Below are 232,502 nucleotides of genomic sequence, written 5' to 3'. Positions count from 1 at the left end.
GGCAGTGTGGTTGCAGGTGGCTGAGGAGGACAACTCCAGGAAGAACCTGGATTCAGAGCTGGAAAAGATTTCATGACCTTCAGCAAACTGGAAAAGTGAGTATGAATTTCCCATCACCCTCAATCTGATTCCCATTGCCTTTCCTCACCAGCACTCAGCTTTAGCAATCTCTTCCTCCACATCCCACTTGACACTGACATCCATGCACCCTTACCCATTCCCCCTCTCTCTCTATGCTCACATTCACATAACTATTCGACCATGCAGCCCTCGCACTCCCTATCACTATGATGTTTTGAACACAACTGACAACACACAGGGAGGGCCCTTGGTCTTGCAACCTCACTCCATTTTTGTCTCCGTCTAAGTATCTATGCTATGCAATCTCTACACTCCTTCATTCTCATTCAACCTCCACTTGTCTCATTGCAGGAAAAGAGAGCGAGAGAGGACAGGAGGAGGGACAGCCTCAATAGCCCACCTGACCCCCTGGGAGGAGGCGGTACTGGAAATAGTGGGAATGGAGGATGATGCGCACATGGGGGATGGACAGACGGGTGCAACACAGCAAGCTGGTGACAGAAAAGTTTCCCATCTCTCTTTGACATTGCATGAGTCGCTGATAATGATTGTGAAGCTCTAACAGATGGACTTATGAGCATCTGCAAAAAGCAATGTGCATGTAGCCTTGGCATCACATCTCTGACTCTTTCCTTTACTCCCCCACAGGATGATCACAAGCACCCGCCCCCCCCTAGCCAGGAAGAAGAGGCTGAGCAGCCAGACACCTCAGAGGAAGCTGCAACCTCTGAGGGCGCAGCATCACCAGAAATCTGCACACCCAGCACCAGTGGGACCTTCGGGACATAGAGTAGTGTTGTCACCTGGTGTATCACAGCTCAGAAGTGAGCATCAGCAGATTGTGGAGACCGAGACAGCAGTGGAGAGTCCTAGTCGGAGGGCACAGGACTCTGCCAGCTCGGCTCAGCAGCATGTCGACCCTCTGGGTCCATCCATGAGATCAGCGGTGATGGAACTCCAGGCACAGATGCAGGAGTCTCTGGCAGGTTTTGTCTCTAGGGTCGCTGCGAGTGTGGAGCAAATGGAGGAGTCCATAGCGAACATGACCAGAGCCTTTGTGGAGTCATTGGCGCATGAATGCATCACCACGGAAAAGATGGCTACCTCCGTGGAAAGGATGGCTACCGTAGAGGAGAGGATGGCTACGGTAGAGGAGAGGATGGCTACGGCCATGGGGGAGCTTAGTCGCCAGGGTATGGAAAACATGGTCATTGTTCAGAATAGAATGACATCTCTTAAGCGATCGGCATCTATTGAACAGAGAAACCAGACCTTCATGGAAGTCCTTCTGAGTAGGACTGCCATTGCAGATACGGGTCCCCATGGCCCCCCTGATGTGCAGCAAGGTGCTCTCGAGCCACTTGCAGGCGCTGAGGGGGACCTGACCCATGAGAGGGAGGTTGGTGGCAGACCTCAAGGAAGTGGGGGCTCCTCTCCAAGCGCTCGCACTTCCATGCCACTGCAGAGCCCTCGGTCAGAGCCCCACCGGAGTCCACACCCAAGTGAGATAGGCGTCTCAACCCCTGCACAGCCGCAGGAGCAGCAGGCTGTTGACGAGCCTTCACAGGCTCGCAACCCCAGAGGATGCCCGCCAAAGGTGTCGAGACAGGAACAGCAGCAAAGTGAGCAAGGGGCCTCCACATCTGCTGAAGCCACAGAGGAGCACGCGTAAGAGGAAAATTCTGCACAAAAATAGTTACAAGGGTAGTCACTTGGGTGCAATTTTGTGTTTACTGTAAAAATGCCATCATTTTGTTATTGTCCATAAAAATTCTGATGGCAAATGTTGCATTTGTGGCGTGTGTCATTTCGCTATTGGGACTTCCACTTTGAGGGCTTAGGAATACTTGCAACTGTCAGTATGGTGGTCAGAATGCTAGGAATCCTCTGGTTCTTGGCCATTGTCAATGCTCTGGTAAGAAGCTGCGAGGCAAAAGTGTTTGATTGACTAGGCTAAGCAAATCTGGCCAGGATGAGTGCGTTCCTTGCATCCCGGGCAGCAATGTTCTTGCGTAATGCTGCCGCTGGTTGATGGGCCTCTGCAGGATGTTTGTTTTCACCCTCCTCCTCCTCCTAATCATCTGAGGAGGATATGTGAGGAGCCACTTGGTCCTCAGGAATCTGCAAGCCACGACACTGTGCCATGTTGTGAATTGCACAGCAAACCACGATGATTCTAGAGACCCTGGCTGCTGAGTACTGCAGGGCTCCACCTGATCTATCCAGGCATCTGAAGCACATCTTCAGCAAAGCAATGGTTTGCTCGATTATGGCTCTGGTGGACATGTGGCTGGAGTTGTAGCTCTCCTCAGCTTCGTTGGATGGTCTCCTCAATGGCATCATTAGCCACGTCCTCGGGATAGCCCTTGTCTCCAAGAAACCATCTGTTAAGTTGGTCTGGCGGACTGAATAGCGGAGGCACACTAGACTGGCGCAGTATGAAGGAGTCATGGCAACTGCCAGGGTATTTGGCACAAACATGCAAAATTTCCTTCTTGTGGTCACACACCAGCTGAACGGTAAGGGAGTGGAAGCCCTTGCAGTTGACAAAAATACCTGGATTGCGATGGGGTGCCTTAAGGGCCACGTGTGCAGTCAACGACGCCCTGCACCCTTGGAAAGCCTGCCAGATGAGCTAATCCAACCGCTCGCGCCGTGACACTTGCTCGATCCTTGGTGAAATGGATGTGATTGTGCGCGAGGGCATTGGTTACCTGCGTTATGCAAGTGTGTGCGGCCGCCTGGGAGATGCCGCTGATGTCTGCTGCTGATCCCTGGAATGAGCCTGAAGCAAAAAAGTTGAGAGCGGTGGTGACTTTAACGGCCACTGGTAATGCTTGTCGAGCTGGTCCTCTGGGTAGCAGGTCTTGCTGTAGCATTGCACAGATGTCAGTCACTACCTCTCGCGAAAGTCGGAGCCGCCTTTGGCACTGCTGCTCAGACATGTTGAAATAGCTGACCCTATGTCTGTAGACCCTGTTTGGGGGGGTATCTCCTGCGACCAACGGGCTTCCAGGCGCTGGCCCCTTCTGGCCTGTGCAGCTTCAGGTGGGTGAGCAGCAGCCTGGTGCTCCTGTTGCTGCTGCTGTTCCTGGTTCTGCTGGTGCCGCGGCTGGTGCTCGAGCTCCTCTAATGCCCAGATGGGAAGGAAATAAATGGCTCCCATGCTTCTGGTATATGTCTCAGTTGAGGAAGCGCTGAGTGAAGGTGGTGAGAGGGGTTTCCCAGTAGGTCACACTGGAGATGGGTGTCAGTCTCCAACCTTCCACAGGTGTGGTTAAGCCTTCTAAAAGTTGCCCCAGACCTGAGACCACCAAGTCCTGCCACCTGCAAATCATGGCTGATCAAATCTCTTTAATGGTTGACCTGCAGTTGATAGTCAGCAATCCAATAGTGCTCCCGCCAGGTTTCACCATTGTGTTTCTCGTCGGAAAAGGGTTAAAACCGCAAGGGCCTTTTAAAATAGGATTATAGAGGCCATTTAGTGCTTGTTAAGGGCCTTAACGACCAGTCCCGCCTGTTGGATGCGGGATGGAGTCGGGACCATCAGGCACGACTGAGTTAAAATTGCTCGGAGTCGGGAACCAGGCGGGGTGGGGGGGTCCCGCACGCCAGTTTTTGTGATTTTAACCCCCCACACGCCTCCAAGCCCGACTCCACGGCTCAATGAAAATTCTGCCCTAGCATTTTCCCCACTACCGATGTCACAATTTTCTTTTAAAACTAATTTATCTCCCTTATTAAAATATTCTATTCCAGTTATTTAAAAATACTTTATTATAATGAAAAATGGGATACCACTGTGATTAAACACAGGAATTTCTGTCTTTATTTTACATGATTTTCTATGGAGTAAATATGAATTAAAAGTATCTACAGCCAACTTACGATGTTCTTACGCTATCCATATGAGGTTTCCCTCCCTAAACCTCTCTACCTCTCCTCCTTTAAGGCACTCCTTAAAACCTACCCCTTTGACCAAACTTTTGGTCATCTGCCCTAATCTCTCCTTCTGTAGCTCGGTGTCAAATTTTTTGTCTTCTAACACTTCTTCTGTGAAGCGCCTTGGGATGTTTTACTGCGTTAAAACGTTATATAAATACAAGTTGTTGTTGTTGTTGAGGTTCCCTTTGACCTGCAGCAAGCTCGGTATGTGGTTGGCCAGCTGCTTTGCAATTATGTCCTTCAACTTATTTTGAGTTCACTTCAGATTTTTAGTTTATTCCTGCGCAATGCAAAATAAACTTCCACAGATAAGCATAGGCTTTCTATGAAATTAAACATGGCCTTGTGCACAAAGTATCCAAGATAAGGGAGGCAGAGCTAACATTGATAATTACAGGCCAGGTAGCTTAACATCTGTTAGGAAATAAATGGGAATTTTTAATTATAGATGGAATTACTAAATATCTAGATGAAGAGAAAATAATTAGAAGCAGCCAACACTGATTTCAGAAGGGAAGATCATGTTTGACAAACCGGATAGATGACTGAGGAGATGAAAGATATGGGGGAAATGCATTGAATGTGGTGTACATGGACATTATGGGAGACTATTGGAGAAGGGGTATGAAATTAGGGTACAGATGGTAAATTGGATTGAAACTGGTTGGATGGGAGGAAACAGTAGGAATTAAGGGTAGTTTCTTAGTGTTTGGAAGTGAGCAGCAGTATTCCACGGGGTTTTGTTCTGGGACTGCTTCTGTTCACTGTATACATCAATGATTTGAATATAGGGTTAGAGGAAATGGAGTCCAAATTTGCAGAGGCTACTACAATAGGAAGCATAGTAAATAATTCTAAGTGTCAAAGGAAGTTGCAAAGAGATATTGGTAAGATAGTTGAATGGGCAAAAATGTGGCAGGTGAAATTCAATGCAAATTAGTGTGAGGTAGCACATTTTGGTTAAAAAAAAATACTTTCAATAGGCGAAGGCTGGATGATCTGGAAGAGTAGAGATATCGGCAGGGTTCAGGTTCACAACATTATAAGCAGTACCTCATGTGATTAAGGCCATAAAAGAGCAAATGGAATACTGGGTTTCATGGCAATAGATAAAGGGGGAGAAATTCGGTTGCTTTGCGCCTCCCGTCGGCGTCCTAAAAGGGCACTAACGGGGTACAAAGCAACTAGCGCGCGGCGCCACCAACGCCTCCCACGAAATTGAGCGGGCGGATAGCAGCGGTGGTAATCATTGGCGCCCCGCTGCACCGCCGGTGATGACATCATCGCCGTGCGCAGCACCTCAGCCGTGATCTTCGGTAGCGTCCCCTGACTTACCGCCGGATGCTATGTCAAACAGGGTCAGGGGGGCCTACCTGCGGCTGGGGTGGCACTAATTAAAGGCGAGGTGCTGGGCGGCCATTTTTGTTGTTGGCCGCCTGCCAGCACCTGCCTCCATTGCCGTCCCTGGCTTCCTGAGCAGCCAGCCCCGCCCCCCCACAACGGAGTGCCGGATGCACTCCATGAGCCCGGCACTTCTGTTGAGTGCCAGGCTCTTTTGCCGGCACTCCGATCCCGGTGGCCCAGCTGGGCCCCGGGTCGTGCTGCGCAAGGCCCCTCCCCTTTAAGAAGGGGAGGAAGGCCTGCAATACCTCTTTGGGTGCTACCGATGAATTTCGGCCACAGGGGCGCTAATTTTTTCGGGCACTAAAAGTAGCGCCCCAGCGAAGTTAGCGCCCCAAAGGGGGCACAACTCAATTTTTCCCCCAAAGTGTGTAAAAGTCAAGATGTAATGGTGAATCTATATGAAACCTTAGTAAGACCAAAGTTGGGGCTGTGTGTGTTTTTTGGCTCCACACTACAGGAAGGATGTTGAGGCAATAGAGACGGTACAGTGCAGATTCACGTGGATGCTGCCTGGTATGAGGAAATTTAAATACAAAGGAAGACTTGAAAAATTGGAGCTATTTTCAATAGAATGGTGGAGATGCTTAAAATTATGAAAAGATATGTCAGAGTAGCTAGAAGCAGATTTTCTAGCATAGTTTCCAGTAGTTGGATCTAGAATGATGGGACATAGATATAAGATTAAATGTAACAGATTTAGGACTCGGCAGGAGAAATGTTTTTACACAGCGTTATGAGGCTGTGGAATGCACTATTGAAGTTAGTGGTTGAAGCAGATACTACGGGCTGGATTTTGCTACGGGGGCGGGTTGGAGGTGGGAAACCCACATTCGGGCTTGTTGTCCCGCCTCCATGGAGATGTGGCCAACCCACTGGATTTTCCTCTGATTGACCTTGTTGAGCCCGCCCTGTGGGCTCAGCAGGCCAATTAAGGGCCACCCGGCAACAGGTGACGTCAGAGATTGACATTTCATCTGTCAAAAGCTTTTGGCACATGAAATATCAGTGTTTAACAGCTGTTTGAAGCTGTCAAGCACTGAAAAACTGCTAATTCAGCCTCAGTCCTTTCTCAGGATAACTTTAAAATCATTTTGCTGTAGAAACAAAGAAGCTGATTTTTTTTTAAAAATCGGAGCTTCTGTGGTTCTTGCAGCTGACTCCCGACACCGGAATGCAGGACTCCTGTAAAGGTAAGTAAAAGTAAGTTAAACTTATTTAAACACTTGCAAAACACTTACCTTTGCACTCCTGCACCCCTCACTCACCTGAACACTGGGCATCTCGACCCCTCCAAGACCTCAGACCCATGTCCCGCCTCGAAAACTTTTCGTGGTTTGGAGCTGTCGGGAAGCCCACAAACCTGCAATAAAAATCGCGAATAGGCAAAAAACTACCTGTTAACTACCTGTTAACAGGCAGTTTAATTGCCTTTAATCCCTTCCCGCCTCTGGGAGTCGGGTTCCAGCACTTGTCGGGAACCCGACTCCTATGAAATTGACATGGAGGCGGAATGGGGTCGGGACCCCCGGATCTCCGATTTTTATCGCCCGCACGCCTCCAACCCGACTCCAGGGGCTTAGGAAAATCCAGCCCTATGGTTACGATTTTACTTACCTCGGCAGGTCCATGGTGGGCGATGTTGGTAGCAGGTCGTGGCCCCACTGCTGGCTCCATCCCGCTCTGTGAAATGACTTTCCATTGATAGGGCTTGTTAAGCCTGCCCAGCGCATTTCCTAGGCCAATTAGAGGAAGCAGGTCTGGAGACATCATTTCATGACACGTCATCAGCTGGTTTCCTTAAAGGGAACATGTCCAAATTTATTTTGACATTTGTGCTGTCAGTGTTCTACAGCATTGAGGTACTGCAAACACTGATATGACTGCAGAGATGCACAGGGCTGCACCCAGGTTCTCCCATGACTCCCTCTGTATGCTTATGGAGGGAGTCACAGCACACAGGGAAATCCTCTTCCCTTCCAATGGGTGGAAGCAACCTCTGCAGGAGATCTAAACAGCCTGGTTGCACATTGCAGAAGAGGGCACAAGCAGGGATATGGTCAGGAGGACCAGGCTGCAGTGGTGCAAATCTTTCAATGATCTCAGTAGATCACGAAGTGTTAGTACAAAGCCACACTCGAACTCATCCTGCTGAGCCTCTCATAACATCCCTACATCCTGCCTTCCTGACTCTACTCCTGCTCATCCTTACACCAACTTACCTTACATCTTCACCCATCCCTCTCTCTACATTATCACATCCCCATCTCACTCACCCTCATCCTACTGCAAGCATACCAACTAACAACACACAGGGATAACCACTTGGGTGTTTTATGCAATGTTCATGTAAAGTTTCTGTTAATGTGGTGTCAAACATTGAAACCTTTATTTTCAACACTTTGCGTTCTTGGACAGATTTGTGTGCACCTTTGGAAGTGGCTTAGTGAGTTGCAGTGAATGGTGAGACATAATGGTACCCCCACCCCCCACAATGGTGGTGAGTGTGGAAGGCCATCCCTGGCCTCCCGGGCAGAAATGTGGTCGGGTGCTGATGCCCCGTGTCCTGTGCAGCATCAGGTTATTGCGAAGGAGGTTGGTGTTGTTGGTGCTGCTGATGTGCCTGTTGAGGCTGATCATGGTGGGATTCTGAGAACCAAGGTGAAACAGTATAAACGGTACCCATGCTGATGGAATAGATGGCAGGTGAAGTCGAGATGACAGAAGCAAGCTGTCAAGTTAGAGAGGTTGTTCCAATGAGGTGACACAGGATAGAGAGTTTGATCCAAGCACTTGCTGCTTGCATAAAGCTCAATCTGTGTTCCAAATGGAGTAAGCAAAAGCTTCTGAGCTTGGAAAATAAACAGCTGTGAGGTGGGAGCTTTTATAGCACATTTCAAGCTGTCAATTAATCAGCTCATTCTATGGCCATTCAACTCCTGCCTCAGCTTACAGACGTAATCCCCGAGCAGTGTGTACTCCGTGGGCGAGCAGTTAAAGAGAAAATGTAAGGTTAAATGTATTATTAATGATCTGTCAACAAGGCAATCAGCTTAATTGGGTCCCCCGCCGCTGTGTGTCGGGTCCCGACCCACTGTCAAAATAAACCACTTTCCCACCCAACCCGCCACCAATCCCGCCCGCTGACCCTCCGGAAAATTCTGGCCTATGCTAACATTTAAGAATAGGTTAGATAGATGGTTGAAGGAAAGGGGAAAAGGGCTATGGGAACAGGGCAGGCAATTGAGATTCAGATTACTGTTTGTGTGGAGGATATATACCAACATGGACTGATTGAATGGAATGCTTGTTTCTGTGTTGTAATTTCTATGTAGTTTTAGGATAGTGAGCATAAGGATGGTGTTTGCAGCACAGGAGGCCATTTGGCCTGCCATATCAATGCCTACTCTCTCAAAGAGCTATTCGCTAGTCCCATTTCCCTACCCTTTCCTCATTCCCTTTTAAATGTATCTTCAAATATTTATCCACTTCCATTTTAAAAGTTATAGTTTCTACTTCCACCTTCTGGAAGGGCAGGAGGGGCAATCTATGTGCTAACAACAATCTGTGTGGGGGGGAAAAAAATTAAGCTTCTTCATATGCACTGAAAATCTGACAAATAGAAAACTCAGACTAAAAAGTGCCAATTTTCTGTTCATTGGTAATTAAGATTATACAGAAGTAAAAAAAAAATGCCGTGCTTCACTTAACTTTACTCCATCTGATTAAAAATAATAATAGTTTCAAAGTCATGTTTGATAACTTGGACCGTTTCTGTGTTGATGGGACTGAACTCTCATGGGCACTTTACTAGCCCCTGGACCATATAGCGGAACAATGAAACACTGAAGAACAAAACCTACCATCTCAGGTTATATGCTCCTATTCCCTTCACATCCTAGTTAGTAGAAAGGAAGATAATAAACATACTTCAACAATTACTCAAACTGATTTCAAAGGCACATGGGTGGACCCTCAGAATTTTGACTCAAGTAATTCACATACCTGCAGGACAAACCAAAATTGTAAGAGCACATGGATTGCCCTTCCAGAAGGTGGAAGTAGAAACTATAATAACTTTTAAAATGGAAGTGGATAAATATTTGAATAAGATACATTTTAAAAGGGAATGAGGAAAGGGTAGGGAAATGGGACTAGAGAAAGCCATTGCAGAGGTTGTCACTGCTATGTTCCATTAATCAGCACAATCATGAATGTATCAAGTACTAATAGCTAAAAATAAAATAGACAATAAATTTAGACAATCAGTAACCTGGTGAACAGTATTAATTATTTATCGCATTGGTGGGTTTTGTGTCTAACACTTATTAAGCAATCAACACAAGTGAATCGTTCCTTTTTTCTTTTCCGTTGTGAAACAGGTATCTGTGAGACAAAGTTGTGCATTCTTTATCTTCTCCAAATACAGAGGGCAGGAGAGAAATTGGTTAGCGCCCGACTGCAACACACACCCAAAGATTAAACCCATGGATCTTCCGAATTTGGTCCTCGAGCCTCATCTTAATAGTCGCGGTGACGCCTGTTGCATTTCCAGATGCAGCGTGCCAGTCTCTGCGGGACCAATTTGGACTGGCTGCTTCACCAGCAATGACCCTTGGGTAAGTCCTGCGAGGACAGGGGTGGCGGGGGGGGGGGAGGGCTAGCGTGGGCCAACAGCCTGCATCCAGTCCCAAATCTCTTACATTTAATGTTATAAACAGTGCATGCCCCATTTTAACTCTGCCCGCCCAGTGGAAACCGGGCAGATGGACAGTTAAAATCAGGGCAGCGACTTACCCCATGCAATTCCACTGCCTTCCCAGGGAATGTAGCTTTAACCTGCTGTTTAGAGCAAGCACGTGGAACATGTTGCAAGACGACGACAGGGTCCTTCTTTAAATATGCAGATCAGGCTCCGATGATGTCATCGGGCTCCGACTGCAATTTTAACACCAGGTGTGTGCAGCGAAGCTATTGGGGCTTCCTTGGATGACCAGCCTCATGGCAAGTGGATCCGGGCCAGAAGAAGCCCAGAAATGTAAGTTATTTTCATTTGTTTTTGTTGTGGGCCATATAAGACATTCAGATTGTCTGACAGTTTATAGAGTTCAGACCCGTGGAACAGACAACACAAAACCCAATGAATCTGTAAAACTTCTTTTACTTCAAAATCAGCAAGAAATTACAAGCAAGCATCTAAAGTCATTGGCCTAGAAATTCAGTTGGTTGCGCCAGCCGCTAGCGCCTTAAGAGGGCGATAAGTGGGGCACGAAGCGTCTAGCGCCTGGGCGTGGCGTGAACTGCGCCTCTGGCGAAATTGAGTGGACATTTGGCGCAAAACCGCAACGCCCGCTCAGCTGTGCGCGCAGATCCTGATGTCATTTCATGGTGCAACGCCCTTGCTGCGCCACGAACTGGAACTTCAGTGGCGCCGCCCTTCTTTGCGCCTGGCGCTCCCAGCGACTGGTTGAGTGGAACGGTTCCCAGTCGCCGGGGGGGGGGGGGGTGCTATTTAAAGGGGGCTCTTCCTGCCGCCTTTGTGGTAGCCATTTTCAACCATTCCTTTGTGTGAGAGAGAGAGATTTGCAGAGAGACAAAGGGAGAGAGCTTTCTGCTTTGACTCAGCGCTCGCACAGGTACTTCTGGCTTCAGCCCAGAGCTTTGCAGTTGGATTGATTTCTCAGTGCCATAGCCTTGAGTGGCCCCATATATAATGGGGGCTGCAATGGGTGGAAACGTTGGGTTTCTCCATTGCATTGAGAGGGCTCAGAGACGCCGAGAGAGAGTGCCAATCATGGCCAGACGGAGGAGGGCCAACAGGCATCGGCACAGGAGGCCTTACCCTCCCAGGGTATACCGCCAGCAGTTCTCATACCTCAACATGTCTGAGGAGCAGTGTATTCGGAGGCTTCGATTCAGAAGGGAGGTGGTCACTGAGATCTGCCACCTGCTTCAGAGAGATCTGCAGCCTCAGCTGAGGAGCAGGACGTCTCTGTCGGTGGCAGTAAAGGTGACAGTGGCTCTGAACTTCTATGCCACCGGCTCCTTCCAATCCGCTACTGGGGACATTGCCAATGTCTCCCAGTTCGCGGTGCATTGCTGCATCTGCCAAGTCACGAATGCATTCTTCAAAAGGAGACGCGAGTACAGTTCCTTCCCCATGACCCTGGACAAGCAGCAGGAGCGTGCAATGGGATTTGCAAGAATAGCGGGCTTCCCCATGGTCCAGGGCGCCATTGACTGCACGCATGTGGCTTTGCGGGCGCCTCCAGAGAATGCCGAGGATTACCACAACCGGAAGGGGTTCCATTCGTTGAACGTGCAGTAGGTGTGTGACCACAGGCAGCTGATACTAGCTGTCAATGCCCGCTTTCCAGGCAGCAGCCACGACTCCTTCATCCTGCGCCAGACTTCTTTGGCAGACCTTTTCGAAGCCCCGGCTCACCCAGGAGGCTGGCTTCTCGGGGACAAGGGCTATCCATTGTGCACCTGGCAGGAAGGAAGTGGAGGTGGGGTGGCTATGTTAATAAAGGAAGGAATCACTGTAATACAGAGAAATGATATTGGGTCAAAAGATCAGGATAATGAAACAGTTTGGGTGGAGAAAAGGAATAATAAGGGGAAAAAAACACTAGTGGGCGTAGTCTATAGGCCTCCGAACAGTTGCAACTCTGTTGGACGGAGTATCAATCAGGAAATAGTTGAGGCTTGTAATAAGGGAGCATCTATAATTATGGGGGATTTTAACTATCATATTAATTGGACAAATCAAATTGGGCAGGGCTGCCTTGAGGATGAGTTCATTGAGTGTATTATGGATGGGTTTCTTGAGCAGTATGTAACTGAACCGACCAGGGGGCAAGCAACCTTAGATCTGGTCCTGTGTAACGAGACAGGATTAATTAAAAATGTCCTAGTAAAGGATCCCCTTGGAATGAGTGACCATAACATGGTTGAATTCCATATTCAATTAGAGGGTGAGAAGGTTGGATCTCAAAGAAGCGTGCTAAGCTTGAATAAAGGAGACGATGAAGGTATGAGAGAGGAATTGAGTAGAGTGGATTGGGAAAATAGATTAAAGGGTAAGACGATACATGATCAGTGGTGTACATTTAAGGAGTTATTTTAGAACTTCCAAAAAATATATATTCCACTGAGAAGAAAAGGGTGTAAAAGAAAAGACAGCCATCCGTGGCTAAGTAAAGAAATTAAGGATAGTATTCGACTAAAAACAAGGGCATATAAGGTAGCCAAATCTAGTGGGAGGATAGAGGATTGGGGAAACTTTAAAAGACAGCAAAAAATAACAAAAAGATTGACTAAGAAAGGGAAGATAGATTATGAAAGTAAATTAGCAAAAAATATAAAAACAGATAGTAAGAGTTTTTATAGTTATATAAAAAGAAAAAGGGTGGCTAAAGTAAATGTTGGTCCCTTAGAGGATGAGACCGGGAAATTCATGGTGGGAAGTATGGAGATGTAAAATATTCATTCAGTGTTTTTGCCATCAGTCTTTACAGTAGAAGACACTAAGAATATCCCAACACTGGACAAACAGGGGGCTAAAGGGGGGGGAGGAGCTAAACACGATCAAAATCACTAAGGAAGTGGTACTCGGTAAAATAATGGGACTCAAGGCGGATAAATCACCTGGACCTGATGGCTTACATCCTAGGGTCTTGAGGGAAGTGGCGGTAGGGATTGTGGATGCATTGGTAATAATTTTCCAAAACTCCCTGGACTCAGCAAAGGTCCCGGCAGACTGGAAAACTGCTAATGTAACGCCCTTATTTAAAAAGGGCAGTAGACAGAAGGCTGGAAACTATAGACCGGTTAGCCTAACATCTGTGGTAGGTAAAATATTGGAGTCCATTATTAAGAAGACAGTAACAGGACATTTGGATAATCATAATTTAATAGGACAAAGTCAGCATGGTTTTATAAAGGGGAAGTCATGTTTGACCAATTTGCTGGAGTTCTTTGAGGAAGTAACATATAGGGTTGATAAAGGGGAACCAGTGGACATAGTGTATTTAGACTTCCAAAAGGCATTTGACAAGGTGCCACACAAAAGATTATTGCTTAAGATAAAAAATCACGGGATTGGGGGTAATATTCTGGCATGGATAGAGGATTGGTTATCTAACAGAAGGCAGAGAGTTGGGATAAATGGTTCATTCTCGGACTGGCAATCAGTAACTAGTGGTGTTCCACAGGGGTCAGTGCTGGGTCCCCAACTCTTTACAATCTATATTAACGATTTGGAGGAGGGGACCAAGTGTAAGATATCAAAGTTTGCAGATGATACTAAGATGGGAGGGAAAGTAGTGAGTGAGGAGGACATAAAAAACCTGCAAGGGGACATCGACAGGCTAAGTAAGTGGGCAGAGATTTGGCAGATGGAATACAATACTGGAAAGTGTGAGGTTATGCACTTTGGCAGGAAAAATCGTAGAGCAAGTTATTATCTTAATGGCAAGAAACTGGAAAGTACTGAAGTACAAAGGGATCTGGGGGTCCTGGTGCACGAAACTCAAAAGGTTAGTATGCAGGTGCAGCAAGTGATTAAGAAGGCCAATGGAATGTTGGCTTTCATTGCTAGGGGGATAGAATATAAAAATAGGGAGGTATTGCTTCAGTTGTACAAGGTATTGGTGAGACCGCACCTGGAATACTGCGTACAGTTTTGGTGTCCATACTTAAGAAAGGACATACTTGCTCTCGAGTCAGTACAAAGAAGGTTCACTCGGTTAATCCCGGGGATGAGGGGATGGACATATGAGGAGAGGTTGAGTAGATTGGGACTCTACTCATTGGAGTTCAGAAGAATGAGAGGCGATCTTATTGAAACATATAAGATTGTGAAGGGGTTGGATCGGGTGGATGCGGGGAGGATGTTCCCGATGATGGGTGAAACTAGAAGTAGGGGGCATAGTCTTAGAATAAGGGGCTGCTCTTTCAAAACTGAGATGAGGAGGAACTACTTCACTCAGAGGGTGGTAGGTCCATGGAATATGCTGCCCCAAAAAGCTGTAGAAGCTACATCATTACATAAATTTAAAACAGAAATAGACAGTTTCCTAGAAGTAAAGGGTTATGGGGAGCGGGCAGGAATTTGGACATGAGTCTAGGTTCGGATCGCTCATGCTCCTGTGGGTAGCGGAGCAGGCCCAGGGGCCGTGTAGCCTGATCCTGCTCCTATTTTGTGTGTCTAATTCTGTTAGATTCAGGAGATGGTTCTGTGATAGTAGATTGGCGGTTAGGATCAGATCAGCCATGATCTTATTGAATGGCGGAGCAGGCTCGAGGGGCCGATCGGCCTATTCCTGCTCCTATTTCTTATGTTCTTATGTTCTGATGACCCCGCTCCGTGTGCCCAGCACCCCTGCTGCAGAGCGATACAATGACAGCCATCAAGTGACCAGGAACATAATTGAGCACACAATCGGCCTGCTAAAGCAACGGTTCTGCTGTCTGGACCATTCCGGGGGAGCCCTTCAGCACTCGCCTGAGCGAGTCTCCCATTTTGTTGTAGTGTGCTGCATGCTGCACAACCTGGCTATCCTCAGGACTCAGCCACTGCCAACAGACATTGGAGGACCACCAGAGGAGGAGGAGCAAGAACACCAAGATGGGAGGGAGGCACAAAGTGCAAGGGCCGTCCATCAGTGGCTTATTGCAAGTCGGTTCTAGGCCCCCTCTCAGGGAATGGCTTGTGCCATTGAAAGAACATGAATGGACCCGCTCCGTAAACCCTCAGCCAGTCAAGGCAACAAATAGTTCAAAGTGCAAACATGCACAATCTGAATAAAGACAATTATTTATTTAGCAAACTCTGTGCCCTTCCTGCATAACAAACAAATACAGAGAAACCCCCAAGAAAAGTCAGACACATAACTGGCTCTCACAACCTGGAAACAATGAACAAAAGAGTTAAACAAAAATGACCATGATCCTCAGCCTTCACAAAAAAAAACAGCATTTTGCCACACCTCCTACTTTTTGGCCTGCGAGGGTGATCTGCCTCGCTTCCGAGATTGGCCCCTTCCCGCCCTGCAGCTCCTCCGCAATAGGACCCCAGTGGCTGCAGCAAGGCTGGGGGAAGGCTGCTGAGGGTCAGATAGTGAGTCGGCAGATGCCCTTGGGGGACGGCCTGGACTAGCTCTGGTCCTGGAGGGCCCGGCTGCTGACTGCTCCAACTCTGCTTGGGCGGCAGCAGTCTGTCCTACGGGTGGTGGCAACTGCAGTGGAGGAGTGACCGTGTTGGCAGCAGGAATGCTGCCAACCTGACAGAGCACAGGCACTCACTGGTCAGATGAGACACTGGCACTCGCACGGGGCAGCACTGAAGCATGCGCAGCAATCTGCTGAAGCACAGACAGCTGGCCTGCTGCGGCGCGGCGAGGGGCCCGGTGACTCCTGCCCGATCCAGCGAGGGTGGCAGCAGTTAGTGCTCGTGTGGCCCTGATCTGTGTCTGCATCAGACCAGCCAGTGACTGCATGGCATGACTAAGCACTTGGCTGGAAACCGCCTGCGCTGCCCCGAAGTCCTGCAGACTCCTTGCCTGCGCTGCCCTGAAATCCTGTACACTCCTTGCCAGTGACTGTATGGAGTCAGGCATCCTTGTCACTGCAGCCATGAGCTTAGTGTGCCTGCGCTCCGCCTGGGCGCCCATTTCAGCAAGGAGCCGCACCTCCTCTGCGCTCACTGTAGCAGGACTGGAGGCCACACTCTCCCTCCGGGGAGAAGGCCGCCGAGCTTCCCTAACCCCCCGCGTTGCTGAAGCCCGCTGGGCCCCGGAGCTTCACCCTCCTCAGACCCTTCCCCCCTGCTCCCCTCCAGGGAAGATGTGTCCCCATTATGGCCATGGGCTGCCTCGGCTGAGGGTGGCACTGATGTTCCGGCTTTCTCTTCCTCCTCCTCGCCTTCCGATTCACTCACAGTGGCAGCTTGAGGGCCCGCCTCCTCACCTGGCGAATCAGCATCTGAAAGCAGGGAGGTACAAGAGTTGCTTTAGTGTGAGGACCGGGCGGCAGCGAGGGAGGCATGAGTGCTGCAATGCACTGCATTGGTTCGATAGTGGCAAAGGATGCTGGTGTGAGGCACAAGTGGAAAGAGAGAGGTCAAAAAGGTGATGACCTTACCATTGCTGTCCAGAACGGGGTCGGCATCTCCAGTGGCGACGGAGCCAATCAGCCGGCCTGCCATAATCCGTTCCACTTGCTGCTCCAGATCGCTGAGGTCTTTACGTTCAGGACGGCCTCCACCGGTCCGTTGCTGCTGCCTCCTATTGTGGGCCAGCTTGCCCTGCAAGAGAAAGGACGGGCTCTCAGTACAGTGTGAAGCCCTGATCTTGGCTGCAATGCCTCCCATGGTGGAATAGCCCTTACAGTGTGTAAAGTGCTGAATGTGCATGAGAGTTTCATGAGAGGCCCATAGGTGTTGGATGAGGGCTGGGCATTGGGGCTTTCAGGACCCTTTGGCCATAAAGTGAGGTGCACATGCAGGGATGAAGAGGATACTAGAAAGGGTACTCACCCTGACAACCCGAGTGAGGTCGTTGAACTTCTTCCTGCATTGTGTTGGGGTCCTAGGTACCATGCTGCTGGAGGTCACTCTGTGTGCCACTTCCCTCCAAGCTTTTCGATATTCGTTGGGCAGCGGCCTCCTGCCACTGTCCGGAAAGAGGATAGGTTGCTTTCGCTCCACTGCGCCAACCAGAACCTTCAGGAGTCCCTCACTGAAGCGCTGCGCTCACTCCCTGGCCCTCTCCATGGTCGTAGGCGTAACGATGTCGCAGCAGGTCTGTCCAGGCCTAGAATCAGGGCTCCAATGTGCAGGGCGTGGCTGCAAGCCAAATTGACCCTCCCCCTTTAAGAGGTGACCGGTGCCAGTGTGTCTGCCTGCAATCGCTAACTGGCCGCACCTGCACTGCGCCCGCCCTCGGTGGTAGCGCCTCGCCTCTCTGGCTTAGCGCCTTAAGATAGTCATGCAGCGCCTGCTTTAGCGCAGCAACAACCTCTTGGGGCGATCCAACTCAATTTCGCTGAAGGTGGCGCTAAGTTGCGCCGGGCGATAAATTTAGCGCACGCTCGACTGTAGCACCCCAAATGTGGCGATACTGAATTTCTAGGCCATTTACTTTAAGCTCAGGTGATCATAAGCAACCACATGCGTACTAACACCAGTGAGAGGTCAATTCAGCGATGACTAGACATATGACTTTAACTGGCAAGTGACCAGGTCGCCCATGACTGTAGCCACGAATGTCAGCCTACAACATCCCTTATACCCCAAAACTTGGCAACTCGCCCACAGCATTTGTGTCCCAAACTGTGTGATTAACATTGTTTTTCTCTCTCTCTCTCTCTATCTGTTTTGATGCTTAGTTAACCAAGGCCAGACATTCAAGTGTTGGAGAGAGCTGTTGATTTCACATCTGAAGGTTGTTCTGATTCTCACTGAATTTTCAAGATCTTATTTTTTGAAGGAAAAAACTAGCACATCACTTATTTTGCAAATGTTTTAGCCAAGCAGTCTCTTGCCCTCAAAGCTTGTTGGTACATTCGGTCACTTTCAGATTCAGTCAAGTTTACCATGGACAGTATTACAGCCAGGAGGAGCAAGAGTGCTTCTCTGGGCCCCACAAGGAAATCTTGGGCTTCCCCTGCCTCAGGCTTCCTGCTCCCTCCCCCCGATGGCAATTAAAAAAAAATGTTTTATAGGATGTGGGCGTCACTGGCAAGGCCAGCATTTATTGCCCATCTCTAATTGCCCTTGAGAAGGTGGTGCTGAGCCGCCACCTTGAAACGCTGCAGTCCATGTGGTGATGGTACTCCCACAGTGCTGTTAGGTAGGGAGTTCGAGGATTTTGACCCAGCGACAATGAAGGATCGGCGATATACTTCTAAGTCAGGATAGTGTGTGACTTGGAGGGGAACTTGGAGGTGATGGTGTTCCCATGCGCCTGCTGCCCTTGTCCTTCTAGGTGGAAGTGGTCATGGGTTTGGGAGGTGCTGTTGAAGAAGCCTTGGCGAGTTGCTGCAGTGCATCTTGTAGATGGTACACACTGCAGCCATGGTATTCCAGTGGTGGATGGGCTGCTTTGTCCTGGATGGTGTTGAGCTTCTTGAGTGTTGTTGTAGCTGCACTCATCCAGGCAAGTGGAGAGTATTCCATCACACGCCTTACTTGTGCCTTGTAGATGGTGGAAAGGCTTTGGGGAGTCAGGAGGTGAGACACTCGTCTCAGAATACCTAGCCTCTGACCTGCTCTTGTTGCCACTGTATTTATGTGGCTGCTCCAGTTAAGTTTCTGGTCAATGGTGACCCCTAGGATGTTGATGGTGGCGGGATTCGATTATGGTAATGCCGTTGAATGTCAAGGGGAGGTAGTTAGACTCTCGCTTGTTGGAGATAGTCATTGCCTGGCACTTCTGTGGCGCCAATGTTACCTGCCACCTATCAGCCCAAGTCTGAACGTCATCCAGGTCTTGTTGCATGCAGGCATGGACTGCTTCATTATCTGAGGAGTTGCGAATGGCGCTGAACACTGCAGTCATCAGCGAACCTCCCCATTTCTGACCTTATGTTGGTGGGAAGGTCATTGATGAAGCAGCTGAAGATGGTTGGGCTAGGACACTGCCCTGAGGAACTCCTGCAGCAATGTCCTGGGGCTGTGATGATTGACCTTCAACCACCACAACCATCTTCCTTTGTGCTAGGTAGGACTCCAGCCAGTGGAGCGTTTTCCCCCCGATTCCCATTGACTTCAGTTTTACTAGGGCTCCTTGATGTCAAGGGCAGTCACTCTCACCCCACGGCTGGAATTTGGCGCTTTCGTCCATGTTTGAACCAAGGCTGTAATGAGGTCTGGAGCTGAGTGGTCCTGGCAGAATCCAAACTGAGCATCGGTGAGTAGGTTATTGGTGATTAAGTGCTGCTTGATAGCACTTCCCGAACCTCTCGTAACTGCATACCGGACTTCCGGGGACTTTTACTTCAGGTACATAGCAGTGGCCTCTTGCCACCCAAAATCCTGCATCCGCCCCGCCCCCACTGGCGATCTAAAACTTCCGGCCGGATTCCAGCAGGGGACTGACAGCAAGCATGCAGAAGAAGCCCAGAAGTTAAAATTTCTGAGCTTAATGCTGAGGCGGGCTGGATGGTTTCCCATCTGCCTCTTCCCCTTTCCATGCAACTCCCACAGGGAGTTACTATCTGGCCTTCTGTTTCTATTTACCCATTTCCATCTCCTTATAATTTTAAACACCACTATCAAATCACCCAATAATTTCCTCTTTTCTAATGTAAACAGCCCCTATTTTTCACGTCTTTCTTCGCATTTGTATTTCCTCACACCAGGCAGCATCTTAGTGAATCTGTGGCACAGTAGTCTAACAAATCTACAGCTCCCTGGATGTCAAGGGGCATACAGGGTAGGATAAAGGAAAAAAAGGGAAGCTTATGACAGATACCGAGGACTCAATACTGCAGAAAGCCTAGAGGAGTATAGAAATTAGGAAAGCAAAGAGAGGGCATGAAAAGTTATTGGCAAGTAACATCAAAGAAAACCCAAAGATCTTTTATAAATACATTAAGAGCAAGAGGATAACTAAAGCAAAAGTAGGGCCTATTAGGGACCATAAAGGTAACCTGTGTATGGAAGCGAAAGACATGGGTATAGTTCTTAATGGATACTTTGGGCTCGATTTTAATAGCACTGAGGAGGCAGGTTTGGAGGCGGGTCTGATGCAAAAATCAGAAAAAATGGCTTCAGACACCCAACCCGCCTCCATCTCGCCCCCACGCGATTTTCGTGAGTGTCTGTTTAGCCACTCCCAAACAGACCCGACTCCAACCGGTGGGACAGGTAGTTAAGGCAGTTAAGAGCCCGTTATCTGCCTTGATAATCCTATTTTGATAGTGGTTTCCCATTTTCATGCCTCTGGCTCCTGTTTCCCGTCTTGTCTCCTTGCAGCTGGACTGTTTCTGACAAGTTTCTCGAGGACATGAATTGTAGTCATTGGTGCAGCACGTTAAAAGTGCTCCTGTAACATGGCTGGCATTCAAATGCAACAACTTTGTTGTTGGAGGTTTGGGATAAGATTTTACAAATCTACTGACCTTGTCAAGCTGACACACATCTGCTGTTTGAATTGATTGGAATAATTTCAGGCCACTTTGAGTGTGCGCTTGTAAGCTTCTTGCCTCAACTGAAATCTATAACAACGGGATGGGAACCATTTACATCCTCTCATCCTGGTCGTCAGATTCGGAAAAGAGCAGCGCGGCTCAGTGCTGCCGGATGAATAAGTGGCTCAGCACAATGCCTCCTTGGAGGAAGATGAAGAGGACGAGGAGGAGGATGAGTAGGAGGATGGGGAGTGACATCTTGCGGGGCCGGATGTGGCCAATCCAGCAGCAGGCGACCACATTGATGGCCGTCTGGCAAGGGATGCACTCAACCATGCCAGATTCACATAACCTAATGCTTCAACCACAGGTGGCTGGCACATGGAGATGAATATAAGTCCGACAGTCTCAAACCCCAGGCATTATCTGTCCAATAAACAGTGATTTGCGCTCAGTGTCACCACCATCATTCTACATGGAAATCGCCTTGAGCCCTCACTCTTGAACTTCCATTTCCCAGAACACAGAGGCCACACTTTAGGTGATCTCTTCAGATCATTAATCCTTTTTCGACGCTAAACCCATGTGCGTCTGCACACAGATCTCGAGTTCACCTCCTCAGCAATTTGCAGCCAAGCTGCCTTGGTTTGCTGAGGAGGCCTCCTCCTTCTGTTTCCAGGAAAGAGGAGCTCCTGACGTCCTCCAAATCCCTCAACAAGAGCATGGAGAGAGCCCTCATTGAACCTGGCTGCAGCCTTAGTTTTTGGGGCTGCCATTCCTGCAGCTCCCAGCACCTTTCAGAGAAAAAAGCATTAATATTACGAAGCAAATGATTGGAACACATCTGACATCTTTTTCATATCATAGTCAGATAATAAAGTCATATATCAAAAAATCATGAATCTTTTTCTGGAATAATATGACCAGCAATATCATTCATTGAATTTTGCTCAGAACAGACGCTGTCAACTCCCCTTTCTAGATAATAAAGCACCAAGCCATCCCAATGACATTTGTATGCAAAGGGGACATGGGCTCTTTAAATTTTCAAACAAACACCGCGTTATCAGATGCGAGAAACTGACATCCTCCAAGCAATTGCCTGAAGGGACCCGCACGTCGGCCATAACGAGGCCAATGAAGCCAAAATCGGGAGTGCTGGGAGGCGGCAGCCGCTGCGGGTCCGAAAACTGCCGAGCAGCGGTCCCGCCCTCAACTCGCATCCGTTATTAAAATCGAGTCCTTTGTGTCTGTTTTCACAAAAGAGAGGGTCGATGCAGACATTGCAATCAGGAAGGAGGAGTGTGAAATATTAGATGAAATAAACATAGTGAAAGAGGAAGTATTAAGGGGTTTAGCATCTTTCAAAGTGGATAAATCCCCAGGCCTGGATGAATTGCATCCCAGAAGTAAGAGAGAAAATAGCAGAGGTTCTGACCATCATTTTCCAATCCTCTCTGGCTACAGGTGTGGCGCCATTGGACTGGAGGACAGCTAACATGGTGGCTTTGTTTAAAAATGGAGAAAGGGATAGACCAAGTAATTACAGGCCAGTCAGCCTAACCTCGGTGGTGGGAAAATTATTGGAAAAATTCTGAGGGACAGGATAAATCTTCATATAGAAAGACACTGATTAATCAGGGACAGTCAGCATAGATTTGTTAAGGAAAGGTCGTGTCTGACTAACTTGATTGAATTTTTTGAGGAGGTAACAAGGAGGGTCGATGAGGATAGTGTGTTTGATGCAGTCTATATGGATTTTAGCAAGGCTTTTGTTAAGGTCCCGTATGGCAGACTGGTCTTGAAAGTAAAAGCCCATGGGATCCAAGGCAAAGTGGCAAGTTGGATCCAAAATTGGCTCAGAGGCAGGAAACAAAGGATAATGGTCGAAGGGTGTTTTTGTGACTGGAAGGCTGTTTCCAGTGGGGTTCCGTAGGGCTCAGTACTGGGTCCTTTGCTTTTTGTGGTATATATCAATGATTTGGACTTGAATGTAGGAAGTATGATTAAGAAGTTTGCAGATGATACAAAAATTGGCCATCTGGTTGATAATGAAGAAGAAAGCTGCAAACTGTAGGAAGATACCAATGGACTGGTCAGGTGGGCAGAACAGTGGCAAATGGAATTCAATCTGGAGAAGTGTGAGGTAATGCATTTGGGGAGGGCTAACAAGGCAAGGGAATACACTATAAATGGTAGGACACTGAGACGTGCAGAAGATCAGAGGGACCTTGGTGTGCATGTCCACAGATCCCTGAAGGTAGCAGGACAGGTAGATAAGGTGGTTAAGAAGGCATATGGAATACTTGCCTTTATTAGCCGAGGCATAGAATATAAGAGCAGGGAGGTTATGCTTGAACTGTATAAAACACTAGTTAGGCCGCAGCTAGAATACTGCGTGCAGTTCTGGTCACCACATTACAAGAAGTATGTGATTGCACTAGAGGGGTGCAGAGGAGATTTACGAGGATGTTGCCTGGGCTGGGGAATTTTTGCTATGAGGAAAGATTGGATAGGCTGGGGTTGTTTTCTTTGGAACAGAGGAGGCTGAGGGGGGACCTAATTTAGTTATCTAAAGTTATGAGAGGCCTAGATAGAGTGGGTAGGAAGGACCTAATTCCCTTAGCAGAAGGGTCAATAACCAGGGGGCAGAGATTTAAAGTAATTGGTCGGAGGTTTAGAGGGGATTTGAGGAGAAATGTTTTCACCCAGAGGGTGGTGGGGGTCTGGAACTCAATACCTGAAAGGGTGGTAGAGGCAGAGACCCTCATCACATTTAAAAGGTACTGTACTTGGATATGCACTTGAAGTGCCATAGGCCCAGAAACTCGGGTCGGGGGCTTCCCGCAGGTGCAAGCCCCCGACCTGCACTTAACTTGCGCGCCGGCGGTTGAGCTGTGGGCCCCCGTGGAATTCCGATCCGGGGCCTGCTCCAGCTGCCGGCGCGCAGTGCTTGCGTATCCCAGGGACGCAGTTAGTTCGATGCGTCCCCTGGGATCACGTGGGCCATGGGCAGCCAATCGGAGCAGGGAATGCTCCATTCATAAGTCTGACAGGAAGTGCTGTCAAACTTAGAAATACTACGGGCCCCTTCTTCTTACAAAACATCACTAAATCTTCAAATAACTTTTTTTTAAATCACATTTTTTAAATAAACTATAAATTAAATGAAATAACTTTTAAACAATAATTAACATTTTTGAAAAAAATAATTTTATTTTCTAACGGGGCTAAAAATAAACTCACCTTGCTTTAAAGTATTTAAAAATAATAAACCTGTGGAAAAAATGTTTTAATTTTAATTAATTACGCCTGCTTTTTACATTTCTAACTTCTGCAGGCTTACCTGCCCGGGAAAACCTGCAAAAAAAAACGAAGTTCGATGCGCACGCGCAGCCTCCCCCACGCACACGTTCGACCTCTGAACCCCTGCTTTCAGGGGAACGGAAGTGCCGGTTTCCCGCGCATGCGCAGTGCATGCCGGAAACCGGCACTTCCATTGGGCCTATGGGTGAGTACCCCGTGCGTACTCACCCGTGGAGACCCAAATTTCGGGGCCATAATCTACAAGGCTACGGACCAAGTGCTGGAAAGTGGGATTAGGGTGGATAGCTCCTTGTCGGCCAGCACGAACAAGATGGGCCGAATGGCCTCCTTCTGTGCTGTAAATTTCTTTGATTCTATGAACTGTGTTCTTACTAAGTTTTTATATAGATTCACCATTACATCTCAATCCCTAAGCTATTCAATTCCCTCCCTAAACCACTCTGCCTCACTCTCCTTTAAAACCTTCCTTAAAATCTACTTAATTGTCCAAGCTTTTAATCACCCCTCCTAAAGTCATTTTATTTGGCGTAGTGTCAGTATTTGTCTGATTACACTTCTGTGTCTCGCAGAGAAAGCAGGGAAGGTTGTGAGGACAGGGTGATGGTTGAGCAGGACTTGGTGCAGGATAGGATATGGGCAGCACGGTTCTGGATAAACTCAAGTTTACAGAGGATGGAGGATGGCCAGATTATTGGAATAGTCAAGTCTGGAAGTGATAAAGGCATGAATGAGGGTTACAGGAGCAAATGGGTTGAGGGGCAGTGTTCTGCAGGTGGAAGTAGGTGTTCTTTGTGAGGGAGAATATATGGGGTTGAAAGCTCAGCATGGGGCTGAATAGGACGTTGAAGTTTTGAACAGTCTAGTTCATTCTGAAACAGTGGCCAAGGAGGGGGATGGAGTTTGTGTGTGGACATGGGATTTGTGGCAGAGGCCAAAGATGATGCGTTTGGTCTTTCCAATCTATAGCTGTATGAAATTTCAGATCATCCAAGACAGGATGTTGGGCAAGCAATCTGACAACACAGAGGCAACGGAGGGTTCAAGAGAGGTGGTAAACAGATAGAGCTGAGTGTCATCAGCATAAATGTTTGATTATCTTGTCACACAATTATGTAGATGAGGAAGAGGAGAAAACTGGAGATTCCTGAGATGACGGAGGAGAAGCTATTGGTACAGATGCTCTGGTGGCAATTGAATAGGTAAGAGTGGAACCAACCAAGGGCAGTCCCACTGAGCTAGACAATGGAGACATCTGAGGAAGATGGTGTGGTTTACTGTGTCACAGGCTGGAGATGCACAATGGTCAGTCACAGAGAATGTAATTTGTCACTTTAATTAGGGCCATTTTGGTAACTATGGCTAAACATTGTCTTGTACAAATTTATCATTACTGCTTTGCTGTTGTATGTACCTGCTTATAAAACCTAAAATGCTATTGATTTGTGTAGTGTATGTACCCGTCTATCTTTAAGGGAACTATTGAATGTAACCGTTCACCTTTAAGGGAACTACTTTAGGTGTGGCACTATTTGTTTGGCTTCTGTATACTGTAATACCGATAGTGACCACACCAGTATATAAGTGTTGTAGCAGGATTGCGGGGGCAGATTCGCCCGGACCTTCGAATAGTAAAGACCTGTTTTGTTTGTTACTTCTGAAGTCTGTGTATTTATTAACTGCACAACCCACAGACTTTACAGTGGCGACGAGTCCGATCGTACCCTGCGGCAAGATTACCAAAGCAAGAAGAGCGTCGAAGAGAGGCAACCGCCCTCGTCGTGCTGCTGGAAGAAAACACGAGGCTGCAGCAGGAGAAAGGTGGAAGACTTTAGCAACAAAAGCTTCCATTAGCAACAGGCACTGACTACCCTTCTACCATGGTGCGGAGTGAGCCGATCAGCAGGGAACAAGGCGGCCGAAGAGACTGTGAGTAGGGGAAGGTGTAGAAGTATCCGGAGGATAAGGGCAGAGCACTCGACCTCGGTCGAGGGGGAGCTGTGCCGGCCAAAAGTCGGGTCCAACGGCGTCGGGTGACAGCCGGACCGCGATCGGCGGGAAAAATCCGGGCAGCGACCGCAGCCACGAAGCGCTGAGCCTGCGAGTAGGCGCGGGAAGAGAAACCCAGCCGCAGCCGGGGAGGGAAACACCGGTCTGCGAGAGGGCTGGGGAGGCGAACGGGAACCGTGCGGGTGAGAGCCGGGTGCGGAGAGAGAGACTGCGAGGAGCCAGTCCAGCGGCTGAGCTGTTCTCCACCAACGGGGTACTCAGAGCCGGCAAAACCGAACGTGCGGAAGTGGGTGAGAGACACAGCCGAAAACGGGGTGAGAGACTGCGCGAGAGCCAGTCCAGCGGCTGAACTGTTCTCCACCAACGGGGTACCCAGGGCCGGTAGCACCGAACGTGCGGGTGAGAGAGCGACAGAGCCGGGTACGGAGAGAGAGGCTGCGCGAGAGCCAGTCCAGCGGCTGAACTGTCCTCCGTTAACGGGGTGTACCCAGCGCCGGTAGAGCCGTGCGGGCGGGAGGAAAAGACATAGCCGAGTAAGGGGAGCTGTGCGGAAGCCAGCCAGCGGCTGAACCTGTCCACTGTGGGGGAAGCGTACCCCTTCCACCGGGAAGAAACGCGGGAAGCCGCCATTAGGCGGAGAAGACGCCAGAAGCGGGAAACCGCCATTGAAGTGGGCGGGGCAAGAAAGGAAGAGCGGGAAACCGCCGATTTCGCGGGAAAACCGCCATCTTAGAAACAAACAAATAAATAAGAATACTTAAAGAAATACTGGTGCTGCTCCCAAGGGAAGAAAAATGCCTAAGCGAGGGAATATTAACGACTTTAATTCTGAAATAGAAGACTGGGCCACGTACGTGGAACGCATAGAGATCTATTGCGAAGCCAACAAAATAGAGGAAGACGACAAGGCGATAACATTGCTAAACTCGATGGGGGCAAAAACATACGGGCTCTTGAAGCATCTAATAGCACCAAATAAACCAGCGGATCAGACCTTCGAAGAGATTGTGGCTGTGCTGAAGGACCACTTGAACCCCACACCGCTGATGCTGGCTGAACGATTCAAATTCTACGCAAGAACGCAGAGGAAAGACGAAAGCAATGCGGAATACTTGGTCGAACTGCGTAGGCTAGCGAAATACTGCCAGTTCGGAGGGAATCTGACAGAAGCGCTGCGGGACAAGTTCGTATGCGGATTGTCCAAAGAAGGGACGCAGAAGTGACTACTGGAAGAGAACGACCTCACACTGGACAGGGCTGTCCTTATAGCTGCATCGCACGAAGCCGCAGCGAAAGGAACGGCGGAAATGCAACTAAAGGCGGCGGCACTCGGGGTGGACCAAATTACTTCAAGCACAACAAAATGCTACCGTTGTGGGAAGACAATGCATGACCAGAATCAATGCTGGTTTAAGAACCAAGTGTGTAGGAAATGTGGCAAACTGGGTCACATCGCGAAGGTATGCCGGTCCGGGAAAAAGACCAATAATCAAAGGAAGCCACCACAAGAAAAGTACAACAAGGTACACAAGGTGGCTGAGAAGAGTTCAGATGAACAGAATTCAGACTCAGACCCAAACAACCAGGAGCTGGGTAGGCTGAGAATCCACAATGTGGGTAAAGAAACGGATCTACAGGCCATCTGGGTCATACTAAAAATAGCTGGAGTCCAAGTAAGAATGGAGCTGGACACTGGATCAGCTCTATCAGTCATCAACCGAAGGGACTACCACCGGCTATTCTCTCACATACCTTTAAGAAATACCAAGTTCGTATTACAGACATACACGGGGCATAACGTATACCCCGTGGGGAAAATAAGAGTCAAGGTGAGAGATAGGGGTAAAGAACACCCAAGAATGAACTTGTACGTATTACCTGAGGGAGGACCACCACTTCTAGGACGGGAGTGGATTAAGAAAATAGACATGGAATGGCATTACCTAAAAGCCATAATGAGGGAGGACTCGGTGCAAGCTATTAGCTCAGATTCTGAAATGGATGATGATAAGACCAAGTCGAATATGGAAGACAAGGCTAAAAAGGGACTTGCCGACGATGGGAAAGAAAACAAAGACATGCAGAAGGACTTATGGTACCAAGAAGAATAAAGCTGCAGAGCAGAACTCCAGGTTGACAGAGAATTCTGAGCCTGTTCAAGCAAAGGATTCATCCATGACGGAAGAACACCGAGCTCGGACGCAAACTTATGTCAAAGTACGACAACAATTAGAACAGTTGAGTGACCGTCTCGTACAAGAGATGAAAAATATGGAAAGGTTCTGGGACACCGAATGGGAGAACCTGGAAAGACTACAGAGACAGCTAGCTCAAGCAGAGAGCGACCATAGAGCCATCGTGGTCAAATACCAATCACATTCCCCTGATGCTGTTCAGGAACTAGAATATTTACAGAATGAACCAAAGGAAGAGGAATCTTCAGGGAGCCAGGATTTTATTCCAGTTCTTCTCTACGACTCCTTACAAGCAGAGTGTGAGAAGTTGAAAGAACAGTATGAACAGGCCCAGGCTACAATTCTGGAGGGGGTTAACTCGGCAGCCTCCGAAAAGCTAGTTTCAGTAGAAGCATATGAACAACTAAAGGTTGAACATGAGCAAGAAGTCCAAAGGCTGCAGGAAATTCTTGATGAGCTCAAGGCCAAGACAGACTCATTGGTAGGAGCTCCATCCATAGATGAGAAATTAGAGGTGAAAATCATGGCAGAGCATGAAAGACAGGATGTCCAAGAACTTATAAAAACATTGAAGGACACCCAAGACAAATATGAGGCGGCAATGACCGAGGTTCAACAACTTGAAGAACAGATTCAACTGGGAATCCTTTCAGTGGAAGAACAGGACACTGTAAGAATGGTCCCTGAACATGAACTAGAGAGCATCAGGGCGCAACTTTTCCGAGCGCTGAAAGCCAAAGTTCAAGAGGAACGTAAGGTGGAAGTATTGGAGAAAGAGGTGGAGGAAATGGAGAAGACTCTGATCCACCGTGTTCCCAGGGAAGAGTTAACGGTCAGCCAACTCCTTCATATGCTGAAGGACAAGACTCTGCAAGGGGAACAATCTGAACACGAGCTTCAATCTTCAGGGGGAACGAGTTCGGAGCTTTCAAAAGTCACGGAGATAGCTGAGGTGGCAACACAAATTTTACAAGGATGCCAAAAGTACGTTGAATCACGTCAAGGTGAACAGAAGAATGTGGAAACCGTTACTTCAGTAGAAGGGTTAAATAGCCTGATAACGCAATTACCGATGGAAAGGAAGGTATTGAACTCACAAATGCCTTGGTACCTGTTGAGTGACACTGAATATTACGAGGATGTGGTCTGCCCAGCTTGTGATGAAAACTCTCAAAGTGCTGAAATCCGGAGGAAGCACTTAAGGTCTAAGGAACATAGAGAGTTGGTGGCGCTACAGCTGGCAGCTGAGAAAGGAGCTCCGAGAGTTTCAAAAAGGCAGAAAAGAAAAAGAAGAAGCAGAAGATAATAGCTGTCTAAAATATTAGCACTTCTACCATTCCAGGCGGGACATTACGAAAGGAGTTGAAAAACTGGAAAATGTCAAGACAGCCAGTTGGTTGTAAAAGTCCGCACTGCTGGTTCAACAGGACGAAGGTTCAAGCTGTTACATCAAGAAAAAGGCTATGAAGGAGTCACGCTAGCCAGGTAATCCGGCTACACCAAAGAAATGTTGTTCGGAACGAGTCAAGATCAGAGACTGAATCTATGAACTGTTTCCGCAGAGACTGAACCTGTGAACTGTTTCCACCGAGATTATATTTGTAAATTGTTTTATATGACATTGACTCCACCGAGATTATATCTGTAATTTGTTTTATAGGAAGTTGAAGATATGTATGTTTAACGGGGACTCTGTAAGTAATAAGCTAAAAAGGGAGGATTGTAGTGTATGTACCTGTCTATCTTTAAGGGAACTATTGAATGTAACCGTTCACCTTTAAGGGAACTACTTTAGGTGTGGCACTATTTGTTTGGCTTCTGTATACTGTAATACCGATAGTGACCACACCAGTATATAAGTGTTGTAGCAGGATTGCGGGGGCAGATTCGCCCGGACCTTCGAATAGTAAAGACCTGTTTTGTTTGTTACTTCTGAAGTCTGTGTATTTATTAACTGCACAACCCGCAGACTTTACAATTTGTTTTATGGCTTTATCTGCCGATACTCAGAATTTTCAGGAGTTTTTGGCCCCTCTGTTCCTCTACACCCTTCAACATCTTTCCATCAAGTTCATATTTCCTTTTTTTGTTTTTTTTCCTAAAAACCAGGGCAGTAATTTTCCGCAGGGATTTTCACAATCGTCTGCAGTAACTTCAGCAGAAGTCCCATGGAAACCTTGGAAAAATGTCATAAATGGCATTTACACTGTTTTTCCAGGATTTCTGTGACTCCTCTGTTGAAGTTACAGCAGGAGATCGGGAGAACCTCTGGAAATTCACCCCCATTATCTCACACTTCTCTGCATTAAATTAAATCTGCCAATACTCTACCCATTCCACTAACCTGCTATGTCTTCCTGAAGTTTTTTATAGTCCTATTCACTGTTTGCCTACTCCTTACATTTGAGTCGTCAGTAAATTTTGATATCATGGTAACTGACACCACTTCCAACTCTTCTCCAATCCTAACAGTTTCCATTAATCTGAATCCTTTGTTTCCTACCCATCAATCAACTTTCTATCTATGCTGCTTCATTTCATCTTATACATTATGCATAAACTTCTGTTTGCTGTGAGACACCTTACCAAATGCTTTCTGAAAATCCATATACATTACATCTACTGCATATCCTTTATTTCAACAGCCACTTCTTCAAAACTTGCCTTTAACAAATCCGTGCTGACTGTCTTTGATTATCCCACCCATCTCCAAATGCTCACTCATTTTGGGTGTCGGTGTACCTTCAGCAACATTATCACTTCTCTCTGGTTTATCTAGAAACTTTTACATATGCTGTATGTGGTAAAGTAGAAGAACCCTTGCCATCCTCCTCCCCCCAATAGTGTTGCATATGTGAAATACTTTCTTATTGACGTCTGTGATTGCACTTCTTTACCAGAATAAACTACTGTAACTAGTTTTCAAATTTCTCCCTCCCCATTAGATTCATACTGCTGGTTCCTACCACTATATTATCCGTAGGAGGGATATAAATTGTAGCCAAATTAATCTGGGATGAATATTTGTTGATGGAAGACAGATGTCTTGGTGCAAGTTGTAAACCCGAGAGCTGACAGCAGCTAACAGCCAGAATCAGTCCAATTGGAGGAGACTACAGAAGATTACTAATCAAAATGGCATTTGTGAAGAATGGTGAACGAGCTTTGCAGACAAACTGCAAATACAGCTGAGAAATTCAATCAAACTTTGAAGAAATCTCCTTTATACCAGTACTGGTACTGCAGAAGAGGTTTTGTAATAGTTTTGCTAACAAGCAGAACTGATGATTATGAACATTTTTGATGGTGGTGGAGTGAGAGGAAATTAAAATCTATTAGCAAAAACAAGAGAAAAAGAACGACACTACAGTGTGGGTGGAAATCGCCTGACAGCTCAATAAATATTTTTCTTAAAGAGACGGTGTTCTTAGGTAATCGCCCTACTTTGGGATGACAACAATATCTTATTGTATGTGCTGCTTGAGTGAATAAGGGGAATGGTTTCTTTATGGAAAATTAAACAATGTTCAGCTACCTGCCCTATACCAAAGCATTAATTATAAGCAGATCTATTGAAGAATGATACAAATTATAGATTTAGCATCCTAATTATAATTTATGTGACAGTTTTACAGTTTTACACTATATTGATGGTTGTGTAGACTTTGTTTTTGAAATGTTTGCAAGGCGTGATTAGTTGTAGGAGTAGGTTAGTGCAACACAATTATTTTAGATCACAATTTAATTTAATTTTTGTGCAATATTCAGGTTCCAACTAACAAGGTTGCCTTTCCATTTCCTGAGACTACTGCAATTTCTTATGTTTAAATAATTACCATGGAATTATATTAAGTAGGAGATACATGATAGTGATTACAATGCAAAAATCTAACAAGATCAGAAAAGCTTACAGTGAAGCTTTTTAAGCAGTTTAGTTACATGAACCTTGAGATTAAATGCCAGGCTTTAATATCACTCTAATATTAGTTTTAATTTTATATTTTTACTTTTTATAATTTAAGAATAGTTTTATTGTTTTTTGCCCATTTCTGCCAACCATGCAGTTCTTAATACATGGAACTTAATGATACTTGGTACCTGCACTGATGAACATAATGATACTTGGTACCTGCACTGATTAACTTAATGATACTTGGTACCTGCACTGATGAACTTAATGATACTTGGTACCTGCACTGATGAACATAATGATACTTGGTACCTGCACTGATGGACATGATGATACTTGGTTCCTGCACTGATGAACATAATGATACTTGGTACCTGCACTGATGAACTTAATAATACTTGGTTTCTGCACTGATGAACATAATGATACTTGGTACCTGCACTGATGAACTTAATGATACTTGGTACCTGCACTGATGAACATAATGATACTTGGTACCTGCACTGATGGACATAATGATACTTGGTTCCTGCACTGATGAACATAATGATACTTGGTACCTGCACTGATGAACATAATGATACTTGGTACCTGCACTGATGAACATAATGATACTTGATACCTGCACTGATGAACATAATGATACTTGGTACCTGCACTGATGAACTTAATGATACTTGGTTCCTGCACTGATGAACTTAATGATACTTGGTACCTGCACTGATGAACTTAATGATACTTGGTACCTGCACTGATGGACATAATGATACTTGGTACCTGCACTGATGGACATAATGATACTTGGTACCTGCACTGATGAACATAATGATACTTGGTTCCTGCACTGATGAACATAATGATACTTGGTACCTGTACTAATGAACTTAATGATACTTGGTACCTGCACTGATGAACTTAATGATACTTGGTACCTGCACTGATGAACATAATGATACTTGGTACCTGCACTGATGAACTTAATGATACTTGGTACCTGCACTGATGAACTTAATGATACTTGGTACCTGCACTGATGAACTTAATGATACTTGGTACCTGCACTGATGAACTTAATGATACTTGGTACCTGCACTGATGAACTTAATGATACTTGGTACCTGCACTGATGGACATAATGATACTTGGTACCTGCACTGATGGACATAATGATACTTGGTACCTGCACTGATGAACATAATGATACTTGGTACCTGCACTGATGAACTTAATGATACTTGGTACCTGCGGTCTCCTGCTGAGCTTATGCCACAAATTCTCAGCAGGTTTCTGACGTACTGAAATTTCTAGGCCTATAACTGCTGAAAATAACATATAAGACCAAATTGTGTGTTGTAGTATCTTTTTGGCCAAGTGACCTTTTAGAAATTAATTTATCAGTAAGGACCTTGAATCAAGGTTAAGCATTTATGACACACGAAATCCCTTTTTAAGAATAAACTAAAGTTTTGTTTAACTAGTGAATCTCCTGTGGCATCACTCATGGCAAGTCAGTGAATACCTTGGCCTAGAAATTCAAGAACGCTGGAAACCTGCTGGTAACAGCGCCGGCAAAGGCTAACGGCTGCAGGGAGAGCACAGGCAGCACCGGTATTTTGGTGCTGTGGGTTAATTAACATCAGCGGTGCGAGAATTTGTGGTGTAACATACTCTTTCCGGTAATAAACTCAGCAGGAGGCTGAAGGTCGTGTCTGTGTCCCGCTTGCAGTGAAGGAGAACGAGGAAGAAACGAGTGAACATTTAGGCCATGAACGGAACAGTTACTGTACTTTTTACAACAATTTACCTGCCACCTGCTCACCAATCAATGTTAGAGCTTTGCATTCAGCTTTTGTGGAGAAGGCTCCCTCTTGTTTAAAGCGCATCAAAGTGACACAAGCAAAGCTCCGGAACCTATCTATGGAAGTCAGCTTTTAAATCAGCTCAGGCTCCAGCTCGCAAAATTTCTACAGATGGAAAAAGGATTTGGCAACTTGTTTATGCATTTGTGGGGAGTCTGTCGAGTGCGCCGGGGAAGTCTGTGGTTTGATCGGACTTCGGGTTTTATGGGACCGGAGAAGAAGCGGGGAGGGTGTGGGCGTACAACAGGGCAAATTAATTATCGGAAGTCTGTACCTCCCTTTGTGCTGAAGAAGTCATGCAGTATTCAGTGTTATTGAAAGGGAACACAGTTCATTTTTAAAAAATTGAGCCAAGATGGCCCATGTAATGCTTTCAAGGATTCTCCCCTATCACTTTACCCACACACCTCATTCTAAAGGAAGAGAGACTGTTTGCTTTACCCTGATGGTATAGTGGCTCTTTGTAGCCCCCACCACGGGCCTTGTTCCCCATCACCACCCAAAACTTCTGAATCCCATGAACCCTTGAACCTCATATCCCGAATCTGTGACCTGCAACCTCTGAACCTATGGCCCTGACCTCTGAAACTGTTGAGTCTGTGCTTTTCCAAATGTAGTTATGCTGAATAACTGTACACAGACAACAGAATACTTAAACAGGTCTTTAGTAATTGAGGGTCAGGGCTGAACTGAAATACAAACTGCTCCACAGGGTTTATATACCGGTGTGGTCACCACCGGTACTACAATATACAGGAGCCATCAGAAAGTAGTTCATCACCTTAAGGTAGTCTCTTAAGGTGGTACAGGTTACATACACTATAATTCCTCCCCTTTTAGCTTAACAGTGTACACCCCAATTTAAACATAACATGGATAACATATATACAACTTTCATACAAAACTGTTCAAAGATTCAGTCTCTGAGGAGGCCTCCTGATCCGGGCCGGATAACGCCTTTCAGGGGTCTCTGGTTCTCGTTGCTGGGGTGACTCATCCATTTGATCTCTTATGGATTGAACATCATCATGTACATTCGAATCTGAAGTGGATGCTACAGGCTCAATAACTTCTTCGACTGGTGTCTCTGCCGTAGACATGGGGTCGACCCTTGTTCTCGATTCCACAAGTTGGTCAGCATGACGTCGTATTACGTTCTCACCAACGTCTACCGTGTACATCAAGGGTCCTTGTCGGGCACGAATTGTTCCGGATTGCCATTTATCATTCCTATAGTCCCTGGCCAACACTGGTTGTCCTATTTCGAAACTCCGAGGGCTAGATTTTCAGTATAGGCAGTTTTGGGGCGCTAACTTTAGCGCCCGCCCGAAGTTAGCGCCCGCCCCAAAGTAGCGCCCCGTTGCCGGGAATTCAGTGGCTTCGCCCTAAGAGGTTGGTGGAGCGCTAAAAGAGGCGTTCCACTACTCTCTTTAGGCGCTAAGCCGGCGGTCCAGAGGGATAGCGCCCAGGCGGGGCGCAGCACGGGTGCGGTCATTTTTGCACTGACAGCAGACCCCGTGGTGCCGACCAGCTCTTAAAGGGGGAAGGGACGAATTGGTCTGCTGCCACGCCCTGCACACTGCAGCCTTGCAAAGAGGCCTCAACACTACTGCTCAGCCCCAGGGAGTCATGGCAACGCCAGAGAAGGCCCATCAGCATGCCCTGCGCTTCTCAGAGGGTGATCTGGACATAATGGTCACAGCTCTGGAGGTGAGGCGCAAGATCTTGTTTCCAGAGAGTGGGAGGAATCCAACCCACCACGACTACACCAAAGCCTGGAAGCAGATCGCCCAGAGGGTGACGTTCACCGGCGAGGCCCCCAGGACCCACAAACAATGCCGTAAGAAATACAACGATCTGACCAGGATTGTGAGGGTGAGTAGCCTTTCCAGTCTCCTCCTCATTCTTGCATGTACACCTGACATGATGGGCAAAGGGACCTGAAAGTCCTATTGGCCAGCCCTCAGCCAGCAGCATTGGGACAGTCATGAGCATCAAATGGCCATTCGGCACTCTACACTTTGGCCAAGCTATTCCACCATGGGAGGCAGTGGACAGTACATCAGGGCTTCACTCTGTCCAAGCTATTCCACCATGGGAGGCAGTGCACACTACATCAGGGCTTCACTCTGTCCAAGCTATTCCACCATGGGAAGCAGTGCACAGTACATCAGGGCTTCACTCTGTCCAAGCTATTCCACCATGGGAGGCAGTGCACACTACATCAGGGCTTCACTCTGTCCAAGCTATTCCACCATGGGAGGCAGTGCACACTACATCAGGGCTTCACTCTGTCCAAGCTATTCCACCATGGGAGGCAGTGCACACTACATCAGGGCTTCACTGCGCACTTACAGCCCGTCCTTTCTCTTGCAGGCTAAAGTAGCGTTTAATCGCCAGGCCCGTGCCAGGGGTGGCCGCGCCAAGCTGCAGAAGCTCACTCGGCTGGAGGAGCGCGTGTGTGTGCTCATGGGAGCCCGTGTGATTGTCCCCACAGCGTGCGGTGTATCCGACCCTCCACTGCCCGGCAATGGTAAGGACCTTGCCTTTTGGCCCTCTCGCGTCGCACTGGCCCATCCGAGCTACCTCCTTTGCCACTGTCCCACCAATGCGCTGAATCCCACCAGTCCTAACTCCCTCGCTGACGCCGTCTCCTCACTCTGAAGCTACTCTTGTGCATTCCTGCTTTCAGCTGGTGACGACCAGGACCCTGAGGCTGCCAGTGACAGCACCTCCAACCAGGAGGAGGAGGAGGAGCAAGCCGGACCTTCGGGGGAACAGTCACGTCCCGCAGGAGAGGAGGAAATGCTCGACACCTCCTCACTGGACGAGTGCCTGGAGGAACTGTCGCAGGGCAATGCAGCTTCTGGGACCAGTGGCGTCCAGCCACCCAGCAGCCGTGCGCGTGGCCCGCGGCCTTCCCCCCAAAGGGGGGAAGGATCAGAGGGGAGTGCTGCTGCTCGGCACACTCGCCGTCACCAACGCGGCAAGGGTCCCCTAGTTCGGCCCCCTCCTCCCCAGCGGGAGAGTCGCGACTCCAGTCCGGACACCTTCACTTCGGAGGAGGTGCGGAAGCTCGATCAGATGGCCGACGACTCGGACCGGCGCCACACGGAGCTCATGAGCGTGGTGGGGCGCATGCCTGAGGCCATCGAGTCGCTGGCGACCAGTGTGCGCGAGTTCGGGGCAGCAACTGCCGCGACTGGCCGCATGCTAACTGATGCCGTCAAGACCCTGGCGGATGTGATGCGCGCGCACACCAGGACCACAGGGCCACTCACTGCTGCCACACGCGCTGTCTCAGGCAGGCATCGCCAGGGCAGGCGCCGCGCTGGACCATCCCAGCAAGCCGGCCGTCGGCTGATTGCTGCGGATCCTGCAGTGCGGGCCCGGCCGAGTGCCACCGCGCCACAGCACCAGCCAGCGCATCCCAGACGCCAGCTGGCCCACATTGCGCCATCCGTCGCCGCCATTCCCCCTCTGGGGCGTCGACGGCAAGCGGCTGCAGCTGATGGTGGCCAGGCTCAGGTGCGCCACTCAGCAGACGGCCCCTCGAGGCCCAAACGCCGTGTAGGCCGCCCCCCAGCGGCATCTGGCGGAAGGGCATCTGAGCCTCAGGCGCCTTCCCCCAGCCTCGCAGCAGCCACATGGCAGAGCTTGCGAAGGAGCAGCAGGCAGGGCAGGGGAGGCAAAATGCTGGCCAAGGTCTCGCCCTCGCGGGCCACTCAGTAGAGGGTGTGGCCAGCTTTCCTTTAATATGGCGGTGGCCATCTTTATTTTGCCCATGGTTGTGCTTTTGGAGGGCTTTTTTTTTGCGTTAGGCCGACGTTGAGGCCCGGTTTCAATAAAGGTGGAGTGGCTCCTCCCCAGTTTGTGCGAGTGAGTCGTTTGTTGGGCTTTTTGTGGGGCCCGTTTATTGTTTTTGGGGATTCATGTGGGAAGGGCTTTTCATTTTTGTGCAATAAAAAATTATCTTTATTCATGCAGTCTCCATGGTTGTTCTTCTTAGTGTTTGCTGGCTTCGCCGGCTGAGGGCTTGCGGAGCGGCTGCATTCATCTTCCCTCATGGCCCCTGGCCATTCCCTGACAGGGGGCTTAGAAGTACCGTGTAATAAGGTGGCGTCGTGCGGCCCTTGGCCCTGGTCGCTCCCTCCTGGGAACGTACTCCTGCTCCTCCTCCTCCTCCTCATGCTCCTCCTGCTCCTCCTCCTGAGGTGCTGGTCCAACGTCAGGTGGCAGTGCCTGAGTCCTGCGGATAGCCAGGTTGTGTAGCATGCAGCAAACCACCACAAATTGGGAGACCCGGTCCGGCGAATACTGGAGAGCTCCTCCGGAGCGATCAAGGCAGCGGAACCGCTGCTTGAGGACCCCAATAGTTAGCTCGATGATGTTGCGGGTGGTTTGATGGCTCTCGTTGTAGGCCTCTTCAGCAGCGGTCCTGGGCGCGCGAAGCGGGGTCATGAGCCAGGTGCACAAAGGATAGCCTTTGTCCCCGATGAGCCATCCTCTTGGGGAAGGCTGTGCCTGGAACATGTCATGCACAGTACTCTGCCGCAGGATAAAGGCATCGTGGCTGCTGCCTGGGAAGCTGGCATTGACTGCCATGATGCGCTGCTTGTGGTCACATACCAGCTGCACATTCAGAGAATGGTAGCCCTTCCTGTTGCGATACTGCTCGCCATGCTCCAGAGGGGCCCGCAAAGCCACATGCGTACAGTCAATGGCGCCCTGCACCAAGGGGAATTCCCCGAGTCTGGCAAATCCCAATGCGCGCTGATGCTGGCTCTCGAGGGCCATGGGGAAGGAGATGAATTGGCTTCTCCTTCTGAACAGTGCTTCGGTCACGTGGCGGATGCAGCGATGCGCGCCGTACTGGGAGATGTTTGCTATGTCCCCAGCAGCGTATTGGAAGGAGCCGGTGGCATAGAAGTTCAATGCCACCGTCACCTTCACTTCCACCGACAGAGACGTCCTGCACCTGAGCTTTGGCCGCAGATCTCGGCGAAGCAGGTGGCAGATCTCTGCAATCACCTCCTTTCGGAATCGGAGCCTTCTAACACATCGCGCGGCACTCATGTTTAGGTAGGAGCGCTGCTGGCGGTATAGCCTGACTGGGTAAGGCCTACGTGGCCGACGCCTGTAGCCCCCTCTGCCTCTAGCCAGGGCTGCCCCTCTCACAATGCGTCTGCGAGCCCTACGGATATGGCGCTGCAGCTGCGCGTTGGCACCCCATGCAGCCCCCATCAAATCCTGGCAAACAGTCTAATTTCCAAATGGCCACTTGCAGCGCTATTGCCTGAGTCCAAAAATACCTGGCTCTTGCTGCTTGAAACCAGTTAGCTATCCTCCTTGTTGTGTCTCCAGAAATGCGTTGCACAAGACTGTTTTCTGAAAAAAGGATGGCCTTTATACTGGAGAGGACGTTCCCTTTAATTAGCGCCCCCCGGGGCCCGCGCTGGTTGTGTTGCGTTCCTTTTTCCAAACGCTCCGGCCGCCCGCCGCACAATGGGGCGGTCCGACTGAAGTTTGCAATCGGGGCGGCCAAAGGGCGTTGCACGAGGATGTGACGTCATTTTCTGCGCGCGCATCCGGGCGGGCGCTAAACTTTGCGCCGGCGCTAACGGGCAACTTAATTTGGGGCGGAGCGCAAACTGCGCTGCGCCCGGGCGCTACACGCATAGCGCCCGGAAATCACTTCTCTTAAGGCGCTAACTGCTGGCGCAAGCTACTGAAAATCTAGGCCCGAGTGCCCTTGTTATTTACGTGCTGGAATTGTTTGTTTTCGACTTCCCTATGCACATTGGGTTTTAACAAATCCAACCGGGACCGCAACCTCCTGTTATAGAACATTATGGCAGGGCTTTGATTTGTCACTGCATGCGTGGCGTTTCGATATGCCATCAGGAAATTGTCCACCTTCTGTTGTAGTGGAATATGGTCTTCGCTCATGGCCTTTATCGCCTTTTTGAACGTTTGTACAAATCTCTCGGCCAACCCATTTGTAGCCGGATGATATGGGGCAGATGTATAGTGTTTCACCCCATTCTTCTTCATGAATTTCTGGAATTCTTCTGACACGAACTGTGGTCCGTTGTCTGAACATATTTGTTCCGGCAACCCATTCCTTGCAAATATGGTTCTTAGAACTGCGATTGTCTTTTCAGAGGTAGTGGTCGACATCTTAATCACTTCTGGCCATTTAGAATGTGCATCTACCGCTATCAAAAACATGGAATCCATGAATGGACCTGCAAAGTCGATATGCACACGTTGCCATGGGGTTGAAGGCCATTCCCACGGATGCAGCGGTGCAATTGGAGGTGCATTTTGAACTCTTTGGCACCCTGAGCAGCTTTTAGTCAGATCCTCTATTTGTTTGTCGATACCTGGCCACCACACATAAGCCCTAGCAAGGCCTTTCATCTTGACTCCCCCCAGATGACCTTCATGCAGTTCCTTCAGAACTCTCTCCCTTAATTTAGGAGGAATAATCACCCTTGTTCCATACATCAATGTTCCTTGACAGACGGACAGCTGCTCTCGTCTGGCTGAGAATGCCGGTAACAATGGTTCGCCATGTGTTGGCCATCCCTTCACTGTCAAATCGTAGACCCGAGACAGTGTCGGGTCGTTTCTGGTCTCTCTCTCAATACTCGCATTGGTGACTGGTAAGCATTCGATGATGGTCGAGTGAAATATCTCGACAGGGTCAACTGCCGGTGCCTCTTCCGCTGTAGGTAGTGGCAGGCGTGACAGCCTATCAGCATTACCATGTTGCTTTGTACCTTTGAATTCGATATCATATTGATGTGCCCCTAGGAAAAGGGACCATCTCTGAAGCCTCTGCGCCGTCATAACTGGAACACCCTTCTTAGGGTTAAAAATGGAAACCAACGGCTGGTGATCTGTCAGCAGCGTAAACCTTTGGCCTTGCAGGTAATGATTAAATTTCTTAACTCCCCACACGAGGCTGAGAGCCTCCCCATCTATCTGAGCATAGTTGCGCTCAGCGGAGGTCAATGATCTGGATGCGAACGTGACTGGCCTTTCCAAGCCATTTGGCAACTTATGTGAGAGCACTGCCCCGATACCATATGGAGAAGCATCACAAGCTAAACGAATAGGCAGCGTTGGGTTAAAGTGAGCCAACACTTCCTGAGAGGTGATCAGTGCCTTGCATTTTTGAAAAGCCCGCTTACAGTCCTCGCTCCACTTCCATGGTACTCCTATTTGCAAAAGAGTGTTCAGCGGGTGTAACACCGTGGATAAATTTGGAAGAAACTTGTAATAGTTAATCAACCCAAGGAACGACCTCAACTGGGATACATTCTCCGGAGTGGGAGCTTTCACAACAGCTTCGATCTTGTCAGGTGACTTATGAAGCCCCTCCTGGTCAATGACGTGACCGCAATACGAGATTCGCTTCTGAAAGAACTCACATTTCTGGCGATTAACTCTGAGTCCATATTCTTTCAATCTGGTGAGCACCTGCTCCAAATTCGCAAGGTGTTCCTTATCATCATCTCCTGTAATCAGAATGTCGTCCAGGTAGCATTGTGTGCCTGGAATTCCCTGTAATACCTGTTCCATGGCCCTTTGCCAAATCGTTGGAGCCGATGCCACTCCAAAAACCAGTCTATTATACCGATATAAGCCCTTATGTGTGTTGATCGTGAGATACTGGCGTGACGCTTCATCAACTTCCATCTGTAAGTACGCCTGCGCCAGGTCTATCTTGGTGAAGTGTTTCCCACCAGACAGCGAAGCGAAGATATCCTCAATCCGCGGAAGCGGATATTGCACCGTGTGAAGAACCGGATTAACAGTGATCTTGAAATCGCCACAGATGCGAACCTTCCCAGGTTCCCCTGGCTTGTTGCTCAATGAACGCTTCATGACGGGAACAATGGGCGTGGCCCATTTGCTCCAGTCCACCTTTGACAGTACTCCAGAACGTTCTAGCCCTTCCAGCTCTGCTTCCACAGCAGGCCGTATCGCATAAGGTACCGCTCTGGCTTTGAAAAATTTTGGGTTTGCATGTTCTTCAACCTTGATGTTTGCCGTAATTCCTTTCAGTGTTCCCAGTCCCTGTTGGAACACCTCCTTAGCATCGTCCAATATTTTGGACAGTCGTTTAGGTTTGACGTCGTCCTCTTTACAGGAATCTACAGTTAGTGCTTGTAAGGAATGCCAGTCCATATTTATTCTCCGGATCCATTCCCGTCCCAGTAGTGGTGGACCTCCCTCAGGTAACACATACAAGTCCATTCCCTGACTTTCTTTACCATTGTAGACCACCTTTACCTTTATCTTTCCGATGGGGTATACTCTTTGCCCCGTGTATGTTTTCAATACAATCTCCATATCCCTCAGGGGAATGTGTGAGAATAACCTTTTGTACTCTTGCTTATTCATGACCGTCAATGCCGATCCAGTGTCCAATTCCATCTTCACTTGGACTCCTGCTATCCGAAGCATGACCCAGATAGTTTGGTGGTCTGCTGTGTTACCCACATTATGTATTTTTAGACAACCCAGTTCCTTACTGCTGGAGTCTGAATCCGTCTTTTGTTCATCCGAACTGTTCTCTGTCACCTTGTGTACTTTCTTGTACTTCTCCTGCGGCGACTTTTTGTTGCTGGTCTTCTTTCCTGACTGGCATACTTTCGCTATGTGACCAAGTCTGCCACATTTCCTGCATTCTTTATCTTTGAACCAGCACTGGTTCTGATCATGCGTTGTCCTTCCGCAACGATAACACCTTACTGCACCCAATGCCATTTCATTGGTGCTGAACGCCGATGGCCTTTGCTGCATTTCCACAGTGCCTCATGCTGCTGCCTCGTGCGATGCTGCAATGCTGAAAGCTTTGTCCAGCATAAGATCCTTTTCCTCTAGCAGTCGCTTCTGGGTTCCTTCCTTTAGTAGCCCACACACGAACTTCTCTCTCAGAGCATCTGCTAGTCCTGTACCGAACTGACAGTACTTTGATAACTTGCGCAGTTCGATTAAGAATTCAGCGTTGCTTTCCTCTTTAAGCTGAATTCTTTTGTAAAATTTAAATCATTCCGCTATCAGCAGCGGCGTGGGGTTTAAATGCTCTTGCAGGATAGTAACAATCTCCGCGAAACTCTTTCCTACCAGTTTATCTGGTGTTACAAGGTGCCTTAATAACCCGTACGTCTTCGCACCCATCGAGTTTAATATGGTTTCTTATCCGCCGGTACCTCATTCGCTGTACAGTAAACTTCAACGCATTCCACATAAGTGGCCCAATCTTCTACACCACTATCAAAAGCAGTGATGTTACCCGTTTTTGGCATCTTGTTGAGTTTCCTTTAATTTATTTATTTTCCAAAATGGCGGCTTCCCGCGCTTGTCTTCTTCCCCCGCCGACTAAAATGGCGATTACCGCGCTGTTGCCGATCTCGCCTCCCAGCGGTCCTTTATTTCCCCCGACGCTGCTGCTCTTGTTCCCCGCCGCTCCCGCGGTCCTCGTGGACATTAACGCTTCTCTGGCTGCTGCGCGTCTCTGCCTGATTGCAGGCCGGCCCCTTACACCAGCTGCGGTCGTGTTCTCCGCCCTTTTCTTCGGTTTCCCTCCCCTTCTCCCACTGACAACTCGGCCGACTTTCTCTCCGTGTTGCTAGATCGGCTTACCCACCGTTGTCGTAGAAGGGATGATCACTGCCTGTCGCTGATGGTGGACTTCGTGGCCAGCAAATCCAAACCGGGTTCTCGATGCCTCCCGTGCGATGCGGTGCTCAGCAGGATGATGAGGGCGGATGCCCCTTTTCGACGCCCGTTCTGAGGACGAAGCTTCCTTGGATGCACAACTGCCGCTAGGTACGATCAGACTCGTCGCCACTGTTGAGTCTGTGCTTTTCCAAATGTAGTTATGCTGAATAACTGTACACAGACAACAGAATACTTAAACAGGTCTTTAGTAATTGAGGGTCAGGGCTGAACTGAAATACAAACTGCTCCACAGGGTTTATATACTGGTGTGGTCACCACCAGTACTACAATATACAGGAGCCATCAGAAAGTAGTTCATCACCTTAAGGTAGTCTCTTAAGGTGGTACAGGTTACATACACTACAGAAACTTCTGACTTTTGTTGGTGAGTTCATTGCTCTATGAATTTATTAATTCATTGGTGCCCCTATTCCATTCATTTATTAATTTTAGGCAATACTTTTATGTTGATGTACCTGCTGCTCCATTAATTCATTAATTTATTGGTAACTTCTGCTCAATTCATTTATTGATTCGTTGGGGTGTCTGCTGTTCCATGAATTTATTAATTCACAGCTGCCCATTTTCATCTAATTTACTGGTTCCCATTGGTCTGCTGCAGCATTTATCCATATCCTTTATTTTTTGTCAATAAGCCATGATGCAGTTGGATTATGTTGGATTCCATGGGTTCAGTTTTCCAGTTGTGATTGTATGGTTTCAAAAAATAACACATTTGGTCCTAACTTAAGTTATCTTGTTTATCTATTATTTTTTAATCTACATGTCACAATAGTAGCAACTTTTTTGCCCAAAGTTTTAGGGTGTATTGTCACTATCTTCTTTGGACCTGATGGCATACATCCTAGGGTTCTAACAGAGCTGGCTGCAGAGATAGTGGATGCATTGGTTGTGATCTTCCAAAACACCCTAGATTCTAGAATGGTCCCAGTGGATTGGAATGTAGCAAATGTAACTCCACTATTCAAGAAAGGAGGGAAAGAGAAAATAGGGAACTGCAGGCCATTTAGCCTGACATCAGTCATCGGGAAAATGCTGGAATCCATTATAAAGGAAGTGGTAACAGGGCACTTAGAAAATCATGATATGATTAAGCAGGGTCAACATGGTTTTATGAAAGGGAAATCATTATTTAATAAATTTATTACAGTTTTTTGAGGATGTACCTAACAGGATATATAAAGAGGAACCAGTGGATGTAGTATATTTGGATTTCCAAAAGGCACTGGATAAAGTGCCACATAAAAGGTTGTTACACAAGATAAGGGCTCATGGGGTTGGGGCTAATATATTAGCATGAATTAGTTAACGAACAGAAAACAGAGAGTAGGGATAAACGGGCTGTCATAAATCTCATCTTCGAGAAACTACCTATGAAATAACACTGGACGGCCAGCTGGTGGCACCATCCAAGGAGTATAAATACTCGGGCGTTGGCCCCAGCTTTCCAGGGACATTTTGTAAAGACAAGGAGCTAGTGAAGTACAACTAGACCTCCATGTTCTGAAACAAGTTGATTAAAGCCTTGTTTTATGCTCAAACAAAGTGCGTAGTGAGTTTTATTACGTCACGGGCCATTTTCTGATTGGCAGGCTGTAACTAGTGGGGTGCCACAAGGATCTATGCTTGGGCCTCAGCTATTTACAATCTATATTAATGACTTAGATGAAGGGACCGAGTGTAATATATCCAAGTTTGCTGATGATACAAAGCTAGACGGAAAAGTAAGTTGTGAGGAGGACACAAAGGGCTGGGGATTTTATCAGCCCTGAGGAGGCGGATTTGGAAGTGGGACTGCTGGGAAAGTCAACCCACTCCCAACCCACCTCCAACCAATCTTGCCGGGAGTCGGGTCCCCGATTTGCACAGGGACCCAACTCCTAGCGGCGGGAAGAGGATTATAGCCACTTAACTGCCTGTTAACTACCTGTTAAGAGGCTTTTTCCAATTTTTAGACTTCTGCTGCGGGCTTTCCGACATTGGGGAACCCCGCCAGGGTAAGTGAGGTGTGCTATGGGTCTGTTGTTATGTTGGTGTATAGATGACAGCTGCAGAAGTGGTGTGAAGGATGCAATGGGACACTGGTGAGTATCAGAGGTAAGGAAATGTTGGAAAAGTAATTTTTATTGTGTTTAGATTTTTCTGTAGGTTACAAGCTTTGAAGTGTTTGTGTGGCCTTACCTCATTGGGAGAAGTGACAGATCGCTTCTGTACCCTCACCTGCAGCTGCCATCTGTTTTATCCTAAGGAGAGAGTCATTGGAGAGCCTGGATGCAAGGGCTCACCTTTGTAGTGATTGTCAGCACCTCAATGTTGCCAAACACTGTCAAATCATCGGTCAAAAATTTATGGTTCATGTGCCTTTAAGAAAACCGGCAGATGAAGCATCAACTGACGTCATCTGACATCGGCTTTCGCTTAATTGGCCAGCAAGCCTGCAGGGCGGGCTTAACAAAGCCAATCAGGGGAAAATAGCGTTTGTGCGTCGGACGTCGCTGCGGGTGGGACTAGAACCTGGAAGGCAGCAGTCCCGTTCCCACTGCGTCTCGGTGAGTAAAATCCAGCCCAAAGAGCCTGCAAAGGGATATAGACAGGTTAAGTGAGTGGGCAATAAGATGGCAGATGGAGTATAATGTGGGGGAATGTGAAGTTATTCACTTTGGTAAGAAGAATAGAAAAATTGAATATTTTTTAAATGGTGAGAAACTATTAAATGTTGGTGTTCAGAGAGATTTAGGTGTCATCATACAGGAAACACAGAGTTAGCGTGCAAGTACTGCAAGCAATTAGGAAGGCAAATGGCATGTTGGCCTTTATTGCAAGGGGGTTGGAGTACAAGAGTAAAGAAGTCTTGCTATAATTGTACAGGGCTTTGGTGAGACCACACCTGGAGCACTGTGCAGTTTTGGTCTCCTTATCTGAGGAAGGACATACTTGCCTTAGAGGCGGTGCAACAAAAGTTCACTAGATTGAATTCTGGGATGAAAGGTTGTCCTATGAGGAGAGATATACCTATGCCTATACGCTCTGGAGTATAGAAAAATGAGAGGTGATCTCATTAAAACATATAAGATTCTGAGAGGGATTGACAGGGTAGGTGCTGAGAGGTTGTTTCCCCTGGCTGGAATGTCTAGAACTAGGGGGCATAGTCTCAGGATAAGGGGTCAGTCATTTAAGACTGAGATGAGGAGTAATTTTTTCACTCAGAGGGTTACGAATCTTTGAAATTCTCTACCCCAAAGGGCTGTGAATGGTGTATCATTGAGTATATTCAAGGCTGAGATAGATTTTTAGGGCTAAAAATTGAGTAGCACCCCAATTGAGGCGCTAACTTCGCCGGGGCGCTAAAAGTAGCGCCCTGGAAAAATTAGCACCCTCACGCCAGAAATTGAGTCGTTGCGCCCCAAGAGGGAAGTGGGGCGCTACTGGAAGTGCCCCGCATCCCTCTTGGGGTGCTGCGAGTGAATATCGTGGTGCTATGTGCCGCAGCGCAACACGCTGTGGCATGTCATGCCGCGGTATTGCATGCCTTCCTCCCCTTCTTAAAGGGGAGGGGCCTTGTGCAGCGCGATCTGGGGCCCAGCTGGGCCCCCGGGGATTGGGAGTGCAGGCAAAAGAGCCCAGCACTTGAGAAGTGCCGGGCTCTTGGAGCGCAGCTGGCACTCCGCATGGGGGGGGGGGGGGAAAGAGGGGGAGTTCAGGAGGCCGGGGATGGGAGTGCAGGCAGGCGGCCAGCAACAAAAATGGCTGCCCCGCACTTCGCCTTTAAATTGCGCCTCCCCAGCCGCAGGTACACCACCCTGACCCTGTCGGACATAGTGTCCGGTGGTAAATCAGGGGGCGCTCCCGAAGATCGCGGCCGGGGTGTGAGCAGGGCGCTGTGCACACCAATGACGTCATTGCCAGCGGCGCAGCGCTACCGGTTAGCGCCACCACTAACCTCCCACTGAATTTTGCGGGAGGCGTGGGCAGTGCCGCACCCGGGCGCTAGTTGGTTTGCACCCCACTTAGCGCCCTCTTAAGGCACTAACGGGTGACGCAACCAACTGAATTTTCCCCCCTTAGACTCTAGGGGAATCAAGGGATATGGGGATTGGCGGGAAAGTGGAGTTGAGGTCAATGAGAGGCCGTATGGCTTACTCCTGCTCCTAATTCTTATGTTCTTATGGAACATTAAGATAAAACTATTCAACACTATCGGTCTCAAATTGCCACATGCAATGTCATGGGAGATCGACCGGTAAATAAAAAACATTGGCGAATCTCCAGTGATGTAATTCAATGAATATTGTATCATGAAACATTAATTTTGATCAGGAGCAGGTTTTAGTGTTCTTTTGACCTGCTCTATGAGTGAAGGAAGCTTGCAGCTGGTTACTGTAACAGCTGCTCGTACAGTTGTCACATACTCTGCTTACCAAAAAATTAATCCAAACTCTTTAAAATTAAGAGTGCCAGTAAGTTGAGCATTTGCCCACTGTATGGCTAACTGTTATAGTAACCATATATAGAAACCTATGTGAATGATAGGTAGGTTAAGGCCAGCAGAACACAAGCATTTTAAAATATACGGCTGATTTGGTTTGTCTCCAACTCATTCTCACACTTTCCCTTTTATGTAAGTCTCCCCTTAACTCAGTCTCCTGTCTTCTTTATGTTACCGACGTAAGAGGCAATTTTAACTCTGCCTGTCTGGCGGAAACCCGATGCCGATGTCCTGCTCTCTTCCCACAGTCCTCGAGTTTAACCTGCTCGACAGCAGCAGGGAAGGGCACCTGCCAGAAACTGGTGGGCCCTTCTTTAAATATGCAGATCGGGTTCTGATGATGTATACAAGGCCCGACCACTATTTTAACCATGGGCTTGAGTGGGGAAGCTGTGGTGGCTTTTCCACCAGTTTATCCTAATGGGAAGATAAGCCAGGGCCAGAAGAGGCCCAAAGAAATAAGTCTTTCTAACTTTTTTTTTTACTTTCCTTGTGTGGCCAGAAAAAGCAGGAGTGCTCCTCCAAGCCCCACAAGGAAAGTTTAGGCTTTCCCCGTCCCAATTCCAAGGCTTCCTGAAACCCATTCCCCGTGACTTCTCTAAGTGCCGGGGACTGCTCCTTCAGTTCGTGGCTGTGGCTTCCTCCTGCCTGACATTGTGCACCCGATCGCCGGACAACTGCCTCTTCCTGCCGGTTTCAGGTGGGACACTGGCATGCAGGCGAGTCTGGGAGTTACAATGATCTGAGCCTCACGCTGCCAAAGTCGGATGGTTTACAGCTTGCTCGGTCAGTGCCTCTACAATTCACACCCCAAGTTACAATCGGGACTATAGTGATATAGCAAAATACTGCAGATGTTGGAAATCTGAAATAACAACAGAAAATGCTGGAAAAACTCAGCAGGTCAGGCAACATCCGTGGAGAGAAATTTGAGTTGACGTTTCGGGTCAAACCCTTCTTCAAAACTAGTGTCCATCTTTCCTCCACATATATCCTCACTTTCATTATGTCTGGTACTCTGTATGCCTCTTGTGTACTTTCTCTTTGGATGTCTCCATGTCTTTTTCTCTCTTTCACACTGTGGCTGGGATTTTGCTGACCTCGGCGGGTCCGTGGTGGGCAATGTCAGTGGCGGGTCCCAACGGCGCTGCTGGCTCCATCCCAGCCTTTTAAATGACAAATTCCAGGCCATTATCTTAAGTGTGGAATGAACTCAAAATTAACAATTACACTTTTACCAAGATATTTTGCACTGGAAGTCACATTGGGTACCCAACATGGCTCCCCCCCATCTCTTTATTAGTCAAAAAGACACCACTCTCTCAGGCTATATAGTCCAGGCTAAAATTACAAGTCAAATTTATTCACAATAATTAGGATTACATAGAAGCAAAATAATACAGCAAGATACTAACTTCATAAATGTTTATAAAACAATAAAGATTGAAGTCAGTCCATAAAAGTTTTTAAATATATTCTAAAGAGCATGTTTCTTTCACAGCCTAAGATGCTAAAACACTTTCTAGTGAAATGCTGGTATGTGGGAGGATTGATGCCCTTGACTGATATGATAGAACCCAGACATTTCCTGGGGACAACCAAAAAGAAATGGCTAGCAGCCTGCAGAATATGTTTCTGATTAAGAGCATAAAGGGTCAATTCAACTTTACATAACCGGCTCATTCCTTTGAAGAAGCAGCTGTTCTTTTCCCCAACAGGACAGTAATTATAATTATTCTATTACCCAGATAGATGGAGAAGTGGATAGCAGCAATTTTGTAATCTAGAGGAATTTTACTAGGTCAGGCTTGAAACAAAAGTGGATAATTTTAATCTAACCTGCTCGGCAGGAAACTGACAGGATTGGATCAGCCATCCGTTTTACATTCTGATTTTACATGAAATTGATTTTAATGGAAAGTAAAATCAGGCAGGGAGTAAAATGGGCGGCCAATCATATCCCATCAGTTTCCCGCTGGATAGGCTAGATTAAAATGACCTCAAGTCTTTTGGAATTTTTGTTTACCATTTTTAATGGTTGCGGTGAACATTAACAGTAACTGTGTCTACTAGTACAGTGATAAATTTGCATACATGATCGTATTAACATGCGAGATGTTAACCAAATAAGATTAACCTGATTAAGTTCTATTTATGGCCAGGATATAAACAGAGGTGGGTTGACTCGAAAACTTGGAGCTGTTTTTATTAAGACGGGGAGATTATAGAGTGAGTTATTGAGGTATTTTAAAATTATGAAAGGATGAGACAAGATAGATAGAAACAGATGGTTTGCAGTGGTTGGGAGGCCTAGAACAAGGGAACAGTGTTATAAAATTAATGTTAAGAGTTTAGAACAGAGAGCAGGAGAAACATTTTTTATATGGGGTTGTGCGGCTGTGGAAAGAACTACCGGAGTTAGTGTTTGAAGCAGGTACCACATCAATAGCTGAGAATAGGTTAGACAGGCTCGAGGGGCTGAAAGGCGTACTCCTGTTCCTAAAGGAAAGAATAATAAAGGGATTTAGGAACAGGGCAGGCACATGAGATTAGGATTACTGCTCATGTGGAAGATGAACACCAACGTGGACTGGTTGAACCAAGTGGCCTGTTTCCATGTTGTAATTCAATTTAATTCCCTTGAAATCAATTGCTTAAACTCACATCCTAAGGCAAAAGAGTTTCTTTCAGAGTGCAGCCACAGAATTCCATTTTAAATATGTAATATTTGGCCAAGCTAAACTTTCATGTGAAAATATATCATACAGAAACATTATGTGAAGATGGAGGGAGCTCTGCTTTTGAAATTTACTTATTAATATAATAAAATAGTCATTATCAGTAAACTAAATACATTCCATGCAACTTGTAAAGCACAATGTAGCTGATAAAATGCTTATTTCAAGTGTTGTAGGTTCGCATTTCTTCAGAGCTTCAAAATCTCCTGAAACTTCTTATTCAGAAATTAGGCTGCTTTTGTTGAAATTGTCACATTAAAACTATTACAGTATAACAAATTAGAAGAGTAACAGCAGTTATTAATTACAGCCTCATGTGCTATTAGGTATACAAATTCTCAATAAATGCTTGAATCTGTAGCACTCGTGAGTTTTCAATTATTCACGATAACTAAAGGGTTTCCGCCGCACTTCTGGTGAAGTAATGCCAGTGGAGCAGGAGAAGCTCCGAGGAATTTCCTGGCCTTCATGATTTGTGGCAGAACTCCTATTCGTTGCAGTAAGATTGAACCCCTATGCTGCTGAATAAGGTAACTTAATACTGCCAGTACAACAAATGCTAACACAACAGACTGTGTAGGGTATTTTCAGAATGTTGGTTATTAAGAAACTCTAGGCAATTATCAGTTGTAAATAATAGTGTAAAACGGGTGATAGCGAGTCAGCAGCCTGCTTTCAATGGAAATAAAAATTGGGAGTTGTAAAACGAGCTGCCCACTCGCTATCACCCATTTTAAGCTATCGTGCAAAGTCAAGATCTACCCCATTAAGAAGAAAAGGATTACAAAAGTGGGCCGTACTGAGAAATGAAGGGAGGCATCTTGTACTTGAAAGTGATGGAATGGTAGAAATTCTTGCAAGGTATTTTGCCTCAGTTGTAACAGAGGAAGTTGAAAGTGGAATGTAAGAGTACCTAAGATGGATGTGGATGTGTCACTACTAGAAATACTCAAAAGGAAACCGTATTAAAAAAAGTTAATGAGACTAAATAGTAAAAGGTTGCCGGGGAACGGTAGCATAGTGGTTATGTTACTGGACTAGTAATCCAGAGGCCTGGACTAATCATCCGGAGACATGAGTTCAAATCCCATCACGGCAGCTGGGGAATTTAAATACAGTTAATTAAATAAATCTGGAATAAAAAGCTAGTGGCCCAGAAATTCGGGTCGGGGGCTTCCCGCAGGTGAAAGCCCCCGATCTGCACTTACCTTGCGCGCCGGCCGTTGAGCTGTGGGCCCCCATGGGATTCCGATCCTGGGCCTGCTCCAGCTGCCGGCAAGCAGTGCTTGCGTATCCCAGGGGCGCAGTTAGTTCGATGCGTCCCCTGGGATCACATGGGCCGTGGGGAGCCAATCGGAGCAGGGAAATGCCCATTCATAAGATTGACAGGAAGAGCTGTCAAAACTTATAAATACTACAGCCCCAAAACAGCACTAAATTTTCAAATAATTTTTTTTTTTTTTAAATCACATTTTTAAATAAACTATAAATTACATGAAATAACTATTTTAAACAATAATTTAAATTTTTGGAAAAAATTATTTTATTTTCTAATGGGGCTAAAAAATAAACTTACCTTGCTTTAAAGTATTTAAAAATAATAAACCTGTGGAAAAAATGTTTTAATTTTAATTAATTCACCACTTACCTTGTAAAAAGCAGGCCTTACGCCTGCTTTTTACATGTCTAACTTCTGCAGACTTAACTTCCCGGGAAAACCTGCAAAAAAAACCGAAGTTTGATGCGCACGCGCAGCCTCTCCTGCGCACGCGTTCGACCTCTGAACCCCTTCGTTCAGGGGAACGGAAGTGCCGGTTTCCCACGCATGCGCAGTGCATGCAGGAAACCAGCACTTCCATTGGGCTTACGGGTGAGTACCCCGTGCGTACTCACCCGTGGAGACCCGAATTTCTGGGCCAGTATCTGTAATGGTGACCATGAAACTACCTTAAATGATAAGAATCTTAGCAGAGTGGGGAAATGGAGAAGATAAATGGATTCTCAGTTTTATGCACAGGGCCAACGAATGTAAAAGCAAGGAAGTGATGTTGAATTTGTACAAGACATTGTGAAATACTGCATGCAGTTCAGAGTATGCAATTAGAAGATATTAGAATCACGGAATAGGTACAGCAAAGATACACTCGAATAATACCAAAAGATTACAGTTATGCGGTCTCAAAAGTATTTTTCGTCCCTGGAATCTAACAAGATTTCAACAGTCTGAAAGCTTTTGATAAATTGTGAAAAATTGGCCCAGAATTTCCATGAGGTTATTTACACCGCTGTTTTAAAAAAAAGTATTACATCCATCACTGGCCTCTAGATGGAGATACACAAAAGTTTCCTGGACATGCTAATTTGCATACCCACTGGTGCAGGCATTGTGCAAAATCAGTGTAAAACCAGTGCAAGCAGCTGAACCAGCAGCCTTTTAGTTGCACTGTTCAGCCTGTGCTATTCAGCAGAACACTGAGGGACAAGAAAGTAAGACAACACTGCTTGGCTATTTCATTTCTCTCAAATAACTTTGCTGCAGGTCTTACCAATATTTTTATTATACTTGGTCAGAATTATAATTATTCAAGTGCCATCTGTGCCCAGAGGTCAGCAGGGCATGGCACCAAGCCAGAGGTAAAGAATGCACAAATTCACTTGTTCATACCGCCTGGAAGGCATTGAGAGCAGGATGAATAGACTCCTGGGTGTGGGTGCCTTATGAAAAAAAATCATTCAAAAATAGGCAGTATAGCCTTTAGAGCGCAACTGCCTTCTGAAAAAAAACATTAAAAATTGGAGATGGTGCTGGTCATTCTTGGCAGGGCTGAAAGAATACAAGATGCTGGTATCTTCATACGTTATCCTCCTTCTCACATCCCATTTCCCCCTTCATCCCAATCTCTTTTGATGTACAAGTTGCACATGGTGTAAGCATGCAGCTCTTGCTTTCCTGCCCTCTTCTCACCACAACCCTACCCTTGTGCCTTCCTCATTTCACAAACCCAGGAAATCCAGCCTACCCAGCCAGTGGTTGACCAAGAATAGGGAGCGGAGAGTGAAGAAGAAGAAACACCGTCACACGATTTGACACTCCCAGCCACCAGTTCCTCGTGGTCGTCCTGCACGGCCATCTGCAGTGTCTCCCACTGAAAGTCAGCAGCCTTCCACCAGCCATGCTGCAGCCATTTGGGTAGCACTGCATGACATCACTAGGACAAACACAAGACAGTCACTAAGGGAATTCACAAGGGTGATGAGTTGATTTTTTTAATGTCATATTGGATGCATATTTGGATAAAGTTGGATTGGAAAGTTTGCTTTGTGGTGGTTTTTATTTCAGCAATGTGACTTAGAGGACATTGATGGTCAGTAACAGAGGTTAGATAAGGTGTGGGACAAAAGTTTAAAGGGGAATTGGGGTTGTGGTCACTGGTATCACAGGCGGGTGATTTGATCCCGGATATCCTGGCCAGAAAATGGCTGTCTGGGTTGCATGCTTCCTTCCGCTTCCTCCTCTTCTGCTTCCTTCTCTTCTGCTTCTTCCTCTTCCCTCTGCGAGCAGCTTGTCCCCTTTGCTGCCTCTGCTTCATCTCAATGTGCCCCTCAGGACTGTGAGCAAGTGGTCTCTGATATACCTATCAATTCATCCAATGAAAAGCGACGAGTTAAGATAGTAACTATAGGTTTTTATTGGCTAAATAACAGAGCCCACCCTCATGGGTGATCGGGGCCAACAAGGAGGAATACCAGCCAGTCGACCACCTTTATACCTGGGCAAGCAGGCGGAGCCATGGGCGGAGTCAGCTGTGGTCAGCCCAGGTATAACAGCGTGACAAGAGGTGACCTTGTGTAGTGATACAACAGTGTAAACAGTGATAACCATAGTGTAACGATATAAACAGTGATAACCATAGTGTAACGATAGTGAACGATAAAAGTGGTTTACCACATTCACCCCTTGTTTAAATTTGAGTCCGGCGGGGTGAAGTGTACTACCAGTTCGGGTATGTCAGTCTGTCCGGAGGCCTCGTAAGTCTTTGATTGGCGCAGCAGCGGTGGTGGTGGTGCAGTATCCGATGTTAATGCTGGTGTCTGCGTGGTCGGCGAAGGCTCGTGGGGTTCTGGCATGCCGTCTACCTGGGCTGGATTTGGGGGGGTGGTGGGGGGTAACGGTGGTGTCTCAGGGGTGCCCGAGGGTGCAAGGTCTCGTAAGGAGACTGTGTCCTCCCGCCCGTCTGGGTATGCCACATAGGCGTACTGGGGGTTGGCGTGCAGGAGGTCCACCCTCTCGACCAGGGGGTCTGTTTTATGGGCCCTCACGTGCTTTTGCAGCAAGACGGGCCCCGGAGAAGTCAGGCATGTTGGTAGCGAGGTTCCCGTAGTCGACTTCCTGGGGAAAACAAACATTCGTTCATGGGGGGGTGGCGTTAATGGCCGTGCAAAGCAGTGACCGGATGGAATGCAGCGCTGCCGGGAGGACTTCCTGCCAGCGAGAGGTTGGGAGGCCCTTAGACTTTAAGGCTAAGAGAACGGCCTTCCAGACAGTCGCGTTCTCTCTTTCCACCTGGCTGTTCCCTCGGGGGTTGTAGCTGGTGGTCCTGCTTGCAGCAATACCTCTCGCTAGTAGGAACTGGCGAAGTTCCTCGCTCATGAAGGATGAGCCCCGGTCGCTATGTATATAGTTCGGGAACCCGAACAAGGCGAAGAGGTCGTTCAGGCATTTGATGACCGTGGTACTGGTCATGTCTGGGCAGGGGAAGGCAAAGGGGAAACGGGAGTACTCATCAATAATGTTGAGGAAGTACACATTACGGTCAGAGGACGGGAGGGGCCCCTTAAAATCGATGCTCAAGCGCTCGAAGGGGCGGGTGGCCTTGATCAGGCTTGCTCTGTCCGGCCTAAAGAAATGCGGTTTGCATTCGGCACAGGTTTGGCAGTTCCTGGTCATGGTCCTGACCTCCTCGATGGAGTAGGGCAGGTTGCGGGCCTTAATGAAGTGGTAAAGTCTGGTGACCCCGAGGTGGCAGAGGTCGTTGTGGAGGGTCTGCAGTCTATCAATTTGCGCGTTGGCGCATGTACTTCGTGATAGAGCATCTGGGGGTTCGTTCAGTTTACCAGGCCGGTACAAGATATCATAATCATAGGTGGAGAGCTCGATTCTCCACCTCAAGATCTTGTCGTTCTTGATTTTGCCCCTCAGCTTGTTATTAAACATAAAAGCGACCGAACGCTGGTCGATGAGGAGGGTAAATCGTTTGCCTGCCAGGTAATGCCTCCAGCGTCGTACTGCCTCCACGATCGCCTGGGCCTCCTTCTCGACCGAAGAGTGTCGGATCTCAGGGCCCTGGAGGGTCCTTGAGAAGAAGGCCACAGGTCTCCCCGCCTGGTTAAGGGTTGCAGCTAGGGCGAAGTCGGATGCATCGCTCTCCACTTGGAAAGGGATAGACTCATCCACCGCGTGCATTGTGGCCTTAGCAATGTCTCCCTTTATGAGGGAGAAGGCTGCGCACGCTTCTGCCATCAGGGGGAAGGAGGTGGACTTCATGAGGGGTCTGGCTTTGTCCGCATAATTCGGCACCCATTGGGCATAGTAGGCGAAGAGCCCCAGGGTTCTCTTCAGCGCCTTTGGACAGTGGGGGAGGGGAAGCTCCATGAGGGGGCGCATTCTTTCGGGGTCGATGACTCCGTTCTCTACTACGCAGCCGAGGATGGCAAGACGCGAGGTGTTAAACACACATTTCTCCTTATTTTAAGTGAGGTTCAGCCGTTGGGCCATACCGAGGAATTTCTCCAGATTAACATCGTGGTCCTGCTGGTCGCGGCCGCAGATGGTGACGTTATCTAGATACGGGAACGTGGCCTGCAGCCCGTTCTGGTCAACCATCCGGTCCATCTCCCTTTGGAAGACCGAAACCCCGTTGGTGACGCCGAAGGGAACCCTAAGGAAGTGGTAGAGGCGGCCATTCGCCTCGAAGGCGGTATACTGGCGGTCCTCAGGGCGGATAGGGAGTTGGTGATAGGCCGACTTAAGGTTGATGGTAGAGAATACCCGGTACTGTGCAATCTGATTGACCATATCAGATATGCGGGGAAGGGGGTATGCGTCCAGCTGGGTGTACCGGTTTATGGTTTGGCTGTAGTCGATGTCCAGGCGGTTTTTATTGCGGTCTTAACGACTACGACCTGGGCACACCAGGGGCTGTTGCTCCTCTCGATGATGCCCTCCTTCAGGAGACGCTGCACCTCCGAGCTAATAAAAGCTCTGTCCCCGGCACTGTACCGCCTGCTCTTGGTGGCGACGGGTTTACAGTCGCGGGTGAGGTTAGCGAACAGGGAGGGGGGCGGGACCTTGAGGGTGGATAGGCCGCAGGTGGTACGCGGTGGGCGGTTTAAAGGCTGCTGGTTGTCGACTGTGAGTGGGGGGAGGGGTCCACCGTATGCCAAAGTGACACTTTGAAGGTGGGATTGGAAGTCCAGCCCTAGTAGGACGGCAGCGCAGAGCTGGGGCAGGACGAGGAGTTTAAAATTTTTATACTCCGTGCCCCTAACCGACAGGGTCACAACACAGTAGCCGCTGATGTCTGTAGAATGGGACCTCGACGCCATCGAGATCCGGTTGTGCGTTGGCCGGACAGTGAGGGAGTAGTGGCTCACCGTGTCTGGATGGATGAAACTCTCCGTGCTTCCGCTGTCGAACAGGCAGGTCATGGCGTGGCCGTTTACTTTGATGTCCATCATGGACTTGGACAGGTGATGCGGGCGAGCTTGGTCTAGTGTGACGGAGGCTAGTGTATGGCTGAGCGAGCTGCTGTAGTCTGCGGGTGAGGCGGTGGTCGGTGTGATGAAATATTCCATTCATCACTGCCTGTGACTGTGGTTGTATTGCCTGTGACTGTGGTTGGTTTCAGGTTTCTCCTCACCATTGTATTGTATATTGGAATGTGTTGTGTGTAGGGCTCCGCCCATACCTGGCCTCTATGTAAGCCAGCTCAGTCTGGCCTCATATCCAGTACTGCAGAGCTCCAGATGGAAGATACCTCTCTCCACTGCGTGTTATCTTCTAAGTTAATAAAAGCCTTGTTTTGTTCCGCTAACATCGAGTCTCGGGATTATTGAGGCACATCAGTCGGGTCTGGAGACAAGGTGGCGGTCGAGTGTGGTGGACAAAATGGCGGCGCCCACGTTGAATAAAATGGCGGAGAAGATGGCCGCCCCCACAACTCACACGAGGGGATACTGGCATCTGTGGCCTTGATGAAAGATGGCCGCCCCCACAACTCGCATGAGGCACTGCTGGCGTCTGTGGCTCTCCCCCTGCAGGCCTTTGCGAAGTGGCCTTTCTTGTGGCAGTCGGAGCAAGTCGCGTTTCTTGCAGGGCAGCGCGTCCTCGGGTGTTTCGCCTGGCCACAGAAGAAGCAGTCGGCGGCCCGATCGCGGGGCTCCGATGTCGCAGCCGGTACCGGGGGTGGCGGTCCCGATCGGTTCTGGGACGCCGACGCTGAGGTAGGTCCCGGAGGTGGCGGTGCGAGGGGTATTGCGGCCGGGGTCGGGCCCGAGTCCCAGGGTCGTGCAGCACAGTACCTGGAGTACGCCTCGAGGTCCCGATGGGCCACTTCCAGAGCGAGCGAGGGCTGCAGTTGTATTCAGGTCGAGGTCCTTTGATTCGAGCAGTCTTTGCCGTGAGTAGTCGGACCGAAGGCCTTTCACGAAGGCATCGCGGATATTCCTTTCAGTATTTTCTGCAGCCGTTACAGCTTTAAAGTCACAGTCCCTGCCGAGTGTTTGTAGCGCCCGTAAAAATTCATCTACAGACTCTCCTGGCTGTTGCGAGCGGGATCTTAGGAGATGTCTGGCATACATAGAATTTACCGGGCTCCGGTACTGCTCTTTCAGCAGGTTGAGGGTGTCCTCGTATGTAGCAAGGTCCTGGATGAATGCAAATACTTTAGGGCTCACCTGGGCGGTCAGAACTCTTAGTTTGGATCCCGGAGGCACGCTGGATTCTCCCAGGTAGGATTCGAAACAGCTCAGCCAGTGTTCGAAGTCTAGGGCTGAGTTCGCTGCCTGTGGGTTTAGATCCAGGTACGGCGGTCGGAGGGCTCGCAGCCAGGCCGGCTGCTGTGGCTGTTGTAGCTGGCCGTTTGGCTGGTCGTTTGGCTGCTCCTATCCACTCATTTCAAAATTTAGCCAATAAAATTGATATACCTATCAATTCATCCAATGAAAAGCGACGAGTTAAGATAGTAACTATAGGTTTTTATTGGCTAAATAACAGAGCCCACCCTCGTGGGTGATCGGGTCCAACAAGGAGGAATACCAGCCAGTCGACCACCTTTATACCTGGGCAAGCAGGCGGAGCCATGGGCGGAGTCAGCTGTGGTCAGCCCAGGTATAACAGCGTGACAAGAGGTGACCTTGTGTAGTGATACAACAGTGTAAACAGTGATAACCATAGTGTAATGATATAAACAGTGATAACCATAGTGTAACGATAGTGAACGATAAAAGTGGTTTACCACAGTCTCCTCAGAGTCAAAATACTGCGGATGTTAGAAATATGAAATAAAAACAGAAAATGCTGGAAATACTCAGGTCAGGCAGCATCTCGACCTGAAACTTTAACTCTGTTTCGCTCTCCAGAGATGCTGCCTGACCTGCTGAGTATTTCCTGTCTTTTCAGAGGCCTTCCTTTAACATCCAAAGCCTTGCAAGCAACCAGCAGCACTCCCTGCACACTTTTTAAATGTATTGCACCAAGCTACTACTTCAATAAAATATTTTAAAACTCCAAAAGCTGAAATCGAAACTTACCTGAAAGATGTGTGCGTCCCTTCAAGAAGCACTGACAGCATCTCTGCACTACTACTGCACGCACCTTTTTCCGTGCGTGGTTAGGAGAGGACCTTATGGCTTGCGGCGACATCCAAAATCACAATCATGCATCAAATCAGGCGATGGATGCTGATTGACATCACAATCTGCACATTCGCATTTGAGAGGCGAGCGCTGGCAACGGCAGTGCTATCAGCCTCTCCAAAATGGCGGCAGCCGTGTCCCGCACTGGAAGCGGGCGGAAGGGAAGCGACTGCCATTTTTTGAAGAAATACGACGTTAACGGTCGGCGCTAAGGTAGGAAATTTTCCGGCCACAGAATCTTGCAGCACAGGAGGCCGCCATTCGGCCCATCAGGCCTGTGCCGGCTATTTGAAAAAGCTGTCCAATTTAGTCCAATCCTTCAATCCTCCTTGGATATGGGAGTGGTGCCAGAGGACTGGAGGATTGCAGATGTTACACCCTTTTTCAAAAAAGCGGAGAGGGATAAACCTGGTAACTACAGGCCAATCAGTCTAACGTCAGTGGTGGGAAAACTACTAGAAACAATTGTTAAGGACGAAATTAATTCTCACTTGTAGAAGCATGGGTTAAAAAAAGAAGTTACTATTGAGACAGAGACCAAAAGGACAGGAAAATAAGATTAGGTGTGATAGAAATTACAGTGCAGAAGGATGCCATTTGTCTATGATTAATATCCTTCATACCTATCTTTCTCCAGAAACATATCCATTTGTCTTTTGAACCTGTTTGTACTATTTGCTTTGATGGCTTTTCCTGATAATTTATTCCAAATGTTTACTATTCACTGTATTAAATAGTTCATCCTGAATTGCCTTACTCCTACTTTTTAAATCATATCCATTGGTTTCTGAACCTTCTTCAAAATGAATAATTTATCTCATTCACTTTTATCAATCGCCTTCATAATTTTCAAAAATAATTAGGTAATCTTAATGTTGTCACTTTTCCTAAAGCACATTGAACTTCCTTAATGCTTTATAATTTAGATTATTGAGCCTAGATTTTCCAATCTTCATTATTTTAATGCCAGCATTAACCTATTTATTTTAAACGGGTAACAACAGTGTTAAAATAATGCAGATAGTACCAAATTAAGAGGGCAAGATTCAAGGACTGGAGGCAATGCAGGGAAGGCTGATCCTTAGTGTCAAATGTCTGGATTATGAGGAAAGACTTGGGTTTTGTGTCTTTGAAAGAGGCATCTGAGAGGTGATCTATAAGATTATCTTCTAGTGGTATAGAAGACAGTAAATGGTATGGGGAAAGTAAATCTGGGAAATTACTATAAATTATGAGAGTAAGACAAGGATTCACAGGTTCAAACTAGTAAAAGGACTGATATCAGGAAATTCTTCACAAACAAAGTGATCACTGCATGAAATGAACTTGCAGAGTAGTGGAGGAGAAAATTCTGGAATTCCCTTACTCCTACTTGGAACCCTCTAGACTTGACTATTCCAATGCACTCCTGTCTGGCCTCCCGTGTTCTACCCTACGTAAACTTGAGGGCATCCAAAACACTGCTGCCCGTGTCCTAACTCGCACCAAGTCCCATTCACCCATCACCCCTGTGCTCGCTGACCTACATTGGCTCCCGATTAAGCAACACTTCAATTTCAAAATTCTCATCCTTGTTTTCAAATCCCTCCATGGCCTCGCCCCTCCCCATCTCTAATCTCCTCCAGCCCCACAACCCCCCCGAGATATCTGCGCTTCTCTAATTCTGCCCTCTTGAGCATCCCTGATTATAATCACTCAACCATTGGTGGCCGTGCCTTCTGTTGCCTAGGCCCTAAGCTCTGGAATTCTCTGCCTAAGCCTCTCCGCCTCTCTACCTTTCTTTCCTCCTTTAAGACGCTCCTTAAAACCTACCTCTTTGACCAAGCTTTTAGTCATCTGCCCTAATATCTCCTTATATGGCTCGGTGTCATTTTTTTTGTCTTTTAATACTCCTGTTAAACGCCTTGGGACGTTTTACTACGTTAAAGGCGCTATATAAATACAAGTTGTTGTTGTTGGGATCATTTAAGAAATAATTGGATGCTGTAATGGGGAGGTTTTAGCAGCTGGATGAATGCACTAAAATGGGTCAAATAACCTTTTGAATACATGATTTTCTTAGATCTTCTGAACACTGATCTAGGTTTTTGATCCCATTATCTTTGATCCTCTAACTTGTGCCCTCTCAAAGGGAATAATATTCTTCTTATGGCATGATGATTAACAAAGTGCTCATTTCTCTAGATGGGGTTGCACAAATACCTCATAAAATATCATTAACCAAGAGCACATTAGCAGCCACAAGTAGCATAAATATCACGCAAGACCATCGCTGTTAAACTAGCACAGTTAAGGCTTGGTCTGAATGAGATATATAACATTAACAGAGTATATAATTTTACTATTTGTAATAAGCTCTGTAAGGTTAATTGTATCCTCACACCAGTAATTAGCTCAACTGGTGTTATTAGTTAATCTGTGTTAAACATCTTTCATTGTAATAAGCACATATTTAAATATGGAAACTGATATTAATACCATCCAAAATAGCTTTAACATCTCTACTGGCATTTTCAGAATGGCAGTAAGTCAGCATAAATACTACAAATGGTCTGAACCGAGCCCATAATATTTTATGGCCTAATTCAGTTGTTGGTATTAGTAGCAGCGAGAACAAACGGCATGGTAATTTTGCCTCACATACGAAAACATATATAAATATACAGGAGCCTGGAAATTTCTGGTACGCCACTGCACCACTGGAAGTGTGGCGAGGCAGGACTTCCACCTGACAGTCTGGCCTAGCACTGAACCTGTCCCAAATCGCAGGGATAAAGTCATTTGACTAAAGAGGCATGCACACAACAAGGACAAGGAATTTTGGAGTGCTGTTCGTGAAGTGGCCGGGGGGGGGGGGGGGGAAAGGGAGATGAGGGCACGCGGGGCAGGCAGATCCACCTGAAGATCCAGATTTTTCTTTTTACAATTGATCAAATTGACATTGGCAACCTTCTTAATCGCAACTGATTGTTCTGTAGACCCCGCTTCTACCAGGATCTGATCCTGGCAAGAAAAGGAGACAACACTTGCGGCAGTTCTGGAGAATGACACCATTCTGCCAGTCTTACCTTGTCTTCTGATGTGAACATGGTAGTGATGTGATGGGGGAGATCGCAAGAAACACCCACTCACATTCTGCGAGAAATTTGCAAATGACCAAAAATAGCCCAGTGAAACCAGACTCCTCCCCCGCCTGCCCAAATAACGGCAACTTTATGTTACCAGAGACTAGGGTATTCTGTAAAATCGACATGGTCAGTAAACAGGGCACAAATTATTAGTTACAGGAATTAAATAGGTGCTGTAATTTACATTACAACTATGCATTTAACAAAGATTATTGTGGGTCCTGGTGTAGGAAATTAAAAAAAAATCAAAAATGCCTCATAAAAATTGTAGCCTTTCAAGTTTTGTAATTCCATGTATGGAATACCAACAAAAGCAAGAATTCAGATTGGAAGCATTTTTATGACACTACTTTGTCCAATTAAAAAGTCAAATACAGGCTTTTTAAAAAGTTTAGAAACTGGAACTACTTTTAATTTTTTTTTAATATATATATATCAATAATGCATTTTGTTACAGAGATAAAAGTTTAAATTATTTACAAGGCAAGCTAAAAAATTCCCTGCAAAAAAATACACCTTCAGATAGAATGTGTTGATTAAACACAGTTGGTATTAAAATTAATTGCTATAAATTTATTTGCTGAGAAAGTGGTCATGTTAGATTTCCATGGCCATATAGCAAAACCCTCAAATTATAAAAATGGCTCATAATTTTATCTTGAATGACAAAATGTCGTTGTAGATCTGTTCCGTCATTGAAATATAAGATTTCTCAGAAGCATCCAAGAAATACAATGGCTCAGTTATTATCATGGGATTAAATGCTTCTTCCACCAAATTAATTTTTTTTCTCTTGAAGGTTCCAGTCATCTCCATGGATTCCTAAATTGTAATAGAACAAATACAATTAGTTTTTGCTTATACAAGCTTTCCTGGAGGAAAACATCCACTTTAATAGCAGTGACAGATACATATTTATCTTCGGCTAGAAGACGTTTTTGCACTGGTGCTACATTAGTCTCACTGTCTTCTCAACCAAAGCCAACAGTGTGTACTGTGATTTCATACATTCTTAGGACGTGCTGCAATAATAGGATATTATCCATTTTAGGTCTCAATTTAAGAATGCAATTGTAAAAACCACTTGAATATGGCAGAACATCTTTAGCAAATACATCTAAACCTTGTCACTCCTACCCGAGTAACAAACAACTCCAATGAATATCTACAATACCTGTAGTATTAGCATATGAATCACTTACTATTGATACAATTCATTAATTTCTTCTGTTACAAACTTTACAATTCCTTTTTTATCTCCTTTTAGCACATCCCCCTCCATCCTCACATCCAACACAAAGTACAAGGAGCTTACATACTTTTTCATCTCAAAGCTCAAAACTTTCTGCTCGGATGCCTCAGCCTGCTCCTCTCCCCTATCCCTGAGCCTCCGCACCCCTTCACCCTCGCCTCATATCACACAGTTGCTTCCTCCATCTACAAAGCCCTCACCAGGCCCATCCTCATGAGACTTACTGGCTGCACCCGCAATCCACTCTTGAACCAGCTACTGACCACATAACTATCTATCCTTGTCGCAGTGATAACTAGCACTGTTAACAGCTCCCTTTACACAGGCACTGTTCCACTTGCCTATAAAATAGCTGCCATTATGCCACTCCTCAAAGTGCCTATGAGTGACCCCTCCATCTACCATCACATGCCCATCCCCCATTTCTAAGGTCCTAGAATGGTTGATCATCTTGCTCATAATTCTTTATCCAAATCCCTTCAGTCTGATTTCTGCCCTGCGCACAGCACCGAGGTAGCCCTGGTCAAGTCACTAATGACATCCTTTGTGATTTGGACCAAGGATCATTATCCGTCTCTGTCCACCTCAATCTTGCTGCAACATTCAACATGGTCAACCACTCCATACATGTCCACCATCTCTCCTCCATGGTCTACCTCCATGGGTTCTATTTAACTTGATTCCATTCCTACCAGCACATCTGCTGGGTGTGGTTGCATAGTGGTTATGGTGCTGAATTAGCAATTCAAATGCTTTGAGCAAGTCGTACCGTGGCTAGTTGTGAAATTGAATTAAATAAACTGTGGGCCTCTACCACAAAATGGCCATGAAAGTTTCTTGTAAAAACCCAACTGATTCACTAATGTTCTTCAAGGAAGGGAACCTTCCCCCCCCACCTCCACTACCTGGTCTGTCCGACAGATGTCCAGTCCCAGACTATGTGGTTGACTCTTAACGCCTGATAAAGTGCCCTAGCAAGCAACTCAATTATCAGGGCAATAATTGTGGCTTTGCCAGCATCGCCTATGTCCCAAGAACAAAAATTTTAAAAAGACACTAGTCACTGCCTGCCACTCGGAAAAAGACCCGTTTATTCCAACTCTTTGCTTCCTGTCTGCCAACCAGTTCTCTATCCAAGTCGGTACCTTACCCCCAATCCCATGTGCTTTAACTTTGCACGCTAATCTCTTATGCGGGACCTTATCGAAAGCCTTCTGAAAGTCCAAATACACCACATCCACTGGTTCTCCCTTATCTATTCTACCAGTTACATCCTCAAAAAATTCTAGTAGATTAGTCAAGCATGATTTACCTTTTGTAAATCCCTGTTGATTTTGTCCGATCCTGTCACTGTTTTCCAAGTGCTCTGCTAGTACATCTTTTATAATGGACTCTAGCATTTTCCCCACTACCGATGTCAGGCTTACCGGTCTATAATTCCCCGTTTTCTCTCTACCACCTTTTTTAAATAGTGGGGTTACATTAGCTACCCTCCAATCCATGGGAACTATTCCAGAGTCTGTATAATTTTGGAAGATGACCAGCAATGCATCTACCTAGGGCCACTTCCTTAATTACCCTAGGATGTAGATTATCAGGCCCTGGGGATTTTTCAGCCTTTAATGCCATCAATTTCCCTAACACCATTTCCCTACACCTGAGCAGAGCTGGGAGCTTCCTGCGCCCTCTGGCGAGGAGCGTCCACTGCTGTCCCTGTCTCCACCATCTGCTCTTGCTCACTTGTGAGCTGAGAGATACCAGGTGACAACACTACTCTATCTCGCGTTGCACCCACCGAGGTGTGCGTATCTGTGCTGTGCTGGGTGTGCTTATGTCTGGTGATGGTGCCCCTCAGAGGCTGGAGGCCCCTCTGAGGAGTCGTCTTGCTCTTCCTCCTGGACAGTTGGATGCGGCGGAGGGGTGGGGGCTGCTCTTGGTGGACCTGTGGGAGAGTAAAGAGATGAGTTAGATATGTCATATCAAGAATGGGTACAGATACCATTATGCACATGATGAACATTCACTGGCTGCTGACATCAGTCCCCATGTGAGTGACTGCTGTACGCCATGTGACTGTATGAGATATGATTCTGTCACCAAGTTGCTGAGATGTCCCCCTCTCTCCGTCTCCCACCTCCAGCTGCTTGGCGACTCCAGAGTTAGCCTCCTCTGCTGAGGTTAGGGTGGCCAGTGATGGAGGGCCACCTCCGGTTCTCCCCCTCTCTTATTGTGAGCTCTCTTTTCCTGCAAGGAGGGAAAGAAGAGAAGGTTGAGTGAGAGTGATGGAATGAGTGTGAGGAATGGATAGGTTACATCTTTAGAGGGAGACTATGATGAAGTGGGGTGGTAATGCCAAATGGCCTCCTTGTATGGTGTTACTTGGTATGATTGCATTAGGATGAGGGTGAGTGTGAGGGGTGGTTAGATAGATGGGGATGTGATAATGTAGATAGAGGGGGATGGGTGGACATGCAAGTTAGGGATGGGTGGACATGCAAGTTATGTTGATGTAAGGACATGCAGGAGTAGGGTTGGGAAGGCAGAGTGATGGGGATGTGGTGGGAGGCACAGCAGGTTGAAGTTGAGTGTGGCTATGCACTCACCTTTCCTGATCCAATAAGATCATTGAAACGTTGGTGGCACTGCACCCAGGTCCTCCTCACAACATCCCTGCTGTTGACCTCCTCTGCTATTTGGAGCCGGGCTCCTTTGGTCTGTTGGGGAGGTCTCTTCCGCCCATCAGAAGGGAAGAGGATCTCCCTGCGTGCTCTCACTCCCTCCACAAGCATATAGAGGGGGTCATCGGAGAACTTGGGTGCAGCCCTCTGTCTCTGTGCAGTCACTTTTAAAACTCATCGTCACACTGCAATGGTGCAGTGCAGTGCCTGCACACTCCTAGACGAACCTTCAAATGCAATGTGGCCATGGCTCCTTCAAATATCCCGCCTGAAGACACGTCATCAATGACGTCATCAGACCCGCACCATTTAATAGGGCCGGGCAACGCGCAGGGCTGCTTTAATAGGCACCATTAACGGAAAGTCGATCTCAGGAGCGGGATGGAATGAGGAACAGGGTCGCATCCCGCCAAGGCGACCGCCCGCACCCGACCCGTCCAGGTACAGAAAATTCTGGCCACTGTATTTCTGACAATTGCTTCTCCTACTCCCATGGGGCCCTCAAGAGAAAATCAAGTTTCCATTCTTAGCCCTTACTGCTCCTTGTTTGCATGTTGCTCCTCACGACATTATCCGTAGGCATGGCATCAGCTTTCATATATATGAAGACAACACTCAGCTCTTCCTCTCTGCCACCACCCTCACTACCACTGTGCGGTTAGATTGCTTGTCCAGCATCAACTCATGGATGAGCCTGGGCTTTCTCCAACTGAACACTGGCAAAACGAAAGTCATTCCATTTGTCTCTAATACTGGTTGGTGCCTGTTACGAATTTGGGTTTGTCACAGACTCTTTCGCGGGTCCATTATATCAGTAGCTCCTGTAAGTGAATCCTACGCTAGTGTTGAAATCGACTCACACTGAGCAATATCTACCTAAATGATGGCGTGGGGTTTAACAATAGGAAACCCTGGATCTGAACTGGATATTCATGTCTTTCACAAGTGCCTCTTCAATCTTTTTGAAGGTGGACCTGGTGAGATGAGGCTAGATATGAACTGTTAAGCTGCTTTACTTCACAGCTAGCGAGTTAACAGAGCAACAATCATGATCACACTCACTTAATTCAATAGATACAACTTGTCTTTGCATAATGATAAAAAAATAATAAATTTGCTACATGCCCCCAAATCAGTTGGTGATCTTGCTTAACTCCTAACCTCCTGCATTCTATTTTCTGCGCCTGGCCAAAAGTGTGCCCTTTAAGCTTTCAATTTGAAAAACCCAACTGACTATGTGGGTCTTTGTTTTTGTTGCTGTTCTTTGCATGACTTAATACTTGTTTCTGGCTTCATTGGCTTTTATATGCCTCTTTAATGAAAGATCACACTTTTGAATTGAAGATGATAGTTTCCCCATGCTATTTAGCTATGGCCAGGTATGTCACATCCATGTTTAGTAGATCTAACTACCCTTTTAGTGAGAACTCAAACTTCACTAATGTGTTAAATTGATTAAAGAATTTGTAAATATTGACCTGGATCCTTAGGAAGCGTGGGCAAGCATAGCTCGGCAGATGCTTCAAAACATGATTGTATATTTTTTTTCCATCAAGCTCTTGAACTAGTTTCAGGATGACAGCTGCCATTCCTATCCTGCCTTCATACCCTGTGATAAGTATATTAAAATAGTTAGTTAAAATTTGTCCACAAAGTTAGAAATGAAAAAAATATACAATTAAACATTTGCATTACCATCGCCGAATCCCCCACCAATAACATCCTGGGGGTCACCATTGACCAGAAACTTAATTGGACCAGCCACATAAATATTGTGACAACAAGAGCAGGTCAGAGGCTGGGTATTCTGCGGCGAGTGTCTCACCGCCTGACTCCCCAAAGCCTTTCCACCATCTACAAGCACAAGTAAGGAGTGTGATGGAATATTCTCCACTTGCCTGGATGAGTGCAGCTATAACAACACTTAAAAAGCTCAACACCATCCAGGACAAAGCAGCCCGCTTGATTGGCACCCCATCCACCACCTTAAACATTCACTCCCTCTACCACCGGCGTACCATGGCTGCAGTGTGTACCATCTACAAGAAGCACTGCAGCAACTCGCCAAGGCTTCTTCGGCAGCACTTCCCAAACCCGCGACCTCTTCCACCTAGAAGGACAAGGGCAGCAGGCGCACGGGAACACCACCACCTCCAAGTTCCTCTCCAAGTCACACACCATCCTGACTTAGAAGTATATCGCCGATCCTTCATTGTCGCTGGGTCAAAATCCTCGAACTCCCTACCTAACAGCACTGTGGGAGTACCTTCACCGCATGGACTGCAGTGGTTCAAGAAGGCAACTCAGCACCACCTTCTCAAAGGCAATTAGGGATGGGCAATAAATGCTGGCCTTGCCAGTGATGCCCACATCCCATAAACAAATAAAAACATTAAAAAAATGTTTTTTTTAAATATGTCCCGCTACCTTCAGGGACCTATGCACATTAACTCCCAGGTCCCTCTGTCCCTGCACACTCTTTAAAACTGTGCCATTAAGTGTATACTGCCTCTCCCTGTTCCTTCTGCCAAAATGCATCACCACACACTTCTCTGTATTAAATTCCATCTGCCACTTGTCTGCCCATTCTGCTAGCCTTTCTATGTCCTGTTGCAGTCGATTGATATCATTCTCACTGTTTGCCACACCCCCAAGCTTGGCGTCATCGGCAAATTTAGAAATTCTACTCCGTATTTCAATATCCAGGTCATTTATATATATCAACAAAAGCAGTGGCCCCAGCACTGACCCTTGGGGAACACCACTGTCTACTATCCTGCAGTTTGAAAAACAGCCATTTACCACAACTCGCTGTTTTCTGACCTTAAGCCAATTCCTTATCCAATCTGCCACTGACCCACCTATTCCATGAGCCTCAATTTTGTTAACCAGCCTTCTATGTAGTACTTTGTCAAACGCCTTCTTAAAATCCATGTAGACAACATCCATTGCATTCCCTTCATCAATCCTCCCTGTTACTTCATCAAAAAATTCAGATGATTGACACTTTGGTCAAACATTTGAAAGTGTAGATGAGCTGGTTTCAGGATAATAGCCACAATTAGGCTAAAGAACAAGAAAAAAAGAATTGGTAAAACCGGAGAGAAAGAAAATAAGAGAAGGAAAGCAAATAACATGGTTGGCCCGATAGGCCAGTTTCCATGTTGTAACTGTCGATGTAATTCTATGTAACAGAACTGAGAAAGATTGAATTCAGAGAACAAAAGTCAAGCATGAACAATAATTAAAGGAAAAAGTAATGATAGAGGGGAAAAGATGAGCAATACAATATTGAGAATAATCAGAAAAAAAATAAGCAAAGTAGGAAACAAAATCATTATAGAACAGCGACAGCATTAAGTAATAGACTCTAGGCTAGATTACTCGAATTCCCCTCTCATCAACCTCCCCAACTTCATATGTCACTTTTCCAGGGTTTCTGTGGATCTTTAGTCAAAGCGAAGGTGGACAACTGGGAGAACCCCCACTGAAATTCAATGCTCTGGTCTCTGGAATCTCCTCTAATCCTCTCTAGGTTTCTACTCGCTCTATGCTTTCAACAACTCATAAAAACTCTTCTCTTCAACTGTGCATTTGGCTCCCACCTCAAATAATGTTTTCCCTTTGCTCTTCATTGGTGCCCATCTTTCTATCACCCAGTGTATTCTTGGGAAATACAACGCAATTAGACAATGTATAAACAAGACCTGAATACCATAATTAGCATAAGACTATAAAGCATTTTTAAAAATATATAAAATGAATTAAAGATTTTTTTGGCAGCCATTCTTCACCTGGGATAGCTACTCCATATACATTGGCTTCTTCCACAAAGTCCAGCATTCCGATAATTTCAGCCACCTCTGTGGTTGCAACATTTTCCCCTTTCCATCTAAAAACAATGACATTCAGACCAATGGTTATGCCACTAACATGGGAAAGGTTAAGTACTTTGAAAGAGAACAGTTATATGGCTGACATTTGTTTTCTGGTTGAAGCACCGAGTATACATTTCATGTCATCATATTTCTCTGAATGATCGGCATTCATCATTCTTTAAAGAAATTAGTGCTCTGCTGAAATAGGTCCTTTTTTGAAGGAGGCAATTAAGTTTGTTTCTCCCCTTTTGTAATGCAAGTAGTTAGAACTGATTTCCTATTCTGTAGGTATGTAGCTCCTGACATGACCTTCTGGTATGACATTCGATAGCATTCAGTATGCATGCAGCTAACCATTAAAAGTTCTTGAATGGGTATTTCTGAATTTCACAAAACATCAAACACCAATTCTGTTGGCACTGAAGTTAACAAGCCCATATAAGTTAGAATCAATATTGTCAAAACCTGGTAAAAACATAAAGTAAAGTAAAATCACAATTTCATCCTAAATCAAAAACTTGATCTTGAGGTTTTCAGCAGAAAATCCAAACCATTTGCTATCTTGGCTTCTAATTGTATTTTTTGTCCTCAATGGAATAAAGGATTGAGGAGTTTCAAATTTTATATTGTTTACCTAAAGGTGTCCCCAATCCGATCACGGAAGTAAATATAGCCATCCTGGCTCTCGGACATCAGGTCCCCAGTGTTGAAATACAGATCACCTTTCTTAAATACATCTTCCAGTAGCTTCTGCTCTGAAAACTTCTTGCTTCCAGCATAACCACTGAATGGGTTCCATTTAGTCACTGGAGATATGAGGAGTCCAGTCTCACCTACCGTAGGAGGAGAATGGGTTCATTAAATCAGTTTGCAAAAAGGACACAATAACAATGCAGTCAAAGTTGGACTATACTAGACCACGTTTGTGCCTGCACTTGTGTACAATCCAAACTCCCACTATGTTTGGTTGCCACATGCTAAATAAGAACAAACTTGCATTCATATGGAGCCTTTCACAACCTCAGGACGCCCCAAAGTGCTTCACATCCAATGAAGTACTTTTTCTAGTGTTGTCACTGTTGTAATGTAGAAAGCATGGCAGCCAATTTGCACACAGCAAGGTCCCACAAATGGCAATGGAAAAAACAGCCCATTCATAATGGTACATTCACAAAGTACTGATTCACAGGAGACCTCTGAGCATAACTTTTACATCACAAAACATAGAAACAAACACCAAGAATTACATTTCTGCCTTTAAGATTGTGGTGTATGTGCCTTTAAGAGCCCAGGTGTGTGTAATGCCGGTAATTGCCACTCGGGCTATATAAGCCTGTGTATTGTGTATATCCTTTAGAAACCCCCCCCCCCCCCCAGACTTTGCTTAGTAAATACCTATGAACCAACTCCTGTCTTCAGTGTCTTTATCAACACACGGACACTACAGTGGCGACGAAGTGGAAACGGACTTACCTGCAATTCGGCAGCACCTCAAGGACATCGATTCCTCCGGCGTCCAGAAGACTCAAGGAAGTGAGAGAAGCTGTGGTTTCACCAGCTGGCCAAGCTGGTGGCAGGTACTGCGCTAATCCTTCCTGGGCGTCAGGATGGGGCTCCAGCGGCGGGCTCTACAGCTGAGACAGGCAGCGAAATTGGAGGCAAGCAATAACGGACTGGGAGGGAGCACTCGGGAGACGGCCAGCACGGCAAGCAGGTCAGCGTTCAGACCTCCGGCGGGAACGAGTCTCCAACAGTAAATTAAAAAACATAAAGAGAACGGGAACCGCAGTAAACAGCGTTGTTATCGGCAGCAGCGGCGGGAAAGCGCGGGAAGCGCCATATCTTTGCTACAGAAAAGAAAAAAAAAAGCGCGGGAAGCGCCATATCTTTGCTGAAATGCCCAAGTCTGACAATATTGATGCTTTTGATAGCGAAAGATAGCCTAATTTTGGCAATATTGATGTTTTTGATAACGAGATAGAGGATTGGACCACATATATGGAAAGAGTGGAGGTATATTGCACCGCAAATGGAATACAAGATGAAAAAAAAGCTTCAGTGCTTCTGGATCTAATGGGCGCAAAGACATACAAGCTGTTACGAAACTTAATCACTCCAGCCGAACCGATGGACAAGAATTTTGAGGAGATTGTTGATACCCTACACTGCCAATTCGAGGCAGGACTGGCAGATTCTCTGCCAGACAAATTCATCTGCGATCCCCTAAGTGTAGAAACACAAAAAAAGGTATCTTCTGAGAAAGATTTAACACTGGACAAGGCTTTCAGTGCAATAGGAGCTGCAAAGATACAGCAAAGGCCACAGGACTTCAGCACCCATGAAATGACACGGGGTTTCGAGAGATGTTATCGCTGCGGCAGGTCCACCCATGACCAGAGGGACTGCTGGTTCAAGGAAAAAGCATGCAGGCGATGCGGAAAGATGGGACACATTCCACGTGTGTGCCGATCTGAAAATAAAAAATCCACTAACGGGAAAAGAATCAATAAGGAAAAGCACAGAAAGGTACAAATGATGACGGACAGTAGCTCCGAAGACCAGAAGAGCGATAGCGACTCCGGGAACAAGAGACTAAGCTCTCTCAAATTACATAATGTAATTGCCAAAGAAGATTACCAGACCATTTGGGTTACCCTCACAATAGCAGGGTCCCCAGTTAAAATGGAGCTAGATACAGGATCAGCTCTGACCGTCATAAATCGACGGGATTACGAGCGGTTATTTCCGCATATACCTTTAAAAGACACATCCATTATCTTGAAAACATATACGGGGCAGAAAGTATACCCCAAAGGAAAAATAAGGGTGCCCGTTGTATACAACGGCAAGGAAATACAGAAGTTGTATTTATACGTTCTACAAGATGGTGGTCCACCACTGTTGGGACGTGAATGGATCAGGAAAATACGTTTAGACTGGCACTCCATTCAGGCACTGACGGTGACCAGTAAGGAAAAAAATGATGATGACGTCATACCTGGACGATTAAAAGACATCTTGGCCAATGCCAAGGAACTGTTTCAAGAGAAACTAGGAACCTTGAAAGGCATCACCGCCTCAATAAAAGTGGAAGATCCAGCAATTCCCAAGTTTTTTAAGGCAAGACCAGTGCCATACGCAATTCGTCCAGCAGTCGAGGCAGAGCTGGAGAATTTGGAAAAGGCAGGCGTATTATCTAAAATAGATTGGAGCGAGTGGGCAACACCCATCGTCCCAGTCATGAAGAAAGCATTGAAGAATGATAAATCTGAAGAACAGAGAAAAATTCGCATCTGTGGAGACTTCAAGGTGACTGTAAACCCGGTCCTTCACACGGTACAGTATCCTCTTCCGAGGATAGAAGATATTTTCGCCTCACTATCCGGAGGGAAACGTTTCACCAAAATTGACTTGGCACAGGCATACCTACAGATGGAGGTTGAAGAGGCCTCTAAAAAATATCACACGATAAATACACACAAAGGTCTGTACCAGTACAATCGACTGGTTTTCGGAGTAGCATCCGCTCCAGCTATCTGGCAAAGAGCTATGGAGCAAGTCCTCCAAGGGATTCCGGGGACTCAATGCTACCTAGACGACATCCTTGTAACAGGAGAAAATGACAACGAGCACCTTGCCAATTTAGAGCAGGTGCTCACTCGGCTGAGAGAACGGGGCCTACGAGCAAATCGCCCCAAGTGCGAATTTTTCCGAAATCAAATATCATATTGTGGCCACATAATAAATAAGGAAGGGTTGCATAAGTCACCTAAAAAAATTGAAGCAGTCATAAAAGCCCCAGCACCTGAAAATGTTTCACAATTAAGGTCGTTCCTGGGATTAATAAATTACTATCATAAATTTTTACCGAACTTATCAACTCTTCTACACCCTCTTAATGAACTGCTACAAACAGGAGTAATTTGGAAATGGAACGAAGACTGCAAAAATGCCTTCCATAAATGCAAAGACTTAATCACATCCAAAGAAGTTTTGGCTCATTACAACCCATCACTGCCAATCAGACTGGCGTGCGATGCATCCCCTTACGGCATAGGAGCAGTATTATCGCATAAATTCCCTGATGGCTCGGAACGGCCGATAGCTTTTGCGTCACGCTCATTGAACTCAGCTGAGCGTAACTATGCCCAAATCGACAGGGAAGCACTCAGCCTGGTATGGGGAGTAAAGAAATTCAACCATTACCTACACGGACAAAAATTTACCTTGTTGACTGACCATGAACCCCTCATCTCCATATTCAACCCTAAAAAAGGTGTTCCCATTATGACAGCACAAAGGCTGCAGAGGTGGTCCCTTTTTCTAGGGGCACACCAATACAACATAGAATACAAAGGGTCAAAACAGCATGGGAATGCTGACGGTTTATCGCGCCTACCGTTGCCAACGATAGAAGAGGCACCTACAGTAGACCCAGTAGAGATATTCCACTCTACCATAGTGGAATGTCTACCAGTGACAAATTCTGCCATTTGAAAGGGAGACAAGAAATGACCCGACTCTCTCACGGGTCTACGATTTAACAGTGAAGGGATGGCCAGCACATGGCGAACCACTGTTGCCAGCATTCTCGCAAAGAAGAGAACAGCTGTCAGTGTGCCGAGGAACCTTGATGGGTGGATCCAGAGTGGTGGTTCCACCCAAACTCCAGGATAAAGTGCTAAAGGAGCTTCACGAAGGGCATCTGGGTGGAGTGAAAATGAAGAACTTAGCCAGGGCATTTGTATGGTGGCCAGGTATCGATGGAGACATCGAAGAAATGACCAAGAGCTGCCTAGGATGCCAGAAGGTCCAAAACGCTCCACCACAAGCCCCTCTACATCCATGGGAGTGGCCCTCATCTCCCTGGCAAAGGGTACACATCGACTTTGCTGGTCCATTTATGGACTCAATGTTCTTAATCGCGGTTGATGCACACTCCAAGTGGCCGGAGGTAATAAAGATGTCCTCCACCACCACGGAAAAAACCATCACAGTATTAAGGACCATATTTGCCAGGAATGGGCTACCAGAACAGATCTGTTCTGATAATGGACCGCAATTTGTGTCCGAAGAATTCAGGAAGTTCTTAAAAAACAATGGGGTTAAGCACTGCACGTCCGCCCCATACCATCCCGCCACCAATGGATTGGCTGAAAGGTTTGTCCAGACCTTCAAGAAGGCCATAAAGGCCATGGGTAATGAAGACATAAAACTTCAGCACAAGGTGGATAACTTCTTATTCGCATACAGGAATGCAACACATATGGTTACCAACCAAACTCCCGCCATGATGTTCTTCAATAGAAACCTAAGATGCCGGCTGGATTTGGTCAAGCCGAACATCAGAAGGGACGTGAAGAACCGGCAGTTTCAAGGCATGAATGAAAGGCCAACTAGAACCTTCCAGATAGGTCAACAAGTTTTGGCCCGCGACTACCGTACCGAGAAATGGCAGCCTGGAACTATCTGCACACGACTAGGACCACTGATGTATACCGTGGACATCGGAGAAAGCATAATAAGGCGCCATGCTGACCAAATCATAAAGTCATCCGAAAAGGGACAACCTACACCACCACTCTATACATCTAACGATGAAGTAGAGATACCCATATCTACCTCCGATCTGGTGATACTGGAACCCGATGAACCAGACACTGGCATTCAAGCCGAATCAGCCTTGCCAGAAGAACCTACTACACCACCAGAAACTACTACACCACCAGAAACTACTACACCCCCGAGGCGTTATCCAGACCGAGTCAGGAAGCCTCCTGAGAGACTAACTTATAATTAATTAATTACAGCAATGTATATTATTTTGCATATAACATGTAATTAATAATTACTTAAAATATGATGTACTGGTTAGCTAAAAGGGGAGGAATTGTGGTGTATGTGCCTTTAAGAGCCCAGGTGTGCGTAATGCCAGTAATTGCCACTCGGGCTATATAAGCCTGTGTATTGTGTATATCCGTTAGAACCCCCCCCCCCCCCAGACTTTGCTTAGTAAATACCTATGAACCAACTCCTGTCTTCAGTGTCTTTATCAACACACGGACACTACAAAGATTATGTGGGATCCTGTAACAATATGAACATTATTTTTATTTGTTAAAATGATGGGTAAAAATAAATAATTCCCTGTGAACAAACACATTCTGTGGATTATTATGGTATCGAAACAGAGTACAGACCTGGTGAAATCATCCCACCTTGGTTGCAATGCAGCAGGTAGAATTACTGGTCACCACTGGTGGTGAAGAGGCATATTATAGTCTCTATAATCCAAACGGTGCAGTACAGTTACAATTATTTGGCCCTCGATTACGCTTTTAAATACATTTGCACTTAAGATTTTGTTTGATTACACCTCTGTGGAGCACTTTGGGACGTTTTCTACTTTAGTGGCGCGAAATAAATTATCATTTTCTTTTTAAAAATAAGGTTGAATTCCTTTCAAACATACCTGTGCTAACCTTTTCACATTGTCCTTGTTCATTCCTTGTGGGTTTTTCCTTCTGAACATCATATTTCACTAGTTTATATGATAGAAATGCCTGAAGAATGAAAAGGTTTGGAAAGAATTACCCTCGATGTAATTATATACGATGCAAAGTAAAAACAACTATTCCACATTTACATACTTGTTTCTGCAGAGTTCATGAAAATCCTCTTAGAAAGTCTCAGAGTCTTGTAAATATTAGATTACATATTATTGGTCTAACTTTCCTCATTCTTTGAATGCACTACAATCAGACTCCATCTATGAAAGGAAATCACCTTGAACACTATGGCCTAGAAATTGGATATGGCTTGAAAACAGGCGGTGTCATGGCCCAGCGCTATTTGGCTGCACCCGTTCGAAGTGGTCCAGGCAGCATGCAAAATTTGTGCTGCCTGCTCATTTACATGATTGGAGCACTGATCTCAGCGCTAAATGTGCTGTTGATTGACTTACTGCTGAACAGGTGGGCCAATATCAGATGCAGTCTAATGGCCAGTAATGTTTGGCCTAGGCTTTCTCCACTACTTAAAGGGGAGGTGATCTGATGCAGCAGCACCTCATTGTCATTGCAGTTGAAGTTGGAATTGGAATTGCAGTTGGAATACATGGCTGAGCACCAGCAAAGAGAACGAGCCAGAAGGTTCTCCGATGTGGCTGTGGAGGCATTGTACTGACAGTGGCGAGGAGGCGGGCTGTCCTGTTCCCGCAGGATGGCAGGAAGCCATCAGCACATACATCAAGGCGGCTGTGGCAAGAGATAGCTGGGTACATCACGGCCAACAGTATCGTACCGAGGACATGGATCCAATGCTGCAAGAAGTTTAATGACCTCACACGGAAGGTCAAGGCGAGTGAAGGCTTCAGCAAATGCCATATCCCACCATCTGCTCCACAAGCCTCACACACTGCTCAGTGCACCACATCCCCAACACTCACCTACCAACAATCTCTAACTTTCACCACTCAGACCTCACAATCATAGCTTCATCTCACCCTCACACACGTACCACTGCTGCTCTCCTCACATCCACATCTCACACTTTGCACACACTGACAGCTATTCAACTATGGCAGGCACATCACCCAAACAAATTTCACTACACTCACTGACACACTTCCCTTTCTCTTGCAGGCCAAGGTGGCGCACAATCACCGCGAGCAGCAGCAGACGGGAGACAGCCAGGCCGCAATACAGGCCTTAAGCCAACTGGAGGAGACGGTGCTCAACATAATTGGAGGGGAAGTCACCAAGGCCATGGCAACGGGAGAAGTTGAAGCCCTTGGGGACAATAATGATATGCTCATTCCTAATCCTTCTTCTCACATCCCACTTCCCTCTCATCCCACAATATTTTCTCATTTACAAGCTGCTAATGCTGTATGCATGGATATCTTGCTTTACAACCATTCCCCTCACCATAATCTGACTCTTATGCCTTTCTGCTTTCAGATGACCAAGATCTGCCACCTGCACAGCCTGTCCCTGAAGTAATGCAGGAGAGTGGAGATGAAGAGGAAGGCACATCATCATTGAATCTGACACTTGTAGACACCAGCTCAGAAACTGGCGCTGCGTGGAATGTAGAGTATAGATGTGGGATCTGCACATGGAGAGGCACCGGACATGAGTGGGCTGCAGCAAGGCCAGGGGGAAAGGGTAGCTCGGGAGCCAGCTCCCCGGAAGGCGAGTTTGTGCACGTGTTCTGCTGCACATGACTCAAGATGATGACGTTGATGGGGCGGCCTTCAGAAGAATGTGATGGGCATGCACACAGAAATGCTAGGTGCAATGGCAAGCCTGCCAGAGAGTCTCTTGGCAATGTAAAGGAGCATGGAGGAGTCCTGCTCCAACATTGGATGGGGCTTTGTGCAAAGCTTGGAGCCCATTATTTCCAGGCTGGAACCCAGCCATGATGCTGGGTGTGATGGGCGATGTCGTGACTTCCATTGCAGTATAGGCGGAAGCGACCCAACGTCTCAGTGCTGCAGTGGAAGCGCAGACTGCTCTCCTGCAGGCCCAGCTTGCTGCCACACAAGATCAGACTGCTCTCCTGCAGTCTCAGCTTGCTGTCACCCAAGCTCAGACTGCTGCCATCGTGGCTGAGTTTACCAGTGTCGAAAGGGGTTTGCAGGGTGTCGCAGCAGGCTAGCAATCTGACCTCCAACAGATTGCTAGGAATGCTGAGGCGCCGCCTCGGGGGAGTGGCAGTGGGACTGTGGAGCAGGTATCTACTGTCCTCTTTCAGGATGACAGCATTCCTATTCCCGCAACTGCCACGCAGCCAGCCAGCCCTGACTGCTGCCGCCCATGCCGAGGTGGTGCAGTCTGCAGTTGGGTCTTCTAGGTCCACAGCTGGTCGAGGTCGTACTGTAAGGCCATCTGAAGTCTCCTCCATGGAAACTCAGCAGCCTTCCACCAGCCATGCTGCAGTCACTGGGGGAGCACTGTGTAGGAGCACCAGAGTAGGAAAGGGAACACAAACGACAGGCACTGAGGGATTGCACAAAGGTGATTAGTTGATATTGTAATGTAAATTGAAGAGTTATAAATTTATTAATTTTGTTTGGAATATTTGTTTTGTGGTGGCTCTCATTTCAGCTTTGTGCCCAAGAGGACGCTGTGGTGTTCCGTGACAGAGGGATGGTATGATGCGGATGTGGTTGATGGGGATGTGGTGAGCAATGGAGATCTGGGGTTTCATTCACTCGAATCGGAGTCTAATGAGGCGCTCACAGACAGCCTGTGTGGAAGGGGGATTTGCTGCTCTTCCTCCTCCTCCACCTCTCCCTCGTCCTCTTCCTGAGGTGGTCCTGCAATCCCTGCTCTGCCCTCGTGATGGCCAAGTTGTGAAGCATTCAGCAGACTACCATGAAATGGGACACCCACTCCGCCGAGTACTGGGGGGCTCCTCCAGAGAGGTCAAGGCAGTGGAATCATTGCTTCAGCAGCCTAATGGTCTGCTTGATAATGTTCCTGGTGGCAGCATGGCTCTCATTATATGAGTGCTGAGCAAGAGTGTTGGTGTTGCGGAGGGGAGTCATCAGCCAGGTGCAGAGCGGATAGCCCTGGTCTCCGAGCAGCCACCCTCGGGTTTAATGTGGTGGCTGGAAGATTGCTGGCACACCGGACTGGCGCAGGATGAAGGCATCATGACTGCTGCCAGGATAACTGGGATTAACCATCAGGATGCGCTGGGCATGGTCACACAACAACTGCACATTAAGTGAGTGGTAGCCTTTGCAGTTACAGAAGATCTCAGAATTGTTATATGGCGCCCGCAAAGCCACGTGTGTGTAGTCGATGGCGCTCTGCACCTGGGGAAATCCGCTATCCTGACAAAGTCACATGCACGCTCCTCCTGTTTCTCTCTGCTCAGAGAGGAGACAACGTAGTCCCTTCTCCTGGTGCACCTCTGTGACCTCCCGGATGCAGCGATGGATGGAGAACGAGGAGATGTTGGCTATGTCCCCTGCTGCAGACTGGAAGGATCCGCTGGCAAAGAAATTGAAGGCCTCGGTGACCTTGAGGGTCACTGGGAGAGCCGTGGTTGCCCTGCTCTGCGGCTGAAGGTCTGGTTGCAGGAGGTGGCAGAGTTCTGTGACCAACTTCTTGCTGAAGCGGAGCTTCCTAATACACTGCTCCTTGCTTATAAGAGAAGACATTGGGCTGGATTTTCATTCAGAAGTCGGGAAGGAGGCGGGACTACAACTTTCGGGTTTTAGTCCCGCCTCCATCGAGATGCGGCCAATCCACGCGATTTTCCCTTGATTGACCTTGTTGAGCCCGCCCAGCGGCCTCAGCAAGCCAATTAAGGGCCACCCAGCAACAGGTGACGTCACAGACTGAAATTTCATCTGTCAAGACATGTTGACAGATGAAATATCAGTGTTTCACAGCTGTTTGAAGCTGTCAAACACTGACAGTCTGACTTCTAACCTGAGTCCTTCTACGCAGACTCAGTTAGAAATCTCGCCGGCACTGAAAGCTGTCACTTTTGACAGCTCGCGGCCATTCAGCTTTCTGTGCCGGCTGAATGATGGACTCCCGAAGCCTAGAAAAAGGAAGGTTGTAAAGGTAAGTACAGGTAATTTAAACTTCTTTAAACACTTTAGACACACCAAACACACTTACCTTTGCACTCATGCACCCATCACTCACCTGAACACCGACATCTCAACCCCTCCAAGTCCTTCAATCCGACGGCCCGCCTGCTCTAACCTGGCGTGGTTTGAAGCTGTCGGGAATCCCACACGACACCCTTCAAAATAGGGATTAGGCTAAAAACTGCCTGTTAACTACCTGTTAACAGGCAGTTCATTGACACTAATCCCTTCCCGCCTCGGGTTGGCGGGTCCCAGTGCGGGGCGGGTACCTGCCTCCTTTGAAACTTACGTGGAGGCGGGTTTTGGGCGGGATGGTGTCGGGACCCCCGAATTCGGGATTTTTGCCCCCCCGCACGCCTAAAAGCCCGCCTCACGGCACACTGAAAATCAACCCCATTAGGTGGGTAAGACCTCCTGTTGAGAGCCCTCTTGGCCCTCCTCCTCCTCCTTCTGGGTGTATCTTCTCTTCTTCTTCGCTGCCTCCGCTCCCTCTCCCGAAGATACTCGAGCGCGAGGGGGACTGCAAGTGGAGCCCCCATGACTGGGAGCAAATGTTGTGAGCAGAAGCCTTTAAATAAGAATGAAGGTGCTCACCACTTGCCCCAACACTCCCTGTCACCGTAGGAACTTGAAACAGGTTTAGAAAGTTGCAAGAGTTGCCGAAAGTTCCACAGAGCCAGTCAAACTGAACAAACATGTTAGCTGCAAGTTGTTGCTCAAGATCCTTTAAATAATGCTGCTGGAAGCTCTGTCCTGCTTGTGAATGCTTGGTTATATGGTCAGAATTAACTCCAGCTGGTAAGTTGGGCGGCGCACTCCAAAATGGCAGATCGGGCGTCAGGTGAGCATTGCATACTCACTGATGTCACAATTTGCATAATCTACATATCCCTAGTGAGCGCGGACATTGGCAGCGCTGCTGCCCAGTCAAAAATGGCGGCTGCCACAGGACCCACTGGCAGTGGACAGAAGTGAGGCAGCCGCCATTTTTTTGCCGAAACGGGCCTTAACAGCCAGCACTAACACCTCCAATTTCTAGGCCTGTATGTTTGAACTATTTGTGTAATTTTGATAAGCTGCTCTTCTTTCTCACCTCCTCAATGTATAAGCCTCTTCTGAACCATGCTTTAATTTTGATAAAGAAGGCAATTTGAACACATAAATATGCTCCAAATTGCACCAGGTCAGGAACAAGAAGGAAATATTTGTATGTGTCGCATGAACTACATTTAAAGATTGAAGATTATAGTTAAGGTAAGTAATCTATTGTTCTTCCACTTCTGTTCAACCTACATACAAATGAGTTCTCCTAAAGAAGTGTAAAAAAAATGGAGGCAGGAAACTATGATCTCAATATTGAGGCCAACTTGATACACAGCCTGTCAAAGCACTTGCCATCTTAAACTGTTAAATCACAACAATAATGTTCAGGGAAAGCATGTATATCATTCTAAGCACCTGCAGTGCAAATTGTGCTGAGAAAAGCCCTTCACATATTGACCCACAATATGGCCTAGTAACTGGCTTCACTTACTTGCAAAGAGATTTACAATGCAGGAACTTGTTCAAGCAAGTTCATCTGATAGTGTTTTCTTTTACACCAATATACTTTCCAACCAAACATCAAAGATAACAGGATTAAACAGAAAATTATGAAAACATACTGCATTAAACTCACAAAATTAATAGCGATCTTAATTACCATCAGAAATCTTGTTATTGGATATAGACCACCTTCCCCCACCTGCATGAATGGAAGTCCAAACACTCAGCACGGTATTCAAGAGGCTGTGGTAGGCAGGGCACAGTCTTGCACATTTTCTGGCTGTGGCCAGAAATGCAGCCCAACAAGAAGAAGTGCTGCATGGAACCTCAAAGAACACCAAATGCACAGTTAAGCCAGAGCCAGCACACTGCTTTCTGGTTATTGTGAATACAGGAAACTTTGGTTTAACCGGAGGTTGTATGTCCGGAAACCTCGCTCTACCGGCAGAATTCACCCCCCGAAAACAGCGCCTGAGTAACCGGCAATGTTGCCGGTTCCGAGTCCGAGTCTCCAACGGTTGCCGAGTTCGTCAGTGGGGGTAGTTCTACAAACCGCCACTACTCGGCCTCTTGGCGCCAGCGGAACTCGGAACACCTCAGAAACCCTGCATCAGGAGTCTCACCCTCCCACGCTGCCGGTAGCCTCTTCTGATCCGCCATTTTTTGGGGTTCCAGTACAGTACTGTGTGTCTCCAACGCTGTTGCAACTCATTGGACTGCATTATGGAAATCCCAAAAGTTGATCCAACCAAAAGGAAGAGAGTGGTGTTAACTTTAAAGCAGAAAATTGATATATGCAAACGACTAGAAATGGGAGCGAAGCGTATGCACATTATGAAAGAATTCAAAATCGGTTCGTCAACAATGTACGACATCAAAGCGCAGAAGGATAAGCTGCTCAAGTTTTATGCAAGCTCGGAGACATCTAAGAGTGTAGAGAAACGGCGCACGCTTCGTAAGCCTAAGCTTGAAGAGCTGGATACCGTGCTTTATGAGTGGTTTGCTCTGAAGCGTTCAGAGGGTGTTCCGATTTCCGGACCCATGCTAATATCAAAAGCGAAGGATTTTTATGCAAAGATGGAGCTCACTGACAAGTGTGCTTTCTCTGATGGATGGCTATCGTGCTTCAAGGCATGGCATGGGATACGACGACTCGATGTTTGCGGGGAGAAGAAATCAGCTGATCACGACGCCGCAGAAGAATACTGCGATTATTTCAATCGGATTGTGCAGCAACATGATTTGTCGCCAGCATAGCTATACAATGCCGATGAAACGGGCTTATTTTGGAGGTGTTTGCCAGAATCAACGCTTGCTGGGGCTAGTGAGGCTAATGCTTCAGGTTACAAGAAAAATAAAGATCGTGTAACCGTGCTAACATGTACGAACGCTGCTGGATCACACCGGGTTAAACTTCTCGTCATTGGGAAGTATAAAAATCCCTGTGCATTTAAAAATGTGAGGCACTTACCTGTTGAGTACAAAGCTCAAGCAAATGCTTGGATGGATAAGGAAATCTTTTCAAATTGGTTCCATCATACTTTTGCTCCATCTGTGAGGGAACATTTCCGTAGAATAAGGAAACCTGAAAATAGCAAATGCATTTTATTGCTGGATAATTGTAGAGCCCATCCGCATGAATCCGAGTTGGTTTCTGGAAATATTTTCACCATTTATTTGCCACCAAATGTAACTTCTCTCATACAACCCATGGACCAGGGCGTTATCCAAAATCTCAAGTGTCATTACAAGAAAGACTTCCTACGTAGACTGATAAGCCAAGATGACAATACAGGTATTCAGGCATTTCAGAAGGAATACAATCTTAAAGATGCCATCTTTAATGTTGCATGTTCCTGGAAATTGGTGAAAGGTCACACTTTGAGACAAGCCTGGTGCAAATTGTGGCCTTCTGTAATGTTTGCTGAAGGTTCTTCTTCAGAGGAGGAATTTCGTGGGTTCAATGTTCATCCGCGGAAGACTGCAGTAATGGAAATGGCTGACATGGTGAAAGATGTAGGCCCAGCAAACCCTCTACATCACCTCAGTGAAAGTGATATTGAGCAGTGGGTTGATGCCGATAGAGAAGTTGCTGTTGTGCATTTGCTAAGTGATGATGAAATAATGGAGAATGTTTTGAATCCAAGGAAAGAAAAGGAAAGTGTGATGGAAAATGAAGACGATGAGATTTCTGAAGTGAACAAGATTTCTTGGGCTAAAGCTGCAGCAGATCTTGCTTCATTCATCAAATTTGCTGAAAGCCGTTCTTGCTATTCTGCCCAAGAAGTTATGCAGCTCCATATTCTGCAGTCTACCTTTCTGCAAAGAAGGCAAGAGTCCACTAAGCAAGCAGACATCCGGGACATGTTTAAGAAAGCTTCCAAAAGAGTTGGAGCACTGGAAGTGCCTGAAGAATCTGTTGAAGTGCATGATCCTGATGAACCAGTTGGCTTGGAATAAGTGTACAGTCAACCACCGTACAGTACTTTATACTGTACTGTACAGTCGTTTAAGTTTTGGTGCACTGCACAGTCGTTTATAAGTTTTGTTTTACTATTAAGCAGTTTATAAGTTTTGTTTTACTGTTGAGTTATTAAAGAGTTATGGATTACCATCAACTGGCAGTACAGGTAGACTACCCTTTATCCGGACTTCCGAAAACCGAAACCCTCTAAAAACCAAAGGTTTTTTCGTTCAGCGTAAGTCGTGCGTACGAACGAAAAAACCTTCGGTTTTTAGAGGGTTCCGGTTTCGGAAGTTCGGATAAAGGGTAAGTCGTGCGCACGACCCCCCGCGGACCCCGCCGGCCCCGACAACCGCCGACCCCCCCGCGGACCCCGCCGGCCCCGACAACCGCCGACCCCGCCAGCCCCGACAACCGCCGACCCCCCCGCGGACCCCGACAACCGCCGACCCCGCCAGCCCCGACAACCGCGGACCCCGCCGGCCCCGACAACCGCCGATCCCCCCCGCCGACCCCGCCAGCCCCGACAACCGCCGACCCCCCCGCGGACCCCGCCAGCCCCGACAACCGCCGACCCCCCCGCGGACCCCGACCCCGACTGACTTACGCTGAGCGTCAGCGTAAGTCATGCGCACGACCCCCCGCCGACCCCCGCCGACCCACCTTCCGAAATCCGAAATTCTCCTTTATCCGAAACTCGGCTGGTCCCGAGGTTTTTGGATAAAGGATAGTCTACCTGTACTGTACTTAATCAAGCATCTTTCACCATCCATTTAACACAACATTCTGTAGGCGAGTACCCAATTACTGTATATTGCACATTTCTTGATTTTTAAATTTTTCTTAGTTAAAAACAGCCTGGGTAGATAATCCGCTCACCACTCCGGAACTTTTGATAGATCGGCATCACGCCGGTCCCGTCGGTGCCGGATATCAGAACTTTTCCTGTACCTTGGGCAGGATTTTCATTGGGCTGTGGAATCGGGATTGGAGGTGTGTGGGGGGGTTAATATCCCGAAATCAGGGGTCCCGACCCCATCCCGCACCCAACCCGCCTCATGCCAGTTACAAAGGAGGCGGGTACCCGCCCCGCACTGGGACCAGCCTACCCAAGGCGGGAAGGGATTAGTGCCAATTAACTGCCTGTTAACAGGTAGTTAACAGGCAGTTTTTAGCCTAATCCCTATTTTTATTGCTGAAGTGTGGGATTCCCGACAGCTCCAAACCACGCCAAGTTAGAGGATGAAGAGCTTGGAGGGGTCGAGATGTCGGTGTTCAGGTGAGTGATGGGTGCATGAGTGCAAAGGTAAGTGTGTTTGGTGTGTCTAAAGTGTTTAAAGAAGTTTAAATTACCTTTTCTTACCTTTTCAGCCTTCCTTCCTTTAGGTCTCGGGAGTCCATCATCTCACTGGCACAGAAAGCAGAATGGCTGCGAACTGTCAAAAGTAACAGCCTGCAGCTTTCTGTGGAGGAGAGATTTCTAACTGAGTCTGTGGAGAAGGACTCAGGTTAGAACTCAGACTGTCAGTGTTTGACAGCTTCAAACAGCTGTGAAACACTGATATTTCATCTGTCAACACCTCTTGACAGATAAAATTTCAGTCTGTGACGTCACCTGTTGCCGGGTGGCCCTTAATTGGCCTGCTGAGCCCACTGGGCGGGCTCAACAAGGTCAATCAAGTTAAAATTGTATGGATTGGCCACATCTCGATGGAGGCGGGACTACAACCCCGAAAGTTGTAGTCCCGCCTCCTACCTGACTCCTGAATGAAAATCCAGCCCCTTGTTTATGGATGGGCAAACACCTCGATTGCTTTCTAGCCACTGAGGTAGTAGCAAGCCAATAAACATCACCCAGTCAACTTTGCTTAAGATGATAGTGAATCCAAAGAAAATGGCCACAAAATTCTTCGAGCTGGGGGAGGGGTGTTGCTTTCAGTTGCACTTACAGCCATCGGAAACCTGCCATCAAGATAATCAATATCCATACCATGTTAAGCCCTATTTGCTTAAAGTTATCAGTATTGGGAAATTTTGATTTAAGGGATCTAAATTTCCCATACCTATTTGAAAGAGGAAATAGTAATATTGATAAATTATCAACATAATCGTTGAGTGCTCAGGAGTGTTCATTTTATGCTAATTTTTGGTGTTAGATTTTTAGTGTGAATATATCATGTGGTCTACTGAGCTATCAGCAGCAATAAACCTCCCCACTCCCCTCCACCTTCCCCCCGACTCCGATGTATGATTTAAAATGACCACCTGTGGGTAATTCAATATCTGAAATATTCAGTTTGCTATCTTCTTACCAAGGAACCAATTGTTATTACGAATCATACTCCTCAGGCAATTAGCCAGGCCATTCTCTTTTCAACCATGTACTAGTATCATTAAAAATCACAATTTATATTCTGTAACAATACAACAATATTCAGTGCTTTATTTGGAGGTGAAGATCCCTTTAAATATCACTTCTGAAACTTGCTTTCCAACTGTTCCCAAGCTGGGCAGGTTAAAGAGATGACGTTTGATCCACTGGGGGAGCTGAAAGTGAACATTTACTTCCCCATATATGATGGTTATAGATCTGAAGCCATTAATTCCCATAACGAATCTTTAATGAGCACCTGCCCTGTTGAGAATATATTATGACCATCTATGTCCCACATTCTACATCCCTATAGTTGTTCGTTCTTTTACTATGATGTGACTAGGCATGTAAGCAGTAGTCCTACAAGTAAGGAATCATATTTTGTTTCCTCAAATCAATATTGATTCTATATGTAATATGAAGTTTAAAATGTTCATTTAAGTTTTGCCAATTCCGTATTGCTAAACGGTGTTAACATGTTGTAAGAAACCGTAATTTTGTTTCTGTTTATTTGCTAATAATGTGTCCATTTACTACCTGTGCAGAGTTTCCTGTGACTGATTATGTACACCCTGAATCGCTAGCGCTTATGAGAAACACTTCCTTTGCTAAATAATTTTTTTTATTGCTTTCTGATAGCATATTGTTCATGGATTTTGCCTTATGAGCAATTTGAACATTGAACATCACAAGACTTCCTTACTCTTGTACTCCAACCCCTTGCAATAAAGGCCAACAGCCATTTGCCTTCTTAATTGCTTGCTGTACGTGCATGCCAACTCTCTGTGTTTCCTGTACGAGGACACCTAAAGCTCTCTGAACACCAACATTTAATAGTTTCTCACCATTTAAAAAATATTCTATTCTTCCTACCAAAGTGAATAAACTCACAATTCCCCACTTGATACGCCATCTGCCACCTTATTGCCCACTCACTTACCTGTCTATATCCCTTTGCAGGCTCTTTGTGTCCTCCTCACAGCTTACTTTCCCACCTAGCTTTATACCATCAGCAAACTTGGATACATTACATTCGATCCCTTCATCCAAGTCATTAATATAGATTGTAAATAGCTGAGGCCCAAGTACTGATCCTTGCGGCACCCCACTCGTTACAACCTGCCAACTTGAAAATGACCTGTTTATCCCGACTCTCTGTTTTCTGTCAGTTAACCATGCTAATATATTACCCCCAACCCCATGAGCCCTTATCTTGCGTAACAACCTTTTATATGGCACCTTATCGAATGTGTTTCAGAAATCCAAATATACTACATCCACTGGTTCCCCTTTATCTATCCTGCTAGTTACATCCTTAATAATGGATTCCAGCATTTTCCCGACAACTGATGAATTGGGAACCTCAGTCAGAGCCAATCTGCACTTGGACTTCCCATGTCAATACCAGCCGGCATAGATTGACCTGAATCAAACCAAGAGATTGCATAAAGGGCAGCAATCTCGGTGTTTGGGGCACTTCTCACAAGGCACATCGTCCTGAATCAGCTCAGCACCAACATTTCTGAACGACTCCCTGGGTTCAGTCTCAATAGAGGAGAGTTTTCATAGAATGACAGAAATTACAGCACAGGAGGAGGCCATTCAACTCCCAGTGCCTGTGCGAGGGCTGGTGCTCCCTCCTGTAACCCCATTTCCCACCCCCCCCTCCCCAGTTCCTTTATATTCCTCTTTTTCAAATACTTATCCCATCCCTTTTAAATGATGTTCTAGTTCCTGCCTCAATAGCCACTTGTGGTGAAGCATTCCATGGTCTAATAGCCATCCAATCAAGAACCTTCCTTCTTCCTTCCACCTTGGTTTTTCCAGTGAAGATCCTTGGTTTCCGTTCCCTTGTCCCTCATTCGTCCACCAGTTGAAACAATCTTTCACTGTTTACTTAAAGTAAAGTCCCCAGGTTTCATTCACCCCTAAAGGCTGCTCCTCTCTTGGCGCCACTCCCACTAACCATGTTGTTACTGTTGCTCCTGGCTCGACAGGAAATACTGGGCTTCACATGCACTACATTCTTTGGCCTCTCCACCCGAGCCTCATCCTCCGACCCCCAGTCCCCAGTTTCCCTTTCTCCCCTGAGCCTTCATTCCCTGACCCCTATTCCCCACTCTTCCTCTCTCCCCCAAGTCCCCATCCTCCAACCCCCCAGTCCCATCTCCCTGTCCTTCTCCCTGACCCCCAATCCACTGTCACACTCTTCCCCCCACGAGCTCAAATCCTCTGCCTCGAGTCTGTTCACCATAGTTTTGCACCTCTCCCTGCTCCGTCTCTCTCTCTTTCCCCCTGCCCTAGACTGTTTCTCCACCAGCCGGTCCAGTTTCTGGACACCCCTAAATGGGACTGGGCTCCCAGGCATTAGCTTCACGCCATCCTACCCAAATTCTGGTCCCGCCCACTGGCCCTGATGTCACTCCCATTTCCTATGGGCAGGAGACAGTGGTGAAGTATTTAACTGAGGCTTGGGAGTTAAAATGGCCTGTGCCACAGGCTGAACTCTCTGTAGGGTTTCCCTCCCTCCTCCACCCCTGCCTGCTCTGAGTTAAAATCGACTCTAATGTGTTGTAAAGTCTTCTCTGAAAAGAATATTTGTCTTAACTACAGTTCCAAGCCAAAAACAGGAAGCATAGCACGAATAGAAGCAGACAGCTGTGAACAATAACCTCTTTATAATTCCCTATCATCAGACACAATGCTCGAGTCATCCCCAGGGCGAGTGGAAGAACAAAATATGCAACATTATTCTCTTGCCATCAGTTGACTCAACTGTACCAGGTTTCACATTTGAAAAATTATTTTCAAGCCACAGCACTGCTTTCAGCTTAAGTTTAAAAAATCAAAGTTAACATAAAGGCCTAGTGGCACAGCAAATCGATATACTGCAATTGGACCCTCAGTTGCTTAAAGCTCCATGAAGCCAATAGTGTACGGCTGTGTTAAGTCAACTCTTTGCTAACAATAAAAGGGTGAAAAAGGAAGCTTAAAATATCCCCAGACTATCCAACGTCTTAACATTTCACTTTGTCCCAGTTGGATTTATACCTTAAAGTAGCTTCCAACTACTTAGCAAAATGTCATTTGTGTAATTTCATAGTACAGTTTGCTTTGGCATGAAAAGCATGATGTTAAGTCATAGATAGGGTGATTGGAATTTTTGGCACTTTTTGAAGAATATGTTGTTCTGCAATGTAAATACAGCTTGTGCACACAGAGTTCTGAGTTTATTTGTGCGTATACCTTTTCTTTCTTGGGGTTTGTATGATGGTAGGGGAACTGTAGACTTTTGTTTTGTGAAGGAAATCGGCAGAAGTCTTTGACAGGGAGAGATTTGTGAGGGTGTGGTCAATTTAGGGTAATAATTGAGTTAAAATAACGACCAAAGGAACCTCGTATGAAAGTGTTTGTCCATTAGTATTGCCAACAGTAATTTCTAGGACAAAACACAAAAGAAAAATATTGCGGAATGCAATAAATCTGAAATAAAAACAGAAAATGCTGGAAATGCTCAGGTGGTCATGCAGCATCTGTGGAGAGAGAAACAAAGTTAACAGCCAGAGTGCGGGTCCACTGTCAAAATCAGAAAGATTGACAGCGGGTCGGTATCCCACTGTCAACCCGCCACCGTGTCAGTTTCCCAAGTGTCGGGTCTGTCATTCCTGAACAGACCTGACACCAAGCGGTGGGTCAGCCAATTTAGATAGTTAAAAGCTTGTTAAAAGGTAGTTAAGCTGGATTTTACCATGTAATTACCATTTTACCAGCTTTTCCACGAGTTTCCCGGCACACGGGGAATCATGTCAGGTAAATAGGTCGGGTGTTGTGTCAGCATGGAATGATTTACTAACCCGACAGCTGCAAATGTTCGATGAAAGCTCCCATTTCATAGGTCTTCACTTTCCAAGGTTAGAAGCTGTTGCTTACTGCATTTGGAAGACAGATTGAGCTTTATGCAGCTTGCAAGTGTTTGGAGCAAACTCTCTATCCAATATCACCTGCTTGGAACAACCTCTCTCACCATTGACAGATCGCTTCTGTCATCTCAACCTCACCTGCCATCTATTCCATCAGCATTGGTGCCCTTGAAAAAAATCTCACCTTGGTCCTCAGAATCCCAACACGATCAGTTCCAACACCAGCATCAACGGGCACACCAGCAGTACCAACATGCACACAAACCTTCTCCGCATCAGCACCCGTGCACATTGCTGCCCAGGAAGCCAGCGATGACCTCACCATGTCCAGATTTACTTCACTTGACGCTGTATACCCTGGCTGCCACATGATGCACCAGGTTGGCACCACCCCACACCAACACCATAAAGCATCCCTACAATGCCCAAGCCATTCCTTTCGCATTCATCACCATTGCGGGGGGTACCGTTATGTCTCACTATTCACTGGAACTCACTAAGACACTTCTAAAGGTGCACACAAATCTGTCCAAGAAGGCAAAGTGTTGACAATAAAGATTTCAATACTTGACAATGTGGATGTGATGAGTGGCACAGGAGGATGAGGTTGAGTGTGGCTTTGCAGTAATGTTTCGTGATCTACTGTGATCATTGAAAGGCTTGTGCCACTGCAGCCTGGTCCTCCTGACAACATCTCTGCTTGTGCCCTCCTGTGCAATGTGCAACCAGGCTGCATTGGTGTCCTGGGGAGGTGTCTTCTGCCCATGGGATGGAAAGAGAACCTCCCTGCGTGCGGTGACTCCCTCCATAAGCATATGGAGGGAATAATGGAAGAGCCTGGGTGCAGCCATGCACCTTTGTGCAGTGCTCATCAGTGTTTGCAGCACCTCAATGCTGCAGAACACGGACAGCACAACTGTCAAAATGAATGTGGCTATGGTCCCTTTAAGGAAACCGGCAGATGACGCATCATCAAATGACGTCATCAGACCCGCTTCCTATTAATTGGCTGGAAACCTTGCAGGGCGGGCTTAACAAGCCCCATCAATGGAAAATCATGTTGGAGGCTGGGATCTAGACAGATGCAGGGTCCCCACACGCCACGGACGTCGCCCGCCACGGACCCGCCAAGGTTGGAAAAAATCCAGCCCAACGTTTCAGGTTGATGACCCTTCGTCAGAACTGGAAAAAGTTAGAGATGTAACAGATTTTTAAGCACGTGCAGGGACAGGGAAGGGGAGGAAAGAACAAAAGGGAAGGTCTGTGATAGGACGGAAGGCAGGAGAGAGTAAATGACAAAAGGTATGACGGTGAGAGGCAAAAGGAGATGGTAATGAGACAAGTTAAGAAACAAAAGATGAGGCTAGATGAGGTATAAATGGGAATGGCAGAATCATCAACATGTGAAAGAAAAATAGGGGCAGAAGTTATTGTCTGAAACTGTTGAACTCGATGTTGAGTCCAGAAGGCTGTAAAGTGCCTAATCGAAAGATGAGGTGCTGTTCCTCGAGCTTATGTTGAGCTTCGTTGGAACAGTGCAAGAGGCCGAGGACGGAGAGGTCAGAGTGGGAGTGGAGCGGAGAATTTCGCCTGCCACTTTAATTCTCCGCCCGATGGAAAGCGGACATGAAGGCAGTTAAAATAGAGAAAGAAATAGAGGAATGATGGAGAAGGAAATAGGGTGAATTAGAGTCAAATCCAGTCCAAAAAGAGAAATAGAGATAGACAGAAAGATTGGATTAAGAGAGAGAGAGAGAGAGAGAGAGAGAGAAAAAGGCAGAAAGGAAAATTAAGAAAATTAAAAATGTTAAACTTAAAATTTTGAAAATCTCCTAGAACAATTTACTACCTGGAGCAATGAGACTTCAGTTTCAATTGTTCACTCTCTGGGCTGGAGAGGTTGATTGGCATTGCAGGGACAAAAATCTTGTCATTAAAAGGATCCTTTCGATGTTAAGTACCAGACCTAACTTTCTGCGGTGAGTTTAATTCTTAATTAATGCACAAATGCAGCAAACGATTGAAACTCATGGGCAGTCAACGGTGAGCTGCCATTTTCGCAAGGCTAACAGCAGCGTGGCGCAGTCATCCAGCAGTTTGTGGCAATTCACAACCCACAGGGTATCTCGTCCTCATCAAGGTGTCCGCATTAAACTCACTGTTATTATGCCAGCAAATTCTGGCTTTTAAAATACAATTTGTGACTACAGGCAATAATACCAACCCATACACAATGTGCCTGGACATGAATAAATAAGTAAAATTGCTGTCAGACCTCAATAAATAATTTGCTGCTTAAATGAAACAAATTATCCAGAGATGTTAAATAATTGACAGTACAACTAATTGCTGAAGAGAATACTTCCTGTATTAAAGACAAAATTTAATTATCTCACTACTACACCAGACAATGAATGATCAGATTGTCTGAGTTACTTTTATTTCTTGCATCTCATCAGTAACTCTCTCCTATCCTGCCACTGCTCTCCAGTGACCTTAATGTTTTTTCAGGTTGACAGTCAATCCATGCCATTGTCAAAACTACATGCTCAAGGAAGTCATGTCCCCATGCTGTCCTCAGCAGTGTCAATCCAATCTTCCTGGTAAGCAAATTTTCCCACTGCTTCAAGTTCCAGCCCTCTTCTACTGGCACTTATAACAGAATAAAATGTATTTAATCAGTACAATTTAAGGCAGTTTCATTCATAATGGTTTTTCTGACTAAATTAAACTAAGCAGAACAATCAGTTGACTACCTCAATGTACATTTTACTTTATTATCTCCTGAGAGCAATTCTCAGGCTGGAAAGAAACACTACTGGCTTCTAATTTTGAATCAGCCATAAATGTTTACTCTCCTCCCTGCAGGATCTGGCTGGGACCTAAAATCCCCTTGGTGATTGCTCGTGTCATGCTTTCAGTGGCTTTTTTCACCCTATCCAGCTGCCTCTTGCCGACACAACAGTAGTGATTACATCTCAAAAAGTAACTTATTATACATGAAGCATGTTGGAATATGATACGGTGCTGTATAAATACTACTACTTTTGTTCTCGTGCACAAATAAGCGAGTAGCAAATAGTCTGAAAGGGTAGAAAACACAAATTTTATATAATGATTTTTCAAAAAAATTGGAACAAAATGCATAATCTTATACTGACTAAAAGCAAAGCTAATGACTATTTTCTGTTTTATATTTGGAAATATCATAATTGAAATTTAATTCCTCGCTTCTAGTTTCTCTAGCTGCAATAATTAGTTTCTTTTTTAGCTCTACATCACTTGTAATATAGCCAATCTCCATAAAAACACAGAAGCACATAAATAAACAGCAACAAGCAAACAGACATAAGGAATAACTCACCAATGGGTGACCTGGATAAATGAAATTCCAACACATTAAACGGATCATCCTCCGCCATTTCCGCCACCTCCAGTGTGATCCCACCACCAAACACATCATTCCCTCCCCCCCTTTCAGCATTCCGAAGGGACCGCTCCCTCCGCGACACCCTAGTCCACTCCTCTATCACCCCCAACACCCCTTCCCCTGGCACCTTCCTGTGCAAGCGCAGGAGATGCAACACCTGCCTTTTTACCTCCTCCCTTCCCACTGTCAAGGGCCCCAAACACTCCTTCCAGGTGAAACAGCGATTTACTTGTACTTCTTGCAATTTAGTAAACTGTATTTGCTGCTCACGATGCGGTCTCCTCTACATTGGGGAGACCAAACGTTGATTGGGTGACTGCTTTGCGGAACACCTCCGTTCAGTCCGTAAGTGTGACCCCGAGCTTCCGGTTGCCTGTCACTTTAATTCTCTGCTCCACTCCCACTCTGACCTCTCTGTCCTCGGCCTCTTGCACTGTTCCAACGAAGCTCAACGTAAGCTCAAGGAACAACACCTCATCTTTCGATTAGGCACTTTATAGCCTTCTGGACTCAACATCGAGTTCAACAATTTCAAACTATAACCTCGGCCCCTATATTTATTTTCTTTTTTTTTCTTTATTCTCTTTTTTTTCTCTCACATGGCAGCTGTAGGTGATGCTGCCATTGCCATTTACACCTCATCTAGAGTCATCTTTTGTTTCTTAACTTGTCCCATTACCATCTCCTTTTGCCTTGCACCATCATCCCTTTTGTCTTTTAATCTCTCCTGCCTTCCAGCCTACCGCAGACCTCCCCTTTGTTCTTTCCTCCCCTTCCCCCTTTCCCTACCCCACACTTGCTTAAAAATCTGTTACTTCTCTAACCTTTTCCAGTTCTGATGAAGGGTCCCAGACCTGAAACGTTAACTCTGTTTCTCTCTCCACGATGCTGCCTGACCTGCTGAGTGTTTCCAGCATTTTCTGCTGTTATTTATAAATGAAACTCCAGTTAGTTTGGAAAATTACAGATTCCCTCCATCGTCATATTTGCAATAACGTTTTGGTGGCTAAGCAGGGACCAGGTCTTCACACCAGAAAGCTGGAAAGTAGAAGTCACTCGCTGTGTCAAGTATCCACTACAATCAAATTTACTCCCAAAATAATCAATATTCATCAGTCACGCTTAGAAGCAGAGCTTAAACCAGGTCATCCAGAAAATTTCCAGCTTTCATATCTAGGAACTCAATTTTCACTCACCTTATGTAAGGAAGTGATGCGTCCCACAGCTCCCAACTTGCCTGTATAATTCATAAAGAAGATATTTCCTTCTGTTGCACCATAAAACTCACACATCTTAATGTTGCCAAAACGCTCTAGAAATTCTTTCCAGACGTCAGTCCTTATACCATTTCCTACAGCCATGCGCACTTGGTGATTCTTTTCTCCTTCTGTCTGTAAAACAAAGAGTTTTGCTACGTTAAAGGCGCAATATAAATGCAAGTTGTTGCTGTTGTCGGTATAAATGTGCTCTCATGGAGTAGCAGTGATAAGGTACCCACCACCAAACAATAGTGTGACTTTTCTTTTAAAAAGTAATTATTAGTTCCATAGAGTGAATATGTTACCTCAGTAGAACTTAAAAGAAGTAGCATGCCTTTTTTATTAAACTAATTTACCTTCATTCCTTCTTGTGGGCGTTATTTCTTTAAAAATAATAGGATTAGGACATTGTATTAGCATTTAGGCTGATCCAACAGATTGAACAGTGAGCAAACAGAGTTGATTCCTTTTATAGAAATTGCATGATTTTGGAGATGGGTTACTCTGCTGGGAACATAGAAAAGGGATGACAAGCTAATACTGCTCTTCTCAATTTACAGCTAACCCAAAACATTAAAAAAAAATTAACAAAGAAGTTGTGTCTAATTTTGTTAATGCAATATTAATGTTATATCTAGCTAGCTCTAGAATCTGCTGCCATAATATTCAATACTCTTAGGTGGAGAAATTCAGTATCGCCCCGTTTGGGGCGCTATTATCGGCCAGGCGCAAAGTTTAGTGCCCGGCGCTAATAGAGTCATGGGGGGGGGAATTGGGTATAGCCCCGTTTGGGGTGTTAGAATTGGCGCTGCACACATTTTTTCGCCAGGCGCAACTTATCGCCACCTCGAGCGATATTGGGTTGCTGCGCCCCTAAAGGTGATTGCGGCGTTGATTCAGGCGCTGCACGGGAGTCTTAAGGCACTAACCCGGCGGCGCTACTCAATATGTCGGCGGCCAGGCGCAGCGCAGGTGCTGTCAATAATCGATTACGAGAGACATGCTGGCGCCGGCCAGCTCTTAAAGGGGCGGGTCAATTAGGAGCAGCAGCCACACTCTGCGCCTTGTAGGCCTCAAAATCGGCGCTGTGCTTTCTGTGGCGTTCCAAACTTTGAACATATGGAGAGGGTGAGGCAGAGAGCGGAGCGCTTTACCGATGGGGCATTGGATGCTTTGGTTGGCGCAGTGGAGCGCCGGCGAGCTGTGCTGTACCCCGACAATGGCAGGAGGCCTCATCAGAACGAGTACCGCAGGGCTTGGAGGGAAGTTTGTCAAAGAGTCACCTCAACCAGCGTGGTGGCCAGGACTCCTGTGCAATGCAGGAAGAAGTTCAACGACCTCACTCGGGTCGTTAGGGTGAGTGCCTTTTTCGCCATCTTCTTCATCCCTCCATCTGCACCTGACATTATGGCCAGAGGGTGCGCGAAGCCCCAATGGCCATCTGTCAGCCAGCACCCATGGCCCTTTTTGGAAACACACACGCACATTCAGCTCAATGCATAATGGAAGGGCTAATCTACCATGGAGGGCATGTGATGTCAGCTCAGGCCAGCATGTTTCATCACTTCCCGTCCTTTCTCCTGCAGGCCAAGCTGGCCAGGAACCGGAGGGAGCAGCATCGTACCGGTGGAGGCCCTCCTCGGCTGCAGACACTGACGGACCTGGAGGAACGAGTCCACCAGATTGTTGGAGGCCGGATGAGTGGTCCTGTCACCACTGGAGCTGCCGACACCATTGTGCACAGCAATGGTAAGGTCATCACCTTTTTGAACTCTCTCCTTCGACTTCTTCCCCCCACCAGCATGCTTTTTCACTCTGGACCCATGTCAGAGCATTGCAGCACTCATGCATCCCTTGCTGCCACCCTGTCCTTTCGCTAAAGCCACTCTTCAACCTCCCTGCTTTCAGATGCTGCAACACCAGCTTGGGAGCCGGGCCCTCAAGCTGCCACTGCCACTGACTCCGGAGGAGATGAGCAGGAGGAAGCTGGACCGTCCCTGCCACCCTCAGATGAGCCAGCCCCTCTGCAGACTGGGGAGACTACTTCCCTGGAGGGGAGCGAGGGGGAATGCTCTGAGGAGGAAGCAGTTCCAGGAACCAGCGGGCTGCAGCAACGCAAGGGGGGTAGGGAAGCTCGGGGGCCGTCTCCCCAGAGGGCGAGTCAGGCCGCGAGTACTGCTGCACAGAGCGCAGAAGAGGTGCGTTCCCTCGCAGAAATGAGCGCGCAGGCTCGGCTCAGGCACACTGAGCACATGGCTGCAGTGGCAAGGATGCCTGAATCCATCGAGACACTGGCAAGGAGTGTGCAAGACTTCGGGGCAGCACAGGCAAGGAGTGCACAGGACCTCGGGGTAGCACAGGCAAAGAGTGCGCAGGACTTTGGGGCAGCACTGGAAAGGACTGTCCAGGACTTCGGGGCATCACTGGAAAGGACTGTCCAGGGCTTGACCGAAGCAGTGGAAAGGACTGTCCCGGCCTTCAGCGAAGCACTGGCACCTGCCACGCCAGTGCTGAGTGCTGCCACGCAGTCACTCGCTGGTCTCATGCAGACGCATATTGAGGCCACGCGACCAATGACTGCTGCCACCCTCGCTGGATCAGGCGGGATTACCCGGGGCCCTTGCAGCACCACAGCAGGGCCTCAATCTGTGGACCAGCCGATTGGTGCGCATGCTGCGGTGCTGCCTCGTCCGAGTGCCAGTGTGTCGTTCGACCAGAGAGCTGCTGTCTGTTCTCAGAATGTCAGCATTCCTGATGCCACCGCTGGCACGTCGCCACTGCAGCTGCCACCACCTGCAGGACAGACTGCTTCCACCCATTCACAGTTGGAGCAGTCAGCATCCGGGCCCTCCAAGGCCAGAGGTCGTCCAGGACGTCCCTCAGGGGCATCTGCGCTTTCCGACAGCCAGCAGGCCTCCTCCAGCCTTGATGCAGCCGCTGGGGTCCCATTACAGAGGAGCTGCAGGGAGGAACGGGGCCGATCTCGCAAGAGAAGTAGATCACCATCAAGGGGGAAAGAGTAGAAGGTGCAGCTGAGACGTCTTATTTGTAGAAATCAAGGCCGTGGATGCTGGTCTGAATGTTAGTAATGTTTTGGATAGTCTCCCGGGTGTGCGAGTCACTTAAGTGTTAGTTTTGCTTTCTGTAGCCATTGCTTTGTCATTTTGGAAGGAAGCACATTTCGCAAAATAAACAACTTTTTTTATTTACATTGGCCATGTCTGATATTTACATTCATTGCCCTTCATAGGCTTTGGGTTATTCGGACGGTTCCCTTCCTCCTCATCGAACGGCAGCAAGCATTCCGTCAGAGGGGCCTAGAAGCGGCTTGTTATCAGCCTCTGACGGACGGCCCTTCCAGTTTGTACCACCCTCCCGTCTTGGTCCTCGTCCTCCTCCTCCTACTCCGCTGGTGCTTCAATGGCTGGTGGCATTGGCTGGGTGCGTAGGATGGCGAGGTTATGCAGCATGCAACAGACTACGACAAAGTGGGACACTCGCTCTGGTGAGTACTGCAAGGCGCCTCCGGAATGGTCGAGACAGCGTAACCGCTGCTTCAGCACACGGATTGTGTGCTCCACAATGTTCCTCGTCGCCTGATGGCTCGCATTGAAGCGCTCTTCAGGAGGCGTGCTGGGCAAACGGAGCGGCGTCATCAGCCATGGGCACAGAGGATAGCCCTTGTCACCGAGAAGCCAGCCTCCTGGGTGAGCCGGGGCCTCAAATAGGTCTGCAACTGAAGTCTGGCACAGGATGAAGGCGTTGTGGCTGCTGCCAGGGAACTGTGCATTGACTGCGAGGATCAGCTGTCGGTGGTCACAGACCAGCTGAACATTCAAGGAATGGAACCCCTTGCGGTTGCGGAACTCCTCCGGATTCAAAACAGGCGCCTGCAAAGCCACGTGCGTGCAGTCAATGGCGCCCTGCACCATGGGGAAGTCCGCTATTGCTGCGAAGCCCTCTGCGCGCTCCCGCTGCTTCTCCAGTGTCATAGGGAAGGAGATGTACTGCCGCCTCCTTTTAAATAGGGCATCTGTTACTTGACGGATGCAGCAATGCACCGCAAACTGCGATATGTTGGCTATGTCCCCAGTTGCGGCCTGGAAGGAGCCGCTCGCATAGAAATTCAGGGCAACAGTCATCTTGACAGCCACCGACAGAGAGGTCCTGCACCTTATCGGAGGCTGCAGATCTGGCTGAAGCAGGTGGCACAGCTCAGTCACCACCTCCTTTCTGAAGCGCAGCCTTCTAAGACACTGCTCCTCTGACATGTTCAAGTAACAGAACTGCTGTCGGAAAACCCTGGCAGCGTAAGGTCTGGTGTGGCGACGTCTGTTGGCCCTCCTCCGTCTGGCCATTCCTGGCCCTCTCTCCCTGCGTCCTTGTGCCCTTTCCAGATGGTTCAGCAGCAGGACGTTCCCCTCCAATGCAGCCCCCATAGTAATAGCGCACAAGAAATTGTAAATGTTGTGAATGCTCACCAGCTGCAAGGTGATGGTCAGTAGGCTGAAGTTCCTCTGGCCAGTGCTGGCTCACTGGTGCAATGGCTCTCAGAGTGCAGCTCAGCAACTCTGTGAAAGTCTCGAGGAAGTTGTGCTCCCAAAATGGCTGCCGCTTTTATACCAGTGCAGTCCCCTTTAAAGAGCGTCCCCCTAGCCCGAGAGCGACTGGGGAACGTTCCAGGTAAGCAGTCCTCATTAGCGCCAGACGGAACGGAGGGGCGCAACACTGAATTTCCGGTCCGGAGCGCCCAAAAGGCGTTGCACACTGAAATTACATCATGATCTGCCTGCGCCCGCGAGCGGGCGCTAAGGTTTAGCGCCGGCGCAAAATGCCCACTCAATATGGGAGGAGGCGCTGGGTTCACTGCACCCGGCCGAAAATTGGCTACCGCCCCACTTCTCGGCCTCTTTAGGCGCTACCAACCGAATTTCTCCCCCAGAGAGTCAGAGTTATACAGCACAGAAAGAGGCCCTTCGGCCCATCGCGTCCGCGCCGGCCATCAAGCCCTTTCTAATCTAATCCCATTTTCCAGCATTTGGTCCGTAGCCTTGTATGCTATGGCATTTCAAGTGCTCATGCAAATGCTGCTTGAATGTTGTGAGGGTTCCTGCCTCTACCACCCTTTCAGGCAGTGAGTTCCAGATTCCAACCACCCTCTGGGTGAAAAAGTTCTTCCTCAAATCCCCTCTAATCCTCCTGCCCCTTACCTTGAATCTATGCCCCCTTGTTATTGACCGCTCTGCTAAGGGGAAAAGTTCCTTTCTATCTACCCTATCTATGCCCCTCATAATTTTGTACACCTCAATCAGGTCCCCCCTCAGCCTTCTCTGCTGTAAGGAAAACAACCCCAGCCTGTCCAGTCTTTCTTCATAGCTGAAGCGCTCCAGCCCAGGTAACATCCTGGTGAATCTCCTCTGCACCCTCTCCAAAGCAATCACATCCTTCCTATAGTGTGGCGACCAGAACTGCACACAGTATTCCAGCTGTGGCCTAACCAGCGTTTTGTACAGCTCCATCATAACCTCCCTGCTCTTATATTCTATGCCTCGGCTAATGAAGGCAAGTATCCCATATGCCTTTTTAACCACCTTATCCACCTGTTCTGCTGCCTTCAGGGATCTATGTACATGCACACCAAGGTCCCTCTGATCCTCTGTCTTTCCTAGGGTCTTACCATTCATTGTGTATTCCCTTGTCTTGTTAGTCCCTCCAAAATGCATCACCTCACACTTTTCAGGGTTAAATTCCATTAGCCACTGTTCCGCCCATCTGACCAACCCATCTATATCGTACTGCAGGCTGAGGCTTCCCTCCTCGCTATTTACCACCCCACCAATTTTCGTGTCATCTGCAAACTTACTGATCATACCTTTTACATTCACATCCAAATCATTAATGTAGACCACAAACAGCAAGGGACCCAGCACCGATCCCTGTGGTACCCCACTGGATACAGGCTTCCAGTCACAAAAACAACCTTCGACCATCACCCTCTGCCTTCTGCCACTAAGCCAGTTTTGGATCCAATGTGCCAAGGCACCCTGGATCCCATGGGCTCTTACCTTCTTGACCAGTCTCCTGTGTGGGACTTTATCGAAAGCTTTACTGAAATCCATGTATACCACATCCACTGCACTACCCTCATCCACACACCTAGTCACCCCCTCGAAAAATTCAATTAAATTGGTCAGACATGATCTTCCCTTGACAAAGCCATGCTGACTATCCCTGATTAATCCTCGCCTCTCCAAGTGGAGACTAATTCTGTCCCTCAGAATTTTTTCCAATAATTTCCCTACCACTGATGTTAGGCTCACTGGCCTGTAATTCCCTGGTTTATCCCTGCTACCCTTCTTGAATAATGGTACTACGTTAGCTGTTCTCCAGTCCTCTGGCACATCCCCTGTGGCCAGAGAGGTTTTGAAAATTTGTGTCAGAGCCCCTGCAATCTCCTCCTTTGCCTCACACAGCAGCCTGGGATACATCTCGTCCGGGCCTGGGGATTTATCCACTTTTAAGCCTGCTAAAACCGCTAGTACCTCCTCCCTCTCGATGCTAATATGTTCAAGTATATCACAGTCCCCCTGCCCGATTTCGATGTCTACATCGTCCTTCTCCATAGTGAACACAGATGCATAAAATTCATTTAAAACCCCACCTACATCTTGTGGCTCCACACACAGATTGCCACTTTGGTCCCTAATGGGCTCTACTCTTTCCCTAGTTATCCTCTTGCCCTTAATATACTTATAAAACACCTTTGGATTTTCCTTTATTTTGCTCGCCAGTGTTATTTCATGACCCCTCCTCGCTCTCCTAATTTCTTTTTTAAGTATCCCCCTGCACTTTTTATACTCCTCTAGGGCTTCCTCTGTCTTTAGTCCTTTGCATCTGCCAAAAGCCCCCCTTTTTTTCCTGATCCATTCTCGTATATCCCTTGACATCCAAGGTTCCCTGGGCTTGTTGGTCCCACCCTTGACCTTTACGGGAACATGTTGTCATTGTACTCTCTCAATTTCCTTTCTGAAAGACTCCCATTTTCCTACAAGTAGCTGATCCCAGTCCACTTTGGCCAGATCCTGCCTTATCATATTAAAATCGGCCTTCCCCCAATTTAGAACCTTTATTTCTGGTTCATCGCTGTCCTTTTCCATGACTACCTTAAATCTCACCGAATTATGGTCACTGTCACCAAACTGCTCACCTACCAACACTTCTACCACTTGCCCAGCCACATTCCCTAGAATTAGGTCCAGTACCGCCCCCTCTCTTGTAGGACTTTCTACATGCTGGCTCAAAAAGCTCTCCTGGGTGCACTTTAAGAATTCTGCACCCTCTAAGCCTTTCACACTCTGACTATCCCAGTTAATATTGGGGAAGTTGAAATCCCCCACTATTATTACCCTATTATTTGCATTTCTCTGAGATTTGCCTACATATCTGTTCCTCTATCTCCCCCTGACTGTTTGGGGGCCTATAGTACACTCCCAGCAAAGTGCTTGCCCCCTTTTTGTTTTTAAGTTCTACCCATATGGCCTCATTAGATGAACCTGTTAATATATCATCACTCCTTACAGCAGTAATTGACTCCTTAATTAATATTGCGACAGCCCCTCCTCTGTCTCGCCTGAAGATTCTATACCCCGGAATATTGAGCTGCCAGTCTTGCCCCTCTCTCAACCATGTCTCCATAATAGCAACAATATCATACTCCCATGTGTTCATCAACACCTTCAGTTCATCCACCTTATTCGCAAGACTCCTTGCATTAAAATAAATGCCATCCAGCCTTGCCCTACTCCCTTGTGCCATTACATATTTGCTCTGCCTTCCAAGCTGACTTGTTTTTTCCTCTATATTTGGCTGTACATCACCCCCTATTATAGCTCCACTCTGTATCCCATCCCCCTGCCAAGTTAGTTTAAACCCCCCCCCTAATTATCGCCTCCGACTGCAAAATTGGCCTCTAGCACCCCTGGAGGTGATTTGAGCACTAAATCAAACACTACACACATCTCTTAAGGCGCTAACATCGAGGAGCGAGGCACTACCTCAGAACGCTATCGAAGCTCAGGTGATGTCAGTTGGCAATGGAACAGACAGACTGGCGCCAGTCAGTTCTTAAAGGGGAGGGTCCATTTTGCTGGCCAGCCACACCCTGCTCATTGCAGCCTTGTATTTTGGCCTATAGAGACCTCTAAAGCAATTGTGCTGGAACCACTAATGATAGGCCCAGGGAAAGAGCTTAGCGCTTTAGCGACCAGGCCTCGGTGGCTCTGGTTGGCGCTGTTGAGCGGCGACGGGCAGTGCTCTATCCACAGAGTGGCAGGCGGCCATTGCCCCAGGAATACAGAAGAGTCTGGAGGGAGGTGGCTCCTCGAGGAGCTTGGTGCCGAGAACCCACACCCAATGTCGGAAGAAGTTCAACGACCTCACTCGGGTGGTCAGGGCGGGGGGCTGCTTTTCAATACCTCTCCATCCCTCCATCTCAACTTCACTCTGTGTCCAGAGGGTTTAAAAACCCCAAATGCCCAACACTCATCCAAGACCTATGGCCATCTCATAAAACACACACGCGCATTCTACACCTTGCATATATTAAGGGCTATTCTACAATGGGAGGCACATCAGGCAAGCACATGGCTGCACATTCACTCAGACGCCGTCCTTTTTCTTGCAGGCCAAGCTCTCTCATAACAGGCGGGAGCAGCAACGAACGGGAGGAGGACCAACTGACCTACACACTCTCACCGATTTGGAGGCACGAGTGCACAGGATCGTTGCCAGCCAGGTCATAGGTGTTGTGGCTGCTGGAGAGGTCGACCCCCTTGGGGACAGTAATGGTATGTTCATCAGCTTTTTCTCCTCTCTCATTCCACTTGCCCCTCACAACACCAGCCTTTTACACTTTCAATCCAACTTACTAACTGTCTCCAGTCCTTGCTCCCTTACTGCCCCCCTGTCCTGGCGCTAAAGTCACTCTTGTACCTCCCTGCTTTCAGATAGTGAACCACCAGCTGAGCAGCCTGTCCCTCAACCAACCAGTGGCAGCGATGCCCCAGGCGAGGAGGAAGAGGAAGCCAGAGCCTCACCGCCTGCGACTCCTGAGGGAGCCCATTCCAACACTGGGACCACGCCTTCCCTGGAGGGGAAGAGGGGGGGTAGTGTCTGATGATGGCGAAGCTCCTGGACCCAGAAGGCTGCAGCAACGCCATGGGGGTAGGGAAGCTCGGGGGCCAGTTCCCCGGCGGGCAAGTAGGCAAGCGAGTGCTGCTACACAGGACTTGGATGAGGACCGCACCATAGCGCCCATGAATAGCCAGGTCTTGAGCATGCACACTGAGCTCATGGGTGCAATGGCAAGGGTGCCCGAAAGCATGGCTGGACTGGCTAGAATGTGAACGAAACACAATGGCTTAGTGCTGCAATTCAGTCATTGGCTGGTGCCATCCAGTCTCAGACAGCTCTCATGCAGTATCAGATTGATGTCACGCAAGCACTGACTGCTGCCATCCTCGCTGGGTCACCCACAGTTCCTCGGGGATCTCACAGTACTGCAGCAGGCCAGCAATCTGTGCTCGAGCAGATTGCTCCGGATGCTGAGGTACTGCCCTGTGGGAGTGCCAGAGTGTCGGTTGAGCAGGAAGATGCTGTCCTCTCTCAGGTGTACAGCATTCCTGCTCCCACCACTGGCACTTCCCCATTGCACTTGACACAGCCTGCAACACAGCCAGCCCAGACTGCTGCCGCCCATGCAGAGTTGGTGCAGTCTGCAGCCGGGCCCTCCAGGCCCAGAGCTGGTCGAGGGCATCCTTCAAGGGCATCTGCAGTCTCTGGATCGGATATTCAGCAGCCTTCCACCAGCCTTGCTGCAGCCACTGGGGCCCCATTAGAGGAGAAGTAGGGTGGGAAGGGGGGGGAAGTGCGCAGGGGATGGAGATTACGCTTGAAGTGTGTGATGAAATATATTCCATTCATCACTGCCTGTGACTGTGGTCGGTTTCAGTGTCATTTCCCTTCCCCCAGTCCTCATTGTATTATGTATTGGAATGTGCTGGAATGTGCTGTGTGTAGGGCTCCGCCCATACCTGGCCCCTTTTGTAAGCTGGCTCAGTCTGGCCTCAGCCTCCAGAAGGAAGACATCTCTCTCTTTTACGTGTTACTTTCTAAGTTAATAAAAGCCTTGTTTTGTTTCGCTAACATCGAGTCTCGGAACTTATTGAGGCACATCAATTTTATTAACTTATTTTTCAACACTATGGACCAACTCCTGAAACCCGAACGTTTGGATTTGGATCAACATGCTCCGGACGCATCAGCACGCTTCGGACACTGGTTTGAGTGTATGGAATTCTTCCTGGACAATTCCGCAGCCGTTAAAGACGCTACGGACGCTGCGAGGATGAGACTCGGAATTCTGCGGAATTGGGTAAGCCACCGGGTTTACCCCCTCATCCAAGACGCCGATACGTACCTGGCCGCCTGCGACATCTTAAAGGCGCATTACCAGCAGCCTACGAATGAGGTGTATGCTAGGCATCTACTCGCTACTCGCGCACAGCGACCTGGGGAATCGGTGGAGGAGTTCCTAAGCATCCTGAAAATGCTTGGCAAAGACTGTAAGTGCCGAGATGTAAAAGCCGCAGTGTACACCGACGAGCTTGTTCGCGATGCCTTTATCACAGGCCTCAGCTCCACTTACATCCGGCAAAGACTGCTGGAAAAAACGGGGTTGGACCTGAAACAGGCTGCGGACACCGCGCGGTCCCTGGATGTGGCCCAGAGAAACTCGGATGCCTACTCTTCAGCCCGCGCCGTCCACGCCGCCACGTGCGCACCGAGGGCGCCGCCATCTTGGAAGGCATCTTCCCCGCCCGGCAGCCCGACACCGGCGGGGCCCAGCTCTCCCCCCAGAAGCCCTACGACAGCCGCGACGCGTCAGGGACCCAACTGCTACTTCTGCGGGCAGCCAAAGCACACCAGAAACCTGTGCCCGGCGAAAGGCACCACCTGCTTTAAGTGCGGTAAGAAGGGGCACTTCGGGAAGGTGTGCAAGGGAACCCCGCCGGAAAACCAACCGCCGGAAAACCCGCAACCGCCGCGTGTGCGCCGTGGGAGCGGCCATCTTGGACGCCATCTTGCCCGACCTCGTGGGGTCCGCCATCTTATGAGCAGACAGCGTGGACGCCATCTTGTATCGATCAGGGCCCTACAGTGGCATCGGTCACAGTGGACCAGACCAGGCCGCACCCGCTATCCAAATCAATGGTGGACATCGAGGTAAACGGGTGCCGGGTTAAATGCTTAATTGACAGTGGAAGCACGGAGAGTTTTATCCACCCTGAACTGGCACAGCAACTCTACCTAAAGGTGGTCCCTACTCAGGGTACCATCCCTATGGCTGATAAAACCCAGACATCGACCATTCTGGGTTACTGCACGGTACAATTGGGCGTTAACGGAACTGTATACGATAATTTTAAAGTGTTAATCATGAAGAACCTATGTGCGAGCGTGTTCTTGGGCCTGGATTTCCAGTGCAACCACCAAAGCATCACGCTCAAGTACGGTGGGTCCCAGCCGCCCCTCACAGTGTGCGGTCTGGCTACCCTGAAGGTAAAGCCACCTTCGCTATTCGCGAACCTTACCCCTAACTGCCGGCCAATAGCGACCAAAAGCAGGAGGTACAGCTGGGAGGACAGGCGGTTTATTGCGACCGAGGTAGACAGGCTCCTGAAAGAGCGCATTATTGAACGCAGCAACAGCCCGTGGCGCGCCCAAGTGGTAGTGGTAAGGGGTAGCGAGAAGAAACGGATGGTGATCGACTATAGTCAAACGATCAACAGGTACACCCAACTAGACGCCTACCCGCTACCCCGCATATCAGAAATGGTGAACCAAATCGCCCAATACCGGGTGTTCTCCACCATCGACCTCAAGTCAGCGTACCACCAGCTCCCTATCAGACCAGAGGACCGCCCGTACACCGCCTTCGAGGCGAACGGACGCCTCTACCAATTCCTCAGAGTCCCCTTTGGGATGACGAATGGGGTCTCGGTCTTTCAGAGGGAGATGGACCGCATGGTCGATGACCACCACTTGCAGGCAACCTTCCCCTACCTCGACAACGTCACCATCTGCGGCCACAATCAGCAGGATCACGACTCGAACCTCGAGAGGTTCCTGGAAACCGCACAAAAACTCAACCTCACCTACAACGAGGACAAGTGCGTTTTCAACACGACGCGCCTCTGCATACTAGGCAGCGTGGTGGAGAATGGGGAAATCGGACCAGACCCCGACCGATTGCGCCCCCTATGGGAGCTGCCCCTGTCCAACACTCCCAAAGCCCTGAAAAGGTGCCTGGGTTATTTTCTTATTATTCCCAATGGGTCCCCAACTACTCCGACAAAGCCCGCCCCGTCTTGAAAGCATCCTCTTTTCCGCTCTCTGCTGAGGCCCACGCCGCCTTCAAAAGCATTAAGCAGGATATTGAGCGGGCCACGCTACAGGCAGTGGACGAGAACACTCCATTTCAAGTGGAAAGTGATGCGTCTGACTTCGCCTTGGCGGCCACCCTCAACCAGGCGGGGCGGCCCGTAGCTTTCTTCTCGAGGACCCTCCAAGGCCCCGAGATCAGACACTCCTCCGTGGAAAAGGAGGCCCAAGCCATCGTGGAGGCAGTGCGCCACTGGCGCCACTACCTAGCCGGCAAACGCTTCACCCTACTTACCGACCAGCGGTCGGTAGCGTTTATGTTCAACAATAAACAGAGGGGGAAGATTAAAAATGATAAGATTCTTAGGTGGCGGATCGAGCTCTCCACCTTCGAGTACGACATCATTTACCGGCCAGGGGCCCTTAACGAATCCCCTGACGCCCTCTCACGAGGGATGTGTGCCAGCGCCACCGGGGATCGGCTACAGACCCTCCACAACGACCTCTGCCACCCAGGGGTCACGCGGCTGTTCCACTTCATAAAGTCCCGTAACTTACCCTACTCGATTGAGGAAGTTCGGTCTCTGACCAGGAACTGCCGCACTTGCGCTGAGTGCAAGCCTCGGTTCTACCGCCCAGATAGAGCCCACTTAATCAAAGCTACACGGCCCTTTGAGCGGCTCAGCTTAGATTTCAAGGGCCCCCTCCCGTCCGTCGACCGCAATGTTTACTTCCTGAACATTGTGGACAAATACTCCCGGTTCCCATTCGCCTTCCCCTGCCCAGACATGACCAGCGCCACGGTCATTAAATGCCTCAACAGCCTGTTCTGCCTGTTCGGTATGCCGAGCTACATCCATACGGATAGGGGGGCGTCCTTCATGAGTGAAGAGCTACGCCAGTACATGCTGTCCAAGGGGATCGCCACGAGCCGTACCACCAGCTACAACCCCCGGGGTAACGGCCAGGTGGAGCGAGAGAACGGGACTGTGTGGAAAGCAGTCACTCTAGCTCTAAGGACCAAGGGCCTCCCTATCTCCCGCTAGCAGGAAGTCCTCTCGGATGTGCTCCATTCGATACGGTCGCTATTGTGTACGGCCACTAATGCCACGCCTCATGAACGTATGTTTGTCTTTCCCCGGAAATCCACCTCAGGTGTATCCATGCCGTCATGGCTCTCCACCCCAGGTCCGGTACTTGTGCGAAGGCATGTGAGGGGCCACAAGATGGACCCTCTCGTGGAGCCAGTACACCTACTCCACGCCAACCCCCAATACGCATATGTCCGGCACGCCGACGGAAGGGAGGACACCGTGTCCATAAAAGACGTCGCCCCAGCCAGCATCGACAACAACCACGGCAATAGCAGCGACAACGATCACAGCAATTCTTACCCACCCACTACTCTTTTCAACGATCACAGCAACCCTTACCCACCCACTACTCTTTCATCACCCCCGGAAGAACATCGACAAACGGCACCCCCACCAACTACCCCTTCAACAACCCTGGCGGCACCCCCGGCAGAGACCCAGGAGGCTACCGGGGACACCCAGCCGACACCCGCGGCACCACGTCGGTCGCAGAGGACTATCAAACCCCCGAACAGACTAAATCTATAGAAGGGGTGAATGTGATGAAATATATTCCATTCATCACTGCCTGTGACTGTGGTCGGTTTCAGTGTCATTTCCCTTCCCCCAGTCCTCACTGTATTATGTATTGGAATGTGCTGTGTGTAGGGCTCCGCCCATACCTGGCCCCTTTTGTAAGCTGGCTCAGTCTGGCCTCAGCCTCCAGAAGGAAGACATCTCTCTCTTTTACGTGTTACTTTCTAAGTTAATAAAAGCCTTGTTTTGTTTCGCTAACATCGAGTCTCAGAACTTATTGAGGCACATCAAAGTGCAAACAGTAGGAGGTCTAAATAAATAGTGGGAATGTTTGCGATAAAGGTCGAGGTTCATGTGATTACATTTGTTTACTGTTTTGCCGTTTATCTCCAGCTTGAGAGAACCAGTTCTGTTAGTTCATGATTTGTTGTGTTTGTTTGTCCTGAATAAATGACACACAGAGTTTGTTAAATAAAAAAGTTTTTGTATTCAAAATTAAAAATTTGTCTTTTGAATCATTCCAGCTTTGGCCGGCAATAGGGGTGCAGATTGCTTTCCATGATGTTTTCTCCATGCCAGAAGCTAGCTTCTCAGTAGGTGCCTAGAAGCGGCTTCTTATCAGCCGTTCACGGATGGCCCTTGCACTGGCAACATTGTGCGCCTCCCTCCCACGTTGGTGCTGCTGCTGATCCTCCTCCTCCTCCTCCTCCTCTTCCTCAGGTGGTGCACCAATCCCTGGTGGCATTGGCTGGGTCCTCAGGATTGCGAGGTTGTGAAGCATGCAGCACACAACTATGAACAGGGAGACTCGCTCAGGAGAGTACTGCAGGGCTCCTCCTGAGTGATCCAGACAGCGGAACCATTGCTTCAGCATGCCGATCGTCTGCTCAATGGGGGTAGGGAAGCTCGGGGGCCAGTTCCCCGGCGGGCAAGTAGGCAAGCGAGTGCTGCTACACAGGACTCGGATGAGGACCGCACCATAGCGCCCATGAATAGCCAGGCCTTGAGCATGCACACTGAGCTCATGGGTGCAATGGCAAGGGTGCCCGAAAGCATGGCTGGACTGGCTAGAATGTGAACGAAACACAATGGCCCAGAAATTCCAGAACAGGGCTTGCAGCGCGTGCAAGCCCCGTATTTACACTTACCCCGCGCTACTGACGATCAGCTCCAGGGACGCCTGGAATTGGTGTTTCCAGAAGAAGAATCCCGGGCAGCGTATGACGTCACGCCGCCCAGGAGTGCAGCCAGCGCGAAGTCAGGAGCGTGCAGTGCAAGTCAGACACGCCCCTTGAGGTCTGTTTCACTGGACACGCCCCCAATGTTTCTGTCAAGCTGCTAACCATTTTTACATGCAAAGCAGCAGTTTAAATAGGTTTTTGGAAGTTTTTTGAAGATTTTGGTAACTTTCATAAGCCTTTTAAAATGTTTACATTATTTTGAGTAATCTGAAGTAGTTTTAAAGAGAATTAAAGCAATTTAAAGACTTTTAAAAGCCCTAAAAGAATTTTTTTAATTCCATTTATTTATTTAGCAATGTCGTCGTCATACGTGTCTTCACACTGTTCCCTTTGGGGAACTGTATGAAGTGGTGGAAGGATTTATGGCCATGATTAACGCTCATTCCGTGACCGTAACCATCTTTGAACCAGCCATTAGGGCGGTTAGTCCTATGGCGGGAGGGTTTTACGGGCTCCCACAAGCTATACAAGGAGGGGGGGCCACCCACACCCACGGACGCAAATATCCCACTGGATGTCAACCCAGAATTTAGAGCCGGAGCTCCGACTCCACTTGCCGGGACTGTCTGGGGCGGGGTTCGAAACCCTACCCTGATCTGGCCCAGCGGCAGGGATCCTACCGCTATGACAAAGGCCCAATCCAATTAGCAACGTGAAATGGCAGCAGAGGGCTCCAGTCACGGGGAGGGAAAAGGCGCAGGAAATGTATGGGTGTCACCTTTTGTGCGGAGTGGGCCTTTTGCGTAGCAGTAAGCATCCCCGCCGCTGGGCCAGAAGGAGTAGGGTTTTGAACCCCACTCCAGACAGTCCCGGCAAGTGGAGTCGGAGCTCCAACTTTAAATTCTGGGTGGACATCCAGCGGGATGCTTGCGTCTGTGGGTGTTGGTGGCCCCCCCCCCTCAGATGGGTTGTGGGAGCCCGTAAAACCCGCCCGCCATAGGACTAACCACCCTAATGGCTGGTTCAAAGATGGTTACGGTCACGGAATGAGCGTTAATCACGGCCATAAATCCTTCCACCACTTCATACAGTTCCCCAAAGGGAACAGTGTGAGGATACGTACGATGATGACCTCTTGCGCAATGCACCTCCTTGGACCCTCAGTCGCAGATGCGAGGGGGCAAGTTGTGCAATTGTTAAATTTTTTATTTTATTGACATGTAAAATGTTGGCCCAGTAATTCCCTTCCAAATGCGCTAGTACGGTCGGGGTACTTACGCATCTGGCTGGATGAAATGCCGGTTTTCAGCATGCACAGTGCATGTGGGGAAAACCGGCATTTCCTGTCCTCTGAACGAAGGGGTTCAGAGGCAGAACGCGTGCGCAGTATAATTCACCGCTTTCATTAATGCTTTCAGTGAGGTCCAGTCATTACAACTTACACATGAAAAAAGCATGGGTACAGTTGCTCCAGAGGCTGCGGAGGAAGATATTTCTTATCGTGGAGCTTCTGAAAGTATGTATGTCTGTATATATTCCTTTGCGTGTTATGTATATATTCCTTTACTTATGTGTATGAATGTATTATTTAATTATGACTTTCAGAGAAAGTAACTTATTGGAAAATCATAATTAAAAATATACATTCATACACATTAGTAAAGGAATATAAAACATACATACATATACGTAAAGGAATATATGTGGACATACATACATAACTCATTCTCACATTCCATTCACACAGCCACAATTGCTCCTTCTACCTACCGTTCTGAAAACCCGTTTAAAAAAAAAAAATTAAAGTTTAAAACTTAGTTAAAATTTCTTAAAATAACTTCCCTCCCTTTCCCAAACCTAAATATTGCATTTCATAAGCTCCTCCATAAAATATATCTCCTTCCCCAGCCAATGAACAACTTTACACTTGCTTTTTTCAAGTGCAAGTTCTAGGGACTTACCCTCACTGAATCCATCAGTGAAATCTACAAAGTTCACTGCGCAAGCGCTGCCTGTGCAGTCGCACGCGCTGTGAATAGACCTCGGGTCTGGAAATGCCGGCGTTCCCCGCATGCGCTGTTCCTGCTGAACGCCGGCATTTCCAACAGCCAGATGCGTGAGTAACCCGACCGTACTCACGCTTCTGGCCTGGAATTTCTGGCCCATTGGCTTGCTGCAATTCAGTCATTGGCTGGTGCCATCCAGTCTCAGACAGCTCTCATGCAGTATCAGATTGATGTCACGCAAGCACTGACTGCTGCCATCCTCGCTGGGTCACCCACAGTTCCTCGGGGATCTCACAGTACTGCAGCAGGCCAGCAATCTGTGCTCGAGCAGATTGCTCCGGATGCTGAGGTACTGCCCTGTGGGAGTGCCAGAGTGTCGGTTGAGCAGGAAGATGCTGTCCTCTCTCAGGTGTACAGCATTCCTGCTCCCACCACTGGCACTTCCCCATTGCACTTGACACAGCCAGCCCAGACTGCTGCCGCCCATGCAGAGTTGGTGCAGTCTGCAGCCGGGCCCTCCAGGCCCAGAGCTGGTCGAGGGCATCCTTCAAGGGCATCTGCAGTCTCTGGATCGGATATTCAGCAGCCTTCCACCAGCCTTGCTGCAGCCACTGGGGCCCCATTAGAGGAGAAGTAGGGTGGGAAAAGTGCGCAGGGGATGGAGATTACCCTTGAAGTGCAAACAGTAGGAGGTCTAAATAAATAGTGGGAATGTTTGCGATAAAGGTCGAGGCTCATGTTGATTACATTTGTTTACTGTTTTGCCGTTTATCTCCAGCTTGAGAGAACCAGTTCTGTTAGTTCATGATTTGTTGTGTTTGTTTGTCCTGAATAAATGACACACAGAGTTTGTTAAATAAAAAAGTTTTTGTATTCAAAATTAAAAATTTGTCTTTTGAATCATTCCAGCTTTGGCCGGCAATAGGGGTGCAGATTGCTTTCCATGATGTTTTCTCCATGCCAGAAGCTAGCTTCTCAGTAGGTGCCTAGAAGCGGCTTATCAGCCGTTCACGGACGGCCCTTGCACTGGCAACATTGTGCGCCTCCCTCCCACGTTGGTGCTGCTGCTGATCCTCCTCCTCATCCTCCTCCTCTTCCTCAGGTGGTGCACCAATCCCTGGTGGCATTGGCTGGGTCCTCAGGATTGCGAGGTTGTGAAGCATGCAGCACACAACTATGAACAGGGAGACTCGCTCAGGATAGTACTGTAGGGCTCCTCCTGAGTGATCCAGACAGCGGAACCATTGCTTCAGCACGCCGATCGTCTGCTCAATTATGTTCCTGGTGGCAATATGGCTCTTATTATACCGCAGCTCGGCAGGGGTGTTGGGGTTACAGAGCGATGACATCAGCCAGGTGCAGAGTGGATAACCCTTGTCCCGGAAGAGCCATCCACTTGGGTGATGCGGTGCCTGGAAAAGGTCTGGCGCACCAGTCTGGCACAGGATGAAAGCATCGTGGCTGCTGCCAGGATAGCGGGCATTGACGGTGAGTATGAGCTGTGTGTGGTCACAGACCAACTGCACATTTAAAGAGTGGTAGCCCTTGCGGTTTCAGAATACCTCTGCATTTTCATGCGGCGCCCTGCACCGTGGGGAAGCCCGCTATCCTAGCAAAGCCACATGCACGTTCATGCTAATACAATAGCAAAATACTGCGGATGCTGGAAATCTGAAATAACAACAGAAAATGCTGGAAATACTCAGCAGGCCAGGCAGCATCCGTGGAGAGAGAAACAGAGTTAACGTTTCAGGTCGATGACCCTTCATCATGCTGTTTGCCCTGGGTCATGGGGAAAGAGATGTACTGGCGTTTCCTTTTATACAGGGCATTTGTCACCTCCCGGATACAACAATGGACAGCGAACTGGGAGATATTGGCGATGTCCCCAGTAGAAGCTTGAAATGAGCCGCTGGCATAAAAATGCAGAGGCACTGTCACCTTCACTGCCACCGACAGAGATGTCCTGGTCCTGAGTTGAGACTGCAGATCTGGTTGCAGCAGGTGGCAGAGCTCAGTGACCACCTCCTTGCTGAAGCGCAGCCTGCGCAAACACTGCTCCTCAGACAAATGAAGGTATGAGAACTGCTCCCTGAATACCCTCAGAGGGCAAGGTCTCCTGTGCAGAGGCCTGTTGGCCCTCCTCCCTCTGGCCATGTTTGCCACTCTCTCTCTGCGCCTCTGCTGCCTCCAATTCTGCAGGTGCAGGATGATGCCCCGATTCAATGTAGCCCCCACAGTCTCTTCTAAATCGCTGGAATGAAGGTGAAATCAAAATGAACCTGCAAAGTGCTGCTCAGGACCCAAAACTCCTTCACAAAGCGTTGAATCTCTCCAGACGTCTCTCTCCCTCTCAGCATGTGTGGCGCAAAAATTTCGCCGGTAAGAAAAGGCAGGAAGCGGCTGCCTTTAAATAGCGCTCCCCCAGCCCCTTCCTGACTGCAAAATGTTCCCCTCTACTTGTCGTTGCTAGCGGCAGGCGATAAGGCAGGGCGCGCGACTCAATATCCGATCTGGGGTGCTACCGGGGCGTTGCACGCTCGACTGAAGTCACGATCTGCGGGCACAGGAGATCGTGGCGGTAGTGTTTAGCGTCGCTGCAAAATGTCTGGTTAATTTCGCGAGAGTGGCGCTAAAATCACTGTGCTCGGGCGCTAACTTCCTAGTGCCCTGTTAGCACCCCCGGAGGTGCTAACAGGAGGCACTAAGCAACCAAATTTCCCCCCCTTAGTTCTTTCTCAAATTCCTAAAACTACAAAACAAATTTCAAGTATTAAAACATTGCCAAGATTTAGGAAATGTTTAACAATTGTAATCAAGGAAAGTACTAAATTGCCCACCATAGGTTAAGTCTTCTTCATTCTTTGAAAGGTGTTCAAACTCCAAATAGGAATATAGCATAATGCACAGGGAAGAACAAAAGTAATTTTCTAACACAGTTCCTTCAATAAATTGTTACCATTAACATTACCAGACAGACAGTCTTCCACAATCTGTTATATATAAGGCCTATCTTTCTTCGTGCTAGCCTATAAAAAAGCCAGTAGGTTTGTACCAGAACAGGCAGCCACAAAACTGCTTTTATTCTATGATGCATGGAAGCTGCAGACAGATATTTAGTAGGAACAACACGAGAGTGTAACACACACATAATATTCAAAGCTCAATAGCTTAAGAACATAATTTTTCAGCCTTTAAGCCTCACGAGACAATCTCCTTTTCACTGACAAAACTCACCTGCCCACTTTTCCCCAATATCGCTCAATTCCTCTCACTCCACAATAATACCTTATTGTCTCTTATTTGTTCCAGGGATTTGGACAACACTGGCAAGACAGTATTTACTGCCCACCCCTGGTGGCCCTGAGGACATTAAAAGCCAACCATGTAGTATGGAACTGGAGTCACATGCAGGTCAGACTGGGTAGGGATTTTAAGTTCCCTTCCCTGAACCTGTTGGGTTTCGACAATAATCTGGCTTCTTTCATGGAATAAAATCAGACAGAACAGGAGGAGGCTATTTGGTCCATCATGGCCTATCCAGTACTTATTCAGTACTTTCCCTTGAGTTTATGCATGGGGGGAGGGGGAGAGGGGGAGGAAATGTAGAATAGACCAGATTCCACAGAGTGGAGATGCGAGCAGGGGCACATGCTGGAGTGGATTGCAGAAGCGGATTAGAGTAGGCTCGGAGGTCGAACCGGTAGGAGGGGAGGCGGCCAGCGGACCGAGGGCGGGAAAAGCAGGCCCTGGAACGTCGGACACCGCGGGAGGCTCGGAGGTCAGACCGGGTGGAAGGAGAGCCAGGGAGAAGCAGGCCCCGGGATGTCGGTACCACGGCGGCTGAAGATTGTCGTGCGGGAAAGGCGGAGCGAGGAGAGAGTAGACGCTATTGTGATGGCGCCGATGAAGATGGCTGCCGTCCTTGCGGGCTCCGTGCGTACCAGGCAGCTAAGTGTCCTTTGCTGCTTGGTGCGCTCGGCTCGTTAAGAAAAAAGCATTTCACTGACTGGATTTCACTTGTTGTATTTGGTTATGTGACAAATAAAATTGAAATTAAAATAAAACTGAAATTGAGTAATGCTATGCAGGGATTTGTCGACAAAAATAAGGCTTTTGAAATTAATGTCTTGGATTGAGGTGCCAGTCGAAGTCAACAAGAATAGGGCTGATATGTAATAAGGATGGTGCAGAATGGGATGTAGACAACAGAGTTCTCTATGTTGGCATTTGTATAGGGTGAAACTCTTGAAACCAGGGAGAAGTGTGTTGAGCCTGGAGATGACAAAGAGATGGATAAGTGATTCAATGACACAGTGGGTGAGGTAGGAAAAGAGAAGGGCTATTTTGAGGAGGTGGAGATAGATGGATTGTTGATGCACTAGATGTGGGGGTTAAAACTTGTAGTGTATGTGCCTTTAAGAGCCCCATGTGTGCTGTAATACCGGTAATGGCCACTTGGGCTATATAAGCCTGTATATTGGCCTAGAAATTCAGTGGGCTTTGCGCCCAGTTAAGGCCCAAAGAGGGCCTCTGCGCCAGTAGAGGAGGTTGCGCTGATATTGAGCTCGGCGGTAATGGCGGCGGTAGCCGGTAGCGCTGCGCCGGCACTGATGAAGTCATCGGTGTGCGCAGTGCCCCGTTTCCGCCCCGATGCCGGCCCGACCCCCATATTCAGTTGCCACCGCCTCCTCCGTGGCGGCCGCTACTAACATCCGGAGACCAGGGCCTTACTGCAGCCTTAGTGGGGCGCATAAAGGTGGAGGTGCGGCCGGCCGCTTTTTCGGCGGCTGCCTGCCCGCACCTCCTTCCCCGGCCTCCTCCACCACCCCCCCCGCGGCATTGCCGGCTGCTTTCCGCGAGCCCGGCACTTCTCCGTGGTGCCGGGCTCATTTGCCGGCACAATCCAGCGGCGATCTCCCCATTGCAGGCACCTCCACCTTAAGAGGAGGAGGCCTGCAGTACCGCAGCCTGCCGCACCGCATCGGGTGGCGCAGCGGCACCTAGAGCGCTGAAATTCAGTTTCAGCACCCCAAGCGGGGGCGGGCACACCCTGGAACAGCGCCCGGTTCCGACTTGGGGCTCAAAAACTGAATATCTCACGGGCGCAACTGGCTCCGCGCGCAGCGCTAACTTTTGGGCGCAAGCCAGCTGGCGGGCCCAAACTGAATTTCTAGGCCATTGTGTTATATCCGTTAGTACCCCCCCAGACTTTGCTTAGTAAACACCTATGAACCAACTTCTGTCTTCAGTGTCTCTATCAACACACGGACACTACAGTGGCGACGAAGTGGAAACGGACTTACCTGCAATTCGGCAGCACCTCAAGGACATCGATTCCTCGGGCGTCCAGAAGACACAAGAAAGTGAAAGAAGCTGTGGTTTCACCAGCTGGCCAAGCTGGTGGCAGGTACTGCGCTAATCCTTCCTGGGCGTCAGGCTGGGGCTCCAGCGGCTGGCTCTACAGCTGGGACAAGCAGCGAAATCGGAGGCAAGCAATAACAGACGGGGAGGGTGCACTCGGGAGACGGCCGGCGCTGCAAGCAGGTCGGCGTTCAGACCTAGAAAGTCCAGCGGGAACGAGTCTCCAACTGTAAATAACAAAATAAAAAGAACGGAAACAGCGTTGTCATCGGCAGCAGCGGCGGGAAAGCGCCATATCTTTTCTGCAGAAAAGAAAGAAAAGCGCGGGAAGCGCCATATCTTTTCTAAGATGCCTAAGTCTGGCAAGATTGATGCTTTTGATAGCGAAATAGAGGATTGGACCACATATGTGGAAAGAGTAGAGGTATATTGCACTGCAAATGGAATAGAAGATGAAAAAAAAGCTTCAGTACTGCTGAATCTAATGGGCGCAAAGGCATACGGGCTGTTACGAAATTTAATCACTCCAGCCAAACCAAAGGACAAGGATTTTAAAGAAATTGTTGATACCCTGCAGGAGCACTTAAACCCAACACCGCTGCTGATAGCGGAACAATTCAAATTCTTCAAGAGAAATCAACACAAGAATGAAAGTAACGCTGATTACCTCACCGAATTAAGAAAGCTATCAAAATACTGCCAATTCGGGGCAGGACTAGCAGATTATCTTCGAGACAAATTCGTCTGCAGTCTCCTAAGTGAAGGAACACAAAAAAGGCTGCTTTCTCAAAATGATTTAACACTGGACAAGGCTTTCAGTATGGCTGTATCATACGAAGCAGCAGCAAGAGGAGCTGCAGAGATACAACAAAAGATACAGGACTTCGGCACCCATGAAATGACACAGGGTTTCGAAAGATGTTATCGCTGCGGCAGATCCACCCATAACCAGAGGGACTGCTGGTTCAAGGACAAAGCATGCAGGCAATGCGGAAAGATTGGACACATTGCACGGGTATGCCGATCTGGACAAAATAAATCCACAGACAGGAAAAAAAAAATCAATAAAGTACAGAAAGGTACAAATGATGACGGACAGTAGCTCCGAAGACCAGAAGAGCGATAGCGACTCCGAAAACAAGAGACTAAGCTGTCTCAAATTACATAATGTACTTGCCAAAGATTTGCCAACTTACCAGACCATTTGGGTTACCCTCACGATAGCAGGGTCCCCAGTTAAAATGGAGCTAGATACAGGATCAGCTCTGACCGTCATAAATCGACGGGATTACGAGAGGCTATTTCCGCATATACCTTTAAAAGACACATCCATTATCTTAAAAACATATACGGGGCAGAAAGTATACCACAAAGGAAAAATAAGGGTGCCTGTTGTATACAACGGCAAGGAAATACAAAAGTTGTATTTATACATTCTACAAGATGGTGGCCCACCACTGTTAGGACGTGAATGGATCAGGAAAATACATTTAGACTGGCACTCCATTCAGGCACTGACAGTGACCAGTAAGAAAAAAAACGATGATGACATCATACCTGAACGATTAAAAGACATCTTGGCCAACGCCAAAGTGGTGTTTCAAGAGAAACTAGGAACCTTGAAAGGCATCACCGCCTCAATAAAAGTGGAAGATGCAGCAATTCCCAAGTTTTTTAAAGCAAGACCAGTGCCATACGCAATTCGTCCAGCAGTCGAGGCAGAGCTGGAGAATTTGGAAAATGCAGGCGTATTATCCAAAATAGATTGGAGCGAGTGGGCAACACCCATCGTTCCAGTCATGAAGAAAGCATTGAATAATAATAAATCTGAAGAACAGAGAAAAATTCGCATCTGTGGAGACTTCAAGGTGACGGTAAACCCGGTCCTTCACACGGTACAGTATCCTCTTCCGAGGATAGAAGATATTTTCGCCTCACTATCCGGAGGGAAACGTTTCACCAAAATTGACTTGGCACAGGCATATCTACAGATGGAGGTTGAAGAGGCCTCTAAAAAATATCTCACGATAAATACACACAAAGGTCTGTACCAGTACAATCGACTAGTTTTCGGAGTAGCATCCGCTCCAGCTATCTGGCAAAGAGCTATGGAGCAAGTCCTCCAAGGGATTCCGGGGACTCAATGCTACCTGGACGACATCCTTGTAACAGGAGAGAACGACAACGAGCACCTTGCCAATTTGGAGCAGGTGCTCACTAGGCTGAGAGAACAGGGCCTACGAGCAAATCGCCCCAAGTGCGAATTTTTCTGAAATCAAATATCATATTGTGGCCTCATAATAAATAAGGAAGGGTTGCATAAGTCACCTGAAAAAATTGAAGCGGTCATAAAAGCCCCAGCACCTGAAAATGTTTCACAATTAAGGTCGTTCCTGGGATTAATAAATTACTATCATAAATTTTTACCGAACTCATCAACTCTTCTACACCCTCTTAATGAACTGCTACAAACAGGAGTAATTTGGAAATGGAACGAAGACTGTAAACGTGCCTTCCATAAATGCAAAGACTTAATCACATCCGAAGTAGTTTTGGCTCATTACAACCCATCACTGCCAATCAGACTGGCGTGCGATGCGTCTCCTTACGGCGTAGGAGTAGTATTATCGCATAAATTCCCTGATGGCTCGGAACGGCCGATAGCTTTTGCGTCACGCTCATTGAACTCAGCTGAGCGTAACTATGCCCAAATCGACAGGGAAGCACTCAGCCTGGTATGGGGAGTGAAGAAATTCAACCATTACCTACGCGGACAAAAATATACCTTGTTGACTGACCATCAACCCCTCATCTCCATATTCAACCCTAAAAAGGGTGTTCCCATTATGACAGCGCAAAGGCTACAGAGGTGGTCCCTTTTTCTAGGGGCACACCAATACAACATAGAATACAAAGGATCAAAACAGCATGGGAATGCTGACGGTTTATCGCGCCTACCGTTGCCAACGGTAGAAGAGGCACCTGCAGTAGACCCAGTGGAGATGTTCCACTCTACCATAGTGGAATGTCTACCAGTAACAAATTCTGCCATTGAAAGGGAGACAAGAAATGACCCGACTCTCTCACGGGTCTAGGACTTAACAGTGAAGGGATGGCCAGCACATGGTGAACCACTGTTGCCAGCATTCTCGCAAAGAAGAGAACAGCTGTCAGTGTGCCGAGGAACCTTGATGGGTGGATCCAGAGTGGCGATTCCACCCAAACTCCAGGATAAAGTGCTAAAGGAGCTTCACGAGAGGCATCTGGGTGGAGTGAAAATGAAGAACCTAGCCAGGGCGTTTGTATGGTGGCCAGGTATCAATGGAGACATCGAAGAAATGACCAAAGCTGCCTAGGATGCCAGAAGGTCCAAAACGCTCCACCACAAGCCCCTCTACATCCATGGGAGTGGCCCTCATCTCCCTGGCAAAGGGTACACATCGACTTTGCTGGTCCATTTATGGACTCAATGTTCTTAATCGCGGTTGATGCACACTCCAAGTGGCCAGAGGTAATAAAGATGTCCTCCACCACCATGGAAAAAACCATCACAGTATTAAGGACCATATTTGCCAGGAATGGGCTGCCGGAACAGATCTGTTCTGATAATGGACCGCAATTTGTGTCCGAAGAATTCAGGAAGTTCTTAAAAAAACAATGGGGTTAAGCACTACACGTCCGCCCCATACCATCCCGCCACCAATGGATTGGCTGAAAGGTTTGTCCAGACCTTCAAGAAGGCCATAAAGGCCATGGGTAATGAAGACATAAAACTTCAGCACAAGGTGGATAACTTCTTGTTCGCATACAGGAATGCAACACATATGGTTACCAACCAAACTCCCGCCATGATGTTCTTCAATAAAAACCTAAGATGCCGGCTGGATTTGGTCAAGCCCAACATCAGAAGGGACGTGGAGAACCGGCAGTTTCAAGGCATGAATGAAAGGCCAACTAGAACCTTCCAGATAGGTGAACAAGTTTTGGCCCGGGACTACCGTACCGAGAAATGGCAGCCTGGAACTATCTGCACACGACTAGGACCACTGATGTATACCGTGGACATCGGAGAAAGCATAATAAGGTGCCATGCTGACCAAATCATAGAGTCATCCGAAAAGGGACAACCTACACCACAACTCTATACGCCTAACGATGAAGTAGAGATATCCATATCTACCTCCGATCCGGTGATACTGGAACCCGATGAACCCGACACTGGCATTCAAGCCGAATCAGCCTTGCCAAAAGAACCTACTACACCACCAGAAACTACTACACCACCGAGGCGTTATCCGGACCGAGTCAGGAAGCCTCCTGAGAGACTGACTTATAATTAATTAACTACAGCAATGTGTATATTATTTTTCTTAACATGTAATTAATAATTACTTAAAATATGATGTACTGGTTAGCTAAAAGGGGAGGAATTGTAGTGTATGTGCCTTTAAGAGCCCCATGTGTGCTGTAATACCGGTAATGGCCACTCAGGCTATATAAGCCTGTATATTGTGTTATATCCGTTAGTTCCCCTCCAGACTTTGCTTAGTAAACACCTATGAACCAACTCCTGTCTTCAGTGTCTCTATCAACACACGTACACTACAAAACTCATTCTAAGGTCAAATAGGACAGTGAGGTTGCACAATATCAGGCTCAAGTAACCAAGCAGCGAAGAATTGGACTGAGATCACAAATTTAGCTGCAAAGTTTCTAGTAAGACCCAATTTGGTCAATGCTGAGTATTGAAAAATTCTAGCTGCTCAATTTTATGTTGGAAACATAATTGGCCAACATAACAACCGTTGTGGAAACTGGGGGCTAGAAATTCATTATAGCCAAGGAATGGGCAGTGTTTAGACTAAAAATGTTTATGTAGCGCCAGTTGAAAATCATGTAGACTGCACGCAAAATTCATCCTCACTCCTTATTTAAATGATTGCAGTCATGATTCTAATCTAAAAACTCAAGCTCATTGGCATCACACTGAAAAAATGGACCAATATTGAATGTAGTCTAAATGCAAGTAATGATTGCCACAGGCTTTTTTCACTACTTAAAGGGGAGGTCCATTGATGCTGCAGCACCTCATTCTCAGCATTGTTGGGTGTGCAGCTGCCTCAACAACCATAAGAAGAAGGACAAAGAGAAGGAGCACATGTGTACAAATGCTGATGGTAAATCGACACCCCAGGGAGAGAGCCCGGAAGTTTTCTGAGGAAGATTTGGAGGCACTGGTTTTAGCGGTGGAGAGAAGGCAGGCAGTCCTGTACCAACTGGCAGGAGGCCCTCTCCACAAGTCTGCCAGACTATGTGGAGGGAGGTGGCACACCACGTCACGGGCAGCACTGTGCTCCCCAGGTCCCACACCCAGGTCAGGAGGAAGTTTAACAAGCTCACATGGGTGGTCAGGGTGAGTGAAGGCTTCAACAAATGCTACATATCACCATCTGTACCACAAGCTTCACACACTGCTCAATGTCGTACACCCCCAGCACTCACCCAAGAACAATCTCTACCCAGCAACACTCACACCCACATCTCACAAGTTGCACACTGACAGCTATTCAACTATGGTAGGCACAAGGGTCATTAGTTATTAGAATTCATGTGATATGTATATTTATAGATAAATTTATTAATAGTGTTTGGAATACTTTGTGGTCGCTTTCATTTCACCTTTGTGCCCAGGAGGATGCTATGATATGGCATGAGACAGGGATTGTATGATGGGGATGTGGTGAGCTACGGGGGTCTGGGGTTTCATTCATTTGAATTGCAGTCTGATGAGCCGGCCACGGACAGCCCGTCCGGAAGGCCGATTGTCTCGCTGCCTCCTCCCTCCCTCCTGTTCCTCCTCCTCCTTGTCCTCCTCATCCTCCTCTGCCTTGTTCTCCTCCCGAGGGGGTCCTGCAATCCCTGGTGGCAAGGGCTGCGCCCTCATGATGGCCAAGCTGTGGAGCATGTAGCAGACCACAACGAAATGGAACTCCTGCTCAGCCGAGTACCGAGGGCTCCTCCAGAGCGGTCAAGGCAGTGGAACGGTTGCTTCAGTAGGCCGATGGTCTGCTCGATGATGTTCCCGGTGGCAGCATGACTCTCATTATATGAGTGCAGGACAGGAGTGTTGGGGTTACAGAGGGAAGTCATGAGCCAGGTGGAGAGCGGATAGCCCTAGTCTCCGAGCTTGATGTGGTGGCTGGAAGAGTGCTGGCACACCGGTCTGGTGCAGGCTGAAGGCATTGTGGCTGCTGCCAGGATAGCGGGCATTGGCGGTGAGGACTTGCTGTGTGTGGTTGCACACCAACTGCACATTAAGTGAGTGGTTTCCTTTGCGGTTACAGAAGATCTCAGGATTGTTATGCGGTGCCCACAAAGCCACGTGGGTACAGTCAATGGCGTCCTGCACCATTGGGAATCCTGCTATCCTGGCAAAGTCACATGCACGCTCATCCTACTTCTTTCTGGTGATGGGGTAGCTAATGTAGTCCCTTCTCCTACTGTAGAGAGCCTCAGTGACCTCCCAGATGCAGCGATGGACGCGAACTGCGAGATGTTAGCTATGTCTCCTGCTGCAGACTGGCAGGATTCACTGGCGAAGAAATTGAGGGTCATGGTGACTTTGACTGCCATTGTGAGAACCATGGTCGCCCTGGTCTGAGGCTGGAGGTCTGGTTGCAGGAGGTGGCAGAGTTCTGTGACCACCTCCTTAGTGAAGCAGAGCCTTCTAATACACTGCTCCTCGCTTAACTGAAGGTAGGAGAAGTGCTCTTGTATTACCCTCGGAGGGCAAGGCCTCCTGTTGAGAGCCCTGAAGGCCCTCCTCTTCCCTCTGCGCAATTGTTCCCGTCCTTCTCGCTGCCTCCGCCGTAGATCCTGGAGGGCGAGGTCATTAATCTTAGCAAGTGTTGTAGTTTGAATCTTTCCAGAAATAATTATGCAGTTTTGAACTTGCCACAACACTTCTCATACAAAAGAACCTTGAAATTACTAAAGAAAACTGTTGCAGTAGCAGGAACTAACAGACAGCCACTCAAATTCACAAACCTGTCAGGTACAAGTGATTGGTGATGATCCCTTTAAATAGCGTTGCTGGAGCCGGCTTCCTGCTGCTGCACGCCACCTGAAGCTGTCATTAACTCCAGCCGGTAAGTCCATTGGCTATAAGGAAGTTGGAGATCGGGCGTCCAGTGAGCATTGCACACTCACTGATGTCACGATCTCCATGATGGTGAGGTCCCTGGTGAGTGAGTTTACTGGCAGCGCTACTGGCAAGTGCCGTGTGAACTGGAACCGGCATCAGGTGTTGTTACAGCTGTCAATGACATTTTAGCGCCATCTTGTGGCGCTAACCTGTGGCGCAACCCACACGAATTTTCCCCTCAAAGATTGTGGCGGAGACAAAGTTGGGTATGTCTTAGTCTCATAAATGTTGCTACCACGGACAGGCATATGGTAACTAACCTGGGTACTGATTTATAAGAATCCTGCCAGGTTGAACCTCAAATACTCAGTAGGATTCTCAAATCCCACATGTATAAAGCATTTTGTTGATGTATAAATTTGACAGCAGGTTGACAACAATCCAATTCTCATTTGCAAGGTGCCTTGAAAATAGGCTTCTGCCCCAGGGAGCTGATATGTTTGACTCACTTTCTGGAGAGCCACTTTATGCTGCACTTGCAATTTTCTATATGTGTTCTGTTACTGAATAGTTAAATGTGGGTTGCTTAGTGATTCTGGGAACTCAGCAAAGGTTGTCTGGAGGCAACTGACGGATGTAGAACTCTGTCATCCATCATGCAGATTTCCTGCATTATATTTTTCCCACATGAAAACTTCAACTAGGTCAGTTTATTACTAATTTTAAATATGTTTCAGCTAACAGTTTCTATAAGGGAAGCCTGTTTCTGTAACTGAAATAGGCAGGCCATTTGGGTTGAAGCTTTAGCGGCCTTTGAACTTAAGCTAGCCAAATTAAGGACCATTTGAAGGACAATCATTATTTTAATTTTCAGATTTCAATCAGACATTTTTAGAATCAAAGTATGCATGGCCTGAACTTAACGTGCTTAACTGGGCACTGGCAGCATGGCACCCTGACAACTGAGATTGTTGGAAGAAGTCAGAGATAGTAGTGGTTCTGTGCTGTGAACTGTTGCTGTCTATGATGCTATGTTCAGAATACTCCATTGTATCTTTGATCTGGCTTGATGCTCAGAGGCACCTTTGTCTGGGATATATGCTGCAAGCTGCTGGCCATTTCTTCAGTTTGTTTTGGTTGCATCAAAGGCAACCAAAACAAACTGATGTGATAATAGGACACTTAGAAAATATCAATGGGATTAGACAGAGTCAACATGGATTTATGAAAGGGAAATCGTGTTTGGCAAACCTACTGGAGTTTTTTTTTGAGGATGTAACTGGTAAAATAGATAAGGGAAAACGTGTGGATGTGGTGTATTTGGATTTTCAGAAGGCCTTTGATAAAGTCCCACATAAGAGGTTAGTGTGCAAAATTAAAGCACATGGGATTGGGGGTAATATACTGGCATGGATTGAAAATTGGTTAACAGGACAGGAAACAGAGTAGGAATAAATGGGTCTTTTTCGGGGTGGCAGGCAGTGACTAGTGGGGTACTGCAGGGATCAGTGCTTGGGCCCCAACTATTCACAATATATATCAATGATTTGGATGAAGGAAACAAAATGTAATATTTCCAAGTTTGCTGACGACACAAAACTAGGTGGGATTGTGAGTTGTGAGGAGGATGCAAAGAGGCTTCAAGGCGATTTAGACAAGTTGAGTGAGTGGGCAAATACAGATGCAGTATAATGTGGATAAATGTGAAGTTATCCACTTTGGTAGGAAAAACAGAAAGGCAGAGTATTATTTAAATGGTGATAGATTGGGAAATGTTGATGTACAAAGGGACCTGGGTGTCCTTGTACACCAGTCACTGAAAGCAAACATGCAGGTGCAGCAAGCAGTTAGGAAGGCAAATGGTATGTTGGTCTTCATTGCAAGAGGATTTGAGTACAGGAGCAAGAATGTCTTACTACAGTTATACAGGGCCTTGGTGAGACCGCACCTGGAGTACTTTGTGCAGTTTTGGTCTCCTTACCTAAGAAAGGATATATTTGCCATAGAGGGAGTGCAGCAAAGGTTCACCAGACTGATTCCTGGGATGGCAGGACTGTCGTATGAGGAGAGATTGGGTCGACTAGGCCTGTATTCACTAGAGTTTAGAAGAATGAGATGGAATCTCATCGAAACGTATAAAATTCTGACTGGATGCAGGGAGGATGTTTCCCCTGGCTGGGGGGTCCAGAACGAGGGGTCACAGTCTCAGGATACGGGGCAGGACATTTAGGACTGAGATGAGGAGAAATTTCTTCACCCAGAGGGTGGTGAACCTGTGGAATTCTCTACCACAGAAGGCTGTGGAGGCCAAGTCACTGAATATATTTAAGGAGATAGATAGATTTCTAGACACAAAAGGCATCAAGGAGTATGGGGAGAAAGCAGGAATATGGTATTGAGATAGAGGATCAGCCATGATCATATTGAATGGCGGAGCAGGCTCCGAATGGCCTACTCCTGCTCCTATTTTTCTATGTTTCTATATTTCTAACATCTGAGCTCTGTAGCATCAGGGAACAGCATTGCCATGAATACGCACGACAACAACAACTTGCATTGATATAGCACCTTTAACATAGTAAAACATCCCAAGGCGCTTCACAGGAGCATTATCAAACAAAATTTGACACCGAGCCAAATAAGGAGATATTAGGGCAAATGACAGGAAGGCTTTAAGGAGCATCTTAAAGGAAGAAAGACGGGTCGAGAGGCGGAAAGGTTTAGGGAGGGAAATTCCGAGGAAAGGGCCCCAGCAGCTGAAGGCACGGCCGTCAATGGTGGAGCAATTAAAATTGGGGATGCTCAAGAGGCCAGAATTGGAGGAGCGCAGAGGTCTCAGAGGGTTATAGGGCTAGAGGAAGTTACAGAGATAAGAAGGGGCGAGGCCATGGAGGGATTTGAAAACAAGGACGAGAATTTTAAAATCGAGGCATTGTTTAACTGGGAACCAATGTAGATCAGCGAGCACAGGGGCGATGGGTGAATGGGACTTGGTGGAAGTTAGGATTCGGACAGTAGTTTTGGATGAGCTTAAGTTTATGGAGGGTGGAAGATGGGAGGTCAGCCAGGACTGTGTTGGAATAGTCAAGTCCAGAGATAACAAAGGTATGGATGTGGATTTCAGCAGCAGATGAGCTGAGGTAGGGGTGGAGTCGGGCGATGTTACGGAGGTGGAAATAGGCAGTATTAGTGATGCTGTGGATATTTGGTCAGAAACTCATCTCGGGGTCAAATACGACACCAAGATTGTGAACAATATGGTTCTGAGGTCTGATGTGTTGTCATGCAATAAGATGGGTTGTGGATTGAGGAAATGTCCCTTTGATTGCAAGTGGGGGAGAAGGGGGTCAGGCTATGGCATTTTAAAAGTACGTATAAACCCTCTTAATACCTGCATAGTAGCAAATAGTCACCGATTAAAACACAATGGGATAATACAGGAAACGTTGGTTTATCCAGAGGTTATGTGTCCGGAATACTCGATCTAGCGGCAAAAATCAGGAGCCGTTTTCTATATGTTTTTTTTTAGTTCTCGTTGCTTTTTTTTCCCCCCAGTCAAGCACTGCAAGGTCTGTAGCTATAGCAACAGCTTCAGCTACAGACGCTTGCAGCTGCAGCCGACTGTTTTGAAGCTGTTGCTAAGCAACAGGGTTTGTTGATTCACACGGAGCTTCTCAGTTCCGTATGTTTAAACGTTAACTCTGGTATGTCCGGCACTTTTGATGTTGCGGCACCAGCTCGGTCCCGTCAGTGCCGGATATCAGAAAGTTTCCTGTAATTCGATTGCCCCCAAAAACGGACGTGATCGCAATACACCACACCCCCATCACTCACCTACCAACAATCTCTATCAATCAAGACTCATACCTCACATTCATATGCTGAACCTCACCCTCACACACTTACCACTGCTGCAAGCCTCACACCCATATCTCAGTTTTCACACACTGCCAGTTATTCAATCATGACAGCCGCATCAACCAAACACATTGCATCACAATCAAGGACACACTCTCTTGTGCAGGAGAAGGTGGCTCACAACCACAGGCAGCAGCAGCTAACCGGAGGAGGACAGGTGCACCTGCATATCCTAACCCCGATGGAGGAGTTGAGGTTGCATTCACTCGTACCACAGTCAGATCAGTTGATCATGGGCAGCCCGGCCAAAAAAGGACTCTGTCTTGGTTGTCTCCTCCCTTCTTCCTCCTCCTCAGCTTTTCGCCATATACGTGGTGGTAAGGGCTGTACCCTCATGATGGCGAGATTGTGCAGCATGCAGCAGACCACGACGAATCTTGAGACACACTCTGGTGAGTACTGCAGGGCTCCTCCAGAGCGGACCAGGCAGCGGAAGTGTTGTTTAAGGATCACAATGGTCTACTCAATCACATTCCGTGTGGCAGCATGGCCTTCATTATATGCATGGTTCCCACGTGGTTGGGTTGCGCATCGGAGTCATGAGCTAGGTGGTCAGCAGATAGCCCTTTTCGCCCAGTAGCCACCCGCTGGTTTGTTGTGGTGGGTCAAATACAGATAGTACAGCGGACTGCTGCAAAATGAAGGCATCATGGCTGCTGCCAGGATACCAAGCATTGACTTGCATGATGCGCTGAGTACGGTCACGCACCAGCTCGACAATGAGGGAGTGGAATCCCTTCCGATTGCGGTACATCTCCGAGTTCACATGCAGCACCCGCAAAGCAACATTGTGCAGTCAATGGCACCCTGCACCATGGAGAAACGTGCAATCCTGGTGAAGCCGCGTGCTCGCTTTGCCTGCTTCTCTCTGGCAAGAGAGAATGAAATGTATTCACCTCTCTTTGCATACAGAGCCTCAATGACCTCCCTTATACAACGGTGAACCGGCGAACTGTGAGATGTTGCAAATGTTACCTGCTCCAGCCCAGAAGGAGCCCGACGCATAAACATTCATGGCAATGCTCACCTTCATAGCCACTGGCAATGCCGTCCTCGCCCTGCTCTGAGGCTGCAGGTCTGCCTGCAACAGGTGGCAATTTCAGTGAGCATCTCCTTAGTGAAGCGGAGACGTTGCATGGACTGTTCCTCACTGAGGTTGAGGTAAGAGAATTGCTCCCTGAAGACCTGGGGTGGGTATGGCCTCCTGCCGAGAGCCCTTCTCCCCCTCCTCCTCCCTCTTCGAGCAGCTTGTCCTCCTCTGTGTCGCCTCTGTTCAATCTCCCCAACAAGCTACAGGCCAAGGGGGATACAAACTACAGCACCCCTGTCTGGGAGCAACTGGTCTGAGCAGAAGCCTTGAAGTAACCTGCCACACCTCTCCCTTGAGACTTCAGCAACTTCAAATAAGACACCAAACCAAGAAACACCTCTACAAACTCACCAAGAGTTTGGATAGAAATCAATCAGCAACTAACCTGAAAGCAGGTGATGATCCCTTTAAATATCGCTGGTAGAGGGTCCTTCCTGTTGCTGAACACGTTAGGTAAAGCGAGGGAGATATGAAGTCAGCGTTGAGGTTGAAAATGGCAGCGCTGGCGTCAAATCAGCATTGCACGCTGACTGACATCACGATCTGTGTACTGTGCATACTTCCGGTGCACACTCCCTGCGCTGACGCAAACGACTTTACCAAAATTGCATCCAGCACGGCCTGCACCAGAAGTGCGCGCATGAAGCGCGGACACCATTTTCGACACAAAACAGCACCCGTAGTGCCAAAAAAATCGGGCGTTACGAAGCTGAATTTCTAGGCCAATAAGATCCTGTTTGCTGCCAGAAATAAAACGATTATACAAAATCAGAGTTAAATTAAACCCAATTGTTTTGTGGTCCCCAAGTTAGCAGAAGACATGTTCCGATTTGCTTTGGCAGAGGGAAATATGAAGTCAGTGGAGATGCCTCTAGCCCTTCCGCTCCTCCCTGCAACATACATAGAAACATAGAAGATAGGAGCAGGAGTAGGCCATTCGGCCCCTCGAGCCTGCTCCGCCATTTAATGAGATCATGGCTGATCATCCAAATTCAGTACCCTGCCCCTGCTTTCTCCCCATATCCCTTGATCCCTTTAGCCTTAAGAAATATATCTAACTCCTTCTTGAATATATTTAATAAGCTGGCCTCAACTGCCTTCTGTGGTAGAGAATTCCACAGGTTCACCACTCTCTGGGTGAAGAAATTCCTCCTCATCTCAGTCCTAAATGGCTTACCCCTTATCCTTAGACTGTGACCCCTGGTTCTGGACTCCCCCGCCAAAGGGAACATCCTTCCTGCATCTAGTCTGTCTAGTCCTGTTAGAATTTTATAAGTTTCAATGAGATTCCCTCTCATTCTTCTAAACTCTAGCGAATATAAGCCTGATCGACTCAATCTCTTCATACGTCATTCCTGCCATCCCAGGTATCAGTCTGGTGAATCTTCGCTGCACTCCCTCCATGGCAAGAACATCCTTCCTCAGATAAGGCGACCAAAACTGCACACAATACCCAAGGTGTGGTCTCACCAAGGCCCTGTACAACTGCAGCAAGACATCCTTGCTCCTGTACTCGAATCCTCTCGCAATGAAGGCCAACATACCATTTGCCTTCTTAACTGCCTGCTGCACCTGCATGCTTACCTTCAGCGACTGGTGCACAAGGACACCCAGGTCTCGTTGCACTTCCCCTTTTCACAATCTATTGCCGTTCAGATAATAATCTGTCTTCCTGTTTTTGCCACCAAAGTGGATAACCTCGCATTTATCCACATTATACTGCATCTGCACCCAACCTGTCCAAATCATACTGAAGCTTCTCTGCATCCTCCTCACAGCACACACGCTTTGTGTCATCTGCAAACTTGGAGATATTATATCTAGCTCCCTCGTCTAGATCATTAATATATATTGTGAATAGCTGGGGTCCTAGCACCGATCCCTGCAGTACCCCACTAGTCACTGCCTGCCACTCGGAAAAAGACCCGTTTATTCCAACTCTTTGCTTCCTGTCTGCCAATCAGTTCTCTATCCAAGTCAGTACCTTACACCAAATCCCATGTGCTTTAACTTTGCATGCTAATCTCTTGTGCAGGACCTTATCGAAAGCCTTCTGAAAGTCCAAATACACCACATCCACTGGTTCTCCCTTATCTATTCTACCAGTTACATCCTCAAAAAATTCCAGTAGATTAGTCAAGCATGATTTACCTTTTGTAAATCCATGTTGACTTTGTCCAATCCTGTCACTGCTTTCCAAGTGCTCTGCTATTACATTTTTATAATGGACTCTAGCATTTTCCCCACTACCGATGTCAGGCTTACCGGTCTATAATTCCCCGTTTTCTCTCTACAACCTTTTTTAAATAGTGGGGTTACATTAGCTACCCTCCAATCCATGGGATCTACTCCAGAGTCTATAGAATTTTGGAAGATGACCAGCAATGCATCTACTATTTCTAGGGCCACTTCCTTAAGTACCCTAGGATGTAGATTATCGGGCCCTGGGGATTTATCGGCCTTCAATCCAGTCAATTTCCCTAACACCATTTCCCTACAAATACTGATTTCATTCAATTCCTCCCTCTCATTAGACCTTATGTTCCCCGAAATCTCTGGAAGGTTATTTGTGTCCTCCTTTGTGAAGACAGAACCAAAGTATGCATTTAATTGGACTGCCATTTCTTTGTTCCCCATTATAAATTCCCTTGATTCTGACTGCAAGGGACCTACGCTTGACTTCACCAATTTTTTTCTCTTCACATATCTATAGAAGCTTTTACAGTCAGTTTTTATGTTCCCTGAAAGCTTACTCTCATATTCTATTTTCCCCCTATTAATCCCTTTGTCCTCCTTTGCTGAATCCTAAACTACTCCCAATCCTCAGGTTTGCTGCTTTTTCTGGCCAATTTATATGTCCTCTCCTTGGATCTTATGCTATCCCTAATTTCCCTTGTTAACCATGGTTGAGTCACCTTTTTTGTTTTATTTTTATGCCAAACAGGGATGAACAAATTCTGTAGTTCATCCATGCGATCTTTAAATGTTTGCCATTGCCTATCCACTGTCAACCCTTTAAGTAACGTTCCCCAATCTATCCTAGCCAACTCGCGCCTCATACCATCGTAGTTTCCTTTATTTAAATTCAGGAACCTAGTCCCCGAGTCAACTACTTCACTCTCCATCTTAATGAAGAATTCGATCATATCATGATCGCTCCTCCCCAAGGGGCCTCGCACAACAACATTGCTAATTAATCCTTTCTCATTACATAATACCCAGTCTAAGATGGCCTGATCTCTAGTTGGTTCTTCGACATATTGGTCCAGGAAACCATCCCGTATACACTCCAGGAATTCCTCCTCCACAGTATTGTTACTAATTTGGTTAGCCCAATCTATATGTAGATTAAAGTCACCCATGATAACTGCTGTGCCCTTATGCACGCTTCTCTAATTTCCCTTGTAATGCCATCCCCAACCTCCGCATTACTGTTTGGGGGTCTATATACCACTCCCACTAACGTTTTCTGCCCCTTGGTATTTTTCAGCTCTACCCATGCAGATTCCATATCATCAGAGCTAATATCCTTCCTTACTATTGTGTTAATCTCCTCTTTAACCAGCAATGCTACCCCACCTCCTTTTCCTTTTTGCCTGTCCTTCCTGAATATTGAATACCCCTGGATGTTGAATTCCCAGCCTTGGTCACCCTGGAGCCATGTCTCCGTAATTCCAATTACATTTAATCCGTTTACATCTATTTGCACAGCTAATTCATCCGCCTTGCTCCTCGCATTAAGACACAAAGCCTTCAGGCTTGTTTTATCAACACTCTTAGTCCTTTTAGAAATATTATTTACTGTAGCCCTGTTTGATTTACACCCTTGATTTCTCTGCCTTCCACTTTTGCTTTTCTCCTTCCTGTCTTCTGTTTCTATCCTTGCTTCCCTTTCCTCTGTCTCCCTGCATAGGTTCCCAACCCCCTGTCATTTTAGTTTAAACCCTCCCCAACAGCACTAGCAAAAATTCCCCCTAGGACATCGGTCTCGGTTCCGCCCAGGTGCAAATCATCCAGTTTGTACTGGTCCCACCTCCCCCAGAACCGGTTCCAATATCCTAGGAATTTGAATCCCTCCCCCTTGCACCATTCCTCTAGCCACGTATTCATCTGAAATATCCTTCTATTTCTACTTTATAGATATGTGAAGAGAAAAAGATTGGTGAAGTCAAGCGTAGGTCCCTTGCAGTCAGAATCAGGGGAATTTATAATGGGGAACAAAGAAATGGCAGACCAACTAAATACATACTTTGGTTCTGTCTTCACAAAGGAGGACACAAATAACCTCCCAGAGATGCCGGGTAACATAGGGTCTGATGAAAGGGTGGAACTGAAAGAAATCAGTATTTGTAGGGAAATGGTGTTAGGAAAATTGATGGGACTGGAGGCCAATAAATCCCCAGGGCCTGATAATCTACATCCTAGGGTACTTAAGGAAGTGGCCCTAGAAACAGTAGATGCATTGCTGGTCATCTTCCAGAACTCGATAGACTCTGGAACAGTACCCATGGATTGCAGGGTAGCTAATGTTACCCCACTATTCAAAAAAGGTGGTAGAGAAAAAGCGGGGAATTATAGACCGGTAAGCCTGACATCAGTAGTGGGGAAAATTCTAGACTCCATTATAAAAGATGTAATAGCAGAGCACTTGGAAAGCAGTGACAGGATCGGACAAAGTCAACATGGATTTACGAAAGGTAAATCGTGCTTGAGTAATCTACTGGAAATTTTTGAGGATGTAACTGGTAAAATAGATAAGGGAGAACCAGTGGATGTGGTGTATTTGGACTTTCAGAAGGCTTTTGATAAGGTCCCGCATAAGAGATTAGCGTGCAAAATTAAGATACATAGGATTGGGGGCAAGGTATTGACTTGGACAGAGAACTGGTTGGCGGATAGAAAACAGAGAGTTGGAATAAACGGGTCATTTTCCGAGTGGCAGGCAGTGACTAGTGGGGTACCGCAGGGATCGGTCCTCGGACCCTAGCTGTTCACAATACACATTAATGATCTGGACGAGGGAATTGGATGTAACATCTCCAAATTTGCAGACGACACAAAGCTGGGTGGGAGGGTATGCTGTGAGGAGGATGTCGTGAAACTCCAGTACGATTTGGACAGGTTGGGTGATTGGGCAGAAACATGGCAAATGCACTATAATGTGGATAAATGTGAGGTTATCCGCTTTGGTGGCAAAAACAGGAAGGCAGATTATTATTTGAATGGCAATAGATTGGGAGAAGGGGAAGTGCAAAGAGACCTGGGTGTTCTTGTGCACCAGTCGCTGAAGGTAAGCATGCAGGTGCAGCAGGCGGTTAAGAAGGCAAATGGTATGTTGGCCTTCGTAGCAAAAGGGTTCGAGTACAGGAACAAGGATGTCTTGCTGCAGTTGTACAGGGCCTTGGTGAGACCACACCTTGAGTATTGTGTGCAGTTTTGGTCGCCTTATCTGAGGAAGGACGTTCTTGCCATGGAAGGAGTGCAGCGAAGATTCACCAGGCTGATACCTGGGATGGCAGGAATGACGTATGAGGAGAGATTGGGTCGATTGGGCTTATACTCACTGGAGTTTAGAAGAATGAGAGGGGATCTCATCGAAACCTATAAAATTCTGTCAGGCCTGGACAAACTAGATGCAGGATGTTTCCGATGGCCGGGGAGTCCAGAACCAGGGGTCATAGTCTAAGGATAAGGGGTAAGCCATTTAGGACAGAAATGAGGAGGAATTTCTTCACCCAGAGAGTGGTGAACCTGTGGAATTCTCTGCCACAGAGGGTGGTGGAGGCCAGTTCATTAAATATATTCAAGAAGGAGTTGGATATATTTCTTAAGGCTAAAGGGATCAAGGGATATGGGGAGAAGGCAGGGACAGGGTACTGAATTTGGATGATCAGCCATGATCTCATTGAATGGCGGAGCAGGCTCGAAGGGCCGAATGGCCTACTCCTGCTCCTATCTTCTATGTTTCTATGTTTACTCTGACTAGCACATGGCACTGGTAGCAATCCTGAGATTACTACCTTTGAGGTCCTATTTTTAAATTTACCTCCTAACTCCCTATATTCAGCTTTTAGGACCTCATCCCGTTTTTTACCTATATCGTTGGTACCTATATGCACCACGACAACTGGTTGTTCACCCTCCCCCTCCAGAATGCCCTGCAGCCGCCCCAAGACATCCTTGACCCTTGCACCAGGGAGGCAACATACCATTGTGGAGTCTCGTTTGCGGCCGCAGAAACGCCTATCTATTCCCCTTACAACAGAATCCCCTATCACTATAGCTCGCCCAGTCTTTTCCCTCCCGTCCTGTGCAGCGGAAGTTGGCTGCTGCTGCCTTCCCCCGATATCCACAGTGGTATATCTGTTTGAGAGGGGGCTGGCCACAGGGGACCCCTACACTACCTGCCTACGCCTACTACTCTGCCTGGTGGTCACCCATTCCCTTCCTGCCTGTGCAGCCTTTACCTGCGGTGTGACCAACTCCCTAAACGTGCTATCCACGATGTCCTCAGCATCGCAAATGCTCCAGTATGTATCCATTCGCAGCTCCAGCGCCGCAATGCGGTCTGCCAGTAGCTGCAGCTGGATACACTTCCCGCACACATGGTCGTCAGGAATATAGGAAGTGTCCCTGATTTCCCACATAGCGCAGGAGGAGCATGCCATAGAGCCGAGCTGTCCTGCCATGAATTACCCTTTAATTAATTTAAATTAATTTAAATCAAATCAATACCACTAATTACACTACAATTAAATGATATACTCAAGGGCCCTTGGTTACTAACACTCCCTGATACACAACAGAGACCTTAGAAACTATAACCACAAAAATCAAGACCTTCTAAATTTTATAAACTATTAATCTTAACTGTCAAACTATAGAGTAGTATAAATACTCACCTGGCCGTACTCACCCAATCAGCTGCTTCCTCTTGCCCGCGTCACTTTTTGAACTGAAACAGTCTTTGTAACACTTCTTAAAATCATGGAAAGGAAAGAGATCTATCGCAAAAGTATTACCTTTGGCTGATTACACAAGTAGCGGCAGAGTTCTCCAATGTACTGGAAACATGTAACATTATACTTTCGACAGTCATTCCAGAACTGGCTAGCTGAGAATTTCTTCTTTAGCACCAATGTTGCACCTAAATGAACACAAGAATGTACCTTTCAGACATTCAGACAGTGACAAGAAAATAGCTCCCCCATTCATGTACTGTCAATAATCTTGAGCTTCTACAACAATTACAATTGCAAGACAAGGGGCATAGGTCAGTATTAGAACAGAAACTACACATGGATGGGTTGAAATAAGACATAGCCATAGAATTTCAGTGTAATTTTTGGGGTCGTCAGATAGCTCAGTGGGTAAATGCACCAACTAATGCAGTATTGAGCCATAGAGAACTTAAAACAGAACATACTGGAAGACAAAGTTCTTCAGCACCTGAAAGAGAAAAGATAGATTAACATTTTGGGGTTGAGATCCATTGTCAATTCCCTGCACTCTAATGAAGTGTCTGGGGGGAATTTTCCGGGGGGTCAGCGAATGCGATCGGTCGCAGGTTGAGTGGGAAATTTTGTTTTTGAACAGCAGGTTGGGATCCCGCTATCAACCCACCGCCACGCGCCTTTCACAAAAGTCGAGTCTGTCAGCACTGAGCAGACCCGACATGCAGCAGCTGGGGAGGCAATTCAGGTCATTATGACCTTATTAAGAGCATTAAGAACTATTTTCAGCTCACCTTCAGAGCTTACCAGGTCATCCACGGGATCCACGCTGCTCGGGAATCAAGTCAGGTAAGCAGGGCGGGGGTTGTGTCACCATGGAATTATCTCATTACTGGACAGCTGAAAATGTGCTATAAAAGCTCCCATCTCACAGATGTTCACTTTCCAAACTCAGAAGCTATTGCTTACTCCATTTGGAAGACAGATTGAGCTTTATGCAGGTTGCAAGTGTTTGTAGCAAACGCTCTATCCAGTGCCACCTCATTGGAACAACCTCGCTCACCAATGACAGACTGCTTCTGTCATCTCAACTTCACCTGCCATTTATTCCATCAGCATTGGTGCCCTTGAAACTATCTCACCTTGGTCCTCAGAATCCCACCACCATCAGCCCCAACACCAGCAGCACCAACAACAGCACCAACCTTCTCCATAATCAACTGATGCTGCACAGGACACGGCATCAGCACCCGATCATATTGCTGTCCAGGAGGCCGGGGATGGCCTCACCATGGCCAGGTTTACTACACTTGACACTGTACACCCTGGCTGTCACATGATGCACCAGGTTGGCACCACCCCACACCAACACCGTAAAGCATCCCTACAATGCCCAAGTCATTCCTTTTACACTCATCACCATTGCGGGGAGTGCCATTCTGTCTCAGCATTCACTGTAACTCACTAAGCCACTTCCAAAGGTGCACACAAATCTGTCCAAGAATGCAAAGTGTTGAAAATAAAGGTTTCAATGTTTGACACCACATTAACAGACGCTTTACATGAACATTGCATAAAACACCCAAGTTGTTAGTTGGTATAATTGCACTAGGATGAGGGCGAGTGTGAGGGGGTGGCTAGTGAGATGGGGAAGTGATAATGTAGATAGAGAGGGATGGGTGGGGGTACAAGGTAAGTTGGTGAGAGTATGGATGTGTAGGAGTAAGGTAGGGAAGGCAGAGTGATGGGAATGTGATGAGTGGTACAGCAGGATGAGGTTGAGTGTGGCTTTGTACTAACATTTCGTGATCTACTGAGATCATTGAAACGTTTGCATCACTGCAGCCTGGTCCTCCTGACAACATCCCTGCTTGTGCAACCAGGCTGCGTTGATCTCCTGGTGAGGTCTCTTCTGCCTATTGGAAGGGCAGAGAACCTCCCTGCGTGATGTGACTCCCTCTATAAGCATATGGAGGGAGTCATAGAAGAGCACCTCTGTGCAGTGCTTGTCAGTGTTTGCAGCACCTCAATGCGGTAGAACACTGACAGCACAAATGTCAAAATCAATTTGGACATGGTCCCTTTAAGGAAACCGGCTGATGACGTCATCAAATGACGTCATCAGACCCGCTTCCTTCAATTGGCTGGTAAACACGCTGGCGAGCTTAACAAGCCCAATCAGGGAAAATCATTTTAGACAGCGGACTGGAGCCAGCAGCGAGGCTGGGACCCATCACCCACGTCATCCGCCACGGACCCGCCGATGTTGGTAAAATCCAGCCCAGACAATCCAAAATGTTAACCAGTCTCTTAATTCCAGCAGGACTAGACAGACTAGATGCAGGAAGGATGTTCCCGATGGCAGGGGAGTCCAGGACCAGGGGTCACAGTCTAAGGATAAGGGGTAAGCCATTTAGGACTGAGATGAGGAGGAATTTCTTCTCCCAGAGAGCGGTAAACCTGTGGAATTCTCTACCACATAAGGCAGTTGAGGCCAACTTATTAAATATATTCAAGAAGGAGTTAGATATATTTCTTAAGGCTAAAGGGATCAAGGGATATGGGGAGAAAGCAGGGACAGGGTACTGAATTTGGATGATCAGCTATGATCTTATTAAATGGCAGAACAGGCTCGAGGGGCCGAATGGCCTACTCCTGCTCCTATCTTCTATGTTTCTCTTCTCTTTTCAGATGTTCAAGGATTTGCTTCTTATTTACAGTATTTCTGGTTGTATTTCAGATCATAATTTACTTATTCTTTCTTTCACCTCACTAACTTTCTCCTCTTCCCTCTTCTCCTGAAAGTGTTCAATCCTTGTTGGCATATGGTTCAATGGCCTCTAGTACCTTGCCCTTGTAATCATTATTCAATGATTACTCAGGAGGGTTCACAGTTTCTGTCTCTGCTGAAATGGAGAGACCAGGAGGGTCTAATATTTTATCTCTGATCTATGTTGAATTAATTGATCTCAGTCAGAGTAACGCTGAAGGTTCTAAATTGGTTTCACTGCCAACAAGCTATAGAGGGGAATAAAAGAAAAATCAACTAATGCTTCCCATTCTCAATTGCTATCCACTGATGCTGGGTAAGGATACAACCTCCATGCCCAGAATTACCTTAGCTGCCAGTGAGGCAGGCAGCCCAAAATTGGAATGCTGGCAATCAGCGAGCTGCCTTTGGATGCACAACTACCTTTTAGAAGTTAGGACCTAAAACTCCTGGGAGAGTGACAATATTTGCAAGGGGTCCCACAGAAACAAAGATTTGAAAATCCTTGACTTACAGCATCCCACTTACTTGCTTTGTCCCCATACTCCAATAGTGCTATGGGGGGGAAAAATTCAGTTGGTTGTGCCTCCCGTTAGCGCCTTAAGAGGGCGCTAATGGGATGCAACGCAACTAGCACCCGGGCACGGCACTGCCCACGCCTCCCGCAAAATTCAGCGGGAGGTTAGTGGTGGCGCTAACCGGTAGCGCCCTGTGGCACTGGCGATAATATCATTGGTGTGCGCAGCGCCCCGGCCACGATCTTCGGGAGCGCCCCCTGACTTACCGCCGGACGCTATGTCCGACGGGGTCAGGGGGGGCGTACCTGCGGCCAGGGAGGTGCAATTTAAAGGCGAGGTGCGGGGCGGCCATTTTTGTTGCTGGCCGCCTGCCAGCACCTGCCTGCGCTCCCGTCCCAGACCTCCTGAAACACCCCCCCCCCCCCGCGAAGTGCTGGCTGCGCTCCAAGAGCCCGGCACTTCTCTTGAGTGCTGGGCTCTTTTGCCTGCACTCCCGATCCCCGGGGGCCCAGCTGGGCCCCAGGCCGTGCTGCACAAGGCCCCTCCCCTTTAAGAAGGGGAGGTCGGCATGCAATATCGCGGCGCGACGTGCCGCAGCGTGTGGCGCTGCGGCACTTAACGCCGCAATATTGACTCACAGCGCCCCAAGATGCGGGGCGCTTCCAGTAGCACCCCGCTTCCCTCTTGGGGCACAACCACTCAATTTCCGGCGCGGGGACGTTAATTTTTCCGGGGCGCTACTTTTAGCGCCCCGGCGAAGTTAGCGCCCCAATTGGGGCGCTACTCAATTTTTAGCCCTGGGTCTTTAACATTTATCTGAACCATTAGAATAAGTAGGCAGTGTCTTGGTTTAACACCTCCTCCAAAAGAGAGTGCCACCTATAATTCAGTTCTGTATTGGAATGTCAACCAAGATTATGAGCATATACTCTGGTTTAGGACTAGACCGTAAAGCCTATGACCCAGAGGCTAATGTTATCAACTGCGCCAAATAAACATGAGTAAAGATCAGCAGTTTTACAGTAGTGAAGGAACGGCTTTATGACAGTACTTCTCCTTTATTAAAGCAGTAGTTTAGCATTTGACATACTTAAGAAACAAGCATACCTATCTCGATGCAGCCACAGATGCCTAAGAGTGAGGCTGCGCCATGATATAGAGGAAGTGAAACATAGATGACATCATCCTTGGTGACTCCAAATATCCAAAAGCCAGCACTAGCCCTCAAGGACTGTAGCTGTGTGATTACAGCAGCCTTTGGTAACCCTGAAAATTTTCAAAATTACATTATGTTAAAAGAACATTCAACTTTACATGAATGAAAAAGTAAAGAATTAACAAATTGAAGTACTGTATTAGAATATTACATTAACCCAGAGGGAAATTTCTCCTCCATACTCCTAAAATGAAGGCAACATTTACACAAATAACACACTTTCCTTCTTAAATACAAAGTATTCCCTATTTTTAACAGGGATGGCCTTAATATCCACTTTTTTCCTTTTTTCATATACTCATATTTAGTTATCGTCATACCAACTTTAAAAAAAAACAAATTATTTATTCATTCACGGGATGTGGGCGTCGCTACCAAGGCCAGCATTTACTGTCCATCCCTAACTGCCCTCGAGAAGGTGGTGGTGAACTGTCTTCTTGAACTGCTGTAGTCCCTGTGGTGAAGGTACTCGTAGTCCCTGTGGTGAAGGTACTCCCACAGTGATGTTAGGTAGGGAGTGCCAAGATTTTAACCCAGCGACGATGAAGGAACGGCAATATATTTCCAAGTGACTTGGAGGGGAACTTGGAGGTGGTGGTGTTCCCATGCACCTGCTGCCCTTGTCCTTCTAGGTGGTAGAGGTCACGAGTTTGGGAGGTGCTGTCAAAGAAGCCTTGGCAAGTTGCTGCAGTGCATCTTGTAGATGGTACATGCTGCAGCCATGGTACACCGGTGGTGGAGGGAGTGAATGTTTAAGGCGGTGGATGGAGTGCCAATCAAGCGGGCTGCTTTGTCCTGGATGGTGTCGAGCTTCTTGAGTGTTTTTGGAGCTGCACTCATCCAGGCAAGCAGAGAGTGTTCCATCACACTCATGACTGTGTCAGGAGGTGAGTCACTCACCGCAAAATACCCAGCCTCTGACCTGCTCTTGTAGCAATAGTATTTATGTGGCTGGTCCAGTTTAAGTTTCTCGTCAATGGTGACCCCCCAAGATATTGTTGGTGGGGGAATTCGATGATGGTAATGTCATTGAATGTCAAGGGGAGGTGGTTGGACTTTCGCTTGTTGGAGACACACATTGCCTGGCACTTGTGTGGCGTGAATGTTACTTGCCACTTACCAGCCCAAGCCTGAATGTTGTCCTGGTCTTGCTGCATGCGGGTACGGACTGCTTCATTATCTGAGGAATTGTAAATGGAACTGAACACTGTGCGATCATCAGCGAACATCCCCACTTCTGACGTTATGATGGTGGGAAGGTCAATGATGAAGCAACTAAAGTTGGTTGGGCTTAGGAACTCCTGCAACAATGTCGTGGGGCTGAGATGATTGGCCTCCAACAACCAGTCATCTTCCTTTGTGGTAGGTATGACTCCAGTCAAAATTATGTAGGACATTGAGCACCTTATGATGAATTGGCCGTAGCTAATCTACATCTGTAATGTGCAATATGATAGCTTACATAGTGGTATGGTACAAAGCTACAGGGTCTCAGGTTCAATCCCTGATCGGTACTGTTGAATTCAACAGGGGCAGCTGTGGACCACTGCTCAGGCCTCAGTACCTATACTGGATGACATCAGGTAAGGGTACAATCAGGTTCACCTGCAATGCCTCCCAAAGTTGAACAACTTGCCAACACTCAGTGTTGAGGCTCACACATGAAGAATAGTCATGTTTTCCAAAGTATTGCATGATTACCTGGATATATTTCTTAAGGCTAAAGGGATCAAGGGGTACGGGGAGAAAGCAGGGACCAGGTACTGAGTTTGGATGATCAGCCATGATCGCATTGAATGGCGGAGCAGGCTCGAGGGGCCGAATGGCCGACTCCTGCTCCTATCTTCGAGGTTTCGATGTTACCTGTGGAATTGTACCTCAGCATGAATCGCCCCCTTTAGAAAAGGTTAGAAAGTAAAACCCACAGTAGTGCAGATGCAACTAAACAAAATATGCAGCACATAAAGTAATAGCTTACAAACATTTAAGAACTAAGAGGGATTACATATTTGTAGAAGCTTGTAATTACAATAATTATAAGTACGACGTTATTTCAGAGTGGCTAATTATATTAACAAACCATATAATTGGTAAATGCTGTGGTTAATGAGCATGTTAAAGAACACTGTATCCGCATAAAATCACAGAAATTAAAGCACAGAAGGATTTCATTTCAACTCATCTGCCTGCACCAGTTCTACATTGGAGCTACATATTCTCCCATTTCCCTGTTCTTTCCTTGTACTGTTTTAATAATTTTTTCAGCATTTATCTAATTCTCTCTTAAACACCTGTGACTGAATCAGCTTTAACTGCCACTTGTGGTAATGTATTCCATATTCTAATCACCCTTTGCATGTAAATGTCTCCCTTTTCGCTTCTAGTATTTTTCCCCTTTGGTGCCAATTCTGCAGGTTATGACCAGTGGAAATAACTATTTACCCTCTCAAACACTTCCATAATTTTGAACAAAGCTATTGGATATCCCCTTAAACTTCTCAACTTCACTAAATCTCCTCATCTTGTGCTGTGTTCCGGTGTGCACACCCATTGCATTTCATTCGTCGCATCGTGGCACAGACGCTGTCAATAAACTTCACCATGACCTTTAAACATAATCCCTTAAGATTACGATCTCTCACCCTTTGCCTTTTATAAAAAGAAAAAGAACCAGCTTTTTTCTTGGCTGGTTAGCAAAAACAATTCCGTGATGGCTTTTGGGTATTACTAAAATAAAAATGAATTTCTTCCTGTCACTTTATACTCACCATTACCTCGAAACCAAAAGCAGTTTCAAAATGAAAACTGAGAAATAGGACTTTTCTAGTGAACATTCCCTACTGGCACACACTTCTCAATTTCTATCTAACTGGGTAATGAAAGTTATACATTTAGACATCAGATTAATGGAGTGTGTAATAATTACAAAGTAGTTACAGCACAGAAACAGGCCATTCAGCCAAACAGGTCCGTGCCGGTGTTTATGCTCCACATGAGCCTCCTCCCACTCTACTTTATCTAACCCAATCAACATATCCTTCTATTCCTTTCTCCCTCATGTGCTTATCTAGCTTCCCCCTGAATGCATCTATGCTATTCGCCTCAACTACTCCCTGTGGTGCGAGTTCCACATTCTAACCACTCCCTGTGTGAAGAAGTTTATCCTGAATTCCCTATTGGATCTATTAGTAACTATCTTATATTTATGGACCCTAGTTCTGGTCTCACCCGCAAGTGGAAACATCTTCTCTTCATCTACTCTATCAAACCCTTTCATAATCTTAAATACCTCTATCAGGTCACCCCTCAGTCTTCTCTGTTCTAAAGAAAAGAGCTCCAGCCTGTTCAAACCTCTCAGTTCTGGTATAATATAGAAAATCCCTTTTGCACCTTCTCCAGTGCCTCTACATCCTTTTTATAATATGGGGACCAGAACTGTTCACAGTACTCCAAGTGTGGTCTAGTGATAATGATGCATCGTTGTCAGGTCTAGGTAGAACAGCTGGGCAAGGATGCAAAGGGGCCAGATCTTAACTCACTGCATTAAAAAAATCTCCTCATCTGGAATGCATTGCCTGAAAGTGTGATGAAAGAAGATATAATAGAAACTTTAAAAAGGGAATTGGATCTCTACTTATAAAGGAAAGATTTGCAGGGCTATGGGAAAAGATTAGGGAAGTGGGACTAATTAGATAACTCGTTCAGAGAGCCGGCACAGGCGTGATGGGCCAAATGGCCTCCTGCTGTGCTGCACGATTCTATCTCCCCTCTGGTTCTTTTGTGAGTTATCTTAAATCTGTGTTCTCTGGTTACCGACCCTCCTCCACTGAAAACAGTTTCTCCTTATTTACTCCATCACACCCTCCCCATAATTTTAACACCTCTATTAAATCTCCTCTTAATCTTCTCTACTCTAAAGAAAACAATCTCAGTGTCTCTAGTCTCTCTGCATAACTTAAGTCCCTCAACCTTGGTATCATTCTAGTAAATATCCTCTGTACCATCGCCAAGGTCTTGACATCCTTCCTAAAATGTGGTGCCCAGAATACTTAAGCTGAGGCCTAACCAGTGTTTTATAAAGGTTTAGCATAACTTCCTTGCTTTTGTACTCTATGCCTCTTTATAAAACCAAGGATCCCGTATCAACTTGTCCCACCACCTCTGGACCTTTAAGATTGTACCATTTATTTTACATTGTCTTTCCTCATACGTTCTCCTATGAAGATAATAGATTGTGAATGATGACATAATGGAATCACCATATAAATATGCTGCTGCCACATAGCATGGTATGAACAGCAGCAGGCAAAAAAGGCTGGATTTTACCAACCTCGGCAGGTCCGTGGCAGGCAACGTCGGTGGCAGGACCCAGCCTTGCTGCCGGCTTCAGCCCGCTGTCTAAAAAAATGATTTTCCCCTGATTGGGCTTGTTAAGCCCGCCCAGCATGTTTGCCGGCCAACTGAAGGAAGGGGGTCTGATGACGTCATTTGATGACACGTCATCAGCCAGTTTCCTTAAAGGGACCATGCGCAAATTGATTTTGACATTTGTGCTGTCAGTGTGCTACAGCATTGAGGTGCTGCAAACACGGACAAGCACTGCACAGAGCTGCAGGGCTGCACCCTGGCTCTCCCATGACTCTTTCCATATGCTTACGGAGAGAGTCTCAGCATGCAGGGAGGTTCTCTTCCCTTCCAATGGGCGGAAGAGACCTCCCCAGGAGATCAATGCAACCTGGTTGCACATTGCACAGGAGGACACAAGCAGGGATGTCGTCAGGAGGACCAGGTTGCAGTGGCGCAAACCTTTCAATGATCTCAGTAGATCAGGAAACATTGGTACAAAACCACACTCAACCTCATCTTGTTGCGCCTCTCATCACATCCCCAGCACTCTGTCTTCCCTACCCTAATCCTGCACATCCTTACTCACACCAACTTACCTTGCACCTCCACCCATCCCTCTATCTACATCATCACTTCCCCATCTCACTAGCCACCCCTCACACTCACCCTCATCCTAATCCAATCATACCAACTAACAACACACAAGGGTAGGCACTTGGGTGTTTTATGCAGTGTTCATGTAAAGTTTCTGTTAATGTGGTGTCAAACATTGAAACCTTTATTTTCAACACTTTGCGTTCTTGGACAGATTTGTGTGCACCTTTGGAAATGGCTTAGTGGGTTGCAGTGAATGGTGAGACATAACGGTACCCCCGCAATGGTGATGAGTGTGAAAGGAATGTCTTGGGCATTGTAGGGATGCTTTATGGTGTTGGTGTGGGGTGGTGCCAACCTGGCACATCACGTGGCAGCCAGGGTGCACAGCGTCAAATGAAGTAAATCTGGCTATGGTGAGGCCATCCCTGGCGTCCTGGGCAGCAATGTGCTCGGGTGCTGATGCCCTGTGTCCTGTGCAGCATCAGTTGATTGAGGAGAAGGTTAGTGTTGTTGTTGGTGCTGCTGGTGTGCCCGGTGCTGCTGGTGTTGGGGCTGATCGTGATGGGATTCTGAGGACCAAGGTGAGCTAGTTTCAAGGGCACCAATGCTGATGGAATAGATGGCAGGTGAAATAGAGATGACAGAAGCGATCTGTCAATGGTGGGAGAGATAATGAGGTCAGACTGGATGGAGACTTGTGTAAAGACTTGCAGCATCCTGAATCTGTAGTGGAAATGCTGTTTAGAGAAGCTGGTGGCTAAGGGAAGATATCTGATTCAGCTGGGAGCTTTTACTTGACATTTGAAGCCGTCAACTCATCACCTAAAAGAATGGCAAGTCACCTCCCGCCTCAGCTTCACTGATGAGGTCTAGGCACAGCAGGAAACCGGTGGGCAACCTGTCAAATTCAAAAAGTTGGGGAAAAGAGCATTGATAAGTGGCTGTAAGTAAGCCACTAATGATTTCAATTGTCTCCCCCACCGCCGTGTGTTGGGTCTGCTCAGTGCTGGCAAACCCAACATCTGGGAAAGGCGCGTGGTGGCGGATTGACAGCAGGGTCCTGACCCGCTGTCAAAACAAAACATTTTCCCACCTGACCCGCCACCTATCGCACCCACTGACCCCCTGCAAAATTCTGCCCAAAGAGACAGTGGGAGAATGAAAAACACAGGTCTTCCTTGCTGCTGGGGGTAAAAACCCAGCAGATTTACGTTGATGTGGCTGCCGGGTGCTGGAGATCTACACTACAGGACCCAGCAGCCAAAGAACAATATAAAAGCGCATTTAATAAAAATAAAAATGCTAACCCATCAGGCAACTTTTGTTTTCCTTGTGACATCAATGGTACCCTGTGTGCACATAACAACAAGTCTAACAAGAGCAAATTCCATTTATGGTTGGATTTCCACCTCCCATCTCCCCCAGAGAATATCTATGACTCCAAATTCCTAATAAGAACAAACGTTTCATTCATAGGCATGTATTCAGCTGCAATACATCCCAATGGCCTTGCATTGCTTTGTCCTGTAGTCTTCCCCTTTAACCACCCATTGTCAGAATATAAATGTTGCAGAATGCATATTAACTCAACTGCAGCAAGGACTATGGGGTTTTCCTAATGCGGACTAGATCATTTGTGTGGTATTGATAATGAAAAATGCAATTACAAGATGATTTATTGGGTTTTATATGTTATTCTTAGCTAGAATGTCTTTAGTGAAATAACAGCACTATCAGTGCGCAGGAAATGGAAAGAACATGAAGTAGCTAAGCCAAAATAGATTACTATACTTTTAAATGCTGCATTATACATGTATTTTAATGGATGCAAGTTATATAATTGTGTTGTATACAAACTTATCTCCTAATCTGACAATTTTTTTGGCTGATTACGCTCCTGTGTAGCATCTTACTACATTCAAGGTACTATATAAATGCAAGTTCTTGTTGTTGTAATTTGATTCAAAGAATACTTGCACCCTGCAGGGATTCATCTTTTTCTTAAGACTGCACAATTGGAATATTGATTTGACCCGGTCATTATTGACCAGTATTGCTCCCAGTCCACAAGTTTAATATTCTTGTTGTCATCTTCAAATCCCGCCACAGCCTTGGCCAACTAATCTCGGCAAACTCTTCCAGGCTTATCCCCTCCTGACCCCTTTTGTGCAACTCCCTCCCCCCCTCAACCACCCACCCTCACCCTTCACCCACCCCCACCCCCCATTAATGGCAGAACCTTCAGCCACCTTTGCCCATCTCTCTGGAATTCCCCCTCCTTACACCCCTCCACCTCTCCTCTTCTTTTCCCCAGGATTAAGAAGCTTCTCAAAACCCATCTTTTTGACCAAGCAATCTGTCACCCTTCCTAATTTCTCACTCCACGGCTTAGTGTCTGTTCCCTTATCTGTTTCTACTGATTTTTCTTTTCCCTTTAAAACACCTTGGGGCATTTTTTATGCCAAAGGTGCTCTATAGATGCAAGTCATTGCTGCTGCAATGCAGGAAGAAGATACAGCATTTCTCATTCCTCAAATAAAGCTGTCCTCTACAGAACAAATTAAAGAATAAAGACAAAACCAGAATCCTAAATACCTGTTGTCCCTGAAGTGAATATATACAGAAAGGTGGACTTCAAGTGGATTGTAGATTGCCACGATGCTGGCACCCGGCTGTCTGGTGCATCCTCTACTTTATCTGCTAGGGTAGTCACCCCATGGAGAGTGCAACTTTTCCCCATAACCCAGACAGATATATTATTCTCCTTGATACTGGTAAGAATGTCCTCCACAACATCAACTAGATCTGCAGGTTATGAAGAAAAAAAAATCAACACATTTTTATAGACATGCAAATCAGACATTGTAAGCAATCTCTAAAGAACATTATTTACTTCCAAAATAATAATTGTGTATAGGTTATATAGACACTCCCTGTAGGCAGGAAATTTAGAATTGTAGATCAAAGAGGGGAGCTTCGCGATTTCCCAAGAATTGATTTGCTGTCCCATTGCAAACCCGTCAATTTGCTAACAGTGAGGATAAAAAGTGTGCAGATTTGCTTAGACGACACACACCTGACTACGCCCCTGACAGCACCCCACCCCACCCACAAACGCATTTATTTAACATTTTGTGATCACAGTTAAGAATGTCAATGTTAAAGAAATGGAACATTTCTATTTTTTCACCCAATTATAGTATTAGGAATCCCACAGAATAACAAACTACATGAAAAAGAAATATTCCCCAGCCTATCCAATAATGTGCCTAAATTCCAACATAGAAGAGCACCTTCTACTGCATTATTACATTTATACTTTCTGTAATGTATATACCTTTAAGGGGGGAACTACTTTTTACAGCTCATGTATACTGTAGTACCGGCAGTGACCACACCTGTATATAGCACTGAGTAGTAATCTGTACAGTTCAGTTCCAGAGTGAGCCACGTTGAGTAAACACCTGTTGTACCGTTCTCCTGCAGTCTTGTGTCTTACTACTAACGGACACAACATTGGCGACGAGGCAAATTCGATCCTACCTGCAACTCTGCATCACCTCCCAGGGATTCGTTCCTGGAGACCAATAGATTGGAGGTCAAGGCCAGAGACACAGGCGTTGACCACGGGCAACCGCCCAGTCATCCAGCAGAGACTCGAGAATTGCGGGGGAGGCTGTTGAGAGCCAGGCTTGGTTTTCCAGTCACGGTGGTCCAGCGAAACAGGTTGGCAACAGGTAGTGCGCAGACCCTTCCTGGACAGCGGCGGGCTAGAGCCCGACCGAGCGGCACAGCAAAGGGCCGAGCAGCGTCGACGGGAGAGAGAGAGGGCAGAGCGCACAGGGCGCAGCCGGTGTTCGGGGGCCGAGCAGCGTCGAGGAGAGAGAGACACGCAGAAACCCGCGAGGCGCCGCCATTGCCACGAGGACCGCTGAGAGCGGCGTTGGCAGCAGCGCAGGAGAAGCGCGCGAAACCTACAGGGCGCCGCCATTGCCACGAGGACCGCCGAGAGCGGCGTTGGCAGCAGCGGGGGAGGAAGGTACGCGCGGGAGACGCCATTTTAAACCACACCCAAAATGCCGAAGAGTGGCAGTATCACTGCATTTGACAATGAAGTCGAAGATTGGACTACATATGGCGAACGAATAGAGGTATACTACAAGGCAAATGAGGTGTCAGATGACAAGAAAGCGCCGGTATTGTTAAAGTTAATGGGTGCAAAGACGTATGGCTTATTACAAAATCTAGTAACCCCAGCGAAGCCAGTGGAAGAGAGTTTTGGAGACATAGTGACGATACTACAGGAACATTTAAACCCCACACCGCTGCTGATAGCAGAAAGATTCAAGTTTCACAAACGGAACCAGCATAAGGATGAAAGCAATGCTGAGTATTTAACAGAACTGTGCAAACTATCGAAACACTGCCAGTTTGGAATGGGACTGGCAGATACCTTAAGGGACAAGTTTGTGTGTGGGCTTCAAAGTGAAGGAACCCAGAAACGGCTTTTATCTGAAAAGGACCTTACGCTGGACAAGGCTTTCAGCATTGCGGTATCATATGAAGCAGCAGCACGGGGCACTGCAGAGATACAACAGAGACCGCAAGAAAATGGCACAAACGAAATGTCATACAGAACAGAGACGTGCTATCGCTGCGGCAGAACAACACACGACCAGAATGATTGCTGGTTCAAAGACAAAGTGTGCAGACAGTGTGGAAAAGTAGGACACATAGCACGAGTCTGCAGGTCGGGAAAGAAAACCAGCAATAAGAAATCTCCAAAAGAAAAGTACAAGAAGGTACATAAGGTGACGGAGAATAGTTCAGACGAACAAAAAAGAGTGATACCGACTCCGAAAGCAGGGGTCTGAGTTGTCTGAAACTACATAATGTGATCAAAACGGAGGATCACCGAACCATTTGGGTCACTCTCAAATTGCTTTAAGGTTATGTTTTTCTTCTCCCCTTTTCAACTATAGTTGAAAACAACTCTGTCTCAGTGCTCGTGAGTTAAACAGAAGCTGGACAAGTCCAAACAGCTCACTACTCTGCTTGGGGCGGGGGGGGTGGTGTATGGGAGAAATGCACACACCCATACACACGTGTTCCAATCTTTATTTAGAATTGGCTTGATTGCACTTTGAATTCTTAATTTAAGGATACAGGCTGCGTATCGTCTACTTAAATGGATAGCGTAGTCATAACACTAGGTCTTGTGTTTTAGCCTCTAGAGCTCTCAGCTTGACATTGTGTAACTTGCATTGATATAGAATTATTACTGTTTTGCAAAATAGGTATAATGAGGGAAGAATGTCAAGTGATGACCTAAAACTGATAACTGTATTTCAGTTTGTAGGTAGAGTTCAGAGATTCCTCCTTTTTTAACCAATAGAGCGTGATAGTTTACTGACAGATTCTGAGCACAGATATAATAATTAACTTGTGTTTTGTAGTCAGTAAACCTTTTATCAATTGACCCAGATTTTTAAACACTTTTTAATAAATCCAATATGAAGTCTAGCTGTGAGAAATAGTAACTAACATCCATGTGGAACTGAAAAGCTGTTTCCTGTGGCCTGTGCTGCAAATTCCTGAGCATTATGAGTGGAATAGTTACGCTTCAGGACTATAAAATAGCTTGTGATTGAATATCTAGCAGTATTGCACGAAGTTTCAAAAAACAGTATCCTGTGTTGAGCAAAGGTTGAAATTTGAGTTAATTATTGTAAGTGTTCAGTTTCTTTGGATTTTAACAAGATTGGGTTAAGTATTCTGTTCTTGTGTAGCAACTTTATAAATGTGTTAAGGTATTCCTTTGGCAAATGCATTCATTACAGAGAGTGGTGAACCTGTGGAATTCTCTGCCACAGAGGGCAGTGGAGGCCAGTTCATTAAATATATTCAAGAAGGAGTTGGATATATTTCTTAAGGCTAAAGGGATCAAGGGATATGGGGAGAAAGCAGGGACCGGGTACTGAATTTGGATGATCAGCCATGATCTCATTGAATGGCGGAGCAGGCTCGAGGGGCCGAATGGCCTACTCCTGCTCCTATCTTCTATGTTTCTATGTACTCTCAAAATAGCAGGAGTCCAGGTAAAAATGGAATTGGACACAGGATCAGCCCTAACAGTCATAAACCGACGGGACTACGAGCGGCTATTCTCACACATACCCTTGAGAGACAAAAAAATTATTTTGAAGATGTACATGGGGCAAAAAGTCTACCCCAAAGGAAAAATAAGGGTGACCGTTATATATAACGGTAAGGAAACACCAAAACTAGACCTGTATGTATTGCAAGATGGAGGACCACCATTACTGGGACGTGAATGGATCCGGAAAATACAGCTGGATTGGCATTCCATACAAGCACTGACTGTGGCTGACAAAAAGGATGACGACGTCACACCTGGGCGACTGTCAAAGATCCTAACCGACGCGCAAGAAGTGTTCCAGCAAGGACTCGGAACACTAAAAGGCATGACAGCAACAATTAAAATCGAAGAAAACGCAAGCCCAAAATTTTTTAAGGCCCAACCGTCGAAGCAGAGCTGGAGAGTTTGGAACATTCAGGAGTACTGTCCAAGGTAGACTGGAGTGAGTGGGCTACACCCATCGTCCCTGTGATGAAAAAGTCGTTGAGCAGCACGCCTGGGGAACCAAGGAAGGTTCGCATCTGTGGGGACTTTAAGGTAACAGTGAACCCAGTCCTTCACACCGTGCAATATCCACTTCCGCGGATTGAAGATATTTTCGCCTCGCTATCTGGAGGGAAACGCTTCACTAAGATTGATCTGGCCCAGGCGTATCTGCAAATGGAGGTAGAAAAAACATCAAAAAAATACCTCACAATCAACACCCATAAAGGGCTCTACCAATACAACCGGCTGGTATTCGGGGTAGCATCAGCTCCAGCTATTTGGCAAAGGGCAATGGAACAAGTCCTGCAAGGGATCCCAGGGACCCAGTGTTATTTGGACGACATCCTGGTCACGGGCGAAAATGACAGTGATCACCTCGCCAACCTGGAGCAGGTGCTCACTAGATTGAAGGAATATGGGCTCCGAGCTAACCGCCCCAAATGCGAGTTTTTAAAAAAAGAGATCTCCTATTGTGGCCACGTTATCGATAAAGAGGGGTTACATAAGTCCCCAGAAAAGATTGAGGCAGTAGTCAAGGCTCCAGCACCGGAAAACGTGTCACAACGGAGGTCGTTCCTCGGGCTCGTAAACTACGACAATAAGTTCTTGCCAAATTTGTCTACAATACTACACCCACTGAACACCCTACTGCAAACTGGAGTGCCATGGAAGTGGAGTGACGAATGTAAACGAGCTTTCCAGAAGAGCAAAACACTAATCACATCGAAAGAGGTATTGGCCCATTTCAACCCAGCACTACCAATTCGGTTGGCGTGTGATGAGTCACCCTACGGCATTGGAGTGGTGCTGTCGCACAAATTCTCGGACGGCTCAGAGAGGCCAATAGCCTTTGCGTCATGATCACTAACCTCAGCCGAGCGTAACTACGCCCAGATTGACAGGGAGGCCCTCAGCCTAGTGTGGGGAGTGAAAAAGTTCAATCACTATCTGCACGGGCAGAAATTCACCTTGCTGACTGACCACCAGCCTCTTGTCTCCATTTTTAATCTGAAGAAGGGCGTTCCGGTGATGACTGCGCAATGACTACAAAGATGGTCACTCTTTCAAGGGGCGCACCACATGAGATTGAATATAAGGGCACGAAACAGCATGGAAATGCTGATGGGCTATCACGCCTGCCACTGCCTACTGTGGAGGAAGCACCAGTAGTGGATCCTGTCGAAATATTTCATTCGACTATAGTTGAATACCTACCGGTAACTAACGCTCGTATAGAAAAGGAGACCCGAAATGACCTGACACTGTCTCGGGTATATGATTTGACGGTGAAGGGATGGCCAGCACATGGCGACTCAACTGTTGCCAGCATTCTCGACAAGAAGAGAACAGCTGTCAGTGTGCCAGGTGTGGTAAACCACTTTTATCGTTCACTAATCGTTACACTATGGTTATCACTGTTTATATCGTTACACTATGGTTATCACTGTTTACACTGTTGTATCACTACACAAGGTTACCTCTTGCCACGCTGTTATACCTGGGCTGACCACAGCTGACTCCGCCCATGGCTCCGCCTGCTTGCCCAGGTATAAAGGTGGTCGACTGGCTGGTATTCCTCCTTGTTGGATCCGATCACCCACGAGGGTGGGCTCTGTTATTTAGCCAATAAAAACCTATAGTTACTAACTTAACTCGTCGCTTTTCATGAACTGAATTGATAGGTATATCACCGGGGGACCTTGATGTGTGGATCCCGAGTGGTAATTCCACCCAAGTTAAGGGATAGAGTGCTCAATGAGCTTCATGAGGGTCATCTGAGAGGGGTAAAAATGAAAAGCCTTGCCAGGGCTTATGTGTGATGGCCGGGAATCGATAAACAAATCGAGGACCTGACCAAGAGCTGCTCAGGATGCCAGAAAGTCCAAAATGCACCACCACATGCCCCTCTACACCCATGGGAGTGGCCCTCATCTCCATGGCAATGGGTGCATATTGATTTTGCTGGTCCATTCATGGAGTCAATGTTTTTAATAGCCATGGATGCGCACTCGAAATGGCCTGAGGTCATCAAAATGTCCTCCACCACCACGGAGAAAACTATTGCAGTCCTACGGACCATTTTTGCCAGGAACGGCTTGCCAGAACAGATTTGCTCCGATAATGGACCACAGTTTGTGTCCGAAGAGTTCCGGAGGTTTATGAAAAAGAATGGGGTACGGCATTACACATCCGCCCCGTATCATCCAGCCACAAATGGATTGGCTGAGAGGTTCGTACAAACCTTTAAGAAGGCAATAAAGGCTATGTACAATGACAACATTCCGCTGCAGCATAAGGTGGACAATTTCCTGTTCGCCTACCGGAATGCGACACATGCAGTCACCAACCAGGCCCCGGCCATGATGTTCTTTAACCGAAGGTTAAGATCTCGCCTGGATTTGCTCAGACCAAACGTACGAAGAGATGTTGAGAGTAAGCAATTCCAGCACATCCATGAGAAGCCAACAAGGAGCTTCAATGTAGGGCAACTAGTCTTGGCCCGCGACTACCGAACAGAAAAATGGCAGCCAGGAACGATATGCACACGGCAGGGCCCACTAATGTACACAGTGGACGTTGGGGAGAACATTGTGAGACGCCATGCTGACCAGATCCTAGAGTCACAGGAACAAGTCAACCTCATGCCTCGCCCATACGTACCTGGTGAGGAACCAGACGTGCAGGTCGCATCTACCCCAGAAACAGTAGCATCGGAAGCTGATGACCCAACCGACGACAGGGTGCCAGAATCGCCTCCGCACCAAGAGTGAGACACTCGGGAAAGGCGCTATCCAGAAAGGATCAGGAAGCCTCCCCAAAGACTGAATATATAAATGGACTATTTTCAGCTAATGTTGCATATTAAAAGTGTTAATTGTAATTAGTTTGATATTTAATTGTTAAATGAGTGTTATGGTACTGTTAATCTAAAAGGGGAGGAATTGTAATGTATATACCTTTAAGGGGGGGGACTATGTTTTACAGCTCATGTATACTGTAGTACCGGCAGTGACCACACCTGTATATAGCACTGAGTAGTAATCTGTACAGTTCAGATCCAGAGTGAGCCACGTTGAGTAAACACCTGTTGTACCGTTCTCCTGCAGTCTTGTGTCTTACTACTGATGGACACAACACTTTCCAGTATCACTTATTTTTATGACTGCACTTAGTGAAGTTGCCCTAAACAGATTTTATATTTTGTGATAGTGATGGTGGCTCCTAATGTTGGTCTCGTGCAGTCAGTGGCAACCCCAAAGTAAAGCTGACTGGCTAAAAAAGGCCAACTCCAAGAAGACCTGGTTAAAAAAAAAGTCTTCCCTGGTTAAAAAAGTGTCTTTTTGGTAGCTAACTTTAGTGAATCCAGCAGCTTTATTTTGGAATAAAAACAGAAAATGCTGGAAATACTCAGCAGGTCAGGCAGCATCTGTGGAGAGAGAAACAGAGTACATTTCAGGTCGATGACCTAGTTCTGACGAAGGGTTATTGACCTGAAATGTTAACTCTGTTTCTCTCTCCACAGATGCTGCCTGACCTGCTGAGCATTTCCCGTTTTTATTTCAGATTTCCAGCATCCGCAGTATTTTGTTTTTGTATTAGAGCTTTATTTTGGAGGCTGATACTAGCTTTGCAAGATCCATCCGCCGGGAGTAGGCCACACTAGCATGGCACTTAAAGCAGTTCAATCGGGGTCAGGTTTTTGCTGTTGAAACCCAATGAATTGAATTTAAAAATCTGTATACCCATGGGAAAGGGAAGGTTCATTGCTTCGAACTGTGCTTCATTCAATCCCAGACAGAGATGAAAGAACCATGGCATCAAATCTCATGGCTCAATGAAAAAAGAAACCAACACATGAAACCAAACACTATTCAGGCACCAAATACTTAGAATGATCTGTGATGCTGGGTTGTATTGTATTACATGATAATGCAAATCTCTTTCTTCTGAGATTGAGTAGTTTTATTGTGGTTTTAACTATTCTTAGTTTTAAATAAAAACAAATTGTGCTTTTCCACTGAACTATTCCAATTAGACCAAAAAGGAAGAAAAAATACTCTAGACACTGGTGATTGGAAATTAAACTTGAAAATGATGGAAATACACAACTGGCCCATCAGCATCTGGAAAGAGAAAAAATAAATGAATATTCCAGTTGCAGACCCTTCTTCAGAACTAATGAAGGTTTCATACCTGAAATATTAACTTATCTTTTCTGTTTACCATTGCTGATTGATCCGCAATGTTTTTTGTGGCATTTTCTGGTCTTATTCCACTCGTAGATAAAGCAGTTAGATCACAAATGGTTGATTTATCTGACTATATACTTACACTGTCTTCCTGTACTTACTTTATTTGTATAGCAACTAATTACAACATCAGTGTTACAAAACCCTAACAGGAAGGTGCTTATACGATATCAAGCTGAGATAAGTGACGATCACGTGGGTCATAAATGTTTCCTGAAACCCAAACTAGATTTAGATACAAGATAACTGTGATTTTTTTTTTAATCCACGTAATTTACTTTGGGGAGGGTTTGCCCAATTCCCTCCCCTTGCTTCTCTCCCGAAGGCACTGCTTATTGTTGCTATCCAGTGTCTTGCCCAAGTGGCCATCTTTCACACGCAAGCCTAGCGAGTGTTGGTAGGTAATTTAACTCTGCCAAGCTTGATCCTGCCCTTGGCCAACATCTATATGAACTCACTTTCCAACAGGTATCGTCGTATAGTTATCAGGAGTAAGAAACCCTCGCTGAATTTAGGAACAAAGAGGTCAATTGTAATTCTGCACAGCCAGCTCAGCTGACATCAGCTAACTCAGCACAGACTGAGAACTGAATCCCAGGACCTTCTAGTCTACATAACTTAGCTATACACTGCATTCACCAGCTGACCCATCGGTGGAGCTTCATTTGTGTACTGATTTACTTTTTTGCTTGGTCTACTAATTTTTGCTTTCTGTGCTTAATTTATCTTCTGCTGATGATGGCTGTCATGCAGTGTATGCTTTTGGTGTGCAGAGATTTACATGAGAGCATAAACCACTGCGAAGAGTTAACAAAAAGTTTTATTTCACCTTAGGTTACCAATATTAAATAGGTTATAAAAGTGGTCATTTTGTAAAAAGGATTTGAATGCAGAGAACACTCAGCTGGTGTCACGATGCATAACTCATTACATAAGTTAGGACACAGATTAAATACTTTCCATGTTGAAAGGTTCTATTATATGCCCCATTTACATGAAAGTTTTTATGAAGACCAGGACTTCTTGATCACTTTATCAAAGAAAACAAGTTTGTTAATACAGTCCCCAATTATGTGGACCATTAAAATGATATGGTCAGAAGTAGAGCTGTTGCCATGGAGTACTGTCAGTAACCATGGACCTTGTTATATTCAATACATGTCTCACTTTTGCAAAAGAAAAAAAAACCTTGAATCCAAATTAACCCATTCCCTTAAAACCTCTCTCATGTATAGTATCTGATGATAAAGCAGGAGTCACTTGCTGCTTATAGACTGGTAAGAATATGCAAATTTGTTATAGGCCTGTGTCAGACCCTTCTTTGGCATTTAAGTAAAATTACTGTAGCACTTTGTAGAACAGGGCTTATACAAAAAAAATCAGTAAAGATTGTTAACATATTTGCTAGTTACTGGGGCAATGTTTTGTCCTTTATTTGGCAGCATATCCATGAGGCATTAACTGAAGAACGGATCTGCTGGAAGCACGACAACACTGTGAATTGTTTTTAGTTTACAATCCTAAATGAGTAGAATTGAAGCTGAGCTAAAGCTGCCAATGACTACTGTCACAGTTATTTTATCAGGCTTGTACCAAGTTGGCAAGAGAATTACTGACGTTTGTGAAAAAAGTACCCAACCTGAAAAAGCAATGTTTACTATAATATTTGAATAAAGATCATAGTTGCACATGTACAATTTGGGAATGGGTTGGCGGAAGCATGATAGCAGGATTATATTTTTCTGAAAAATGAAAGTAAAGTGAGGCCACTTTTAAAGAAATATCTGTTCATTAAAAAAAACCTCTGGTTTAGATAACTCATTAAAATTTTAAGTGTTTTTACTTTAAACATGAACATAATACATTTCAGGCAACAAAAACAAAACTGATATTTATGTCAGTGGAATCTTACTCGGAATAAAATAAACAAATTAACTAGTCAGTCATTCATCTTATTGCTCTCTGAGGGACTTTTTCAATCCAAAATGGTTGTCCTGTTTGCCTATGATCACTGCAGTTCAAAGCATTTGATTGTGTGAAGCACTATGGAATACTTTGCTGTATAAATGCAAGTATTTTATATAACTATAAATGTTGTGTAGAGTTTTAGAGCACAGAAAGTTCTGCACAGGCAAGGGCAGCATCTCCGTATACTGGACTTCATTTTCTTTTCAGTGGCCAAAAATCAGATGTGAATTTTAATTAGAAATGTCTAAAGTCTTACGCAATAAAGGTATAAAGTGGGTGAATTGATTAAGCTGAACTTTTAAGAGTTTTTTTTTCAAAATTCAGATTAGCACTCTACCCGTTATAATCTCACAATGAAGATTCCTCCCTCGAATCTCTAGGGCTATTCATTTATTGTGACTGGATAGGTCAAATCTCCTTTTTGTTACACAGGATTCCAGGACTTTTAGCTATGCTTTGGCGATTCCACCCCATCACCAATGTAGAAGATTATTAGAAAGAGAGCCTTTAACAAAACCAATTAGAAATTGTGTGTTCAGGTAGCAGTGAAGGAAAGTGTTCAAAGTTGTTTGAGCTGGTATGTGGCTAAATTAAGTTTACGTACAAATGTTACATACATGTGTAAAATATGTAAAAATAGCATTTGCCAATGTAAAAACTATAAACAAGTCTCAAATATATATAAACATATATAAATGTTACAACAATTATCAGTGGGAAATGTAACATAATTTAAAAAGGAAATGGATAGGTTTTTGAAAAGGGACTTGGGGACCAGGTAAAGAAATGGGATTAGGGTGAATTACTCCATTTGAAGAGCCACCAGCACTGGCACTGAAACAGTGGGCTGAATGGCCTCCTTCTGGGCTGCAATTTCTGTGCTTCACTTGACATTATGATCTGGAATACACTAGCTGAAAGGGTGGTGGAAGCAGATTCAATGGTAACATTCAAAAGGGAATTGGATAAATACTTGAAAAGGCAAGATTTGTAGGGCTATGGGGAAAGAACAAGGGAGTGGGACTAATTGGATAGCTTTTTCAAAAGCCGGCACAGCCATGACGGGCCGAATGGCCTCCATTTTTTTTTGCTACAAGATTCTATGATTTTATAACACTATGTAGAAAGTTATTAGTTACACTACATTCCAGAAATGTATCATGCTCTGGCAACCATTTATAGCTGACCTTCCAAAACTGAAAGCAGCATTGGAACAAATATAAATTTAAATTACTTGGCTTCTGAAGTTTTTCATTATTTACGAACATTTGACAATGACGGACAGGAAAAGACCCACAGGTAATCCAGCCTGCCCCACACAGCTACAACGGCTTGTGTATCACAATATCCGAACAGCACTGTGGGCGGACCTACACCCCACGGACTGCAGCGGCTCACCACCAGCTTCTCAAGGGCAATTTGGGATGGGCACTAAATGCAGGCCTAGCCAACGACGCCCACATCCCATCAAAGAATTAAAAAATATATACACTCTCCACCCCACCGGAAAGCCATGTGATCTCCTGGGAGAGATGAAAAATGTAAAACTCAGGCCAATTAGGTGGAAAAATCTGTAAAATTCCTCTCCAACCCCTTTAGGCGATTTGGGGTACAGATACACAAATCACTAAAAGTAGCGATGCAGGTCAATAAGGCCATAAAACAAGCAATCAGTACACTGAGATTCATTTCTAGAGGGATAGAATTGAAAAGCAGAGAAGTTATGTTGAACTTGTATTGAATCTTGGTTAGACCATGCATGGAGTAATGTGAATAGTTCTGGTCTCCATAAAAATGATATAGAGGCACTGGAGAAAGGTCATCAACCTGAAACATTGGCTGGAATTTTCAGAGGGGGGGAGGGGCAGCAGGCGGGATCGGTGGCGGGTCAGGTGGGAAAGTGTTTTTTTTTTGACAGCAGGTCGGGAACCCGTTGCCACGCGCCTTTCCCAATGTTGGGTCTGTCAGCACTGAGCAGACCCAACAGGCAGCGGCAGGTGATCCAATTAATCTCATTATCATCTAGTTGACAGGTGCTTAACAGGCTTTTTTAACTTACCTTTTCACTTTAACTTCATGGCCACGAGCTGTTCAGGGACCACAGCTGTCAACCTGAGGCGGGAGATCAGTGACCATTGCTCCAGCTGATTACTTGACAGCTTCAAATGTATAGTAAAAGCTCCCACCTGACAGATTTTCAATTTCCTCAGGCAGAAACTGTTTCTCAGTTCAATTTCCAGCACAGATTCTGCAGGCTTTCCACTTTCCACTCTCCATCCAGTATCACCTCATTGGAAGAACTCTCTCACCACTGACAGATCTCTACTTCACCTGCCATCTATTCCATCAACATGGGTGCCCTTTATGCTGTCTCACCTTGGTCCTCAGAATCCGACCACACTCAGCCCCAACACCAGCAGCACCAACAACACCAACCTACATTACAACAGTGACTACACTTCAAAAGTACTTCATTGGCAGTAAAGTGCGTTGAGACGTCTGGTGGTCATGAAAGGCGCCATATAAATGCAAGTCTTTCTTTCTTTTTAATCTTCTTTGCAATCAACTGATGCTACACAGGGCATCTGCACCCGACTACATTGCTGCCTGGGAGGCCAGCGATGGCCTCACCATGGCCAGATTTACTTCATTTGACACTGTACACCCTGGCTGCCACATGATGCACCAGGTTGGCACCATCCCACACCAGCACCATAAAGCATCCCTCCAATGCCCAAGCCATTCCTTTCACACTCACCACCGGTGCGAGGAGTACCGTTATGTTTAACCATCTACTGCAACTCACTAAGCACACAAATCTGTCCAAGAATGCAAAGTGTTGAAAATAAAGGTTTCAATGTTTGACATCACATTAACAGAAACTTTACGTGAACATTGGATAAAACAACCAAGTGCCTACCCTTGTATGTTGTTAGTTGGTATACTTGCACTAGGATGAGGGGTGGCTAGTGAGATAGGGATGTGATAATGTAGAGAGAGAGAGATGGATGGGTGGAGGTGCAAGGTAAAAGGTAAGTTGGTGTGAGTAAGGATGTGCAGCGGTAGGGTAGGGAAGGCAGAGTGATGGGGATGTGATGTGAGGCACAGCAGGATGAAGGCGAGTGTGACTTTGTACTAACATTTCCAGATCTAATGAGATCATTGAAACATTTGAGCCACTGTGCCCAGGTCCTCCTGACAATATCTCTGCTTGTGAACTCCTCTGCAATGTGCAACCAGGCTATGTTGGTGTCCTGGGGAGGTGTCTTCCACCTATCAGAAGGGACGAAAACCTCCTTGTGTGCTCTGACTCCCTCCATAAGCATATGGAGGGAGTCATGGGAGAGCCTGGGTGCAGCCCTACATCTCTGGACAGTAACTGTCAGTGTTTGCAGCACTTGAATGCTGTAGAACACTGACAGCACAAATGTCAAAAGTTGGCCATGGTCCCTTTAAGGGAACCGGCTGATGATGCGTCATGTAATGACATTACCAGATTTGGACCGAGAAATGCGCTGGGCGGGCTTAACAAGCCCTATCAAGGGAAAATCATTTGGACAGCAGGATGGAGCTAGCAGCAGGGTCGGGACCCACCACTGACATCGCCTGCCCTGGACCCGCCGAGGTGACCAAAATCCCGGCCATTAACTCTGTTTCTCTCTCCATAGATGCTGTCTGACCTGCTGAGTATTTCCAGCATTTTCTGTTTTTATTTATGTTAGAATGTGGAACACGTTACCACAAGGAGTAGTTGAGGCAACTAGCATAGATGCATTTAAGGGGAAGCTAGATAAACACATGAGAAAGGAATAGAAGGATAAGTTGATGAGGTTAGATGAAGAAGGGTGGGAGGAGGCTCATGTGGAGCATAAACACTGGCCTGGATCTGTTTGGCCGAATGGCCTGTTTTTGTGCTGTAAATGCTATGTAATACTACTATGTAAAAAGGTATTCAAGATTTTCCTTCTTGCTGCTATAGCTCTCTTTAAGCGATTAAATCTGCAATACTGCAGAAGTCATGTCACTTTATCAGCTTTCCTCATGGGATTCATCAAAATCACTACTGAAATCCAAGTACAACACTAATGACTGTAAAGCACCAATATGAAATTTTCATACTATGTCCATTTGACCTATGAGAAGCACCCATCAATACAAGTACAGATTGGGTTATGACTGGAGATAGTATTTGGAGCTGTGGTGATCACAAGTTCGTCAGCGATACGGGTAGTGTTGGCACCAATTTGAGGTGGGTGATTTAAGGTATGAGTACTTTAAAGCAAATGGACACAAGTTCAATTTTTCCTATAGTATATTGGTACAAATACACTAAAAAAAACCTAGCATAATACGTATTATCATGATGGAAAAACAAGTTGGCGTTAGTTACCAAACACAATCTATCCTACAGATATATGATTTGAATCTGTCCAAGTGGAACGGTTCCCTCGGGGGTGGGGGTGGGAGGAGGTATAGCAGCGAGAAAGAAAATCATGAACAACAAACAAAAAAGGCCAACTAAAAACTTTTGCCTAGACAGTGCCTTTTGAACAGTTAATCCTTTTAATGCATTGACTTTCTGCTGTAAATTCAACTTTGTTCACTTTCTTCAAGTCATTATAAAATTATTTGCTCCATGGGTCTCGTACAGGGCTTTTTTTAGGTCAAATATAATTCAAATTAAAAAGGAATTTTTAACTAATTTCTTTTGACTAAATGAAATTTGAGCTGTTGATCCCACCAACTTCTATAAAGTTATGATTATACGTTTACACAAATTGATGCACTTAGTACTTTATCTTAGATATTAAAGCATATTGTGAGGACTACATTCAAACCTCCTACACATATCTCCTGCCAAAAAAAGGTATATACATTCTCTACCAACATAGTACATACTTAAGGAAGTGGCCCTAGAAATAGTAGATGCATTGCTGATCATCTTCCAACATTCGATGGAACCTGGAACAGTACCCATGGATTGGAGGGTAGCTAATGTTACCCCACTATTCAAAAAAGGTGGTAGAGAGAAAACAGGGAATTATAGACCGGTAAGCCTGACATCGGTAGTGGGGCAAATGCTAGAGTCCATTATAAAAGATGTAGTAGCAGAGCACTTGGAAAACAGCGACAGGATCGGACAAAGTCAACATGGATTTACAAAAGGTAAATAGTGCTTGACTAATCTACTGGAATTTTTTGAGGATGTAACTGGTAAAATAGATAAGGGAGAATACGTGGATGTGGTGTATTTGGACTTTCATAGAAACATAGAGATAGGAACAGGAGTAGGCCATTCGGCCCTTCGAGCCTGCTCCGCCATTCAATGAGATCATGGCTGATCTTCATCTGAGATCTTAGCTGGCTTTTGATAAGGTCCCGCATAAGAGATTAGCGTGTAAAGTTAAGGCACATGGGATTGGGGGCAAGGTATTGACTTGGATAGAGAACTGGTTGGCAGACAGAAAGCAAAGAGTTGGAATAAACGGGTCTTTTTTCCGAGTGGCAGGCAGTGACTAGTGGAGTACCGCAGGGATCGGTCCTTGGACCCCATCTATTCACAATATATATTAATGATCTAGACAAGGGAACTAGATGTAATATCTCCAAATTTGCAGACGAGACAAAGCTGGGTGGGCGTGTGTGCTGTGAGGAGGATGCCGAGAAACTCCAGGATGATTTGGATAGGTTGGGCGATTGGGCAAAAGCATGGCAGATGCAATATAACGTGGATAAATGTGAGGTTATCCACTTTGGTGTCAAAAACAGGAAGGCAATAGATTGGGAGAAGGGGAAGTGCAACAAGTCCTTGTGCACCAGTCGCTGAAGATAAGCATGCAGGTGCAGCAGGTGGTTAAGAAGGCAAATGGTATGTTGGCCTTCGTAGCGAGGGGGTTTGAGTACAGGAACAAGGATGTCTTGCTGCAGTTGTACAGGGCCTTGGTGAGACCGCACCTTGAGTATTGTGTGCAGTTTTGGTCGCCTTATCTGAGAAAGGATGTTCTCGCCATGGAAGGAGTTCAGCGAAGATTCACCAGGCTGATACCTGGGATGGCAGGAATGACGTATGAGGAGAGATTGGGACGATTGGGCTTGTACTCGCTGGAGTTTAGAAGAATGAGAGGGGATCTTATTGAAACTTATAAAATTCTGACAGGACTGGACTGGACAGACTAGATGCAGGATGTTCCCGATGGTCGGGGAGTCCAGAACCAGGGGTCAGTCTAAGGATAAGGGGTAGGCCATTTAGGACAGAAATGAGGAGGAATTTCTTCATCCAGAGAGTGGTGAACCTGTGGAATTCTCTACCACAGAAGGCAGTAGAGGCCAATTCATTAAATATATTCAAGAAGGAGTTGGATATATTTCTTAAGGCTAAAGGGATCAAGGGGTATGGGGAGAAAGCAGGGACCGGGTACTGAAATTGGATGATCAGCCATGATCGCATTGAATGGCGGAGCAGGCTCGAGGGGCCGAATGGCCTACTCCTGCTCCTATCTTCTATGTTTCTATGTAATGAAGTGAGAAGTGTAAGTTTTCCAGTTGTGTTAGGAACATAGGAACATAGGAACAGAAGGTGTGACTATGCTGGTCAGGTCATGTGGTGCAAATCTCTGATGAAGTAATCCGAAAGAAAATCTTTTATGGCACATTAACAACTGATAAGTGATCTTATGGTGGACAACAAAAGAGATATAAAGACTGTTTAAAAGTGACTCTGAAACAGTGCGAATTAGACATCCATAAGTGGGAACAATTTGCTCAAGAAAGCATGACAAAAAAAACATCCAACCTCCTCCTATGGCACCCAACACATTTCTGATGCTGAATATAAACTGCAGCTGATGAAATCGTGCCTGAAAAATCAAGACCCCCAATCCACTGTTCACTCTGTGGACACTCATTTTGAGCAAAAATTGCTCTCATCAGTCATCAAATAACAGACTGCAGGAAATAGAATGATATTTTGGCTGTCTTCTTCAATGTTGAAGGACAAACGAAGGAACGGGTAGCAATCTGAGTCAGAAGGTCATGGGTTCAAGCACTACTGAAGAGACTTGAGCACATAATCTAACCCAACACTTCAGTGCAGTAATGAGATACTGCTACATTGTTGGAGGCTCAATCTTTTGGATGGGATGTTAAACCATGGTCCTGTCTGCCCTCACAGATGGATGTAAAAGGTCCCATGGCACTATTCAAAGAGCAGGGGAAATCACCCAGTGTCCTGGCCAACATTTAGACCTCATTCAACACATCGCCAAAACGTATCTGGTCATTTGCCGGATTGCTGTTTGTGGGCAGATTGGCTGCTGCATTTCCCTCCATTACAACAGTGACTACACTTCAACAAGTACTTCATTGGCTGTCAAGCGCTGTGGGGCATTCTGTGGAGGTGAAAGGCGCGATGTAAATGCAAGTTCTTTCTTACCTGCTCCCACGATCAGGGTCTTGGCCCCCGAGCTGCCGAGGCAGTGCAAGAGGGACCGTGCGCGGAGGTTGGTGTTGAGGAAAGCCACGGCGCAGCCGAGCTTGGACAAGCCGAACCAGACGCACACGAAGTCGGGCTCGTTGGTCATCAGCAGCGCCACCGTGTCTCCCGCTTTCACGCCGGGCTGGTGCTGAAGGAAGACGTGAGCTATTCGGTTGCTTCTGCTGTCCACATCCCGGTAACTGTAAGGCCGGTCCTCGAAAAGGAGGAAGGTTTTGTCCGGGTTTGCCTGCGCCTGCTGCGCGAAGCGGTCCAGGACGGTCAGCACCCTTTTGGTGAGATAAACTTTTAAAAGCCTGAAGCCGAACTTGCTGGCTCTCAACACGAAGCGCGCGTCCTCGCACAGATAAGGAAAGGTGAGATTCAGGAGGAAGAGCAAGGCGAGGGCTCCCGCGACCGCTGCTGCGGCGACAGATAACATTCTTCCAGTCGAGCCTGGCCGAAAGTATTGACACGTCGGAAGGAGAAAGAGTTAAAACAAGACTATTAATCTTCTTCCTCCGCTTCTTGAGCGGCCTGGATTTCTTCGGTGGTCTCCCTACACCAGTCCGTACTCAATTACTCTCTACCATCTTCAATGTGGAATGATTTTTTTCTCTCCTAAAATTTCAATAAATGACAAGGGCAGTGACCATACAGTGAAAGCGAGATGTTTTGGAGCACCAATTAAGGCGGGACATCCTGCGCTGCTGCTGCCTTGCGTAATAAATGTTCAGCTCTTGTTCAACACCGCCAAGCTTTTTGCTACTACGTCTTCAACTATCCTACTGAATTAAAAGCTTTACATTTAACTCAGGTCAAAAGGGTCATGTCGAAAGTGTCACATTTCAGGGTGTTGCAAATTGGCACAGCACTCCTCTTTCTATTTGCGTTCCCTACAACTATAACTCTATGTGTTGATCCCACCTGCCGCTGCTGCTCCTTATCTTGCTAGAACGGAATTGCCAGGATCCCCATGAAGAAAAAAATGCATTGCCAGAAGAACCTTAGAATATTCTATCACTACAAATCTTTTGAAATCCTTTTAAGTAGCAAAAACCATAATGTAATTCAAACAACATGTATCCCAAAACTTTCCATTGTTTTAGCTGAGAGCAGATAAGGATCTCTTTAAAATATCTCCACCTACTGCCCATGGTTTGTGGACAGGAGCAAGAACTGTTGGTAACAACGTGGGCAGAGGCAAAAATGGCATTGTGGGTCCTATGTCATCTGACCCTGATTAGCATATGTTCATTAAAACCCTGCCTGCTTCGAGCGGGAGTTCTAGCCACCTAAATCAAGGTCTTCCCAAAATTCGAAATGGGCAGACACCCAGTGGTAAGTTGGTTCTGTTTTCAATACAATTTTCGTCCCTCTACTGCCCCATTTTTAGGCACAAATGCGTTGGTATTAAGGTGAAAATCACCCCCTTCCTCTCTACCACTTCTCTAAATTGCTTCCATGCGTTCTGAATGCCTATCCAACATCAAGTCTTGGATGAATTACAACATCTCCCAGGTCAGCATCAGAAAGAGCAAAGCTGTTATCTTTGTTTGCCAATGATTCTATCCCCTTTTTTGGCCATTCCCTCAGTCTGAACCTGAGTTGAGCTTTAAACCCCACATCCTAACCATCGCCACAGCCGCTTACATCAACTTCTGCAGCATTGCCTACTTCAGCTTTTACCTCAGCACTTTTTTTCTGAAACTCTTACAGGTGCCTTTATCAGCTCTAGACTGGACTATTCAAACACACCATTTGCTGGTGCCTCACCACCATCCTTCAACTTCTCCCATTGGGTGAAGGTGGACTGGGCTGGGAAGGTTTACTTGCCCAACCCAAATACTCACCAGCTGACCTGCTTATTCACCTACCAAAAGTGCTTCTCAGCTCGCTGACTCACTCGCCAGTCTCACTGCCTCCAGTTCTTCCTGGCAAACCTCTTTCCCTGCCCATCTGCTTCCCCAGTGGTTCCATTGCTATTAATGTGAACACAGGTTCAGAAATAACTTCTCTTCCCATTGAGATACCATCATCTCTTTGAGTTGGTCAAGCATCTATCCTTAAACCCTCTTCTCCATCTAAATCCTGCTCCCTGTAACAACATTTGCATACATGGGCCAGCTTCCATATATACGCTGATGAAATCCAGCTCTACCTCTTCCATTGACCGCACAATCTCTACCATGTTGTCAGACTGCCTGACAAATCTCAAGTCATAGATGATTCAAAAGTTCTTCCAATTGAGCATTGAGAAGGCCACAGCCATTGTCTTAAGTACCCACCATGAATTATTCTCCCTTGCAATTGACTCCATTCTATTTCTCATTCAGTCTGAACCAGATTACATGAAACCTTATCATCCTGCTTGACCCAGTGCTGAGCTTCAAACTCTATTTTCTTTCCACTACTGAGACCGTTTAATTCCATCTCTGCAACATTACCCACCTCTGTCCCTACTGTTGAAACACTCATTCACATTTTTGTTACGTCTAGATTTGTTTTCTCTATTGTCCTCTTTGCGAGCCTCCCATCCTCCACCCTCCATAAACTCCAACTTGTCCAAAACACAGGCACTCATATCCTGTCCCTCAATAAGTCCTACTTGCTCACCGCTCCTGTTCTCACTGATCTACACTGGCTCTCTTCCCAAACGCAATAAATTAAAATCTTGGCCTCATCCTCAAATCCCTCCATGGCCTGACTCCACTGACTGCTGCAACTTCTTCCAGACTTATATCCCCTCCTGAACCTTTTGGTCTTCTAACGTGGGACTTTTATGAAACCTTTTTTCCCTTCTCCAACTTAAGGTGGCAGCAACTTCCTGGTGGCACAGCAGGTAACTTGTATGTTTTCTCCTCCAGCTTTTGTCAGAATGTTCATCTGCAGTGATTTCTTACCTGAAGCATTCTCTTGTGACTTCATTGTGGCTCAGGATTTCATCATGGCTTCAACTTTACATATTGATGGTTTGCAAGGAATAACTCAGTCTAGTGATGCTAGAAGGAAAGGAGTCCAGAATTTTTGGGACGTCGACTTACAGATCCTCCTGGACAAGACCCATCAGAGGGGAGATCGCCTACAGGGTTTGCAGGGAAAGAGGCTATCAAAACAGCACACATTCACCAGAATGATACCAGGGTTTAAAGGTTAAATAATGAGGACAGGTTGCATAAACTTGGTTTGTATTCACTTGAGTTTAGTAGGTTGAGGGGTAAATTAACCAAGGTGTTTCTTAGTAGGTTGAGGGGTAAACTAATCAAGGTGTTTCAAATGACAAAGGGATTCGCCAGGATAGATACAGAGAAACTATGTCCTCTGGTGGGGAATCCAGAAAAAGGAGGCATAATTTAAAAATTAGAACCATTTAGGAGTGAAATTAGGAAGCACCTTTTCGCACAAAATATACTGGAAATCTGGAACTCGCTCCCTCAAAAGGCTGTGGATGCTGGATCCAATGAAGCTTTCAAAACTGAGATTGATAGGTGTTTGTTAGGTAAGGGTATCAAGGGATATGGAGTAAAGATGGGTAAGTGGGATTGAGGTACAGATCAGCCATGATCTAATTGAATGGCGGAACAGAGTCAAGGGGCTGCATGGCCTACTCCTGTTGCTAAGTTTCTAATTCTGTGGAGTTATCTTTCATGTCTTTTAATGCCCTCATTACAATTTTTAACTTGCAGGCCCTCCACTCTCTCAAAAGCTTGATCCTTTTTACAGACCTGTAACTCTGTGACCTGAATTTAGATTGTACAATTTAAGCATGAGCATTTTACCTAATTTTCCAAGATACATCAATAACATTCAGTCAGCTATACTGAAGCAATATTTTTCCTCCGGTCCTAGCATTTTTTGTCTACTAGCTTTTAAAAAAAATAATTTTGAAAAATGAAGACAATTTTGAAAAGCTTTACTGAGGTATAATTTTATATTTAGTGGTTTTTAAAAAAAAGAGAGAGCATGTGTATTTGAGAGAAAGAAAAAGAGAAACTTGATAGCATGTGATTACACATCTGTGGTATGGTTTTTGTGTCTGATGCACGCGTGCACACTTCTACCGTGAATTGTGCCAGACGTCATATTGGTAAAGGCTTTAGCGCACGTACAGAAAACGTCCGCCAGAAGTATGCAGAGTAGACAGATCATGACATCATGCTGATTTGATGCCAACACTGCCATTTTGGGGCTCCCAGCTCTTAAGCTCACACTGCTGAACACGCGCTAAGCAGCGGGAATGAACACCCACCCCCAGCCCCACCCCCCACCAGCGCTATTTAAAGGGATCATCAACTACTTACCAGTTAGTTGCGTGTTGATCTTTCTGGCTGTTGGTACACTTCTACAAGTGTTTGGTGATTTCCATAGTATTAAGATGCAAAAGTCTACAGGGAGTGGTGTGGTAGGTGCTGAAGGACTATTTGCTGATTTCAAGGCTTCTGCACAAACCAGTTGTTCCCAGACATGGGTGCACTAGTAGACCTTCCCCTTGGAATAGAGTATGACTGGGATAATGAGCAGAGGCCACGCAGAGCAGGACAAGCTGCTAGAAGAGGGAGGAGGGGGAGAAGGGTTCTCAGCAGGAAGTCATATCCACCCAATTCTCCTACCTGAGCTTTAGCGAGGAACAATGGCCTAGAAATTGACTGCAGTGGAACTGAATATCAGGCACTAGTATAATGGGTGGCCGATCCAATGCTGCCTGTTTCATGTCTCTGCCCGAGACAAATTTCCAGGCCAATGTGTGAGACGCCTGCACTTCAGTAAGGACATCCTCATTGAAATCTGCCAACAGCTGCAGCCACAACTCCAACCTCAGAGCAGGGCAAGGACCACATTGCCAGTGGCTGTGAAGGTGACTGTGGCGATTAACTTTTATGCGTCTGGCTCCTTCCAGGCTGCATCTGGAGATATTAGCAACATCTCCCAGTTTGCCATCCAAAGTTGGATAAGGGAGGTCACTGAGGCTCTCTGTTCCAAGAGAGCTAACTACATTTCATTCCCTCTTGCCAGAGACAAGCAGGCAGAGTGAGCACGAATGTTTGCTAGGCTTCCCCATGGTATAGGGTACCATTGACTGCATGCACATTGCTTTGTGGGCACCGCATGTCAACTCTGCCATGTACCAGAACCAAAAAGGATTCCACTCCCTCAGCATCCAGCTGGTATGTGACCAGAGGCAGCGCATCATGCAGGTCAATGCCCGGTATCCTGGCAGCAGTCATGATGCATTAATTTTGCAGCAGTCCGCTGTGCCAGCTGCATTTCAGCCACCACAGCAAACCAAAGGGTGGCTACTGGGCAACAAGGGCTATCTGCTGACTCCATTGCTCATCACTCTGGTTTGCAAACCACTCACTTGTGTGCAGCATGCATACAATGAGAGCCATGCTGCCACAAGAAATGTGATAGAGCAGATGATTGGCATGCTGAAACAACAATTCCACTGCCTGAACCAGTCTGGAGGAGCCCTGCAGTACTCGGCTGAGCGGTTCTCAAGATTTGTGGTGGTCTGCTGCATGCTGCACAACATCGCCATCATGAGGGGACAGCCCTTGCTACCAGCTATCAGGCGAGCAGCTGAGGAGCATGAGGAGGAGGAGGAAGAGAGGCGCCAAGCTAGACAGCCCTTTTCTGCCTGGGCTGTCCGTTAACAACTAATTCGACTGTGATACCAGTAACCGCAATCCTAATTCCCCATTCACCAGCAGTCCCCCACTCCTTACCTTCTGTTACTGACCAATACATCAGTCTCTTAGCCACAATGCAAAAATAAAAGCCACCACAAAATAAACATTACAAATAAAACTTATAATTCAAATTGCATTATATTCCTCCATACACAATTAAACTAATCACCCTTGTGCATTCCCTTGGTGCCTGTCTTCCCTGTGCCTTTGCCTGGCCTACTGCTCCTATGCAATGCTACCTCAGTGGCTGCAGCATGACTGGTGGAAGGCTGCTGACGTTGAGTAGAGGAGACTGCAGATATTCTTGGAGAACAACCTCGAGCAGCTCTGGGCCTAGAATGCCAGTTTTCAGACTGCACCATCTCGGCATGGGCGGCAGCAGTCTGGGCTGGCTGGCTGACAGGCAACAGAGTGGCAGGGGGGTGAGCACGAATGCTGTCATCCTGAGAGAGGACAGCAGGTTTGTGCTCCACGGAGCCACTGCCACTCCCCCTGGGCAGCACCTCAGCAATCCTAGTAATCTGTTGGAGGACAGATTGCTGGACTGCTGTGACACCCTGCAAGCCCCTTTGAACACTGGTATCCGCAGCCATGATGACAGCAATCTGAGCTTGCATGACTGCAGCCCGAGCTTTCACTGCAGCACTCAGAAGTTTGGTGGAAGCAGCTTGTGCTGCTCACTGTGAAATTGAGAGATTGGCCATCAGATGTTACATCATTATTGGCTCCACAAGTGTGCTAATAGAGTTGGTCACCACTTCCATGCTGGAAAGGATGGGCTGCAAGCTTTGCGCAAAGCCCTGTGCCAGGTTGATGCTGGACCCCGCCATGCTCCTTGACATTCAACACAGACTTTCTGGCAAGCTTCCCAATGCACCAAGCATTTCATTGTGTATGCCCTTCAGCCTTCTTCTGTAGCCTGCCCCATCGAAGTCCTCATCTCAGACCTCTGCAGCAGAACACATGGTTGACCCTGCTCTTCGCCGAGCTGGTCCCTGCGCTATCCTTGCCCCCTGCCCTGGCTACAGCGAACTTGTGCCCGGTGTCTCACCATGCGCAGATCCCACCTCTAATCTATCCTCTAACGATACATGCAGTGTCAGTATCTGAACTGGTGGCTGTGTGTGTGAAATCACATGATGGTGTGCCTTCATCATCACTCTCTTCTTGGTGTTCCTCCACTGCCTGGACAGGTTGCAGTTCTTGGGTATCTGAAAGGAAAAAGGCTCAAGGATAAGATTGTGGTGAGGGGCGGGGGGAAAGTAAGACATGTGTGCCTACACCATCTGCAGCTTGTAAGTCAGAAGAGATTGTGGGATATGGGGCAAGTGGGATGTGAGACGGAGGATTAGGTATGAGGATACCGTCATCTTCAATGGTTTCAGCCATGTCACTGGCCACAGCCTCAGCAATGTCCATTCCAATAATGGCCAGCACCATCTCCTCCATGGGGGTTAGGACATGCAGGCACACCTATCCCCCTTCGGTTAGTTCCTGCTGCCTCCGGTTGTGCGTCAACAAGAGAGAGGGAAATGTGTCAGTGAGTGTTGTGCAATCTGTTTGGGTGATGTGGCTATCATGATTGAATAGCTGGCAGTGTGTGCAAGCTGTGAGATGTGCATGTGAGGCTTACAACAATGCTAAATGTGTGAAGGTGCAGTGGAGCATAGGAATGTTAGGTATAAGTCTTGATTGATAGGGATTGTTGGTAGGTGAGTGATGGGGGTGTGCTGAATTGAAGAGTTATGAGGCTAGTGGTGCAGTTGATAGGATATGGCATTTGAAGATGCATTCACTGACCTTGACCACTCGTGTGAGGTCATTGAACTTCTTGCGGAACTGCATCCAGGTCCTCGGGGCTAGACTCTTAGCATTGACCTCCATGGCTATCTGCCCCCACTGCCATTTGAACGTGTGTCTGGAGGGCCTCCTTTCCACTTCTTCCACCAAGACATCCAATGCAGCGTCGGAAAACCTTCGAACCCACACTCTCCCATATTGTGCCATTTTTCACTGTTACCCAGGTCAGATTCACTTCGTGCACAACTCCCAGCACCTGTTCCACCCACAATGCACCTTCCCTTTAAGAAGTGCAGGTTAGCTTTAAGAAGTGCTAGGAAGTTACAATTTTGGGCCCCCTGCTGATGTGTGCAGCCAATAAACAGCGGTGGCTGCATGCAGAGATCATGCAGCCTGCATTTCAAACAGTGGGCATGGGTTAATTGTGCATAGCAATCCCCGTGCCAATTTTCGGGGACTATCTAATTTAGCCCCCTTAAAGTTTTAACATCTCATCTGACCCCAACCCATCTGATTTTGGGAATTAAGATTCAGCCCTTTGATTCTGCACCACTTGACTTCCTGTACATTTTGTCAATTTTTTCAAATACAATTTCAGTATTTGTTGATGTGCCTCAATTATTCCGAGACTCGAAGTTAGCAGAACAAAAGTAAGGCTTTTATTAACTCAGAACATAACACGTAAAATAGAGAGATGTCTTCCTTCAGGAGGCTGATGCCCGACTGAACTTAGATTACAAAGGAGCCAGGTATGGGCGGAGCCCTGCACACAACCAGTTCCAGCACATTCCAATACATAATACATGAGGACTGGGGGAAGGGAAAAGACACAGAAAGCAGGCAGTTACAAGACACAGAAAACAGGCAGTGATGAATGGAATATATTTCATCACATTCACCCCTTCTATAGATTTAGTCTGTTCGGGGGTTTGATAGTCCTCTGCGACCGACGTGGCTGTTGTGGTGCCGCGGGTGTCAGATGGGTGCCCCCGGTAGCCTCCTGGGTCTCTGCCGGGGGTGCCGCCGGGGTTGCTGAAGGGGTAGTTGGTGGGGGTGCCGTTGGTCGATGTTCTTCCGGGGGTGATGAAAGAATAGTGGGTGGGTAAGGGTTGCTGTGATCGTCGTCGCTGCTATTGCCGTGGTTGTTGTCGATGCCGGCTGGGGCGACGTCTTTTATGGACACGGTGTCCTCCCTTCCGTCGGCGTGCCGGACATATGCGTATTGGGGGTTGGCGTGGAGTAGGTGTACTGGCTCCATGAGAGGGTCCGTCTTGTGGCCCCTCACATGCCTTCGCACGAGTACCGGACCTGGGGTGGAGAGCCATGACGGCATGGATACGCCTGAGGTGGATTTCCGAGGAAAGACAAACATTCGTTCATGAGGCGTGGCATTAGTGGCCGTACACAATAGCGACCGTATCGAATGGAGCACATCCGAGAGGACTTCCTGCCAGCGGGAGATAGGGAGGCCCTTGGTCCTTAGAGCTAGAGTGACTGCTTTCCACACTGTCCCGTTCTCTCGCTCCACCTGGCCGTTACCCCGGGGGTTGTAGCTGGTGGTACGGCTCGTGGCGATCCCCTTGGACAGCATGTACTGGCGTAGCTCTTCACTCATGAAGGACGCCCCCCTATCCGTGTGGATATAGCTCGGCATACCGAACAGGCAGAACAGGCTGTTGAGGCATTTAATGACCGTGGCGCTGGTCATGTCTGGGCAGGGGAAGGCGAATGGGAAACGGGAGTATTCGTCCACAATGTTCAGGAAGTAAACATTGCGGTCGACGGACGGGAGGGGGCCCTTGAAATCTAAGCTGAGCCGCTCGAAGGGCCGTGTAGCTTTGATTAAGTGGGCTCTATCTGGGCGGTAGAACCGAGGCTTGCACTCAGCGCAAGTGCGGCAGTTCCTGGTCAGAGACCGAACTTCCTCAATCGAGTAGGGTAAGTTACGGGACTTTATGAAGTGGAACAGCCGCGTGACCCCTGGGTGGCAGAGGTCGTTGTGGAGGGTCTGTAGCCGATCCTCGGTGGCGCTGGCACACATCCCTCGTGAGAGGGCGTCAGGGGATTCGTTAAGGGCCCCTGGCCGGTAAATGATGTCGTACTTGAAAGTGGAGAGCTCGATCCGCCACCTAAGAATCTTATCATTTTTAATCTTCCCCCTCTGTTTATTGTTGAACATAAACGCTACCGACCGCTGGTCGGTAAGTAGGGTGAAGCGTTTGCCGGCTAGGTAGTGGCGCCAGTGGCGCACTGCCTCCACGATGGCTTGGGCCTCCTTTTCCACGGAGGAGTGTCTGATCTCGGGGCCTTGGAGGGTCCTCGAGAAGAAAGCTACGGGCCACCCCACCTGGTTGAGGGTGGCCGCCAAGGCGAAGTCGGACGCATCACTTTCCACTTGAAATGGAGTGTTCTCGTCCACTGCCTGTAGCGTGGCCCGCTCAATATCCTGCTTAATGCTTTTGAAGGCGGCGTGGGCCTCAGCAGAGAGCGGAAAAGAGGATGCTTTCAAGAGGGGGCGGGCTTTGTCGGAGTAGTTGGGGACCCATTGGGAATAGTAAGAAAGTAACCCCAGGCACCTTTTCAGGGCTTTGGTAGTGTTGGGCAGGGGCAGCTCCCATAGGGGGCGCAATCGGTCGGGGTCTGGTCCGATTTCCCCATTCTCCACCACGCTGCCCAGTATGCAGAGGCGCGTGGTGTTGAAAACGCACTTGTCCTCGTTATAGGTGAGGTTGAGTTTTTGTGCGGTTTTCAGGAACCTCTCGAGGTTCGAGTCGTGATCCTGCTGGTTGTGACCGCAGATGGTGACGTTGTCGAGGTAGGGGAAGGTTGCCTGCAAGTGGTGGTCATCGACCATGCGATCCATCTCCCTCTGAAAGACCGAGACCCCGTTCGTCACCCCAAAGGGGACTCTGAGGAATTGGTAGAGGCGTCCGTTCGCCTCGAAGGCGGTGTACGGGCGGTCCTCTGGTCTGATAGGGAGCTGGTGGTACGCTGACTTGAGGTCGATGGTGGAGAACACCCGGTATTGGGCGATTTGGTTCACCATTTCTGATATGCGGGGTAGCGGGTAGGCGTCTAGTAGGGTGTACCTGTTGATCGTTTGACTATAGTCGATCACCATCCGTTTCTTCTCGCTACCCCTTACCACTACCACTTGGGCGCGCCGCGGGCTGTTGCTGTGTTCAATAATGCGCTCTTTCAGGAGCCTGTCTACCTCGGTCGCGATAAACCGCCTGTCCTCCCAGCTGTACCTCCTGCTTTTGGTCGCTATTGGCCGGCAGTTAGGGGTAAGGTTCGCGAATAGCGAAGGCGGCTTTACCTTCAGGGTAGCCAGACCGCACACTGTGAGGGGCGGCTGGGACCCACCGTACTTGAGCGTGATGCTTTGGTGGTTGCACTGGAAATCCAAACCCAAGATCACGCTCGCACATAGATTCTTCATGATTAATACTTTAAAATTATCATACACAGTTCCGTTAACGCACAATTGTACCGTGCAGTAACCCAGAAAGGTCGATGTCTGGGTTTTATCGGCCATAGAGATGGTACCCTGAGCAGGGACCACCTTTAGGGAGAGTTGTTGTGCCAGTTCAGGGTGGATAAAACTCTCCGTGCTTCCACTGTCAATTAAGCATTTAACCCGGCACCCGTTTACCTCGATGTCCACCATTGATTTGGATAGCGGATGCGGCCTGGTCTGGTCCACTGTGACCGATGCCACTGTAGGGCCCTGATCGAGACAAGATGGCGTCCACGCTGTCTGCTCATAAGATGGCGGACCCCACGAGGTCGGGCAAGATGGCGTCCAAGATGGCCGCTCCCACGGCGCACACGCGGCGGTGGCGGGTTTTCCGGCGATTGGTTTTCCGGCGGGGTTCCCTCTGCACACCTTCCCGAAGTGCCCCTTCTTACCGCACTTAAAGCAGGTGGTGCCTTTCGCCAGGCACAGGTTTCTGGTGTGCTTTGGCTGCCCACAGAAGTAGCAGTTGGGTCCTTGACGCGTCGCGGCTGTCGTAGGGCTTCTGGGGGGAGAGCTGAGCCCCGCCGGTGTCGGGCTGCCGGGCGGGGAAGATGCCTTCCAAGATGGCGGCGCCCTCGGCGCACACGTGGCGGCGTGGGCGGCGCGGGCTGAAGAGTAGGCGTCCGAGTTTCTCTGGGCCATCTCCAGGGACCGCGCGGTGTCCGCAGCCTGTTTCAGGTCCAACTCCGTTTTTTCCAGCAGTCTTTGCCGGATGTGAGTGGAGCTGAGGCCTGTGATAAAGGCATCGCGAACAAGCTCGTCGGTGTACACTGCGGCTTTTACATCTCAGCACTTACAGTCCTTGCCAAGCTTTTTCAGGATGCTTAGGAACTCCTCCACCGATTCCCCAGGTCGCTGTGCGCGAGTAGCGAGTAGATGCCTAGCATACACCTCATTCGTAGGCTGCTGGTAATGCGCCTTTAAGGTGTTGCAGGCGGCCAGGTACGTATCGGCGTCTTGGATGAGGGGGTAAACCCGGTGGCTTACCCAATTGCGTAGCATTCCGAGTCTCATCTTCGCAGTGTCCGTAGCGTCTTTGACGGCTGCGGAATTGTCCAGGAAGAATTCCATACAGTCAAACCAGTGTCCGAAGCGTGCTGATGCGTCCGGAGCATGTTGATCCAAATCCAAACGTTCGGGTTTCAGGAGTTGATCCATAGTGTTGAAAATTGAGTTAATAAAATTGATGTGCCTCAATTATTCCGAGACTCGAAGTTAGCAGAACAAAAGTAAGGCTTTTATTAACTCAGAACATAACACGTAAAATAGAGAGATGCCTTCCTTCAGGAGGCTGATGCCCGACTGAACTTAGATTACAAAGGAGCCAGGTATGGGCGGAGCCCTGCACACAACCAGTTCCAGCACATTCCAATACATAATACATGAGGACTGGGGGAAGGGAAAAGACACAGAAAGCAGGCAGTTACAAGACACAGAAAACAGGCAGTGATGAATGGAATATATTTCATCACATTTGTAATAAACTTTTTAACTTCCCCTTTTAATTTAAGAATTAAATTGCGATTTTTCCCTAATCGTTTTATGAGCCTGCCTATCTCTACTCATTGCTTTCTAATTTCCCGTAGAGTCGGTGGCCCTTTCAATAATAAAAAATAGAAATGCCTGCCACAGAATGCAGTTGGAAATAGTACAAAAGTTTATTTATGTGAGATGATTTTCACTGTCAGAGCCATGGTCTCAGTGCCCCAAGGTTAGGGCTTGTCGTGACCACATACTTCCCCCTCAGTCGCAGCAGTATAATCTCAGTCGTTGGAGATAAGCTGCGCTAACATAGTGTAAAAAGAGGGTAAGCCTCAGCTACATAGTGCTCATATGTCAAGCACTGTACTCATGTTTAATGAAATGGAGGGTAAGCATCTGTCCATTTTGTTCCCTTTAGCCTCTATAATAAAATGGAAAACATCTTCGATTTCCCTTAGCATAAAACAGCAGCTAATTCTTCCCGGTGCACCAATCTGCATTTCTAGCAGTTGCCTTCCAAACCAGCTTCTCCCCACCCCGCCGAGCTGTATTTCCAGCAAACACAACCCCTTCCCACTAGTTATCATTTCTAGTAACCCCGCCCTCTGTCCTCTGAGCCTCATTTCTAGCGTCTCAACCCCCTCCGCAACTAGCATAATTTCCACCACGCTGACGACCCGTTCCCCGCACTTAGCATCACTTGCAGAAACTGCCTTCCCCAAATGAGCATTATTCCCAGGACCCAGTGTAGGATTTGCAAAATTGGACTTTATATTAATAAGGGTCAAATGGCAGAAGAGGCCATGATTTTAAAGACTGTTTTAAAAGAAGCCCAGAAAAAGGGGCATACAAAATGGCTACCATACCATGTGACCAGCTTATTGGGACACTTTAAAATGGTTCCTGCGCAACCTCAGACAAATTTGTGGATTCAACCCACAGTAAGTTCTGGAAGCCGTTTCTGAGCGAACGAAACCAGACCCACAGGTATGCATATGGATTAGGTGCAGATCTCGTCAAGATCGGCCTGGAGACAGAGGCCATCAAAATGTTGCCCCAGACAAAAGGGGACAATTTCATATTCATGAGAACAGCACCCAGGACTAGATAACGAGATCAGCAGGCCATTAAAAACAATGAAGGTAATTCCAGACCAGAGATGGGCCTGTTACCAGCCATTTAAGACATTTTAAAATATAATGGCTACCCCACTGTGCTCGCAGTCCGCCAAGAATAAAACAAAGACTAACCTGATTTTGGGCGGGAAGTGAAGCCTCTGGAAGAAAGGTATAACTGGAGAGATTTTTCGGCAGTTGGGGCAAGCTTGGAGAGGTACAGAGAGGCAGAGCGAGTTGGAACGCAGACAGTTGCAAGCCTGCAGCTTGAGCTGAGACACACAGCGTGAATCCGGACACCCAGAAGAAGAAGCAGGCAATCGCAGGAGGAAGAAGAAAGCCAACATCGAAAAGGCCGTCTCGAAACCAGCGTTCCGCCCCGGGGAAACACATCGGGAGATCATCGACCGTCCCCGGGCCGTTGCCGGAACGAGAGGCCATCGACCTAACTTGGGAGAAGAAACAAAAAAATAAAACCCAAGAGAAGTAACCTTCCAGCCAACCTGGCTCGGGAGAAGAGAGAAAAGGAACCTGAAGAAGCGATGGGAGCCAGCCCAAGACTCCTCTAACCAGGGTCGAGCCGACGATCCTCGACCCCGCCGACATCCAGGCCCGCCAGTGTCCAGCCGCCCCGACCCCCACCTCAGGAGAGAGGTGTGGCGCAGCTCGCAGGGGCTCCACGATCCACATGGAGACGAAACGCCTGAAAGGACCAAACACAGACTCGATTTCAAAACCTTGCACTTCCTAGTGGGATTGGTGAGCATGTTTCTGGCCCTTCACAATTAGATCTAGATAGGTTTAATAAGGGGGTGGATTTAAAGGTACAATTAACATGAGTTGTTGTCCCTCGATGTTCCGTGTGTTTCCTTATTTCATAATGATCTTTGTAGTGTATAAGATGCCTGTATTTGCTTTAGTTAGTACTGTGTCGTTATGATTTGTTTGTGTGTTTTACCCTCCCATGTACTCCCTTATCTGCTTGCATTTGATTTGATACTTTTCCTTATGCAATAAAATTTCATTTTGTTTCATCAAACTTGGTCTACAAGAGTTTTCTCTACATTGTAGTTCCTGCGCCTAAGTCCAGAGTATAGAATCTAAGGGGTGAGTGGGTCGAACCACTCAAGGTTTTACTGTGCAAGAGAGAGAGGCCTCTGGAGAGAGAAACCTCAGGGAAATCTCTCGAGGAAAACCCCTTACACCGAACCCACCCTCAGTGAGTCCGAACAGCCTGCCCACATCCGGAACTCCTCCATCGAAGTGATTGGGCTAATGGCTGTCCAAATTGTCTTTACGTAAGGAAGGCTCTGTAATGGTTTTCTAGAGGAGCTACAGATGTTTAATGTTTTCAGAGACATGGCATGATTGCAGTTCCCCAGTGAGGGAAATGAAGAGAGGGGAGAGGGAGAAAGAGGAAGGGATGGAGGAGATGGGGAGGAAGGTGTAGGGGGAGGGGAAGGAATGACAGGAGAGTTGTAAAGGAAGAGGGAAGAGGTAGAAGGAGTAGAGGTGGGGAGGGAGGGGGAGCGAGCAGGAGAATGACAAGGGAGGTGTATGAGGGAGGTGGGGGAGGAGCAGGAGAAGTGGTTGAGACGGGGTGGCAGAAAATGGGGAAGGAGGAGGGGAGAGAGGGAGGGGTGGAACAGGTGGAGTATTAAAATGACCCTATTTCTTACCTGTTTCCCATTATACCTTTGTATCCTCTTCCTCTCCTCTTTCAGCTCCCCCTCCTTCCTTCCCTACATCCCTCCCCTTCTCTTTTCCCCTCCTCTTTTTGTCGCTTTTCCCCCTCTTTCCTCCTCCCTCTTCCTTCGACTCCACCCCAGCTCTCCCCATCTGTTACCAGCTCCCCTTTCTTCCCCTTCCTCCATCCAGCTTCTCCCTTATACTGGGTCTTGCACTGCTGCTCTCTCTACTCCTTCAGACCACAATGTAATGTATATACCTTTAAGGGGGGAACTATCTTTTACAGCTCATGTATACTGCAGTACCGGCAGTGACCACACCTGTATATAACACTGAGTAGTAATCTGTACAGATCAGTTCAACTGTGAGCCACATTGAGTAAACACCTGTTGTACCGTTTCTGCTGCAGTCTGTATCTTATTATACACGGACGTAACATTGGCGACGAGGCAGGTTTGAACCTACCTGTAACTCTGCATCACCTCCCGGGGATTCGTTCCTGGAGATCAGTGGATTGGAGGTCAAGGCCAGAGACTCGAGAATTGCGGGGGAGGCTGTCGAGAGCCAGGCTTGGCTTTCCAGTCGAGGTGGTCCAGCAAAACGGGCTGGCAACAGGTAGTGCGCAGACCCTTCCCGGACAGCGGTGGGCTAGAGCCCGACCGAGCGGCACAGCAAAGGGCCGAGGAGCGTCGACGGGGGAGAGAGAGAGAGAGGGCAGAGCGCACAGGGCGCAGCCGGTGTTCAGAGGCCGAGCAGTGTTGGAGAGAGAGGGAGAGAGACGCGCAGAAACCCGCGAGGCGCCGCCATTGTCACGAGGACCGCCGAGAGCGGCGTTGGCAGCAGCGCAGGAGAAGCGCGCGAAACCTACAGGGCGCCGCCATTGCCACGAGAACCGCCAGGGGCGGGGGGAGGAAGGAAAGCGCGGGAGACGACATTTTAAGCCATTGGGAGATGCCATTTTAAACCACACCCAAAATGCCGAAGAGTGGCAGTATCACTGCAATTGAAAATGAAGTCGAAGATTGGACTACATATGTCGAACGAATAGAGGTGTACTGCAAGGCAAATGAGGTGTCAGATGACAAGAAAGCGTCGGTATTGTTAAATTTAATGGGTGCAAAGACGTATGGTTTATTACGAAATCTAGCAACCCCAATGAAGCCAATGGAAAAGATTTTTGAAGACATAGTAACGATACTAAAGGAACATTTAAACCCCACACCGCTGCTGATAGCAGAAAGATTCAAGTTTCACAAACGGAACCAGCATAAGGATGAAAGCAATGCTGATTATTTAACAGAACTGCGCAAACTATCGAAACACTGCCAGTTTGGAGCGGGAGTGGCAGATACCTTAAGGGACAAGTTTGTGTGTGGGCTTCAAATTGAAGGAACCCAGAAACGGCTTTTATCTGAAAAGGACCTTACGCTGGAAAAGGCTTTCAGCATTGCGGTATCATATGAAGCAGCAGCACGGGGCGCTGCAGAGATACAACAGAGACCGCAAGAATATGGCACAAACGAAATGTCATATGGAACAGAGAAGTGCTATCGCTGCGGCAGAACAACACACGACCAGAATGATTGCTGGTTCAAAGACAAAGTGTGCAGACAGTGTGGAAAAGTAGGACACATAGCATGAGTCTGCAGGTCGGGAAAGAAAACCAGCAATAAGAAACCTACCAAAGGAAAGTACAAGAAGGTACATAAGATGACGGAGAATAGTTCAGACGATAAAAAGAGTGATAACGACTCCGAAAGCGGGGAACTGAGTTGTCTGAAACTACATAATGTGATCACAATGGAGGATCACCGAACCATTTGGGTCACTCTCAAGTTAGCAGGAGTCCAGGTAAAGATGGAATTGGACACAGGATCAGCCCTAACAGTCATAAACCGACTGGACTACGAGCGGCTATTCTCACACATACCCTTGAGAGACACAAAAATTATTTTGAGGACGTACACGGGGCAAAAAGTCTACCCCAAAGGAAAAATAAGGGTGATTGTTATATATAATGGTAAGGAAACACCAAAACTAGACCTGTATGTATTGCAAGATGGAGGACCACCATTACTGGGACGTGAATGGATCCGGAAAATACAACTGGATTGGCATTCCATACAGGCACTGACTGTGGCTGACAAAAAGGATGACGACGTCACACCTGGGCGACTGTCAAAGATCCTAACTGACGCGAAAGAAGTGTTCCAGCAAGGACTCGGAACACTAAAAGGCATGACAGCGACGATTAAAATTGAAGAAAACGCAAGCCCAAAATTTTTTAAGGCTAGATCGGTACCTTATGCGATCCGCCCAGCCGTCGAAGCAGAGCTGGAGAGTCTGGAACGTTCAGGTGTACTGTCCAAGGTAGACTGGAGCGAGTGGGCTACACCCATCGTCCCTGTGATGAAAAAGTCATTGAGCAGCACGCCTGGGGAACCAAGGAAGGTTCGCATCTGTGAGGACTTTAAGGTAACAGTGAACCCGGTTCTTCACACCGTACAATATCCACTTCCGCGGATTGAAGATATTTTCGCCTCGCTATCTGGAGGGAAACGCTTCACTAAGCTTGATCTGGTCCAGGCGTATCTGCAAATGGAGGTAGAAGAAGCATCAAAAAAATACCTCACAATCAACACCCATAAAGGTCTCTACCAATACAACCGGCTGGTATTCGGGGTAGCATCAGCTCTGGCTATTTGTCAGAGGGCAATGGAACAAGTCCTGCAAGGGATCCCAGGGGCCCAGTGTTATTTGGATGACATCCTGGTCACGGGCAAACATGACAGTGATCACCTTGCCAACCTGGAGCAGGTGCTCACTAGATTGCAGGAATATGGGCTCCGAGCTAACCGCCCCAAATGCGAGTTTTTTAGAAAACAGATCTCATATTGTGGCCACGTTATCGATAAAGAGGGGTTACATAAGTCCCCAGAGAAGATTGAGGCAGTAGTCAAGGCTCCAGCACCGGAAAATGTGTCACAACTGAGGTCGTTCCTCGGGCTGGTAAACTACTACCATAAGTTCTTGCCAAATTTGTCGACAATACTACACCCACTGAACACCCTACTGCAAACTGGGGTGCCATGGAAGTGGAGTGACGAATGTAGACGAGCTTTCCAAAAGAGCAAAGCACTAATCACATCGAAAGAGGTATTGGCCCATTACAACCCGGCATTACCAATTCGGTTGGCATGTGATGCGTCACCCTACGGCATTGGAGCGGTGCTGTCGCACAAATTCTCGGACGGCTCAGAGAGGCCAATAGCCTTTGCGTCACGATCACTAACCTCAGCTGAGCATAGCTCCGCCCAGATTGACAGGGAGGCCCTCAGCCTAGTGTGGGGAGTGAAAAAGTTCAATCACTATCTGCACGGGCAGAAATTCACCTTGCTGACTGATCACCAGCCTCTTGTCTCCATTTTTAATCCGAAGAAGGGCGTTCCGGTGATGACTGCACAACGACTACAAAGATGGTCACTTTTTCTAGGGGCGCACAACTATGAGATTGAATATAAGGGCACGAAACAGCATGGAAATGCTGCTGGGCTATCACGCCTGCCACTGCCTACTGCGGAGGAAGCACCAGCAGTTGATCCTGTCGAAATATTCCATTTGACTATAGTTGAATACCTACCGGTAACTAACGCTTGTATCAAAAAGGAAACCCAAAATGACCCGACACTGTCTCGGGTATATGATTTGACGGTGAAGGGATGGCTAGCACATGGCGACTCACTGTTGCCAGCATTCTCGACAAGGAGAGAACAGCTGTCAGTGTGCCGGGGGACCTTGATGTGTGGATCCCGAGTGGTAATTCCACCCAAGTTAAGAGAGAGACTGCTCAATGAGCTTCATGAGGTTCATCTGGGAGGGGTAAAAATGAAAAGCCTAGCCAGGGCTTATGTGTGGTGGCCGGGAATCGATAAACAAATCGAGGACCTTACCAAGAGTTGCTCAGGATGCCAGAAAGTCCAAAATGCACCACCACATGCCCCTCTACACCCATGGGAGTGGCACTCATCTCCATGGCAACGGGTGCATATTGATTTTGCTGGTCCATTCATGGACTCAATGTTCTGAATAGCCGTGGATGCGCACTCGAAATGGCCTGAGGTCATCAAAATGTCCTCCACCACCACAGAGAAAACTATTGCAGTCCTATGGACCATTTTTGCCAGGAATGGCTTGCCAGAACAGATTTGCTCTGACAACGGACCACAGTTTGTATCCGAAGAGTTCCGGAGGTTCTTGAAAAAGAATGGGGTAAGGCATTACACATCCGCCCCGTATCATCCAGCCACAAATGGATTGGCTGAGAGGTTCGTACAAACCTTTAAGAAGGCAATAAAGGCCATGTACAATGACAACATTCCGCTGCAGCACAAGGTGGACAATTTCCTGTTCGCCTACCGGAATGCGACACATGCAGTCACCAACCAGGCCCCAGCCATGATGTTCTTTAACCGAAGGTTAAGATCTCGTCTGGATTTGCTCAGACCAAACGTACGAAGAGATGTTGAGAGTAAGCAATTCCAGCACATCCATGAGAAGCCAACAAGGAGCTTCAATGTAGGGCAACCAGTCTTGGCCCGCGACTACCGAACCCAAAAATGGCAGCCAAGAACGATATGCACACGGCAGGGCCCACTAATGTACACAGTGGACGTTGGGGAGAGCATCGTGAGATGCCATGCTGACCAGATCCTAGAGTCACAGGAACAAGTCAACCCCATGCCTCGCCCATACGTACCTGATGATGAACCCAACGTACAGGTCGCATCTACCCCAGAAACAGTAGCATCGGAAGCTGATGAACCAACCGACGACAGGGGGCCAGAATCGCCTCCGCACCAAGAGCAAGACACTCGGGAAAGGCGCTATCCAGAAAGGATCAGGAAGCCTCCCCAAAGACTGAATATATAAATAGACTATTTTCAGCTAATGTTGCATGTTAAAAGTGTTAATTGTAATTAGTTTGATATTTAATTGTTAAATGAGTGTTATGGTACTGTTAATCTAAAAGGGGAGGAATTGTAATGTATATACCTTTAAGGGGGGAACTATCTTTTACAGCTCATGTATACTGCAGTACCGGCAGTGACCACACCTGTATATAGCACTGAGTAGTAATCTGTACAGATCAGTTCAACTGTGAGCCACGTTGAGTAAACACCTGTTGTACCGTTTCTGCTGCAGTGTGTATCTTATTATACACGGACGTAACACACAAGTGCCACCTCTTATTGGTCAGACTACCCTGCTCCCTTTTCCAAGCCCCTTGCTGGGATACCCTCCAACATTACTCAGTATGAGCTGTATTTATTTTGATTTTCTAAGAAAATTCTTGACAAATAACGAAAACGTATAAAAATTAAAGAGCTAGGGGTTGAGTTTCTGCTAGTTGTATCTGTGCAATCCGGGCAAAATCAGCCAATCAGTGCAAAAGAGCGAGGAATTTTAAGCATGAGTTATGAATTAAGCCCCATTCACAAAAATGGCAACACCCCTGGGTCAAAATTGCGAGATTCCGCCGATTGCGCTGGTAAGGGAAGGCGCTTCAAATTGTGCTAATTATCGTAGGCGTACAAGTTTTTTCATATCAAAAAATATTTAATTTACTAAGAAACTGAGTAGTGTTCACCAATCAAACAATTAAATGGTTCAGTGTAGTTTTTTTTTAAAGTCATCTTCAGTGATTTTAAATCAGGCTTCTCACAGATGGAGGACTGGACACTCTTATTAAAAATGCTTTTTTTTGCTGATAAACCCATTTCATAAAACTGCGCCAGTTTATCAATTTTAAATACATCAATGAATACTTTTTTCATTATGTTACCCGATTGCACTGGTTCATTGAACATTTGAACGTTTGTGATTATGCAAATGAATTTGAGTGGAAACTTGAAGCTTAACTGAACCAGCGCAATTTAAAGCAATTTCCCGATTGAGCCCAAAGCGGCAACTCTACCCCGTAATGTTGAACAATCCAGAGCAGCAAGAGAACTACAAAAACATTATACACCAACCTATGGTATATTTGAAATAGTATTCAATATAAAAGTCAAGGTTACTTCTGCCTGATTACAAAAATTGTATTAATCTTTAAATTGCATTCTTAGCAGAATCATAAAGTATCATTTACATGCTGCGAGCCAGCCTCCTCCACACTCCAGCTCGCCAGATGCAATTCTTTGTTAATTGTTTCTTTCTGACCACTTAAAAATTACTCTTTTGTTATTAGTTCCAAAGCTGAGGTAAACTGGGTTGCCAGAAAGGGCAAGAACACAATTTCTTTTCATTTTCTGAGCATTCAGAAAATAGTTACATTTTTAATACATCAATTTAATGCACTTAAAAAAACACAAAGTGAAGTCTATAATCTAACACATATGTTTTGTGCAATAGCAAAATACTGCGGATGCTGGAAATCTGAAATAACAACAGAAAATGCTGGAAATACTCAGCGGGCCAGGCAGCATCCGTGGAGAGAGAAACAGAGTTAACGTTTCAGGTCTGGGACCCTTCATCAGAACTGGAAAAAGCTGGAGATGTAACAGATATTAAGCAGGTGCAGAGACAGGGGGAGGGGGGTGGGTGTTAGGAGGGGAGGAAGGAATTGAAAGAACATACTGTGCTTATGTAAGAGGCAGGAAAGATAAAATGTTGTAAATGGGATTGGCAAAATCATACAGCATGAAAAATGGGAGCAGGGATAATTATCTGAAATTGTTGAACTCGATGTTGAGACCGGAAGGCTGTAAAGTGCCTAATCGAAAGATGAGATGCTGTTCCTCGAGCTTGCGTTGAACTACATTGGAACAATGTAATAGGCCGAGGACGGAGAGATCAGAGTGGGAGTGAAGCGGAGAATTAAAGTGACATATGTATTGTGCACTTGTCCTACAAATATATGGGATGGATTACAGAAGACAGAAAGGGTCATTTTAAAATTGGGTTATAGTATAAAACGGGCGGTATGGATTAAGCCGCCCGTTGTACATCTCTCCCGATTCTCATTTCCATTGAAGTAAAGGTTGTACCAAAATTAAACCTCAGGCCTCATCTACATCTTTGGGGCAAGCTGCTGGTCTCTGCTGCACCTCCACAGACAACTCACCCCATGAGAAAGATGAATAAAGGTGACATTAAGGCAGCAGAGAGGTCTAGCAATGAGCATAGTAAGAGGAATTATAAGGAGGACCCAGCTATTTTGGCCTGTACAGCAACATGTTGCATCAGTAAGTTATTTGCTTGAAACGTGGCTCTTGACACCACTGTTAAACCCTGCAACCTTAGCAAAGAGCATATAATAAAGAACACGCAACAGGCATGAACTCAGCAAGCAAACATTTGACATGCTGAAACAATTGGGATAGTTTTAACCATCACCCCCCACCCCCACACGATGGGCGGCAGAGGGTTAAAAATATTTAAATCGCGTAATGCGACCCCAACCCACCATGTACGTGCCTGCTGTCGTTTTTACAGCGGCAGATTGCAGTGGGAGCCTGATTTAAATTTAATGCTGGCGGGCAGGTTTCCCAGGAGTCGGGCAACCTGGCGGCAAATCCGTGATCCAAGCCTTATGCCCCATGATAAGACCATAAGAATATAAGAATTAGAAACAGGAGTAAACCATACGACCCTTCGAGCCTGCTCTGCCGTTCAATAATATCATGGCTGATCTTCGACCTCAACTCCACTTTCCCGCCTGACCCCATATTCCTTGATTCCCCTAGAGTCCAAAAATCTATCTATCTCAGCCTTGAATATACTCAATGACTCAGCATCCACAGCCCTTTGGGGTAGAGAATTCCAAAGATTCACAGCCCTCTGAGTGAAGAAATTCCTCCTCATCTAAGTCTTAAATGGCCGACCCCTTATCCTGAGACTATGCCCCCTAGTTCTAGACACTCCAGCTAGGAGAAACAACCTCTAAGCATCTATCCTGTCGATCCCCCTCAAAACCTTATGGGGGAAAATTTGGGTCGCGCCCCCTTTGGGGCACGAACTTCGCCGGGTTAGCACCCCAAAATAGTTAGTGCTCCCACACCCGAAATTGAATGGTAGCGCCCCAAGTAGGAGGCAGGACGCCATTGGAAGTGCCCCCCTCCCTCTTGGGGCACTCCCATTCAATATTGCGGCGCTACGTGCAGCAGCACCATGCGTGCCGGCACGTAGCGCCGTGGTACTACAGGCCTCCCTCCCCTGATTAAAGGGGAGGGGCCTAGCGCAGCATGCACTGGGGCCCTGCCGGACCACCGGGGAGTGGGGTGCTGGCACCCCGCAGGAGGATAGTACTGTCAATGACACCTTCTATCACTTTGCTGATGACTAAGAGTAGACTGATGGGGCAGTAATTGGCCGGGTTGGATTTGTCCTGCTTTTTGTGGACAGGACATACCTGGGCAGTTTTTCACATTGTCGGGTAGATGCCAGTGTTGTAGCTGTACTGAAACAGCTTGGCGAGAGGCGCGGCTAGTTCTAGAGCACAAGTCTTCAGCACAATAGCCAGGATGTTGTCGGGGTTCATAGCCTTTGCTGTATCCAGTGTCCTCAGCCATTTCTTGATATCACGTGGAGTGAATCGAATTGGCTGAAGACTGGCTTCTGTGATGGTGGGAACCTCAGGAATAGGCCGATATGGATCATCCACTCGGCACTTCTGACTGAAGATGGTTGCAAACATAAGAACATAAGAAATAGGAGCAGGAGTAGGCCATTCGGCCCTTCGAGCCTGCTCCACCATTCAATGAGATCAGGGCTGATCTTCTGCCTCAACTCCATTCACCGACCCTATCGCCATATCCCTTGATGCCCTTACTAGTCAGAAATCTATCGACTTCTGTTTTGAATATACTCAATGACTGAGCCTCCACAGCCCTCTGGGGTAGAGAATTCCAAAGATTCACCACCCTCTGTGTGAAGAAATTTCTTCTCGTCCCAGTCCTGAATGGCCTACCCTTTATCCTGAGGCTGTGGCCCCAGGTTGTAGACTCCCCAGCCAATGGAAACATTCTCCCAGCATCCACCCTATCAAGCCCTGAAATAATTTTGTATGCTTCAATGAGATCCCCTCTCATTCTTCTAAATTCAAGAGAATACAGGCCTGGTTTACTCAATCTCTTCTCATATGACAGTCCCACCATCCCAGGAATCAATCTCGTGAACCTTTGTTGCACTCCCTCTATGGCAAGTATATCCTTCCTTAGGTAAGGAGACCAAAATTGTACACAGTACTCCAGGTGTGGTCTCACCAAGGCCCTATATACAGGAAACTTTGTGCTACCCGGAGGTGAGCTATCCGGCAATCTGGAGCCACCGGCAAAAATCAGCAGCCATTTTTATTCTTTTTGTTTGTTTTTTTTGCTTTGTTTGAACAGTCAAGCTGTGCAAGGTCTGTAGCTATAGCAACAGCTTCAGCTACAGAGCTTTAGGGCCACACCCGAGTGTTTAGAAGCTGTTGCTAAGCAACAGTGTTTGTTGTCAAATACGGAGATAAGAATCTCCGTATCTCTCAACATTAACTCTGGAGAGTACGGCACTTTTTAGGCAACGGCAGCAGCTCGGTCCCGTGGGTGCTGGATAGCACAAAGTTTCCTGTAATTGGAGTAAGACATCTTTACTCCTGTACTCAAATCCTCTTGAAATGAAGGCCAGCATACCATTTGCCTTCCTAATGGCTTGCTGCACCTGCACATTCACTTTCAGTGATTCATGTACAAGGGTACCCAGGTCCCTTTGAGCATCTGCATTCCCCAATCTTTCACCATTTAGGATATACTCTGCCTTTCTGTTTTTCTACCAAAGTGGATAACTTCACATTTATCCACATTGTATTCCATCTGCCATGTTCTCGCCCACTCACTGAGCCTGTCGAGATCCCCTTGAAGCCTCTTCACAACTGACACTGCCACCTAGCCTGCAAAAGACCCGTTTATCCCTACTCTTTGTTTTCTGTCTGTTAACAAATTCTCAATCCATGCTAGTATATTACCCCCAATTCCATGTGCTTCAGCCTTGTCTTTTGCACTCACGTGCTGGGCTCCACCATTATTGAGGATGAGGATATTCATGGAGCCTCCTCCTCCCCCCGTTAGTTATTTAATGGTCCACCACCATTCACGACTGGATGTGGCAGGACTGCAGAGCTTTGATCTGATCCGTTGATTGTGGGATCGCTTAGCCCTGTCTATAGCATGCTGCTTCCGCTTTTTAGCATGCAAGTAGTCCTGTGTTGCAGCTTCCCCAGGCAGGCACCTCATTTTTAGGTACGCTTGGTGCTGCTCCTGGCATGCTCTTCTACACTCCTTATTGAACGAGGGTTGGTCCCCTGACTTGATGGTAATGGTAGAGTGAGGGATATGCCGGGCCATGAGGTTATAGATTGTGGTGGAATACAATTCTGCTGCTGCTGATGGCCCACAGCACCTCAGATGGATGCCCAGTTTTGATCTGCTAGATCTGTTCTGAATCTATCCCATTTAACACAGTGGTAGTGCCACACAATACGATGGCGTGTGTCCTCGCTGTGAAGACGGGACCTTGTCTCCACAATGGCTGTGCGGTGGTCACTGCTACCAATACTGTCATGGACAGATGCATCTGCGACAGGTAGGTTGGTGAGGACGAGGTCAAGTAGGTTTTCCCTCGTGTTGGTTCACTCACCTCCTGTCGCAGGCCCAGACTGGCAGTTATGTCCTACAGGACTCTGCCAGCAGTGGTGCTACCAAGCCACTCTTGGTGATGGACATTGAAGTCCCCCAGAGTACATTCTGTGCCCTTGCTACTCTCAGTGCTTCTATCCAAGTAGTTCAATAAGCTGAGGGAGGGCAGTAGGTGGTAATCAGCAGGAGGTTTCCTTGCCCACGCTTGACCTGGAGCCATGAGACTTCATGGAGTCCAGAGTCAATGTTGAGGACTCCCAGTGCCACTCCTTCCCGACTGTATGCCGGTGGGACAGGACATACCAGGGATGGTGATGGAGGGGTATGGGATATTGGCTGAAAGGTATGATTCTGTGAGCATGACTATGCCAGGCTGCTGCTTGACTAGTCTATGGGACAGCTCTCCCAATTTTGGCACAAGTCCCCAGATGTTGGTGAGGAGGAATTTGCAGGGTCGACTGGGCTGGTGTGCCATTGCCGTGTCCGTAGCCGGTGCCGAGGTCGATGCCGGGTGGTCCGTCCAGTTTCATTCTTATTATTGTGTTTCGTAGTGGTTTGTTACAACTGAGGGACTTGCTAGGCCATTTCAGAGGGCAGATAAGAGTCAGCCACATTGCTGTGGGTCTGGAGTCACATATAGGCCAGACCAGGTAATGACTGCAGATTTCTTTCCCTAAAGGGCATTAGTGAACCAGATGGGTTTTTATGACAATCCGATAGTTTCGTGGTTACCATTACTGATACAGGTAGACTATCCTTTATCCGAAAACCTCGGGACCAGCCGTGTTTCGGTTTTCGGAAAATTTCGGATTTCGGAAGGTGAGCGAAAACACTTCAGTTTTCAGAGTAATTCGGTTTGCGGGAGTGCGGATAAAGGATACACTATCCCTTATCCGAAAGGGTGGGGGTCAGCGGGGGGTCGGGGTCGGGGGTGGGGGTCGGCGGGGGGTCGTGGTCGGGGGGGGTCGGGGGTGGGGGTCGGCAAGGGTGGGGGTCGGCGGTGGGTCGGCGGGGGTCGGGGGTCGGCGGGGGTCGGGGTTGGCGGGGTCGGGTTCGGCGGGGGGGTCGGCGGGGGGTCGGGGGTGGGGGTCGGCAGGGGTCGGGGTCGTGCGCACGACTTATGCTGAGCAATTTCGGTTTTCAGAAGTCATGCTTAGCGCCACTTTCGGCTTTCAGAGGTTTCCTGGTTTCGGATGTGCGGATAAAGGCTGGTACACTATATCTTATCCAAAATGGGGCGGGGTCGGCGGGGTCGGGGGTGGGGGTCGGCGGGGGTGGGGTTCGGCGGGGGGGTCGGGGGTCGGTGGGGGTCGGGGTCGGGGTCGGCGGGGGTCGGGGTCGTGCGCATGACTTACGCTGAGCGATTTCGGTTTTCAGAAGTGCGGAAAAATGCTACGCTATCCCTTATCCGGCTAGGCCTGTAAGTCGTGCGTCACTCTGGTCATGTCATGCGCACGACTTACGCTGACCGAAAAAACCTTCGGTTTTTAGAGGGTTTCGGTTTTCGGAAGTTCGGATAAAGGGTAGTCTACCTGTACTAGCAATTATTTCAGATTTATTTAATTAACTGAATTTAAATTCCCCAGCTGCCATGGTGGGATTTGAATTCACATTTCTGGATCATTAGTCCAGTGGCATTACCACTATGTTACCATTCACTGCAAGAAGCGTAGGACCCTCACTTAAATTATGTATTCAGCATTTTCAATTCGTCTGGCATGCTCTCCTGATGCCACTGGGGAAGCCCAATCCAATATGGTGGGCCATGTACTTCTGGGTGGAACTGTGTGTGCGCTTCCTGCCTTCCATATTGGATGCTTAGGAGGCTGTTTAGCGCCTGTTTTAGAATCAAATTTCCAGGCCAATCACTACAGAGTTAAAGTTGATGTGTGTTGCCTTTGTTGAAAGTTAATAGTGAAAGTGTAGTGAGTATTTAACAAAGTCATAGTGAAATAGGAGGTAGTTGAGATACTGGATGGGATAAAAATTGATGATGAGGAGGTACTAGAAAGGCTGGCTGCACTTAAAGTTGATAATTCACCAGGACCGGAGGGGATGCATCCTAGGAAGCTGAGGGAAGTGAAGGAAGAAATCACGGAGGTACTGGTCATAATCTTCCAATCCCCCTTGGATACGGGGCTGGTGCCAGAGGACTGGAGAATTGCAAATGTTACACCCTTGTTCAAAAAAGGGTGTAAGGATAAACCCATCAGCTACAGGCCAGTCAGTTTACCCTCAGTAGTGGGGAAGCTTTTAGAAACGATAATCTGGGACAAAGTTAACAGTCACTTGGACAAGTGTGGATTAATTAAGGAAAGCCAGCACGGATTTGTCAAAGGCAAATTGTGCTTAACTAACTTGATTGAGTTTTTTGATGAGGTAACAGAGAAGGTTGATGAGGACAATGCAGTTGATGTGGTACATGGACTTCCAAAAGTCATTCGATAAAGTGCCACATAATAGGCTTGCCAGCAAAGTAGAAGCCCATGGAATAAAAGGGACAGTGGCAGCATGGATACGAAATTGGCTAAGTGATAGGAAACAGAGAGTAGTGGTAAACGATTGTTTTTCGGACTGGAGGAAGGTCTACAGTGGTGTTCCCCAGGGGTTGATATACATTAATGACTTAGACTTGGGTGTACAGGGCACAATTTCAAAATTTGTAAATGACACAAAACTTGGAAATATTGTCAACAGTGAGGAGGATAGTGATAGACTTCAAGAAGACATAGACAGGCTGGTGGAATGGGCGGACACGTGGCAGATGAAATTTAACGCAGAAAAATGCGAAGTGATACATTTTGGTAGTAAGAGCGAGGAGAGGCTATATAAACTAAGGGGTACAATTCTAAAGTGAGTGCATGAACAGAGACATCTGGGGGTATATGTGCACAAATCATTGAAGGTGACATGGCAGGTTGAGAAAGCAGTTAAAAAAGCATACTGTTCCCACATGATGCACTATTGGGCTTCATAAATAGAGGCATAGGGCTGGATTTTCATTGAGGAGGCAGGTAGGAGGCAGGACTACAACTTTTAGGGTTGTAGTCCCGCCTCCATCGTGTTCTAGCCAACCCACGCGATTTTGACTTGATTGACCTTGTTGAGCCCGCCCAGCGGGCTCAGCAGGCCAATTAAGGGCCACCCGGCAACAGGTGACATCACAGATTGATATTTCATCTGTCAAGACCTTTTGACAGATGAAATATCAGCGTTTGTCAGCTGTTTGAAGCTGTCAAAACTGACAATCTGTACTCCAGGTTAATTCCTTCCTCAGGATGATTTAGAGATCTCTCCGGAACAGAAAGCTGAATGCTGCAATTTTTGACAGATCGCGGCCATTCTGCTTTCTGTGCCGGTGAGATGAGGGACTCCCGAGACCTGAAGAAAGGAAGGCTGTAAAGGTAAGTAAAACTTCTTTAAACACTTTAAACACACCAAACACACTTACCTCTGCACTCATGCACCCATCACTCACCTGAGCACCGGACATCTTGACCCCTCCAAGCCCTTCATCCCGACGGCCCACCTCGCTAACTTGGCGTGGTTTGGAGCCGTTGGGAATCCCACATTTCACCAATGAAAATAGGGATTAGGCTAAAAACTGCCTGTTAACTACCTGTTAACAGGCAGTTAATTGGCACAAATCCCCTTCCCGCCTCGGGGAGGCGGGTCCCAGTGCGGGCCGGGTACCCGCCTCCTTTGAAACTGGCATGGAGGCGGGTTGGGGACGGGATGGGTTCGTGCCCCCCGATTTTGAGATTTTAACCCCCCATATGCCTCCAATCCCATCTCCACGGCCCAATGAAAATCCTGCCCATAGAGTACAAAAGCAAGGAAGTTATGATGAACCTTTATAAAACACTGGTTCGGCCTCAACTGGAGTATTGTGTCCAATTCTGGGCACCGCATTTTAGGAAGGATGTGAAGGCCTTAGAGAGGGTACAGAAAAGATTTACAAGAATGGTTCCGGGGATGAGGGACTTCAGTTACGTGGATAGATTGGAGAAGCTGGGGTTGTTCTCCTTAGAGCAGAGAAGGTTGAGAGGAGATTTGGTAGAGGTGTTCAAAATCATGAGGGGTCTTACAGAGTAGATAGAGAGAAATTGTTCCCATTGGCAGAAGGGTCGAGAACCAGAGGACACAGATTTAAGGTGATTGGCAGAAGAACCAAAGGCGGCATGAGGAAAAGCTTTTTTACGCAGTGAGTGGTTAGGATCTGGAATTCACTGCCTGAAAGGGTGGTGGAGGCAGATTTAATTGTGGCTTTCCAAAGGGAATTGGATAAATACCTGAAAGAAAATTTTTTCAGGGCTACGGGGAAAGGGCGGTGAAGTGGGACTAACTGAAGTGCTCTTGCAGAGAGCCGGCACAGGTTCGATGGGCTGAATGGCCTCCTTCTGTGCTGTAACCATTCTATGATTCTAGATGTGAGGCTGTGTTTCCCCCTTCTGCTACTTTACTAGTTTGCTGTTGTTTCCACTGTACTGTTCCCACATGATGCATTACTGGAAGGAGTAAGTGTGGAGTATTCCTAGGGACTTACTTGTGATTCAGCTGGCCGTTTCCTGCTTGGGTGATAGAATCGCCTGCCCTATTCTGGCTGCAGTGGACTGCTTGATTTAGGGGGCTTTCCTGTCATTTGTCCAGAGGCAGGTGCAGACAAGAGATTGTCAGCAAGCATGAGAGCCCGCATTTTGTGTTTTTGCCAGCATACCACTTCTAGACTAGGCTAAACTCTCAAATCGGCCACTGATTTGTTGATACACCGATTATTGCACTGTATGATGTCTTTGAATCCTTCACTACTGATTCTCTGGAGGAGTCTGTCTTGATGTCACATGATGTCATTATCACAGCCTGGATATTGGACCACATTGGTTTAGCAACATCAATGGGGACTAATATGGCTGAGTTCTCCCTGCCAATGGCACTGATGCTGCTCAATGTTAGTCTGCAGAGCGGAGAACATTTGCTATATGATATTGCCCAACTGGGTGGCAACTGGAGTAAATCTAATTTGCAACATTTTCAGCAAGGATGCAAGTAATTGGTACACCTGTTTGTGCTCCTGAAGTATCCACTGTTTCATAGCTGCCCCTGGAAGGTCTGAATCCTGAGGCAAGTCAAGGTCCATGACGATGCACAGCTTCAATTCAACGAAAGCCAGTCTTTTAGCCCACACCTCAGTCTCTTCCACACACTCATCATGCACTACTTCCTTTAAATCTATGAAACTGCCAGGAGTATGTGCCTCTGGGCAGGTGCCTGTTTCAATTAATGACGTTAATGAGTATTGTGGTGAAGCTTGCTGCTGAGAAGCCCCAGCTTGCTGCCCTGCAGCTCTGAAAATAAAACCGAGTTAAATTGATCTCCAAAACCTGTTACAAGAATCTTTTGTAAAGAAAGGGCCTTCATCTCCTGTGATGACTCAGCAAGTTTGTCTTGTGAATAGATGAGCCATTGGTTTAAAATATAAAAGCAAAGAATTACTAATGTAGTTACACAGCGTGCTGATTTGGAGCATTGTGTTCACTTTTGGCCAGCCTGCCTTAGGAATGATGAGCTGGCCTTAGATAAGGTCCAATGATGATCCACCAGGAGGATACGTGGAATAAAGAGACAGAACTATAATTAAAGACTGGATAAAGTTGGGTTATATTTCCTGGCATTGTGAAAGTTAAGGAATGATCTGGGTGAGATGTTTAAATAATGAATGGAATTGACAGGTATATAGATTAAGATTCGTCCCTTTAGTCTGGAAATCCAGAACAAGGAGATCCAATTTTAGGCTCTGAAATTCTGGGGGTTGGAGAGGACGGAGTGTGGGCCAGAATTTGGGGTAAAACCAGATGTGCCAGGCTGCCAGCTTTATCTCTGTATAACTAGTGCCCCGAATTCTGGCTGAGGCGGGAGTGGGTGAGTCAGCTGCCTTCTCCCTCCCACCCTCGTTAAAAAGGTGTCTCTGGGGGAGTTGCTCGGCTACCCCAGGAATTCCTCCACTGACACCCCCATTAGGTTGAACATAAGTCTTGCCATCTAAGAGCTGGTGTGACTTCTGTTCAGGGCTTAGTAAAGGTCTCAAAAATGATCAAGGCAATGGGAATTGATCCTGGAGGGGATAGATTATCTTTAAAATAATGGCCCTGAGCTCTCTTACGAGATGAAGATACATTTACTCAACTTTCCCTTTGTACCTTTCTGAGCGATAGCGGCGTGGCCGTGTCGCTCTGACTTATGCTGGCAACACAGCATCTCAAGTGCCCCTACAGGTGCAGGCCACCCACCCTAATTGTGTAAATGATCCTGTTCCCTAGTTCCCACAATTTGGGAGGGTTCCCATGGCAGTCTTCATGAGCAGATGGTAGTTGTACTCCACAGAATTCAAACTAAGTTGGTTAAAAGTGAATTCAGAAAACAATTCTTCACACAAGTGGTTGAGAATCTGAATTGCACAGCCCTGAAAGTCATAGGTGCAGAATCAATGGAGGTGTTTAAAAGAAAGATAGATAATTACTCGGGAATTAAGGAAAAGGCCTCGGAGAGGGTGCAGAGGAGATTTACCAGAGGATGAGGGCCTTCAGTTATGTGGAGAGACTACAGCAGCTGAGATTGTTCTCCTTAGAGCAGAAAAGGTTAAGGGGAGATTTAATAGAGGTGTTCAAAATAATGAGGGGTTTTGACAGAATAGAAAGGGAGAAACTGTTTCCACTGGCAAGAGGGTCAGTAACCAGAGGATACAAATTTAAGATAATTGGCAAAAAATCCAAGGGGGATATGAGGAGAATTTTTATACGCAGCGAGTTGTTAAAATCTGGAATGCACTTGCTAAAAGGGTGGTGGAAGCAGGTTCAATAGTAACTTTCAAAAGGGAATTGGATATATACTTGAAAAGGATAAATTTGCAGGGCTATGGGGAAAGAGCAGGTGAGTGGGAATAATCGAATAGCTCTTAAAGAGCCGGCACAGACACAATGGGCCAAATAGTCTCCTTCTGTGGTGTATGACTTTATGATTCTATAATAAGAGGTCAAGACAACAGTAAATTACATTGCATATCACCACCAGCAAAGAAAATATAACAAAGTGCTTTATAGCGGAGAAGCCAATGCTGAGCATGAGAAGAGTTGAGAGAGACATGTTGAAAAGATAAGCCTTGAGAAATTTTTGATGGGAAAAAAGCAAGTAGGAGGTACAGGGATTTAAGGACAGAGTTTCAGAGAGTAGGGCCAAGACAGCTGAAGGTTCTGCCATCAATAGTGGAGCAAAGAGAAGAGGAATATATAGGCCAGAGTTGGAGGACTGAAGGGCATGTGCTGAGTCAAGGAACGGGGGATTTTTTGAACTTGGTGCGTTGGGGATAGGGAACCTATGGAGGTTGGCAAAACTGGGGATGATGCACAAACAGGATTTAGTACAGGATGTGGGTGGTGGAGTTTTGAATGAGTTGAAATTTATGTAAAGTGGAGTTTAGAAAGTCAGTGAGGAGAATTTTGAAAAAGTCATGTCTAGAGGTAACAAATATGTGGATAATTGGAATTGGCTAATAAAATAGTGGAACCGGCTCAAATGGCCAAATGGACTATTCATCTGTCTGTCTGTCTGTCTGTCTATCTGTCTGTCTGTCTGTCCTTCGGCACGTCTGTCCGGCTGTACACTCGAAAGTTATAGAGCGTACCTACACGTGCATCACATCAAAAGAAAGCTTACGATTCCAGAACGGTCGTAAGCGTATTTATGTTTCGGCCAGACAAAAATTGCGCCCGCGGTATCCAAAAAACGCTCAAAATTCCGCTCATTAGCATCTCATTATCCGCTCATTATCACAGAAATCACAGATCACAGAAATCCCACAGTGCAGATAGAGGCCATTTCGGCCCATCGAGCCTGCACCGACACATATCCCACCCGATCCCCGTAACCCCTACACCAACACATATCCCACCCTATCCCCGTAACCCCACGTATTTAATCCCCCTAACACTAAGGGTCAATTTATCATAGCCAATCAACCTAACCCGCACATCTTTGGACTGTGGGAGGAAACCGGAGCACCCGGAGGAAACCCACGCAAACAAGGGGAGAATGTGCAAACTCCACACAGACAGTCACCCGAGGCCATTAGCAATAGAGTGACGTCGAGGTCGACCAATCGTACGGCGGGTTCCTGGCGCGTGCGGGCGGGCCCTCCTACAGTTGAGTGACGGGACGATTGACCAATCCTACGCTTCGGTGACCTGACGGTCGACCAATCGGTGCGTGTGTGGGCGGGCCTTATCGTTCTGAACCGAGGTGAGTCGCCGCCATCTTGATTCCAAACTTTTCATTTCTTTTTCCCGCTTTCTGAGTCTTTAAAAAAAAAGTTGCTTTTAAAACACATATTGTTTTTAAAAAAAGTTAATTACTTTCTAAATCTTTTATCTAATCTCATTAATTTTCCTACCTTTCCCCCTTTTTCCAGGTAGGCCTCGAAGCCTGGGCGTCTGTTGCCAGCCATGCTGGACCCTAGGCAATTGTTTTGTGGCAAGCTCCTCCCACCCCTCACCCCCCACCCCCCCCACTGGGCCCGATTCCAAACCAGCGGCCAGCCATCTTGGTAAAGGCTGGCTGGGCTCACTGCAAGCTCCTGGCAGTTCATTCGGGGGGGGGCGGGGCTCGGGAGGGGAGGGGGAGCGGAGAGGGTTACCCCGGCAACCGGGCTCGCCAGCCGCAATCGGCTGCTCAGGCCCAGGCCCGGAGATCGGGAGGCGGAGAGGGGAGGAGGGTTACCAAGGCAACCGGGCCCGGCCAGCCGCAATCGGCCGTCTCAGGCCCCCCTCCCCCCTCCCTCCTCCCTCCCCCACTCCCACCCCCCCTCGTTCCCCCCCTCCTCCCCCCTCCCTCCCCCTCCCCCTCCTCCTCCTCCTCCTCCCCCTCCTCCCCCCTCCCCTCCCCCTCCCCCCTCCCTCCCCTCCCCCCCTCCCCTCCTCCCCCCTCCACCCCCCTCCCCTCCCCCTCCCCTCCCCCCTCCCCCCCTCCCCCTCCCCTCCCCCCCTCCCCCCCTCCACCCCCCTCCCCTCCCCCTCCCCCCCTTTCTCGCTCTCTCTCTTCCCCCCGTCGCTCTCTCTCTTCCCCCCAGTCGCTCTCTCTCTTCCCCCCCAGTCGCTCTCTCTCTTCCCCCCCAGTCGCTCTCTCTCTTCCCCCCCAGTCGCTCTCTCTCTTCCCCCCAGTCGCTCTCTCTCTTCCCCCCCAGTCGCTCTCTCTCTTCCCCCCCAGTCGCTCTCTCTCTTCCCCCCCAGTCGCTCTCTCTCTTCCCCCCCAGTCGCGCTCTCTCTTCCCCCCCAGTCGCGCTCTCTCTTCCCCCCCAGTCGCTCTCTCTCTTCCCCCCCAGTTGCTCTCTCTCTTCCCCCCCCAGTCGCTCTCTCTCTTCCCCCCCAGTCGCTCTCTCTCTCCCCCCCCAGTCGCTCTCTCTCTTCCCCCCCAGTCGCTCTCTCTCTTCCCCCCAGTCGCTCTCTCTCTTCCCCCCAGTTGCTCTCTCTCTTCCCCCCAGTTGCTCTCTCTCTCTCTTCCAACAACAACATGCCCTCGAAAAAGCCTCGGCACCGCCGGGCACTCCAGCTAGTCTATATATATAAAAGGATACATCGGTCTGTCTGTCTGTCTGTCTATCTGTCTGTCCTTCAGTGTGTCTGTCCGACTATACACTCGAAAGTTATAGAGTGTACCTACACGTGCGTTACGTCCAAAGAAAGCTTACCATTCCAGGACAGTCGTAAGCATATTTACTTTTCGGTCGGACAAAAATTGTTCGCAGCGTTATACAAAAAACCTTCAAAATTCCACTCATTATCCGCTCATTAGCATTGATTGACTGACGTCAAGGTCGACCAATCCTGTGCCGTCATGATTGACCAATCCTACAGTTCAGTCACCTGATGGTTGGCCAATCGCTGCATCTGTGGGCGGGACTAATCATTTTGAACTCAGGCATCAGGCAGCCATTGCTTCAACTACTTCCAGCTCAAAATCTGCTAATCCAGCTTCGAAAAAGTTAGTATCTCTTTTAAAAATAACATAACATTTACCAAAAACATTTTATAAGTACTTTCACTTTCATCTTTGAAGGTATTAAAAGGTACAAATGTTGCCTGGCAGCAGATTCACAGAGGGACAGAGAGACAGGGCCCAAAGCCTGGGACTCGATTTAAACCGCCCGGCCCAAAACAGCCCTGGCAACGCGGGGCCCCCCCAGCTAGTGTTCCTATATTTCACAGAATTGCAAGACTGGGAGAGTAAAGAGATCAAGAGTGGAGGGGGTGCGCGATCAGGAGGGAGCGAATGGGTGGGCAATCAGGGGAGAAGGGGGATTGGGAGGAGGAGGTGGTCAAGGCGATGTTCAGCGATTCTGTCCTTTATCATGTCTCTCTCTGTTTACTAACCTGATAATTTGCCTCAGAAGATATTGTACATTTCCATCGGAATTCTTTGTCATGGAGGATTTTTTTCAGCATAAGGTTGTATTTGTTTTGGTGAGTGTGAGTTAGAACCATAGAAATTTATGGCACAGAAGGTGGCCATTCGGCTCATTGTGTTTGTGTTGGCTGAAAAAGAGCTTTCCAGCCTAATCCCACTTTCTAGCTCTTGGTCCGTAGCCTTGTAGGTTACGACACTTCAAGTGCATATCCAAGTACTTTTTAAATGTGATGAGCGTTTCTGCTTCTACCACCCTTTCAGGCAGTGAGTTCCAAACCCTCACCACCCTCTGGGTGAAAAAGGATCTCCTCAATGTCCCTCTAATCCTTCTACCAATTATTTTAAATCTATGCCCCCTGGTTATTGACCTCTCTGATAGGGGAAATAGGTCCTTCCTATCCACTCTATCTGGGCCTCTCATAATTTTATACACCTCAATCAAGTCTCCCCTCAGCCTCCTCTGTTCCAAAGAAAACAACCCCAGCCTATCCAATCTTTCCTCTTAGCATTACTTCTCCAGTCCTGGCAACATCCTCATAAATCTCCTCTGTACTCTCTCCAGTGCAATAACATCTTTCCTGTAATGTGGTGACCAGAACTGTACACAGTACTCTAGCTGTGGCCTAACTAATGTTTTATACAGTTCAAGCATAACCTCCCTGCTCTTATATTCTATGCCTCGGCTAATAAAGGAAAGTATGCCATATGTCTTCTTAACCACATTATCTACCTGTCCTGCTACCTTCAAGGATCTGTGGAAATACACTCCAAGGTCCCTCTAGACTTCTCAGTATCTGTAATGTATTATCACATGGTTTGTCACATGGTTTAGTATGAGCATGCTCAGTTCACTCTGGCCTATTAAAGCAAGTACATTGACTAGCAGCTCATTGTGTCTCTGTCCTTCATTTGTTCTACCCACATATATAGAAACATAGAAACATAGAAGATAGGAGCAGGAGTAGGCCATTCAGCCCCTTGAGCCTGCTCCACCATTTAATGAGATCATGGCTGATCATCCAAATTCAGTAACTTGTCCCTGCTTTCTCCCCATATCCCTTGATCCCTTTAGCCTTAAGAAATTTATCTAACTCCTTCTTGAATATATTTAATGAATTGGCCTCAACTGCCTTCTGTGGTAGAGAATTCCAAAGGTTCACCACTCTCTGGGTGAAGAAATTCCTCCTCATCTCTGTCCTAAATGGCTTATCCCTTATCTTTAGACTGTGACCCCTGGTTCTGGACTCCCCTGCCATCAGGAACATCCTTCCTGCATCTAGTCTGTCTAGTCCTGTTAGAATTTTATAAGTTTCAATGAGATCCCCTCTCATTCTTCTAAACTCCAGCGAATATAATCCTAATCGACCCAATCTCTCCTCATACGTCATTCCTGCCATCCCAGGTATCAGTCTGGTGAATCTTCGCTGCACTCCCTCCATGGTAAGAACATCCTTCCTCAGATAAGGCGACCAAAACTGCACACAATACTCAAGGTGTGGTCTCACCAAGGCCCTGTACAACTGCAGCAAGACATCCTTGCTCCTGTACTCGAATCCTCTCGCTATGAAGGCCAACATACCATTTGCCTTCTTAACCGCCTGCTGCACCTGCGTGCTTACCTTCAGCGACTGGTGCACAAGGACACCCAGGTCTCGTTGCACTTCCCCTTCTCCCAATCTATTGCTGGTCAGATAATAATCTGCCTTCCTGTTTTTGCCACCAAAGTGGATAACCTCGCATTTATCCACATTATACTGCATCTGTCATGCATCTGCCCAATCACCCAACCTGTCCAAATCATACTGTAGTTTCTCTGCATCGTCTTCACAGCACACACACCCACCCAGCTTTGTGTTGTCTGCAAACTTGGAGATATTACATCTAGTTCCCTCGTCTAGATGATTAATATAGATTGTGAATAACTGGGGTCCTAGCACCGAACCCTGCGGTACCCCACTAGTCACTGCCTGCCATTCGGAAAAAGACCCGTTTATTCCAACTCTTTGCTTCTTGTCTGCATTACATTTACATATTACATTTTTGGCGACGACAATGGGAACCTAATGCCATTTTTAGGGATCATGGAAGGACAGTGTTCAACCTTCGAGTGGAAAAGTTTAAGGTGAATTTGTGACACCTAAACTGAATTTTTTGCGATGTTTTACTGTTAATGCTGATGCAGAATTGTCTGTGCTTCGCCTTTGCATCTATGTATACATAGCAACAGCAGCGTTGATTCGCACAGGTGGCGTGCTGAGTCACTGTTTGCCGGGATCAGGACAATCATGGCTGCGCCGAAGGGATTCATCGGCAGCCTCGGCATGTATTTTTTAAAAATTTGTTTATGCGATGTGGACGTCACTGGCAAGGCCAGCATTTATTGCATATCCCTAAATGCCCTTGAGAAGGTGGTGGTGAGCCGCCTTCTTGAACGGCTGCAGACTGTGTGGTGAAGGTACTCCCACAGTGCTGTTAGGGAGGGAGTTCCAGGATTTTGACCCAGCAACAATGAAGGATCAGCAATATACTTCTAAGTCAGGATGGTGTGTGACTTGGAGGGGAACTTGGAGGTGGTGGTGTTCCCATGTGCCTGCTGCCCTTGTCCTTCTAGGTGGAAGAGGTCGCGGGTTTGGGAGGTGCTGCCGAAGAAGCCTTGGCGAGTTGCTGCAATGCATCTTGTAGATGGTACACACTGCAGCCATGGTGCGTCGGTGGTGGAGGGAGTGAATGTTTAAGGTGTTGGATGGAGTGCTAATCAAGCGGCCTGCTTTGTCCTGGATGGTGTCAGGCTTCTTGAGTGTTGTTGGAGCTGCACTCATCCAGGCAAGTGGAGAGTATTCCATCACACTCTTTACTTGTGCCTTGTAGATGGTAGAAAGGCTTTGGGGAGTCAGGAGGTGAGACACTCGCCATAGAATACCTAGCCTCTGATTTTAAGAGAAGGGAGCACCATCCGTGGCTAACTAAGGAAGTAAAGGATGGTATCAAATTGAAAACGAAGGCATACAATGTTGCCAAGATTGGTGAGAGACCAGAGGATTGGGAAATTTTTAAAAACCAGCAAAGGATGACTAAAAAAATAATAAATGGAGAGAAGATGAATTATGAGAGTCAGCTGGCAAGAAACATTAAACAGATAGTAAGAGCTCCTACAGGTATATAAAAAGGAAGAGGGTAGCTAAAGTAAACGTTGGTCCCTTAGAGGATGAGACTAGGGAATTAATAATGGGGAACGGGGAAATGGCAGAGACTCTGAACAAATACTTTGGGCTCAATTATCCAGGCCCAAGGAGGCAGGATTGGAGGCGTGTGAGGTGATAAAATCGCAAAAAATGGCGGGCGGGCCCAATCCCGCCTCCATCCCGCCTCTGAGCAATTTTCCCAAATGCATGTTTTCTGACCCCGTTTCCATCCCGCCTCCAAGAGACGGGCTAGCCCTTAAGGCCCTTAACATCCAGTTAAGTGCCTCTATAATCCCATTTTGAGAGGCCGTTCTGATTTTACCACTTTTCCCACATCCTGCACGTCTCCTCTGGAACACGCCAGTGAATCCTGGTGGCCTCACAAGTGGACTGCTTACTAACAGCTGCAGCTCCACCATTAAAAAGGAGTTTTCAGCAATCATCATTTGCAGGTGACAGAACTTTGTTGTCTCAGGTCTGGGGGAACTTTTAGCAGGTCTACTCATTTTTGTGGAAGTTTGGAGCCTGACACCCATCTCCAGTTTGACCTCCTGGGAAACCCCTCACACCACCTTGACTGAGCACTTCCTCAACTGAGGCATATACCAGAAGCATGGGAACCATTTATTTCCTTTCCTCCTGGACATCAGATTCAGACGAAGACCAGCTGTGGCAGCAGCAGAACCATGAACAACAGCACCACCAACAGCAGCAGCAACAACAGAAGCGCCAAGCTGCTGCTCATCCACCTGAAGCTGCACAGGTCAGAATGCGCCACCGCACGACCACATTGCTGCCCGGGATGCAAGGGACGCACTCATCTTGGCCATATTTGCTTAGCCTGCACAATCAAACAATTTTGTCTCACACCTTCTTATCAGACCATCGACAATGGCCAAGAACCTGCGGACTCCTATCACGCTGACCACCATACTGACAATTGCAAGCCGCCCTAAGCCCTCAACGTGGAAGTCCCATTAGCGAAATGACACATGCCACAACTGCAACAGATTGCCATCAGAATTTTTTATGACAATAAGCAACTGATGGCTTTTCAAAATTAAACACATTACACCCAAGTTACTACAGTAGCCAGCCTTACCATGGAGGTAGCCAGCCTTACCATGGAGGTAGTCATCCTTTCCAAGCAGGTTGCCATCCTTTCCGTGGTGATGCGTTCATGCGCCAATGCCTCCACAAAGGCTCTGCTGATGTTAGCGATGGACTCCTCCATTCGTTCCACACTCACAGTGACCCTGGAGACAAAATCTGCCAGAAACTCCTGCACCTGTTCCTAGAGTTCCAGCACCGCTCTCCTTCTGGATGGACCCGGAGGCACAGGGTCGACATGCAGCAGAGCCGAGCTGGGAGCATCCTCTCCACTGCGACGAGGACACTCCACTGCTGTCCCTGTCTCCACCGTCTGCTGATGCTCACTTGTGAGCTGTGATACACGAGGTGACAACTCTACTCTATGTCCCGAAGGTCCCTCCAAGGTGTGAGTGTCTGCGCTGGTGCAGAGTGCGCTTAATTCTGCTGACGGAGTGCCCTCAGAGGTTGCAGCTTCCTCTGAGGAGTCTGGAAGCTCAGGCTCTTCCTCCTGGACAGTGGGGACAGGGGCTCTCGATGGTCCTGTGGGGGAATAAAGGAAAGAGTTAGAGATGTGAGGTAAAGGTTGCATGCACATTGAATTGTCAATCTGTTAGAGCATCAGAATCATTATCAGTCACTCATGCAATGTCAATGACAGAGATGCCAAACTATTCTGTCACCAGCTTGCTGTGATGCGTCCGCGTGTCCGTAATCCACTTGGGAATCCTCCTCGATCCCGGCAATTTCCAGGGCCGCCTCCTCCGAAGTGGTGAGCTGGGCTACTGAGGGTGGCCCTCCTCCTGTCCTCAATCTTTCCCTCTTATTGTGGGCTCTCTTTTCCTGCAATGAGGGACACAAGTGGAGTTTGAGTGAGAATGAAGGAGTGAGTGTAGAGAATCCATAGTATAGATGCTTAGAAGGAGACAAAGGGCCCTCACTGTGTGTTGTAAGTTGTTGTTTTGTGTCACAGTGATAGGGAGTGTGAGGGCTGCATGGTAGAATAGTTAAGTGAATGTGACCATAGAAAGAGAGGGAATGGGTAAGGGTGCAGGGCTGTCAATGTCAAGTGGGATGTGGAGGAAAAGGTTGGCAAAGCAGAGTGCTGGTGAGGAGAGGCGATGGGGATGAGATTGAGGGTGATGAGAAAGTCATACTCACTTTTCCTGTGCGGAGAAGGTCATGAAACCTCTTCCTGTACTGCAGCCAGGTTCTGCGACACATAGAGATGGCATTGACCTCCTGGGCCACTTGCAGCCATACAGCTTTAGTCTGTTGTGGTAGCTTTTATCTCCCTGAGGAAGGGAAGAGTACCTCCTTATTAGATCTTGCTCCCTGCACCAGAGCTTGGATGGAGGGAGGGCTCATCAAAGCAAGGTGCAAACTTTTGCTTGCTGGTGGACATGGTCGGTAAATAAAGTCCTTCATACAATGTCCAAAGCGTTTCCAGTCTCCAGAAGAAGCAAGGCTGCTTGCAGGCCTTAAATCCAGCAGCACTGATGACATCTTCGGAGGTGACTTTCAGGATGGAAAGACTAATTGGGCCAGGGGTTCCCACACGCTGGAAATCAAGTGCCCAATTAGGGGAAAATCACACTTATTTCCCACTTCACATCGGAGTCGGGGTCCTGACATGAAAACCACCTGATACGCTCCAGCCCGACCCCAATGGCAAAATCGAGCCCTTTGCATCTGTCTTCACTGTAGAAGACACTAACAACATCCCAATAATGGATAATCAAGGGGCCACAGGGAGTGGGGAACTAAAGACAATCACTATCACTAAGGAAATAGTACTCGGTAAATAATGGGACAAAAAGACGGCAAGTCCCCTGGACCAGATGGCCTGCATCCCAGGGTCTTAAAAGAAGTGGCCGCAGAGATAGTGGATGCATTGGTTGCAATATACCAAAATTCCCTGGACTCTGAAGAGGTCCCAGTGAATTGGAAAACCGCTAATGTAACACCCCTATTTAAGAAAGGAGGGAGACAGAAAGCAGGAAACTATAGACCAGTTAGCCTAACATCTGTCGTTGGGAAAATGTTGGAGTCCTTCATTAAGGAAGCAGTAGCAGGGCATTTAGAAAAACATACTGCAGTCAAACAGAGTCAGCATGGTTTTAGGAAAGGGAAATCATGTTTAACAAATTTTCTGGAGTTCTTTGAGGATGTAACAAGCAGAGTGGACAAGGGTGAGCCAGTGGATGTGGTGTATTTGGATTTCCAGAAGGCATTCGATAAGGTGCCACATAAAAGGTTACTGCATAAGATAAGAGCTCATGGAGTTGGGGGTAATATATTAGCATGGATAGGGAATTGACTAACTAACAGAAGGCAGAGAGTCGGGATAAATGGGTCATTTTCTGGTTGGCAAACGATAACTAGTGGGGTGCCACAAGGAACGGTGCTGGGGTCCCAACTATTTACAATCTACATTAATGAGTTGTGAAGAGGACTCAAAGAATCTGCAAAGGGATATAGACAGGTTAGGTGAGTGGGCAAACATTTGGCAGATGGAGTATAATGTGGGAAAGTGTGAGGTTATCCACTTTGGCAGGAAAAATAAAAAAGCAAACTATTATTTAAATGGAGAGAGATTACAAAATGCTACAGTTCAGAGGGACCTGAGGGTCCTTGTGCATGAAACACAAAAGGTTAGCATGCAGGTACAGCAAGTAATCAAAAAGGCAAATGGAATGTTGGCCTTTATTTCAAGGGGCTTGGAGTATAAAAGCAGGGAAGTCCTGCTACAACTGTACAGGGTATTGGTGAGACCACACCTTGAGTACTGTGTACAGTTTTGGTCTCCTTATTTAAGGATGGATATACTTGCATTGGAGGCAGTTCAGAGACGATTCACTAGGTTAATTCCAGAGATGAGGGGTTTGACTTATGAGGAAAGGTTGAGCAGGCTGGGCCTATACTCATTGGAATTTAGAAGAATGAGAGGTGATGTTATCGAAACATATAAGATACTGAGGGGGCTCGACAGGGTAGATGCAGAGAGGATGTTTCACCTCATGGGGAAATCTAGAACTCGGAGGCACAGTCACAGAATAAAGGGTCGCCCTTTTAGAACTGAGATGAGGAGGAACTTCTTCTCTCAGAGGGTCGTACATTTGTGGAATTCTCTGCCCCAGAGAGCTGTGGAGGCTGGGTCATTAAATATATTTAAAGTGGAGATAGAATTTTTTTTGCAAGGTAAGGGAGTGAAGGGTTATGGGGAGTGGGCTGGGAAGTAGCTTTGAGCCCTAGATCACCCATGATCTTATTGAATGGCGGAGCAGTCTCGAGGGGCCAAGTGGTTTATTCCTGCTCCTATTTCTTATGTTCTTATGCTCTTGTTGCCACAGTATTTATGTGGCTGGTCCAGTTAGGTTTCAGGTTAATGGTGGCCCCCAGGATGTTGATGGAGGGGGATTCGGTGATGGTAATGCCATTGAATGTCAAGGGGTGGTGGTTAGACTCTCACTTGTTGGAGATAGTTATTGCCTGGCACTTCTGTGGCACGAATGTTACCTGCCACTTAACATCGTCCAGGTCTTGTTGCATGCGGGCATGGACTGCTTCATTATCTGAGGTGTTGTGAATGGCACTGAACACTGTGCAATCATCAGTGAACATCCCCATTTCTGACTTTATGTTGGAGGGAAGGTCATTGATGAAGCAGCTGAAGATGGTTGGGCCTAGGACACTGCCCTGAGGAACTCCTGCAGCGATGCCCTGGGGCTGTGATGATTGACCTTCAATCACCACAACCATCTTCCTTTGTGCTAGGTATGACTCCAGCCAGTGGAGAGTTTTCTTCCCGATTCCCATTGACTTCAGCTCGCGAACCATTCAGTTCTTACATTGAGCGGATGGAGATGTTTTTTAAGGCCAATAACATTTTTGAGACCGAAGATGCAGCTGAGAAAGTTCAAGCTCAAAAAAAAGTAATTCATGAATGCAAAAAGGCAATTTTTCTAATGGAGATCGTGCCAGATGTCTACGGAACGTTGACAAACCTACTCACGTCAGAGAAAGTGAAGGATGTGTCATTTGAAGACATTGTCAAGAAACTCTACCCAAAGCCATTAGAAATAGCAGAGAGCTATAATTTTGGTACCAGAATCCAAAAACAAAGTGAAATCATCAGTGAGTACATTGTAGCTCTTAAGAATTTGTCTTTGCATTGTAACTTCAGCACATTTTTGGATCGTGTGTTGCAAGATAAGTTTGTATGTGGACTGGTGGATGAGTGCACACAGTCCAAGTTACTGAACACTCCAAACCTAACGTTTGACATAGCATGCAAAATTGCCCTATCTATGGAAATTGCGTCTAAGAATGCTAGGGTGCCCTGTCCAACTCAAGTGACTAGTGCTGCTGTGGTCTACAGTCACAATTCCATCGCCAAACCTAAAGTTGTGAGACCAAGTCAAAAGCATGTTGGTGAGAGCAGTTCAGTGATTTGTTATTGCTGCAATGGAAATCACTCACCACAGTCCTGCCAATGTGGAAATGTGAAGTGTTTTCACTGCCAGAAGCAAGGCCATATTTCAACAGCTTGCAGAGCTAGATCTAAAGTAGGATATAAGAACCATTCTGTGGCAATGCAAAGCAGTGACAACAAAAAGGAAGAGTTCACAATATTGAAGCGAACAAACCTGATGTTGAAGAACTAGGGGGGAAAAATCGGGTGGCGCCCATTTTGGGGTGCTAACATCGCCGGGGCGCTAACTTCAACGCCCCCAAAAAGTTAGCGCCCTCCCCACCATAAATTCAGTATTAGTGCCCCAAGCAGGAGGTAGGGCACTACTGGAAAGCACTCCACCTCTTGCTTGGGGCACTACTACTGAATTTTGCAGCACTACGTGCAGCCATACCATGTGCGGCGGCACATAGCACTGCATCATTGCATGCATCCTCCCCTGATTAAAGGGGAGGGGCCTAGCACTGTGTGCACTGGGGACCTGCTGGACCACCGGGGAGCAGGGTGCCATGAAAACAGCCCGGCATTCAAGAGGAGTGCCGGGCTGAGCGATTGCGGCTGGCACCCCGCATACAAAAGCGAAAGGGGGCAGGTGCTGGCAGTCGGCCAAAATAAAAATGGCTGCCCAACACCTGACCTTTAGCTTGTGCCGCTGCCGCTGCTAATCCGCACCCTGACCCTGTCACATATATCGTGCGGTGATAGGTCAGGGGTTGCAAGGGAGGCCATCGCCAGCGGCGCACGGTGCTACTAGCAACCGCTGCCGCTAACCTCCCACTGAATTTCGCGCGAGGTATTAGAGGTGCAGCGCCCAGGCACTAGGGGATTTGCGCCCTGTTAACGTCCCCCGGGGGCGCTAACGAGAGGAGCAAACCAACCCAATTTTCCCCTCCTAGGCAGCTACAGTATCTATGCCACTAGCGGCAACATGAGCAGTCGTGAGAAAGACTTTGTATAAAACTTTTGATCAATGAGTAATATATTGTTATGCATATTGACATGGTGGCGGACTGCCCTATCATGAGTACGGACACATATGAGAGTAAGTTTAATCAAATACCACTTACAAAGAGTGCCATAGAGATAAAAACCTACTCTGGAGAAATCCTAGAGATGTGTGGACAAATGGAATGTACAGTTCAGCACAATGGCCAGTCAGTAAAGCTGCCTATTATTGTAGCGAGCTATAACAACTGACCAACCCTCAAAGACTGGTTGAGAAAGTTAAAACTAGACTGGAAAAACATCTTCAGTGTGGATGCTTCAAAGAAGTGACCCGACACAATGCTGAATAAGTATATAAGCATGTTCTCAGACAGTTATGAGGGCATCACTGGGTATAATGTACATATCCACATCAAGTCCAATACGAAACCTGTCTATTGTAAGGCAAGGCCGGTCCCTATGCATTGAAAAGTCAGGTGGAGGAAAAGTTAGCAAAGCTGAGAGAGAATGGAGTGCTAGTAAAAACTGACAAAAGTGAATGGGCGACCCTGATTGTGGTAGTAACCAAAGCAGACAAAATTGTACGCTTGGGTGGTGACTACAAAGTTACTATCAACCAAGCAGTTGACAATGAGCAGCACCCATTACCTACATCACAAGATTTGTATGCAGCACTTTCTGGGTCAAAGGTTTTCTCCAAGCTTGACCTGTTGCACGCTTATGCTCAGCTGAATGTTGACAGAGAGTCAACAGTATCTCACTATCAACACACGCAAGGGACTGTACTCATACACCAAGCTGTGTAAAGTCCTCCCCAAAATCTTCCAAACTACGATTGATAAGATTTTGCAAGGAGTTCCAAATTGCTTATGCAATCAAGATGATGTGCTGATCGCAACAAGCAGCGAGAAGAAAATCTAGAAGTGTTAGATTTAGTGCTTCAAAGCTTGAATTCCCAGAATGTCAAATTGAAAAGGAACAAATGTGCTTTTGTGCAGCCCGAGGTTGTGTATCTTGGTCTGAAAGTTGATGCAAATGGCTTGCAACCAGTTAAGGAAAAGGTTGATGCTGTCATCAATGCTCCAAAGCCACAGAACGTATCTGAGTTAAGGTCTTTCCTTGGAATGGTCCAGTACTACGCACGTTTCTTACCTGAGTTACCGACTATGTTAGCTCCATTGCATGAGCTCCTCAAGAAAGATGTCCAGTGGAAGTGGACAAAAGCACAACAGGAAGCTTACGACGCTTGTAAGAGAAGCCTCTCTAGTGATGCACTACTTGTGCACTACGACACAGAGCGTGAGCTTAAGTTAGTGTGTGATGCTTCTAGCCATGGTGTGGGAGCTGTTATAAGCCACGTAATGGATGACAGCCAAGAGAAACCAATCACATTTGCTTAGTGAACCCTCGCAAAGAGCGAAAGAAACTATGTGCAAATTGAAAAGGAAGCACTCGTCATAGTATCTGGAATCAAGAAATTCCAACAGTTCCTGATCAGCAGTAAGTTTACTCTGATAACTGATCACAAACCGCTCCTAGCAATATTGGGTCCCAAATCTGCCATCCCTGCAATAGCCGCATCAAGAATGCAACGTTGGGCCATGTTGTTGTCACAATATGACTACACGATTGAATATTGCACTTCAAAGCACAACACAATCGCAGATGCCTTGTCCAGGTTGCCACATGAAGACTCGTGTTGGAAGTGTGGTAAACCACTTTTATCGTTCACTATCGTTACACTATAGTTATCACTGTTGTATTGTTATCACTGTTCTCACTGTTGTATCACTATACGAGGTCACCTCTTGTCGCGCTGTTATACCTGGGCTGACCACCTCCGACTCCGCCCATGGCTCCACCTACCTGCCCAGGTATAAAGGTAGTCGACTGGCTGGTATTCCTCCTTGTTGGACCCGATCACCCACGAGGGTGGGCTCTGTTATTTAGTCAATAAAAACCTTTAGTTACGTTCCTAACTCGTCGCTTTTTATTGGACGAATTGATAGGTATATCAGGAAGTGAAGGTGAGATTTTCATGCTAGGTGCAGTTGACAAAGACTTTCCCGTGAATGCAACTGAGATTGCAGATGAGACTCAAAAGGACTCAGTACTGAAACGAATGTATGAAAACACATTGAATGGATGGACTGATCAGTGTGTGGACACATAATTGAAACCATTCCATAACCGTCATACTGAATTGTCGTGTGAGCAAGCTTGTATCAAGTGGGGAAACAGAGTGGTGGTACCTACTTCTTTGAGAGATAGAATTCTGGCCGAACTTCATACTGAACATCCAGGGATTGTCAGTATGAAATCAATTGCAAGAAGCTTTGTTTACTGGCTTGGATTGGACAGTGATCTTGAATCACTTGTCAGGAAATGCAGCGTTTGCCAAAATTGCAGAAACAAACCACCCAAAACTCTACTACAACCCTGGTCATGGCCAAGTAGACCTTTTCAGAGAGTAATTGTAGACTTCTGTGAGAAAGCAAATGATTATTTCCTAGTACTTGTAGATAGTCACTCAAAGTGGATTGAAGTGAAACACATTGATTCAAATATTACAATTGAACGTACCTTGGATGAGTTGAGGTCTATCTTCGCATGTCATGGCTTACCTGAAGAGCTTGTTTCTGACTGGCCCTCAGTTCCATTCTGCTCTATTCCAAGAGCTCATGAAATGGAACGCTATCAAACATACTTTCATTCCACCATATCATCCAGCTTCAAACGGATCAGCCGAAAGGTCAGTCAGAATAGTAAAAGAAGCTCTCAAAAAGCAAGTGTTGCAGGGTTGTTCGGGACTCAGCATGAAGCAACGTTTGGCAATTTTTTTGCTAAAGTACAGAACTGGATATACCCCAGTAGAACTCTTGATGAAGAGGAGATTGAGAACATGATTGAATCTTGTTCAACTAAATTTGGCCTCAAGAGTTGAACAGAAACAGTTGAGTCAGAAACGTTATTATGACAGCAATCAGAAAGAACATAGTTTCAAACAAAACGAGTGTGTTCGTGTTCTCAGTCCCCTGGAAAGTCGAGTTCACACAAGTGGGATATAGGAACCATAGTAGAGGTTGGTGGAACCAAGAGATATTTGGTTGAAATTGGTGACAACATCCGAAGTGTTCATGTAGATCAAATGATCTCTGATAGAGATGAACCAAGACATGATCTTGAACCACTTGATCATGAACACATACATGACTTTGACTCCGTTCAGACTTCAGAAACTGAAGTACCAGGTTCAAACAAATCTGAGATAGAAACTGAATCATCTTTGAGTTCGGAACCAGAACAAAACAGCCTGAAAATTGGTTCAACACCAAAACCTTTTGTAAGGACATAAGAACATAAGAAATAGGAGCAGGAGTAGGCCAATCGGCCCCTCGAGCCTGCTCCGCCATTCAATAAGATCACGGCTGATCTGATCCTAACCGCCAATCCACTATCACAGAACCATCTCCTGAATCTAACAGAATTAGACACACGAAATAGGAGCAGGATCAGGCTACACGGCCCCTGGGCCCGCTCCGCTACCCACAGGGCCATGACCGATCCGAACCTAGACTCATGTCCAAATTCCTGCCCGCTCCCCGTAATCCTTAATTCCCTTTACTTCTAGGAAACTGTCTATTTCTGGTTTAAATTTATGTAATGATATAGCTTCTACAGCTTTTTGGGGCAGCATATTCCATGGACCTACCACCCTCTGAGTGAAGTAGTTCCTACTCATCTCAGTTTTGAAAGAGCAGCCCCTTATTCTAAGACTATGCCCCCTAGTTCTAGTTTCACCCATCATCGGGAACATCCTCCCCGCATCCACCCGATCCAACCCCTTCACAATCTTATATGTTTCAATAAGATCGCCTCTCATTCTTCTGAACTCCAATGAGTAGAGTCCCAATCTACTCAACCTCTCCTCATATGTCCATCCCCTCATCCCCGGGATTAACCGAGTGAACCTTCTTTGTACTGACTCGAGAGCAAGTATGTCCTTTCTGAAGTATGGACACCAAAACTGTACGCAGTATTCCAGGTGCGGTCTCACCAATACCTTGTACAACTGAAGCAATACCTCCCTATTTTTATATTCTATCCCCCTAGCAATGAAAGCCAACATTCCATTGGCCTTCTTAATCACTTGCTGCACCTGCATACTAACCTTTTGAGTTTCGTGCACCAGGACCCCCAGATCCCTTTGTACTTCAGTACTTTCCAGTTTCTTGCCATTAAGATAATAACTTGCTCTACGATTTTTCCTGCCAAAGTGCATAACCTCACACTTTCCAGTATTGTATTCCATCTGCCAAATCTCTGCCCACTTACTTAGCCCGTCTATGTCCCCTTGCAGGTTTTTTATGTCCTCCTCACTCACTACTTTCCCTCCCATCTTAGTATCATCTGCAAACTTTGATATGTTACACTTGGTCCTCTCCTCCAAATCGTTAATATAGATTGTAAAGAGTTGGGGACCCAGCACTGACCCCTGCGGAACACCACTAGTTACTGATTGCCAGTCTGAGAATGAACCATTTATCCCAACTCTCTGCCTTCTGTTAGATAGCCAATCCTCTATCCATGCCAGAAAGGGCAGCACGGTGGCATAGTGGTTAGCACTGTTGCCTCACAGCACCAGGGACCTGGGTTCGAATCCGGCCTCGGGTGACTGTCTGTGTGGAGTTTGCACATTCTCCCCTTGTTTGCGTGGGTTTCCTCCGGGTGCTCCGGTTTCCTCCCACAGTCCAAAGATGTGCGAGTTAGGTTGATTGGCTATGATAAATTGACCCTTAGTGTTAGGGGGATTAAATACGTGGGGTTACGGGGATAGGGTGGGATATGTGTTGGTGTAGGGGTTACGGGGATCGGGTGGGATATGTGTCGGTGCAGGCTCGATGGGCCAAAATGGCCTCTATCTGCACTGTGGGGTTTCTGTGATTACCCCCAATCCTGTGATTTTTTATCTTAAGCAATAATCTTTTGTGTGGCACCTTGTCAAATGCCTTTTGGAAGTCTAAATACACTACATCCACTGGTTCCCCTTTATCCACCCTATATGTTACTTTCTCAAAGAACTCCAGCAAATTTGTCAAACATGACTTCCCCTTCATAAAACCATGTTGACTTTGTCCTATTAAATTATGATTATCCAAATGTCCTATTACTGTCTCCTTAATAATGGACTCCAAAATTTTACCTACCATAGATGTTAGGCTAACCGGTCTATAGTTTCCAGCCTTCTGTCTACTGCCCTTTTTAAATAAGGGTGTTACATTACTCACGCACTTTCCTTTCTCTTGCAGGCCAAGGTGGCTCACAACCAGCGTGAGAAGGTGTGGACAGGCAGAGGCCAAGTCCAGATTGAAGAGCTGAGCCAGCTGGAGATCATTGGGAACCAGGTCACCGACACTGTGGTCACCGGTGACATTGACCCCCTTGGGGACAACAATGGTATGTTCATTCCTAATCCTTCTTCTCACATCCCCGTTCCCCCTCAACACACAATCTTTTATCACTTTCAAGCTACTCATACTGTATGCATGCATTTCTGTCTTGCTGCCCCCCTCCTCTCACCATAGCCTGACTATTGTGTCTTTCTGCTTTCAGATAATCAGCAAGCACCCGAGCAGCCTATCCCTGAGGCCACCGCAGAGGAGGAAGATACTCGCAGACACCAGCTCAGATACTGGCACTATGCGTTCTTTAGAGGCTCGTATAGTAGCGGGATCTGCACAGGGTGAGGCACCAGGGACGAATGGGCTGCAGCAAGGCCAGGGTAGCTCGGGGGCCAGCTGCCCAGAGGGCGAGTTCGCGCGTGAGTTCTGCTGCACAGGACTCAGATGAGGACCTCGATGGGGAGGCCTTCAGAAGAAGGGTGGTGGGCATGCACATGGAAATGATAGATGCAATGGCAAGGCTGCCAGTGAGCCACTCGGCAATGGCAAGGAGCATGGAGAAGACCGCCTCCAACATTGCACGGGGCTCTGTGCACACCATGGAGCCCATAATTTCCAGTCTGGAAATGATAGTACACTCCCAGAGAGACTGTGGCAACCCAGACATCAAGGCAGCATTTGATCGAGTGTGGCATCAAGGAGCCCTAGCAAAACTGAAGTCAATGGGAATCAAGGGGAAAACTCTCCATTGGTTGGAATCATACCTAGCACAAAGGAAGTTGGCTGTGGTTGTTGGAGGTCATTCATCTCAATCACATGACCTCACTGCAGGAGTTCCTCAGGGCAGTGTCCTAGGCCCAACCATCTTCAGCTGTTTCATCAATGACCTTCCCTCCATCATAAGGTCAGAAGTGGGGATGTTCGCTGATGATTGCACACTGTTCAGCACCATTCGAGACTCGTCAGATACTGACGCAGTCCGTGTCCATATGCAGCAAGACCTGGACAACATTCAGACTTGGGCTGACAAGTGGCAAGTAACATTCGCACCACACAAGTGCCAGGCAATGACCATCTCCAACAAGCGAGACTCTAACCATCTCCCCTTGACATTCAATGGCATTACCATCGCTGAATCCCCCACTATCAACATCCTGGGGGTTGCCATTGATCAGAAACTGAACTGGACCAGCCATATAAATACCGTGGCTACAAGAGCAGGCCAGAGGCTGGGAATTCTGCGGCGAGTGTCTCACCTCCTGACTCCCCAAAGCCTTTCCACCATCTACAAGGCACAAGTCAGGAGTGTGATGGAATACTCTCCACTTGCCTGGATGAGTGCAGCTCCAACAACACAAGAAGCTCAACACCATTCAGGGTAAAGCAGCCCGCTTGATTGGCACTCCATCCACCACCTTCAACATTCACTCCCTCCACCACCGGCGCACTGTGGCTGCAGTGTGTACCATCTACAAGATGCACTGCAGCAACTCGCCAAAGCTCCTTCAACAGCACCTTCCAAACCCGCGACCTCGACCACTTAGAAGGACAAGGGCAGCAGACGCATGGGAACATCACCACCTACAAGTTCCCCTCCAAGCCACACACCATCCTGACTTGGACCTGTATCGCCGTTCCTTCACTGTCGCTGGGCCAAAATCCTGGAACTCCCTTCCTAACAGCATTGTGGGTGTACCTACACCATATGGACTGCAGCGGTTCAAGAAGGCGGCTCACCATCATCTTCTCAAGGGCAATTAGGGATGGGCACTAAATGCAGGCCCATCAATGAATAAAAAAAAAATTTTTTTTTTAAATGAGCAATGTCGCAGCTTCCATTGTGGCACAGGCAGAAGCAGCCCAACGTCTTAATGCTGCAATTGAAGCTCAGACTCTCTCATGCAGTCTCAGCTTGATGCCTCCCAAGCTCTGATTGCTGCCATCATGGTTGGGTCTACCACTGTCGACCAGGGCTTTCACGGTGTCGCAGCAGGCCAGCAATCTGTGCTGCAACAGATTGCTAGGAATGCTGAGGCGCCGCCCCGGGGGAGTGGCAGTGTCGCCGTAGAGCAGGAACCTGCTATCCTCTCTCAGGATGACAGCATCCTACTCTCACCACTGCCACTCTGCCATTGCCCTTGCAGTGGCCTATGAGCCAGCCAGCCAAGACTGCTGCCACACATGCCGTGGTGGTGCAGTCTATAACCAGGCCTTCTAGGTCCACAGTTGGTCAAAGTTGTCCTGCAAGGCCATTTGAAGTCTCCCACACGGAAACTCAGCAGCCTTCCATCAGCCGTATTGCAGCCACTGGGGGAGCACTGTGTAGGAGCACTAGAGTAGGAAAAGGCACATGAACGACAGGCACTAAGGGGTTGCACAAGGGTGATTAGTTATTAGAATTCATGTGATATGTTTGATATGTTTATAGATAAATTTATTAATTGTGTTTGGAAACTTTTGTGGTGTTTCTCATTTCAGCTTTGCACCCAGGAGGATGGTGTGATATGGCATGAGACAGGGATGGAATGATGGGGATGTGGTGAGCTACGGGGATCATTCACACAATCGGAGTCTGATGAGCCCATCCAGAAGGCCGATAGTCTCGGTGCCTCTGCCCTACCTCCTGTTCCTCCTCCTCCTCGTCCTCGTCCACCTCTTCCTTATCCTCCTCTCCCTCGTCGTCCTCCTGAGGTGGTCCCGCAATCCCTGGTGTCAAAGGCTGCACCCTCATGGTGGCCAAATTGTGGATCATGCAGCAGACCACCACGAAATGGGACACCCGCTCAGCCGAGTACTGGAGGGCTCCTCCCGAGCAGTCAAGGCAGCAGAACTGTTGCTTCAGTAGACCGATGGTCTGCTCAATGATTTTCCTGGTGGCAGCATGGCACTCATTATATGAGTGCTGAGCATGAGTGTTGGGGTTGCAGAGGGGAGTTATGAGCCAGGTGGAGAGCGGATAGCCGTTGTCTCTGACCAGCCACCCGCGAGCTTGACAAGTTGGCTGGAAGAGTGTTGGCAGAATGAAGGCATCATGGCTGCTGCCAGGATAGTGGGCATTGACATTGAGGATTCGCTGTGTGTGGTCGCACACCAACTGCACATTAAGTAAGTGGTAGCCTTTACGGTTACAGAAGATCTCAGGATTGTTATGCAGTGCCTGCAAAGCCACCTGGGTGCAGTTGATGACACCCTGCACCATGGGGAAGCCTGCTATCCTGGCAAAACCACATGCACGCTCATCCTGCTTCTTTCTGGTGATCGGGAAGCCAATGTAATCCCTTCTCCTGCTGTAGAAAGTGCCTCAGTGACCTCCCGGATGCAGCGATGGATGGGGAACTGTGAGATGTTAGCCATGTCTCCTGCTGCAGACTGGAAGGATCCGCTGGCAAAGAAATTGAGGGCCACAGTGACCTGGAATGCCACTGGAAGAGCAGTGGTCGCCCTGGTCTGAGGCTGGAGGTCTGGTTGCTGGAGGTGGCAGAGTTCTGTGACTACCTCCTTGGTGAAGCAGAGCCTCCTAAGACACTGCTCCTTGCTTAATTGAAGGTAGGAGAAGTGATGTCAGAAGTCCCTAGGAGGGTAAGGCCTCCTGTTGAGAGGCCTGATGGCCCTCCTCCTCCCTCTGCGCACATGTTCCCATCTTTCTCGCTGCCTGGAGGGCAAGGTCGACTGCCAGTACAGGCCCTGTGACTTTTAGGAAGTATTGTAAATTGAAGCGTTTCAAAATAATTATGGAGTTTTGTACTTGCCAGAATATTCCCTGATACCAAAGAACCTTGACATAACTAAAGAAAACTGTTGCAGTAGCAGGAACTAACACACAGTCATTCAAATTCACAAACCTGTCAGCTGCAAGTGGTTGGTGATGATCCCTTTAAATATCGTCGCTGGAGCCGGCTTCCTGCTGCTGCACACCACCTCAACCTGCTGTTGTTTTCTCCAGCTGGTAAATTCAACGGCCAAAACGAAGTTGGGAGATCGGGCATCAGTGAGCATTGCACACTCACTGACGTCATGATCTCCATGATTGCGATGTCCCTGGCGATCGAGTTTAGCGGCAGCGCTACTGGCAAGATGGATATGGCGTGCACCGGTGGAACCGCCATCAGCTGGTGGTAGAGCTCTCAGCGGCATTTTAGCGCCATCTTGTGGCAGTAACGTGTGGCGCTAAACACATGAATTTCTCCCCAAAGGTGTTGTTACTAGACTATAACAAGAATAATTCTATCCCATACTGCCACCTGTAGCGTAATGAAACCTTTAGGGTACAACTTAGTTTCTGAACACATTTGTCTTTTAAGTAATTCAGTTTTCTAGTGTATTCATCTGCAAAACCGAAAATTATAATGGCCTGGAATTTGCGGTCCATGATGATGGTGAACTGGCAGCGTTCACCATCACTTCGCCTTTGAAACTGACCGCAACTTCAGGATTTAGCACATGTGCAGCATAACGCAGAAATCCTGAAGTTGCGGCTTGTCATTCACTGCTCCTCCACAGGCTATGCTGTGCTCCACCCAAAGCCCCCCCGCCCCCGCCCCGTCCCACACACACACACAGAGCCGGCAACTAGTGTAATCAAGGAAATCAGTGAAACCGACAAAATCTTCGGCTCTTTCGCAGTAATTACTCTGTTAAATGCCCCATTAAAAGTTAGACCCTTTAGATTAGGTGTAACTGAGATTTTAACAGTATATTGACTGCTAAACAAAGGTCATGGCCCTGAAAAAGTCATTTTAATTTTGTGGAGTGTCAAATTAAAAATTTTTAAGAAACTTTATTTTTTCAGGTTTGCCAAATCCCCATGTGAGAGTCCCAATCTTTGTTTTGCTCTCTCTAACCTTTTTAAAAAGTTAGAATCAAAGAAGCTTACCCACTTCCTGGTTCGCAGTCTATGAGAATTCTGCGTTTTGATTGGCTACTTAGACAGCCTGTTGCCGTCACAGCAGCGCTTTGCTGGGAATCCCCATTAACTTCCGTTGATTTCAATTACTCGTCGGAAAACCCGAAATTCTCGCCACAGAGATCGCGAGATCTTTTGCGAAGCTTACTTCGGCACCAGCGGCGAACGCCTTTGCTTCACCGCTGACCGCAAATTCTGGGCCATTAATATATGGCTTTTTATAATATTTTTATAATCTTATAATTCAGCATCCACTAACTACCCAAATCCTGTTCCTAACATTTGTTCATCTTCACTCCTAAATACAAATTACTAACCTGGCCCATCAATCAACGTAGATATTAGCATTACTATCCTCTTTGGTTCATAAAGCACTAATCAGTTGTGCCTCTTCAGCTAAATTAGTGAACTACTGGCAATTTATTGCTGCACAGGAAGTTTTTTCTTCTTCTCTGCCAATTGCGTGAGTTGTAACTCCTTACTGTGCAGAGTGCAGTAAACTGTGTTACTGTTGTTAAAAAGCCAGGCAGCGAGCCAGGATGGCCACAGGGTTCGACCCGAAACGTCAACTCAAATTTCTCTCCACGGATGTTGCCTGACCTGCTGAGTTTTTCCAGCATTTTCTGTTGTTATTTTGCCCACAGGTCAACTGCCCTCAGCGCAGCCAAAGGTTGTGCAATAAAGTACCAAGAAAAATAAGGGAGCTATATAGCGTACAGTACCTTTCAGTTTCTGTAGGTGGCGCTATTTTATCATTTTACAGCTCATTCCGAAGCAAAAGCATTGTGCTGTTAAATTTGTGCTTTAAAATTCTGGCAGGCATAAATACACAGGGTGAATGGATCTGAATAATATGTTTGAAGAGCAAATTATCAGCTGTTAAATATCAGCTGTTGCATGTGTGGTAGTAGGTCGTCCTCTTGGGTTGATGTTGCTGTTCGATTGTTAGGATGCTGCAGTGTTAATTTGTATTTAGAGTTTTTAAAATTCTGCAAACATTCATTTCCACTTGCGACACCAGGAAATTATGTTTTTTTTTTGTAAATCAGACATTTTCAAAGAAGTTGTGACAAAGTTGTACCATCCGCAGGATCACAACAAACTAATCAAAACTAGGAATAAGCACGGATAAAAAGAAAAAAATAGAAATGCTGGAAACTTGAACTAGAAAAAGAACTTGAATTTATATATCACCTTTCATTTCCTCAGGACATCCCAAAGTGCTTCACAGCCAATGAAGTACTTTTGAAGTGTAGTCACTATTGTAATGTAGGGAACTATGGTAACCAATTTGCACACAAGGTGGGGTCATTTTGATTTTGTGTGATAATGTACAACGGCGTTTCACAGGAAATCACAGGAAATCACAGGAATCCCACAGTGCAGATAGAGGCCATTTCGGCCCATCGAGCCTGCACCGACACATATCCCACCCTATCCCCGTAACCCCACGTATTTAATCCCCCTAACACTAAGGGTCAATTTATCATAGCCAATCAACCTAACCCGCACATCTTTGGACTGTGGGAGGAAACCGGAGCACCCGGAGGAAACCCACGCAAACACGGGGAGAATGTGCAAACTCCACACAGACAGTCGCCCGAGGCCGGATTCGAACCCGGGTCCCTGGCGCTGTGAGGCAACAGTGCTAACCACTAGTTTCGGTAGCGTACATCTCACCCAATTTTCATTTCCACCGACTTCAAAATTACCCCCATAGTTCCATACACAGTAATGAAATATATGACTAAACAATCTGGTTTTAGTGGTGCCGGCTAAGGAATTATTGCTGGACAGAACACCAGATGAATTCTGCTGCTCTTCTTCAAATAGTACCATGACAGACTGGGCCTCAGTTTAATATCTCATCCAAAAGGCCCCTTCAATACATAGAAACACAGAAGATAGGAGCAGGAGTAGGCCATTCGGCCCCTCGAGCCTGCTCCGCCATTCAATGAGATCATGGCTGATCATCCAAATTCAGTACCCTGTCCCTGCCTTCTCCCCATATCCCTTGATCCCTTTAGCCTTAAGAAATATATCTAACTCCTTCTTGAATATATTTAATGAATTGGCCTCAACTGCCTTCTGTGGTAGAGAATTCCACAGGTTCACCACTCTCTGGGTGAAGAAATTCCTCCTCATCTCAGTCCTAAATGGCTTACCCCTTATCCTTAGACTGTGACCCCTGGTTCTGGACTCCCCGGCCATCGGGAACATCCTTCCTGCATTTAGTCTGTCTAGTCCTGTTAGAATTTTATACGTTTCAATAAGTACTGCACTGAAGTGACAGCCTAGGTTATCTGCTCAAGTTTCTGCAGTGGGGTTTAGAACTTCTGACTCTATGGTGAGAGTACTACCACTAAGCCAAGGTTGACACAAACCTCAGAAAATGCTGTAAATACACAGCAGGTCCAGCATCTGAGAAAAAGAGATTAATGTTTAAGGTGCAGACCCTTCCTTGAAACGTGTTGTGACAAAGAGTCTACATCTTAAATATTAATCTGTACTTTTCTCTTTTGAAATGCTGATGAACTTGTTGCATATTTCCAGAATTTTCTGTTTTTATGCAAGATGTAAACAACTGTATCACTAGTGAAAATGGATACTCACTGCCCCTCTGCAAAAGTTTTGATGGACATTCTATCTCATCTCCTCACTATATCAACAGAAATCTGAAACTTCCTGTCAACTGGAGTAAAATAAAACCAGTTCAAAGCATAAAACAGCCCAGAATGGAGTGCCTCGTATAGTCTTCCTTTGATCACACTACTTTTAGAACGCCAGAATCAAAAGTATGACTAAGTTGATATTCTATTTTTCTTCTCCTTGAGGGAGATTTGTAAACACATAGGGCTAAAAATTCAGTTTGGGGCGCCCAGCTCGCCTGGGCGCCGGAATTACCGCTGCGCGCGGAGCCACTTGCGCCAGCGGGATATTCAGTTTCAGCGCCCCAAATGGAATCCGGCCGCTAAACAAGGCTTTAGGCGCCCCGCTTGGGGCGCTGAAACTGAATTTTGGCGCGCAAAGTGCCGCAGCGCCACCCGCTGCGGCACGGCAGGCTGCGGTACTGCAGGCCTTCCTCCCACTGTTAAGGGGGAGGTGCCTGCAACAGCGCGATCCCCGCTCGCGAGTGCCGGCAAATGAGCCCGGCACCAAGGAGAAGTGCCGGGCTCTCGGGAAACAGCTGGCAATGCCGCGGGGGGGGGGTGGTGTAGGAGGCCGGGGACGGAGGCGTGGGCAGGCGGCCGCCGAAAAACCGGCCGGCCGCACCTCCACCTTAGCTCGCCCCACTACCGCCACAGGTAGGCCCCTGTGTACCGGTCGCTATTTGCGGCCGGCGCGGAAGAGGCGGCTGCGACCTAATATGTCGCTCGGGGCGGTAGCGGGGCGCTGCGCACACCGATGACGTCATCGGTGGCGGCGCAGCGCTACAGGCTAACGCCGCCATTAGCGCCCCGTTAAATATCGCGGTGGTTGTGGCCAGAGGCGCAAAAGCCCTCTTTGGGCGCAAACTGGTGGCGCAGGCCACTGAATTTCTAGGCCATAATTTCTTTAAAATGATTTTTTAATTTCATCAGTCTTTATTAAAATAACTATCTGCTGATTTAAAATATATATATACAGTATATTCAATTATTGGAGCAGGTACAGCAAAGTTAGTATCAGAAGTTAAGGGAATAATGGATGAGGAAAGATTGACAACCCTGGGTGTTGTCTGTCTTGAAAGGAGAAGACTGAAAGGGGATATGATAGACAATTATGAGAGGTTGGACACATTGGATCCAAATAAGCTTTTCTGCCATGTACAGAATTTAAGTATGAGGGGTCATATTTTCAAATTAAGGAATACAAAAGACAATAGAAAATGCAGGAAGAGCTGTTTTTACAAACAGGGTGTTAATTATGTGGAACATATTACTGGCTTGGGTGATGGAAAAATAAACCTTTAATGGGTTTCAAGAGAGAATTGGAAGGTTCTTGTCAACAAATGGGATTCAGGGATTCTAGAAATGCATCTAGGGAATAGGTGGGCTAGATGGACTGAAGGTCTTCTGCCTGAAACTGGTATAATGTTACTATAGTTTGAAGCTATGGAGGTGAATTCGCTCAAGGCTTCTCCTGCTCCGCCACTGTATCATCCACCAAAGTTACGCAGCAGAGGAGGAGAAGCTCCAAGGAAATATTTGGGATATAAGTCTCAAAACCAATAAAAGGTATGTGTCTTAAGTACTGGTTCCATGTCCTAAATTCTGATGCTGCTGCATAATTGTATACAGGGAATACAGTTCCCCTGTAGCTTGCAGTGAAAAATGCCTAGAATCACTGCAGTTCAAATCAGATGACACAATCGCACTTCAGTTCCAATGAATGCTCCTCCATTGGTGGGGGAAAGGGGGAAAGTATCAATTTTTTCTTTACTTTCATTTTTAAGTCATCTTTCCCTCTTCCCTCCTACAGTGGCCTCTGCTACCCAACCCTACTCCAAAACAAGTATTGTTGCTGCTGGCTGTCCAAATGAGATTCATGTCATTCTCCTAAATAAGAGGTTAGGGTCAGCGGCCATCTGGTTTTCGGCCTATATCAATGGCACACCAGTAAACACCTGTTAGGAGGTGCTTGAGAGGAGCTTAGAGTCTCATTTATGCTGATGGGGAGCTGTTGCGTATTGACACACATGTTTCCTGTCATAAAGAAAGAATTTGCATTGATATAGTGTCTTTCGTGTCCTCAGGACATCCCAAATCACTTTACAACCAATGAATTACTTTTTAAGTGCATGTAGGCAAATGCAACAGCCCATTTGCATGCAGCAAGATCTCACAAACAGCAATAAGATAAATGATTCATTTCACCCAAAAGACAGTACCTCTAACGTTGCAACATTCCTTCAGTACTACCCTAAAGTGCCAGTCCAGATTATATGCTTAAATCCTGGAATAAAACTTAAACCCATAACCTTCTCACTAACAGGCAAGAGTGCTACCACCGAGCCAAACTGACATTATTGGTACTCTTGTCAATAAAGGACATCCAGAAAATCAACAAGTGTTCAGACCCAAAGTTTCCCTGGATCTTGTTATCTTCTGTTACATTAACATCCTCTTTTGCCACACAAAAAATACTGAGCCCATTCACTGTGTCGTTGTGCTTAGTTTGTGGTGCAAAATTGCATGTACACTGATGCACGGGTCTGGTTCAACATCAATTTCCAGGTGCACAACAACACCCCCAGGCCCACCAAACACAATTTTAAAAATAAAATACACAGGAGCAATTGAAGAATGAATAACCTTTTACCTTTACTTGTCAAGTATCTCTGCTCTCTTGTAGGCTTGATAGAGGTTGATTCAGAATATGGAGCCTAACCCTTCTCTCCATGGACACAAGACTGGATCTCCAAATTTTGAATCGGTCTCCAATGGACTTACAGGAGAATGGAGGCAAATGGCTATGTAACTGTGGGGAGCAGTGCCTGAAGATTATTTTGCAACCTGAAACCCAATGTATGAGGTTAAAGGGGTATGAATTTCCACCCTTCTCTGTGAGGAAGTACCCATTTTTAATTGGCACCTTTCCTTAAATTAATTAGATCATTAACTCAAATTTTTTTGAATATGGCTATAAACCTGAGTTCCAGCACTCTGCACCACCACACTACTTTGAAATGTCTTTTTTAATATGACTGTCAAAATGCGGATCTTCATCATGCTCACGACTAGTCTGCTTAAGATACCACACAGCAAAATGCCACAAATCAATCGTGAATATGCTATTCAAGTAAATTTGTGTATAAATATGGTATTACACACATGTCTATATAGTATGGCACACTCTTACCTAGCCAATCATAGCCTGGGCATCTCTAACAATGCTTCCTTTCCTAGCCATGCATGTGGCCTCTGGAATTCCTGAACGATACATCCTTGGCCCACTCCTCTTCATCATTACCAGCAAATCGTTTTTTTTTTAAGTTTGTAAAGAAATAAAAAATAATAGCTAATATGCAACGCTCATCTAGGTGAGGCACTGAAGAGGCATTAAAGAAACAAACGGGGTAAAAGTATCTATGTAACCATGGGAAAAATACACATGTACAAAGCATGAAAAAGGGGAGAATAAAAAATACCTGCAAATGCATGAAACTGAAATAAGAACAGAAAATGCTGGAAATGTTGAAAATGCCAATCCCCAGCTGTGAAGTTCCTTAAGACATATTGCTACATTAAAGGCACAATATAAATACACGTTGTTGTTGAAATGTGCAGTAGCACCCGAAAAGAGAAAAGCTAGGTGAATAACCCGGTGCAGAACCCCACTGGAACAGTGTTCTGGTGAAGGGTCTTCACCCGAAACACCAATTCACCTACCTTACCCCTAGATGTTAACAGACCCTCCGTGTATCTAGCATACATGCTCAAAAATACTTTCTCTCGGGAAGATGGGGGTGAGGGAATGATGGGGTGAGTGGTAAGTGAATGGTGCATGGAGGGTGAGGAGATGGTGAGATGGGCAGAAGCAGAGGCGACAAGTGAGTGAGTGGAAAGGTGATACAAGTTGTGAATGGCTATTGCAAAGGGGTAGGAAAGGAAGCACGGCAGACGGAGGAAGGGATGGGATGGGATCTACCTCTCGCCACGGGAGTAAAGAACAAGAGAAAGAAAGTAGCAGAAAAAGAGAAACACAAAAATGTGTATAAAAGAAAGCACTAGATAAAAACAAAAGAGGAGAAATAGGGAGAAACAACAACATGAAGACAACACAGGCTTTAAGGAGGAGACTGTAGGCTCCAACTTGCTGTGAGCAGCTTCATAAGTGATCCACTATAAATGCAAGCCTTGCTAGTTGTATTTAAAACAAGTCTTCAGTCTAATGTGCATATGTCACACTCCAAGCATATTATTTCAAAATGTTAAAAAACATTAAATGGGAAACAGTCACTTCACGGTGAGGTCATTTAAAGGTTCATTTTTGTTGCTGACGGAGATTTGCAGATTGACCTGGAGCCAGAAATTTACAAGCATCTGGCAATCTGCAAACTTCCCTCCTTAATCATCTGTAACTGACCTTATGACCTATTTAGACCACTTCCCCTTAGGCTAAAAATCACAAAGGTACTCCAGACCCCAGACTGCCCCTGAACAGTACAGAAGATCAGCCAGTATGGGCCAGATTTTGCAGTAGAAATAATGATGAGGTCAACAGCGCTCACCTTTATTTGCGTTGAAATCAGACAGCAACTTCCAATGACCGGACATGCGCAGTTAAATGCAGCAATCAGGAAGTTGCTGTCCGATATGCTCTGCTCCTCTGAAAGCTTCCCGAAAACTGCATCTTGTCATTTGACTCACCATTCAAATACATTGAACGGCGTAAAGTTGTTGTACTTAACTCATAGATATGGACTAAACTCGCCAGAAAAAGTTAGGGCTTGTCCATTCCAGTCTAAGTAAATTTTATTGGCATGACAAGTTTTAATTGCTGTCAAACAACCTTTCTGGCCCTGAAAATTAACTTTTACAAGTGTGGAGTCTCATTCCTTCAGCTTTTAATTATTGTTGGAGATTGAAAACAAATAATGAAAATGCTTTTCTTTACTTGTTCTTTCTGTCTCTTTTATCGCTCTCTCTTAATCAATCTTTCTTTCCCTCTCTTTATTTTGCTTTCTGTACCTGACTTGACATTGAATTCAATATTCCAACTTGCACTTCCTGGTTCAGACAGCTCATTAATGATTCTTCACTTTGATTGGTTAAGGAGAAACACAGTTGTTGGCCCTGTTCACATAGGTCCTAGATGTCCTGTAGACGGTGCTGCAATTTTTGGATACTTTTCTCACAGTAACTTGCCATACAAAAGCCCATAGAATGTCTATGGGTAAGTGTAAGTCTAACGGATGGCTGGCACTGTTCATTCGTCTCTCAGAGCAATGTCCGGTCCATTATGTTTAAAGTAATGATGATGTGATGGGGTGGTGTTGAAGATATTGGGGGAGAGATTGGTTTGTGTCGTGTCCATGATTGGCCCCACCAACCATAGCCCGTTCCAACCTCCCTTCTGGGCATTACCTATGAGCTGCTGCCAGCGAGGCAAGCAAACTCAACATTTGAGACCCACAATGTGCAAGCTGCCTGTGGAGGCATGATAGGTGCCAGCAGCTCACGCATTTAATGCTAATGAGCCTGAGGCCCAATTTCAGGCCGACCTTGGGCTTCTTGGTTTGGGTGCATGCTGAAAATGGGCCAGATGAAATTCTACCTTATTTTTAATACAGCTGAACAGGAGAGGGAGCT

General features: G+C 47.1%; 1 protein-coding gene across 1 annotated transcript; it reads right to left on the bottom strand.

Annotated features, from left to right (window-relative positions):
* Positions 1-49,440: 49,440 nt before the first annotated feature.
* Positions 49,441-168,877, bottom strand: slc27a6 (solute carrier family 27 member 6). The gene is made up of 10 exons (XM_085984431.1): positions 167,754-168,877; positions 150,053-150,262; positions 142,405-142,563; positions 138,079-138,203; positions 96,240-96,434; positions 77,168-77,258; positions 71,330-71,528; positions 70,612-70,709; positions 68,296-68,426; positions 49,441-63,709 (listed from the first exon to the last, which is right to left on the bottom strand). Exons 1-10 carry the CDS (start codon positions 168,232-168,234, stop codon positions 63,533-63,535), a joined length of 1,866 nt encoding a protein of 621 aa, XP_085840557.1. The 5' UTR covers positions 168,235-168,877; the 3' UTR covers positions 49,441-63,532.
* Positions 168,878-232,502: the final 63,625 nt, after the last annotated feature.

This window comes from Somniosus microcephalus, chromosome 1 (assembly GCF_052327205.1).
Source record: "Somniosus microcephalus isolate GS21.2 chromosome 1, FLI_Smic_1.0, whole genome shotgun sequence".
Lineage (NCBI taxonomy): Eukaryota > Metazoa > Chordata > Chondrichthyes > Squaliformes > Somniosidae > Somniosus > Somniosus microcephalus.
This window is presented reverse-complemented; position numbering and strand designations above follow the sequence as displayed.

Bases quoted from the DNA above. Each gene is read 5' to 3' on its own strand.
- slc27a6 (XM_085984431.1), bottom strand. From the start codon at position 168,234: ATGTTATCTGTCGCCGCAGCAGCGGTCGCGGGAGCCCTCGCCTTGCTC. The intron at 96,435-138,078 runs GTAATACTTTTG...TTTGTTTTACAG, and splicing joins ACTTGTGTAATCAGCCAAAG to ACAGAAGGAGAAAAGAATCA. The intron at 68,427-70,611 runs GTGAAGAATGGC...TACTTATCACAG, and splicing joins ATATGGAGTAGCTATCCCAG to GGTATGAAGGCAGGATAGGA.